General features: G+C 51.3%; 1 protein-coding gene across 5 annotated transcripts; it reads right to left on the bottom strand.

The window, feature by feature from the left end:
• Positions 1–413: 413 nt before the first annotated feature.
• Positions 414–133,711, bottom strand: CADM1 (cell adhesion molecule 1). Of its 5 annotated transcripts, XM_086860963.1 has the most exons (13): positions 133,517–133,667; positions 44,716–44,862; positions 43,671–43,823; positions 41,183–41,320; positions 39,349–39,504; positions 31,610–31,709; positions 28,631–28,803; positions 24,975–25,046; positions 16,222–16,254; positions 11,022–11,075; positions 9,066–9,146; positions 2,779–2,910; positions 414–2,589 (listed from the first exon to the last, which is right to left on the bottom strand). In XM_086860963.1, exons 1-13 carry the CDS (start codon positions 133,617–133,619, stop codon positions 2,471–2,473), a joined length of 1,461 nt encoding a protein of 486 aa, XP_086717089.1. In that variant the 5' UTR covers positions 133,620–133,667; the 3' UTR covers positions 414–2,470. The 5 variants fall into 5 exon arrangements, with proteins under 5 accessions (XP_086717089.1, XP_086717090.1, XP_086717091.1 ...); XM_086860964.1 differs by lacking the exon at positions 9,066–9,146 and having other exon boundaries at positions 133,517–133,689; XM_086860965.1 differs by lacking the exons at positions 9,066–9,146; positions 11,022–11,075 and having other exon boundaries at positions 133,517–133,711.
• Positions 133,712–218,446: the final 84,735 nt, after the last annotated feature.

Genomic DNA, 218,446 nt, shown 5'->3' with positions numbered 1-218,446 from the left:
CAGACACCAGGAAACCTGGCAGCGCCAGGACTGAATGGGAGACAAGAACAGGGGGAAGGAGGTCATGTATTTCAACACTCACCTTTCAAGGGAGGGTTTAAATACTTGTCTGCTATTAAGAACATGTGTACTGACCTACCCCAGCTTGGGAAGGCTGGAATATCAGTATCAGATCGATTTTCTCTAAGGCATTATTCCTAAAAGAAAATAATTTAGCAATTATAAACAAGTATAAACTTTTGAAATCTGCTCTGTATTATACATAGGTTCAATTCATCAGGTTTAACTCCTTTTGTCCTAGGCAGTGCTGGGTGTGACCTGCTGGGCCCCAGCTCCTCCTGCCCATGTTGCAGGTAGAGCTCTGCTAGTGGATTCTGTAACACCCCGGATAAAGAGTGCAAAACAAGATCTAGTTTTGTAACATTAACTTTTTTTTATTAAGAAGACAGATATTTTATAGTACTTCTTTTCCTTTGTAAAAATGGGATACATGAACCAATACAAAATGTGAATGGGAACAGATGGATATGTATTTTCTTACACTGTAACATCTTCCATGGACACCTTAAAACAGAACTGGCCTAAGGGGAAAAAATAAAAAGGCCGGGTAAATAAAGAACAAGGTTGTTTATCATCAGTTCCGCGTTCTTCATTTGTGATCCTCCTTTAAACAAGGTTGTTCTTTTTTCACGCTTCAAAGTCCTAATGATCTAAAGCTGTACAAAGTAATACTCAACAATACATTTCAACAGTGCACTGTATACTGAAGAAAAAATACATAAACCGATATACAACTAAAATTAATAATTTCCTGTTTTTTCTCCTGTTTTTATGTGGGTTTATTGTTTTTTTTTATTTTTCCAATGCGTGGGGCCGAAATTTTGCAATCTACCTGAGACGGAAAACACCAATCAAACACATGAACCTGAGACATGTCAACATTGTAAGTCAAAGTTACATCGGTAACACTGCACTACGGTACACTTCCAAACAAATATGGGCTGCTCAAGGCCAGGATGCCCGTCCCGTGCCGCCGCCGCCGGGCCACGGAGCCCCCGGCTCCAGCCTGGCTGCTTCTCACCGCGATGGGGTTTGGCAATGGTGCTGAGGGCTCAGGAAAGAGCTGCGCTCCACAAAAGCTGCTCGGAAAAAAAAGAGGTTTGTTTTTTTCCTTTGCGAGGTTCTGCTCGTGAAGAAGGGAAAGACGGAATACTGCCGGGGAACGGGCCTGCCTGCCGCGCCCCGATCCCAAAGGAGTCCCACATTGTAATGGTTCTGCCAAAAAACAGCAATTAAAAAACAAACGCACGAAAATGGCCCCCCCTCCCAAAACCCCTAAAAAAATACCCAAACCTGACACTAAGATTAATGCTGTCCTTAAATAAATCAGATACATTTGCCACATAAACACAATAAAAAAGTATCGCTCGAAATCCATGATTACTCACCAAAAAAAGTCAGCATATATAACTTTATACCGTCTTCCCGCCGCGGTTTGCTACCTGTCGCTTACAATTCCGATTGAGCCAGAGTCTCCTGTGCACCTATGGCTTTAGTGGTCATTAGCACGCTCGTTTCAACACAAATTCCCGCGTTTTACTCAGCAGGTAGGAAAAAAAGGCAGTTTTGTTCATCCAGCCGCTCTCCAGGTCTGGGCTCACAGAGCGTCAGAGGGGCTTCACCTGCTGCCCCCACGGCTGCCAAGTGGGGAGAGGATGAGGAGAAGCCCCCACATCCAGGAGGGCTCTGCCTGCCCAGCAAGGACCCTGCTCCTGCATCCCCACGGCCGAGCAGCGCCTCTGCTGAGCTCCAGCCCACTCCCAGCCGCCACCATTGAAAGCACCTGAAACAGCCACAAAAGGGGGCTTGGGGGGTGTTATCCGAGCCCTGACGGCAACAGGGGAACGGGACATGGGCACACTGAACTGCAAACTACGCATCTAAAATGTGCTGGTTCTCCTCCGATGAGCTCGAGTTCTGAACGGAAACCGGTGAAGAGAAAAAAGGGGAAACACCTTCAGAGAAACGCACCTACTCCACAGGGTCCCAGCTGGCAACTCCAGAAACAGGAAAGGGGAAACGAAGAGCCACAGAAACCCGAAGGGAACTAACGCACAGAAGCCCCTCTTCTTCCCAGCCTCCCCCCGACCCGAACAAACAGAAATTAAACAAGGCACAGAATCTTCTGCAAATGACTTCACTAAACTAAATCCAAGCTGGACTTGGCCAAAAAAAGAAAACCCAAACGAACTGAGGTGTCGAACAGCAGAGTGTACTTTACGAGGAATATTTTTACACAGCAAATCCCAGACCATCCCGGCCTCACCGTTCTCCACCCATTTGCTTTTTTTTCCTTAAAAAAAAAAGACACAAGCTGGTTGCAACTTCCAAGATCACTGTCTTTGTAGCGTTTAAATAGGGCCAGTAGTAACCGTCCACAGTTGGACACCTCATGGGAACCAAGGCTGCTCTAGATGAAGTACTCTTTCTTTTCCTCGGAGTTGTTTTGTCCCCCCTCTGCGTTGATGATGGCTGTGTCTGCGTCGGCCGCATCATCTGCTCCTTTGGCTTCGTGAGTGAAGTATGTACCTGCAAGGGAAGTGGAGGCTGTGTGACTCTGGGGGTCTTGGTGTGGTGCTGAGGGAGTAATCGACAAAGGAAACAGAAGTGCAACTGGGAGAGAAACTGGGGGGTCTGTCACATCGGACATGACAACACTGCGACTGAGGGGACACACGTGCCTGGCCTTTCATCCTCCAGCTTTGGTCTCTGTCTTACCTTTATGTCTGGCAAAATATCGCCCTAAAATGATGAGCAGGCAAAGCATCGCAAAGACGACAACGGCCACGACGCCACCAACCACGGCATGGTCTACGCTCTGTATGGCCCCTTCCTCACCTGCGCGGGAATCTGTTGAGATCAGAAGAGGAATAAGAACTGGGGACTTAGAATGATGCTCTCGCAGGCTCTGGCTGCAGCTGCTCTCAGGATGGGAAGAGCTGCCCTCAGGCTCTCCAGAGGAGTAGGGGTGAAGCACGGATCTAACTAGACAGATGAGTTCAGGCAGAGGAGCTTTGTCCGGAGCCGAACTGATCTGGTGGCTCAACTCGCGAGGTGTTTTCCGCTAAAAGCAGCAGCACTATGACTACGCACGTGGGAGACAGCTGGGAGAGGGGAGGAAGGGCACGTGGAGTCGTTGGTGGGGATCTATTTTGGGAAATTTCCCTATAGTGCTTCCCAAATCCCAGCCTTCCTGGTGGATGGGGCACAGAGAAGAGCAGTACAGTATGGGAATATTAATCATTAGCTCTGAGAAACGTCATTAACGAGTGCCCTACTGAAAACATTTCAACTTCTCAAAACACTCCTTGCCCAAAAGCCAACCCACCCAGCATTACAAATGTATTTACAATCATCCTCTGCCCCGACTGAGCTGGGTTCCAGCACAAACCCCCACCTTTACTGTTCAGTGCAACCCACAAGGACACAGCACTCCTGACCCAAAATAACACCCAGTCTGAGGCCAACAGCAAGCAGTAACTGTACAGTGCCTCGGACTGCTTTACTGCGTTTATTTAACTCCTCACCACACAATTAGTTTCCTTTCAGAAGCGCCTCTCCCTCGGGATGCCGTCACCTGGGAGAGGGATGACTGATGTGGCGGAGGAACAGCTCCGGAATGAACCCCGGATGAGCTATGGCCATGTAAAATGAATGTATAGCAGTGTAAACAATTTTAATTTAAGAACGCAGCTACATCAACCCTCGCTGCAATCCTAATGGCAACTGAGATTTATAACGCAGTAAAAAACAATTATTCTCCCGCTGATTAATACATTAACATTTTGGAATAGAAGCTAAACCATTGTCTCTTTTTTTTAGTGAGTCAAGCGCGACACCTCTATTAAAATGATTTACTGGCCATACCTTACAATTTAAGCACAGCAGCAACAGAAACGGTAAAAATCTTTTAACTTTACATGATTTGTGAAGTCATATGTGAAGGATTTACCATTTAAATCTTTCACTACAAGAAGCACATGGCCCATAAATCTGCCCTGCCTGCGCCTGCCTGGACACCTCGGAGAAATGCGTTTTGCCAGGACGACTGAGAGAGCAAATGCAAGTCAATTTTTAAGAAAGATTTATCTCCGTCTCCCTCCAAAGAACAGAGCAAATCTCTGAAGCCTCCACCTCTAATAATATTTGAAGTTTATCGATCAAGCGTACAGATCTGTGACAGCTAAAGGTAATGGGGCTCTTTTGAGCCGAGACCTGATACAAAGCTTTCGAGCAGCAGCTGGGATTTACGTTTTCTATCGATATTTCCAATTCTGCTCTAAGATTAGGGACTGAGGCACCCAAGTAAATAACTTGGGACCAAGAGCACCATAAAGCGCCTTTTAATTAAAACAATTTAAGAAAAAAAGCCCCTTCAAGTAACCTCTGAGAGCAGGAGCCCCAGTGTGGGCAGGGAGATGCTGTGATGAGCTGGGGCATGGTGAGGGACACTGTGGAGACCCTTCCAGCAGCTTGGCTGATAAGGTAAAAACTGCAGCCAAAAAAGATTATTCCCCTGCAAACCAAAAGCCTTCACTGTCACATCCCTGAATGGCACTGTGGTAACACTGTGCCAAGGAATCCAAAAGGACAGCAAAGGGGACCTTCTGTCTCATGTCCAGTGGGAACAGACCATGCTGTGATCACTTCCTAGCATCTGCTCTGTGGTGAGTGGCTGAACATCCCTGCGTGCTGAGGGAAAGGTGCCCATGGGCACTCATGGGGTGCTGAGCTGACCCTGTGCTCAGGCACAGCCTTCCCACTGCTGCTCCAGCTCGGCTAGTCTGGCCTCTGTGAACCTGCTCTCTGCAAAGCAACTAAACTGGCTCATCTTCTGGAGCAGCTGCTATAGGCATGCTTCACTCCATTTTTTCTTATTTTTTTAGAAACTTTGTGCCCAGTTCCGCTCGGTTGCATTCGGAGCAGCCAGCAGCATCCCAGCCAGGGCAGATGAGTGTCTTGTTGACATCTGGAACAGCTGAGGGGCATAAACATGCTGAGTTACGGCTCTGTAATGTGCTTCCAGCAGGATTTTGCATCAAGAGGCATTTTTCCTTCATCATCATAAATTAAGGTTCTGGAAAGATGAAGCCATGTGTTCGTGCTGGCGGCAGCAGCCTCCACTGTCCCACCGACCCACTGCCGTGGAGACGAGACAGAGCTCGTGCCTGACACATCCCTCATGTCTTCCTTTGACTGGCATCATGCCAAGAGCAGGGACAGGGTTCCTCTGAGAAGGGCCTTTGGCCGAAAGCCTTGCCAGGTTTGCTCAGCAGTTTGTTACGCGTGAGTTCCACTGCTGAGACGTGCAGGGGCATTCTTCTCAACTGTTCCTTTTCAAGAAGATCCCTGTCAGGTGCCAGCCCCAAGTTCACACTGTGGCTGTTCATACACGTGGCTACAAACATCTTCAAGCTTACACAGAGCCTACAGCACTCCTGCTGCAGCATCTCCTCTCCTTGTCTCCAGCACCTCATCAAGCCCTGTGTGCTCCAGCAGCGTGACCCAGCAGAAAGCTCTGCCTGCCAGCACAGCAAATCTCAGCTCCACCACCAGAGATGCCACCACTCTCCCAGCAAACCTGTCTGTGTGCCACCAGCACGGGAACAGCCCCTCCACATCCTGGCCCTCACTATTTCTTTGGTAATTAACAAAGTGTCAGGTTTATGGAACAAGGAATAATTCCCCAAAGCCAAGAAGAGACTTGACCTTAACAACCAGAATCTGCTTTAAATGCTGTCTCCAATTCACCCAAGCTATCCCCGCCTCCTATCTCTGATTAAACCAGAAATCACAACTTTATTGCTGAAGAGGGAACAGTCGAGATGGCAGGAACTGATAAAATGCCACATTATTTGCTAATCCTAATATGTTATTCTTCCTCAAGATTTGCTTTTCTCAGCACCAATTCAATTACAGATGCTACAAATCCTTCTGACATTTAATTCCCTCTTGTCAGGGTGCAGTAAATGTATACATGCAGAGTTTTCCCATTAGGATGTTAATATATATTGGAGCAAGCTGAATCCTGGCCTCTCCAGCGAATCACCAGGAATTTCCTATCAGGGTTTTGTTTTGGGTTTGCTTGTGTGTTTTTGTGGGTGGGGCAGAAGGAGGGAAGGAAGGGCAGGGAAGGAACAGACATCACAGCATGTTGTCACCAACATGCCCCCTCAGGGCTACTCTGCAGCTACAGTGCACCTTGGCTGAACCATTTCTGGGTTGATGCTTTGCTTGGCACCAAAGCACCTTAAAGGAAAACTGCAGTGGTAATGGTATAATCCACTTGCCAGAGCTGAACTCATGCAGGAAAAAAATCAGTTTGTCTTCCCAAATGCTGTGCTGCTCCCCCAAGAGATCGGCATGGCTGTGCCCCACACCAGGGGATGCCAGGTTTCATGGGATGCAGTTCTAGGCCTGTCTGCCCATGGAGCAGATCACTGCACAGCAGCAGGAGTGCTTCAGAGCCTCTTCCAGGGTGGCCAGGAAGAGACCTGGGTAGCTTGATATTTATTTTTTCCTAGTAATTTTTACCAACTGCTCGTATAATCAACAAAATAGTGATTACACTGCTGGAATGGCAACCTTGAAGTTTTCCTTTAAACAAAAAGTGCAGCTCAGAAAACAGCACATAGACAGGAGAGAAAGGGGTTTGGGACTGGTTCCTACTCATCACAGAACTAAGGAACTAATTCCAAAGGTCAGGAGCAGTACAGAGCAGATGCTGAGCTGGGGATTGTACATCTAAGCACTGAAAATCATCATCTGCAATTCACACCTGCAGGTTCTCAGCTATGGGGGCTTTGCGGGACTCTTAAAAAAAGTGAATGTATTAATGATCTTAGAAAGTGAATGTATTAATGATCTCCAGGTTTCTAGCATTTCTGCCAATGTAAGTGCTAAAACCAGCTTTCTGTGGGCTCTCAAGAAAAATGTTGGTGATGGTAAGAGCAGCACTCTGGGTCAGTGCTTACACTGAGGTTTAGCAGAGGGAAGACTTTTCTCCTCCCAACTTCTCAATGAAAAGGTTCCACTCAATTCCATTTTAATGAGGCTTTAAATATAGATGTATCTACAAATATTCTACTCTTCTTGTCAGCAGCAGCATCTCAGGACTAAAAGCAAGACTGGGTTGGACCGGGCTGCCTGTATTTTGAATCTCCTTTCTACTCACACTAACAGCTTCCGACCTATTTGGGTCAGACCACTCCACGTTTACCTTCAGTGCTCCCCGCGCTCTCAGCAGCGCATCCCGCGAGGCTCGAAGCGCTGGCTTGGGGCTCACCTTGCTGCCAGGAGCCCTCTGCACACAGGAGCATCCTCCTTCCAGTGACCCACCTCTGCTCCGCCGCTGGCACCGCTCCTGACACTGCTGCTGCTGCCAGCAGCTCCTTCCCTGCGTGCTCCAGCACCCTCTCCAGCCCCTTACGGCTCCCTCGGCTCAGTGCCAGAGGAGTGGAGCAAAGGCAGCACTGCGAGATGCAGGCTGTGCTGCTGTGATGTGGGAAAGCCCAGGTTTCATGGAGCCCCTGCTGCATGGTGCTCCTGCCTCCTGTCCTTCCTCTTCACCTCCTTCCAATTTGTAGCCCAACTGCAACATTTTGGGGTATCTCTGGACAGCCCTGACCTTCATCTATGTGCACTCTGCTGTAAAAGCAGAGAATGGAGGGAGATTTTTATGAAAATGTAGTTTAGACATTAATTTTGGCATACTGGGATTTACTGGTGCACTTGCACAAAAATTCACCTTCTATTTCTGGGTGCAAACTAATGTCAAGCTCCTGACATTGGACAGCGTGGGCTGAGCTTGTGGGCAGGAGCAAGCTTATACACACCAACCCCACTGATAGCTCCTGAGCTGCCCAGATGTGCAGGCAACAACTGCATCATGGCAGGGGAACGAGAACTTATGCCAATGGCTTTGAAGAATTCCTTAACAAGTGATCTCTTCTAAACCCAGCCACAGTTTAGTTTATTAAATGATTATCACATCAATATGCCTGAATATCCCACATGATTTGGGTGCTTAATGGCCTCACTTGAGCACTCCTGAAAACCTGGTGAGCCAATTATTCCTTCTCCCCGGAGGCAGGAAACATTAGGATTGCACTGACACCTCCCAGCTGAATCTGGGGTCAAATCTTTTGTGGAAGAAAGTTTTTGAAATGATGGAGCAGCACTAGAGGTTGGGCCTGGCAGAGGGTGCTGGTGGAAGAACAGGCAGCTGTTACTCCATGACCACCATAAACTACTTAGCCATGACACGGGAGGACAGAAATCACTGCCTGACTATGACAGGATGAGCAATAATGTTATTCATTCCCAAAGCGTGGCGTGGAGGAGGCTACCCCTCCTCGAATTTATTGAGGGGCTGTTAAAGAGCAGCATTAACCTGCCTGTCGCATTGTAATTGAATTCGCTCTAATTTAAACCAGAGAAATTTGAGGAGTTCATCCTTCTTCAATCAATAAGCTCCCCTTCAGCGACCCATTTCAAGATCGCTTCATAAAAAATAACGCGCTTTGTTGGAATAAATGTGCTCACCCTGGCAGAGCTCAGAGCTGCTTCCACAGACTCCTCTCTGGAGAAGGGGGCTGTGCTCGCAGCCATCGATCCACCAGCACCCCCTCCACAAAGGCACTGCTTGGGTTTGGTCAGGGAACCCTTCCCTGTTCCACAGGAGGTGCCGGTGCTCTGGAGCAGAGCCAGCACAGCTGGGGGAGCGTTGGGGCAGGGCCCACGGCAGCGTCTGTACGTGTGCACCTGTACCCTCAGGTGTGTGCCTGCACCCTCAGGTGTGTGCACCTGCACCTTCAGGTGTGCCCTCGCAGCTCCCAGGGCTGCAGGAACCGGCTGGGCTGGAGTAAGGAATAAGGAACTGAGAGGTGCTGGGCCAGCCTTCTCCGAACGCTAAGGTCTCAGGATGTGAGGAACAAGAGGATTGCGAGAGGCACGGACACACAGAGCTCGGTGGGAAGAGCAGGACGGCTCTGCACTCAGGCTACCTGGGCGGAAGGCAAGGGATGCATTACTTAATTGCTCAGTCGGCAGAGCCTCGGTTGGAGCTGTGGGCGGGACAGATGTACCTGGAAGGAACAGCAGACTGAGCAAACACGGCAGCAGCCCCCACGCCCGCCACGCCAGTCCCCGTGGGGGTGGGCAGGTGCCCTGCATCCCTCAGGGTGGTGCTCAGGGCTCCCAGCGCCCGCCTGGCTGCTCCCGACCGAGAGCTCAACTCCGGCACTCACCTGGACCACCCATCTGAGAGCCTCAGTGTGCTGACCCCAGGCCAAAAACATCACCTGGCTGCAGTTTCCTGGCATTCTGAACAAGGGCTACGGGGCAGAGGCCACTCTGCAGCAGGGAAAGGCCTGGGGCTCTCTCTAGTGCCTCCCCCAAACCTGCCCCAGTATATGATCCTGACCACACCTGACCGGGAATGATCACCCTTTGGGAAGGCAGGAGTAACCTAAAGAGCAACAAGCAAAATGCTGAAATTCTTAGGGAAAAAAATCAGTAGCCAAACCAGATGCTCCAAAAAGGGTGTTGGGCAGCACACGACAGGTGCTTGCTGTGGGCAGCGGCTCTGCCTGAGCTGTGTTCTGGAAAGGTGGGGGAAATTTTGGCTTCCATTCCAGACTCAGAAAAAGGACTACCCTGAGCTGTGTGCTCCAGGAAAGGTGTGAGCCCCACTGGGCAGCAAATTCTGGGCAATTCCTTTGAGGAATTTTTTCAGGTTCTTCTCTTCATTCACCAAAAAGTGTATTTTTCCTTAAAAAAATGGAATTTTATAAAGTAAAAGGACTTATTACAGCAAAACAAATTTTCCCCATCCACACAGGGATGTTCACCACAGCCCTGGTGCATCTTACCTATGGGATCTGTCCAGGGCCTGCAATAATAATTGTTAGCATCGCTCAGTGTTAGAAAACATCCAGAGTGAATCCATCATTTCTGACCTCTTGGCCAAAGCACACCTGTAGTGGCTTATGGGATGTTCCCAATCTGATTGGGTGACAGGGAACCCTTTGATGGAATAAGAGGAGGACTCAGGGTTTTTTTGGGGTGTTTTTTGCTCCATGCTGAACCCCTGAAAGGAACAGCAATGGGCTCCAACCCCCCTGGGCCGGGCTCTTCCCAGGGGGACAAATGGCTGCTCCTGCCCTATGTCCAGGACTGTGCACCCTGTGCTGGAGCAGCTGCAGGCAGCCAGAGCCCAGCAGGCACCAGGGTCTGCAGGGATGCTCTGCAAGGGGTGGGGCAAAAAAAAAAAAATAAAGGTGCATTTCTATAGGAAAACATGAAGAGCAGAGATTTAGGTTTGTACCACTGGTACAGGCTCTGCTCTGAATGCACCAAACTGCATCCATTGAAGACACTGTTAGGCTTTAATCTCAGTCAGCACTAATTGGCAAGAACCAGCCATGAGGATGCATTTATGCCTCTTTCTGTACAGTGTGGATAAAAAGAGGCTTGAACCATTTACTTGGTTTGGCCTTACTGATGAAACAACCACCTCCTTTTTACCCCCAGTCTGATATTGGTACAATGAGGAATCCCCGAGCAGCCAAGGGTTAGTGCTGGCCACCTGCAAGGGAGGTTTCACACAACACGGCAGAGTCAAGTGTTTTACAAGGATTCAACTCAACCGGTTCTCCAAATCAGCAGTAAAAAAATCCCAGCCAGGAGGGAACCACAATGGCTGGCCTCGGTGCCCTGCACCTCCTGCCCCATGTCCGAGGATGCCACACAGAAATGGGTGCCAAAACCAGAAAAAAAAAGAAAAAAAAAAAGGGAGGAGAACCCCAACAGAAAGGAGAGCACTTCCAAGCTGCGAGAGCGTGGGGGGGAATGGCTGTGCCATAGCGACTGCACAATGCAACATGGCCAAGATGCAGAAATCAGAGTGGAACCAGTGTCTAGAGAAGGAGAGCAGCGGGTTACCTACGGACTACCCTTACCTGAGAGATCCCCATAGTCCAGCTCCTCGGCCGAATTGGGCAACTGAGTAAAGCCTTACAAGTAAAAACAGACTCGTTTTTCTCTGCGTTTCTCAAGCGACAAAGAACAACACACTTAAGAACTGAGGATGAATTTCTTGGGGGGGAAAAAGAGAATGCGTCAGTCACTTGCCACCGTCTGCCGCTGCGGGCAGAGCCATCGTGTGACACCAGTGCAATCGTGGCCTTTATTACAGACAGAAACGCTCCTCGCTCTACACTGTTGGCACACGAAACATGGCATTGAGACCACTCATAACAGCATGCAGAGCCCCCCAAACTCTGCCTTTCGGCCGTCACAGGGACAATTTCCCAATTTAGTCCAGGCTGATTTTGGTCCTGCATACAGAGAGCAATGGAAAGCTTGCTTCTGATTTTGCACCCAATCCAATTAGTTTTGGTCATGATGACAAGTCTGGCCATTTATCGATGGGAGAGTAGGAATATTGCACAGTGCATGTCATGGCCTGCTTGCAGGCTGCGGGCTGTGTCCTCTGCCAAACTATTGGACAAACCAGCTCCTGTTCATTTGCCCAAATGTGATGGATTTATGGGAAAACAATCTGTCCTCAAAGCTATACAGCCATCAGGGAGGCACGTGGTTGTGACAGCCAGTGCTCAGTGAGGGCATTAGTGCTGCTTGGTTTGGGAGTCTGAGGAAGTGCTGGGGTCTGCAGGCACAGCATCCCCAGGGTGGGCATCTCAGCACCAGTGACAGGGCAAACCGGTGCCAGGAGGCCACCCAGACTTACTGAAATGTGGCGTGGGGCAGTGTTACCCTGTGGGCTGTGATTTCCAGGACTTGCTCTTGCTGCTGGCCACTAAAAACAAATGCATAAGCAAAGAAAAAAAAATCCCATGAAGAGATCCCACATCCCTGGGCACTGGGGAACCTGGGGCTGTCAGCTCATGGACTGCTACCAGAGCTGACTGTGTTAAATAGCCAAGCTGTGAATGCAGCATGGTCAATGTGCAGACTTGGCCTCACTGCAGAGCAGCAATATGTATATTTATATATATACACTGCTCTTTAAAAATGAAACTAATTTTCAGTGACTGGTTTTTAAATACATCAAATCACCAGGAAGCTCCATTGGAATTACCTCCTGAAGTGGGAAGCCATTTAGATTAATAGCAGGAAATTTGCTTGTGTGCCACTCTTGGGTTTCAGGGAGCCCTTTTCAGATTTTCAGGAGCCTTTTTCCTATAAATGATCTGTAAATACAACAGTTGCCTCACAGAAGCATTAGCCATGCAAAGCTGCACTTGGCAGAGGAGTTCTTCAACTTTTCTCTCACCAAAATTGCTTCTGTAGAGAGTTCCCTTTAAAGGAACTACATTTTCTCACTGATGAAAAAGGGCAATGTTGCATTTTTTATGAAGAAAAAAAAAAATCCTTTTCAGAACAAAATTTGCAACAATTCCACAGTTCCATTTCTCCCTGCACCTGGGACACTCACAAATGCCACTGGCCAGTGTTAAAACCTGTTGTGAGGCTTTTAAATAGGTGGTAAATTACTTCTTGATTTTTCTCATTAAACTTTCATACTGGCTACTAAAGCCCCTTCTTTTCACTTCTGAGGGGATGAACTCAAAGTCTGCCACTACTCCTGTCAGAGAAATGAAAGGGAACTTTTCACTCTGCTCCATTTCCCTGGAAATGGTAAATCCTCGGCGGGCAGAGCCGGCAGGGCGAGTGCGTCCTGCAGCTCAACCAGGTGCCCACACGAGGACCAGGCACCCTGGCTATATTTAGGTTTCTGTTGGCTCCCACGCTACATCCAGTTTTTTGAGGAAAAGCCAATTTCTCTCCCATCTCAGGCTCTAAATAAGCAATTAGGGATTCCGTTTCATGCGGCGTGCGGCGGCGCAGCGCAGACCCGCGCAGACAACGCTGTGATGTTTTATTCAACCGCCCCAAGGACGGGAGCTGTAAAATACATTGAGGAACGGATTTACTATTAGCCGCACTTTTAAGTAGGGCATTTCCAAGAGGGAAGGAGGCAGGTGGGCTGGCAGAGCTGCTTGGTGATGGCAAGGCAGAAAGCTCTGAGGCCTTTTCCGTGGCACCTGGCGAGGTGTAAGAGTGGCCGGCGCTCTGGTGTGGCCGGGCTTTGGCTTCAGCTGAGCAAAACTCATTTTCTGACTGAAAAATAGGACTTTTTCAGGGACTGAGCACTATCAGGAAAAGGAACAAGAGTGCAACACAACAGTGTTACCTGTTCTTGTACCAAATCTGCTACGGCCATAATTGAAAACCCACATGGGCCTTCAGGGAAGAATTTCCAGCCTGTAAAATAATTTACTTGCTGAATTATGGGCCAAGTATTTTCTTATCACTCTTCGTTTGTGATGGGGGTGTTTCTGTTATTTTAACCTTCACTCCAGGCTTCCTGCTTTGCCAGCTTCAGAGGAGGCTTTTCCAAATGGCTCAAAACCCTGCTTTTCCATGAGAATGAGCAGAAATTCTGCCTGTGCTGAGGCAGCATCACCTGGTTCTTGCCTTGCCAGTGGAGTGGGGAGCAGCCCTGAGCCCCCATTGCTGGGCACACATGGATGGACAGGGCCTCAAGCACAATGCCCTGTGTGGGCAGTACCCACATCCTGGGGAATCATTCTGAGCATTTAAAGCTCTCTGCTTACAACGGGGTAGGGACAGAATTTGATAAAAACCGGACACAAGTCAGTGTGTCCAAGGTGATGGCTGCTCAGAGGTATCCTGCTTGTGCAGGGGGCAAACATGAGCTAGGCCTCACACCTGAGGGGCTCCACGAAGGCCAGCACCTCGTGAGGGCCCGGCTCTCTGGCCACAGAGGGGCAACAGGGGCCAGGACATTAAAAACTGGTGGGGAGAGGGGCAGGGAGGAAAATCGAAAGGGTGCGGCAGAAAAAGCACTTTCTCCCCAGACTGAGGGGTGCAGACACTCCAGGTTGTTACACTCCCGGCTCCACTGAGTTCTGCCCATATTCCAGCTCAAACAGTGGGACCTGCGATTTCAGCCCCACGGGCACCCTGACCCCAGGGGGGCACACCGAGAGGGAGGAGGGCTGAAGCTGGGGAACCCCAGCTTCGTGGGGTGCAGCGGAAGCACAAGCCTTCCTGCCGGCCATGACCATGCTGTTATTGGAGCTCTGGCAATGAACAGTGCAGAGAAAGGAGAAAGTGCATCAGAAAATTCACAGTTAAGCTCTCATTTTTCAACAAAAGAGTTAACAACGTTCGTGCGTTAGGTCACTCATGCATCGCTGCCGTCAACTCCATTCCGTGAGGAAACTGGAATGGCAGGGCCTTGGCTACTGCTGGGACATGCACACACACACAGGACTCCTTCCCCCCAGTCCTCTAGGATACACTCCAAAACTTTAAATGGCTCAAAACCCTCTTTCCCCGATTGAAGCATTGTGCTGGCTCCACACTGGCCTTACATTCCATTTTCTTTGCTAGCAAGCTCTTTTTTGGGTTGGTTTTTGGTTTTGGTTTTTTTTTTTTTGGTTGGTTTATTTTCTTTTTTCTTCCCCCAATTCATTTTAAATTGTTTTTGGAGAAAATCCATTTGGCTGTATTCATGCCCATGCATTTCTAGTCATTCACAGACATGCTCACTCCCATTGGACATTGGAAAGAACAAATGGCCAACATAAACACCTGGTATACTCCATACACACTCCAGCAACACAAGCTTGGAAAGAAATCCAGAGTCTTCAGGGGAAAAGCACCCCACAAGGGCAAGCACAGGGGGAATTCAGAACAAACCAGGTGGTTTTAAGGCAGGAAAGTTTGTGGCAGCTGGTTTGACTGGGATAGGTTGTCATTTCAGCTGGTCACCTCCCCGGCAGCAATCCTCCCCACGGAGCGGGGAAGTCCTTGAGTTAAAAACAGGCTTTTTATGGCTTCCTCAGAACAAAGAAAAAAAATTAATTTAATTGCTTTAAAAAATGGGGCAAGGGTTTTCCACTGAGCATCTGCCCAGCTGGTCCTCACTGCAGAGTCTGATACATGCCTACACCGAGCCTTTCCTGATGCAGACACACCTAGAAAGGATGCTGGGAGTTGTGCTGTTGTCAGGGCTACCTGATCTTTTTCAAAATTAGGGATCAACATCTAGCCACAAACATGTAGCTACAAAATCAGCAACACTGACTCTTTACATTTAACACACACAGGGAGACGGACACACAGACAAAACACAAGTGTGCCCCAAGATTTCCATCTTTATGCCAAGTGGGAAAATGCATCCAGGTAGGTAAGTTATTGGGATAAGAAGTGCAAGCCCCTCCAGTGTATACGGCACATTGCTTTGCTCAGTCCTGCCTCTTACCTTGGCCAAGCAACACCTCAAAGGGAGCAGGCAGGAGAACAGGGTGCTCTGTGCTAGGGGTTTCTGTCAGTAAAAAATCAATTTATCAGAGTGAAAAGAAACTAGAACAGCAAAGTCCAACATGAATTAGCTGAAATTAAAAATTGTCAGAGGTTTTGGTTCTTCAGCTGAAAAGTAATCTTGTGCCAAAAAATGGGATGCTCAACTTCCAGCCTGCAGCGCGTACGTAGGCTTGCTGGGGAATGGAGGAAGCTCAGGGAGCTGTCAAGCTGTTAGCTAGACTGCCTCGAGCAGATGAGAAGGGTTACTTTGCTAGACTGCTATGCTGAGAGGAAAGTGTTGCTATTTGTTTTCCCAGTCTCCTTCTGCAGTGTAATAACGCAAACTTCCCTGCCGACCTTGGAGGCGAGCGCTCCTCTGGAGAATCCCCAGGGCTGCCCTATGCCAGCAGACCCGCTGGGTGCCCTGTCTTAAAAACTAACTCAAAATGCAAGAAAAATGCTCAAAAATATTTTTTAAAAAATAAAAATTTCTTTTTCACATGTGAAGTGACTCTCTCAGTCAATGGGTGAGAACCACTTGGCACTGCTTGGACCTGGATGCCTGTTCCATGGGGCCTGTGCTTGCCTGGCACCAGGATGATCAGCTGGGAAGCTCACAGCAGAAATGACAAAAGCAGACAGACCTTCCTGCCTTAGAACCCATGTTGTATTTATGAGATGAGGCCACCTGAAACAGTTTTCCCTTGAAGACTCCAGTTCCCTTTTTGGCTTCCCCTTCCCAGGCTTGTCTTGCCACTCAGCAGCGCTGAGAAATAAGATAAACAGGAATGTGATACCAACCGTGAACTGCTGGTTCTGTCGTCGCCGTTGTGTCTACACACGGGAACAGAGGATTGGAGGAAGGGAAGAAACAGGAGGAACAGCATGCAAAAAAAGGGAAAATGGAAAAAATGGAACAGATAATATATGAGCAAGCTTTCAAAGAACATTGCGTGACAAGCAATAATAAAATGAAAGGCAAAAAGCATTTGAAGTGAGTTGCACTGTTTAGAAGACATGCCTCCAGTTCAAAAGCTATGAGCCTGAGGAAAACAGTAAATTTTTTTCTTTTTCCAGGTCCTTGCCAGAACAATTACTGGTGGTTGCAAAGTCAGGGGAACAGGAGACAGGAGAAAACACCGACACCAACAGTTTGGTTGGTGGGGACAAAACAGAAGCTCCAGAGCAGGATGAGGAGCTGAGGCTTGGCACATCGCTGTTACACACTCAAACACTGCCCCGTAAGAGCACCCCTGGCCAGGGAACAGTCTGCTCCTGCCTCTCCTCCAGCTTCCCAGCCACCACCTGCATGATGAACCATTTTTTCCAGCATAAAATGTTCTAGAACTGGCAACTGTGGACAAACATTGCCTGTCCCTCTGCTGCAGCAGGTCCCTGGTTGAACAGCTATGGGTAATTAAAACATCCTGTATGTTTTTTTGCATACAGTTAGTTAGTCTGAAGCTGACTCTACTCCATTTGGACTACATCCCACTGGAAATTTCTTGGGGGGCACTGCCTTGCCAATGGAGGGATTCTTTGTATCTTCCAGGTGTTTCCAACAGGCAGTTTAAAAAGACTGACCCAAAACTGAAGGCTTTTTCTGACAGTTATTTCCCCCACACCAATAGTTCTAAACCAAATGTAACCACATTACCCAAATTGACTATTTATTTAGCTGCTGGAGGCTGTTTACTTTCCCTCTGGAGGTAGGTGCTCTGCGGCAGGGGTCAGTGGCTGGAGCGGACTGGCTCCTCAGGACGTGTGACTGAAATAAATCCCCAGAGCCAAGGGCCAGCCAGGTTTGGGGCAGCCCTGGCTGGCTGGGGGCAGGCAGTGTTTGAGTGAGGAGCAGCGTGTGAGCGAGCCTCAGCGGCGCTGCAGCCCGGAGCTTGGGTTTTGCAGCAACGACAGACAATTCACAGCGGCGTTTCCCCTCGGTGACATGCTGGCAGACAACCTGGGGACGGGCCCCTGAGTGGGCAGAGGCAGCAGTGGAAAAAGGAGGACCTGTTTCTTGGCAATTTAGCTGAGGACAGCCCAGGGCTGAATTCCTGAAGCAGCAGCAAAGACAAGAATCATACAAGGAATACACAATACTTACAGATACAAGGTCTACATGCTTTAATTATGGAAGCAAAACAAATAAACCCTGCACAGTTTAACGAACTGCACCAAGACTTGCATAACAGGTTATCAAGCTGTCATTAGCCTGTTTCCACTGCCAACATAGGCTGTTCTCATCTTGGCAACCAAATCTAAGGCACCCTCAAGGAGGCCAGCCCTTGTTCTCCTGTGGGAGCCCTGGGGGGCTACAAGGGAAACCTTCCAAAGCCACGAGGAGACCAAGAGCAGGGCTTTGCTTTGGTTTTGGGTAGCAATCCCCATTTGTTTTAACCAAGCAAATGGTGGAAGGGGAAATGGTGGTGGAGGTGGGGGAAACCCATTGTTTAGAAGGGCTTGTAAAACTGAGTATTAATTCCTGAGATAGCATCTTGGCATCTATAAATAGTCTCAATTTACTGTCTTCCTGAAATAAAAAAAGTTATGTCAGCTTTTACACTAAATAGAGAATCTGCTGGAAGCAAACTTGTATTGATGTGCTGGAAGAGATTATTAGTCAAGAAACAGTGCAAACTGGACAGTGCATCTCGCTTCCCCGTCCGGGGACAGAGACCGACAGGTTACACAAAATAAAGTTCTCAAGCGGTTGTAAGTGCGAACAAATATCCACGTCAAACAACATGTTGGCTGCAGCTGGAATGACAAAGTTATGATTAGCAAATGGTTTGGATGGTTGCAATAGGAAACACAGAGTGGTTAAAGTTCAGAGTGAGCTTTTGGGGAGTCCTGTTCAGTCCCAGTCCTCTGGGAAGGACTGCACACATGCGTTCCAGAGGGAATGACCCCGTGTAAAGACTCGAACACACTGACACTGGCGTGTTTCTACATCACCACGTGGCAGAGGAGAGAAAAAGGTCACTGGTGCTTTGGTACCAAAACAGTGTATTCCTGAAAATCCGTGTGTGTCCCCACCACTGCCACTCCACAGCCTGAAGGGACATCCCAGCCCTGCAATGCTGCTGCTCACACAACCCGTAACTTCAGGCAGGCCTGGCTGACTTTGAAGGTGCTTTCCTGAATCCTGGGTATGTGCCACCAGCTTCTGCTTTGCTTTCAAGAACAGCCACATTTCCATGTCAGAGCAGGCACACAGCACCCCAGGGATCAGCCTTCTGCCCCACGTCCTACAACAAAATCCATCTCTTCTCCTCAAATGCTGACCAACAAGAAGTCTTTGATACTCCTGACTTAACTGATGCTGACCAAGGAAAGGCTCTGCTGTCACAAAAAAGCACTGCTCTAAGCCATCGATATGCAGAACAGCTACACGATCACCCAAGGCTGATAGCCATCATTTAAAATGGAAAGCTGGTGATGAAGAATGGGCTGGTTTGCCAGAAAAGCCAAGAGGACATAGCAATCACATAACCAAACAGACTCAACGTGGGATTTTCTATCTTAATATCAGGGCTTCTCTTCTCAATGCAAATCAGGACTGCTGTTCAGGAAAAGCAGAACAATGCCAAGGCCTTCCAAAATCTTTGTGTACAAAAGCTCCTCAGGGGCCTAGTTTATAGTTACAGAAGGTACCCAAGGGAGTAACCATTGGCCTGTACAAAGCTGCAAATTTCACTTTATTGGGATTTCTGTGTAGCAATGGCCATAAGAAATAAATATCTGCCAGTTAAGACAACTCAGATGACACCCAAGCTCTAGGCACTCACCACTTCAGTAGGCAGCTACACGAGGGCACACACACATATACACACACATATTTACAAAATTACTGTGTGAAGGCAGCTGGGCAACATTTCTCAGAGTTATGAGCTCCACCGCTGAGCCTCCTCGTTTTCTCAAATGGATTCTCTCCAACTTCAGACTGTTTGCAGAGTGTGACAGATCAGGCCCTTTAAACTTGGCCATAATTAGTCCACAGCCTCAAACAGAACAAGCACGATGGAGGAATGTTAAAACCCCAGCAGCAAAATTAAATTCCCCTGGTTGAATGGTGCAGCCACAGTGCTGCAGGCACGCAGAGGTACTTGGTGCAGGGGGTGAGGAGCACACACAGAATTACAGCAGCACATCCACAAAATAACAGCAAAACATGCTGCTGCCTTTTAAATTTAAAGAGGCTTTAGCAAGTATAGATATCCATACAATATATTGCTTTTTAAATTGCTTTCTGAACTGAAACCAAAAGCCAATCTGATCCCTGACGCATGGAGCTCTTTTTCCTCCCGATTTTCCAGACTACTTCACATGTAGTGACCGGGGCGAGTGTGAATTCCTGCACGCAGCCTGAGGGAACAGCATGCACCACTGCAAACAGATCCCTGCTTTGGTTCAGGGCCCTGGGGCTGATGCAAAAGCCTACAAAACCCTTCCTGGCATTCCCCTGGATTAAATTTCTGTGGGACACCAGTGCAGATGTCACATCCCACAGCAATGAGGGAGATGAGGGGTGACAGGGCTCAAACACCAGAGCAGTGGCACATCCATCCTCTCCCTCACCTCAGCCATCCTCTCCCTCACCACATGCTCCTCCAAGGATGGATGGGGATGTCCTTTGCATCCCAAAGCCCCGATCTGCTCTGTACAGTGCTCTGGGTTGGTGCTGAGTGCCCCTGTCCAGGCGTGCTGCAATGGGCCCTGGGGACAACTTGATTAGCAGACCAGATGTTTCACAGAAATCATCACAATCTGTATGGATGCTGTATGTGACCAGAACAAAAATAATCTGAAATTAGCACAGTGGCTCTAGCCATGCTTTTGCATGTTTCTCTACACAGATTTGTGAGGATTTGGGTTTGATTTCAAGCCCAAGCTTGCACACATCCCACGCTTCTGCTCAGTAAGATGATGGTTTGTGCACTGCTTATGCTGTGTCATCAAAGGTAAGGCCACGTATGACAGGTCCTACCTGCTACTGGCTGGGATGGGACTGAAAGACTGAATTTTATTAAATTTTATTTCCTGTCCCAGGCCTGTCAGCTCTGCCTTTAGCCCCTTTAATGCGGACACATCCTGGATGAAAATGTCAGAAAGGCGCAGAATCATCTTTAAATTAACTTGACATTTTACCAGGGACAGGAAGAACCTTCAACAGAAAGCAAAACTTAAATAATAAGTAATTTGGGGGAACAAATCCCTGGGCTGCGTCCCTTCACAGTGGAATCAAGCACCTGAACATGTCACAGCTCAACAGCAGACTGGGAATGTCGAGAGCAAACTGGGAGCCCTGGCTGCTCCTGCTGATGTTCCCATCTCCCGTTGGCAGTGTGGGCATCTCCACATCCCCAGAAAAGCCAGAGTCTGTCAGAGAGTCCAGACAGTCGAGCTGAAGCTGACTACTCTCAGCTGACTGGGGAGCAAGAGTGTTTTTACCATGGAATTCCAGGCCAGCACCTGCAGTGGTGCCAGGCAGATGTGGCTGTACCTGAGCCGATGTCCTGGTCCTGCTTTAGACATCCCCAGGCTGCCTCCTCACCTCCCACAAACCCACTGCAAGGAAATCTGAGAAAAGGATGACTGGGACTGCATTCTTCCTGCCCACCAGCCACTGGGATTACTGCTGGGATAAACTCCCTGCAACTGCAGCTTTTCACACCACCGGCTGTAATTAGGAAAGGACATACTCCTACTGAAGATTAAAAAAATGTTCTTGTTTTGAGGAAGTTTTTTGGCATGTAAAAAACCTATTTTTGCTGACAGCGTTCACATTTCCATGTGCTATTATTTTTAAAGCACCTGGGATGACACGAAGTTGTGCTTATCAGGAGACAGCTTCTGCCCCTGTGGGTGACAGGAGAGTTCCACCACCATGTGCCCCTGCTCAAGAGCTGATCTTCCAACTCAGCATCAATTCTCAGCTCCTGCTTTGGAGCTCAGTGGCTCCTGCACGCCTCCAAGACAAAGAGAGCTTGCTCCTGCTTGTAGAAATCCTGAGCCTCAGGAAGGAACTCAGAGCTGTTTCCACAGGATGGGCTCAGTGCTTTCCACACGTGTTCTCTGAGGGGGCTGGGAATTCTCAAGTGAAAACCACTGCCTGCAGTGTTACAGCCCCCTGAAACACACACCCACAACTGCTACTCCAAGGGATCAGTGGCATTTGAAACATGCTCTAGATGGGCACTCCAAGGAGGACATGGGGAGCCCCAGCCTGCTGCTGATGCTGCTGCAAAGGATGGAGAGCAGCACCTTTACAGAGACAGCAGCATCCGCCACAGGGCTGGCAACACCGGCAACCTGCACCTGTCACCCCCAGGTCTTCACCAAAACTGAACCAAGACATCTGTGCAATTCCACCTGTGGAGAAAGCGTGGGAAATGCAAATGTTCACCTATGAATGATGCTGTGGATCCTGAGAGGCGGGCAGGAGCGAGGAGGCTGGGAAAGGCAGCGAACGCTCAGCGCCATGCCCCGAGATCGGGGCTGGACTGTGATTAAGGACCTTTATTTCCCAGGAAACAACAGCTGCCCAAGCCCAGCATTTCAAGGAGCGACTCCAGGGTAATTCAAATGATGCTGCTTGCTCTGCTGTATCGTATTGTACATCTTAATGAAGAAAGCCACAAGGACAATTTAACTGATAAAAAAGGGCTCGGCAGCGATAACGGCTGAAACACCAAAGGATGGCCGGAATATCAATGCTGTTGGAGGATACATGGAAAAGATCAAGCTGTCACGCAGGAAATCTTTTCAAGCACCTACACTGAAGTGACAGAGGGAAAGCTCTAAAGGTCGCGGTGTTTGGAAACTTCACCAATGCTCAGCTTGTCCTTCGCTGGAGAAAGCATCAGGTCAGCTTTCCAAGAGCTCCCCCAGAAACTCCCTGAACCAATAAATCAAAAGGACAACTCCAAGGGCAGAATTTTCTAGGGTCACCTGCTGGAAACTGCTTCAGTGCAGCCTCTCTCCCCATGTTTTATTCAATTAAAGCAACACAATTGTTTTTCAGAACTACTCCATGGTTCCAGGGGACATGAGCTATGTCAGGTTTATACTAAAAGTAGGGGAAGAACAGCAAAATAAAACAGATTTCAAGCCCACCTCATCCTAAGGATTGGATTCCACTGGGCTGGCTCCAGATGCTTGGATTGCCAGCAGCTCAGAGAACACCCCGCTGGCTCCCACCTCTCCTCTGTCAGACAGGAAGAACGCTGGAGCATTTGGGTGAGGACAGGAATTAAGTTATCAGGTGTCTCTCAAGGCTTTGAAAAATGTTCCAACACTACTCTGCTATGTAATTCTAGAGATTATGTTAATTTGACCTAATTTTTTCCAGCCAGAAAGTCTCTTAACTACTGAAGGGCAGAAGCTGGTGTGGCTCCACGCTGCTGAGCACTGACTGGAGAGGACACACGCCCACATCTCTGCACGACAGAGGGAGAAGATGCCTCAGCTGCTCTGGGTGGGAAAAGCACACAGCTCATGGGCAGTGGATGGTAAGATGCATGTCAAGAAGACTCAGTGTCAGGGAAGAAAATAGTAATTTCTCTTATTAGCATTAGTGAATCTTCTTCAGACAAATCGCAAGCAGGAACTGCTGGAATCAGAGAGCAATATCACATTTTCATTACTTTTCCAGCCTCCTCAGCAGTTCAAAGCCAACACAGAAAAGCATCAAGAAGGCAATGGAGACCCCCTGAGTTCTGCCACCAGAGTCTGAGATCCTCCACCACTGCAAACAAAGGTGAGAGATCAACGCTGGACAGCCACATGCTCCTTACCCCAAGGAACCTCTGCCAGGCTGATGACATGGCCATTTCTGACTGCAAGAACCACCTCCCTCCCCTCCCCTTCTTATTTTTAATATAAAAAATCTGGACAACTCTGTGAAGGAAAGCCCAAAGGCTACTGAGCATCCAGAGATGAGCCACAGCACTTGCAGCAGGACAGCAAACAACCAAAGTGCTATTTATTGGGAAGAACCAACCAGTACTGTGGAAGCTGACACCACGGGTGAGGACAAGCGAGGACAGCACAGGCTTTGGAAGGCAGTGCTGGGGCAATCCCTAAAATGACAGGCTGATAACAACCCAGTTCCCAGAAAAAGGACAGTCATTAAGGTTTGCAGGCACCAGGATTAACTGAAGGGGTTACCCAAGCATCAAGACACATTGTTCCGTTTGGCCCTCCGAAATCCATGAGCGATTACCGTCGAACAAAGAAACCTGCGAGCACGTCCACGTACAGCCCGTGTACACACGGCCGAGCTTCTCTGCCAACAGCTCTTAGGGAGGCTCTGAGAAAGCTTCAAACCTCCACTGAAACAAAAGCGGGTTAAGTCTAGAAATCAAAACCACGGAGGAAGGGAGAGCGGTCACGGCAGAGCATCCCAAGCACCCCAAGCTGGGTGTGTGGAGCTGGGGTTACCGGTGCGCACCTGCAGGGAGGAAGCAGAGCACGGCGAGGGCTGGCAGGGCGATGGTGGCCGCCGGCGCGCGTTAAGGCACGTGGGGAGAGAGGCTTCGTCCGTGCCAGCGGGGCCTGCCTTGGGTGCAGAAACCTCGAAAGGAAAAGAAGCCACGAAACGCCCTGGGCAGGGTGGTGAGAGTCAGCTGAGCAGCGTCATAAAAGCAAATCAAATGTGAAGGCATTTACACAAGGGGTGCTTTACAGCGAACAGTAAACGTTGTGCCATTAGCTATTCAATGGTCCATCCTCACCTGCCGTTTGTCACCTCTGCCTCAAAAATAAACAAACAAACAAATAAATAAATAAAGCCCCACAAAAAGCAGCAAGCAAAAGCAAAAGCAGCGGTTGGAATAGGAAAGGTCAGAGAAATGACAATGCAAATGGTTACAAATAAATCAGAAGGGTTTTCCTGATGAGTCAGGTCTGTGAGGAGGTATGAGGATGTGTCAGAGAGAGGTGTCATGATCTTGCTGGTTGTTTTTATTCATCTTTTCTCGCTAGACACAGAAAACCTCACAAGCTGAAAGGCAGCTCCTCAAGAATGGGCCTATGGATGGCACTCACTCAATAAAAACGACTGGTGGAATTCCCTTTTCTGGGAGAGTGAGGGAGAAGCTTATCACAGAGAAAGACCAACACCTCGGCATGAGAAAAAGCATCTTGAGTCACATCAGGTGAATTGAACTGCCGAAGACCAAACTTTCTATAAATAGCTCCGAAATTGATACTGACAGGATGGAGGCTGAAACGACTGCCCATGCTAAGGGAGCTCTAAGGCTGTTGGCATCCTGTGTTTGAAGCACCCAGTGCTGGCCACCAGTAACTGAATTAATCACTTTTTCTGCCATGACAATTCCCACGTTTCAGGAACACCCACACCCACGGCAAGGACCGTCCGACGCGCTGAGCTGCCGGACCAGGGCTCGTGCTGTGGGTGGGTGTATTTGAGGGAAAAAAAAAATACTGCAAGTGACTGGTTTGTTGTTTTTCCCCAGGCTTCATGCTCTGCTTATATACATAAAAGACAATAAACATTCAGGACATTTCCAATGGTTATGAAGGTACCGTACCTGTGATGGTGGTAGGGATGGTGGTGGTAGTGGTGGTGGTTGTTGTGGGAGGAGGGATAGTTGTGGGGGGATCTGGATAAAATATAAAAAGGAAAATAATAAAAAAGCAAATTAAGAAAAAAACAAGCAGAACACAACAGCGGTCAATTGTGATCAGAGGAAAACAAGGATGCTAAGAAGCAGCGCAGGGGTTGGGGGCTTTCCTTGGCTCAATCCCAGGGGGAGAGCCTGGCAGTGCAGGGACAGAGGGCCAGATCCTCTGCCCACACTTACTCGGGCTGGAGAACCTGGCCCCAGCCTCTCCCCCACTTTCTGCCTTCTACAGTGCTAAAAAAAATAAATAAAACCCAGCACAAATTAGTCAATGAGAGAGAAATGGAATGGGAGAGGCATAAGGAAAATAAACTGCACACTTTCCACAACAAAAAGACCAGTTTGCACATACAAGGAGAGACACAGTGGTGCTTTGGTGGTTGTCTATGGATACATTTGCAAACCCAGGTGGGAGGGTTGTGTGAGGGGCCCTGCTGTGCTTCACAGCCTGAACATTAACAGCACATGAACAGATCTCACTGTCTTCCCAGGGCCATGAACCTCACTGCTCTTCCTCTATGAACACATGGCAGCAGGATGTTAAAAACTACTTCAAAGATGGTAAGGAATGCAGAGAAATGACAACATCATTGCTGAATATCAATTTCCAGGTATGAGGAATTCCACCAAGCTCTTTTAATTTAAAAAAAAGTCAATATTTTTCTGACAATTTCAGTTACACACTCTTGTTTTTGCTACTAGGGCATCGTTAATGAGATGTTTCTCTCTGTGACCATTTCTCAGATGGACTGGACCTGTTGAGATTTAAACCCTGCTGCTTGTCACGGGATTGATGTTACACACAGGGACACATCCTTATCAAAACTATCGGGCAGGAGAAGGTAGATATGAGAAGATGTAAAAGAAAAAATATGTATCAATGCCCAGATGATCAAACTGAATGCACTAAGTAGTCAGAAAGACTTTGAACTACGGATTCATTCGGCAATAATAGAGCATGAAACCTTTCATGGGCTTTTGATTTTAGGTTTCCTCCGTAGCACGTCAGCTGCTCCTCACTAACACATCTGCTACTCTTTTATCTCTGAGCAAGTTCCCTTGGATCCCCTAATTAAGATATCTGAACTTTAATTATATACTGCACCTTTATTATATTCCATCCAACTTCCCAAGAGTTAAGGAACATCACCTCAGAGCTCGCTGTGCTATGAGCAGCCACTGTCTTTCCTCTGCATCCCAAGATCTCAGCCCCTGTGCTTGTGTCTTGCTCCTGACCCACACATCTCCCCAGGGGCAGAGGGGCACAGCAGCACTGGGGAAGGGCCCCCAGACTCACACTGATCAGCCTGAGACTGGCTGGGCCGTGGGCTCTTCCTCCATGAAAGCAAAAAAAAATGCTGGAGCTAATGAGCTAATGGAGCTGGAAGTTTCTGGCAATGTATCTGCCCGTGCCCATGGGGAGGAAAAGCATAAAATGGATTTTAGAAATGAGCATGTTTCCAGTGTGTGTCAAGGTGATTGTACATCCCCATCCCACGTGGGCAGCTGGGAAGGTGCTGGGCACAGCTCAGCTGCTGGAAGCCACATCAAACCCTTGACCTGCAGAGATGGGAACAGGACTGCCTGAATGCTGCCTCCCCCGGGCTGTGCCAGGCCCTGCCCTGTGTCTGTAGCCCCTCAGCTCCCACCCTGATGTGGCTGGGGCAGCTCTGCACTGTCCTGGTGAGGACAGCGAGGCACGTCCTGCCACCACGGCCCCCGCCATGCACGGACACAGCCCCTGTGTTCTGTGTGCTGCTGGGGAATTGGCTGCTTTTGGTGGTGAAAGAAGCCATGGGCCAGAGGTCTGAGTGCTCCACCAGTGAGCATGCTGAAGCTCCCCTCAGCAGCAGCCAGCTGGGCTCTGTGGCTGTCAGGCTTCAGCTGACAGCCACAGCCCAACCGCTCCCTCCCCACTCTGGACCTCTCCCTTTTAAACCAAGGGTTAAAAGGATTCCTTGTGCTGTCCAGAGTGGCAGAGCCCAGCAGGATGCTCCCAAATGGGCAGGAACTGGAGATGATGGGGTGTGTAAAACCCTTCTCTGCCCATGAGTAGCCCTCCTCTACATGGGCAACACATCTGCCAGATGTCTAAGCTGGAACCCACAGGCCCCTGTCCCCTGAGAACCTGCATCTCCTTCCAAGTAAAGCTGTCTTGGGTCTCCTGGGGATTTAACCCCGAGAGGAAGAAACCCCAAGGAAGTCCTGCGCTGTCTATTCTCGTCACATCCCAAATGTGCAGTAATTATGTGAGATTTCCCACGAGCTCAGGGAAGCTCAGGCCAGTGATGCTGAAGAGGTTCCCCCAGCCCTGCCTCGGCCCAGGATGGGTACACAGAACTACACCTGCCCCCCAGCTGCTTTATGGCAGCAGCTTTCATGGTTTCTGTCTCATGGGGAACTGCCTGTGTCCTATTCCAACTGCTCTGCTCTCTGCAACACTGGTTATTTCTTTCAACACTGATGTGAACAAGTGGATTTTTAATATTGTAAGCATGCAAATTACCAATCACAAATGCGTACCTGACTTCATTTTGTAAACTGGAGCCTTGTGGAGTGAGAGGCACTAGAAAAACTACCTATAGGATGGGGTACAGGAGTTTTGTATAAGCTCAAAGCTGTCGCTACCTTGAGTCTTTAGGCAAGTTTTTAAGACTGGGCTTAAAATCACTCCTGTAGAGGTGGCATTTGGAGAGGTATGGGAGGTTCTCCACTCTGACTGGATCAGAATAACTACCAGAGAGCTAAGATTGCAGAGCTTCAGGCAGCTGTTGCATGGAACAAACTTCAAACCAAGTTTCTGTCCCATCTGAGTGGAACCATAGCATCGTTCAGGTCAGAAAAGACCAAGGAACCACCAGGAACTCGGCCCAGCCACACACAACCGCCCTTAACAGAGAAAGTTTAAAATGCAGCCCAAGGAACAGCTCATCATTAAACTGGGGGATTGCTCTGCAAGTGCCTCCTCAATCTCCATTCCATGCAACACCTCATGGCAGGGGCATGAGGTTTACAGCAATGCCACAGTAACGCAGGTGAAACGAAGAATTAATGCAGGTACTTCACAGTGCTTTAAAAGATGCTGAGGCATGTTTTAGTGTCTGCCCAGCCACACAGACAGGCTGAAGGCATCACATTCCTCCAGTTTATTTACTGGTTTGTAATTATCTAGGGGTGCTGGCTGATTAACTTGCTAGCAAAAGGCTCAGAACCCCTTGGACAGGCCACTGGAGGAGGTGTTACCAGGAGGACAAGGAACCATTGAGAAGTCCAAGGAGAACTGCACAGTTCTCCCCACGCCCCTGCTCTGGCTTCCCTTAGGCTTCAGCTGGCAGCACGGGGTGGGAGCTCCCGGAGCCAGGACAGGCTCTGTGCACACACTGAGAGCCCCAGCAGCACCCCAGGGCCTTCCCAGCCCCTACCCCAGCCCAGCATCGGGGTGTCAGGAGCTGCCTGTGAACCTGGCAGTGAGCAAATGTTAAGTTCTGTCACAGCTTTCCGAGCAGGGCATGTTGCAATTACGTGTAAACGAGTCTAGAAGAACGGTGGTTTTTCTCACGTACCGTATACAAACAGCATGTAATCCGCATGTGATTTCCCCACCGCGTTGGAAGCCTCACAGCGGTATGTACCATTATCTGTTTTGTTTAGGTTACTAATGAGAAGGTTTGAACCAGACACTACAACGTGTTGAGGCATCTCATCATCTACTCTTAACCACCTCATGTCCGTAGGCCTACAGAGGAGGGAGAAAAAGAAACAGTCACATTACTATTTTCCTATGGTCAAGATGGCATCTTCAAAAGTTCATCCACAGACAGAAAGCCCAAACCAAGAAAAACTGTAAAGAAACAACACATACTTTTTTGTTCTACTCAAGCCCAGATGCTGTCGGGCTTCCTCAATTTAAATTTATTTTAACCCAACAGGAAACTGTATCCAGAGCTTAAATTTTCTGAAAACACTAATGCAAGCAGGAAGAAAGTTCATTAGTGGTTAATCATTCGCTTACTCAGCAAACCTGAAAGCTCTGAGGCTACAGACTCAGTGTTCATCCACGGGGTGCTCTGAGGGCAGAGCTGGACAGCAGAACAAGTAAGGTTTTGTCAAGTTTGAACCCTTCCACATGCTGCCAGGGACCTGGTGACCTCAGCAGGGGCTGTGCCATGCACTGAGGGACTTCCAGCCCTCCTCCTGTCCCCCCAACCCGCCTGGAAACCCCTTCTTGCATCCCACACTGATGGAACCCAGTGGGCAGGGGGTCTGCATTATTCAGGAAATGAAATGAGCTTGGGTTGTTAGAGCTGGTAAAGATCTGAAGCGCTGAAGGGCTTTGTGGGGTCTTTTGAGTTTGTGGGGGTGTTTGGCATCTATTATTATTATGTCTTCAAGCAGCAGTGAGGAGACAGATCAGCTGTTTCTCAGCAAGAAAATTCCAGCACCCTTCAGGCCACTCAGCTCCTCTTAAAGGGAAGCTTCCTGCAGCACAGCATTTCCCAGCCTGCCTGGCTCCAAGGCTGGCAAGTGGGACTTCATGTTGCCAGAGGTATCCCATGGCTCAGGCTTTTCCCTGGGTCCACACAGCACATGACAGGCATGATGCAGAAGCTCCTGATGCTTCAGTATCCCAGCCAAGCTACTGGATGGATCCAGCACCAAGCAAACTCAGCTGGGCATTGTCTGATTGGTTTTGGACACGGGCTTGGCATTCTGTCCCTCGCTGCCATGGCATTGGCACACGAGCCACGGCATGGGCAGCAGAAGCTCCTGAGCGAGCCCAAGTGCAGTTTAACTTCAATATGGGTGGGAAAGGGTTTGGATGTTCCTGGTTGCAGTTTTTAAAGGGCTCTTTGTGCTGCAGAGACCCCAGGTTTCCCAGCTGGTACACGACACAGCAGCTGCTGCTCAGAGAACTGTGTCCCTGGATGCCCCACAAGTGACCATTTCAGCATCTTCTCACTTCTGTAATGGTTTTAGGAGGTTGTGTCTCATCTAACAAAATATCTGTATTAATACCAAATAGAAATTTCTCCTCTCTGGTCTTTTTTTCCCTTTGAACTTCCTTCCCCCAGTATTTATGTTGCCAAATTTTGCAGAGAAATTACTTTGCTTAACTGGAGAACTCCCCCTTCATCTAAAACCTCTGTAAAAGATTTAATGAAACCTCTTTGTCTTAAAAAGATGGAGCCAAACCCAGCTCATTACTTTACTGTGTATTTTCTTAGCTTCGGGAGACCCAGGTGAAGTGACCTAGAGAAGCCAATTCCCAGCACATCACCAGCACCACGCAACGTGCAGCGGCAAGCTGCCAGGGAGATGTGTCTGTCCTATTTAACATGGGAATGTCTTACTCATAGCCTGCAAGGAAAAAATGTAGAGAAGCCTGTTCATTAGATTCCCAGCTGATAGCAAATGGGAGGCACTGCAGGTACCCAGGGGAGCAGGAATGCAAAGGGGCTTGGCAGGCTCTGAGCAGGGAATAGCTACTAAACGGAATTCAGCAGGGATGTGCCAGCCTCTGATGCACAGGGAAGGGACTGGCCTCGTGCCAAACAGAACAAACTGGGAAGTGGGAACCAAGCAAGTACTATGGGAATCAAGAAAATACTGTGGAAGGGGACGTAGGCTACCAGGGAGGATGAGGGCAGCCTGAGCCTCCTCAGCACTGGGTGCCTGCTCTGCCCACAATGCTGAGCTGGATGGGGTCCAGCTCCCCACGCCCCAGCTCTGGGCACACTGCCAAGGAGGCACTGACAGATCTCAGGGATGTTTGCAGAAATCTTATGGACATGATGAAAATAAACAAGGATAGTAAATACTTGACAGCCATAAATCCAAGTGGAAGAGAAAGTATTTTGAAAAAAAATAAAGCCGACGAAACTTAAATTAGAACAGCAATGAAAGTGTGAGAAAATCTACCCTCCCTTGCCAGGATTTTCCTGATGCATAAATTTCTTCAACTGCCTAAGAAAGCCTCAAGGGCTTGGCAAGAAAAGGAGAGAGAATAAAACTGGTATTCTATAAAAACCACACGGGGCACCAAGGGGGAGGAAAACCATCACACAGTCAGTACCAGCAGAAGGATGGACTGCCTTACCTGGGATCCATCCCACCTCCCCAGGGCTCAGTGTCCATGCACCGGCACCTCCTGGGGACACGATGCAGCCCCTGGCCCTGCTTTTGCAGATTTAACCAAACCCAGGATTAACTGCAGAATAATGCCACCCAAGCCATTCCCTGCTGGAAGAGGTGTCCAGTTGGGAGCCTTTCCCTTCTGCACCCGAAGGCTGCTGCAGAGTGGCCAGGAAGGGCTCTCCTAAGAGCTCTGCCAGTGGAAATCCCTCGGCCATTAGGTGCACAGGAATAAATGCAAATCAAACCGGATATGTTCAGCAGTCAGCAGATGTTTGGGTGCAGGAAGCATCTCTCCTTCACTCTGGGACATTGTCTTCGCAGCAGAGAATGGCAACAGGAGCAGTGGCCACACAACGTCCCATCACCACCGGCCCCCCTGGGCCACCCCTGGGAAGGGTCCAACTTACTGTGGCTTTCCAAAGGCTGTGCACGTCAGCTCCAGCGGCTCCCCTTCTCTCGTCAGGCCTTGCAAGGGGTAATTCTGAGAAACCCGCACTTGAGGCTTATCTGCAGGACACAAAACACGGCTCCGTGAGCCCCGGCTCGCGCCCCCGCCGCTCCCCCTCGCCCGCTCGGAGCCGGCAGCAGCAGCGCCAGCGCTGCCGGGCACCGTGCTTCCCGGGAAGGGCCTTTTCCTGCACGGCTCCTCCCTGAGCTCGCCCAGGAACTCATCTGCCTTCGTGCTGAGGGGAAGCTGGAGAGACGCGTGCCGCCCGGAATGGAAGGGTTTTGTGGTGTATCAGCGACTCCTGCACCACAACCCCCGCAGTCCACGAGCGTTAACGCGCTGGGCTGGACAAGAGATGCTCGTTAGAGACACAAACAGAGCCACAGCTGCCTCTGGGTAAACAACACGAGGCTGTACCTCGTCCAGACGGAGCTCCTCTAAATCCTACAATAAACAGAATTAAAGCGTGGATAGTTAGGGAGCCAACTCAAAAACACTTTAGGAAGACCCTGCAGGAAAAAAAGAGCCAAACTACAAACCTGGAGTCCACAATTAAAAAATTCATTACCTCCCATGACTGAAACAGAGATTAAAAACGCAATCTGAGCTGTAGCTAAAACATTATCAGCGCAGGAAATCAATTCAAGGCTACAAGTGCCATTAAGCCATAGATATTTTTCAGGAATTTACTCAACTGTAAGGAACAAAGGAAGGAAAAAAATCAGTATGCATAAAGGTTGAAACCATTTAAATGTTTCTATTTCCTTTGAGAGTAACTGCTACCCAAAATATTGGCTGGCTGCATTTTATTAACTGTGTTTAACTCATTAACATGCCTCCTATGGAATAATAGAGATTAGGGAAAAAAAACCCGCGTGTCAGGATTTAACCAATTTAAACTCTCATAATTTTCAGTAATGGAATAAGCTACACAAGTAAATCCTCTCCCGAGATGACTCTACCACAACATTTCATCAACTAATCCCTGTTACAGATGCTTCCTGCAGCTCTGGAACTGGGGTGTCCTTGTGGGCTGGGGGCAGTGGCAGCCCTGTGGGACGGCAGCGCTTTGGGGTGTCACTGACTGAGGGGACAAGTCCCAGTGCCACGGGAAATGGGGCAGCTTCGGTGTGCCTGGAAAGGCGCTCCAGCCCTGGAGTGGCACTAGCTCTGCACAAGGAGCACGGGAGGACAAGTTCACTCCGGTGTTATGCAGCAAATAAATCACCTGCCACATCCTCGGTACTGCGCTCACCACTCCCGTCCACAACTCCCACCCCCACAGCCATCTGCTCCCCCTTTCTGATGTGCTTTGCAGCAGCACCACCAGCCTGTGCCAGGAACATGGATGGTAATTATATCCGTGCTGTGGAAGGAGCAGGAAACTTTCCCAGCTCAGTTTACTCAGCACATGGGGACTGAAACGCCTCCTTTTGCTGTTTGCCTCTCCCGCTGCATCCCCTTCCTATTAGGTGAGTTTAGTATTTCTAATGAGCTGTTTACTAATGACAATTACTTATGGAAATCAGGAGGAATACACCCAGCTCACTGTACTGAGAGAAAACTGCCAATTCCATACGCTCCCACCAAGCTGGGTGAGCCCTTCCCCTGCCACTTCCCAGCCCCCTGGGCTTCATTAAACTGATGATGGCAGTGAAGAGGACACGTCCTGTTTGCATCCAGGTGTGGTCGAGATGTCACCTGCAAAAGGAATCTGGGTTCATCAGCACATGTGCCAGCACTGCCAAAGCCAAGAGTTACCACAGCAAAGGACTTGTCAGCACGCTGGGAATTACAGAGGGCACTCAGGGAAATGTACCCAGACCTGAAGGACTCAGAGGGATGGCTGGACACGCCAGAGAAGCAGCTGGCATTAGGCTCATGGCATGCAAAATAAATTTCACTCAAGAATCCGGAGGGGCAATGGTGTCCTTTTCCCTTTGTTTAAGGACGTGCTTTTAGACCATCTTAAATTCTCCTTGCAGTGCTCACCCGCTGTCTTACAGCAAGTCAGTGTATTTCCTGCAGATTATGGACTCCGCGTGCAGGTGTGTGAAATGCCGAGCGCTCTGGGACCCCCAGCCCGCTCCTGTGACATTTAGCAGCGCACACGGCCAGAGCACTGATGGTTCCAGGCCCGCCCCAGCTGCCTGCCAGCGCCCTGCTACAAGAGACACGCTCCAGCAGCGGTGCCCACGGCTCCGTACCGCGGGGTGACCACCGCGCAGGGTAACACAAGGCAAGACCTGGCAGCTTTCACCACCAAGTGCACTGCGCCACCCTGGAATCCTCAGCTTGGAACTTCATAACACCGCACCACTGGATTGTTACATAAAAATAAACACTTGCATCTGTGCACCCGAGGCCCTGTGTGCTCCGTGGAAGCCAATTAGACCCAACAACCCACAGCTATTTCCTACTACGCCTCTTTCCAGAGGCTTAAAAAAAAACAGCCTCGTAATTTAATAAGGCACCTTTATTAAGCTAAATTCATTCAAAAGCTCAGAGTGATATACAAGGTTAAATACCAGTCGTCTAAAGGTTACACTGTAGCAGCAGCCAATTTGAAAAACTTATTACAAAGCCATTCTGCATTTGATGAGATTTCTCTCACAACAGGCACGGCGCGTGCCCGTGCAGCGGGGGCTGCAGCCCCCAGAGGGACCACGCACCCCAAAACCCCCACCTCCCCTCAGGATGCCACAGGCCACCGAAGCCTGAACACATTTGACTTTCACAGCTCTCAAGCTCCGTGCTTGGGAACTTACCAAACCACTCCAGTTATTCTGCATTTGTCCCAGTTCTTCCTTTTTTAGCCACCCGCCCCATTTTTGTGCCATCAGCAAAGATTATTAACAGTGACTTTTTAAGAACTTCAAATGCTTCAACTGAACAGCATCGGGCCAAGCACCCAGGCCCCTGCGTTCCCTCTAAAAATACCAGCACTGCTGATTACTCCCTAATGACTATCCTTTGAGATCTGCCAGTTAGTGATTTCTTAATCCATTTAAACATGCACTTCATCGATAATGCTTAGATGTCATTAATCAGCCGAGATAAAACATTACACCGAGTTCGGGGCCTTACAAAAGCCTAAGCCTATTATTTCCACCCCGTTTCCTTTCATCAGGCCAGCCCAGGATCTGAAGGCAGGCGAGCTCAGTGCCCTGCCAGGCAGGTTTGGTGCCCAGGGTGCCGCGATGCTCTGGGGCCGCGGGACCCTCGCTGGCCACCCCAGCCCTCCCTTCCCAGAGGACACGCTCCCTGCTGAGGCTGGAAACAGCCAGAAGGCTTCTTCCCAAGAGCTGGGAAATCAGCACGTGGTGTTTTTGGCAGCACCAGACCCCAGCCAGCAGAGAAGCTGGCAACACGGCCTCTGCCAGCGACTCAGCCGAGCAGGCTCTGGCCTCTGCCAGGCGAGGAGGTGCCGGGTCCAAGATTAAAATCCGTTTTCTGATCCCTGCGTGAACTGCTGACGCACCTCTTGGCAAACCTGACGCCAGATGGCATCCCCGGGACAGGATCTGCAGGCCAGGCTGTGTTCCTGCACACTGCAGGTAAATCCAGCCTCAGCATTTCCCAGCTAATGCTTTACACATCTCCCTTCAGGTGGGCATTGCCTCATCCAGCTCCTCATCTCTGCTCTCTTCTGTGCCCAAGAGAGCTGCCCAAAAAACTGGCTTGTGGGAGTCTCTGATCTCACTCAGGGAAGAGCAGGAAAAATGTGTTTTTCAATATTGAGAGAAGTCAGCAAAGTTAACACGGATCCTCAGGTGTAAACAACAGCCACCTTTATTCCAAAATCCAGTGGGGCTGCTCATCAGGAATGCACTCTGCATCAGAGCCAGCCCAGCCTGGCAATCCCCTGCCTGCTCCTCACCTCTGACAAGGACGAGAGGCTGCACTGCTGATTTTCAGCCAAAATACAGAAATCTATTCAATAAATAGATCTCGTGTCTAAAATAAGGAATGAGCAGGACTGGCAGATCACAGCTTGTCTGGAAGAGCCTGTCAACCCCAAACACGACTCTGCAAAATTCACCCTTAACAAAAGCAATTTAATCATTTTGCTTGTTGTGGGAGAAGGAATGCCAGAGCCCGACAGGCATTTTGGGGATAAACACTTCTCTTTTAATATTTAAGCACACTCTGCTGCTTAATGCCTGCAAATGGCAGAGCCCCGGCCGCCCCACACGCTCTGTGCTCCCAACAACATTCCTCTGAGAAAACCTTATTAATGAGCTCACAAACGAGCACCCAACTGGGAAATGTCACAAACAAGAGTGGCTAATGCCCCAGAAAATCAAATAACTGAACACTCGGCTGATTGTGGTGCTTTTCATATTCACTAAAAGAAGAAAAATAGCTTTAAATCAAAGTTTCTGAAGGGGTCAACACCTTGCTGAACAAAACAACTCATTTATTCGCTTTTAGCAATCTCCAGATGATAAATTACATTGATGTTAATAACTTCACTGCAAACTATGCAATTAATATTTGTACTGGACGGAAATGTAAGGATTACTGGAGATGCTGCACCAAACGTATGTGGCTGATTTTAAACATAATTGGGCACAAAAAGTTCTATCCCAACAGCAAAGGCTGCAACAAAACTCCACTGGGGCAGGCTTTAAAGGTACACTTGTAGGTATTACAGAAATGAAGGCACAGTTAATTATAACTTCAGAAAAGAACAAAAACCAGCCTGGAGAAAAGGCCAAAATCCAGGCTCCGACACTCACTGCCAGTATCTGGTAATGAGAGCAGCGAACGCGCCGCAAGGGCTCAGCTCGCACGTCTCCCAGAATATCTGGTTCCATTCAGTTCCTTAACGATATTTTAATGCATTTTGTTGCTCCATTTCCTTTCTAAAATTACACCCAACTCACTGGTCTCCCATGGCTCAGTGACGGATCCGAGGCACAGAGAGCGGTGCCAGCAGAGCTGGGGCCGTTCCCACCGGGGTACCACGGACTGTGCTGCCACAGCGCAGGGCTCACGATGTTCCTCGGGCACTGCAAGAGCTGTGGCCACTGAGAGTGCACTGTGCTCATGGTCCAACCCTGCTTTGCTTTTCAGGAGGGTTAGGGGAGGGTTTCACAAGTGTTACACTGCTTGTTTGCAGAGATTTCTTTTCAGTAACACACCCTACAGCCACGTGAAAGCATTCACCTCAAACTTCACTCTGTGCCAGGGTAGATAAGCAACAAATAGCTTACTCCAGGAGTAGGGCAAGTTAACACCCAGCATTGCTGCTTTCTGCTTTCTTCTTGGAAAACAAACCCCACAACTTTTGAGCTCCATCTCGGAAAAAATATCTCCCTACTCTGAAATTTAGTCAGACAAAAAATATCTCATTATCTGAGCAGGCTCCATCCATCATCCTCCTGTCCTTCCCCAACACATTTCATGCTCCAGTTGGATACATTAAGTGCAGAGAAATACGACATCTGCTGAGAAAAACATTTTCTTGTGCCCTGCTGATGCTCTGAAGGGGCGGCTCCGCTGTGGCCGTGAGGGGAGCGGGCAGGATTTGTGGGGAGAGGATGTCAGAGCAGGGGTGGAACACACAGCCCAGGTATCTGACCTGCTGCAGGGAAAGCAGCCACATCCACACGGGATGAGCAAGGAATTGCGAGTGTCACTGCGGCAGAAACCCAGCAGCTGGGTGCCTGCAAGGACGTGCCATGGACAGTGGCAGGCACAGACAGGAGCCAGAGAAGCATCCTGTGCTGCACATTCCACATCTAAAACCAACTGAGCAGGCATCAGTGCAGGAGCCCAGCTGCCCCCAGAGCCCAGCTCCATGGGAGCATTGATGGAGACACCTGTGTGCAAGGACAAGAGGATCTTCCTCCTGCCCACACCCTCCCACTGGCCAACGAATCATCATCACTAGGCAGGAGAAGCTCAAGCATAAGAGTTTGCTCTGGAAGTGGCGTTTCTTTAAGCTAAAGCCCTGCAGCAGGTATGAAATGCAGGTGTCTGGCCATGCTCCAGCCCATCAAGTCCTGGAGCCACAAGGTCACAACACAGGACAAGTTCTTGGGCTGGGGCTCCTCTCTGGCCATCTGCTGCTGCCCACTCAAGGAACAGACTGGGCTAACGGGGTCAAGTCCCCACACTGGAACATAATTACTTTTAACAAGCTCAGAGTTTAATTCAGAACATAAAACCGGATCAGTCTGAACTCCCTTCTCCTGCACATCCCTGTTCCCTCCCAAGGAAGCTTCGTGCCTCATTCCCACAAGCAGCTCTGGAACAGCCCAAGGAGACACAAAAATCGGAAATAAGGGCAGAGACCTGTGCATGGGATACAGCAGGGCCTCCAGTGCAGGAGCTGGACAAAGAACTGCGTTTTAGGGGTGCTTTGTCCTCATCACCTGGGCAACCCCTAAGGCTGCAAAATGGCCAAGGAGGGATTTATTTGAGGAAGAAGATAAAAAAACATTAGCTTTTTTCCCCCAAAACAATGGCCCTCTCCTATTCCACCAAATCACCAGAATTCCAGAGATTTCTGACAGGAAGCCTCAAGGTTGTCCAACGCCCTTTCAACCCAGCCAGTTCCAATCCCCTCACACAACAGGGTAGATGGCATTTTTTGCTCTTCCCCGTTAAGTATTTGATCAAGCCTCACAAAGGTGCTAATGTATTATTAAAGCTAATGGAGCTCTACAAGAAATGTTAATGGACATTAAGTTTGCATAAATGAATTACACATTAGCAGAGTCGCAAGAAATCTCGTATCTGTCAATTTAGGCAGTATCTGATCATTCCTGTTTTCCTCATTACAGGAACATTACTTCCCGCTAGTTTCAGAGATACGAGAATTGTAACCAAGATGTTCATAATGAAACTACATAATGAAGCAGATGAAATAAATTAATACAAAACTTCCTCTCCTCCTTTCAATGTTATGTAGTTCAAGGGACCCTACAAAAACAAGGACTTTGAATTGTCACAAGGCCTGGTTTTCCAAGCACACGGCCCCGCTGTAGGGACCGTCCCACTTTGCTTTTGGGAGATGTTTCAGAACACAGGGATGCATGTACACAGCTCCAAATTCTCCACCAGGTGCATTTGGGACCACGAATATTTCCAGGTAGCTGCTTGCTGCTGTCATGTACAGTGGAGCAGCTCCTAAGGGAAGTGAGATGCATTATTAACAATGAACATGTCAGGAGCAGTACAGGAAATAGGCTGGCTTCAATCAGTGCTGCTACTACAGATTCCACACAGCTCCATACTCTGATGTACAAATCCAGTCGATGCTGTATGTTCACAGTGCACAACACTGGGTTTCTCTTGCAGAATACACAGATTTTGCCAGTAAACTCACCACGTTGCTTTGAAGGGGGAGTAGAGAAGCACTTTTCAGAGATTAGTAGGTTGCTAGAAGAAAAATACTCAGATTTAATCTGTTCTGACAATTAAAAAGCCCAGCCAGAAACCTTTGATGCAAATTCTATGTACAGAGAGGTATTTCATCAGAGAACAAAGGTAAGCATTTATGGTATAACAGAGGGCTGGGAAAGTCATGGCTTCAGCCGTGAAGTGTTACCTTACATTGTGATTATGATTTCTACGTAACAGGATATAATCCTCATCGACGCTGGAATTTTAACATGTAGGGATGGTTCCTGAACTCTCAAGCACACAATTTAATATATCAAGAGAATTAAAGGTTCTGCTACTCACACATAACTTCCAGGTAACGCTGTGTCTGCAAGTCTTTGACCGCAGGGTGATCCACCAGGCAGATGACAGGGACCCCATCGTCCTCGCGCCCCACCTTCAGCAGGAGCTGGCTGGTCACCGTGTACATGTCAGACCACCGCTCCACCTCTGACTTGCCTGGGGCAGGGAACAGAGAGAGAGGAGTGAGAACAGGCTGGAGCACCCCTGCAGCCAGGCCACCTCCCTCCCATCCATGTTCCCTTTGGACACCCATCCTGTGCTCCTCTCCGTCAGGGTCCGGCCAAGTGAAGCCCATGCGATGTCACCGCAACGATTCACACCATCCCCAAATCCCCAGACTATTAAATCAGTGAGCCACAAATCCCCTCCCACTCCTGAATCAACAGTTAGCTACAGAAGTGATGCAACAGATCAAATTAATTAGAAGCAGTATAGATAGGTGGGAGCACTTGGCAGTGCTCTGTTTGAGGGAGGGCAGCCCCGCTCCGGACCGGCTGTCGGAGGGATGCTGTCACAGAAACGAGCAGCAAGACAAGACAAGACAAGACAGGACAAAAAGGATTTTTCCAGGAACTCAGCAAGCACCTGCTGACAGCACAGCTCCACTCTGATCTGTGCCTTTTTATTTAAGAATTCACAGGCAAAATGCTAAGAGTAACTTCTGTAGCAGAGCTCTTCCAGACACCAAATATTGCTGTATAATATATGAAACAGGTGACACACGCAGACACCCCTTGATATTTGGAGGAAAAGCTTTCCCATGGGCACAGCCACACTTCCTGTCATTCACAAACTCACAGCCAGGTGTTTCAGTCTCTACTCTGTTAAAAAAAATATCTGAAGACTGAGCAGGGTGAGGTGATATTACATGAAGCTCAGCATTCTTCCCAGAGAGCTCAAAGCTGGGGTTTGACTGCTAACACAAGAAAACTCAATCAAGAAGCTGGACAGGTCGGGCAGAAAGAGACAAACACTTTGTCCTGCTGCCCCTGGTATGGGGAGGGGAACCAGAACGGGATCATTAACTCCCTGCACACCACGCACCAGGACTCAGCGGGGCACCACTTCACCAGGCAGCAGGTTTGCATCCCACCTGTATCAGCATCCTCCCAGCATGTGGCCTGCTCAAATGCTCTGTAGTGTTGGGCTTAAAGAGAGGATTTTATCCTGTCCTTGCAGGGGGGTGGGTTTGAAGTAATGAGTCTGGACTTCTGCAGAGAGTCCGTCAGTGTCTCAGACTGGGTAAAGCACAAAGGTGTTGTCAACCAAGCTCACATCTACATGCAGACTTAAACTAACAGCATGTCACATGCAATCAGAGTCAGTGACTTGAATGTGCAAGTACTGGGAGCCACCAGACTTCAGGGAGTCGGAGAAACCCATCTTAGATGAATATTCAACTGAACACGGGGAAAACGCTCTACAAACAAGGGAGCTAGACGTGAAGGTGAATTGCAAATCTTTACAGCCCAAAGCGCAGACGATCCCTCTCGTACCTAAAACAGGGCAGAAAGCTACACAAGCCATGCAGAAATGAATTCAGTGCACAGCTCTGGGCTCCTCAAGGTCACCTGCAGTTACAGCAGGACTCCAGAACCCGGCACTCGAGGCTGGCAGGTAGGCAGAGGACCAAATGGAGTTCAGCCCCCTGCGTTAGGGAATAATCTGTCTGCCCACACAGTCCTTTGTTCCTCAGCTGGTGCTCAAAGAAGCTCGCTCTACTTTTTTTTCTCTTTTTTTTTCCCTTAAACTGGCAGCAGAGAACAAACACCCAGCGTTACATAAATCACTTCAGCTCCCTGAACAAAGCAAGGGACCGAGAGGACACATCTACCGGTTAGCTCCTTGTTGCCTTTGAACCATCTGATGGTGGTGGCTGGTCTGCTGGCCATGGCAGTGCAGTTCAGCTCGATCTCCTCTCCCTCCACGGCGGTTTCCTTCTCAATATCAATGACCAAATTGCGTGGTGGGACTGGAATGGGAAACACAACACGTACCAGATGAAAAAAACATCTTTTGATCACTAACACAAGACAAAACCTTGAGGAAAACCTGTAAAATCTACTGAAGGAAACAAGCAACCAGCATTTATTTGATCTTTCAATCAATCAAACCTTTTGATAGGTGGTTTTGCAGTAATTGGAGTGAGCACTTTCACTCTCCACCTAATAATCACCGCAGTCTCACAAATTATTACTTATCAGGGTTGTAACTTTCTGTTCCCTCTCCCAAGCAGGCACCGTTCCAGGGAGAGCCGCAGCCTCCCGCGCTACTCGGGTGTGTGCTGCTATTTAAAAATCCAGCTTGACTCCGTGCACATTTCCTGACTTCTCTGACAAGGAGAGGAAACACAAAAGCTGACACTTGGCACTGCATTACTTACCAAGCCTCTAACCTCCACGGCAATTTTTCTCTCCTGCTGTTCAGCTCCAAGGCTCAGCCGTGAGCATGGAAGCAGGCCAGCAAACATCAACCTCATTTAAGATGCTCAAAAAGCCACAGAGCACAAGCCTGGAGTGGAACACCATCCCTTGGGAACAGCCCTGCTTCCCATAAACCCCACAAACCAGCCCAAAACCATCCCAAAACCACCCCAAAACCAAACCAAAGAGGGGAGAGAGCCGGCTCTGCACTCAGCCACAAGTGCCACATCCCTTTGGGGTGCAGATCTGCTGCTCTGCCCAGGCACACATCTTCCCTACATCAGGAGTCTCCCAAAACACAAAGCTGGAAGATTGTACCCAATTAAAAATCATCCAGTAATACTGAGAAATGGGCTCTAACTTCAGGGGTAACAACCACTGCAGCACAGCCCAGAAATGGGACAAATGAGCTTAAAAATTAAGACATGGGAACAAGGGAATCTCTTTCCTGTGGAAGCACCAGCAGCAAGGCAAAACCCAGGAAAAAGTGAACAGCGAGAGTTCTTGTGGCAGAGTCACGGCTTCAGAAAATCCCAGGACTTCCAAAGGAAACTCAACTTTGCTCTGATCAATGTGATTAAGCAACTGCATAGTTCAGATGTGACTCACAGGTCTTCAAGCTAATGAAGAGCAAATATGTATAAATACCATCCAGATGATCAAATGGACTAATTAGTCACTTGTGGCTTCTCTCTAAAAAGAACAGAATGGGCTACATATTTGAGACTTTCACATGTTCCAATTAAGCATGAATAAATCTACATATTGTGTCACAGAAGACATGGAAGTGCTGAAGCAAATGTGCAGCTCCCTGGGAGCCCCCTCTGCTCCCCCAGGCTGGCAGCTTTAGAGGCAGGCCAGCAAAATCAGTCTTTGCTATGACTTCAGATCAATCACAGGCTGGGTGATGGCCATGAGATTTCTGGTGGGGGACAAATTCCTGGGAGGACCAGCCAATGCCAACATGGAGTGCCACTCCTCTACCCTGGCTCATTAGTTCCCCTAATTAGGGAGCCAATAATAGAAAAGACAGGCAAGACAAGCCTGGCATCACAGTGCCCCATTTCTTCATGCAAGTATTAAGACCCCTCCTTCATCTTCTACTAATAAACCTCCCTCACCTTGCCTGCTTCCTGAGCTGAGGTTTGCCCGAGCACACGATGAAGGTGACAAGAAACCATCTCCTTTATGGATGTGGGGGAAAGGCAGCACACACACAGCCATGCCACAAAGGCTTCTCAAAAACAACTGAAGTAAAAGGCACGAAAACAGACTTTTCCCTCAGTTCTAAAGCACAATTCATGCTTAAAAAAACCGAACAAAAACCTGCATTTATGTCTCCCACTTGAAAGACATGCGGTGCTGGCTTGCAGGTGAATGAAATGAGTATTCTCATTTCAAACACCTTCTCAGCATTGCCAGCAGTGAAATTAAATCCAATGAACTGTTTGTGCACGATTAGAGGCAGGAGCTGGAAGAGCTTCCCGTGCCTGTGAGCGCTGGAAAGTGCACGGAAACTTTGAAGGTGTTGATAACTGTAATAGCTGGAGTAAAACTGCTTATAAACATCACTTAACAACGTATAAAAACCTAAGACCCAAATCTCATTAAGCAAAAGAAGGAAGATTTAAACTAATCAGCAAGTGAGATCTTACATTAAGTCACCCTCCCTGATTCAGGTTCTCCCACTAATGGAGCCTTAAAAGCTGCTGCTAATCGGCAGGAGCTGCTGGAATAGAGGAGCTGCTGTCACTGCGGCCACACGTGCCTGGCCAGCAGCACTCAAGGCTCAAATCCTTGCTGCAAGCCCCTCTCCAGGTGGCTGGAGCTCTCCCAGTGCCCCACAGAGCCCCATCCCACTGACCCTGCGTGCCCAGGTGCGAGCACCCCGCTCCTTACCCAGCACCGTGATCGTGGTGTAGATCTCCTGGGGGGGGTCGGTGTAGAGCTGGCAGAAATACCTCCCCTCATCAGAGATGGACACGTTCGTCAGGGACACTCGGAGCTCGCTGTTGGAAAAGTTCACCAGCTGGAACCTGCTGTCCTTCAGCGCTGTGGGGCAAGCACAGCCTGGGTGACTGCGTGGAGAGAGACAACGTCCCCTTCCCAAAGATCCCTACAGACAGCAGCACATGCAGGTGAGCACCCCTGGGCTCCTGATTACATTCCATCCTGCTTCCTACCTTGCAGCTGGACCAATAAAACCTGGTTTTTTTGGTTCTCAGATCATTTTAAATAATCAACATGAGCAGATCACCGGGCACAGTATCAAATCTTTGGATGTGGTTTTATTACCAGGTGGCTTAGGGATGTGTAGGTAAAACGCTTATATTGTCTACACAGCCCCATGACTGACTGTAGGCACTCTGGGCCAGCCTGAATGAGGAAGGAATTGGGAAAAGTAGAATTTAAACTTTGTTTCCTGTCCTGTTGCTTCCTGGGCAGAGAGTACAGCCGTGTCCTCACAGTGACACTAACACAGACCACTTAAAGCATCTCACTGTGGCCACCATGGCACTGTCAGCACAGCACAGACTTATCCACTGGACATGCAAGTGATGAGAGATTTTGTTGGTTATAAAGCAGCAGAGATTGCCCTGAAATTTTCAGTCTTTGGCCTGAAGAGATTACCCCTGAGAGCACTGTGCTGTCTCGGTGTCGCTCTGTTCAATTTGTTTGTGTCAGCTAAATATTCGGCACTCAATTGCAATTCACCCTGAATTACAACAATCAATTCCCATTGCAAAGTAAGATGCTCTGACTTTTAGAGGGGACTGTGAAGTTTTCCATTAAGGAGAAGATTATGACTGTCTGTCTCACCTACCTCCACAGAACCAGCTGAACTGTAAGTGCCCAGCATTGCACAAACAGGAGAGACCTCAGCAAATGCCACGTCCTGAGAGCAAGTGAGGCACAGGAGTCATGAGAGGAGCCATAAACTTACGCCTGAAATCTCTGAAGTAGATGGTCTGCCTGTTGGGGTTCAGGAGCTGGATCACCGAGTCATCGCTGTTCTTGACACGGCAGCTGATGGTGGCCACGTCCCCCTCCACCACTGTCACATCCTCTGTCACCAGGTTCTGACCATCACCTGCAGGACACAGAAAGGGACTCAAGGTCAGACACAGCACCAGTGGTTTCATCTGGGAATGAAAAGTTCTGCTGCCACCAATGGAGGAACATCAGCCGCTGACTCTGGGTCCCCCACCAGCTGGCAGAGGAGCAAAGGAAAAGGAGCTCTGTGATGGGAATAGAGGAAGGAATACTGCCCCACACAGAAACACCCAAAATTCCCTTCCTCTCCCAACAGACACATCTTTTCAAATTACCTTGAAAGAACAACTTGCTGTAGGAAGCACTTATCCTGTGACTGGAGCAGACAGACTTGAGGGAATCAGTCTTTACTCACTGTGTAATCAGTAGGTGCTATTAATGTCCAGAGGCAGGGGAAAAAAAAAGGATCCCATGCAATTATGCTGTGGGAGCCTTGTAATCACTTACAGGTCATCACCCCCAAACTCTCCTCTAATGAATGGAGGCAGCAGCACCCGCACGCTGAGCCCTCCAGCGCCACAGGACGCGGGGACGGCTGCGGGAGCTGTGCCTCGCATTTCAATCTTTCCATAACTACTGGGAATCAGATGGGAGAGGAACTGAGACTTCAGCAATGCTCCAAATGAAGCCAGGATACCTGGGCACTTGGCCACAGGCGGGTTGGTCAGAGCTCTGCTGCTCCACAGCTGCCTCAGCCATGAGAAGCCCAAAAATGCAGGATTAGGATAAAGCTTGCACACAGGAAATCTGGGGATCGTACTTAAATGCCAGCTTTTCTCTCACACTGCATTTTCTTCATTTTTCTTCATCTTTCTTTCCAACTTGCCTTTATTATTTGACATCTCTTGGAAACAAATGTTTGACAAAAAGGTGCATTGTTTGGAAAGAGAAAGATTGATAAACCATCAGACTCCTCTCCACGCCTGATGGGCAGCAAGCTGAAGTCTGGGCACATTTTTCTGCCCTCTCAGTATAAATTTTAGATACATTCTCCGGATTGATGAACTTTGAGGAGCAGCAAGATTTACTATTAAACAGTAACACCTGTATTGGAGCACAGAGCCCCAGCCCCGCTCAGGAGGGGCACAGAGCCTGTCCCACACACCTGCCTGCTCCACATTCTGCAGATCAGGATGAAACTGGTCCTGCTCAAAGCTCTCTGACCAGAAGATGAGCATTCAGCCACCCCACCCCACTATCAGCACCCTTAACGTGGTGCTTGTGAGCCCTGGGGACACACGTTAATGGCTGGACTCGATCATCTGAGAGGGCTTTTTGAGCCTAAGTGAGTCTGTTCTCAAATGCCAAACTGCTGTGCAGCCCCCAAAGGCTGTCCCAGCACAGCCCTACCCTGCCTGTGCCACACGCTGCTGTGGCCCTGGCATCAATGAAATCAAACATCTCAAAAGTGGCTCAAGCAAAAATATTAAACATTACTAACTGCTTCTGGGGAATAATTTCATCAAACCCATTCAAAACAAGGTTCTTGCACAAGGATCAGCTTGATATGTTCTCATAAACGCAATATTCCCTACAAATCATTAACAAAGCTATTAAGATTCGATTTCCATCTAAGCAATTATTGCCAGCATATTTTTTTACATTTACTTTAAAAGACTCAATCCTATTTTCAATTCATTAAACTGTTCCTTGCGTTTACTGAATTTTACATCAGCTTAGAAGACTATTTGAATTAATAAGAATTACAGTAGAAGTAATTTAGAAATAAATTATTTGAAGTTCAAGCCACTGAAGCTTTTCAGGCCGGGATGCTGCTGCATTAAAGCTGCCGATGGATGGCTGCAGAGTCCAGCACCTCGGTGTGGGCTGGCAGCAGATCCCTCTGAAGGAGGCTTTATCGGGGTTAATGATGGGCAGGGAGCACATAAGGACAGGCTGAGCCCCTCCACAGCCTCCTGGGCTCTGCCTCTTTGTTCTTCATCAAAGGGTGGCTGATCCGCCGCCGTCTGCTCCGCTGACCTCAACGTGCCTCACCTCAGCCAAGGCCTGCTTCACCCCTCCAGATTCTATTCCTATCTGCTCCCAGGAAAGCCATTTCCATCAGCAGCAGCAATTACAAACTCCAAATTAAATAAAAACGCAACAGAAATCAAGAACTCTTCAGACCCATCCTCGTTGTCAGCACCTCGGGAAGTTTCTCAGTAAATATTTACTGTCAGTGTATCCCCATTCTGAGCAGCATTAAAGTACACACACAGCGTGACAATATTTTGGAACACAAAAGGACAGGCTGGGGAGGGGAGATGAAATTTATGGACTCAACAGGGAATCTCAGGAGCTAAGAGAAGAAAGGAAAATTACTGTTGAGAACCAATGTTAAATCCCTGGCAATGCTTTGGAGTGGCACAGCACAAGCAGATGCAACAGAAAGGCCCCAACAGAATGATATGGAACAGAATTTAATCTGTTACTGGACAGCACAGTGTCACAGTCCTGTTGGGATTCCAGCATGAGGGACAAATCCTCATCCCAGCCCATGGTGCACTGGACAGACACCAGAACTGGACTTGGAGCCTTGAAAATCTTGACTTGGAGTGTGAGGGATTGCTCCATAGGGAGTGGGACAGGAACAGAAAGGAAGCCACCTCTGGGGGGTCTCTGGGTGAGCTCCTGTCTAACACATGCACTGGTGTTAATGAGGGGAAACACCAAAATGGGTGTCTGCAGTGCCAGGAGGAAGGCAAATACAATGTGTGCTTCCTTCACTACCCAAAGAAATTCTCCAGCCTCATTTACTGAATCTCCCTTTGCAAGGTGAAAAATGACACCTTGTTTTATACTTGCTGGAAGGGGGGTGAGGAGGGGACACAATGCTTGAGGGATGCTTTGGCTGCAACCTGTACAATTAATTTTTGCACTTGTCTTCCTGCCTTAGACCAGTGCAGTCTCTCCTCTTAGGGCTGCAGACAGATATAGACGAGTAAATTGTGTTTCAAACAAGTTCCCCTCAGCTGGACACAGCCCAGGGACCTTGGCTCATATGCAGCGGTCACATTTAAAATCAATTCTTTCTCCGCTTGTAGGACACCGGGCTAGAGGGAAGCGTCAGAGAGAGAGGAGGAAAGATTAAAAATACGTGCTGGGGAGCATGGTTTTTCAATTTCTATGGAATTTCTAACCACGGGTGCCTCAGCATGAGCTGCAGCACTGCTGGCTCAGTCTGCAGGATCCCGACGCAAATGCTTTCCTGGGAAGAGGGGTTTTCATTACACCTGAACTGTGTAAGGCCATAAACCTAAACAAAATTCCTCTTAATAGATTGAGTCAGAAGAAACAACTCACACAGATACACAAACTGTCCACGTGCTCAAGGGAAAAAGCGACACAATGCTCCATCCCCAGAATTAACACAATTTGAATGTCAACATTCATCTATCAGTTTCAAATACCTAAAAGGAACGTGGTGGTTAGAGCAGAGACAAGTGGGTTTATAAACACTGAGCATCCACCTCCCCAGAAGCTTTCTCCTCTTTGTGTTCCTTCTCTTCCCTGAGCTGAGAAGCTCCTCTGCTCTCCCATCCATCACTGAGAGCTTCATCTCTTCCCTTCCACACAAATACCACCAGCAGCTCTTCAGGAAGAGAACCAGAACCAGAGACTCTTGGTCAGGGATCAGATACAGGAAAAAGGAGGGAACCCAAAGGCCATTTAACTACTCTGCAGACCTGCTCCTAGGAGGGAGAGAACTGCCAAGGCAGTGCTGGGAGAAGCCACTGGAGCTCTGTGCATCCAGGCTCCAAGTCTTGAGAGATTGTTCTAAAAAGCTGCAGTTGTCACACTTGAACTTTGGAAAAGAAGAGACAATCCACACTGATTGTGCTGGCAAGGAAAGGCAATTGCTGCCGATGGAGTTAATTTCATGGCATCTTTTCATGGACAACAGCTGGAGACCAGGCTGCCCACAAAGCACATGGACACACACGTGGGAGCTGCAGAGCTGCAGGGGGACAGGGCTGCAGGGGGACAGAGCTGCAGGGGGACAGAGGTGCAGGAGGACAGAGCTGCAGGGGGACAGAGCTGCAGGGGGACAGAGCTGCAGGGGGACAGAGCTGCAGGGGGACAGAGCTGCAGGAGGACAGAGCTGCAGGGGGACAGAGCTGGGAACAGGCTGGGTCAGGAACCCACCCAAGCCAACCCTGATTCCTTGTGGGTGTCCAAAGCACAGCAAGGCAGAGGTGTTCCCACCCACTCACAGAAAGGTTACTGGGAGAGGCTGGGGTGCAGGCAGGGCAGGAGAAGAGGCAGCTGCTGCTCCTTCCACTCCTGCACAGTCCCTAAGGGAAACCCTCCGAGGCCACAGAGCCTGGAGCCAAACATGGCACCTCCGAGCAATTCTCCTCTCAGTGCGGCCTTCACCCCAGAGGAAAATGTTGTTTTCCACCAAGATTCACAACTAACCTTTTGCAACAGCAACTTTCCCTTCTATTAAGATGTAATTACCAGCTTTGTGACCCTGAGTCAAGCCTCTCTGAGATTTTCCTGCATTCAAGTAGCTCTTATTCCCTCTTCAGCATCTTCTCCATGGCCAGTAACAGACTCAGCAACTCCAGTCCCAAGGCAAAGAGCTCTTCAAAAAAAGTGATGGTGGCAAACAAATAGAATTCTAGAAAGATCTCCCTTTTGAGTTAGTTCTGTGCAGATCTGTCAGCTGCAATTCAGCACTGGGGAGCCTCGCCCATGAAAATTCCTTGCTGAGCACCAAGAGGAACAGGGATTTTCCTGAGCCAAAGTGGGCAAAGCTTTCTCAGTGATGGTGGGAACGGGGTATGGCAGCTCCGTGTCTCCCTCTGAGGCAAGGACTACACCAAGCTGGTACAGTAACGCCCACCCAGTACTTGGATTTTTCCTTTTGGATTTAATGCATGCTATCCTTTCTTTATGCTGCAGCCAGGTTTAAGGGAACTGCTCTGAGGAAGGGCACTGCCAACAGACAAATTTGCTGTGCCAGGTTTGGGATCCCCTGGTGATGCTCCAATTCCCATTTAGGAGGGAGAAAAGGAGGGGTGGGAGAAATTAGCATTCACAGAAACTGTTCCCGAAATGTTGATTTCCTTGAGTCTCCCTGGCGCTGTCTGCAGGGACAGAGCCGCTCCTGCCGCCGGGATCTCATCCCTTGTCACAGGCTGTGCTCAGCCCCAGCAGTCCCAGGGACCTTTTCCCCTCCTTCTCAGCACAGATTTTCGCGAGCGAGCACTCTCGGCACCTTTCGGCAGCGCCCGCTCCTCTCCCCGCTCAGTCACACTTCCCCTGAATTACTCTCCACACTCACAGAGAATGTGCAAGATGGTGCTAAAAATTACTTATTGTGAGGAGCAAGTTTACGCTATGAAACAGCCACTTCAGAGAAATATACGGCAAATTCAAGCGAGTTGTGCACAGATATTAAATTTGTGGAGAAAAAAAATGCCATTGCCACCTTTATGGCTTTTCTGGCTTAAAGAGTAAGAATAAAAGATGACAATAGCTCTGAAATTACACTGGAGGCTGCACTGACTTTAAACATAGTGAATATCTATCTATCTATGTGATGCAATGGCATCAGGGAATTCTTTCCACTGGCTGAAACCAAAATGGTACAGGAACAAAAATCCTGTGTTATGTCCAAATTAAAAGAATTCTTTGTATCTTAAGAAGGGAATTATTTTTTTCTGCCATGAAAACCTCTGCAGCTGTGGCTAAAGTGTGTTTCAGACCGAGGCAGTTCCTTCTCCCTCCCCTCACACTCCTGTTGCCGCCGATCGCCCCGTCTGTGCAGATTTATGATCTGTCACCTGTGCTGGGATTAGATGTCACCCTTGTCTTTCTATTACCCAGATATTGATAGATCAAACTCCCTGGCCATACGTCGCCTGTCCCTTCAAAGGTTACCTCTGGCGGACACTGAGGATCAATATCCATCTGCTCTGTCACTGACCGGAGCCCGGGGAGGGAGCGCTCCGAACGGCAGCACAAGCCTGCTGCTCTGCACATCTCACGTTTCTATTCCACATTTCTAATGTGTTTCTACAAAAGAGAAGCAGCTGGTCTCTTGCTTTGCTTCCAGCAGCTGATGGTCCATTGCCTAGGCAGCAAAAGGTCACTTACTAAAAGCTGTCCTTCTCCTGTAAGGTCAGAGGTTTATCCACGCGTCCCCCAGGGACACGGCGTGAGCGGCTCCTCGCCCGCACCAGGGAGACACAGGATCTGCTGTGGGAGGATCTGGGAAGGGGAGGCTGCTGAGGACTCTGAGGGAGCTCTTAGGGGACACTGAGGGACAGAAGCAGGGAAGACCAAAAGGGCAGGAAAGGGCAAAGCTGTGAGCGGCCCCTCAGCAGAAGCAGAGTCAGGTGCCTTTCCCTCGTGCTCCCCCGACACAGCCCTCACTGGCAGCCAGCACCCACCAAGAACACCACCCAAAATCCACTGCCATGCCCCAGCACTGCTTGGGAGCAGCCTCAGCAAGGGAGAAGCTTTGACAACATGAGATGGTCCCAGCAGGCTGCTGCCTCCATTCAGTGTGTTTAAATAACACTCAGTTAGCACCAACACACGTTTATTATTAATGGAGCCCTAATACAGAATTCCTTATCTGCATTTATCTTCCAGCTGCCAAGGACACCCACAGCCCAGATCCAGAGAAGGAGACCTTGATTAAACCTAAGTTTCAAACACAGGTGGAATTTCCTTTCCCTGCCTTGACTCACTCCATGGGGAGCTAAACCCTGATGAGGAGCAGGTCGCTTCAGGTAAGAGGAGGAAGCACAGATCAAATACTCAGTTTTCACAATCAAAGAGCATGTTCTGTGCATTTCCCTGACCAGAACAACACCTGCTGCCTCACACTCCTTTCTGTCTCTGCCACGGGGGTAAAGCTGCAGCAGCCCCTGCCAAAACCTGAGCACGGCAGAGAATTGACATGTTTGCAGGTTTGTCACCATCACTGCCACCTCTGGTTTTGCCCTGCGGTGGCCGGCAGCTGCCACCTGCCTGGCACTGCTCACACCCCGATCTGGCACGTGGGTCTGTGCTCTCCCCATCTGCTCCCTCCAGCACAGATCCCTGCTCCCAGGGGTGGCAGGGACTGAGAATGGACAGGGACACAACGGGGGGAACGTCCCACGGCACTGCCCAGCAGCAAGGAGCCCCTCCACAGACCCCACCATTCCAGCCCCGCAGCTCCAGCCCCTCGCTGTCCCCTCCAAGCCCTCTGGGACAATGCCATTGCTATTAAAGTCTGCTCTGGTACCTGCTCAGCTTCTGGATCCGATGGCACCTGCCCCAGGTGCATCCCAGAACACCGATTCCCGTTAGTCACAGAGACAGGGTTCCCTGTAACAAGGAATCCTGTTTCAAGTCAGATGATGGGTTTCATTTTACTCTAATGAGCAGATATGTCTTATATCCATACCTGTAACCCATTTCTTGCAGACTTTTTCACATCCTTTTTATTTTTTACTGTCAGTAGCATCTGTCACAACGTGCAGCTTAATAATCTCTTTTAAACCCAAGAAATCTGTATTTCCATAAAGCACCCACAATGAATTCTGATCAACATCAGCCTGGTCTCTTCCCTATAAAAAGGACCTCCTTTCAACTGCCTGCATATTTAAGTCTGAAATCTTTCAGATTTCACCACTGAAATAAGCAAGCAACAAATGACAAAATTAATAACAAATGTGCAAACCTGTAGAAAACGTCCTCAAAGCAAAGGACCAACAAAGAATACATGTGAATGCTGTTTATTTTTGGGGTATCCTGGCCTGTTCCCACCCTCTGGCTGAGCAAGCAGCCAGCCTTAAATCCCAGCACTGTCCCTGCCATGTTACACACAGGAGGGACCCTGTGAGCCTTTGACAAAACACCTGCCCAGCTGTTATCCCAAAACTGTGGTGTAAAAGCAGAAGCATTTACCAGCTGGAATGACCATGAGCTTGCACATGGGGGTGACCTGTTTGCTACCAGCCCACCAAGCACTGAACGCTCTCCTCCACGGGTTAGGCTGAGCTTCTTCTGCCCTTTGAAGTTAATTCCCAGTTTGCCATCATGGGAGGAAAGCTGATCTCGCTTTCCATGCATTCCCAGCCTCTGGAGTGGCTCTGCTCACAGGTGTTATCTGTCCACTCTTCATCTCCCCGGGCAGGAGCACAGATGAGAATCCCCAGTCCTGGATTTTGGAGCCCTGTTGTGCCCACAGTCATTTCCCTGCCCACCCATCACCTGCAGGGACTCCAGGCCATGAAGAAGGGCCCTGTCTTTAGGGGTCTTTTCCTTCACTTTGTTTTTTTTTCAAGTATGTCCCCCCCACCCCCTTTCAATTATTTTAGAGATGGCAGACAAGATCTTTTCCCAAAGAACAATAGACCCCCAGCAGTGACAGACACTCCCCCCCACAACAGGTGAAAGAATCTCAGCAGCAACATTATGATCAAAGTGAGGAGTCCTTCCAATTTCTACTTCCCAGGAAGGATAAAAAGGTATAAGAGAAGCCTTTAGTCTAGATCCCAGATCAGACATAATGATGAATGCTCACCTAAAGGGCAACATATTTGTAAGTTTTAAGTCTCTTGCAACACCAACTGTCCTGATTCATCCCCACGATAAAGGCAGCTCTGAGAGCTATTTTACCATATTTATTATTTTACAGAGGAAGAAGAAAAAATGTGGAATCAGCTCTCAATCTGCCACCCGTCGGATTTATAAATGTTAGCATAGGACCAGTGCTAATATCTTTAAACATTCATCTCCTCACTGCAGATCCTGCACGTCCCCCTTCAGCCTCCGCCCTGTGGCTCATCCAGGTTTGGGGAAATAAAATGCATTTTGGTATTTTTTTTCCCCTTCTTCTATGGGATTTGTTTTGACTAAACCCATGAAAAGAAGAGAAAGGGCAGATGCTCCTGAACACATTCTTGCCTGCTGTCAGTGCTTTGCCAGCTGAGTGGAAGGCACAGAGCTCTGTTCCAGTGTTTATTTTTAAAGATGCAGCTTGCCTGATCCACGCTCATTCCTCACGCCTTGTTTTCAATAGAGGCTCTGTTCTCTTTGCTGGCTGCCAGGACAAAGGCAGAGCTGGGAGGAAGGGAAGAGAAACCGTGTTGTGCACACGAAAATAAACCCTTGGGTTTATAAACTGCATTAGCCCAATCCCTCTCACTGCCTCTGCAGGTGCAGCAACAGGACTGTAAAGCAAATGACCAAAAAATACAGTAATGATGAGAGAGAAAACAAGTCTGGATACGGTTCTCATCCCACCTTCCTCAAATCTGCTCCCAAACCCCCTCAGATGCCCACCCCATCCCACAGCAGGCACACCGAGCACAACACTCCTCTCTCAGCAAGCTCTTTGTAAATTTTATCACTTATTTCTTAAAGTTGCAATTGCCTTTTAAAATTAGATTGTATTTAGTTCTTAATTAAATCGTCATCGTTCTACAAAACCCCACAGGCTTTGAGGTTTAGATTGTCATTTTAAACAAAAGTAAAATGGTAAATGCCTTTTCCATCCAACACCATTAGGTATAATTAAGCAATGGGTAAAGCATACATCGTGCTATAAATGTCATTTAGTTTTACAGTGAAACTCATCAACATTTATCAAAACACTGCCTCGAGAAAGAACGAGACAGCTCCAGAGAGCGACTTCCATTCGCTGCTGCCTTTGACGCGTCTGCTCCGAGGGAGAGCTGCAGCAAGAAAAGCCTTCCCATTACATATTTTTATCTTTTGGGCTCAAATGTTCATTTTCTGCTGCGTTCCCATACGAGGCAGGATGGGTGGTGTGCAGCCATCGCACACCAATGTTTGGGAAGGGTGTCCTGGAGAGCCCCAAGGCAGGGACGAGCAATCTCAGGTGGAACAGAGCCCAAGGTGATGCCAAAGCCCGCAGCCCAGGGAATTTGTGGTGGGGGCAGGACGGTGTCACTGCTCCTCCCTGGGGACAGCACCGTGGGGCACTGGGCTGCCTGGCACTCACACCTGTCCCCAGCCCTGTACCACCGTGTTCTGCAGCTTGCAAGGCTCAGATCAATGGCATTTCATTCCTGTTTTCAGGTGAGGCGCCTCTGAGCCACCACCAAAGGGATGTGAACTGTAAAGAAAGACAAACACCAGCAACGCACAGCACCAGGCACCGCCGGGCCGCTTCTATTTTAAAATCTCAACATTTCTTGTGTTCTCCCGAGAAGCATTAGAACAGTCAAACTGAGCCCATTTAGAAGCAATTTTCAATTTACTGCTCCTCCTTGGTATCCACATGGCAAACATCAGCAGGCACCGGCTCCATCTACAGGGATCTGGGCACCCGGTTCGCTGCAGCTTCAGGCACCAGTCAGAAAAACAGATTTGAAATTGATGTTTCATCATTACCCGTCATTAAAAAATTATGCTGTTGTACAATCTCAGAAGCAGCAAGGAGTGAACGCTGAATGCCTCTGCGAGTGTTATTAATTCTCCCTCCCCGCCGCGGTGCAGAGGGCTGTTTTTGGGCGGTGAGGTTCTCTCCTCCTCCCTCTCTTCCTCCTCCTCCTCCTCCTCCTCCTCCTGCTCCTGCTCCTGCTCCTGCTCCTGCTCCTGCTCCTGCTCCTGCTCCTGCTCTCGCTTCGCCCCGAGCCCCCGGCAGTGCCGCAGCCGCTCTGCTCCGACATCTCCTCGCTCGTGTTGGCAAGGCAACGGGAGCCAGGGCCTGGGGACCGGCAAGGGCTGCGGGCCCCGGGGAGCCCGGCACGGCTGGGCCCGCACCCGGGGCAGCGCCGGGCCCGGCCAATTCCCGGTTCGGGCAATTCCCGGTTCTGGCAATTCCCGGTTCTGGCAATTCCCGGTTCGGGCAATTCCCGGCTCGGCCAATTCCCGGTTCTGGCAATTCCCGGTTCTGGCAATTCCCGGTTCTGGCAATTCCCGGTCCGGGCCGCTCCCGGTTCGGGCCGTTCCCGGTCGGGGCCGTTCCCGGTCCGGCCGCTCCCGGTTCGGGCCGCTCCCGGTCCGGCCGCTCCCGGTCCGGCCGCTCCCGGTCCGGCCGCTCCCGGTTCGGGCCGCTCCCGGTCCGGGCCGTTCCCGGTTCGGGCCGCTCCCGGTTCGGGCCGTTCCCGGTTCGGGCCGCTCCCGGTCCGGCCGCTCCCGGTCCGGCCGCTCCCGGTCCGGCCGCTCCGTCCCTCCGCAAAGCGCTCGCGTGTCACCGCCAGGGCTCGGGCCCGGCTCGGGCGATTGCCAGCCCAGCCCCGCGAGCCTGGCCTCGCTGCCCGCCTGCAGACAGCGGCAGCGGCTGGCAACAGCCGCGGCTGCACGGCCAAGGGGACACCGCACACGAGGAGCCACGCAGTGCTTGCCATCGTATGGAAAACCCCCTTAGATCAGTGAAAATACACCAGAAACCAAACCTTCCCCAATTTCTTTATGCCTTGCTTGCTCCCAAGCAAGTATTTCCCATCCTTATGCTCTGCCATGCCTGCGGGGAGCCCTTGCTGGCAGCCTGCTCTGGGATGTCCCTAAGATCGGGGCAGGGGGACAGCGGAAGGACGCGCTTTGTGCTGCTCTCCTGCCACGTTTCCAAGCTCAGCTACAAATGAATTTTGGTCAGCACACACCTGCACTCCCCCTCAACAACACTCCTGTCCACAGGACAGTGTCAGAACTACCAGCAGGGAAACAAACTCCTGATCCCCAGCACACTGCAGTGCCCTGAAGGAGAAGGGATTATGGATTTACAGGTGGAGTGAGCAGTACAGCCTGGGATTTCAAAAATGGACACTTACATCCAGTCCTCCAGGTCACCTTGTTTGAAAACTGCAAATACGGAGAGGCCACTCCACCAAAAATCCGTCTTCTTAACTGCTTGAAACTAAATTTAAAATGCATGTATGCAGTGTTCCTCTCTGCTCGCTATTCTGAGCTTCTCCTTTGGCCTTATGATAAAAGAATGCAGGAAATTATAGCCAACCTTCCCCCAGCCCGGAAAAGGGAATTAATTACTGCAAGCACAAAGTCAGCGCTCTTCCAATAAACCAATGCAATCCATCCAGGCACTGAAAAGCAAGGAAAACATCCTGGGGGCTCGATACCTTGCTAGCCATTCACAGCATGCACCGCCGTGGATATTGCAGAACAGCTGTGCCCGGGACTATCACAAAGCCAACATTATCTCTGCCATTATTAGAATTAAATAAAGCTCTCCTTCTCGATGTGCCCAGGATTACAAACCACCTGAAACCCCTGCAGGCTCTCCACGCCTGGCCCCACGGCGGCTTTACCGCTTTTAGCCAGGATTAGGCGGACTGCAGTGACCCGTGACAAAGTTCCTCAAGGTGCCCAGCTGCCACCAGCCCCTGAGTGCCACCCACAGTGCTGCTCAGCAGCTCTCTGGAACATTCTGAGGAGCCCAGGGTGGGCACAAGGGAGGGATGTGGGGCTGGGGGGTCACTGCTCACATCCCAGCTCCGGCTTTTTCAACCCTGCTCTTCCCTGTCCTCCTGGGCACAAACCTGGGCGATACAGGGAGCCCCCAAAAAATCTGGTACCCCTCTTTTTTGCTGCAGTTTTGGGCAAACCTGCTCTCTCATGCCCACGAGGAGGCAGCTGGGCAGCTCAGGGCTGGTGACTCCCCAGGCCAAGGTGCTCAGCCCAAAGCCAGAGCAGCCCATCACACACCAACAACCTCCCTTCTTCCTACTGTACGTACAGTGAGTGCATTTCAAATCAAAATACACTCCAACCATCAAAGCCAGGCAGGCTCCAACCCTCCTGCTGCCATGTCACAGGAGACTTGAGACCTTTTACAGATGTTGCCAGCAGCAGCTGAAAATCTACCAGACATTTGCTTAGCATTTCTTGAAAGAACAGTTTCAATTAGACACATTCTTCACAGTTCTCTTCTCAAACCCCAACAGTTTGAAGAGATCTGCTTGTTTTTGCCAAGTTTTCACGAACTGTAAGCCTGGCCCCGTCGCACTCAGCACATCAAGGGTAGGATATTTAAAACAAGGCTCATTTTCAATGGAAATGCTTCACAATAAATAACTCAGCAGTGCTGTTGTGAAAATTTCAGATTTCAGCAGTTGACTTTTAATCAGGAGCTGCATTTGCACCTGAGAGCAAGAGAAATCCTCCCCTTAATCACTTGTATTTAAAACCACTTTATAAAACCTGCTCTAGCTCAGAGCACAGTCTGTCCAGAACAGCCCTCCTTAAGCCCCAGCAACCGCGACCTTCCAGTAAACACGGCTCTCACCAAACCGGATGACACACCACATTTTGGAGCTACAAATGAAGGACAATTCCTCACGGGTATTTTTCTAGCACTGAAATGACAGTCTGGCTCAGGCTGGCTTTTAAAAGTGGTTTATAAACGTTGAAAGGGTTTTTGCTGAGGAGCCACTTGGGCAGATCCTGTAGTGAAGGTGCTTTTGGGTTGGGGATTATTTTTTTTGCTAAACCTGCCAGGGCTGTGTGTTACAGAATGGTTTTCAGGCAGGCAGCTACTCTGGAGCAGGGGTGTCATCAATCACTGGAGTCAGGCACTCACCCGGTTCTGCCTCTGGAGTTACACCAACACCTCACCCGGGCCTGAGGCCCAGCACCCTCCCTACGAGCAGCACTCCTCCCTCAGCCCACCTCCTCAGGCTGCCCCTTGGAATAACTATCCTGGGAAAACCATCCTGTGAATGGAATGTATTAAGCTCAGCTGACGAGATAAAATGCTCAAGTTTTGCGGAAAAATGCTTTGACACAGACACCATATGCTCAACACCCACAATGAGGCAGGTGACTTCAACCAGCAAAATTTCCTTTTCCTACTGCCTGTACTTAATTTGGGAGCAGCTCATCCTGCTCTCGTACCCTGAGCACAGGGATGTGAGCATGGGGATGGATCGTGGAGCACAACAGGCTCTTCTCCAACTGGGGCTGAATCCTCACCGTGGATTCCCCGCGGAAGCCGCGCAGGGTGATGAACGGCCGCGGGCTTTGGGCTGCTTATGAGAACAAAACAAGCCATCTTGAATCTGAAGGTTTTATGGCTATGCTGTTTCATGTAATTTCCCAAAAAGCCGAATTGCATTCTGCTCATTAGCAAACGCCGCTGCACAAAGCAGAGGGCTCTGCAAGCGGATTACACGCGGCAGCGCGGGGACAGCGGATAACGACTCCAGTCAAATTCTATTTTAATGCGCCCAAAGAAACAATAGCGCAATCAAACGGGGGGACGGAATCAGAAAAGTAGGAAATTCATCTGCCATACCCTTCCTTTCCATCCGAAATGCAATACAAGGAATTAAAGTTGTCACTCTCAACTGCAAACGCACGACAGAGTGGAACCACGTGCGGTTGCCTCTGGCACCAATGAGCCCAGGAATCTGTCCTTGCACTGCCAGCCAGAACGTCTGGGATTACTGGCCCGCAGGATGGGAAGGACTGGTTCCCTGAACCTCCCACCAGCTGTTTTCCACAGGGAAACTGCAAGTTTGCGGTAGTTTACCCTGAATTGCCAGAGCCTTGTGAAGACACGAGGACACACAACATTGTTCCGGGCACTGTACTGGTGAGTACACACTGAGTCACAGTCCACACTGTACCTGCTGTCCTACTCAAAATCCCAGGGACAAGTGTTTCACTCAGGCTCAGAGAGTTTTTGTTTGTCTTCTAAACAAACACCAACAAAATGTTCTCTGTAGTTACCCACAGACATGAACAGCCCACCTCTGAGCAGCCTCAGCAGTAACTCACTGCAGAAGCCAAAGCAGCTCTTACTCAAACTTCACTTCTTATTTGGACCTTATTTGGAGCTCTAGAGGAAACATTTGAAATAAGGAAGCTTTGAAACCCTCCAATACAAATCCCAGATTTGTAAATAAATGGGAGCTTGGCCAGGATGGTCACCTGCCTGCGTGACACAGTGCTTAGGGTTAGGGTGCACCAGCCTGCACCCACTGTCCCACTGGGACGGGCACCTTTGGGAACAAGAAGCTCAGTCAGAGCAGCTCCTCCATCCCCTGCCACCCCACAGCTACTGAGGATGGTGCTGGGGGCTGAAGAAGCAAAACCTTCTGAAGCAGCAGGCAAGCGTTTTGTTAGGCCGAGACTCTCTCCGCTGGGAACACCACTTGCAGCACTTTCCTGCTCCAAAAAAGGCTCAGTTGAGCCTCGTCCCCATGGCCAGAAATCATTAATGGTGAAGCCCCAAAGAGTGGCAGCTTCTCAGCCCTCTTCCCTTGCTGCCACCCCGCTCCCCCGGCCGGAGCCTGGTCACACTGCCAGAGCCGGAGGGAACAGGGAATGTTCCCAATGGTGATCCCAATTAACAAGCCCACAGCTATTCACGTTCAAAGGCTTCGCAGCTCCCATTGAACGTTTCCCTTTTGTCTTCCTGTCCCTTCCCAAAGCGAGGGCTCATTACTGCTGCAGCCCCGGCTGTAATTGCTTGGGAATGCGGCTCTCGGCACAATACCCCAGAGAAGCTGCTTTATGAGGCTCCTCATGCTACTGAAGAATGCCATGAAAACCCCAATCCCAGATGTCTGGCTCCAAACCAGGGAACTTGGCCGGCCTGACGAGATTTCCATCGCGCTGCTGCGGCATCACGCTTATGTAAGGGCGGCACTCACAAAGGGACACTGTAGAACAGAGACTGCCCTGGGCCAGCTCCCGCACTGGGAACGAGTCTTGGCAGCACCTTTCACCTTTTGTGCCCCACACAGGACCTAGAGAGGAATTCAGCTCCTGCACTTAAGTTTTGCGCAGGTGAAACCACGAAGGCACCTTCTGCCCACAGGGAATGAGCAGTCAGAGCATCTTAAAACAGGGCACGGTCAAGAAACACCCCACTGCCTGCCAGGGTAGTGGCCAGATGTGCCCAACTCAAAGCAATTTGGGCAGTGTGGATGGTCAGAGTCATGGGGCAGCCTGTCAGCTATTCCTCACTGGAGACCAACATTACAGCAAGGAAAAACACCTTACAGGTGAGCTCTTCAGCATCACAAAGTGACAACAATCCTCTTGGAACAGAGAAACAGGTCAGCAACAGCCTCACAACTGCGGCAAGAGAATGACTTGTGCAAAAACACTCCCCCAGCAATGGGCAACCAAATGACACGGTGGAATTACCCACGTTAACAGCTCTGGTGTGGCTTAGAGCATTTAGAGCAGGGTTTGGACCAAAGCCACGTGTTCCAGCTTCTGCCTGCACTGGAAGGGATGACCAAGGCCAATCGGAGGCACTATCACCAGAAAAGCACTGATTTCTCTGCAGCAAATTGTCACCCGGTAAGAATCCTGCTCCTGCCAGGACAGCCAGAGATCGACTGTGTCATCCACCCAGCAGAACACAGCAGAGTGCTGCCACAGGAACTGCACTGCCCAGGGTGTCTGCAGCCGCGGCACTCCGGTGCCAGCAGCACTCTAGGAACACAAAATAAACACAGTGAAGCCTCTCAGAGAGACTGCCAAGCTCAGAAAGCCAGACCTCTGTGCAGCATCAGGAGCTTCCTCTGTGTCCCCAGGATGCTCTGGCACACCTGGACACACAGAACTGCTGTCCACCACTAAGAAAAGGATTTTTCTGAGTTTAGCCCATCTTCTGCTGCCATTATTTTTGTCACCAAACACAACCACGTAAGATGCACCGATGCCTCACGCAAGCCATCACTTCCCAGCCCCAAAATGCACCTCCTCAGCAGCAGAGGAGGGAAAGCTGCTCTCCTGACTCAGGGGGAAAAGCCAGCTTTCCCAAACCACCTGCACTGTCCCACCAGACAGGAGCACTGCAACCCTGCCCACCACAGGAGAAAAGGAGAAAGTAGAATTGACTGGGAAAAGGATGTAGGGAAAGTCCTAATCCAGAGGCTCCAGACCACAGGAAATGCAGGTCTTTACTCATTGAATGCTGAATTTTCCTTGTTTGTCAGCTCGGGTCCTGCCACCACATCCCTCCTTCCCCCGGGGGGCTACAGAGAGGAAGGTTTTCTGCGAGTGACACCCATGGTGTTTGACAGATTGTCCTTCTGCGAGAGGGAAATGGAGGATTGGGTTGCTAAAAGCATCAGCCTGCTTATCAATCTACGAGCAGCATCTTTAAAGGTCACAAGTGGGGAAAAAAATAAAAAATCAGCTACTCATTCTAATTCCTCGCAAACAGGAGCTCGTTTTTCACAAATCCACCCTGCCGTGCTCGGTAACGTGACCTTTCACTTACAAAGAGAACAGCCAATTTCTGACTCTCATGCGTTACCCTCCCTTCTTCTCCATAAATTAAACACAGGCTCTGTAACTCCTAACAGGCTTTTCCAGCAGTCCCCTAAAGCTGCCACAGCTGTTCTGGTTTTGGTCCTGCTGAGGGTCTGGAGCCCACTCAATGGGCAAATAGGGAAAAACAAAACTTCACTGAGAAATGGGTTCTGTCACCACGGGAGTGCTGGATGCCAGTCCAATCCCCAAACTTGCCAACACTATCAGAGTGATACTGGCCTCTTCAATGGGAATTTTTAATGGTACCTGGTATATAAGAAGACAATACAAAGCTAGGAAACTTGATAATAAGAACATGACCTGTGCTTCCCAAATCTTTCCATTTCTCAGCAGCTGCAAGAAACCCATCAGAACTGGAGTCAAGTTGGAAGACATGTGGAAGTGGAGCCAAGTACAACCTGGAGGACTTGTGGAGCCCTCAGGGGAGATCACAGCATGCCTTTTTTCAATCCTTGTCTGTTTTTAACTACTCCAGACTGCCAAACCCACACCAGAAGCACCCCAAAAATCCACTTTAGAGCTGAGGGTGCTGACCTGGGCTCCTACCCAAGGAGGCAAAGGAACAGAATCATCACCTCCTACAACACAGTACACATCCACACAGAGGTTTAACAGGATTTGCTTGAAAAGCCATATATTTAACACAATTGTTACATTTTGGCAGCAACAGATGTTAGCAATGGGAGGAGGGGTTGATCTCCTGTACTTAAAAGAACCTTTATTGCTCGTGCACTCTTTGCCCACTTGCCTGCACAGCTTCAGCTCTTACAGGAGCAGAACCCACAACATTTACCATGGCTGCTCTGCAATTACCTCTGATTTCAATTATCTCAGCATTCTGATGCTGAAGGTATCTGAAATGTCAGTGCTGGATTCCACCCACACCCATCGCTGTCCAGCTTCATTTTGGCCAGAAATGCTCCTGCATCTCCAGCCAGCCTGACAGCTCCTCCTGCCTGACAGATCAGCTTGAGAAGGGGCTCACAGTGCCCTAGAAACCACCCTTCAGCCTGGAGATGACCAAGGCTCCCAAGGCATGCTCCCAGACAGCCCCTGGAACACTTTATCCAGTCAGTGCACGCCAGGCTGGACAGGGGAGAACACCTGAAATGAAGGTGCAGCTGTTCACCTTGCACACGTGTGAGGCAGAGTGAAGGGAAGATCCTCCTGGTCCATCCAGGTTCTGCTAACGAGCAGATTCTGTAAAAATACCCTGTATTCCTCCCAGCACCAGAAATGGGAAGGTAGTAGCAGCCCTCCCTCGGCTCTGCTGGCGGAGGAGGGCGGTGAGTGGGTTCTGCTGAGCCATCAGGACCAACACCATTGGAGTGCTGATGAGCGACGCTTGCAGCCCAAGGCAGCGCGTAAGGAGCTGTGGGAGGGAACAGCTACATTTGCATTGAGTTGTGGGAGCTCTTGGAGGGGATCTGGCAGATGACTGCGATTCACTCCACCCCCAGCCCTCTGGAGGAGAGTCAGAGATGAGTGAGGGGCTGCGGGCAGAGGCGAGCACGTAACGACCACACTCGGCTGAGGCTGACCAGCAACATCAGCATCTTCCCCAAGCCATCGAGCGACCTCGTCTCCAGAGCTAATGCCATCCCATATGTCCACGAATTATCGATCCCAGTCGCTCTATCAATTGCAGGAGGCAGAGGAGATCACAGCCAATGCACCATGTGAGAAAGCAACGCTGGAAAACTCGGTACAAGAGAAAAAGCCTCATTTTACAGATTTCAGTTTGGTTGTGTATTGCCAGCAACTCCCTTCATCCCTATCGTTATCACTGGTATTTTATACCAGCTCTGTGCTTTTAATCCTAACTTTGTGTGGAAAATATTTCTGAGAGCAGCCTTTGTTTGCCACCCACCACTGCAAGGCTGCTGCCAGCTCCCATAGCGGCACCGCCGACAGCATGTGCCAGATGAAGAGAATGGCACGTACCTGTCAGTCTTTGTCAGAGCAGCTATTTCTGGCTCAGGTTTACATGCACAGCCTCCTGCAAGCTGCTTGAAATCTCCATTTTCTAGAGGGATCTGATGCTACCTGAATGCTGGCAGGTATCGGCACGCTGACAGTGAGCGGCCAGCACCGTGGGGTCCAGGCTCAGGTTGGAAAGGGCTGACTACAATGCTCAGCTCACAGCTCATTTCTTCATAGATTTAATTAACTCAAAAGCCTTTTGCGTCCACACTTGCAAAAAAAAACCATTTTACATCTTCAACTAGGGATAACAAGGGCAGTAGGGCTAAATCTCCAATCGATGTACAGACACTGCAACGCTTACGAAGAACTGATGAGAAACCAAATAAAAATGCTCTTTTGTGCTCATCAGCCTTGTTACGCTCCAACGTTTCATCCTCTGTTGTGCTTCAGAGCTCCAGCACAGTGGTCTGTCCTGGGGAAGCCTTTTGGACCAGATCTTTTGATTTACCTTGCTGAAACGTGGCCTTGAATGACTAAATACTGTATGGAGAAACACAGCCACACCCCAATGCCTGCCCAGGAAAGGTCCAAGGATGAACACCTTCCCCAGACAGTGCCCAGCAGCTGCTGAGGCTCAGCCTGCTCTGGCTACCAAAAAATAAAAATGGGAAAACATTACAGATTTGGGAACCAGCCCTTTTGATGAAGGTGATGTCCAGCACTGCAGTACGCTCACCACCACCCTCCCTGAATGATTTCTCTTCTGAAGATAGAAACAGACTCCTGTCTGCAATGGGAAACACTTTCTAACAGGCAGAAGGAAAACCTTGTTTTGTGTTTAAGCATGTGCAAGGTGTGCAGAAGGATTCAAACCTGGCTGAGACACCTATGTTACCAAAGCAGGAAAAGCTTCTCTCAGGACAAAGCTCCCCACTTTACGGAGACATCACAACTTGTGTCCACCCAAGTGGGTTCTGCAGCTCACACGTGGCCTGCAGGGCCCGATGGCAGCTCCTGTTTAGAGGAGGATACTGCACATGGAAGCCTCATGCTTTTCAAAGCCCACTCCCAGCTGTGGCACTTCCCAAGCAGGACCTGGGGACACGGAGTGTGGCAGCCCTGGGACAGCTGAGTGCCAGGGACACTGCCTTGGAGCTACCAACAGCCACATCCCACCGAGCAAACACAGTGTCGTGAGCACAAGAGATGTTTTAAAGTCCTCATGTGCACAAGGAGAGAGGCCATGCAGCTTGTGGGTAACACAGGCACTGTCAGTAGAACTTGGGGCTGCTGCAATTTCCACTTAGACAAGTGCTTTCACAAAGTTCCCACCCCAGGAAAAGTAACAGATTCTGGTTTTCCCAGTACAGTGATAATGCTCTGTTCCATTTGCACAAGAGCTACTTCTCCTCAGTAATGGCTACAAACTCTGAGCCTTGCCACAATCTGCCAGCTCGCCTGCACCAGCATCATTTCAGGATGAAAGCTGCAAAGGTGAAAGAGTTTCCCAACTGAAATTGTGAGAGCAGCCTCAAAAATAGCATCACACTAAATCCCACAGCCAGTGAAAAGCCTCAAAAAGCATTTGCTGCACGTGGATTCTTTGAATCCGGTGACTTCCCTTTTCATCCCCTTGAGTACACTGAGCAGCGAGGGAAAAGTTCCAAACGCAGTAAAATAAAGTTCAGAGGGAGGTGCTGAATGATTTTTAGCACTCAAGTCAGACACTCCAATACTGCAGCTGGAACATCCTTTAAGTAATTGTAAGAATTTTTTCACCCACCTTCCCTCAAAGGCCAGAGGGCCCTGCTGAGGGGCACGGCTGATGCCTCACAGTACACACACAACTGCTCATCACATATGTGTTCTTTAAATTATATGACACCAGGAATGGCTGAAACCATTATACAGTACAGAAGGTGCTGTTGAAAGCCAGGAACTCCCTGGTTTCCATCTGGAGCAGAGCTTTGAGGGAGGCTGTTAAAGAACTAATCCACCTTTCTGCAGCAGCTGGGTATCTGGGACAGTGGGAGACTGGCAGCTGCGGGCTCTGCCACATCCCCAGATGCCCAGCTCCTGGAGCCCTCAATCCCAGGAATGTCAGCAGCTCGTGCAGGGATACTTTATGCTTCACTCTATCAGCCAGGACTGCTCTTGCAGCCCTCAAGACCACAAAATGTTTACAGGCTGGAAAAGGATGCATCTGCTGGTCTGAATCTGGACGACAGCAACAACCAAGAACAGAAGATGAAGCCAAGCTGCCGTGGCTGAGGTGGGAGCGGACGCCGAGAGCACCAGAAACGCACGAGGGGAATGCAGAGGCTGTTGTGGCTCCCTGTTCCCTCCGGCAGGAAGGGAAGAGCCCACCAGGCAGAGGGACAGGGCAGACATTCAACAAATAACCAGGTTTGAGCATTCCTTCCCCTGTGGAAGCCCAACACGGGATTCCAGGGTAAGAAAACAGGGATCAGGGCATCCCTGGGGTGGGGAACCATGCTCAGCATGGCACCCCCCCACTGGGAACATCCCCCTGCACTGAGCGGCGTCAGAGAGCCTTTCATCAGGGATACACCAGATAAAAGCTCTGCTTCTGCACGAGAGTGACCGAATCTACAGGGATATTCCCTGCAAATTGTCTGGTTAGAATAATAAATAGTGGCTTCGCCTTATAATGTCGGCCGCGCACAACGCGTTCATTTGTGATCCGAGGCTCCGATTTAAGGGAGGAAGAAAGGATCCTCGCCTGCCTGGAGATAAACTTAAGTAAATAATGTTTGCCATCAACTCCAAATGAAGAATGACAGTTAAATTTTATAATCATCTTCACAGCTCCAGGACTTACTTTATATTTTCTCAGGCTCATGACCCAGGGGTTGTCATAGCAACTAGGAAATCCTACCTTATCAGCCTCTTACATTTACATTCCTTACGGCTGCTTCCCTTTATGAATTAAATCCATCACGGTCTTCTATTCTCCAAATAAGAAGTTCTTAGGATTATCTCGCAGAAACAAGGATCAAATGCTTTGATTGAAACACTATGCAAAAGCTAATTCACTGGTGGTTTTCTTTAAGGGAAGATTGACTGTGCTACAAATAAATGGCTCCCATCCAAGCGTGCAGTTGGCAGCCGCTCGCAAAAAAAAGTTTAGAGAGCAAACACGGTTTCTGCAGCGTGTTCATGTCGCTGGAGAACATTTCTACATCTGGACAGTAAGAAGGGCACCTGCTCGGGCAGGCGCTCCCTTGTTTACAGAATGTAACAAAGATTCAGTGCTCCAGAGGAAGAAATCTAAACATACCAAAAACACGTGGCCATCCAGCACGGGACAGATGCTGGGCACTGCTGAGAGCCCGGACACTCCGTGCACACATCAGGAAACACAAAGGCGGCTGGTTCAGACACTGAGCCCTGGTTTAGACACTGAGACCATCAGCCTGGGTGTTATTCAAAGACAAGATGTTGTCAACAAACAGCATAAAGTCCCATTATACATAGTTTATATATATATATATATATATATATATATATATATATATTTAGGTGCGGGGGAAACACCATTTAACTGCTTAAATCTGATTTTTTCACATTCCATGGACCCAGGTTCAGAGCCCAGCTCAGTATTCAGAGATACCAGCAGCAACATCACTTGTCTGTGTCCTAAACAACACAGAAATAAAATAAACTTTAATTCCCAGAATGTTTTCTGCAGGAGTCTCTTGATTAACAGAACTCCTATAAACTGTAATGAATTTCAGAAAGGCAACTCTGCAGTTACAGACCTACAGGCATCAAGAGTTTAATTTACTTAATGTACTTTTTATTCATTACTGGTCCTCCACGAGAAGCTGATCACCAACTTGCAGAGTGCATTGCTTAATTATCCATGCTGCAGTTCTTCAGACGAGAACTATCGGAGCTGCCTGTCAATACGGCGGGCGGGGATCGATTGATGCAGGCAGGGCCATGCTGCTGGAATGCCAAAGACAGTCTGCATGGAGCAAAACAATCAGGAACTCATCTCACAGCCTGAAAACCCTTTCTGTTCCCAGCGATGCTATCTGCTGCATTCACAGATGGTGGGCAGAGCCCAGCACTCTTCTTCATGCGCCGTACGTCTCACTCAGCGCAAACAGCTCCTCAACACCTTGTCTGGGCAGCCTGCAGCCAGCAGTACCCGTGTTTCTTTGCTTTATCTCTGTCCTCCACACAGGGAGGACAACGGAAACGTGTGTTCCAGTCTCTGCCAGCTCCCTCAGCACCCCAGGGAACGGGTCCTGATGTCAGAACTGGTCTCTCAAGAGGTGTGCTCACCTGCAGAGGCCTGGCGAGGCTGAGATTCACAACAGCACATGGTGTCAGCACAGTGAATCACCCCAACACCAGCAACTCAATAAACACAAACTACGGTATCTTTGGCATCAGCAAACACAACAAAATCTGCATTTCCAAGGAGTAAAGGCCCTAGGAAGCTCTAGGGTGCCATTCTGCAGAGATCTCCCCACCCAGACTGAAATTCTGCCCACGACACCTTCACCAACCGCAGGGTTTCATATCTCACTTCTCCCTTGCCAGCAGCAGCAGCGATGCTGATTTCAGGGAGAGCTGTGAGAGCCTGAAGGGTGGTGGAGAATCTGTGCCCTTGGAGCCACGTTCCAAGGACGATGCCCAAGGAGCTGTGTGTGGTCTGAGACGTGGCAGTGTGAGCCTGGGGCAGGAGAGACGCTGCTCAGCCGAGGGCAGGGCTGGATCTGCCGGTGGCAGCCTCCATCAGCGCGCCTTCCCCGGAATATTCACAATCAGTGGATCAATAATTCATTATATAATGTGATAAAAGGTAATCCACTGTTTGAAGTCAAAGCTTAAACAAACTCCACTCAGTTACAGCACTGTGAGGTCTCACTGAGCTCAAGATACCCAGCAAAAGGCAGGAAGAGGCAGTGGGAAGGGACAGATACATCCCTGCTCCAAAACCTCCCCATCTCTGCTCAACAGAAACTATTCACAGCTCCAAGCTAAGCCAGAAGCCCTTTGCAAAGGGATGCTAATTCAATATGAAGTAACATAAGTCAATATTCTTGTTTCCCCTTTCATCCTTTCAGCCAATATAAACTAATACAAATGATAATGACATGGCACCCATGACCCCTTCAATACGCTGCTCATGTTGGCAGCTGGGTGTTGATTCTCCCCTTAAGCAGACAGCTCAATTTGCGTGAAAATTAACTCTGGGTGAAGGAATACCTAAATTGTGTCAGTGCAGAGCTGCTGACACGCCCCAAACAGCACCACATGTATGTAATGCCCCTTTTTGAGACAATACATTGGATTTTTAATGCCAACCAGATGCTTTGCTCGAGCAGCCAAGGCTGGAACTCAAGCACATTAAGCAGGGACACAAAGGTGATTCTGAGGGGACTAGATCAGCCTTGCTGCCATTTCTGGACCATTTGCCAAAGGTGTCAGAACTGGGACTATGAAAGGTGCCGAAGCAACCACACCCTGAAGTCCCAGATTGTCACAGGCAAACTTAGCCTGTGCTTCCCCTTGGGCTCCTCACCTGCTTCAGTTCATCAGGAAAACATTAAAAAGGTAAATATCTATACCAAAAAGGGCCTCTACATTCCCAACCACCTCAGGGTACAGTAAGTGCTGACTGAGAGATGCACGTGAAAAGGAAAATCAAGCCTCCCACCTTCGCTGGCATCCTCCAAGCATCACAAATGCTTCAGCAAAGCTGGTGGCCACAACAGGGGCTTGTTCTTTGCATAAAAGGCCACAACAGCGCACAAGAAACCCCGCTGATAGTTAAAAGGCATAGATCCAAGGTCAGCCAGGCTGGGAGCCAAGGCTCCAGCAATAAACTGCCAGATCTGTTCTGAAGTGGGGAAAGTAAAAGACCTTTTAATTGTAGAGCTCTAGAAGCCTTCCATATTAATTTAATGTTCACCTTGAGAGGTGATCTCCCTGCAGACCCTCCACAGAACACGGAGGATGCGGGAGACCCCTGGCAGCAAGAGGGAATGCTTCTCCCCAGGGTTTAATCACTTGATAATCAAGATTGTAAGAGAAAGGCCACCAAACTGATGTCCCAAAGCCAGCCATGACGAAGACAGCATGCCCAAAGCTCCTGTGAGCCTGCCCAGACCTTCACACCCCACCCCATTCGTTCCCAGCATAAACATCAATCCTGCACCTGAGGATCTGTACGTTCTACAAAAATAGTTACTGTGGGAGAGGCTTTGTTCGTAAACTGAGTGAGAAAGTTCATTACACGATAAAAATTCCAACCGTGCTACCGGGATGTAAATTGCCTTCGTACCCAGAGCTGACATCTTAAACAGTTTAATTTAGGTACCGCTCTCAGCAGCGTTGGGTGTCTGCAACAGAAACAGATGCCTTGAATCATTTCAAAGTATGCTCCTGTCAGAAATGTCCTTTCTGACACCAAAATCAATTTCCTTCTCCTTTACTAACTACTTTTCCAAAAATAGAAGGGGAAAAGTTGCCTCATTTTATCTATTGTGAGCGGCACAAGACGTGCTGTAGGCTCCAAGGAGGAAGATGGCAGCGCGCGGCACGTGCGGCTGCGGTAATTAGTGCTATTTTGATAGAGCAACTGGCAACGAGAATGAACCTGATCCATCTTCATTATGGAGATCTATAAAACCTTTGACAAGCCTCGTGTAAAGGCAGACAGGCTGCTTCCTCGCACCCACACCGGCGCTCCCACACCGGCAGGGACTCCGCGCGCTCGCCCTCTTCCCGCGCACCTCATGCAGCTCAGGTTGAGCAAACGGAATGCACGGGGCCGGAATGATTTTCCACTGATGGTCAGATGAACACCTCAGCAGTCCCCAAGACCTCGCTGTGCATATTTGAGCAGCTGTTGTAAATCACGGCTCTTCAGCAGGCTGCAAATCCAATTAAAACAAGAGGCACTGCTACCCGGCGATGTGCTGGGCACAAAAACATCCTTCCACCTCTAACGAGCTGCACCAATGAGAGCCTTTCCTTGCTCTGCAGAAGGCTGCCTGCTGCCCTGGCAGCCCTGTCCTGCCCTGTGCCTCTGGAGAAAAGGGATGGGGACAAGTGCCACCACTTCTCCTCCACAGCTGCAGCCCAAAACATCCCCCTGGTGCTCTGCAGTACCACCAGCAGCCTCCCTGCTCTTCAGCACTGCTGAAACCTGCCCCGTATTCCCACCTTCCCACAGGTTCCCTCACCTCTGCCAACACCTGGTGTAAGTCAATGGCTCTGACCTCCCAGGGAAAGCCTTTCAGCAGCTGGAATTGAAATTCACCAATAATTTGGCTTCCTCAGTGCCAGCCTGGCACCCAGACATCAGCAGGGTGACTTGGGACCTCGGGAAAGCCACCCTCCTCTTAGGGGCCACGAGAGGCCAAACCCCACCCCGTCTCCCGTGCTGGAAAAGCTGCTCATGAGCCCCACAAAGAGCCAAGAGCTGCAATCACCGAGGGCTTGGGTCACACAGGAAACAAGGGAGGCTCCTGAAAATGACTTCCCTGAGAATGCAGCACTGCCATCACTACAGAGGTTACTGGTGGACTTGGCAGTGCTGGGGAAATGGTTGGAGTCAATGATCCCACAGGTCTTTTCCAATCTAAACAATTCCATACGATTCTGTGGCACTGGCTTCAGGAAACCCTCACAGATCCTCAGCCCATGGACAATGTGTCCATTGGCAGCTGCCTCGTCCAGCAATTTAAAATGCTCCATTAGTCTGACTCCTGCCCAAACACACCAAAGTATTTCCAAGACTGCTGCCCTGCAAACACGCAGCCAGCGTTCCCTCTGCACTCAGACATGCAAACACGGCAACATTTCCTAACAGCAGTTTTTTCTAAGCTGGACAAAGGAAAAATCTGTGAGGATTTGCGTTCTAAAAGGGAAAACGATGTGGAAAAACAAGCCGAAAACAAGTGAAGTGACAAAAAACGCAGCTCCAAGTTCATATTCCTGACAAATGGCTTCCGAGGTTTGGAGCTGCAGGATGGATCAGCTGGGTGAGGGCATCTGCATATCCCATTAACGCGGCCGGGAGAAGGGGCCTTGGGCAGCCACAGCGCTCGCCATCATATTTTAAGTTTATTTTTCCTTGTCTGACCAGTTCCCGCAGGGCAGGGGGGTAATGACGGCACTTCATCACCAGCAGTGGCGGGTGTTTACATCCATCCTGCGGGCGACAGCTGTGTCCCCGCGTCCCCGGCGTCCCCGCGCCGCGCCGGGCCGCGGGATGGAGCGCCCTGCAGCCATTACTCACCAAGCACTTTCATTAACAAACTGCCCTTAATTACAGCGGTAATTGCGAAATTATTTCATAGCAGCAATTATTCTTCTCAGCCCAATCCAGGCTATTTAGGCAGGGCATTGTCTCTGAAAATGGCACCGAGCCAGCTCATCGACAGCCCAGGGCTCTCACTGCGCTGTGCAGCCCGAAATGCAGCACCCCAGGATGGCAGCTCCGGGCAGGGGGAGCCCCTGGGGGTCCAGCCTCAGTGTGGGACCCTGCCTGTGTTGGGGACAGTGTCCCACCACAGCAGTGTCCCCCTGTGACGAGGGGGAACAAGGAACTGGCTCACAAAACCCAGGAAAGAAAGGTCAAGAAGGGGCAATGCCCTTTGAAACCGTAACTTGGAGCTTTCCTGAGTAACTGCTGGTTTTCAAAGTTCACCATTTAAAGAATGATCCCAGATCATCTTGTAACAGCACAAGATCAAGACAAATGGGAGGTTTTCTCCAAAAAAGGCTACGGCTTTGTTAAAAACTTCTCATAGATCATCCTTGTAACAACTTTATAGCCAGGAAGTGAATCTATTTCATTTTGATCATTTCAAATACTCCATTAATGAGAAAAATTGAAGCATATTAGTCAGTGATCTGAAATACTGAGGAAGCAAAAGTTCAGGGTGAAGCTGTGAGCAATTCCCATGTCTGACAAGTTGGGGGAAAGAAAAGGGGATGATGACGATGCACCAGTGGGAGAAACTGCCAAAGGGGAGGGTTAGATGGGATATTGGGAAGCAATTCTTCCCTGTGGGAGGGGGAGGCCCTGGCACAGGCTGCCCAATCCCTGGAAGTGTCCAAAGCCAGGTTGGACAGGGCTTGGAGCAACCTGGGATGGTGGGTGGCATCCCTGGGTGGCAGGGAATGAGATGATGCTTCAAGCCCCTTCCAACCCAACCCATTTTGTGATTCTGCCTGAAACCCATTGCAAAAGCCTCAGACTGGTCAGATTTGCTCAATTAACTCCACACTCTTCCTTGCTTCTGCTGCTTTCTAACATCTGAAGTAACTATGGCAGCTGCCAGAGGAACACCCAGCACAGACAAATTCATGCAAAGTTTTCATGTAATAGAGGGGGAAAAAAATCGAACCGCAAATCAACCTGCCATGACCTCAGCTCCTCTCAGCTTCCCGAGTCCTACACACCAGCCGTGCTACAATGCATCTTTAATGCCTGACCTGGTTATGGATATGCAAATATTGGAACAGCACCATCTCCAGTGCTCTGGGTGTACCTGATCTGCAGACAGGAGCTGGCTGCTGCTTTGGGTTTCCAGCCCATTGCGTTTCTCAGTCCCTCCTTGCTGTGCTGCCGCCAACGCCATCTCATCAGGCTGGTGATTCCTACAGCGAGATGTTTCTGCAGATTGAATGCTGGGGTTTGGGGGTTTTTTGAATCTGTGTAATTTTGGAAATTCTAGGGTAGTTTTGGAAATTCTAGGGTAATTTGTTTGTCAATTTTATTATAAGAACACAGCACAGACCCGCCTCTGCTCAGGGCAGTGGGTACAACAAGAACATTTCCCAGCAGAATCTCATACCTGGAAACTGCTGACGGATGCAGGGGGGGAGCAGGTGACTCTGCTCTCACAGCCAGGCAGATGAGCCACATGAGGCAGCTTGGCCAGTGCCACTGAGGCACACAACAGGATGGAAAAGAGCAGCACCCACACGGTGAAATGCTGCAGAGGGGCGGGTGCCCAGCGGACACACTGCCACCGACATGTGCTCCTTAAGAGCTCAGATATCTCAAATCACAATACATTTATGATCACAGTGTTACTGCACTTCTCAGTCAAAGCAGAGACATTCAATAATCACCCAGAAAAGCACCATCTGTTATGCCTTATAGCTTAATTAAACTAAAATACAGAACTCCTTAATTCTCCCAGCTCATAAAGATAAAGGTCATCCCACAGCTTTACTGTCAGGTATCCTGTGCAGAAAATGCAGAGGTTGGAATTTCTCTCACCCAGACATCACTCAAATGTGGCACCATGCCCCCAAAACACACAAACATGATTCCAGCAGCGTGACAAAGGGTTGATGTGTGGCTGTTGGACTGACAACCACGGGCACAGTTCATTCCTTCAGTACAAGGGGGCTGCCCCCTCCCTGCCATCCAGACCCCTCCTCACCTGGCCCCCAGCACCTGCAGAACACTGCTCCAGAGAGCTGCAACACCAGCACCAAGGACTCTGCCTATCCACAAGGTCCTGCTTTTGCCCAGGCTGCCCTGCTGTCCCATGGAAGTGCCCACAACAGCAACACTGACATTTCAAGTGTGCCCCATCCTACATGCCCTCCACACCAGGATGTCCCAGAGAGAGGTCTCTTACACTGGAAAACCACCCAAGTATTGAAATGAGAACCAAGCACAGAGCACCCGGACGGGAGTGACGGCTCCAAGGCAGCAGTGGATGGGAGGAAGTGACAGAGCCACTTGTCATTTTGGGAGTGAAACAGGAACTGGAAGGTTCCCTGTGAAGAGGCCCTGGTAAAGCCACCCAAGCTCTGCTTTTTTTCTCTTCTACATTCACATGCAGGAAGAAGGTAAAGAAAACTGAATATGGGAATGGTATAACCCAGCCTCAGCCCCACTGCAGGCACCAGCAGTGCCCCCAGACCTGTCAGCTCCATGTCCAGCCTGCCTGGTGTGCCAACGTGGATATCAGTCCTGGCCCTGCTTTTCTGTGCTGCTCGATGGCCAATGACTCCACACTCAAAGCTCCACTCTCCCCAAAGCTGTGATTCCCCAAAGCTTCCTGCACCATTACTGCTCTCCTCGGAAAGATCTGCTTTGTCTTTCAGCACAAACCCCAGCAGAAACCTCGCTAATGCAACCAAAACTCAATTATTGGCTTGTCAGCTTTCACATGTTTCCTTGTCGAGGCCTGGGAAGGTGGAAGGGGAATTAAAACCTGTCAGAGAGGCACAGAGCCCCCAGGCTGCCCGAGCACCTCCAGGAGCAGGGCCCTGTGCTGCAGGACAGGGATGAGCTGCTCCTCTGAAAGTCGAGGGCTAACAGAGAGTATTGTGTGACTACTGGGGTTTTTCTTGCTTTCTGCTTCCTGTAGGTGGAGGCAAACTCCTTGCTGAAAAAAAGACAGAGAGGAAAACAGCCAGAGGTACCTGCAGCAGCTGCCAGAGAAGAGCTGCACATCTCTCCTGCAGTGTGATGGCTCCTGCAGAGGAGCATTCTCCCCATGCCACCCGCCCCCAAAACCGGCTCCCAGCTCAGGGATTTGTGCATTCCCAGCCATGGGGCAGCCCCAGCTCTCCAAACTGTCCCTGTGGGGTGGCTGCCCCACAGCACTGTCTGCAGAACACCTTGAATGCTGGTTTTGCCAGCCTGTGATCACCATGGCACCGGGCAGGTGTCATTAACTCGCCCGTCTTTCACCTCCCTGAGGTTTTCAAGCTGCCCAGTCTGTGTCAGGGTGCCGTGCCCTCGCTCCCTGGCCCAGACAGGTTTTCAGCAGCAGAGACTTCCCATCCACCAGCCCCAACCTCCAGCTGCACCAGGTCCTCAGCAGCCAGCATAAGGGAGGCATGCCCAGCAAGGCAGGCTCAGCCACAGGGATGTGTCCAAATCCCTGGGATGGAAGGTTCCTTCCCCTCAGAGCCATTCAGCTGCCTGTGAGAACCACCACAGCCTCTAACGAGCTGCCTAACCTTGCCCCTCTTCTCCACCCAGGCTTTAAAATTTAAAGCTCCAGCCAGCTCAACATGAATAGATGAGCAAGAACATCACACTGCTCTCAGTGTAGGTGCAGTGCTTTATATCTTCATTAATATTTCAGTCTCTCCCATCTCCTCCTCCTCCTGCAACTGGCCTCATTTTATTTATATCTGCAGGATACCACTCTTACTTCTTCCAAGTTCTTGTTTGCTTGGAGCAGGGCTCCCTGCCGAGGGACTGCGCCTTCCCGGCACTGCCTCCGTGTTCTGGCACGGGGAGAACTCCAGCCCCGAGGCCAGGGGACCCATGTGGTGCCTCTGGCAGCGGATGGATCCTCACACCACTGCCAAGGAAGTGACACTTGGGGTGGCAGAACCGGGCTGTGGGTCAGCCCAAAGGCAGATCCAGGTAGCCAAGCTCCACACACCGAGGCCCATGGGATGGATGGCACAACGGAGGTCTCTGAGACCTATGGTCAGTTCATACTTTCCTGACTTGATTATGAGGAAATTATATTATACAAATATTTCATTAAATATCTTTTTAAGCCTATTAATATTAATATCAATTCCGCCTCTTATGTGCCTGGCATTTAAAAATCCATTTTAAAATCTCAAACTAATTTAAGATTTACATCTAGAATACAAATCAGCGAGCAAGGCTCCCCACTCTCTGTTTTGCCTGGCACCCATATCTGCCCGGTTACTCTTAGATGTCACTCGGTGACACTCACAGAAGATGAATATTCAAAGCGTGCTCTCGCCTGCAAATGTTTTACAGCTTTCCGGCCACTGAATTTGTTTAAAGCCGCAATTATACCGAGCAGCCAGCCCCTGGAAGACCAAAGTATTCTGTTTGTCTGCACGTCACCACATCACTCGCACACGGATACGGCTTCAAATTAATAATCAGAATTCTGTGCTGAGGGAAATAAGTGGTGTTCCAGGCGCGGGTGAGTTTGCTTTTCTGTCAGATGGAACCTCGAAGGGAGGCAGTCAGAGATGCCACCACCTGCTTGCCGTGCGATAGCCTCGCCTTTTCTCCTTCCCTACTCAACTGCCTCAGATTTACAGGCGTTCCGTTTATTTATTCCAAGAGACGCTTTCTCTGCAACCATCTTGCACGACACACAGCCTCTTTTGAACCATCCAGAAGCCCAGGGAAAATGAAAAAATTATCTTTTCTGAGCAGCCATCCAACAAATGAAAGGCGAACAGAAAATTAGCATCGTTTAAACACTGGTACATCAAGGAGGACAACTGGGAGAGGCTTCTCATGCTGGCCAAGCTCTCCAGCGCCTCAGCCCCTGCCCAGGTTCTCTCTGAGGTCAGTGTTCCCTAGCTGGCACAAAAAGAGAAAAAAGCTATTAGTGGCCCAGGCACTTCCCCTGACACTGCTCTGTCTCGCAGGCGCTGCAGGCACCAGTGAGGAGCATTCCCAGGGGAGCACAGACACTGAACGCTGCAGAAACCCAGCAGGGTTAGCCCAGTTCACGTCCTTTGGTGGCAGCCCATCCATGGCAATTCTCCTTCAGTTCATATGCTGACAGATGATGTTGGAAGAACCCTACAGGCCCGGTTTTGTGCAGACTACGCCTGCACAGACCAGGAGGGGACTGCAGGGCGGTCACTCATCCTTAGGGACAGCACCTGGTTACTGCACAGGGAGGGAGCTGGCCCCAGCTACAACCAAGAGATGCCCAGCATCGATCCACAGGGCTCAGTGCTAGCCCACAGCTGCTGCTGCAGCCCTGCTCACGGGGAAGACAATGGGGACCCCCATGGGTACCACATCTCCCCTTCTCTGGGCAGCCTGACCGAGCTCAGACCAGTCCTGGATCTCAGACTGGGCTGCTCGGGAAGCCACAGGCAGCTCCAGTGCTCAGACTGCCTCCCTTTTACCTCCGATGACTCACGAGCTTGTATCAAAATATTTTCTTTATAGCTGGCAAAATCTGAAGCCAAATTTTCCTTCCCTCTTACAAATTCAAGTGTAAGCGCTGCAGATGCAGTCAGGGATCTGCTCCTCTCCCATCCAGCTCACAAACCTAAAGGATCACACAACATATTTTGAAGGGCAACACCCAATTAACATCATGCTAAATAAAACCTCCTTTCATGCAGAAAAAACGGCACATCAGCAAACCCATGGACCTCACACCAGCACTGCCTGGCTCCCAGTCAAGGCAGAACAGAAGCAGGAACGCTGTGGGAGAAGCTTGACCCATACTCTGAGCTCTGTGCTGACCACATCTCCTGGCAAAGAAGGAGGGGAGCCTGGCAGGAGAGCACGGAGCCAGCCCAGGACTGAGGGAAGGAGCTTATTCCCATCAGCGCTGCTGGCAATCCTTAAGACATCGCTCTGCAGCTTCGTGCCAAGTCACTTTGGTTTCTGGATGTCCTTTCTGCAGCTCCTGTCCATACCAGTTAGCCAAGAGACAGCAAAGGAAGGCCCCTCACTGCATGATCTGACCTTAAACCAAACATCATTATCCTTTTGAACCAGAGACACGCAGCTAAGAAAGACACCACTGGAGAGAAAACTCAAATAGCACTTTGCTATTTGCTTGATACAACACGGGCTCCCCAGGGCCTGGCCATGTCCCAGCGTGTGTGTGCCCTGCCCCAGAAGCACCCTGAGCTTTCCCAACACCCAAAACACACGGGATGACCCATCCTGGGAGAGGGGCAGCATCCCTGAGGGAGCATCCCTGTCAGACTGGCCACTGCACTCCCTGCCCCAAGCACCCGTCCTCCCTTCAGGGTCACCCTGAGACACAATGTGCCTGCTGCACCCCACAGCTCCAGTCTCATGGCAGGAAAGGCAAAACAAACCCCAGCCATCTTTATCTCTTGGATTATTTCTCCCATCTAAATTACTTGGCAACAAGAAGCTGCTGACGAAGTTCACCAACTGAGTTTCACTTTATGGCACCAACAAGATCAGAAAACAATTCTCTGTCTTCTTGTCACGTTAAGTGTTTCAATATCCAACTCTGTGTTTCCAGTCTAAAAATTTATGAATTCAGTGAGCAGCCTGTGCAATATCTTCCCTTTCTATCCATCTACTAAGGAAAGAAATTACACTGGCCATTTGTCATGATCGTCATTCCAAAGATAAGTAACAACTGAAATAACTTTAACTTACCTTAAGACCTGCAGCTACCATAAAAAACAGCTGCATGTGCAGGTTCTGCCATGCTGTAATAAGAGATTACTTTAATTTGATTACTCAGAACAAAGGTAGTAAAGGACCTAAAAACCAGGGCCGATTTATCATACTGCAGAGCCACTGTTATGTTTGGCTCCTGAACGTTATCAGTGTGTAGCTAAAAATCACATCAGCTGTGTAAGAGAATATACAGAACTTGTAATTTTCATCTAAACAGCACTGAGGAAATGTGATTTGGGTTGGAGAAACTCAGGTTTCATTCCCAACTGGAAACAGCACACACATCCCTTCGGTTTCAAAAGTAAAGGGCACAGGTAGTTGTTTTTCGTAAGTAAAAAGCAGAAGGGAATATGCAAAGTGCTGTTATTTAAGAAGAAAGTTGCTGGGAGCATTTTTGCTCACCCAAAGAACCCACTGGCATCTGGCACATCCCAGCTCACAGGAGAAGTGCCACTTGTCCCCATGGGCAGCTCAGCTCGGCTGTGCCCGGGCTCTGCACCAGGTGAAACTCACGGCATTTCGCGGATGTTTGGGGCCAAGGCACACAGGGCAAGCTCAAGTGGCTCCAGGAGGAGGTAACAGGACAGCCAGTCCTGTTCTCCAGCTGCATGTTTAATAACAGAAATGCTGATCTGCCACCGAGCAGCATTTCAACACTCAAGAGGGCTTAATTTCACAAGCGATGGGGGTTAGCTAATCCTGGATGTCACCAATTTCTCCTCATTAGATATGCACACCAAGTGATGTGGGATGAAGGGCTGGGGAGCGAGGAACAGCCAGGCAGCAGAGACAGGAGGAGCTGAGACAGGAGGAGCTGAGGGAGATGCGGAGGGTTTGGCAGACAGAGCCCCCAGGCAGCTGGGGAACAGTTCAGAGGGGTCCCTTTGGAAAGGACCAGGCAGCTGGGAGCGGTCTGTCACATGAACGAGGTGACCAGAGCCTCACTCATCATCTCCAGACACTCAGCTCCCCTTCTCAGCAGGACAGGTGGGGCTTTGAGTGTCCCACCTCACACATCCCAGACATTTATCTGCCCATGCACAGGCACAGTGGAAGCAGCTGGGATTTGTTCATTTGGAGCAGAGCCCACACCTATCAAGGGTCAATTAATCTGCTTGTCCAAATGCAGAGACAGGAGTTCAAATTAAATCTTGAGGCTCAACTGCCTTAAAAAATTCCTTCCCCCGAGGGCTCGGCTTCCAACAGCCATCACAACACAGCAAAATAATTAATCTCTGCTCAAACAGGGACTAAATGAGACTATGGGACTAAATGAGTTGGGGAATGTCTGAGGAGGGCTCTCGGAGGAGCAGCGAGGAGCAGCACGCACACAGACTGTCAACACCGATGCTCACCAGTACCAGCTACGAAATTTCTCCAGATCAGTGGCTCCATCCTGCACCAAGAGATACAGAAAATCCACCTCTCTGAAGCACAAATAAGGCAGAAGGGCCGAGACAGGAAGAGAGGAGGGCACAGCCCAACAAAGGGAAACAGCCTCCAGATTCACTTCTGCAAAGGACTGAAGACATGCCACGCCAAGGGCTCACTTCATAAAAACCCCAGGCTTCTCTTCAGCATCACTTTGCAAAAGTTCTCATCTGAAGCAGAAACCAAGGGCAAAACTAATCAAAAGGATACGGATGCTATGTGTGGAATGGGTAGGGTGGGGGGGAAGGAGGAGGGATGGGGGCTCTGCTCCTTGCTAAATTTAGTCTGATTTTCATCTGCCTTGAAAGTGTCAGCACTAGGCAAGGAATAAAACAAGGTTAAAGAATGTGAAGTTGAAAGCGGATGTCTTCGTGTTTATCTACAAAAGCAGCACAACTTTTAAGAGCATCATCCCAAGCGAGCACAACGCAACGCTCAGCTGCCAATTTGCATAGCAAACCAGCTCAGAGAGAGGCTCTGCCAGCATGTCCACAGCCCAGGGCCTCCCAAACAGCCCCAGAACCCTCCTTCTCCTCCTCCTCCTCCTCACTGAATCCTCCTGACACCCACAGCGCAGCACAGTTTAACCAAAGCACTTCCCCATTTGAGCAGGGCTTGGATCGTGACCTCCCAGTAGGGTGCAAAGGCACTAAAATAAACACCAAGAAAACAAACTGCTCCTCAAGTTGTCTTGGGACTTTTAAGAAATTCAAGGAACTTTTAAGTCCCTCTCACTGACTCACTGCAGAGCTTCCAGCACATCAGCACTGCAGAGCCAAGGAAACTCCAACAAGGCTTGGAAGTTTCGCTCCACAGCTTCTCCCAACTTTCCACAAGACTAGACTACATATGGCTACTATTTTCTTCGCAGCGTGCCTCATACCACCACTTGAGAGAAACCCAAAAATCCCACATAAAATCTGTGGACAGGCTCTAAGTCGTGGTTAACCACTGAGGATCATCTCAAAAAGAAATCTTGGGGGATTTGGCAAAGCAGGCGGAGAACCACCAGGAATCAAAACAGGCTTGTGACTCATCTGTGGCATATAACTGGCAAGAGGCACCATGTACAAGTGGAACAGTCCTGGAGCCTTAATGAGCTTGGCTCAAGATAGGAATACCAGCATTTCTTTCCCGGGAAAAATGACACCAACTACAATAAAGGTGCCCAAAATAAAGAGGCTTCCAGCGTTATTGATAAGTTCTACAAGTTTGTTAATAAAGGCTGCAAATTACCAGGCTGAAACCTGTCATTTACTAATCAAATTTAAGACTCATTTTCCTCCTACAGACACAAGATGAATTATTAATTCCTTCATATCACTGGTTGAGGAGCAGCCTCCAACACTGCAGAAGATGAGATCCTGGAAGCTTCCCACCAGCAGCACTGGGGGTAGCCACTGCAGCTGACACTTTGGGGAGCCTGGGGTCTGACACGGCGGCACTGAGGGGTCCATGACGCCAGTTCTCACTGGATGAAAATTCCACTTGATTTCTAGCCAAAATCCAACACAAACATGAAGTGCCAAGAAGGAATTCCCCCACCCGTGTACTTCAACACTGCCAAGGATCTGGGAGTCAGCAAGCTTTGGAGGCTGTTTTATTCCAGCCTGCAATGAGCATCCTGACACTGTAACACCAGGATTAACTACCCCCAGCTCCCAGAGCACTTCTGAGGAAAAGAGAAGGCAACTACTTCCCAAGTATTCCTACAAAATTGCACAAAGAAGCACAGCTTTAACCAAGACTCTGCTGTAGCAAAGCCATTGGATCCCGACGTTCAGGGAAGCCCCAACAACGGCCTCAGCACCGCTGTTTGTTCGCAGCGCATTAGATGGAAAGTTCCATGCTAATGTGACATTTTACTATCGTCAAGAAAGCCCAATACCAAAATTAGAACATAAATCAGGCACAAATATTCTTCCAGACATGCAATCAAGTCGGCTTTCCACTCATCCTCCTTTATCCACCGGGGGGTCACAGCGAATTCCGCTGGTATCCGTTAACTGTGAGCGCGGCTCCCTGCGAGCCCCGGCGGAGCCGCCCAGAACGCTGCAAACCACACCAGTTGGCTGCAGATAAAGCCAGTGATTAGAGCACTTGGAAATATCCCTTTAAAATCGAGATTGGACCATAAATTCTACAGAGTCTGGGATATTTATCCCGACGCGTTCCAACCGCAAGGCACGCCGGGGAAGGAATGACTTAAAACGCAGCATCAGCTCGTAAAAGCAGCAGTGTTTGCCCCAGAAAGGCCATGGCGAGCCCAGGGGCTGCTTGGTGAGCAGGAGGCAGCCTTGAGGACAGGCTGCAGACAGAGAAATTCATCTTTAAATCCATCCAGTCAACCTGCACCAAACCCTGTAAATATTATCCATTTGTGTCCAGACCAGCGCTGCCATGCCCGGATCTGCTGACGGTGCCCACACCAGGGGAAAAGCCCATAAATCCAGCTGAAATTCCCTGGCTATCAGGGAAAACCACCAAACCACATACAAACATAAACTTTGAATCAATATGCAATGAAATATAAGCAGGCCACCACAGGCCTTGCAAATTAAACAGCATGTTCACAGCGCATCACAACTCGGCGCATTAATAATTAGCATGTTCTTTGTTTCAAATTCAATGAATTTATATCATCCTTCAACACTGTTTAGCCAAAGCAAATAAAAAACAAGAAAATCACATTACTTTTTCCCATCCATACAGAATGATCTGGATATTCACATTCAAATTTGCCGTCGTGGATTAGCTGAAGGCAATTACTCGACTTGCTGAATTCTTTTACAATAATTTAAAAAGAGAACTCCAGTCTGTTCTAATAAGAAAAATGAAATCCCATTAGCTGCGTCTCCCATGTATATTAACATTTCTTTTGTTTAGAAAGGTTAATATCCCCCAAATAAAGGAGCACAGACTGCCCGTTAAAATAATTACATCATGACATTTCCAAAGGGTTGGCAGATAGACATGGTTTCCAGCAAAGACACAAACAAAGTAAGAGGGCTTTTATAAAATTATCCAGTCTTAAAATATGGGAGGAATCTGTGTTCCTGGAGGCTCCAACAGCTTTTGGGCTGTTGGACTTACCTAAAGGAAACACTTCCCAATCCTGCTCCCACGATACACGACCAGGGTCTCATCTAGTTACGTGGCGTGGGGAGGTTGGACCTTCAGCAGAACACTGAAAGGCCCCAGATCCACCAGTTTTCTATAAAACTCTTCAAGACAAGAGCAGAGAGGGCCAGGCTGGGCTTCCACTCACTGGGGAAGTGTTGGATCCCGTCAACACAGCAGAATGTCTGAGCAGCACCAGCCAAACAGTTCATAGCCAGAAACCCAGCAATATTTAAAACACTGTGATCGCAGGAGCTCTCAGACAGGAGGGGTCAGAGCCTGAAAGTGCTGCTGAAGGCAGTGCCAGCCCCTCTTGGCTGATGCACAGCAGCACTGTGAGGAACACACCGTGAGAAACCCCCTGCACATCCCTTCATCTGGAACTGGGAATGGTTCCTGGTCATCTTCCCACTACTTGTTTAACAAATTCCAGACGAAGAGAGTAAACAAGCTCTCCACCTGCTCAGTTCTCACCTGTGATTAGACACTGGCACCAGCCACAGAACCCTCCCCATCCTCCTCCTCCCTGCTCCTTTCAGGGGACCCAACGGATTTGCTTTGGGCCACCTCTAAAATCACATTTGGCTGTAACACCATTTGTGGCTTCTTGCAAAAATCAGCTCTCTTCATTGCATGAAATATTTGCATATTTTAAAGCGCTTGAAAAGCAACAAATGTTACAGTTTCCAAATGATTTTGGAACAAGCACATGTAATTAGCCCTGTCTAACAAATCTGCTCCTGACTGCAGTAGTAAACAACTGAATTTAAGCCAAAACCTGTTTCAGAGACATCAAATGTCAAGGTCTGACTCCTGTTCTAACGCCCCAGCCGGAGCCTGGCAGGTAATACCTCCTTGGGGCTTATTTGCTCTGACTAAGCCATGCTAGAGGATGAGATGCCCTTAATGCTGTGGGTTCCTTGAGCAGTAAAATGCACCATTGGGTTCCTGCAGTCTCCCATGGCAATTCCACTGTGGCTTGCATGCTACAAACATGATTCCTGGGCTACAAAACCCACCCCAAACCTCCCCCAGGTGCCACCCCTTGTGCTGGGGCTGCCGGCACCACGGCAGCAGCAAGCTGCGAGTACAGTGCTGCGAGTTAACTTATCCTGGCAAAGTCTCGAAGTTATTTAAACAAATCTGCTCATGGTGACAGCAGTCAGCAATGGTTTTGAAGCCAGACCTGTGTGTGAGCCCTGCAGTCAGGCTCCCCCTGCCTCGGGCAGTGCAGCAGGGTGACAGAAGCCGACCCGCGTGGTGACAGCAGAGCCCCCCGTGTGCCACAACAGGGCACCGAGAGGAAGAGCTGCAGCTCCCCAGCCCAGCAAGCAGTGGGGATGCAGCTCTGAAACTGAGACAGCCTCCACGCTGGAGACACCCAAACAGCCAGCATCATCCACAAGAAGCCAAACCTGCTCCACAGCTCCCTGGCACTGGAGCTTGCAAAGACAGGGGACTCTCCTTGCCATGGCATTTGGGGCAGTGGCAGGACACCAAACTCTCTGTCTGTTTTAGCCAAGAGGTTCTTGGTGACTCCAAGTCGGACAGAAACACTCTGCTCCCAGGGCAGGACGCTCTGGGAAAGGTCAGACCCATCTCCAGGTGAGAAAAGCTTCTCAAGGCAGTGCCAAGCCCAAGCCTTGGGACAGAAGGTGACATGGGGCCAAGAATCAAGACACCATCATCGGCTCCCTCCCCTTTCTGCTCTGAAACAAGCAGAGAAAATTGCTTTTTTTTGCAGAACCCTCTTCGACATGATTTCTGTGAGAGCACTGGACCACAATACTGCACTGTAAAGAGGTTTAATACTGATGATGAAAATCCATCTTTTCTTATTGCCTCTTCCATGGGCTGGGAATAAAGACTGCCTTCATCCCGAAAAGGTCATGTTTGCATTTCTGGTAAACACAACACTTTGTTTTTTCCTCTCCACCCAATATGCTCAAGTGAGTCACATCTGGCTGACTTGACAAAAGATAGTGAAAGTTTGAGGAAATGGTGTTCCACAGATGTTACTGCCTAAAAATAACCTTGCCACAACTGATAACAATTTTCCAGCTCAGTGGCCAAATATTCTGCTCCAAGGCATGTATTGCCAATTCGAGATTATTGCAGATGCCAAGTTCAGCAACTTGTTCTTGTCCTGTAAAAACTTCCCTCTCTTACCATCTCCTGTCAGCACAACCACATGAAAGCACTCCAGGATTTCAACACTCCTACTGTTCTATCACAGAGCTGAGACCTATCTATCACAAATATAAATTCAACATTGCTTAATCTTCATCTTCCAAAGGAATAATTTTCAAATCAGGTGTATGTAATAAACAGTTGTTCTCTCACAAATTCATATGAAGAAAAGTGCAGATTTGGCATCTCAGGGTAGCATCTTTCCAAGCTGTGTCTTTAGCAGGGACACAGAGAAATAATCACATTAGAGTGTCAGCCAATAAATACTGGAGGAGCAAAGCACAGACAAAGCAATTTCTGCAAACTCTGCTTGGATTGCTTCTACAGTTATTGATAACAGAAGAACTGAATGCAAACGACGTCAGGCTGGCAAAAATAAGAAAAATATCTTCCGGAAAAAATTCTATAAAATGAATACTGATATCCTATTGCCATCTAAGTTAAAACTCTGCAGAGGATAAAGAAACTTCAAAAGCCGGTGCATTTACTGTTGAAAATTCTTTACATTCCATGACTAAATCACCAACGCTACAGAGGTATTTCCATCTCTGATTCTGCTGATGTTCACAAACCGAGCTGTGCTCGTGTGGTTCACGCTGTCAGCAGAACCCCCTGACTGAACACCGTGTCATTGACGAGATAAAGTGTCCAAGAGGCAATTCACCAGGTCTTAAACAGGAAAGAGCGATGACCTCAATCCCCTTAGGAAGAATCTCTCCCTAAAATGCCTTCAAAAAGTCAGAAAAAAGGATTCTGCAGGAATCCATCATCTCTTCCTTAAGTAGCCAGCCTTAACGTCTCGCCCGCTGCACTCCTGGCCCTCAATTATTCAGCATTTAGATGGATCCTGTCCTCTCTAACAAGTGGCATGCAGGGATGTTGGTGCCCACTCGTGTGTCCCTGCTGCCAGCAGCACTGGGGCTCAGGGGCTCGCTGCTAACACAGAGCCAGAGCTGCAGCTCAGAACACAGCCCCCCAAAAGCCAACTCTGCCGCATCTGATTTTCTTCTCAGGAGAGGAAACACGCTCTGGATGCCACCACAGCCACCAAATGACTGAAACCTAAGTGGGAGGGACTTTATACTCAGCACGATCCTTTCTGTTTGGTTTTTTGATTACTGCTTAAATTCAGAACCTAATAAACAGATGGAAAGAGGCTATTTGCTAAGTCTTTCACAAGCATCAATTTAACTGATGGAACCAAGAAGATATTTTTCCTCAGCACTGCTGAAAGAAAACATAAAAGAATCTTAAAATCCCACAGCAGCTCCTTCCCTCCAGGGGAGATGGATATTTGATATTCTAAGTCCCCCTAGGGCAGAACTGTAGAGAAAGGAGAAGGCAATGTTCTCAGGGGTGCTGTGAGTGCTGTGGGGCAGAGGGAACACCCTGCAGCCCCATCCCTGGGTTCAGCCCATCCAGGCATCCCAACAGCAGGGCTCCAGCAGAAAGGGAGGGATGGGACAGGGGCAGGACCTGCAGCAAGTCCTCAGCAGACACTGCTGCAGTCCTGCCAGGACACTCTGCTCCCCTCCTCACAGTCCTGCCAGGACACTCTGCTCCCCCTGCAATCCTGCCAGGACACTCTGCTCCCCCTGCAATCCTGCCAGGACACTCTGCTCCCCTCCTCACAATCCTGCCAGGACACTCTGGGTACTCTGCTCCCCACCCCCTGGCCTTGGATGGACACTCAGCGCCACTGCTAAGACATGGCAAAAACTCGAGAGGGTTTTGGGAGGTTGTCTGCAAGTTAAAGAGAATGTGAGAAGCAAGGAAGCAGCACTCACAGCTCCTGGAGACACCTCAGCATCCCGGGCAGCCCCCGGCAGCAGCCGCCAGCGCGAGGGCTCCTCGTCCACTGCGGGAGCCACAGGGACAGCACGAGCACAACACGCCAGAAATAAACATCTCACACAGAAAGTTTTGTAACATCTCCTATGCCTGTCACATCCAAATGTTCTCTGCAGACACAGATGGTCCAGGCTTCTATTAGCAATGAATAATGAGATGTGAAGTGGAAGGTGTGAGATGCTGCTTAACCTTGCTTCCCCCCAGCACCCCAGTCCTGAACCGCACAGCATTTGATATTTTTGTATTGTAAACCAAGAAACACCACAATAATCACAAGTTTGCCATGCACCGCTTGTTTGGCTGTCTTTAAAAACAAACCTGTTCCTATTTTAGCCTTCTTCTAGACTGGCAAAGCTGAACCATCTGCCATGAAATCACGCAGGAGCCAGCCACAAATCAAAGGAGGCACCCAGTGAGCATCCCACCATCCTGCCAAGCCACCTCCTCACACCTCACACAAAGTTATCCTGGATAAACAAGGGGTGCTGGACTTCTCCATGGGCTGGGGGATCAGCTGAAGGAGCGAGACGTGGTCCCCACGTGTCCTGCTCGCTCCCAGGTCCCAGCAGCGGTGGGATGTGCAGCGGGACAGACGCTGCGGGCTGCCAGGGAGCCTGGCAAGAGCAGGCACAGCCAGGTGCTGCTTCCAGCTGGAGCTGTGCCCGGCCTGGGCCCTGCAGGCTCCCTGGAAGACACGATCTGCACACAGAGACTGGGCTGAGCAGGAAAGAGAACGCTCCTCAAACACCTGAGAGGCAGCAGAGGAGCAGGGAAAACACATCCTGCTGCACAGACACCACGGGCACGGTGAGCTGGAATGCTCCTGCAGGGTCAGAGAGGTGGAACAGCAGCACACAGGGCTCCAGGCAGTCCTGGCTGTTGGAAAAGCTGCTGCTGGCTGTGCCAGGAGCAGAGCAGACACCTCCCCAGCCCTGAGCTCCGTGCCCCACACTGCCAGGTCTGCCCTCTCCAGCCCATCCCATGGCACCCGCACATCTCTTCATCCGCCACTCCTCCAGCAACGGAGCTGTTAGAGACAATCATCTAAAACTATTTAAAGCATTTTGTTCAAATTAATGGGCTATTTCACACAAAAGTGTGTTCCCTAGAGCCGTGTGCATTTGCAAGCGTGCTCGCTTAACCGGTTTTAGCAATTTGTAGACAAAAGTTTGGCAACATGGTACACCCATCTGGGGAATACACATTATGTCTTACTTAGATAAACACGCATAATAATAGCTATTCTCTTTTCAGCACCTCTGCTACCACTTGAACTGAGAAATCCCCACAAAGAGCCGCTACCTGCCCAGGGAGGAAGGTCAGAGCAGCCACGAGGGACCTGGTGTTTCATCCTGGAGGTGCAGAGAGGCTCCAGCAGCATTTCTGGGATCACCAGACACGCAGACAAGGCTGTAAATAATCTAAGTTGCCTTCAAAATCTACTTATAATGATGCTGCCCACAGCATCCCCGCTGCCCTTTCTCTCCCAGTGACACTAATCCACAGGGTCTGCAGTGTTTTGTCCTGTCTTTATCAAGAAGTGGTGGTGTACAGAGCAAGTGGAATTTCTATGGGAAACCAAAGGATTGCCTCGATTCCATCAGGACACTGAGACTGTAAGAAGCCACACAGTGAGTGCCCTTTGTCCACACAACTTTTCCTACTGGACAATTACAGCAAAATCAAAGGGAATAAAGAGTCTGCCTTGGGTTATAACTACACCATTAACATCAGCACATCTCGTTTCCTTCCAAAATGAGATATCAATCTGATGCCAATGAATGACCAACAGAACTCCACACTGAAATCAGGAGACACTGGGATTAGGGACTGCTCCTGCCTGAGCATCCCAAATTCTGACAAAACTGGGACATTGGAACAGCCAGATCTTGCATTTGCCTTCTCCATCCACACACACAAACACAGTATTTGTGTGTTTGTATGTACACACACAGTGATGGGAGGGAGGGCCCCAGCAACTATAGCAAATCCTTTCTTCAGGGCACATAAAACCCTCTCACAGGAGCAAGTGTTTTAAATCCAATTTGCCACAACAAACAAAGGCATGAAATGCTGTGTAACCCTCACACAGGCATTTACATTCCTTATTGTTAATTTGAAAAGGGAAGCCACATTTCTCCCAGGCAGATGAAGCCGAGCTCTCGTGATCTGAAGCGCGCTCACAGCCGAGATGTTCTGCCAGAAGGACGCTTCCAAAATGCTGCAGTCAGTATTAATAGGTCTGGGAGCCTCACGGGATCAGAAGCAAAAATTAATCCAGTTTAACAAAGTCTGAGGGCACAGTGTGCTGCTATAAACTCCTGTAAGTTCATCTCAAGGTAATCAATAACTTAACAAGGCACTTCCTACCTGTTCCATATTAGCAACTGCAAAAATGCCAAACAAAGTGGTTTTTTTGTCCCTGCAGTGTCTTCACTGATAACAATGCTGCAAAAATTCTATTTCTGAGTATCCTGGCATTCACCCCTGAGATGTTCAGATGTGACTGACCCTTTCCAAAGCAATCTCCCTGCTAAGGCACCTCCCTGTGCCTCACCCCCTTCCCAACAAGTTTCTCAAGCAGGTAATTTCTTCTTTAATTGGGACCCCAGTTAAACTGAACTAAATTTTTAAACTAAATTGACTCCTCAGGGCATCCAGTGGATGATGCTGCCCCAGAGAACTCACACCTGAGAGTTAAGGCTGTCAGATTTGCTGATATTTCATGAGAAGGTGTTTACAGCAGGATCCAAATGCTCCCAGCCAGCTCCTGATGGATGCAGGGACAAATCCCCACGAGAAGTGAGGGCTGGGAGCAGGCAGAGACTCTGGCCTCTCACAGCTGGGGACAGAGATGTGGCAGCCTGCTCAGGGCCAGCAGTGGCCACGCTCCCCATTGAGCCCTGGGCCCCCTGCCCCTCCTGCCATCCTTTTCTCCAAGGGTCTTTCAGAAGACTGTGGTGTTAAATTTGATAAACCAAATTCTAAGCCGCAATTTGAAGTGAAATGTTAAGCCTGATCTCATTGCAGTTCCTCGAGCACAAGGACCAAGTGGAAGCCCCCAGGAGTGCAGCCTGTGGGTACAGCCCAGGCAGGGAGATGCTCCATTCAAGGATTCCAGGAGGGGATCCAAGATCCCGTCAGTCCTGCCTGCCCCGGGCACACCCCAGCCCTGGCACTGCAGGAGGATCCACACACCCTCACTGGCCAAAGAGCCACCCTGGGCCACTGCTCTGAGCCTCCTCCTGACACCAAGCTGCTGTTTTGACAATAGCTTTTTTTTTTTACGAGACATTTGTCATTAACAAACTTTAGACAAGGTTAATGAAAGTTCTGTCACTTTAATGTCTCGCCTGCTTTAAATTACAGATGTCATCTGCCATGACTAAAGAAAGGGCACTGAGCAATAATACCATAAACTATCATCTCCAGGGACACACAGGTAATTGCATAGCTCATTAAAAAACTGTTTTAATTATTAATTGACCGTGTCAGAGTTGTCCTTTGAAGTCAGTTTTAATTTTTTTCTTTGCAAGCATGATGATTCCAAGCTGACCTACACAACTTTCTCTACCACCTCCAGGAACTGAGGGAAGGTTTGGGACCTGGCTCACAGCACGGCGACTGTGGCTCGACAGCACAAGCGTGGCACACGCTCCAACATTCCCAAATCACACGGGAAATGGTGTGAAATGAAAAGACTTGAGCAATGAAGTGAAAAAAAACATCCTAAATGTTGGCTGGCTACCAAACCTGAAAGAAGGGAAAAAAAAAAAAATAATCTGAATGGTTGACAGGCCACAGACACAACAAAAAAATGCAGGAAGACTTCTGGTAGTTCCTGTGGCTACAAAATCATCCAAGTCACCTTCTCCTGGATGGCTCCAGGTCTGCTCCAGGCTGTGAGGTCCCTCCCACCCCAGGGACTCTGCAGCATGCACAGCAACAAGGACCAAAAATGGGATAGAAAATAACACTGGAAATCCACACAGCTGAATTAAAAGTTTCAGTTAAGTGAGGTTATCCTGATGTTGCCACCTTGGGGAACCCCTGTGACCCCAGGGATTCAGGGAAGGTGTCTGGAAACACAAACACACAAAGGCAGTTCTGCTGGACACTTGGCTCAGTCAAAGCTATAAGGAAATTAAACACAAACTACCACCTCCATGTTAAAAAAGCACCTGCACAAACCCTGCCTAAAATACAGCAAGAGAGCAAGACAAGAGCCAAGTTATCCTACAGAGGCTGTGCATCCAGGCAAACTCCAGGAGGGGAGAAATCCCAGGCGAACGAGTGTGTGGGTTGGGGTTTTTCAGCTTCTGTGTTGTTTTTTGTTAAACAGCCAAGTGAAAAAGCCCCAGAGAAAGCAGAATGAGCTCACAAGTCTCAGAAACCTACTGGGGCCTCTTGTCCTACAGCCCATGAGCTGATATGAGATGTTTGTAGTGCAGGGAGGACCCGAGCACAAAACCATGCATTGCTAACCCCTGGGATGAATCACAGCCACACCGGCACCTCACCCATTCCCTGCATCCTAACTTCACCCTGATCCCACCCAGCACTCAATCCTGGATCTTCACACCCACCCAAGCAAGGGCAAATCAGCTTAACAAAGAACAGCAACAAGGATTTGGAAAGAAAAATCACCTATTTTGAATGAAAAGAACCACAACTGAGAACAAACACATTGACTCTTCCCTGTGCTGTAATTCCCCTCAAGAGGAGCATTAGCAGAGAACTGAGTCTTGTGAGGATGGGTGGTTGAGTGTAGCAGGTTTGGGGGTCTGTTTTTCACAGAAGCAGCACAGTTCTGAATGTGACAGCAAAATGCCACGCGAGCTGTTGGTCACAGCAGTGGCCAGCACTGCCCCTTCCCTGAGCCACAGCAACACCAGGGACTGCAGAAGCAGGTAAAGATCAAAGTACAGGCATCACACGGCTCCTTAATTGCCAAGTGCCAGACTGGGAGGAAAAGAACAAAGTTTTGGCTCAAGGTAAGAAAACATCTTGCCTGCAAGCACCAGGTAATTGCACACCTCAAGGAAAGCTGTAGGAAAAGGGCTTTACAATGGCAGTGCTGGCAGGTCCCACTCCTGCTCCTCTGAACCTCACACTGAGGCAGAATATACAGTTAACTCTTCATATTTGTCTTGGGCACCAATTAATTGTACAAGGAAGCCCTGTAATAACACAGCCACCTCGATGCCTTGGCCTTTTCAAGCACGTCCCTAACATGCCAAGAATACAACTCATTTCTTTCTGGCCATAACCAGCAGACTCACCCTTCCCGTCCTGGCTGCATCAAAGCAGCTCAGAACACAGCCCTGAGCCAGCACTGGATTACCAAAGGGCTGGGGCAGGTTCCTCCCTCTCCCCATTCCGTGCTCCTAAGGCAGGGAATGCCAGGATCACCTCTGAGTCACCGGTCAGCCAAAGGCACCAGCACAGAAGTGATTCCCAACAACACAGCCAGCCCAAATTCCAGCTGGAAGGAGCCTGAGTTTGGGATGCCATCCTTGCACAGGAGCCATCACACACATCAAGAGCTGCACAGTGGCACTGAAGCCACTCCAGGTACGTCTCCACGCAGTACAAATGTGATGTGAACGGGAGGGTTTAATGAAAGCCATGTTTTTATCGCAGAACTCCATAAATCCGCATCCCACTGCCCTGTGAGCTCCCTTCCTACCCAGCTCTTGCTCAAGCTATTTGCCAGTGTAATTGAATCCTTCTCCCAAACTCTTTATATTCCGCTCTGGTTTGGGGACAATGCTGCTGAAATACGTTTACCATCCATCTTTCTTAACGTGTTTAATCTAAATAGAAGACTCAAATCCAAGATTGTGTGGTTGATGGATAGCTCACCTTCTTCCTCCAGCACGCCTTAAATGCCTCCTGCTATATTGCTCTCACAAACCTCACAAAAAACCTGCATTCGCAGGGATTTCAGCCTCTCCTGCCCAGTGAGTGATCATATATTCTTATTACAGTAGAGTACCATTAAAAATTGATAAGGTTCAAGGAGCTGCCACATGTAAGACAGAGCTATGTGAACACACTTCACAGACCCCCAGTGCCACACGGGACTTTGTGCAGTTCCAGGCTGCAGAGCTGAGCCCTCGGGCACCCCTCAGTGCTGCTCATTAGAGTGAGGGAGCTTCAGCAGCTCCCCAGCACTGAGGTGTGCTGGCCTGCCTGGAAAGGGAACAAAAGCAAACCACAGGCAAAAAACGTCCCCTGTTTACTCCTCAAATCGGGCAAACACAAATGTCCCTCCCACACCTGCCCTTATACCAAAATACCACGTGCCCCATGGAGTCCCAAGCAATTCCTGGTGAAACTTCCAGCATGAAATCAGCAGATGTAATAACTGCAATTCCTATCGATGCCCTGCTATCACTGTGAGGGTAATGAGGGCCTGGCACAGGCTGCCCCATCCCTGGAAGTGTCCAAGGCCAGCTTGGACAGGGCTTGGAGCAGACTGGAACAGGGGAAGATGCCGCTGCCCATGGCAGGGGTTCTGGAATGAGATGAGCTTTCGAGTCCTGTCCAGCCTGAATCATTGTGGGATTCTGTGTTTTACATGTTTAGATGCACAGTTGGGATATTTTGAGGTATTACATTGGCACCAACAGAGCCCATTACTGATGCCACACCATGTGAGAAGTGCACTCCTATGTGCCCAGTAAAATTCTGTATTAGAAGGCTAACTCGGGCACTCTGGATGAAATGCCTGTGTTTTCCTGTCTCCAAGGGGCTTGGAGTACTGCATTATGGCAGCACTCACAGTGAGGGGAATGCAGCCCTGCAGCTCTCATTGTGCAGTGCTCCACGCAGCCGTGTGTTCCCAGATTTCACAAAAGCACATTATCCTGTGCTGCACAGAAAACTGCCTGCTCCTCCAACCACGACAACACCGTCCCCTGGGGCAAACAGCTGGCAGCACTCCACATCCCATGGATTTTCTACATAATCTCTGCTTAATCCCAGCCACACCCTGTGCCCAGAATCCTGAGATTACAGCCCTGGGGAACACGAGGGGTCAGCCAGGGTCACAGCACCCCCAGCATCACCGGCCAGCTGTTCAGGAGGCTGGTTTCTGCCACAAACCTCTCATCCTCCACCTCTCAGGGCAGTGCTTCTCCATCCCTGAGGCAGAGCTGGGCCCTGCTCGGCTGCCCCAGGGACCCTTCCCCACGTGCTGCCTCTCACACTCACGCTGCCAGGAGCAGGCTGCTGTGCCAGGGCAGCATCTCCCCGTCACCCTCAGCACACCTGGCAGCAGATGGCTGTTGGATGGTGCCCAGCACAGCCAGGACACCTGCCAGCATCCCAGGGACTGACACCAAGTGACCTCTGCTGCTGCCCGAGACTTGCTGGATTTTTCCTGGAAAAGCTGGTTATGCTGAATAAGTGGAGCAGGTGTTTTGTAACACAGACATCCCAACCAGAGGCTGTGCTGTGCCTCCTCCCTTCCACACAAGCCAGCAAGAGCCACCAGGAGAACAGGGATTACGTCAAGTGCCAGAGTGAAGGGATTCCTAAATCCCAGCAGAGTAAGGCAGAAGCAGGTCCTGCCCAGGGGAAGGAGGGATAAAGCAGAAAAGGTGCAACAATGAACTGAAACCATTTGTATTTCTGGAAGCAAAGCTGACCCACCACTCTCATTCCTAAAAGCTCACCCTCACTTTCACAGCACAGGCAAGAAAAATCTATGAGGTCAATGTCTCACATCAATTTTGCTGCTCCTCCTCAGTCAATGAAATAGTTAATTATAGTTTTTCTGCCGGTTTAATACAGGGAGAAGAGTCGACCACTTCATTTAATAATTTAGCTGAAATGTGTCCACACGAGAACACGTTAATTTCTCATTCAGTTTTCAAATTGAATCAATGTAGAAGCTTCCAACAATACAGAGGCAGAAATGCAACCCCCCACACTGACAGCACAGCAAAGTTCCTCGTCCTTTATGAATGACTTTTGTCTCCAGGCCTGCAAAAGAAATCAATGTACAATCCCTGCCTGGAAACCGTGAACCCACCTGCGCCAGGCGGGAGTAATTGAGCGCAATTAGACACACAATTCAGAGAATTCATCAAAAAGAACAAAAACAAAGACACTTCCTACTGGATTCCTTAGCTCCTTTCCACGAGCACGCTGCCCACACCACAGCCCTGTGTTCCACTGACCCTCAGCTGCACCCACCAGCATGGGATGACACAGAGCAGGGATGTGTGTGGAGCTGGGGCTCCAGCTGAGCACTGAGATCCCACCTGAGCACCGAGATCCCACCTGAGCACTGAGATCCCACACAAACACTGAGATCCCAGACAAACACTGAGATCCCACCTGAACACTGAGATCCCACCTGAGCACTGAGATCCCAGCTGAGCACTGAGATCCCACCTGAGCACTGAGATCCCACACAAACACTGAGATCCCACCTGAGCACTGAGATCCCAGACAAACACTGAGATCCCAGACAAACACTGAGATCCCACCTGAGCACTGAGATCCCACACAAACACTGAGATCCCACCTGAGCACTGAGATCCCACACAAACACTGAGATCCCACACAAACACTGAGATCCCACCTGAGCACTGAGATCCCACACAAACACTGAGATCCCACCTGAGCACCGAGATCCCACACAAACACTGAGATCCCACACAAACACTGAGATCCCACCTGAGCACTGAGATCCCACACAAACACTGAGATCCCACCTGAGCACTGAGATCCCACACAAACACTGAGATCCCAGACAAACACTGAGATCCCACACAAACACTGAGATCCCACACAAACACTGAGATCCCACACAAACACTGAGATCCCACCTGAGCACTGAGATCCCACACAAACACTGAGATCCCACCTGAGCACTGAGATCCCACACAAACACTGAGATCCCACCTGAGCACTGAGATCCCACCTGAGCACCGAGATCCCACACAAACACTGAGATCCCACACAAACACTGAGATCCCACCTGAGCACTGAGATCCCACACAAACACTGAGATCCCACCTGAGCACTGAGATCCCACCTGAGCACCGAGATCCCACACAAACACTGAGATCCCACACAAACACTGAGATCCCACCTGAGCACTGAGATCCCAGCTGAGCACTGAGATCCCACCTGAGCACTGAGATCCCACACAAACACTGAGATCCCACCTGAGCACTGAGATCCCACACAAACACTGAGATCCCAGACAAACACTGAGATCCCACACAAACACTGAGATCCCACACAAACACTGAGATCCCACCTGAGCACTGAGATCCCACACAAACACTGAGATCCCACCTGAGCACTGAGATCCCACCTGAGCACTGAGATCCCACCTGAGCACTGAGATCCCACCTGAGCACTGAGATCCCACACAAACACTGAGATCCCACCTGAGCACTGAGATCCCACACAAACACTGAGATCCCATCTGAGCACTGAGATCCCACCTGAGCACTGAGATCCCACCTGAGCACTGAGATCCCACACAAACACTGAGATCCCACACAAACACTGAGATCCCACACAAACACTGAGATCCCATCTGAACACTGAGATCCCAGACAAACACCAAGGCTCCTCGATGTCCTTTCACAGAGCTGTGTCACCCTCTGGCTTCTGCCACTCGCTCCCATGGAACCCACAGCAATGGTCTTAGACTGAACACTCTGCAAATCTCAGTGCTTCCCTACACATTTTTTTCTAGAAAGATCTTCACCTACACCTCATTGGTTCTAGAGCCAAGTAATTTTGCCCTGCCTCGCAGCTCCAGAGCTCCCTGGCTTTTCCTGGAGCCCAGGGATGCGCGTGCTGGCAAAGGCACTGGGCTGCCAGGGGAAGCAGGAGGATAAAGTGAGGATTGCTTGGCAGTAGGTGTCTGGCCCATGGCTGTGACACAGTTCTGGTGGCCATGGCCAGCCTGTTCCAGTTCCACACCATTCCACGCCATTCCATAGCTCCGGTGCCTCTGCTTCAGCAAGTGCTTGTCACAACACTCGCACACACCCACTCACTGCAGCCCTGACCCGACTGCTAACCACATTTTCTATTCAGAGGTGGGAGCTGTGAACTTGACTAACTTTGGACTGCATCCTTCAGAGCTACTTACTGCGTCTTTTTAAAGCACCGGCACGTATTTGGACACAAGCAGGAGAGGAGTCAAGTTTAAGCTAAGAATCGTTGCTTCCCAGGTCACACTTCCCTGGTTTTAACCCTCTGTCTTCACCTGAAAAAGCTCAGGACTAAAAATGGGCAGAACACTGAAAGGAACAGCCCTCAAAGTCTTCTCTAAGTGCTGCCCCGTGTCCTCAGGATCTCCCAGGAGGTGGAAATCCGAGTTACCCTTACAGCTTCACATCCTCACCTTCCCCAACAACACACCTGGCTCAAGCAGGTCCAGGGGAAGATGGAACTGAGTAAAGAAGTGAAGACAGAGGGCACTTGTGATGCCAGCGCTCCTCTTCCCATAAATCTCCTTCCTTTTATATTAAAGGAACCCATTGACAGCAAATGCATTTTTCAATATTTCAGCCAAATATAGAATCGCAGTGAACTCGGTCATAAATTCCCCAGGAGGCAGAGGGCTGGCTGGGGAGGGGAGCTGCTGTTACACAACAGCTCTGGGATGCCCTACTTTCACAGGATCCCGCGCTGCCCGCGCTCCTTCCCCTGCCTGCGCCGCACCTGCGCGGCCGCTCCGAGCCCCGCGCGCCTGCAGCCAGAGCGCTTTCCCAGCAGCACAGCCAAGGCCCAGCAGCCTGCAGGAGTGTGAGAGCACTCTCCTTGCACAGAGCTGGCCCCACAGCACCGCAGGCTGCAGCCAAAAACAAACCCGGGCAGCGCAGGCTGCCAATGAAGCCGGGAGGAGCAGGGAGCCCGAGCAGAGCTGCTGCTCCCTCCTGGAGTCACACGCTTCTCAAGGCAGGGGAGAGACAAGATGCTCCGAGAACAATGCTGCTCCTTACAGCCTCTTTCTAAGTCTATCTCCAGAGGGAAAACTCGTGTTTGTTAAACCCCAACACATGTGAGAAGCCACGATAAAGCAAATAAAGCCGCCGAGGTTTAAGTTGCAGGCAGGACTTTACGGTTTATGGGTCGCAGAGATCTGTACTTACTGATCTCCTCTCGTATTACCAACTGCAAGAGCAAAATGATCCTTAAGCTCTTAAGAAGCCAGAGGACAGGGAAATTGCTTAAGAGAGAAAGCAAGTGCTGAGGCACACGGTCTACAAATCAGTCCAGCCCTCATTTTATTCCCTGCAGGAAACCTAAGGGATAAACAGCAAGGAGATGCTGTTCCTCTGACTGTCCCAGCACACCACGAGAAATCCCCTGATGAGGTTTCCCAAGGGGGTTTTCCAAGGCAGGCGAGGCTGCCCTGACCTTGCTGGGCTGGCTGGCTCCAGCTCAGACTCCTGTCCCCAGTTTCCCACCTGTCCTGTGGCCCTGGGGAGCTGGGAGGCCACGAGCCAAGGCAGCCTTTTGGCAGGGTGCGCCAGGGCTGTGCAGGACACACAGCCCCCTCAGAGGACTGCCACTGGCTCTGAGTGATGCTCAAGCTGCACAAAGATCTTATTAGTGCTCTGAAGGATTGTATTAAAAATACATGAAATATGCAGAGAATGGCACTTCTGGATGCGGCTCCACTGCCTGGAGCACCTGCACGGGGAGATAACACTGGAGCAGCACCAGCTCTCTGTAGCAGCCTCTCTGTTTTTATCATCTTTGATTTGATGTTCAGGAGGCGTCACACCAGCACCTGCCCGAGCTCCACTGCTGCTGGGCCTGGCAGCCAGGAGTGCTGGGGCAGCTCTCACCTGCTGCAGGGCAGGAAGGAGCAGCAGCCCTTCCAGGGGAAATCCTCTGCTTTGGGAAGTGTGTTGCACCGGGCTGGGGTCAGCACAAATGAGCAAAAAGCACCGTAAGTGGCAACAGCAGCAATCGATACCCCAGGTGTGCAGAACCTTCTGCTCCATCTCACTGCTGTGACATGCTACCCAGCCAGTATCTCTGAGACAGATAATCAAATCTCTTGTCTGCCATTCCTTTATTAATCCTCTTTCACGTTTTAGCTGCAGCTTTCATTAGGGGAAGTCTGATTTCTGAAAGGCATCAAAAAGCATCACCTTGACACCTGTCACTCCAGACCATCACAAACACACCTTCCACAGAGCAGCAGTGCTGCAGCAAACCCAGGGCTCTGCTGTTCCCTCGTCCCCATCTGACACAGGGCTGAAATCCCAAAAAGAAAAATACCTGACACTTATAAAGAGGTTGAGCTGCCCCCCAGCTCCCAGCCCTGCTGCTTGAACCACAGGCTGAAGGGAAGGGTCTGCTCCTCTGCCATGGACACCTGACAGTGCTGGAAATGATGGGGAAACAGCAAAGTTGGAGCTTGAAATGGCTCTGGAGCCGAGTTCCTGCACAGCAGGATCGGGGTGGGATGGGTGCCCGCAGTGGTGCTCAGGTAAACGCTCCCCAGCCCCAGCTCCTTCTCTGTGCTTTATTCTGTTGCATCTCCCAAGGCCTGGGGCTGTTTTTCCCCTGCTGCTGATCATTCCTAATGTCATCTTCCAGCCCACATTCTCCTCCTTTGCCATCCCGTTGTGAGGTCACGATACATTTGTGACAAAGTTTCCATGGCAACAGACCGATGACATAAACATAAGCTGAGGATTTCTCCGCAAAGCGGGAGGAGCAGGAGATGGGCTGCGAGGCAGCGGGCTGCTCCTCAAACAGCTCTCTCCAGTGAGAGCTGTGGGAATAGAGAACATTACTGGCAAAGTAAATTGCTTTTTGTGAGAGTGTTCTCTTTTTTTGAAGTTTGCCCCCATGCGAAAGTCTCTAAGTCAGAACCTGCCCATTATTTTAATGCGCTGCTCGGTATTTAATAATCTTCTGCCTCAGACAGCAGTCTGTTGCCATGGGAATGACAGCCACACAAATACTGGATTAGGCTATCAGGCAGGAGAAGAGAAATTATGAATAAGCAGTTATGTTCAATAATTAGCAACTCCATGAAAAACCCCAAAATCATGAATTTTGATGGATGCGTTTATCTCCGTGTTTGAACACAAGCACGCGGCTGCTGCTGCTCCAGAACGGGATTCCCACGGCACACACGGCTTTTGGGCTAGGTGGGTCCTACCTGGGAGTGCAATTTTTCCTGCTTCTCTTCCCGTTTCTCCCTTCTCCCCCTACAGATCTCTCCACAGGATTCTCTGAGACAGGCAGGTGCCAACACCTGCTGAAGCCACCGTCCCCATTCCCCTGGAATGCTGAGGCTGGGAGATGCAGCCTGGGCTCCCGAGCTCAGGAGGGCATTACTGGAGCAAGGAACATCTCCTGCATGAACAGAATACTCTGTCCAGGCCAGGAGCTGCAGCTCACTGTAGCAAATTAAAGCTTTTAAGTCTTTCTTTTTTTAAAAACGGGAAAAGCTTTCTGCTTTAATTGGAATTAGTTACAGCAACACCGAGTAACCGACCTTGAATGGCACCTGCGGCAAAATCCTGTGTTATTTAACCAGATTCAGAGGCAAAAAGGCACTGTGAGATGCTTCTGTTTTCCTGCAGTGTGCCCACACCTGAGGAAAAGGAGGATCTTCCCCTCTGCACTCAGTGGTGGTGGCACGCTCCAACAAGGAGCTCAAGGCAGGCAAGGGTGTGCCACAGGACCCTCCCCGAGGTTAAACTCCTTCCCTGCACCAGAGGAGGAGGGTACCTGGTACTGGCAAAGGAACTGGCTGCCCCAGACCTGCACAGCCAGGCTGCTACAGGGAATGCTGCTCCTGCTGGGAGCCTCCCACAGCAGGCAGCGACTGAGAGCACAGGGAGCTGGTTCCTCTCCTCTGCCTTTGCTGGGGAGGAACAGGTTTGTGTCCGTGCCACAACAACTCATGCTGGGAAAGGCTCTCCTGCTCACCAGCCTGCAGCCCCTGTTCACCTGAGATCCCTCCCTTCTTGCATATCTGTTGCTATTAAAATTCCTCTTCCAGCGTGTAATTCCCTCTACTAGCTTTTCTTGCTTATTAGAGAAGACAAAAAGTATTCTGAGCATCTGATCAGAGAGATCTCATTTTCTCCAGGCACTCCTCTGAATTTAATTCTAGATTAAGCATTATTTAAAAAAACAACAAACCACCCCTGCTGCCTCCTACCTCCTCATGCTCCCTTTCAACACGAGGTTGGAGAACACTCCCAAGCCCAGGAATCCAGCTGTATTTAAAAATTACTCCTTGAAGAGTTACACTCCTAAATATACTACAGAAAATCAGAAACAGAAATCACAAGACAGGAAGGGCTGTTTGGGTTTTCCCTGCAGTGTTGCGAGAGGGAAAGTTCCAAGTCCTCCTTTCCTCATCCATACAAGAGAACCCCAGAAAACCTCCAAAAGCTGTTGAAGCATTTCTTTATAACCCATCATTTCTAGACTTACTAATGAAGCATCTCCTGGCTGACAATTGCCTGATCCGCTGTCCGAGCCCGAACCTGTCCCGTGCCAAACACCAGCCTTCAAATCCCACCTCTCAACGTGCTCACTTACCTAAAAAAAGCCAGGAAAACAAAAATTAGCACAAATGCAGGAACTTGGATATAAAACCCTGGACAAAGACAAGTTGCAATCCAGGGAGGTGTTGACAGCTGCTCCTCCACTTCCACAAATTCAGAAAAAACCACACAACCAGATAAAGCCTTGGCCAAGTAAAGCCCCTGAAGAGGAGGAGAGGTTAATAAATGCTGAAACAACCTTTGAGGCCTTTTTATTTATACCTACATACATATGAGCACAGGGATTTGACGAATAATACTTCTCAAATCACTCCTACGATGTTAACACTCCCGAGTATTAACTCGCCCGTGCCTGAAGGAAATGGGTCAATTTTAATTCTTCAAACAATTCTTGGCGGCACAATAACTCATTCTTCAGGCTGCAGATAGTGAGCTGTGCTCTGCTGTGCTGGGTCCCAGCACAGCACAGGGAAGGGGGGCTGCACCCCCCAAAAAGGGGCCACCAGAGGAGCCTTGCTGCCTTATCAGAAAAAAACAACAGAAAAATCCACTCCAAACTAAAAATAAAGGAATTAGAGTTGTGGGAACTCTCGACTGGAAAAAAAAAAAAAAAAAAAATGCAAAACATCTGAACACCTGCCTTTGCCAAGACACTTTTCACTGCTCACAGTCACCTCCAGGAGCACAGGGTGACACTGAAACCTGCTCCCAGCACGGGGACTCCAGAGCAGAAGCAGAGCCTTCCAGACGCTCCCAGGGCGGCACTTGGGTATCCCCAGCTCACTGCCACCTCCATTAGAGAGGCACATTTGACTGCTTGCCAAAATGACAATTTTGGCAGGTACCCACAGGTCAGTATTTCTCCTTTTGAGTTTTTCCTATTGCTTGCTTTTTGTATTTCCTGTGCAGCACCAACCACAAGCGCAGCGAAGTGTCACAGGGAGGGAAACCACCCGCTGCTCCAGCGAGCCCTGTGCACGCAGGGATTAACAGGAATTACAGCACATGCGAGCAGCTGCCTGGGAAAAAAGTTTCCTTAAATGTAATACTTGAAAGGCTCCAAGTGTTTAGGTGGGCAAAAGGAGGAATGCAAGTGGGACAAGTGGAAACTAGCCAGCTCTTTATACTGGGCAGCAGCAGCAGGATGCTGCAAGCGCATTCCCGCGGCCTCACGCTCCCTTTCTTTGTGCATTTTGGACACTGGACACCTCCTGTCCCCAGGGCAGGACCCCAGCCCAGCCCCAAACCCTGGGCCAGCACAGTGCCCAGGCTGCTGCAGTCCGTCCCCCACACCACAATTACACGTAGTAATTACGTATTTAATTGTTGCGCATTAATATCACCTCAGCCTACAATTACAGCTTATTCATGTAAACCTAATCAAGGAAAACCGGCATATTTGCATAAAAGTTGTAATGAAAAGTATAATGATTTCACTAACAAGACGTGGATAAGAACGCGTATCTGTGACAAACACTTTGTGTCAAGGAGAATAGAAAACGATTTTCCTTCCTGAAGATTATTTCAGGCCCATTTAACACAATCTGTACCACTCCGGTGATGTGCAGTATCTTACACACATCAAGTCATATCTCGATAATGTTCCTGACTTCAAATAAAATTTCATTACTATATTTAGTTCTAGGATGGTTTGAAACGGTTGCATTGTTAAACTTAATAAAAATTGGAATTTGTGGAGTATTAGGCAATCCTCAGTGCCAGTTTTCCTCCTCGTGGTTTGAGCGTGGCAGCAGCTCTATCCCAGCCTCCCCCCGTGCCGTCATTTACATCCCAGCTTCATTTTCACCCATAAAACAAGCAATTAAGAATAAGTACAACTGCTTTGGAGTTCCTGAGGCCAGAGATAAAAATAAATTGGCTTTTATAAATTCACTTTTTGCGATGGTGAAACAAAAAAACAGCCCTAATTATCAATAATTTGTTACCTCTAATTTCAGCAGCCAGGCTGACGGGTGCGTGCATCTGCATCCTTCCAAGCCCTGAGTGGGGTACAGGCACAGGAAGGCACCTCCTGGGTAATCAAACTGCAGCAGAGGAACCAAGCTTTCAGGGTATTATATTTCAGGTATTCTTCACTCAGAGATGTGGCAACACTCACTCCATCCCCAGATTCACCTTGCCCTAACAGCTCAGTGTGAAGTTTAAAGCCCTGGCCTTAACACCCTAATTTCAATTTTCTATGAAAACCTCAAAGAGATCAGTTAGATCTGTTCAGCATCAGGAAAGCATCTTCACTTTCCCACTTCTTAAATGTTATTTCCTCTCCAATTACAACTTCTTGCATCTCATCTCATCTCCTCTGGTCATTACCAAGGTGGCTCCTTAGAAAACCACATTATCAAGGCAAGCAGAGAATTTCCAGAGCACAGATAAGAGACGAGGGAATGAGTTTGCTTTTTTGTACGTAATTTTGAAATCTATATTGTAAAGGTAGCAGCTGTACGTAACATCTGGAAGCCTGCACAGCCTCAGAGTGCTTCTAGAACAAGGAGGAATCGTGCCAGTCTCTCCAGTACAATCCCCGCCAGTTCAACGGGCTTTATTTGTCTCCTTGACAACGCGCAGCATGACTCAGTCATCGGCTCCCTGGTAATTAAGAATTTCATTTTGAGCAAGAGGTCAGGACAAGGGAGGCACGGTGGCCGTCTCCAGGCGGGGAGCCCGCGGCTGCCGGGCCCCGCGAGTCGCGCGCGGCGCCGAGCGGAGGGGAGCAGCGCGGCGGCCCAGACAGGCTGTGGGAGTGCATCTCACAGCGAGCTGCAGTTTAACGTTATCTACTGCTCCACCTGCCACTCTGTTTAAACACTGAGGCGCAGCCAGCGCCTGAGCACCGCCTGGAACAATTAGCACGAGCAGCTCCGTGCAACGGCGCGGGAGCGACTTCGGGGACGGGAAAGCAGCAGCAGAGAGAGAAACCAGCCTCCCAAACACTGCACCTCCAGCCAGGCCTCTGCCCACGGGATTTTATACTGAACTGGCCATGGGCATCGTCAAAAACCAACATGGCACAGCAAGGAGAGCCCAGTGCCAGTGATGATGCTACTGGAAGATGGAGGCAACCTGAAGGAATGCTGGCTGTGGTGAGGCCAGCACTGCCTGCCCCTTTTGTCACGCCAACATCCTGGTCCAGGCCGGATCTCTGCCCTCCCCCGAGGCACAACTGGCCGTGGTGACCCAGAGCTCCCCCACATCCCTCCCCAGCAGCCACCACACCTCGCCCCTCTGCGGATTAAGCACTTTGCACCATCTGTGCTCCCCTCCTGTGTTTGTATTTTGCCCGTTACCTGTTATGAAACCGTGCGTATAATCTCACCATCAGTTCATCAAGGGAGAATTTAAACATGACACACCAGTAATTGAACTGCAGGAGGACCTGGCTAATTCGCGGCGGTGATTAAGAGCCACTGCAGACTAGCGAATTTTACAAGCGAGTGAACATGCAATAAAAATCTCGCTCATTTGTTTTGACAAGTGTCACTTCATATTAAAGGTACACTCCACCATGAACTCCAGTCTGGGAGCACAACTCTATTCCCAACATGGCCCCTCATTAAGTCCCAGACTCAGCAAAATGTTCTGCCATGTGCTCAGCTGGAACTGGGAGAGCTGGGAAAGCTGCAGGGACAAGGGGGTGAGACCCCCATCACCAAGGGCAGCCTGCCAAGTACCATGTGCAAACAAGACACCTCCTTTTCCATTTTCTATTTCATTTCTCTGCTCTCTTGTCCTTGTCCTTTTGCTGTATTAGGTCAAAACCAGAGTCAAGACTAGCAAAAAATCCTTTGGTGCATGTTACCATTTCCCAGAGAACGAGACCAAGACTGAGAAACAGCTTTCAGGGATTTATGAAACATGCCAGGAGCATTCTGTTGTGTTCCTTAGCTCCAAGTTACTTACACTGAAGTGGTTAACGCTGCTGAAGGACACAGGCAGGCACACTGATGTTCCAGCCCCTGCCTCAAGACACCAGAGTCAGACTCAGAGGAACAAAGTCACCAAAGTCACCTTCAGCACCCAGGAAATGCAACCTCTGCAACCCACAAGGTTTGCAAGGACACCGCAAGGGGCAGGGCTGGGGGGACAGGCTGCAGCTCCCTGCCATCACAGCGAGTGATCTGGTCTCTGATTTATTTACACACCTGGCTAGAAGAATCCAGAGCTCCTGCCCTGCCTGGGGAGGTCACAGTTCTTGGGATTCTGGGGACCATTTGCGAGCGTGTGTGTAGGAAGCGCCAGTGGAAGCGGCTCAGGCGTCTGTGACTCAGCCGCAGCCTGGGACGGTGCCGTGCGCTGGGATGCTCCTACTCAGCCAAGGAGCTCGCCCGTCACGACGCCGGCAGATGGGGCACAGACAGAACACTGGAGTTGACATGGAAACATCTCCAACCAGGCCCACTCCCCTGGATTTTTCATTTTTTTTTATTCTAGGAAACTTTTCAGTTTCAAGAAACCAGGCTGCCCCAAATTGTACCTGTCAGCGTACACCCCTGAGGGTACTTCCACACAGGGCTGTTCACAGGCTCACTGGGAAGAGCCACAAAGCAGCAGTTGAGCCCTCACATAGAAAATCTCTTCTCAAACAGCGAGAGGAGCTTCAAAAAGCCAACTCAGTTTCCATTGAAAAGAAACTCATTCTATGCTCCTGCCTGAACAAATTGTACAGCTTTCCATCAGGCACTTTCATACCCGTGTACTCAACAACTTCAGAGATCATTTAAAAAGAAATATGTTACAGGAGCCCTGCCAACCACAAAAAGGTCTTGTGACTCAAAAAGATCAAATCTGAGAGGAAAAAAATACTTAAACATTTTTACACAAACCATTTGAAGTCAAAAGTTCAAAAATTAGTATTTTTACATGCCTGCTCACAGGCAGATGCCCTGAGGTTATTTTCTCAGCCTCTCTATCTCCAGCTATCTCCTTGTAACACTCCGCCTTCCGTGCTGTCTGCATCCAAGCAATTAACTTCAAAATTCTGCTACAGGCACGGGGTGCTTTGAAAATAAACAGGAAGATCTTTCAGAAAGAGCCATGACTGAGCTAGGTGGGAAGAAGATGAGTTCCCAAACGGGCTCTGAGGTGAATATCCTCCCTGCACAGCCCAGCTGGGGGAGGCTGGCAGTGCCCCAGAGCCTGGGACACACCTCACCCATGGCTGGTTTGGTATGTCCAGAACATCGTGGGTACATCAGACAGTAGAGAAAGATGCCTGGCCTCCCCCTGAAAGGGGATTACACCTAATGGTTACAAAGCTGTGCTCCTGGTGGGGTTCAGGGTCTGTATCCCGAGGTGCTGGCTCTGCAAAGCCTTGCTGCCAGGAATTCCTGCACCACAGCTTCGCTTTGCTGCCTTCCACCCACCTGAGCTCGCTCTAATTCACCCCAGCAGCCAACAAACCCCTGGGCAGCTATTTGCTGATGCATTCAGCTCTGGGACACCGAGAGTCCCTTTGTCTTTCTGCTTCCAAGGACATCCAAGGCCTGGAGAATCCCTCCCCACGAGGAGAGGAGCACAGCGCCATGGAGCGCTCAGCCCAGCAGGGAAGGTGAGTGGTAAAAGGCTGCTACAGGGAGGGATGAGGCTGAAAATCCTGCATGTTCCTCACAAGATGAGGCTGCCCAACAACAAGTTTAAATTCCTTGGTTACACTTCAGAGCTAAAGCTGATACCCTTTCTATCCTAAATCCCAGACTGCCCTATTTTGCATCTTATGTTTATACTGCACATGGCAACATTAAGTCTTGCAAAATATCCCAAATTGCTTTCGAAGGGGTGAAATTAAAATAGAGGCAGCCACCAGCAGGCTTAAGCCTGAGATCTGCCAGAAAAAAATAATAATAAAAAAACGGATTAACCTTCTTTGCTGGTAATTTAGGAATATCAGTAATTGAAAAAACAAAATCTCATTTTCAGCCTTCAAACCAGGAAGAATAAAAATGTGCTGCTTTTACAGTATTTTTGTTGCTCGGTCCAGCAAGCCCAGCCTTTTAGGCAGAGTCTGTGGCGGGGATCAACAGCTGATTCTTAATGAACCTTTGAGGGACCTTTGGCTCCCTTCAGCAGGAGTTGGTGGGAAGTGTGGAAGGCGTCCATGTGTCCTGTGTCTGTCCGTGCCTCCGGCGGCGGTGCCGTGCCAGGGGCTGGCGCTGGCCCTTCCGCAGCAGCCACGGCCCAGCCCGGCAAGTTCTGTCTCGCTCCAGGCTCCCCATGAATTGCAAATCTCCAGGTTGCCACAGAAACTCTCAGGGTGCCACACAGCCATCAGGAAGCATCACGGTCATCTTTTCCATCTTGTTTGCTTTGCATCAGAGCACTTTAAACTCCCTGTGGCATTGGTGCTCCGCAGAACGATTCCCTCCACGCAGTTATTCCTGTGCAGTGTCCAAGCCGCAGTGATTAATCACTCCTGCTTCCTCGGCTGACATATCGAGGTGGGGAAACGACATCCTAAATGAGCAGAGCTGATTACCTGGGAAAGCAATTCTTCAAGATAGCACAGCTAACTAATAGCTCCATCTGCTACAAAAACACATTCCTGAGCCCCAGAGTGGTGGCAGGGTACAGCCAACAATTTTGTTGCAGCTGCCAGATTTGAAATTGTTTGTCACAAGTTGCCACAAAAACGTGGGCAGCTCTTCGTCCTTCCTCTCGCTGTCTCCTGGAAGAGCAGGGAATCTCAATCAGAAGGTCTATGGGGACTTGTGGCAGGGATGCTGAAGGTGAGATCTGGACTGAAAAAACAACCTGATACTGAATATTGAATGCTTTGTCAGAACCAGCCTTTTTTATCTCTCTGATTGCAAGCAGGCTCAGTGAACGCCCATCCCCACGGGTGCACAAGAGGGGCTTCAGCCACAGCCTGAAGGGTGGGACTTTACCGAGGTTTACCAGTGAATGCAACCATTTGCAGGTTAACCCACATTTCAACAGGAAAACATCCCAAAGCCCGGGTGTGCCACTGCCAGCAAACAGCACATCTTTGTCCCACCCAAGCTCTTTGAAATGCAAATTCGCCCCAGGAATGCTCCCCGTGTCAATTTTATTTATATTTTCTTAAGTAATAGGGCAGTTCACTTTGCAACATTGTTGCGATGGAGGCAATTCAGGCCGATTACCACTGTCACTTTCAGTGTCACTCACACAACCAGGATTTGCTGCTCAGGATTTCATCCAGCCTTTCTGCAGATTTTTTTCCCTAGGATCCTAATACTGGGGTTCCTCCTGTTCCTGCTCTCAGCCCCTCCTGAAATCACAGCTTCAGCTACATTGAAATGACCTCTGAAGCTTTAAGAAGGAGAATTACTGGGGAACTCCACTGCCTGCCATCTCCATCCATCCATCTTCCTTCCCTACTCAAAGCCCTTGAGAAAAGCTGTGCCACAGATGAAGCTGCACTTGAGGTTTGCTGATCCAGGCACAGACCGAGGCTGCCCAGGGGAGGCAGCTGCCCCTGCTGGGACACCTGGCTGGCTTTTGATGCCTTCTGATATTTTAACTCCAAACCACCTCGTTCTCCTTGGCTCCTCAGCACATCCATTTCCCTGATAGCCCTGCCACGCTCCCATCATGTGTCAGCAAAAGGCAGGAGCTCCAAATTAGGACCATTTGAGTGATTTGCTGGCTGTGGTTTATTTATCACATTTGTGAAATAAGTGAATTACCATGGTATCCAGTGGAATGATAGAAGTTCAATCACTTAAGAAATCAGCCCATCAAACAGAGAACCACATGACCCTGATCTCGGATTTGCAACCTGATTTAATAACCCGGCTGTGCTGGTTGCTCACATTCAAATCAGAACTGAAGGGTTATACACTTCTGTAATTAATACAAGAAAACAGTGAAGGCAAAAGCATTCTCCTAAAAATTACTTAGCTTTTACCTAAACATATCTGTTGTGTTTCCCTCTGCCTTGGAAGGAGGGAGAAAAATGCCTCAGGAGCAGAGATTTCATAATTTCATTCAAAAGTCACCACTCATGTGTTGTGCTGTTGACAGCTAATTAAGTTCTCCCAAGGTAAAATAAATGTAATGTTTTAAAGCTGCTTCCTTGCTTTAAAAAAATCTTGACTGATATTTCACTCACTTATTATTAATCAAGAAAATACAATGAAATAGGGAATTTGAATTCGCTTCAGCCAGAGTCCCAGCACCTTCTCCATCCTGTAAGTAGGTCACTAATCAGGTCTGGGTTTAATTTTGCTCAGTTCTGTTTCTTGGCACCGACAACGATCACCCTGGACACAAGTCCTGACTCGGCAGCTTTGGTGATTAGACAATAAACTCCATCTTGCTTTGTAATGGCAAAAGATGGGGGAAGCTGAGCAGACGAGATGGAAACGCTGAGATCCTGCACCCACGGCTCCAGCCCTGCCTCGGCCCCGCTCAAAGCGGCTTTGAGAGAAAGCCTTGGATTTGTGCTGCTCCAAAGGCTGAGGCAAACCCCTCCTGCAAAGGCAGCACACACCGTGGTGGGACAGAGCCCTGGAGCTGCCTCCAGCACGCTGCAGCCCCCCAAAAGCCACGGCAAAGCAAAAGCTGCTCCCACAGGCTCCCTGCAACAGAGACTCCTTCATCCCCTGAGCAGCACATCCCACGGGGCAGCGCCCAGAGCAGCCCTGCTGCCACTGGCCAGCCCCAGCAGGCTGAGCTGGACACCTGAAAGCAGCTTCAAAGCACCATTGATCAGCTCTATCTGCTGGGTTGTTTTTAAAAACAGCCAGGAGAAAATCTATGGAGCCACATCCTGCTGCCAGAGCACCAGGGCATTATCCTGCCACCCTCACTGCAGCAAGGAGCCCTTTCCTCATCCCCCACAGCCCACGGAGCCGATATTTCAGAATAATGGCTCATCCCTCCCCACAGCACTGACACACACGTGGGAGCAGTGCCAGGAGCCCTGGCTCCTGTGCTCAGGTGGGCAGCACCTCCCAAGCCAGCTCGGATCGATGCGGCTCTGCAGCCAGCACCAGCCTCCTCAATCACTCCAAGGGCAATCCCAGCTGAGTTACAGCATCGCTTCTGCTCCTGCCTCACCCACAGCAGCCAGAGCCAGGGTAACCCACACCGGGGTGAAACACAGCGTGTGCCAGGGACAGAGCGCTGGGGCTGCTGCTCTGCAGCACAACAAACCCTGGGGCACCTCGGGGACACTGACAGGAGCCCCCAGCGCAGCCCCCGCACCCTCATCCTGCAAACCTGCTGGGCCCAAGGGTAAATCCAGGCAAGGAGAAGATGCAGGCCAGCTTTGCCAGGGTGCTGCACTGCAAAACCTTCTGCAAACAAAAATAAACCTGTTTACTTTGCCAAACCCAAGGAACTTCATGTCCTCTTTGTGGCGAGTTATTCCAAGATGGTTTTCACAGGAGGCTGCCAAGGAGAATGTGAGGTTTGTGGGCTGTGTGGCGGGGGGGTTTGGGTGCCTGGTGGAAGCGATTGGGCTGGAGGTTGTTTTTGAAGTTCTCTGATTTGCTCAGATTTCCCCTGAAGTGACCTACAAAAGCAAAGGGGAAGGGAAGAACTTGTGCTTATTTTCTTTAGTTTACTGCTGTCAAAGACACCTTAAAAGCTGTCGGGAGATATTTTTCCTCTCGTTTTCTTCCTCCGTGTTGTAAATTCAGGTCAGGCCTGCATTTGAAGATTATCAAAAGGCAAACTGGAGAAACTGTCTTCTCTGAAAAAGCAACAGGGGCCGCGTTTGATGTCCTGGGGGCTGCTCCGGCAGCATCGCCAGCGGAGGGTGCATTGTCCCAGCTCAGCTGGAACAACAGGACCCAGGGATGTGATCCAGCTGGGAACTGGGGCCAGAGCACAGGCAGGACACTGCTGTCACCCATTCCCCACTGGAACCCGAGGGATCAGACACACAGCACGGGCTCGGCAGCTTCCCGCAGGACACCCCGGCACAGCAGCCCAGGGAGGTCTGGCATTCCCTGCATTCCAGGAACAAATCCCAGAGGATAACACCAGCCTCCCACTGAAATCAAGGTGCACCAGGCCAAATCAAACGGAGCGAGGACAAAACCCACTCACATCCACAAAAAAGCAGGGAATTGGAACGCAGGCTGTGGCTCTCCAAGGCCTGGCTGCTGGGAATCTCCCAGCTCCACAGCCAGGAGTCTCAGCCCTGGCGGCTCAATGATGTGCAGAGGACACTCCAGGCTGCCTTTCATGTTTTCTCCTGTGTGTTGGGGACAGAGGATGAGGGAATTCTTTACCCTGAAAATACTCAATTATTTTAATAGGATTACATTGGAGATTGACAATATTTAGAACAGTCCCTGGAATTTATTAGCCTGCCAGCACTCCAGATAAGTAATTTGAATGCAAAGATCTCTTAAACTTAAGTAACTAACTGGCAGAGAGCCAACTCCCACCCTCCATGGTTTTAGGCACAACACTAAGTTTTGGAAATGAGCTCCTGAACTCAACAGTAAAACACCTCTGTCAGTCTCACACCCCAAACCTCTCACAGAGATCTCTTCTAATGATGTTTTTGCCTGATTACAAACACAAGGGCTGAGGAGCTAAACCCCAGAGACTAATCCTCCTCTTTAAACATCTCACATTAAGAGCAAACCAAGCCATAAATTCATGGAACATGGAGTCCAAAACGACAGGGATGAATGTAGATCTTCTTCTGCACAAGAACACTGTGCAGCACAAAATGGCAGGACATTTAGATCTGGAACTGGCATTTTGGAGGGGCATAACTATTCCTGTGAAGTCCCAAAAGAAGTGTTGGCTGTAAGGAGGTGGCATGCCCTGAGGGGCTGATGGAAATGTCCCCTCTGCATTCCTAGGGACAGGACTGGGTCACCGAGGGAGGGCAGCAGCAGGGCTGCAAACCAGCACCTCTGCCTCCCTGGGCTCCCAGCACAGCACTGGGAAGGGGCTGCAGCTGGGGCTGGGTCAGGGTGGCCCTGGGAGGGGACCCGGTGCTGCACCAGCCTCGCTGCCTTCCCTCCCTGCAGCAAGCGCCCGCCACACAGCACAGGTTATTTACTTGGGGGAGGGAATTAATAAAAGAGTCATAACTGCTATTTACATAAAGCTTGACATACCCAAAGCCCTGTGCAAACATTAATCCTTAACAGCCCTCAGAGGAAGGTCAGAGTTATCCTCTGTCTGCATCGAGGAAATCTCTGCCTGTGCTGGCAGCGGCTGCCCCAGCTCTGCTCCAGCTCACCAGCTGTGTGCTGCCACACCTGCCCAAGCCAGGGTCTCCTGGACATCACGTCCCTCTCCCTAAAGTGGAGCCACAAGGGCCAGCACAGGGAGCCACACGTGGAACCGCTGCTGCTGTCAGCTCCAGGGGCAAAGGACAGGTTACGAAAGCCAGTGGACACCAAAAAGTCAACTGAGGAGGAAACAAAAGGGCGCCTGGGGTAAGAGCACGGAAAAATCTATCAGCAGAGCTCAGCTGCTGGAGCCTGTCCTCTGCTGCTGTCCCCAGGAATCCGTACAGCCTCGAGCAGCCATGGCTCTCCCACCCCAACAGGGCACTGCTGCTGATCCACACCGAACAAACACACCTCGGGACTCCACACTGCCAGTTCTCACTCAGGAGGCTGTGTCCAAACATGCCAGCAGGTACCTGTGCTCCTCCCTTCCTCCCATCCATCCATCCATCCATCCATCCATCCATCTATCCATCCATCCATCCATCCATCATCCATCCATCCATCATCCATCCATCCATCCATCCATCCATCATCCATCCATCCATCCATCATCCATCCATCCATCATTCATTATCCATCCATCCATCCATCCATCCATCCATCCATCCATCCATCCCTGCCTCCTGCAGGGAGCTGCCTGAGCACTGCCGCAGCATCCCGGCTGCCAGCTCCTTCCAAAGCCTTTGCTGAGCTTTTTCCCTGGAAATTCAACTTCCTGGCACCCCAGGGTGTGAGATCCAACTCGGATAGGGGAAAGCAGGCTCCCCTTCCAAAGGCTGCCACACTTCTGAAAAGGCAATTTAATGCTCGCTTTGTGTTCAAGCTGGGGGAACCAAACAGAGGAGAAGGAACATGCACAGGCATTATCCCGCTGGCCAGCCACCAAAAAGGTAATTAAAAACCTCCCCCCGAACAGGTGGGTCAACAAAACCCAGCATTAATTCCTTGGATTGCCAAGGAAATGTGTCTGAGCACAGGAGCTGTCCCAGCAAGTCCCTGGGATGTGAAAGCACATTTCTGTGCTCTGACAGCTGGCCCGTGGCTGTGGATCCACCAGGAGCCTCCAGCAGGACAGAAGGGCCTGGATGGGGCAGGGGAAGGGGGAAGCTTCACAGTCCAGGTGAGCTGGGGGTGCTGCACTGCACAGCTCACATTCCCCAGCAGAGCCCCAGGCCACTGTCACTGGGGCAGCAGAGGATCCTCACAGCCTCCCTGGGTCTGGTTTGGGCAGCAGAGGATCCTCACAGCCTCCCTGGGTCTGGTTTGGGCAGCAGAGGATCCTCACAGCCTCCCTGGGTCTGGTTTGGGCAGCAGAGGATCCTCACAGCCTCCCTGGCTCTGCTGGTGCCGACCCCGAGCAGCAGTGTGAGGCTGGGGACGCTGCTGGAGCCCCAGGCTGGCGCCAGGAGGGGTCTGTTCCATGGCCCAGGGGCTGGAGCCACAGGAAATGATGAGCCAAGGCGGGCTGCAGAGCCAGGAGTGCCCCCAGAGCACAGCCCCATCCGCCCAGGCCGGCTGTGCGGTGCCGGCACGAGGAGCACGGTGATTTACAGCGCAGGCAGTGCCATTACAGCACCGAGCTCGGAAGGAAAAGGTCCATTAAAAGATTGCTTTTAGTATGAAATTTCACCGGAGATACATTTTCTCTTGTCAAGGGCAACAAATTGCCCACGTAATTTCAGACCTCTGTAGTAAACATCCTAAAAATACAGACTTTTGCAGCAAATCACATTATCTTGAACGGGGTTTGCTGAATTCTCTTCCTCTCCTGGCTCAGGCTGGAGCTGGGAAAGTGCTCCAGAAGCGGTGAGCTCTGGCCTGGCCCCAGCAATCTGTACACACCTGCTGAAATCCCAGCGAGCAATTTCACAGCACACGCCTCTCCAGCGAGGAAGGTTCAACATAATAGATGTAAAACTTGGAAACACAAAGGTGCCAGGACATGCACAAGCTGCCAGGAATGTCACCAGATCCCCTGCAAATGGAGGACCTTCAAAACTAAATTAGAAATTATCTAATAGTTCTGATCCTATCTCAGAAAGAAAGATAATCTCTTTCAGCCACCCTTCTATGATCTTGGGTGCTCATACCAGGAAGAATTTGATGTTTTTAGATGCATATTTTTAACTGCAGAGGTGTATTCTGTTCCCAAAACAAGGCCCAGGGAGGCTGTTTGGATCCTCTGCTGCCCACACTAAAAACAAGTTTATAGCTGACGTTAACCTTGCAAGTGTTTTGATAAACTTCTGCCATTTTTTGAGAGGTCAAATTTGTCAAATTTGTCACAAAATCTCCTCTGAAAACAAAGCACATCCTAACCTCCCATGTTTCCTCCAGAGGAGGTGGTGCATCTCTGTTCCATCAAAAGCAGCAAGGGAAGACACACATCCCACCAGCTCAGCAGCACCTCTCAGGCTCAGCTGTTTTTATGTGGATATTCACCTTTCCATCTGCTAAACAATCAGGGAAACTTTGGAAGCTGCTCCCTCCACTCAGGAAGGTCAAAAAGAAACAGGTTTAAAGCACGGGGACAGATTCCCAGCAAAGCCACAGGGCCTCTCAGCAAACCCTTCCATGGTCACCCGAGGTGCAGCACAGCCTGGCAGCTCTCCCAAGGTAACCCAGCTTCCCTCAAACGACCTCTGCAAATGTCAAATCTTCCTGGAATCACCACGCCGCTTTGCACTGCAAACAGAGCCAGTGGCTCGGAAATCCTGCACGTTCCCACAGGAATTCTGTCCCCTGCACGGAGGCTAAGGCCACTCTGCACTGCCCTGTGTGACATTACAGCAACCCAGGGCTGGGGATTCACCCAGCACTCCCTCCTGCCCCAAGTGCAGCCAGAAAGAGAAGCTTCCACCAGTCCCAGGCACAAGCCCTATGAAAAATACCTGCATAGAAATGCACATACATTAAGGCTACAGACCACTGGGTACCTGCCAAAAATGATGGAATACAGCAGAGTTTACTTATTTCTTCTTAATGGCTCCAACATTCCACCTGAAAAATGGGTCCTGGAGCTACATAATTGGGGATAAAAATTAAGCAACAGTTGCCATTTGTCACCAGGGAGGCTGATGGCACACACTGCTCACAGGATCTGGCAGAGCACACCTGATCCCGAGGTCCCTGGTGGCTGAGAGCCAAGGGTGCTGCAGAACCAATGCCTAAACTGGGAGTCCAACATAACACCAAAGTACTACAGAGCAGTAAAGATGTGTTTATTGAACAGTGGGATCGAGCTGCGTCTTGCTTTCCACTCCTAACACCACCTGAACTTGTTTCGGTCACAGGCTCCTCCCTGACCATGAGTCTTCTCAGAAGGCATCACAGTGGGGTCTCAAATTTGATGTAATTTCATGGTTTTGTTGTGACACAGAATCAGGAATGGCTTGGGTTGAAGGGACCTTAAAGACCAGCCTGTACCAAACTCCCTGCGGTGGGCAGGGACACCTTCCAGTACAAGGTGGCTCCAAGCCCTGTCTAATCTGGGTCTTGAACATTTCCAGGGCTGTCCTTCTCTCACCCCTCTTTTCTTGTTGTCAATGGGGCACAATTTTTAAACCAGCACAAGCTCCTGCAGACACCAACGTCAGTAACAACCTCAGATTCTCATCCTGGGAAGCACTGCAAAGCAGAGGGCAGCACAAAGCTCTGTGCTTGTCCCCTTACCCCACATGGGCCTAGGAAACTTCTCCTGTCCCTTCTTTCTCTCCCTGACCTCCTGGCAATGCCAGAAAATAAAAAGAATCTTTTCCCTGCCAAATCAATTCCCAGAGACTGTCACCAGCCCAGCCCTGTTATCCACAGCAGTGGTGGGAGCCTTTCATTCCCACTGCTTCAGCCCAGCTCTAAGTAAGACCTGCCACAAAGGAAGACAGTTTAACACTCTTTAATATGTAAACAAGATTTCAGGAAACTGGAGCAAACACAGAGGAAGAAAAACAGGTTTTATTTACAGATTTCCTGACGCTATGAAGGCACATTTTCATTTCATTCCCATACAAACAGCTCTCTGCTGGGAAGTTCCGCCTTCATCTCCTCATTCACTTCTGTCAGTCCTCTCAAAGGAGGCAAGGAAGTATCTCAATCCTCACGCTTTTTTCCAATCACAAAGCAGCCCAAAATAAACACGAGAAGGCTCTGAACCAGTAAATATTCTTAAGTACTTGACACCCAGTTCCCTCTGAGAGCTGCACAGATTGCACATTCACAGAATACCGGGATTCTTCGCACATTTTCCAGGCCATGTTTCCCAGAATTTACACAGCTTCTTCCAAAATATTGTGCAACATATTACACCACCAGAATACGCAACTGCTTGGCTGGACACACAAGATTGGTTCATTTCCACTTTTTAATCTCTTTCAGGTGATGTTTCCATATATGATTTTTTCGGCCAAACCAGCAATACAATAAAACCATTCCCTAAATCCCCTGAGGAGTTTGAACCATCATCCATTTTGCACCGAGCACCAACTCTAAGAAATTTCTTCTAGGAGAGTCTTGGAAGCGAGTCCAATAAGTTGAAAGTCAATTTAATTCTTTCAAATTCGACTATCAGAAACCTCCAGCCTCACTGGGGAGAGAGAAAATCATATATATGTATATATAGACATATATCTGTGCACACACAGAGCTGTATCTCCTGCCCCCATCTGTAACCCCCAGGAGCCCAGGTAAGGTGGCCAGCACCGCCAGCCACACGGCATCGGCGCAGTTATGACCACAGAGCTATTTTGGTTTTATGCACAGACTTTACTACCACCTTATAAAAGCAGGATTTCCAGAAGGCAAATGGACCGACGTCTCAAAATAGAGTGTTTACATTAACGCTTGGCAAGCAGAGCCTGCAAACAGAGATGAATAGAGATAAGCTATAAAAAACACCGCGGACGTTTACTTGCTGGAATAGGAGCTTGTAATCCAATTTCAGGTCCTTCTGCCAAGTGTTACACACAGCATCTTTGTGTGTGACGATTGCAGCCCCCCGCCGCCCCTCCGCGAGGATCAGCCAACGAGGAGCACGGCAATTCCGGCGGAACGCTCCATTAAAGCGCCGTTTGGATGGGGAGTTACCAGCTGGGTACATCCAAACTCGCTCTCCTTCCATTTGTGAGGGCATTAAAAGATCGGGAAAGGACAATAAATGCTGCCTGAGAGGCACGAGGGATGCCGGAATGAGGGCGGAAAAACAAACCTTTCCTCACCTTTCTGCTGTTAATGGGGAACAAACGGGCTTTGCCTGCGTTTGGAGGCTCGCGGGAGCCCCGCGGATGGAATTACTTCTAGGTAATTAAACGTGTCTGCCTGTTCCACACACAAGACACAAAGTCACATAAAACAAGCCAACCTGAGCCAGCTCTTCCTGGCAGAACCTGAGCAGGATGACCCTGGACCGGTGAGCACAACCCCACACCCCACTGCCATGAGACAGAGCGGGGCAATTCGGCCCCAAGGGCTGACTCCTCCCTCCAGATCTTCACATTTCTGAAAGCTCCTAACAGCCCTGATGACACTGGGGTTTGGTGTTTTTAATGCGTGAAGTTTTGGGTTTAGAGCTTCTAATATCACCTGACATCCGGGAAGAATTCTTCTTCCGCTGGATTTTTGTTTGACACAACACAGCAAAGATCCCTAATTCAGTTAATCGCTCATCACATAAACAAAGAAACCTCTTGAGAGCTAGAGAGCAACACGCACATGTATTTGCAATGCATAAGAGGATATTTTTTTTAAATGGTAACAATGCAATCTATTCAGTGTGAAGAGTCTGGGAGGCCAATTAAATACTTTGGGTTCCATAATTATAATTGCAGTAATGAATAAGAAGGAGCATTACAGTTTGCACAATGCAGTTCCTCCTCAAGTCAATGATTCAGTTCTTGTCTGCTTTCAACTAACCTTTTGTGTCTCTTCATATCAGATCTTGCAGATTATTTTGAGTAGAATAAAAATATCCCCAAATATCCCAGGTAATGTAATACATTTGGCATCCCTTGATTATGCCTACACACAGCCTACAGAAGGGATTATGCACTAAATGGATAACACTCATTTTGATTAATTTTAGACATTAGTGAAAATTCAGCGAGGCTCCAGCTACCATCTGAATGCCCCTGGCAAGCCTGTGATGACAGGGGAAAGCTGAAACTTGATTGCCTGGGGATTTTTGAGGTTTTCTCCCCCCTTGGAAGAGCTTTTCCTGATCATCCTTTGCCTGGAAAGCGGCTTTGGTTAAGGACTCTGCTCCCTCATTTTCTTCCCCCAGCAGCTTTTATCCACCACGTGTCTGCAGAGATCAGCCTTGGGAAATTAAGGACTCACTCCCAGAAAAGTTAACCCCAAACTGCTCCGTTTCTACTCAGAAAAGTGAGAATTTGTATCTTTTGGTTGGTTGGGTTGGATGGTTTGGGTATTTCACCAAACATTCTCAGGACTCCCCCAGTCCTGATGCCCACTGTTCTTGGCTGCATTTTGAGAATCAATCACCTTACAGAAATGCCTGAACTTCTGAGCATTTCCAGATACATGAGGAGATTTTTCCTGTAGAATTATCACATTTGGTAGATCCTCCCCTGTGATTTGTCACCCAGAACAAAGCCTGAAGGACAAGGGGTTAACACAGGGCAGCAGCTGTACAGGCACCTACTGCCCCCTTTGTCTCCAGGGAATGAAAACAAGAGATCTGAACAAATCCAGCTTTATGAATTCAAAACTTCAGACACTGCCTGCAAGAGAGCAAAGCAACATCCTTCATAGATGCACCGAGAAAGGGAAAAGTTAATTTTATTGATGGAAGACCCAAAAAAAGGCAGATCCTAATCTAGGGGAGTGAAAAATCACCTGCTCTGTACAATAAATGGAACCTGGAGCAGCAGACACTGCAGGGATTTATTACCTGAGGAGACAACAAAACCCACCTCCTCCCTGGGGTTAAAGCAAGGTGCTTTTGGACTGTCACTGCTCATCAGGAGCCACTCTGAGGATCTGATCACCAAGGAACACCCTGCACACCGCAGCGTATTCTGCTCGTGTAACACCATGAGAATCAGGTCTTTGGGAAACTGCTGAAGCCAGTGCCTGCCTCCAGAAACTCACCTGGGCACTCTGCCCACCTGAGCACACCTTCGCTCACCCCCAGCCACCCTTGGTTTACTTCTCTTTGGTATTTTCCAGAGAAAGTCTGATTCAAAAAGTCAACCCTCGCCTGGCTGTGGACGGCTCTGAGGCCAAAAGGAGCTCCCCAAGATCACTAATTACTCACTTATTGCCTTCTAACAGGGCAGGGCACAGAACCTGTCACAGGGGCTGTAACCAGCCTCACCAAGAGCCCCACGCCTGCCTGTAATTAACACAGACCTGGAAAAGCCCGTGCTGAGCAGTCGGGTCCGAGCGCACACGGCCACGAGCTGACATCTCCTGTTGACTGAATTAGAGCATCTTCTAATGAGGCTCGCTTCAAAATCATTTTACATCCATTTGCTCATGTCAGCATCAATGTATTCAGCATTATCTACCAATTAGTAAACCGGAAAACATTCTTTAGATAATCTAAAATCTCACTAAAATATTCAACGTGTCATTCATTTACTACAAACTGCCCTATAAAAACAAATTACTGGAACCAGCTGTCACAGAGCAACAAGTGTCTCGGGACAAAGTGGTTTCTAAACCAAGGGCTTTGCAGGACACATGTGATGCACTGGTGTTCTGTCTGCATCTCCAGCAGAACCGGTCACTCCAACACTGTCCCTGTCCCCAGCAAGCAGGTGAAGCCACTGCAGGCACTGATGCCACCAGGAGGATGCAGATCGCTCTTTCCTGGAGTTCAGAAGGACATCCTGGGGATCAGGGGGGAGGGCTGGGAAGGGGTTCACCCTTTGGAAGGATTCAGTGTTTGGGGCTTTGCTTTCTGGCTCCTGGGACCAGTCCAAGGATGCATCACCACGGAGGAGGCACAACCCAAACCAGGTCCCTCAGATGTGCAGTTTGGGGTGAGCTCAGAGCACCGTGCCAGCCCCACAGCCCCAGCCAGGGGCCACTCCAGAAGCATTCCCAGCCCAGCACACACCTTGGATGAGCTTCCAGGTGGGATCATCCACCACCAGGGCAGGGTGAGGATCCATCCCCACCACACTCCTCACTGCCAGGGCCACCCCTTCCACGTGGGGCCACACGTTGGGAAGGACTCTGCATGCCTTGGCAACCACAGGGCAAAACCATTTTGTTTGGGCTTATTTTGCTTTTTTTTTTTACTCAGAAGAAGCAAAACCCCTTGGTTTTCCCTAAGTTTGGCATGTGCAGGAAGGGCAGTTTGGAGGGTGGCTGTTTGGTTCTTCTTTTAATCTCTTGAGCGTGGCAGAGCAGTAAATCTTGCATTATGCTCTGAAGACTGTCAGGTTTGGGCTTCATTTCGCTCTCAGATTAGACTCCTGAAGCAATGAATCTTCCATCACAGAGGCCATTACCAACCCAGTTTTCCTTCATTTTGGACTGCTTTATCCCTGATTGTGTTATCAAACTCACCTCCAGCCGCCTCAGCCGTGAGGGGCTCAGCAGATCCACGGGCTTCCCTGGCCCCACGGGGGTTTGGGTTGGATCCTGGCAAAATCCCTTCCCTTGAAGGGCTGTCCAGCCCTGGCACAGGCTGCTGAGAACGGGGTCACCACCCCCAGAGGGATTTAAAAACCGTGTGGATGTGGCACTTGGGGACACGATGTAGCTGTGGCCTTGGCAGTGCTGGGTTAATGCTTGGACTCGATGATCTTACAGGGCTTTTCTAACCTAAACGATTCTCTGATTCTAAATTACCATATGCAAATTGCGATCATTAAAAGGCATTTATAAAAATCAAGTAAAACAGCCCATGAATATTGAAAAACGTTTAAGTGTTAAGTTAAACGACAATTTTCAAAACACACGAAGGAAATCTGACCGTAACCAACCAGTCCCATGAAATACCATATCTATCATCAACTTTTTAATTACCAATTGATCAACATGTAGACAGTGTAATAGCTTACAGCTTTTAATTACTGAACTATCAAAATTCCAACCAAAAAAGGAACCTCCAGAGATGAAACTGTAATGCTTGATTATTCACTGCTACATAATGAATGATTTGTTTTTAAACAAGATGTCAAGTTCCTCATGTAATCCATCTGGATGTGTGACTCCGCAAGGCTCACACTGCCCATACTAAGTACTTGGGGCTCCTCTTCTCTCATCCCTCCTGACCCCACGAGTGCAGGGTTTTTGGGGGTTTTCCCCCCCTCAAGGCAGAACAGCCCTGAATCAAGGGGCTGCCAGGCACACGAGCTGCCAGACCTCGCTGCGGCCCCAGACCTGCCGCTCCAGCTCCCTCCAGAGGGACAGGCTTCACCTGGGAGGGAGCAGAGACTCCTTCCAACCTGCCTGAGCTCCCGAGGAAGCCTCTCTAAAGCAAGAAGGACATCCAGGGAGGGTGGGCACGGCCGTGCCGCCTCTCGCTTCCCCCGCACGGCGTGCGCGGTGCCGCAGGATCCGGGTACGGCTCCCGGCTCCCTTCCCGAGCTGCCAGGATTGAAGTGCTGCCATTACACCGAGAACTACATCGGGGTGGGGAGAGGCTTTTATCTCTGCCCTAAATTCAGCACTGAGCTGAACATCACATCCACAAATCCCCTTCACACACAACACGACTGGCCTCTCCTCCCATGTTTTATCCTAATAACCGTTCCCACCTCGGAACTCCAAATCACCCGCACAAATCTCCGTTTCTGTGGGCAAATGCACAAGGTTTTCAAGACCATGATCAAGATCGCAGAGCCCTCCACAATCCTCACCCTTTGGAGAGGATTCTGCCAAATCCAGGCCTTTTGCGTTCCGTGAGACATTTCCCAGAAATACTCGCTCGCAAATTCAGGTTTCTGAGTAGGGATGTAAAACATTCTGGAAATAAGACTGTTAAACAAGGGCAGTTCAGGCAGAGCCTGTTAGTCAATTAAAAAGAAAACTAGCAGCAAATAACATATTTGTTCCTTCAGCCCAGTGGCAGCAATGAACATCCCTCGGCCCCAGCCCCTGGTGGATAACCCTACAGATGTTCCCTATGCATATCAGCCCCGAATAGCTGCTGCACAGAACAGCATCTGTTCCCACAAAAACGGGGAACAGGAGCCTTTTATTTTCCCTCCATCACAGCCTCGGAACCCCAGTTGTTGCCAACCAAACCCGACAATACTTCCCCCATAAATTCACCCGCTCCAGCCACATCTGGGCTTTGATTTCCACACGGAAACCACAAGCTCCTTCCTCACACTTCCCTTGGGAAGCTGCTCGCGCGCCGAGCTTGTACAGATTTCCACATAAGAAATTCAGTAATCAGTCCAGGAGCTGTAAGCACTTATGACAACAATATCTATCAACACTTAACCATATTTACAACTAAATCATGTAAATACCAGGCAGCTCTCCTCTGCATGCTGATAATCTGGACAAATGAAGGCTAAAAAAAGCCTCTCCAAGAGGAGACCAGACAAACAAAACCACGTTGGGTGGGAAAGCAGCACCGATAGCACTCCAAGATCACTGCCAGCACCGAGGACACGATGGCAGAGCCCCTGCCTGGTACAGCCACGAGCCCTCAGCCATCCACGACACCTTCTTGTGCTCAGCTTTGTGCATTTCTGTATAGACTTGTGTATTTCGTGTCCATTTCGTAAACATTTCATCTATGGGATCTGTGTATTTCTCAGAAAAACAGGCACAAGCTGCTTCAACACCTACCCAGAGCTCTTCCCTCTCCATCTGCCTTTGAAAGCCGTATAAATCCCAGGAACCAATTTAAAATTAAAAGATCCCAATTTCAGAGAGGCTTTTCTGTCCCCCTCCCTCCCCCCCCCCAAGATGGACCATTTTATTACACCCATTAAACTGACAAAAATGACTTTTCAGCTGGTTCACTGAAATGCCGCTTCTACAGCAGTTTAGGCAAACACTTTCCCAGACCTTTACAAAGGAAAAGTGATTCCGTATGTAATTGGATTTTTTGGCACAACAAAAATACCAAGTTATTAAAACTCTCACATGGCTTTGGATTGTGTCTTTAATGGACGCTGGCATCCTCAACTGCTACAAAGACATTTTACGTAAAGCAACAAGGAGCTGCATTTCCAAAGGTTTCCCAGAGGATTCAGGGACAGTTTTCAGGAAGATTTGCTCTTTGGGCAGTGAAATCCAGGAGGAGAAGGGAATGATCCCACCATTTTCCTCCAATACCCCCCTAGTCCATGCACACCCACCAACATCCACATTAATTCCAGCATAAAATCCCTCATCCCTCAGGATATCCACTGGATTGGCCACTCCACTGGGCTCTCCCTGGGAAGAAGCAAATGACCAGGCTGAAAATAGCTTACTAATCCTCATTTATTTCCTGCAGGATTGTTTCAGCCACTCAAAACCTTTGGACAGGATTTTTACACCCCCACAGACCCCCATCACCCACAGAGAACTATTTTCATTTCCTTATCCTGCCTTGTCCAAAGAAGTCAGATTTAGAGGGGTGCAGTGCAGGAGGGGAAGGAGAGGCAGGATCAATGACCTGTGAATACAACACACATGATATTTATTCCAGTAGGAACTGAAGAAGAGTCATTCTGTAGGAAACACTGAAATCCCATTTAATGGGACTCTTGCTAAACCTCCCCTTTCCTGAATAGAAGTGAGATCAACAGAGCCACCAAACCTCAACACAAAACAGGGTATCCCGAACCTGACAGCGTGACCAGCCTCCCTGAGCTGCACTCCACACACATCATGTCGTGTTAACATGAAAATTCTGGCTCCAGCTTGCACATGAGAGCCTGGAGGAGGAAGCCATCCTTTAACTGTGCATCCAAAATTCTCCCAGAGTGATTTAAGAGCCACGGCACTGGGTTTGCCATAAACCCTCTGTTTACAAGGCTCCACGGATTCCTACAGAGCAAGAAGTGACTCCAAGTATTTCCTTATTCCTCATTTTGGAGCGTCTCCCCCTTTCCCTGGTGATGTCTGAAGGGAACATTGTTAATCTCCTGTCTATCCCACTTTAATCTTCACCCTTCCCAGGGAGAGGCGCGACTCCGCTCCTCGTGCTGAGGAAGCAATACCTGGCAGTTATGGATTCAGGGAGTTGATTAAACCTGTACCTTCTGTTAAAGATTCCAGGGAACGATTAAGGGTGTAAGACCTTTAAATCGAAGGGAAAGCTGTTTTGTGTGGACAGAGCTCAGCAACCTCAGCGTGGGATTCGCTTTCGGTGGTTCTGCCTACTCGGGGATGAGTAACGTCTCCTTTGGAGCCACCCACAGACGAGGAGCTGAGGAAAACTGGTCTTTAACTGTGACAGGGCAAGAAAAGCCACGGTGTGTCGTGACCCTGCAGACACAGACTCTGAATGATGCAACTCTTCATTCCAAGCAGTCTGTAAAATCACAGTAAACCAAGGGCAGAGGAGCGAAGTGCCAAAGGGGAAATCACGCTCACATTTCACGCACCAAGAGAAATCTTCCCCGCATCCACCCTCCACCAGTGACAATGGGCAACGCAGCTCCTGCTTCATCCCAGCACCACAAGCACCTGCAGGGCCAGGGGTGTCCCAGTGCCAGCCAGGGATCTGCACCGCTCCCACCCTCCAGGGCAGGGATCCTCGGCAATCAGACTGCACAGCAACAAACCAAGGTGCCAAAGGAATGAATCTGCCTGGAGAGCCAGAGCTGCTGGCAAGCCCACACCAAGACAACTCTTCCCAAGGCAAGCGGGGCTTTGGCTTCGTTGGCTCCTGCTGCGCCCACCCTGGAAAAGCTGGCTGGCTCCGAGGAGTCCTAACAAACCCAGCATCCGCAGCAGCTCCGCCTGACGAAGCTGACGGCCGGTGATGACAAGCATTCAGAGCTCTGATGGTTGTCAAGCAGCTTCCCCCAGCGCCAGGGAGCCCAGCCGGGCTGTCAGCAGGAGCCGCTAACGGGGGACGGCGTTGCTGGGGATCGCAGCGAGCGCGCTGCCCCGTCACGCGCGGCCAGGGCTCTGGGCACGACGGCGTTTGCAGAGCTGCTGACACCCAAACCAGCCCAGCGTGCTGCCTGCTGAAGAGCCTGCGAGTGCGTGGCAAGGCCTGTCCTCCAGCAGCTGAAAACAGCAACTAATTCCATACAGAGTGGGAAAAGCAGGAGGGGCAGCCCTCGGGAGCTTCCCTGCTTCCACCAAGCTTCTAACATCATGTCTGCATTAACCAGTGCGAATGAAGACGTCAAAGAGGCAATGGGAGCACAGACAAATAGTTCCAACTGTGTTTACAAGCAAAATAGCTTAGAATGAGAATACAAACCAAACCCAGCTAACAGCAATAGCTCTCTAAATGTGGATATTTCAGGTTCTCATTACTTTGAAACCAGTTAGGATTAGCTGAACAACCTCACAGCCAAACTCCAGGAGCAGTACAGGGACTCTGTGACCACAGGCACTGCAGCAGTGCAGGTGACAGTGCAGATGCTCTGGAGCACTGCCAGCATTAAGGACTGGGGTGGGTGGGTGGATGGATGGATGGACAGACACTGCATGAAGAGAAGCCTCTGCAGATGAGCCAGCAGCTCTCCCCCCTGGTTTGACCCAGCTAGACCATTTCAACACCTCTCCATAGACAGAGTTATCCTGTGCCACACCAGGGCAGCGAGGTGGGAATGGCTTTAGGGAAAGTCCAAGGTCAGGGATGTATTGGCATCACAGAGCACATCCCAGAGCAGCATCACTGTGATAAATGCATGAAGTGAGAGCGCTCTCTCTGCAGAATTAGGGACAGATGTGCCTCTGCTCAGCTACAAACCCAGGGCCGTGGGGGCACAGGGAGCCTTTATTTCTGTGTGTTAGCCCAGAGGCTACGCAGAAAGTTCCCTTTCCAGCCCAATTCTCACAGAGCCTGGCTTTGCTGCAACCCCAGCTCCAAAGCTGAACACGAGTAATGTTGAAAGTGCTCTGCCAGGGAAGCTGCCAGGCAGCCTCATTTAAAAACAGGGAAGCGGCAACAAGCAGTTCCTCATGCTTGATCCGATTACTCTGATCTCTCTTTTGACGCTGCAGACTCAGACTCGTATTTCTATTGCTGCACGGGGGGAGAAGGGGAGGGAGGGAATGTCACTTTGCTGCTCCATATTTCTTTCTTCCTGCCACACTTTGGAGAGGGGTAGAGGCTGCAAGAGCTGGATGGGAGTGGGGGTCTGGGATGCACTCACCTTGCAGGTGAGCTGCCACAAAGGCCAGTGGTCCCCATGGTCCCCCACCCACAGCACCAGCACTCCCAGACCCGCCTGGCTGGAGCTTGCCAAGCCCAGTATGGTCTCATGCTGCCCAAGAAAAATTCATCTCTAGAAACAGCATCACTGCTCCAACAAAAAAGTTTCTGTACCAAATGCTGAGGTCTCTCAGGTCCAGGAGAGACACATTTGGGATGAGCACCCAAGTGCATCTGTGTGAAGGGAAGGCCCCCACTGCAGAGCCACCGACTGGAGAGCCCTGCTGACAACGTGGGGAATGCAATGACATTTCCATTCTGGAAGCAGACCTTGGAGGAGATCATAAATCAGATTCAGGCACTCGCTAACTGCTAGAAGAGGACACCATGAGATCAGAGTGGCTTATTCCAGCCGTAACCTGAACCCAGGCGTTTATACACCGAACTCCTGAAGTCTGAGCACAGCTTTAGGAGACAAGTGTAAGCAGCCTTGCCTCTGATGGGTGATTGGTCTCTCCCTGATCTGCAGGTAGAGATCTCCATCCCTCACGGCTGCCACTGCTCAGCCAAGGGCTCCAGAAAATGGGACATTTCCTAGGGAAGGTCCAAGCCAGGAGTGCAACTGCTCAGGGCAAACTTCACAGCTGGGATTGGAAGAGGAGGAGAGTTTCCAACACAACTTTTTCCCATTGCCAGATGCACACCTGGGCTTTAAAATATACTGGTAGTTGTTTACTGTAAAGAGACTATTCCCCCTCCAATGCTGGCACCTGACTGGAACTGCCACTGAGAGGGGAGGGGGGACCTGGGCTGTGCCACTGGGGCAGGACCCACAAACACGGGCAGGACCAAAGCAAACCCACCACAAACCTGCCAGGAGGCAGCACCTGCATGTGAGACTGTCAGCAAACCCGCAACACCAAGGCGCTGCCAGCACTTCCAGGGACAAAAAAATACCTAAAAAAGCAAAACTAAAGACATTTTCCAGTTAAGCTACAGCCCACAAAAGTTTTATATCTCTGAGCAAAGAGATGTGCCTAAGTATCTCTTTGATCCTTCAGACTGGAACTTAATGGGGTATCAAATATTCTACTGATTCACCTTGAGAATTTGGTAAGGGCAAAGTCTTTGTAATGCTCAAGTTTTGAAACCACAGAAGAACACAGTAAATTAAAACCACACCACAGGGTAAAAATAGCCAGCCCAACCCTACAGAGGGACATTGTTGGTTTAAAATAACCAGGAGTGGAGGGCAGCAAATGTCCCTGGTACGAGCCAGCCAAGTGTTTTAAATGCAAGCAGCCAGCAGCCACAAGCTGCGGCTTCGAGAAACCCCGAGAACCAAATCTCCTTGGGGATTTGTATTCCTTGCTGGAATCTGGAATGGGTGGAAAAGACTGACATGAAGCTCAGAGCCTCATCCAGCAGCACACAGTGGTTTGTAGGGCTCCCCAAGACCCAACTCAACACCCTGCAGATGCGAGAGCCTGATGCACAACACAGCAGGAAATCCTACGGGTTCAACAGGTAACGAGGACACCAGGAAGAAGAAAAACAGTTTTCACAGCAGAAAAGGCTGACAGAAGGCAGTCACACATGGGCAGGGCCGTCAGAGGACTTGCCTGCAGCCACAGTATTGCAGCTGGGGCTCACCCTGCCCTCGCAAATTAAACGCTGGAATAACTAAATGCAGCTGGTGGCCAAACCACAAACGCCGGCCGGGCACCGCGCGTCCCGGCCGACAGCTCACTGCGCTCCGGCTCCCGCAGCTCAGAGTCAGCCCCCGTGGTATTTCCCTTCCGACTCCTCGCCTGCCACGCACCCAAAGCCACCCTTTTCCCCAGCACGCTGCCCCGAAGCGCCTGAGCCCACGCTGGGCGACCTTCAAAGCGTTTGTGGTGGAGCTCCCCGGGAACCGCAGCAGCAGCTGCTCTCTGCAGCGTGCAATTACATCCCGGGAAAGAGACTGATTTATGGAACTTAAACAAGTACATACCACTCCTAATTACAACATTCCACCTGGGGTCTCTCCTTCATGGCAGGTTTCCACAGCGTCCCTTTATTTAGCGCCGGTGGGTTTGCACCTCACATTGTCCCCCGGAGGAACAAGCACAACTTATTTTTTTTAACACGTAGCATCCAATTTCTCGGTAGACACTGGCTGCGTGTCCAGCTTTGCTTGTGCTCTCAAATCACTGTGTTAAGTATTCACTTCCTGGCTCAGCTCCAGGGAAGGCTGCAGCTCCTGGAGCCTGCTCAGATCTGGAGCCGCAGACAGGAGCCGAAATCCTGTTTGGATACAGGAGGGAGCCTCCGCTTTCCTGACAGAAGTACCAGCAAGTACTACCAAAACCCACAAGAAGAACAGGTTTTCAAAACCCCTGTACAAAGTCTGACAATAATCCCTAGAAAAACATTCAAGAGAAACATCCAGAAAACTCTGCCTACACGCAGGAAGGTGGGTTTGCTTTTTACGAGCAAACGTGCTCTGAGGAGCACTTGGATGGTCCATTCAAACAGAGGGTGCATCCAGGCTGGCACACAGCTTTTACTCCGGGCGGCCTCAGGCAGACGCAGGGTTAAGGAGCTGACCCATTTTCCACCCAGCAATAGGGCAGAGAGCTCACCGACGGCAGGACACGGCCCCACCGGCCCTGGCAGGGCTGGGGGAAGGCTCGCCAAGCGCCAGGCTGAGGAGCCAGAGCTGCTAGATCACAAAGCCTTCTTTATTTACACACCAGGAAAGACAGCACAAGGCAAACAAAGGCGACGGCAGCGCAGCATCAGCAGCACGGCCGCTGACACGGCCGGGGGTCCCCGGGGGAGCGCGGCTCTTCTCCGGCCTCCTGTCACCGCAGCCCCCTCTGTGCACCAACAGCGGCCACCTGTGCCAGGGCCAGCCCGGGGATGTCCAGCCCGGGGATGTCCAGCCCAGGGATGTCCAGCCTGGCAGTGCCCAGCCCGGGGATGTCCAGCCCGGCAGTGCCCAGCCCGGGGATGTCCAGCCCAGGGATGTCCAGCCTGGCAGTGCCCAGCCCGGGGATGTCCAAACTGCAGAAGGCGCTGACAGCCGCCCCCTCCTCAGAGCGGGGCACGCACGGAGCAGAGCAATGTCCTCCTCGCCTTCCCGTCCTCAGGAGCCTCCTTGGCAGTGCCTTCAAACCAGATTGTCGTGCTTATAAACCTGGGCTCAACTGCCTACACGCAAGACAAATGAGCCCAAGCTGCAACCCAGATGGATCGCTTTATTCCCCAGCCCCTTCCCCGCCGGTGTTTGCGTCGCATGCAGAACGCTGTTGCTGAAGGCCAGGGACGAGCAGACTCGCTTGCATACAAAGGCTCCTTGGAAACTCACTCTGTGTTTACAAAGGAGCCTGGCTCAGCGCAGCCGCTCTGGGAGCGCTCGCTGCCCTCGCGGGGGCTTCTCCCGGGCCCCTTGGGGTCGGCGGACACGGAGGCTGCAGCCACCACCAGCCCTGGGCAGCTCCTCGCCAACGCCGTCTCCAAACTCCTCCTGTGGCTTCTGCTGGAAAGTTGTTTCTCCCTGAAGAGCCGGGTGCCAGCGCAGACGGACTCGGAGCCGCAGCCCGGTGCTCTCCTCAGCCCTGGCCCTGCTGCGCTGGGGCATCGGGAGCTGCATCAAGCGCGAAGCCTCCAGAGCAGCTGGAGAGCGAGCACAGAAACGCGGATCCACCCGAGCGCACAGGCTCATCCCAGCCCAACGCCTCAGCTCCAGCTCCAGCTGCTGCCTATCGCTGCTCCCATCGCCCCCATGAAAGGAGGCAGCAGAACCCCGAGCCTCAGCCCGCATCACGGGGTGCCACCACGGCGGTGACACGGCGCTGGCACCGCTGTGCCTCGGGTGGCAGCCGTGCGGGTGACACGGCAGCGCTCCGCGCCCGGCGCCGCTGCCACACGCTAATTCTCTCTTCGCACAGCACCGGAGCTAACGCTGATAGCTTGGAAAAGGGGCAGAATGGGGGGAAAAAAGACGTCCTCAACTGTAAAGAAATTTTGCCTAAACGCAGTCAGTCTGGGATTTTATCCCGCGATTCACAACACAGCATCACAACCATGAAATATGTGTCTTCCACGAAAGCACCGCAACCCCAGCTCCCGCCGCACGGCGCTTCTCACCCCGGTGCACGGGTCCGGCACAGCCTGAGCATCCAGCCCTGCTCCTGTTGCCCTCCAGCAGCTCTGCCATCCCAAATCACAGTCCCACCCGTTGGCTGGGCAGCGGTGAACAGGCTGAGCCTGCCGGGGGATCACTCCGGCCTCCAGTTAAAAACTGCTCTTAGAGAATTTGAGGTGATCGAGACAGCAAAACAAAGGATGAACGCGGCCGTCCTGGAGCAGGGCTCGTATTTCCATCCTGGGCGTCTCTCAGTACCGGGGTCCCCGGGTCACACCGGCGGGAGACTCACCAGGCAGCGACAGGCACGGAACACACAAACAGCACCTTGTGACGAGACACCCGAGAAGCCACAAGACAGCGAGCGCAGGCAGCCCGGCAGCCGGAGCGGAGCGTTTCCGCGGCTCACAGCGCACAGAGCCGCCGCCGGGGCTGCTTCCCTCCGCCCCGGCTCCCCGCAACGGGCTCGGGGCTGCGGAGCGCCGGGACCCCCGGGACCCGCCGGGACCCCCGGGACCCGCCGGGACCGGGGCACAGCCGCCCTCCGGGGCTGCTGCCAGCGCAGCCCTTGTCGGAGCCGGCGGGGAGGGCACCAAACAAGCTGAAAGCGACCCCGGCGCTCTCCCCCCACCACCATCCCACCGAAAAGGCCGCCCGGGAAGAGCGGGGAAGGCATGGACATGTACACAGGCTGTGAATAAAGCTCTTTGTTCGCCGGGCTGGCGGCCCCTCCGTCCCCCCTTCCCTACGAGCGGGATTCAACAGATCGCTCAATGGCCTCTTGTTCTTCCCAAACATCCCGGACACAGCCCCGCTCCTCCGGCCGGGTGCCCGGTGCCGCCCCACGGACATACTGGAAACGTGAACGGCGTTAACGGGGGATGTTCGAACCGAAGCCACCGGACACGAGCGCAGGTCGCCGCTGCGGCTCCCGGGCTCGGCGGGGAGCGATGGCAGGCTGGCTGGGGGGCTCTCCCAACGCACCGGGGACACCGGAACCGAGGGTGCCGCGGAGAGGACCAGCTGGCCCCGCTCAGGGCGCGCTGTTAGCCTCATTCTATCAGCGCCCGCTCCAGCCGCAGCGCCCGAGCCGGGCGATCGCCCCCAGCGCGCCCAGCTGGGCGGGGGGCGCGGCTGCGGCAGGGGGCACCGGGGGAGAGAGGAGAGGAACGAGAGAGAGGGGAGGCGAGGGAGGAAGAGGCAGAGGAGGAGGGAGAGCGAAGCGTCGCGCAAGTTCCACTCAGATTCCAACAGGTTCCCCGCTCCCGCAGGGGTGCAGCATCCCCGCGCCGCCGCAAACACCGGGGGGGCGGAGAGGGGGGGATAGAGGGGGCGCGCAAAGCAATTAGTTTTTAATTGCGGGGCCGCCGATGACCCCCCGAGCAGAGGGAGAAGCCGCTTCCATGGAAACCGGCAGCGGCTGCCCGCTCCGCACCGCCACGCGCGGGTGAGCCCGCCCGCCGCCGCCACCGCCGGGGGCGCTTCCCCGGGACCTCCGCACGCTCCGGGCACGGCCCGGGGGCCACGGAGAGCGGGCGGGCTCGGTCCGGCCCCGCCGCAACCGGGGCTAGCCGAGCGCCGCCGCGATGCCCGAGCGCGAACCCCCGCTCCCCGCCCCGGTACCCCGGTACCCCGGTTCCCCGGTACCCCGCGTCCCTCCTACCTCTGGGGATGATGGCGGCGGCGGAGAGCAGCAGCAGCAGCAGCGGGAGGAGCCCCGGGGCGCCGCTGCCCGCGGGGCCGCTGGGCTGGGCGCGACCCGCCATCGCCGGCACCTGCCTCGCTCTGTCGCCGCCGCGCACCGCCCGCGGGAGATGGCGCGTCACGGGGCGGGGGTTCGGCGGCACGCCCCGCGCTCCGCCCCGCCGCACGGGGGGCGCGGGCGGCTCCGAGCGCGCCGGGCCCGACCCCGGGCAGCGCCGTGCCGGGGCCGAGCCCCGCGCCGCCGCCCACCCGCACCGCCGCGCCCCACCCGAGCCTTTCTCCCCGTTCCCGGCCTTTCCGGGGCCGTGTGGCCCCCGCCCGCCCCCCGCAGCATCCTCCTCCCGGGGGTACCACCCCGCCGTCCTTCCTCCCGCGGTGCGCCCCCGCCGGCGCTCTCGGTCCCGGGGGGATCCCGCTCAGCCCCCCGCGTTCAGCAGCGGTTCCGCAGGGTCTGTGCCCCCTCCGTGCCCCCCTGCGCCCTCCCGGCGGGCCCGTGCCCTCGGGCCGCTCCCGGCTCCGCTGGAGGCGGTGTTGAGCCTCGGCGGCCCCGGGGCAGCGCACAGGCCGGAGCCCCCCAACAAATCCGCCTTTTCTGCGGGTTTCTCACCCACGCCACGGGTTTAAACGGAGCAAATGAAGCCCCGGAACTGCCCCCTGCCGTTCCCCCGAGTGCTGGCTGTAACACCCGGCACAGCGAGCGGCCGGCATCGCCGGGGACTCGTCCCGCCCGGAAAGGCTCCAAGCTTTCCCCCGCCCACGGCACCAGGAACGGAACCGCAGAATCGCTGGCAATGGGTCCATGCAAGCGTTAATGGAGCAAACGCAGAGCATGTCAAATATTCCCAGCCTTATTAATTAGGTTATTCCAAGTTAACCTGAGGCAGGTGAATTGTCAGTTCAACTTTATCATCCCGGATTCTGCCAAGCTTGAGGTTAAAACCGCCCAGGGCAAACACTGCATCACACCGGGGCTGGAGAGAGCTTTCGCCCTTTGGAATGTGAAACCAAGCTGGTTTCACACCCAAGAAAACCCAAAATGCAGCCGCCTGAGACTTGGTTTGAGGCATCACCCGTCCCCATGCCACTCTCTGTCTCCCATGATGACAAGCCTTTCTGCTCCATAGCCTTGCCAAACATCTGTTTTCTGCTCAGCAAGCAGAGCTGTGGGCCACCAGAACCATCACAATTCCATAACTAAGCCAGCTTCACCCCAGTTAGCGAGAAAGCGCTTGTCTTATGCTGGGACCCCAAATTCCCTCCTCTCCAGGAGGACTCCAGCCCCACTAAGCACAGCAGAGCAGCTCCAGTGGCTGCTGTGCCATCCCGCATCCAGGTATCCTGCGTGCCTGTTCCTAATTGCACAGTGCAGCCCCCCCTGCACGACACCACACACTGCGACCTGCTGCGGCTCACACATCAATTGAGAGACAACCCCTATTAACTAAACAGGTTTATAATAATTCCAGTATTCTGAGGGTGAGGACAATAAGTAGTAGGAAATACAATTTGCATAATAAATATCAATATCACAACAGCTAAAGCAAACCATGACAAATTATCTGCTGGTAAATGGCCGGGAGATTATAGAATGCAAATTGCAAATGCTGAACTCTAGGAAATGACTTCCCTAACCTCCCACGTCTCGTTCAGCAGACGGAGCGGGACTCGGGATGGACTCAAACTGGTGATGTTCCTGCTGGAGACGTCTTAGTGCCTTCCATTATGCATCAACTTTAATTTCAAGAGGAAAGCGATTTCCTCTGTCCTGGAAGCTTAGCCTCAGATTATTTGTCACACAGTGTTTAGCAGTGGTGCTGCTGGCCCGTTGGCAGTGATTGAAAGCCGTATCAAATCAAATCACCAGCAGCCAGGGACAGCACGGAGCTGGGAGTGGCAGTGGGAGCGCGGGCACAGGGGCTGGGGCACAAAGGACCATGGGGACTGACCTGAGCCACGAGCACAGGGGTGTAATCGAGAGTGTCACGGGATGGTCACTCCCTGAGTCCTGCTGGCCGAGTGGGCACTCGCTTCTGAGACTCACTTGTGCCAGGGATGCTGGAAAGCCCTGTGCCAGCTCTGGAGCGAGGCATGAGGCCCAGGGAAAACCCAAGGGCCAGCAATGCCTGTGGAGGCCACTCCAGAACTTTGCATCGGAGTGAGGAGAGGAGCCCGTGACAGAGGAGAGCTCCCAGGACACTGCTCTGAGCTGCCAGCAGTGAGGCCTGAAGTGCTGCATCCCCTGAAATTGAGCTGTCCCCAGGCCACAGCTGCAGCTGTAGCAATGCCCACACCAAAGATCAGCTTTCCTGGCCTTGACACGGGTCAGGAGCAGCAGGAATTCCTCCTGGGAGCCTCACCCGTGCCACTTGGAGACCCTTCCCATGTGTCATTCTGGCTCCCCCCGCTGCGGTTTAGCACATCTCAAAGACCAGATGGTGTTTTTGCATTTTAAACCAAATAAGCCATTGTTTGTTAATTCAGCCTTTAAATCAGAGCAGAAATGAACTTAAAAATGTGAATTCCAATCTGTGGTATAATTCCAGAGACAGAGCCAAGCCCCACAGTTTGAGACACAGAGAGAGAGGCAGGAGAAGGATAAAGGCGATTTGTGCTCTATCCCCCTGTGACACAGCACAGGACAGTGGCTTGGATGTGCTTGGAGTGGCGTTTGGAAGCAGGAAGAAGCAGTAGATCCATGGATGAGCAGCAGCTGCTGTCAACACACTGGGCCAGGGATTGGAGTAATCCTGGTGCAAACTGGTGCCAGTCCCACCACTGCCACCATTGGGAACGGTCTTAGGGGACACAGCATCACCCCAGGGGTGGCTAATTACAAATAACTGGCACTAATTACATCCACTGCAGAAGAACTTATGGTAGAAGCCATTTACAGGTGGGATTACAAAACCAATGGTCAATTAGTTGCCCTTCCTTGGTTTCACAGATGGACAGAGGGAGCCGAGGTGCTGATCCCCACATCCACAAAGGGAGGGAAAAAGAACCCAGAGCCACCCAAGCTTTCCCCCTAGAAAAGGGCGATCCCACAGAACTTGTCCAGGTGCAGCAGGAGTCGCCATTCCCGTGTGGCTCTTTGAGCCTCACATGAAAGGTGCTGCAGAGACCGCGACCAAACCGCTTCCCCCACACCTGGCAGTGTTTGTTCTCTCACCATTTTCTGTCAAGAGAAATAAAACAGTTGTCGATCTTGGGGAAAGCGCCGGCTCTGAAATTTTCAAAGAGCTGCATGGAACTTTAGGCACACAATTCACATGAAAGCGGCGCGGGGCTAAATCCTGTGTAACTCTTTGAAAATGGAGGAGTTTTGTCAAAAGGAGGCCACAGAAGAAATAATCAAGTTATAGCATTTCGGATTTAATGCCTCTCCTGAAATACATCTCGGCTCTTGCTGGGTGTGCCACCTCCCCTCTTCCTGCTGACCCCGGTGGGACCACAGAGCATCTCCTCACACCTGTCCCCAGCCTGGGGAGTCCAGAGACGCCTCTTTTAACACCAGCTAAAAGTGCAAAACCTAATTTCCAGGCGTTCATGTGCTGTGACAAAGTTGTGGTTGGCCACGCTCTCCCTCCATAAATTCAGGGTTTAGTTACAGCACAAATCGCTCCCAATATATTTTATTTATCTGCCTTCCACTGCAATGAGCAACGAATTTGTTCAAAGTTTCCAGAGGTAAAACGGAAGCTGAAGCTCAGAGCTGTGCCAAGGACAGAGGGAAGGTGGGGCTGTCCATCTCCACCAGGGCTGGGAGCTCTGGGGGTTGGTGCCCAGTCCTGTCACCCAGAGCAGTGGTGTCACCTCTGTAGCACACAGGTCCTGGGCACCCACTGCCATCACCAGATTTTCACACAGGATCTGCACAATCTGCAAATTCACACGGAATCCAGCCCCATCCCCACTGGATATTCCCATTAGTCCCTTTCCTGCAGGTGTGGGGGGCTGTTTTTAAATTTTCATTTTTGTTTCTAGAGCTAAAAGATTCCATTTAATTATTTTTGAGCCATGAATGTGACAATAAAACGCAAAAGTCTTTTGATTTTGGAGCAATCCTATTGAAGATCTGAGGGGCTGTCATCAGTGCAGCATCAGTCTTCATTATCTGATTCTTTTTTCAATTGGCTGAGCTTTACAGAGCACAGGGCCCTTTCAACAGGATGATAAAGGGGTATTTGAAATAAACAGAGAGAGTCCCCAGCCAGCAAGTACCTCGGATTGCTGCGGACTGTGACTTAATGCTAACTCCTGTGAACTCCAGCTTTTTATCTTTTAATAAAAAAGCCATACAGATGGGATTCTTTGCTCAACTAAAACCTTTGTTAAAAAAAAACCAAAAAACCACCCCAAACCCTAAGGAACAACAGATACCAGAAGTATAAAAGTTCTCCCTGAGCAAAGTCTCTTGCATGGATTTATTCAAGACCTCCCAAAAAAAAAGAACATTTCCATGGCACTGATGGCTGATGTGTTGCTGTCCCAGCCCTGAAGAGGAGTGGGCTGGCTCCAGCTCCAGCTCCAGCTCTGCTTGCACCAGGCTGGGTGAGAGACACTGCTCTGCCTCACCCCAATATGGGGCAGGGCTGTTTCCACCCCTGGAACACCTGAGTTTACCCAAAAATCTCATTTTGGCCCCAGATCCAGCCTCATGTTTTGGCACAAGGAGCTGCTACGACTGTGGCATTTAGTGCCTGATAAGGTGTGGGCTCCAAACACTCACTTTCCTCTCATCTCCAACAAGCACAACCAGAAAGGTTAAAGCTCCCCAGTCTGCTGAAACAAGATGAAATATTTTCAGATGGTTTTAAAGAAACCAGATTATTCCCCAGTGTAAGGGTAAAGCAGGGCCAATCCAGCCAGCCTGGCTCCCCTGCCAGCCCAACCTTTTACTCCTGGAGAATGAGGAGTAAGCTATAATTCAGATTTTTTAATTTTTTTTTTTAAACACGTATCTAATTGAGAAAGGAAAGGAACAAATCATTTTATGCTCTTGCATCATCCTTCCTGCAGATGAGTCTCTAATGCACCCGCGCCATAAAATGCAGGAACTGTGCCCTCTGCATGTTGTCGTGACAAATTTCAAATCAAGAGGGTGCTTGAATGGGATTTATTACAATTGGAAGACAAGAAATGGTAATCTTTATGAGCCAATGACACAGAGCCTTATAATAGGAGAATGAAGTATCATTTTAAATGTAAAGCAAATTAGATTACTGGGGTCAAACCCTTCTACAGAGACATCATGTCTTCAGAGTGCCTCGTGCATTTGACATCCTCTTTTCAGGTTCCACATTAGCATTTAAGTGTTTTTTAAGTGTGTTTAATATTCTTATAGGAGAAAAGTGCCTGGAAAAGTCAAGACACTGAGATCACAGGGAGGGGAGGAAGGAAGACATCAAAATAAGTGCCAGGGAAGCCCCAGCCCTGTGTGAGGAGGGCTCCAGCACCAGCAACACTGGTTCAGCACAGTCCACTCGTGAGCTCAGCCTGTGTCCTCGAGCAGAGCTGGGGTCAGCTCCTCTCACCATCCCTGCACGCAGGTTTCGGTGTCAGCATCTGCTGGGAGCAGCCAGGGACTCTCTGGCACTGCCAGCCCAGCCCCACGCTCCAGACGGGCACCACAGCAAATTATTTGGGGTTTTTTGTTTGTTTGTTTGTTTTATATAAGCTGCTGGGAGAAAAAAAATCCCCTCTCTTGATCCCATCAAAGGCCTTATCTTCCCCACCACATGATGTCTCATGGGTGTTGTCTGCCCCACCTAAATTCCCAAAAACCCAGCTCCAGCCCAGTGGTGCTGTTTGACCCTGGGGTCTGAAAACACCAAATAATGAATAAACACCAAAAGGTGCAGAAGCAGCAATCACTGGCTCCCCAAATCACAGTGCAGGTCTGCTAAAACATTCTGCTCCTCATCTGCACAAAGTGAGCCTCATAAAGTGACCTCTAAGGACACCAGCAAATCCTGTAGGACCATCCACTATAAACGCACTGCTACCAGTAAAGGACTGGTTTTCCTTCTGGTGCCTCATTCCTGCAAGAGGCAGCAAGTCCTGAGCCAGAAATGAGGCTGAGATGATTACACCAATGTGAATAAACACCTGAGCACACAATGCAAAACTGGGGCCGTTCCTCTGATTTCAGAGACTTCACATCTTAATCATCTGTCAACACCACACGTACCCGAGCACGGTGCAGAGGAAAGGTCTCCCAGAAGGGATCCAAACACCACACATGAAAGGAAGAGCCTTACTTAGCCTAGAGGGAATTTCAAATGAGGTTCAGCGTTGCTGCAGCTCTCCCTGTCAGGAGCACTTAGGTTTTCACTGACTCCTTTTGTACCAGCCGGGCTCGCTTTGAAGAATTCACAAACATCTTCACCTTCAGCTCCCATCTGCGCTCCAGCTCATTCCTGGCATGGTGCTACAGCTCCAAAGGCATGGCCAGGGCTGGGACCCAGCTGCAGCAGGTGCTGGGCAGCAAACAGGAGTTTACCACTCCTGCCCCAGAAAAGCTGCTCATCTCAGCAGACAGGTAAGGTGCCAAGGCAAACACAGCCGGAGGGGCAGAGGAAGAAGTGGCCGGCCCTGGCACTCTGCTGGCCACAGCTGACAGCCCAGGAGCGTTCTTGGTGCTGCTCCAGGACACGCACCAGGGTCACCAACCCTCAAACCAGAACAAGGAGACTCTCTTGAGAATCTGTCCTCTCCTTTCCACCTGCCCTGCTTCTCACCAGGGAGCATCTTTCTTGTTCATCACCAGAGACAGGCTGTGGGCATCAGCACAGGCTGGGGAGAGAGACAGTGGCTGCTCCAGACACACAACAAGCTGGGAAAATCTCAGTGGGCACCTTCCCTGAGGTCAAGTGCAAAGATCTCACAGCAGTGCTCACAAAAGGACCCCAAACTCATCTTCTTAAGGAAAAGGCTTTGCCTGAGTGGGGATTTTGGAGGGCAGACAGGGGCAGGCTGATCTCCAAATGGACTTTGGGAGATAAAGGGAGAGCTGTGCTTTCCAATGGGATTGCTGGGCTTGCCAGCCACCAGCTGGGATGCTGCAAACAGCAGTACTGAGCTGGATGGGTGAGACCCAGAGTCTGAGCTCAGCCACCCTCATTTCAGCATCCTCCGTGCCCTTCCTCCCCAGCTCAGCATCCTCCGTGCCCTTCCTGCCCTGCTCAGCTCCCAGCAGCTCCATGCATGGAGCCATTGCACACAGACACACCACACATACACACACAGGGGTTTTAAACATGCATCTTAGCCTGGTAATTGCAGGGCCTTTGTAAGCGTGTCTCAACCTGCCAACAGCTACAGAGGAAAACATAATTCGTTAACTCTATGTGAGTACTAAAGAACAAAGCTGGAACTCCCATACAATTATATTTTATCTCAGAGCAAGGTGAAATCATTAGATATTAGTGAAGTGCAGTGGCACAAAAATGATCTGTTAGCGGGGGTTCATTACATTGTATTTCCAGAGCCAGGAAGATCAATGTGTTCATGCATCATGAATTAGTCTCATGCCTTCGTCTTCGCTGCTCTCCGGAAACCCAACATGATCTATCGCCAGCCATACATCATTGTTTCAGCATCGCACAGCAATGACAAAGCTCCAGTTTCCACTTGTCACACTGACCAGCTGCATTTTTCTGCACAAGAGACAAAAAATGTCGAGGAGGAGGAAGAGGGTCATTTCTGGGCCAGGCTTCGCAGTAAATTTCAGCCCTTCAAACCTCTCCTGTTTCTGTAGATCCATCACTTTTATAATCTGTGCCTAAACTTGCTTTCCTTGCTTATATCCAAAGGCTGGAAGAGCTGAGGGAAATTGAAGGAATAAATCCATTAAGGGATTCTGCTGAGCGCCTTCCTGCTGGTGCAAAGCTCTGCCTCCTTGGGTGCATCCTCTGGGCTTGTGTCTGGAGCAGAGGGGTTCCCATCCCTCAATCCATTTGTCCTCTCCCCCTCTGAGTCAATATGAAAATATCACTTTCCCAAACACCTGTCAGTGTGAGCTCTCTGGAAGAGCCTCCTCTGCTCTTTCATTTTCTCCCCTCAGACCAGGAGATGCTGCCTCCACCTTTGCTCACCACTGGCCAGGGCAAAATCCTCTTTTTCCCTGCTGTCTAATCCAGTCAGAAGCTTGAGTGTTCCCTTTTCCCTCTTGGCCACAGAAACATCCACAGCTGCACACTGCAACTAAAGATGGAGACACAGGCAGAGCATGGCAGCTGCATGGCTTCTCCCACCTCCAGCCCTCAGCCCTGCCCAGGCTGCAGCAGCTGGACAGCCCATGACTCTGACATCCCTCACCACACAGAGCATCCCCGAGATGTCCCAGTTGCTGTTTCACAGGGCACTGAGCTGGGGACTGATGTGTTCAGCCCCACAGAAACTGAGACAACACCTGGGTCTGCAGCACTGCCCCTTCCCTGCTGGTGAGCACCAGGCAGAGCAGAGGGGCTGTGCCCAGCCCAGGGTGGGGGGCTGGCTGGGCAGAGCTGCCTTGGCACTGCCAGCCCCCAGCGCTGCTCGTGGGCCAGGCTGCAGTGTTTGTTTTTTAAAGCCATTGATCAGCACTGTTTGAAACATGACAGTGTGCCAATACTCCCCTTGTTACGTGACAGATGACTGCATGGACCCAGGGCTAATGCTGCTCTCGCTCCTTATTATTCACTAATGCTCACAAAGCAGCTGACAGTGGGCTGAGCTCTTTAGGGCAAATCGTTTCTTTCCTGGCCTCGGATGCTTTCAAGGCAATGATTCAGCCATGGCTTGTCCCTCAGACTTGGTTTGGGTTCGTCTGAACCGGCCCTCTCCACCAGGAGGGAGCTGCCAATCCTTCTGTGCCCTCTCCAGGGAATCCCAGAATCACCGAGGTTGGAGAAGATCCCCAGGTCACGGAGTCCCAGCTCTGCCTGATCTCCACCTTGTCCCCAGCCCAGAGCCCTGAGTGCCACCTCCAGCCTTTCCTTGGACACCTTCAGGGATGGGCACTGCAGACCTCCCTGGCATCCCTGCCAAGGCCTGAGCTCCCTTTCCATGGGGAAATTCCTGCTGCTGTCCCCCCTGAGCCTCCCCTGGCCCAGCCTGAGGCCATTCCCTCTCCTCCTGTCCCTGTTCCCTGGCAGCAGAGCCCGACCCCCCCGGCTGTCCCCTCCTGCCAGGGACTTGTGCAGAGCCACAAGGGCCCCCTGAGCCTCCTTTGCTCCAGGCTGAGCCCCTTTCCAGCTCCCAGAGCCAGAATTCCTGTGCCAATCCTCCCTGTCACCCATCACCCTGCCCTGTCCAGCCCTGGGCCAGAGGCTCGGTGCCGGGGCAGCGCTGCAGGCCCCGCGCTGGCCGTGGCCATTGACGGCGGCGAGCGGGGAGCCTTTCAGAGCCTCTTTGTTGCTTTTAAACAATGACTGTTGCCAGAGCTATTTTCGCTTCCTCTCCCCCGCTTGCCCCCTCCGTGCAGCGCTGGGGCTCTTTTTTTTTAAAATTTTTTTTTTTTTTTTTTTTTTAAATCGATGGGCTCAGATAGCGCCGTACTCAAAGTGACCTTTCGAATCCCAGCCGGAGCCGGGTCAGCTTAAATTGTGCTCTCCGCCCCCGCAGAACATGAAAGCCTTTTCATTCCTGGCTGAAGGGCCGGGGAAGAGCGCGGCTGTTTTGAGGACATCCACTGTGAGCCCGGGCCTGGCATCAACAATAATCGGTGCCTTCCTGCCCTCGGCGGCAGCGTCGCTCCGCCGTGACCAGCACCATTATCTGCTGCATCCTGGTTTTTTGGCCACCCTATTTCTGCCTTGGAACGGCAGCTGAGATAGCCAGCTGAAATCCTGACACCTGAAAGCACGTGGAAATCCAGACAGACCTGAATGTTGTCTCCACAGGGGGGTTGGCAAGCATCCCACCGAACATGCCTGGCAGGGAAGCGCAGCTCTGAAAGGCTCCAAGCCTTTGCAGGGCCTGCAATCAGCCAGGTATTTTGTCTGCTGGGGAAACCAGAAACCTCACTTTCGTGCCCTCCAGTCCATAATTCTCACACACACCACTAAATTCTGGCATCTGCCTCAGCTGCAGCACCACAGAGCATCGCACCAGGAATTACACGAGCCAAATGGATTCCCTGTGCCCCCCGTTTCCAGGTTAGATATTTTCCTCCAGCAAAGAGAAGGAACAGAGCGAGACATGCCATGCTCAGCACAGGCAGGAGCATCTCCTCTCACAGGGAAGCAGGAACAAATTGCTTCTATTTCTTGAAACCTCTTCCCAGGCGTACTTTGCCCTTTCCAGATGGAAAGGGGAGTCAGCTGGGCTCTAACAGTGCTCTAAATTCCCCTCTGTTATGGCACCACAGAGAGCCCGTATCAAACACATCCAGCTACAAAGCTGTTCCCCAATGGAAATGGCCAAATACACCTGGCCCGGGACGCTCTCCCTCGGGAGCGACATCTCAGGGCTCTGCCTGTGCCAGCCTGGTGCTGCCCAGAGCCTCTGGCACCGGGGGTCGAACACCCGCTGGATGTGTGACTGCTGCCAGCATCACCTCAGCCCTTCCCTGGAAGCCAGGCCAGCTCGTTAGGGCTCCAGCATTAACCCAGAAGTGCAGGGAGCACAATGGAAAATGAGCAGCGCTGAGATGATGCACTTTGGAAAAAGCTGTTTGTTCTCTACAGTGAGCATCCTGCTCTCCCAGCAGAAATCCATCTTCTGCTGCCCAAAGTGATTTTTTCCCCCATTTTATTTCAAGAAGATGCTCAGCATCTTTCAGCATTTTACTTGAAAGTAAGGACCTCAATGATCTTTCATACTCAGAGCTTAAATGAGTAGATTGCTAATTATTTACTTGACCACTTAGGCTTCTAATATCTGCAAACAGGTTTCAATTTTCTCATTATTGGGAATTGGTCAAAAAGACACTGTGTCACTACAAAAAATCAATGGCTTTGATCATATTTCCTTTGCCACTATTGGATGTTTACAATTTAAGCTGTATTAAATTACAATTGGCTTCAGAGGCCCAGATCTTATCTGGGCTGATTTGCTTGGCGAGTGGAGGGGTCGCACAGCTGAACTCAAGACTTGTTGGACTTGATCCCAGCCAGCTACTGATAAAGAAAACAAATGTTTAAAGATAGGAAGGAGAGGGGGAAATCTTATCTTTGGCAGGACTGGTAAATTGTGGACACATCCCCAGAGCTTGCCCTGGCTCCAGTAAGAGGAGCTGATGGGGATGGGGTGGCTGCTCCTGCAGGGTGTCTGAGGGACAAAGCTGGCATCCCTGGCTGTTCCATCGGGAACGTGGCTCCTGGGTCCCTGCACATCCCACTCCTTGCACACCCTGACCCCCAACAAGGATCCTCCAGGTGGAGCAGAGGCCCCAGCAGCCACCCTCCCCTGCCCAGGTCCCCGAGGGGCCTGGGGGGACCCTTCAGTGTGAGAGGCAGAGCAGGGAGTGACCAGCTGTCACGGGCAGGCTCTGAGGCGATGTCACACAGAGGTGCAAACCCTGCTCTGGACATTTTATCCTATTCCAAAGCCTCAGGGAATGCAGACCACAGCACAAGGTGCTACAGGGCTCCATAAATATTTAAAAGAACAAAAACCAGGCTCGGTTTGACAGGGACCTGGCTGGCTGTGACTCAGCCCTCATCCTCTCCTTTGCCTGGGCTGGGATCCTGGCCACCCTGCATGTTTTAAATTAATATCCATGACTCTCCTGCCTCCCTGGCAGCACCTTGGCTTCTCAGTGAGTCACAGCAGGCCACCGAGCTGGGACAAAGCCCTGCCTGTGTATCTCACTCACCTCTCCAGCCTTTGTATGTGGCTTTGTCTCCACGATGCTTTTGTGGAGAGACATGCACGGGCTTCTCTTTCCTCTAGAGCCTCTTCACAGGATGATTTGGACTGAAGGGTGGAGGAAACAAGCTCGTTTTTCTCGGGCATTGTGTTAAAAATACCTTCACCTCTGCAAGAAGCAGCTGCTGTTCCTTGCTGGCATCTTTCTCTTTCAGACCCTGGTGCCCGTGGTTAAAGGGACAAAAGCACAAGGATAAATTGAAGGGACAGTGCTGCAAGAGAGCTAAATATAAGTGCCCCAAGAGAAGTGTTTCCCAATTTGAGAGTTGTTTGCTGCTGGATTTCTACTCCCCTGACAAAAGGTCCCTTTCACAAGCCTGCCAGAAAGCGCCAGCGAGCCCTGGGAGCACATGGCCAGAGGGGACGAGGACTGTGGCACACAATGGCTCTTCTCCCAAGTGCCAAAAAGCAGACACATTTCACTGCCCACGCCTGGGAACCCGGCTGCACAGCTCTAATGAGGCTCGGTGTGGGCTGGGTGGCCCCAAAAGCGCCCCCAGCCAGCGAGATGTGATCAGCAAACCCGAAACTTGAGGGATTCTAAGCGCTTTTGACTGGGCATTTTATTCCCGAGCAGGATGCATCCCAGAGATCTATTATGGCTGTCAGGCGAGGCTGGGGCTGCAGAGGAAGAGTTAAGTGATGCCCAGTGACACTTGCTGTAATCAGATTTTCACATTGTTTGAGGAGATACAGTTCCTGAGCTCCCCAGCTGTCCGGCCTCATAACCAAACACATCTCCCAGCACGGGCAGGACACGGCTGGAACTCAATTCCCAAGGAGGCCACGGAGCTCAGCCTCAGCCTGAGCAGACCCAGGAACACCCAGGGCAAGGCTAACGCTGTGATGGAAAACCAGAGCTGCTTCCCTTCCCCTGTGCATCATCTGTCACCGAGCTCCACGTGGAAGTGGGGGAATGTTCTCCTCCGCACAGCCACCAGCTCACACCCCAGGCAGGGTTTGAGCCTGGCTGCAGCCCTGGCACAGCACATCTCGGGGGCTCAGCCGCTTTCTGAGGCCAACAATTTAGGAAAAAACCTCAAATCCCTGAGCCACACACAGGTTACTGGGGTTTTTCCTTTATCTCTCCTGGACAAAGAGCTCACTGGAAAAGAGGAGTTATAACAGACACATTTGTGACCTGGCTTGTGCACACCTCAGAGCTGGAACCCTGACTGCAGGGTGGAGCCACCACTGAGCTGGTGGGAGCACTGGGCAGCCCAGGTGCCTGTGGGGATGGCCAGCAGTGACTGAGCCCCAGACACAAAGCACGGACACAGGATGCAGCCCAGAAAAGGATGTGGGCACACGCAAGGATGCACGAGTCGCTGGCAATATATCCCTGTTGGTGGTGCAATAAAGTACATAAAGCCCTTATTTTTCTTAATTATTCCTGATATTTCACCTGTCATGTTGTCAGCTTCCTCTGAGAGCAACGATAAATAGCGCTTCTCATCTCACACCCTCAGGGAAAGCTTGCTATTTATTCCTGTGATGGGCAAGACATCATGACTAATTAGGAAAAATGGGAGCCCGCTTGCACCCCAGCAGGAGAGGTGTCATCAGCAGCTGCTCTGGGGGAGATGGGCGGGTTTGGGATGTGGACATTCAGCAGCCGCCCCTGGGGCATTTGGTTGCTGCAGTTTGGGAGAGGGGAAGGGTGGAGAAGGGGTTCCTCCATCCCCCAAGGATTGAAATTGAAGGAATAAAGGATTTTCCATCAGGAAAGCGGTCCTAAGTGGGAAGATGCATTGTCAGACAGACTGCCCAAGAGATAAATTATTAAATTATGAAAGTGGGGTGTCCTCACTCAGCCCCTCACAGACGCAGGGAGTTCAGCCTCTGCAGTCCCATCACAAATCCCAGCCAGCAGGGCAGTTCCAGGGGTGGGAGGATTTACTCCTCCTCTTCCCCTGCCACCCCCACACTCCCATCATAACAAGGTAACGGAGATCACGCTGCAGAAGGCAACTCGTGGCAACTGCAAATACTTCAGATGAAAAGTAAGGAAAATGAATGCAGAAGTTGCTGTGACCACAGACAAGAATGACATGTGCTGTAACTCTCAGAAGTGCACTAAGCACCAGAGGCAAGGCAGCCTCATCCCTTCCCTTCTCCCTTCTCCCACCAGAGGTGGGTTCACCCTAATGGATGTCCTGAGGGCACACAAAGGGGTAAAACCCTCCTGCAGATGTAGAGGCAAGGCTGGTGCTCCCCAGCACCAGAACTGCTCCCCGGGAAGGGGGAAGGAGCCCGCACAGCCCCAGTCAGTCACAGCATCTGCACAGCAGCCGGAGGGAGCTGGAAGAGTCTGTTCCCGGTGACATGCGGCGAGGGCCGGGCAGAGCTGGAGTCTTTATGTTGGGAAAACTAATGAGCACAAAACTCCTCTTGTCACTGTCACGTCAGCGAGCGCCGGCGCGCATTGTCGCAGCCTGTTCCGCACTGTCATGTCGGGTGAGAGTTATTTGTTTGCAAATTCTACCTCTGGGCACCAGCCCCCTCTAAATAAGCTGTCAGAGGCAGCGGCGGGTGGGAGAGGTGCGTGGGGGAACCTCCTCACAAATTGATGTAAAATAAGAGATCGCAGTCGGCAAATCTCTTAACTGGGAGCTCAAAGCAGGTGCAGGCAGCCGTGGGGAGCAGCAAACCTGGAGCAGCATTCCAGCCCCACCAGGCCCAGCAGCATGAGCTGCACTGGATGGACTGGGAGAGCGCCAGCCCCAGCTACGGGGGCGAAACAGGGCACAGCAAACTCCTGCGTCAGTGCCTCATTTATCCGGGATTTATCTTGGCTAATGTGCCAAGGCTGCCAGCTCTGCTGCGCTCCCACCCATCCTGCTCCGGGCTCCCGGCCATGCTCTGAGGATCCAGAGCTCCGTGGGGATGAGCAGCTTCCCCCAGAGCCACAGGCCTGGGAGGGAGGGGAGGTGGATGGGACAGAGCTGGAGATGGGCAGAGGAAAAGGTGCAGTTTCATCAGCAGCCCTGTCTTCCTTTGGTGCCAGAGAGCCGCCCCTTTCTGCCGGGCTCCGCAGGCAGCCGGGCACCCATCCAGGCGGAGAGCGGGCGGGAATGTCGCTCCTTCCAGCCACCGCTGAGCTGAAAGCCAGCTCGCACCCTCTCCCTCTTTTCTCACGTTCATTTTGGGCTCAGCGCTGCCTCCCATATGCCACCAACATTCCCCATTCATAAAACCCCGCGCCTCGCTCACGTCTCTGCAGAGACGCTGTTTATAGAAGGAGCCAGGCACCAGAGCCTGCCTGCCAAGCACATTCCAGAAACCAGGAAGACTCCAAGAGTTGTGAGAAAATATGGAAATGACGTCTTCTGGAGTGCAGGTGGGTGGAAGGCGGGAGATGCCCTCTGGGGCTCTGGCACCTCAAACTGGGCCAGCCTTGGCCCCATTCAGGATCTGCTCGCTGCCTTCCCTTCTCAGGGGCCAGGAGAGAATTTGTCACCTTCGGCGCAAAGTAGCCGACCTGCGCTCAGAGCATCCCACAGGCAAAGCTCCTGAAGCCTCTAGAAGCTGAGGAAAAAGTTTCTTCCTTAGGAAGGGGAGTAAAAATGAAAAAAACCCAGAAAATATTGGAGCACCCAGACATTTCTTCACTCAGCAGGGACTGCTGGAATTCCTGTTTGCAGATACAGTTCCTTACAGCAGGCCGGTAAATTAAATTAAAGCTATTTACTCTGTATTTATAGGCTTACAAATAAATCTCAGAAAACATTTTAGCAAGAGAGGCAGGGGGAGGAAAAGCATTTTCTAGGCTGGATATAAACAAACAAGGCCATGAACCTCCTCAAAATTCCTTATTAGCTCAGGGAGAGGGAGCTGGGGGTTGGAATGGTTGGAATAATGCAGAGCTAGGGAGAGCAGCATTTCTCATTTGCAGGTAACAGGAAAGAATAAACCAAAGCCGTGCCGTGTAAGGGAAGAGCTCTCCTGATCCCACATCTCCTGCCTTCTCTGACTGTGGCACCAAAGCACAATATCACCACACGTGGCACCACCAAGGCCAACAGACCCATCCCTCAGCTGTCCCAGGGGTTTAATGAGTTGGGAGCACATTTTCCACCTTCAAGGAAAAATTGGCAGGCACCATCCATTTTAGGTTATTTTAAGTTACATTTAAGGCTTTTCCTGGGTCATCCCCAAGAGCTCCAAGGCACATGTTGAGGCTGGTACTCATTTACACCCTTTCCACCTCTCCGGAACCAAAGGAGAGATGCTGCTAGCAGCTCGAGCACTGTGGGATCCCCACACTCCCAGTAAGATTTTTCTTTCCAGACAGAGTCTGGCACTGATGGTTACCAGGCAGGAAGGAGCGAGCTTGGCTTTGGCACTCACTGCATGGCCAATCTCTGCTGTCAAGGGGCACAAAGAGCCAACCAGAAACCCCACCCTGGAGCCAGGAAGCCGAGCCACATACTTGGGGCATGAGGTAATGAGCTTAAAACCACACATCTAAACGTACAGTTTGTAAATGATTAGCCCCATGCAAGGAAGTTCTCCTTGCTGGTGAGGCATTAACCAGCAAATGTATGGCCTTCCTGACACCAAGCAGCTCTTGCCTCCTGCATTCTTGGGTTTCCCAGGAAATTCAAGATGAAAAGCCCCATTTCAAAGCCCCTGTTCCCAGACTTGGCCAGGAGTGCAAGCAGGTGACCCCACGGTCACCGCACACGCTGTCAGCACCCCTCGGGTCATAGCATATCCCCTCTTCCAGAGACTGATTTCAGCACTGGAGCTGGATGAGGCCATATCAGAGCCAGCCCTTTTTGAGACCGTGTTCACTCTGGCCCCCCAACTCTGAACTCTCCTTTCTGCTGTGATTCAAACCAGGACAGACAATTCCTCCTCTCGTCCCTCACCCAAATGTACCTAAAGCCATGCCCAATGCCTGCCCGGAGTTCCCCTACAGGGCACAGCAGCAGTGTCCACCCCATCTCCAGCTTTTCCAGCAAGAAACCCCACCACACCCCTGCTGCGAGCTGTGCCCCAAAATCCTCAGCCCCATCTCCCCCCTTGTTTTTTTTGTTCGAGTACAAACTCGGAGCTAAATCAATCCTTTCCCAGCGCTGTGCATCGGGCCGCTCGCCATGCCCTGCTTTCCTTTGAACCTCACCTGCTCGGAAATAAAGAGCTTGGACTAATCTATAAAAATATTTTGGATGCTGTGTTCAGCAGCTCTGGGTTTCTGCTTTCTTCTTGTCCTCCCCGATTGACACAGGTGTCTAAGAATAGTTTCCATTTGATCCGGGTATCATTAGCGATGATCTGGCAGGCGCTGCTGGTGCTCTGCCGCGTGCCCGGGGAGCCGGCGCCGCTTTCAGCCTCCGGCTCCGCGCGGGTTACGGAGCTGGGGCTGCCGGGGGATGTTTGCTAATCAGGCCGGTGGCTGCAGCACCGGTGGGGTGATGAGCAGGCAGCTGTGTCTCCAGGCAGCTGTGGTGCAGCAGAATCTGCCGGCTCTGAGCTGCGGAGCGCTGGAAGGATGGAGCTGTGGCTCCTCGCACCCAGAGCGGAGCTGGAAGTGCTGCAAGCAGGGAGAAAGGAGATGGGGAGCAAAGCCCTGAGTGAGAGGAAGGTGGGAAGCAGAGGGAGATGGCTCCTGGCATTGTGTCCATCGGCACGACAGACTTGGCACCCATGGCTCCCCCGGATGAGCTCAGCACATTCACTAAAGAGCTTGTTAAGCAATCCCTCGGTTTTCTGCTGACATCTCCAGCTCTTCTAGATGGAGGCAGAGCTGGCACCCATCCTGAAATCCCAGCTCCACCCTTGGCTCCCTACTCCCTGGACAGGGCACCGTTAGCCCCGTGCCTGGCACAGCTCCTGCAGGAGCCCTCGGGGCTCCCTCAGCCTGGAAGGGCAGCGAGGGACCAAGAGGACCAAGGGGACACCACACATGGCTCAGGGCTGATTCTCACTTCTCATCCTGTGGGACGGAGAGCAACGACCTCAAACCCTTCAACCTCGGGGCGAGAGGCACCGGCTCGGGCCCCATCACAGGCACTTCCAGCAGGGACATCTCAAGCAGGAGCACACAGAAGGAAGAGATTAGTGTTTCTGCAGGAGATCAAGCAACAGGCTCAAAAACTGCCTGGATTTTCCTCTTCCCTGGAGCAGTGTGCGCAGAATGCTGTGTGCGGGGAGCAAGGGCCCCGCACCGAGCAGGCTGCTGGAGAGGTTGTAATCCAAGCTTAAGGACAAACAGCTGGTGATTAAACAACAGATGGGAAGGAGGGAGAAGGGGACAGAATTCTTCCCCCTTTTCTGTTTTTTGGTTTGTTTTTTATTTATTTTTAATCCATTCCCCTCTCAGACAGAATGCAGAGGAGAGGAGAGGAAAGCCCCCAAACACACTCTCCAAAGCAGAGGAAGGGTTTAATTACACAGATGTTTGGGAACAGAGAATTTCCCACAAAGTGTTACAGCGTTTGGGAAAAAGTACACACTTAAAATAAACCCCTTGCTACCTCTTCCCAGACCAGAGATCCCCAAAGCTGTAAATCTTCCAGTGAGAAGACCAGGCAAGAATCTGGGCTGGCAAATAGTTCTACCCCAAAAAGCCCAGGTATTTCAGCCCTGAAATACCTTCCTGAAATCCTTCCAGGGATTTTCAATTTCCAAGAAAGCACAGAAACCCCTTCCTCAGCATCCCAGAAAAAAGGATCAGACTCTGAAAGAAGCAGGGTGCCATAAAATGAGAGCTGGATACTGCACTGCTCCTCTCCCCACAGCCCTTTGGGACGTCTCCCTGCACAAGAACAGCGGGGAATAAAGCCAGGGGTGGTTTTAGCTTGGGCTTTCTCCCTTTTCTGCAGAAAGAGCCCTCCTGTGCAAATGAGCACCATGATAAAGTATGCAAGACAGGCTTCCCTTTGGAAATGGGAGATTACAGCCGAGGGATCACAGGAACACATGCAGAAAGCAAGGCTGCCGCTTCTTCCCCAATTATTGTGCACTCTCGGCTCTATTTTGTTGACCTCGCACATTTCAATCAGGCTCCAGCACATTCTGCCTTCACCTGCTCTGAATCAAAACCTGGAGGGCTCAGATCTCCCTGCAAAGGAACCCTTTGATAAGCTTGTTACGGATGCCAGGCAGCTCTGGTTCGGAGGGAGCTTTTGTACAACACCATTGCAAATTTATGTCGTCACCCGAGAAAGTTGCGGGATTTACTTGGCAGCGTGTGGGAAGGCAAGGGAGCTGAGACACTCTTGATTTGCTTCAGCAACAAAGGGCTGGAGAGGAGGAGAGCACTCCCCATCAACCACGGCCAAGGGGAGAGCTGCTGAAGCCGGATCTAGCAAAAAAAAAACTAAAATCAAAACATAGAGAAATTGGGGCACTCCGTGGAGGGTTAAAGCCAGAAGCATATGGCACTGCCACCACATTTGGGTTGTCAGGCAGCCAAGGATCACTGCGGCTGCTTTAAAGAAACACTCACCCACAGCCAGGGTGTTCAGCCCTGGGGCTCCAGGAGCATCCTGGAGTATCTGACACCCCCTTGGGCACCCAGCTCAGCAGGTCACACCTGCAGACACAACTCCCCTGCACCCACCAGGTACTTCAGTGAGCTTTGCCTCTCCAGAACCAATCTGTGCTTCCCACTGATGGCTCTGCACTCAGACACTTGAAAGGGAAGGGCTGAAGCTGTCTGGGTGCAGCCTAATTATAGCTGTGGGCTGCAGAGGCTCCAGACAAGCTCCATCCCGAGGGTTGGACTGTTCTGCTCGAGCACTCAGGGACTCTCCTACTTCTGCTGTGTCCCAGGCAAAGCCAGCTCATTTTTCACACACAAAATTGTTCTTGTCCATCTGCACAGCTCCATGGGCACCGGCCCCTTTGTCCTGCAGCTTTTCATCTCTGTGCTAAAGCTTCCCTGATACTCCAAGCTGTTCCCCATGCCTTTCCTCAAGGTCTCTCCAAACATGTCCCTCACTCAGTGGCGGCGGATTTAAGTGATACAACGGAAACCGACCACACACCGTTCCCTGCTTCATCCTCTCAAGGAAGACAGTGTGGCACAGAGCTGGGTTTAAGAAACCATTAGGACCATTCCATCCTGTTTTACTTTCAAAGGCAGAAAATTCCACAGGGTGTTTTTATCCTCCTGGAACATCCCTGTACCCATCCCTGGCTGCACAGTGCAGGGTCCAGTATCCTCCCTCTCACCCAGGAGGGCCTGCAGTCCCAATCATGTCCCCTTCCCTGCCCTCCATGCCTCTCATTTTCCCTCTGCATAGTAGAATTTATTTTTGTGATGAAAGCCCAAGCTGGATTTTGTGTTTTTCCACGGTTGTGGCTGTTGGCTCACAGACTCTCCACAGCAGTGAGGGAATCCAGCCCCTCTGGCACTGAGCAGAATAACCCAGCACATGCAAACTCCTCAGGGTAATTGGAAACATTTGCTGCTGCCGCTCTGTGGAGGCACAGGGGCACCAGGAATGTTTTCCTTCTCCCCCAGGTTTGTCTCATGGAGCTCCAGCACCCGAGGCTGAAAGAATTTAGCAGAGTTCATGACCTCTACAGCCTCCAAACCCAGCAGTTCAGGCATTTTTGTGTTCTGAGTTGTCTCTTACCTGAAGGGACTCTTGTCTTTCTCCCCTATGTTCAAAGAACTGTTGAATCCATTACTGAGGCAACATGCTCTGAGCAGTGAGTTATCCCTGGACTTGTTTGGAGTAGATAATGATGATAAACCTGAGTGGTGCATTCACACCTGGATGCTCTGGATACAGCTAACACCCAATACTCTGCAGGTAATTCTGGCATCCTTGCCCTTGTCCGTAATTCCACTCCCATCCAGCCTGGTGACCAGGGCAGCCATCACCACACTGCTCCTTTCCCTGCTCCAAATCTGGGGGACAACTCCTAATTTCCCATGGCTGTGGATGCGATGACAGAAGCAGCATCAGAGATTACAGCTACCAGGCAGCACAGGGTTGTTTTGTGCAGCAGGAGCACGTTCCTGTCCAGGCAGGATGCTCTGATCCAGCACACTGGAGAGGCTGCTCCCAGCAGCACGGAGCCCACACCCCAACACCAGCACCAAGCTGAGTGTGATGCTTTCCAAACACAGCTTTTCCTCTCCAGCCACACCACTGCCTCAGGGGAGCCTCAGAGCATCCATCTGTCCATCCCTCATCCATCCATCCATCCATCCATCCATCCATCCATCCATCCATCCATCCATCCAACCATCCATCCCTCATCCATCCCCCAGCTCTGGTGGCGAGAGTGCTGGCCGAACTAAAGGTTGTTCTGCACCTCAGCCCCCGAGAGCAGATGGAGCCAAGGCAGGATTGCATTATTTCTACTGTACTGCAGCAGAGCTGAACTGAAAACTGTAATAAACCTCTCACAGAACGTCCCTCAGCACAGAGCAGGGAGAAAGCAGCTCAGCACAGGGGAGCTTAAGGAAGCTGCGCTCTGGAAGGCGAGCCAAGCTTTTCAAAGCCAGGGCCCTGGGCTCCGGATCACACACACTTCCACCAGACTCCCTATAATTTCCTCCTCTCTACTGCTAGGACCACATGAAGAAGGATAATTCAGCTATCGCTTTGCTTGGCTCTGCTGAATGGGCAATATCAGGCTGCAGACACAATTAAAATCCTCAAACATGTGCAAAGCCAGAGACAATTAGTTTGTACTCCAAAATAACTTTGCCTCAGCCACAAATCAGCATGCCAAAGTTCCAGAATAAGTCTTGAACTTGCAGATGCCCCTGCATGAAATTTAAACCCGGCTTTCCCTGTTCTCTCTGCCCAAAAAAAACTGCTCTGAGCACGAGAGAAGGCATTGCCAAAGCCAGGGATGCTTCAGTAAACGAGATGCAGGAGCCAGCGGATTGTTCCAAGTCCTCCCCCGAGAAAGCAAGCTGCTTGCAAACAGATTTGCAAGTAGTGAGGGGGATAAAAAAAAAATAAAAATCTGCCAAGTTACTCATTCAGGAGACATTCAAAGCAGCCAAAGGACAAATCTCTCTACACTGTGCAACATGGTGCAAAAATCCCCCAGTGTTTCATCAGAGATGTGTCAGAGCCATCAGGAGGGCAGTGCCTGAGCTCTCTGCCCAGGGTGGTACAAGGGGTACATGACAAAGTGGGGCTGGAAATGTGAGAAAGACCCCCTCCTCTGTGCCCCTGCTGCCGATTAACCTCCACCAGCTTTACCATCAGCAAACTTGACTCAGTGAAGAGCCTCGGTTTTGTGGCAATGCCTCCAAAGTCCTTGTTCAACCTCGGGAACACCTGAGCAAAGCAATCACTCCAGATGCAATCTGGATCGCCCTCCCGGCCCAAGGATGGGAGTTTATTAGGCTGCGGCCCACATCAGAGTTATTGTGCTGTGTTAAATTTATTGGTACTATCTCACCTCATTAAATGCTTAAATAGACCTGACAAGACAGAAAAATGGGACTTTAAAAAAAAAAAAAAAAGAAAAAATGGGAAGGAAGCCGGTGTTCACATGCTTGGAGTCACCTCTAAGGCAACGGCCTCCGGAGCAGACAGGGCAGAAGGAGGGAAGGGATGTTCCACATCACCAGCACAGCTGACATGCTCCTTCCCAGGAAACCCCGAGAAAGCTCTGGCATCACTCCAAACTCCAGTGCCCTCTCCATCCAGAGCAGAAGGTTGGGATGAGGAAGGAGAGAAGGATCTATCCCATCTGTGCTGTTAAACTTGGCTCAGCCTGAGCAGGACAGGGCTGTGCTCTGCCCACCTCACACCACACCGGGCTCTGGTTTAGGGGGACAGCTCATCCTAAGGGCTGTGGGAGCCCATTGCCAGGGCTCTATTTTGCGGCTATTGCTTCATTAATGAACCACCGACTGACTGTTAATTGTGGGAGGTGTTACAGAGGACAATGAGCTGCCACCAGCTAAAGGTCAGTGGCAGGTTCAGTTCCTCAGCTGGGATTTACACACACTCCACACCTGCAGTCGGTGTCCAGGGAAGCACCATCCCAAATCCCCATGCACACACGGAGGTGACAGCCCCTCGCTGTGGCCAGACCTGTGTCTGCATGTGCTGCTCTGGCTTTCAGAGCAAATCGTGGGCAAAGGGGCCAGGCAATAAGGAGCTGTTATTTCCCCATTCCAGGGTTATTACAGCTACAGAGGGAGCAATGCCCACTGGCTGAAGCAGTGGAGCTCTGCTCCCCAGCTGGGATCTGATCCAAAACAACGAGTCAGGACAGGAATTCCTGCACCCTGAGGACTGCAAATGGCTCCAGGCATCACCAACCCCAGAGTGCAGAGCAAGACAGGCAGATGAAGTGCCCTGTCCTGACTGCAGGCAGTTTGTGGCTGGAGGGAGCCATGAATTCCAAGTTGTGCATCCCCAGGCAGTGCTCAGCCCGCTGGAGTCTCTTAAGGAAAAGATGCGCCTGAAATCTTAGGAGCAAGTTGTCACACAAGAATTTTATCTGTCCTTGGAGAGCCATGGCTCACTCGAGCAGCCTCTGCTGTGCCCGTCCCTGTGCCAGGCTCTGGGAAATGCCATCCTGGGCTCCAGCGAGGCTCCTTCAGCAGGCAAGTGTGCTCCTCAAAGACCAAACTTCTCCAAATTCATGGGACGAGCCATGCAAATCCCAGTTAATTGCTATTAGGTGGCCTCTGGCACTCCTCAGGTCATTCCCTGCCTTTCCAGCACACTTCAAAGTGACTCCGGCCCAGCGCGTTCTGCTCCCGAAAGGAGCTGCAGTTGGGAACGGGCTGCTTTTCCCACAGAACTGCCTCACTCTCACAATGACAGGGAGATTATCTGAAGAGACCTTCGCTCTCATTTAACAAATTAAATGACTGGATTTTTCATGAGTTCAGCATCTGAAGTACTACGCTGTTTTTGAAAATCCTGGCTGTAAATGTCATCACGCTGGGCCCTTTAGAAAAACCTGACTGCAGGAGTGGCTGGGAACCTTTGAAACCCAAATCCTGCGCCGCTGAAGCGCTGACCCTAAATCGATCCTATTCAGGAGCAGACACCCATCTTTGGATGTGAAATTTACTCTCTACCTTCATTTTTATTTAAAGTGGAAGCATTATAAAAGGAGGCAAATAATGAAAGAGCTGAGCATCCCTTTCCCCCTCGTTTCTGATCCAACAGCACCGAACAAATTTCACACAACCAGGTCCCATATCCCACATCCTCCTTTTCCTTCTTGGAGCGTCCATGGGCAGGCTCTCACCTTTCCCAGGACAGCTCCAAGGGAGTCAAGGCTGTCCCACCCTTTATTAACACCTTCACAGTCCCTGTGTAAAGTCAGAGCACGGACACAGAGGATGCCCTTTCCTCTGGTGATGCAGAGTGCTGCCTTCTCCCCTTAAAACAGGCTGAGAAACCCACACACAGCTTGTTCCTCCCCGTCCCACATCCCACAGGGCACATGGATCACACAGGGATGTCGGCACGCCAGGGCTCAGGCCTTGCTCAGGAACCGGTGGTGTGGGCAGCTGAGAGGCCAGAAGGAAAATACAAAATAAATATAGAAATAAATCCCTGGACAGAAGCCAGAGAGACCAGCGTGCCTCACATTTGTGTTTGTAGCCTTGCCCAGAGGGTTTAGGGGCCTCGGGCAGGGAGCAGCGTTAGGTGCACACACGTGCTGCCCAGCAGGCCCCAGCCCAGCAGGCCTTCCCTGCCTTCAGCTGCTGAACTTCCCCTTCCAGCAGGCTCAGACGGCAGCCCTGGGCTGGCACTGCTCGCTTCTGCCTTCCCCAATGAGCTATTCTTATCTCTGCTGTCTCCCTGCCCTCAGCCAGGCCCAGGGAGCAGCTGCTGAGGGGGGACGGAGCAAACGGAGCCACGCAGGAGAGCTGAGCCCTCACATCCCTCCTGCCTCGGCCCCTGAGCTGTTGCAGCACCTCAGAGCCTCTCCAGGCTTGTAAAGCTGGCAGAGCACCAAAAATCAGCATCATTCCTGCTGTGGCAGCTCCAAAAACACCCTGAGTGTGGGAGAGGAGGATGCTGAGAGCCTCCCTGCCAGCGCTTCCCCCAGAGAGGTTCCCAAAACACAGCCCCGACCCTTCCCCTGCCTCCACAGCCACCAGCCACCCTTCACCAAGCACAGCATCACACCAAAACTACACCCAAGAGCACAAACCCTCCTGTAAACCCACAAATTTAATATGCAGAGAGTGAATTCTTTAAATAGAGCCCTAAAAAGCAGCCTCCTGCTGCAGGAAAAGGGGGAGTTTGGCGTATCGAACAATAATAGCAAGATATTATCAATGTAGAGCTGTGATTGTGCCATATAAAAAATAAAATACACACTGGTTAATCAAAGAACTACAGACACTTTTAAGTAATCCCAACTCTGGCTTTGCATAACTCCATATACCGCCAGCAGCACTCCTGTCGACCACAAGAGACCATCATATACATCAAAAATTCTCCTTTAAATTTATTTTCTGTAAAGATTGGTCTTTTGAACTGCAGTGGTGGAAGCTTAAGGGTACAAAAATTTGCCTTTTTTGTCTCTCCGTCTCGTGGAGGATGCTGATCTGTGGGGAAAGTGCTGCCACAAGCCTCTGTGCCTTGTCAAGATACCCGTCCTTTTCATGGATCACTTCTTTTATCAGCCACTTGATTAAGACATTAAAAGAAGGAAGGTGAAGGAAGGTTGTGCAGCAGGAAAAAGGCAGCAAGGAGCTTCCTCCCCCTTGAAGGCTGCATAAAAACTGCCTGCTGTCCTTCCAGGAGCTGAGCTTACTGGGGAGCTGAAGCAGCATGCTCATCTCCTGCCCCTGGCTGGGGCAAGGAGCCACCAGGAGCAGGCAGAGCCTCTGCAGAGGGAACAGCACCGAGGGCAGTGCCTGGGGTGCTCTGGGGCAGGTTCCAGCTCCAGGTGCAGCACTGTGGTACCCTCGGGATGTGGTTCCCTTTGGAAGGGAGCTGGCAGCAGGCTCCTTTCCAGCCCTGGCCATGGCACCTGGCAGCGTTAATGGCTCAGGTAACAAAGCTGCTGGTCTCCCCGCATTAGAATGGGAACAGGAGGTTGTGATTTTATTGGCTAAAAGTGTCAAAAATAGTTATGGCCTTAAGGCACAAGCACGGCTGGCTGGAAGCCCTGGGGGTTGCAGGGTTTGAGCTCAGATGTGGGATCTCTCTCGGAGATAAAAGTGGGACATCACTGCCTCGACTTCCCTGAAACCTGGCTTTATATGCAGTGCTCTTACATTGTCAAAGAAGTTGATAAAAGTTAAATTAAATACTTGCACTTCCCCTGTGAGACATCAAAGCCCTCCTTATTGTACCAGTGGGGACCACAGAGGTGCAGTCAGAGCCAAGCCCAGCATTCAGGAGTGTGTTTGAGAACATGCACCAACACATGCCTGATATAAACATCGTGTGTAGCTGAGGCTTTCATGTGCTCTACAAAGCCTGGAGCACACAAATCCCTGCTCAGGCCCGGGTGTGGTACCAAAGGCTTGCTAAAAAAAATCCGTTTCAACTTTTTTTGTGAGAACATGTTTAGTCTGGACAAAGAGATGAAGCGATTTTCTTTCACAATGACTGGGAGGCAAAGGAAGGATTGCAGGAACATCAGGCCTCCCACCGGCTGTGAGCTGCCTGAGCACCCACCAGGAAAACCAGGCAGCCTGGAAAGCAGCAGCGGGATACCCTGGGAAGCCCTGCCTGGAACACAAGCACGAGCCAAGCCAGGACTGCGCCGAGGCAGCGACCCCAGCACAACCAACCCCTTCCAGCCCCGAGTCAGAGCCAGGGAGATTCTGTACTGAGGGGGCTTGGCACAGGCTCCCAGAGGAGCCTAGAAATGTTCAAGGCCAGCCTGGCCAGGGCTTGGAGCAAGCTGGGATAGTGGAAGGTGTCCCTGTCCATATCAGGGGGTGGAACCAAATGATCTTCAAAGTCTCTTCCAAGCCAAGCCCTTCTATGACAGCGCCAGCAGCGCTTCCCAGCTCCTGTGGGGAGAGCTGGGAGAAGATTAGGGGTGGGTTCATTTATGGAAATCTTGGCTCCAAGTCCCGGTAGAGGCTCCAGACTCCCCAGTGTAAGCAGTGCATTAACGGGGGGAGGAGGCGCATCCCTCCAAACGTATTTACTGCCTTTAATAATTCATCCTGGCAGACGCAGCCCAGATCCAGCACGGTCCCTCGGAAAGCAAAAGCCTTCCCGACTGCATGGATTCGGCTAATGTCTTCATAAAAGGTTCTCAGCCAGACCTCCTCTCCACATCAGCAGCACCAAAGGAAAACTAATAGCTCCAGCTGGCACTCGTTGAAAAGTCACTTAATATTTCACAATGCAGGGAGCTTTGTTTAATGGGACACGTTGTTTTTCCCTAAGCAGTTGGAAAACCCCTTGACATCATATTAATAATGTCAAGTTTTATTGGCACTCTGATTTGAAATGATATTAAACTTTTCAGACTGTCTCGACTGAAGTAGGAAGCTGTTACGATGCAGACAGTTTGGATAACTGGAAAAATAATAGGTCTTGTCAGCCACGGCTTCCAGACTGCAAGCGGATGATGTGAAAACCAAGGAACGGGCATTTATTGTCTGTCCTGTGTAGGAGATGTGATTTCTGACTGTGGACACTGGCTGGGCACAGGAGATGCCTGGGCCAAGGGAGCAGGAGTCCCTGCTGCAGCTGGGTACCCTGTTCCCAGAATTAACTGAGGGGCTGGCCATGCCCAGGAGGAGCTGGATGAGCCTGGCAGCGCTCAGTCCATGAGGCACATTCCTTCCACACACACCTGCAGCTTGCTCAGACACCTCCTTCCCCGAGGCACAGCTCTGCTGAACTGCCTGTGGTGGTGAAGAGCTGCACAGGGAAAAAATAAGTCACCTAAATGCACGATAAACTAGAAACTCTTGTATTATTTTCATAGACATGTTTCCAGCTTGCCTGCTGTCAAATGACTCTTCATTACCAGTTTATTCTGGGCCACTGCCTTAAAGAAATGCAGTTTTGACAACCAAAGGCTGCTCGCTGCACCTGAAGGATGGGATTTTAAATTGCACCTTTTCTCTTGCATGACATGAAGTGGTGATATTGTAACTGGGTTTCTCAGGAGGCTGGAGCAGCCCCTCCCCAGGTCCAGTCTGCAGCCTCTGGAGCTGATGGGATTTACTTGGCTCCATTAAGACGGTGCAGAATGTGCTCTGGCTGCTGCATGTCAAACAGCTGCTGTGAGCAGGGGCTGAGCCTGTGCCCGGTGAGCTCACTGAGGGCATAAATCGTCCTTACACCACCTAACAGGCCACTCTGCTCCTCTGAACCTTCAAACACCTTCAGCAGAGCTCACACTGACTTTCAAACCAGCTCCCCCACAAAGAGCAAGCAGAAACATGGCCCTGCCCCTTTGCTCAAGTGCTTATTTATGAGTTCATTTTTATAATGAGCAATATTGTAATTTCAGGTACCTTACAGCTGCAGCTTGGTGGATGTCAAACCACCAGGAGCTGCCTCGGGGAGCCCCCACCACCCAATTGCTGCCTCCCCCCGGCCCCCCAGCCCTCCCCCAGCCCCAGAGCAGCAGCAGTGGTGTCCCCAGATGCCCTGCACACAGCAGCCCCTTGGCTGCCTCTCTGCTGGCAGTGGGTGGCTTGAAAAGGAGGCCTCTCATTTTGATTATTTCCCACAACTGTGCCGTAAATCTCATTTCAATCATGGTTTTCCGCTTTACCAGGTGAATAGTCCTATTCTTGCTGACAGAATAGCCAAGGCAGAAACTCGAGCTCTTCGTGGGTAATTTACAAGACAAGCCCAGCTTCACTCATGCAGATTCTGGCCTTTACTCTGTGTCAGATTTTATCAATTAACAATTAACACTGTAATGGACATCTCCTAAACCCCCTCTTTCCAGTGACGTCTGTTCCAGAGCCCGGAGCAGTTTGCTGCCTGATGTGCTGCCCTTCCCTCTGCAATGTCATCTGCTGCTGCCTGCATCCTCCTGTCCCCTGCCACCTCCTCTGGGGACCACCAGCCCCACGAGGGTGTGCCACAGCCAGCATCGACCTCCATAGCCACTGCAATTAGAGAACACGAGGTGCAAGGCCAGCGGCCAAAGCCCCCCAGGGGCCACAGTGTGTGGCTCTGAACACAGCAGGAGCACAAAATCCCCAGAGGAGAGGACAAACCAGGCGCTAGCAAACACTCTGTACAGCTCTATAAAGGAGGCAGGCAGCGGCTGCTCCCAGGGAGTTGGGGGCTGATAAGAGCAGCATCAAGGTAAGGTCCCAGCTTACCTCTGGCACGCCACAGATCATGCATCTTCCTGATAATTGGAATGCACTGCGGACTGCAGTGTCTCCAGGTTTATATATAGGCTCAGACACTATTGTTAGCAAATTTATACAGCCACACTCGCCGGCGCTGTGCTGCTCCAGAAATTAAACAAACTCGCTCTCAGTGGGAGAGTTATAAATAAGTGACTCGCCCACTCACAAGGCTGATCCTGCTCCTCTCCCAGGCAGCAGACACAGAACTCCTCCATGCAGGATTCAGCAGGAGGGTGACGTGGAGATCTCCCCTCACTCTCAGCTGGGTACAGCCGGCACAGGGACCGCAGTGGGAGCATCCCCACACCCCTCAGCTCTCCAGCTGGAGCAGAGTGAGGTGCCAGTGGGTTCTGTGATGCTGCCGGCCCAGTGCCACCCCCAAATCCATCCTCAAGCTCCTCTGGGTGGGCAAGGCAGATCCACCAGCAGAACCCTATAAAAACCACAGGGATGAGCTGCGAGGAGTCAGCGCATCAGCACCAAAGCCAAATCCATTACCAGCAAAGTTCAGTGTATCAGAGTGACACAAGAGAGAAGTGTTATTAAGAGTCTGAGGTTAGGAGAAATTACTGTTATTTGGTTTATTTAAAGCCTGTTAGATGTTGTTTTTCAGGGCAAAAGTTAAAAGTTCATATCAAGTTGCCAGAGGTGAAGAAGGGATTTTCCCAAGTGGCTGGTGAGGTTCAGTGCCCAAACCACAGCACTTCCAAGAGTATTTCTGGAATGTCATTAACATACAGCCCCCGAAGGTCAGGCTGTGCTCAAATAGCTCAGTTTCTGACATTAAACTCGATGTCACTGGTCTGTTTGGAAATCTTGACACATAATTTCAAATTAATCACTCCCCCAAACCTCCACATCTGCCATCAGCAGCTCACTCAAACCTGCCCATTTGTACATCAAACCAGGCAAACAAACATTTCTGGTCATGCAGATGAGGTTCCATTGGATAACCACAGGTAGGAGGCTGTGTGTGCAAAGTGGGGACACAGTGATGAAAACATCATCTGAAATTAAACTAAGTGCAAATGAAAAGAATTTTGCAAGTGCTCTTTAAGCGCATGAAAATGTAACAGGGCCGAGGGCTGTTTGGCTTTAGAATGTAATAAAAATGCTTGACTTGCTGAATTTCATTCTACTTGTGCGCAAGGGGGATGAAAACATGCCTTAAGGAAGTTCTTACCAGGGGTGGATTTTTATTTTTACCCCCCACAGCAATATTAGAATGTGTTCCTAATTATCATTATCCTAAACAGAAGCATCTTTACTGGGGAACTGTGCCAGGAGAGAAAACAGCGCCATGAGAGTTCTTGGAGCAATTCTGGGCTGAGTGTGGGGGCCGGGAACTGAGCACCCCTCGGTCACAGCCAGGATTTGGCACTCTGAGGTGTCCCCTCCCTGCCAGGGACACCCCGGCTGCCTCTGCACGGCCCCAGCCACAGCGTCTGTTTCAAGAGCCCCCAACCTTTAATAATCGTTTCTGCCGCTATCTGAACACTTCCTAATTCATCCCCTTCTGTCCCTGAAAATCTAAATCCTATTTAAGTTAATGCCCTTCATTTTCATTTATAAAGACAGATACAAAATAATTATTTCCTATCTCTGCTGTTTCCTTATCTTCTGTCCTAATAATTCCTCACTGTCTCCCTTTCATCATCTGTCTGCCGTACAAGAAACTTTTCTGTTAGTTAAAATATTCTGTGTGTTCGTTTTCCTCCTCTTTCATATCTCGCTGCTTCTCTCCCCACCTGCCCTGGCTCCCCCCTCCCCAGCCTGCCCCTGCTTTTCATGCTCACCCTTCACACTGATTTTCACATCTCTGCTGTTTGCATTTCAGCTGGCAATCGTGTATGCAAATCCCGGCATCCCACCTCTCCAGGCTCTGCTTTGATATCCCCTGCCCTGCCTGGCTCGGGGCTTTCGCATCCGCGTCCGCCCGCTCCCGTCCTCACCCCATGAAAGCAGCGAGGCCAGTGGGAACGGACGTGTCTCCTGGTGACAATTTGATTAAAAGGAAATAAAGGTGTTTTGTGGGGGACACCAGCCCTGCCAACACCAGAAGAAAGAGCCCCCATCCTCCAGCAGCCAAGGGCATGGGGTTGTTTTGGAGCTCGCTGGCACCAGATCCAGGGGACGAGAGGCAGCGGAGCGTCAAAGATGGATGGGCTTGGCCAGGGGCCAGCAGAGCAGGCTCAGCACCCCCCAGACCTGCTGTGTTTGCCTCGGCACCCCAGAGCACCGGGGCTCCTCTCTGGGTTCAGCCCAACAACGTCAGCAGTGATTTCCAGTGGCTGAGCAACCTCTTTGTCCTCCCATCCCTTTTCCAGGGCAGCCCACGGTTCCCCGAGTGCGCTTCCCTGTGCACAGTCAGAGCCTGTGGCAGTTGTGAGGCCAACACCCTCCAGAATCACAGTAATTACTAATATCAGCCCTGGTGAAGCCAAATCACAAATCCAACAGCCTCTAAATCAGCACAGCAATCCCTCGGAGCTGGCTTTTGGGGGGTACCTGGCAAACCACCTTCCTCAAAATGTTTGCACTTGCTACATCCCATCCCATGACACACTCATAAAAGCTTGTTGAGTGTGTCCATATACATTCATTAAATCCCTTTTCTCACCCTCAGCCCTCGGTGTAGCCTGTCTGCTCTTTTCTGTGCATGGTGAGTTTTCTCTCACTCTGTCTGGAGAGTGTTTGTGTGTTTGCAATCAAAAGAAATGGAAGCGTAAATGTTCAAAAATTGACAGCAGAGCTCAGAGCAGCCGAGATGCCCAAGTGCATTTCTAACAGCATTCCCTGGGAATGGCTCCAGCCTTGCCTCTACCCTCACATTATGGAAAATACTGCATCCTCAGCACCCTACCTGCCCTTTTCCAAAACTGCTCCGGCTTCCCAAAGATGTTAAAGTTGACTCAGAATCGTTTAATCATGGCAGAGCTGTAGGGCCCCGGTAACAGCTCTCGGTAACCACGTAGCTCTGGCCAGAGAACAAAGAGCTCTGTCTAACGCTGTCTAGCACAGAGCCATCGCTTCTGATAAATAATTTTGACTAGTGACTCATCAGCAGCCTATGCAGGAAGTATATATTTAAACCTGTGCAGCTTAAACAATTGTTAAAGATGTCAGTTTATCATGCAGACAGTTTTTATTGAAAGAAGAAGGAAAAATATCATTTTTTAAATTAATGAGAGCAGACCTTATCTCAGCTGCTTTTACTACACTGTATTTTGGAAAATATTCTTTCATTGTTCACAATTGCTTCTCTTTGTTGGACCCACACGCCAGCAGCCACATTTCAAAAGGCTTTATAAACATTAACCAACAAAACCTCAGTGCTGGGAGCTGCAAAAGTAACAAGTGCAGAAAGAATAATTCACCTGCCTGAAGTTATATTAAATCAAACCAAACTCCTGAGTAGCAGCCGTGTTCTGGCTGCCCTGTGGTAGCCAAAGCTGTTCTTGTGCTGCTGCCCTGCTTTTCCTACCCCAGACACTCCAGCTCCCAGTGCCCTGCTGGGAGCACAGGGCACGGCCAGGACACCCTGCCCCGCTCAGAAGGGACCATTCCCCTGCACCCTTTACCCAGCAACTGGATTATTTCTTTTTTCAGCTGCTGTGTCACATCTAGGGTCAAAGGTGGGCATTTCCCCCTTTCCCCGAGCTCCCTAAATCACTCCCACTGCTCCACAGAGGACCTTGGAAGTCCATATGGCTCCCAGCATCCAGTTACAGGCTTTGAAGAGCTTTAGTGCCCTGAGAGAGGCGAGAGTGGCACCGGCACCTGGGCAGGACAGCTGCTGGCCACGGCTGCCCCCGGGGTCAGCGGAGACGTGGCCGAGGTGGCAGCGAGACACCAAATGCGGCTCCCTATCCTCACAGGGAGCAGTCTGGGAGGGAAAAGCCAACCCTTGCACCATATGGGATTTTAAATTAATCCTGTCAGCTCAGCTAACGGGGCTGCCAACATTACAGACAGCTCGCTGAAAGCTCCTGCTCCGCGGTGAAGGGCAGGAAGGCTCCTCCAGCTGCTGGCACTGCTGCTGGGATGGATCCTGCATCCCACAGCCCTCAGGGCCTTGCCCATCGGGGTGATCTGAAGGAAGTGTCCTTATCTCAGAGGTGTCCAGGAGCCTGACAGATCCTAAAAAATGAGACTCTGGCTTTGGAATGGCAGCTGCTAAGAGGAGGCAATAAAAAGGCAATGAGTGATCCGTAAGGGGTAGAGTGGGACTTCTGTGCTGTCTCGTAACACACAAGAACTGGGGCTTTCAATAAAATCCGACAGGAAGAACATCCAAGCAGATAAAAAGGAAAAACTTCCCCAGCACAGTAATGATGTTGCTGAAGTTATTGCCAGAGAAAATAAGGACAGGAGCTGAGCAGAACTCCGGAGGGGCTCCATGCTCATTCAGCTACCAGGAGCACCCAGGCTCCTTGAAACACGCGGTGAAATGATTCTGAGATGAGTTTTAAACCTCATATTTCATGCTGAAGAGCAGCTTGGGCTACGGATAATTACACATTTGTTAATATGACCTCGAGTTTTGTGACAGAAGCGACGGCGAGAGCAGCACAAACCCTGCTGGAAGCGCTCAGGATGGACCCCGAAGGGGTGGAAGGGGAAGGGGCAGCAGGTCTCAGCACCCACCCCGGGCAGGGGCAGCTCCTTCCCTCCCCTCCCCAGGCCGAGAGGCTCAATCAAGCCCTAATGGAGCAGCGTGATGCTGGCGCTGATGAAATCCGTGCAGCCGGGCGTGCTTGAAGGGCTGAGAGAACTCTTCAGCCAAGTCCCCGCTGTGCTCTTTTCAGGAGAGGTCCTTTTAACTCGCTGCTATTCCCAGGCCATGGCGCTGATTTAAATGTTAACACGCTCTCCAGGATGCAGGGATGACGCCGGCAGCAGCCGGAGCTGGGCTCCGAGCGGCCCGAGGCTCCCGGGCCGGCCGGCACCGCCTCAGCATCCCCGGCAAGGCTCGCTCCTCCAGAGAAACCCGGCTGCCAATTTCCAGTAAATAACGGCGATATTTACCAAACACCTCTTGCAAATTGCAACAGCGATCGGAAACAAAGGCGACAGGGAGAAAAAGCCACTCAGGAAACAGCCAGGAAATCGTCTGGGGAATTTACTCGGAGATTTGCGAAAGCTTAAGCCTGGGACACAAATCCGTGTGCTTTGTCCGTGACAATAGGGGATAAAGGCTGCTGTAGTCCGGCCGGCTGTGATGGAGGGATCTGGCTGCTCAGATAGGATCTGGCTGCCGGGGTGCACAGCCCTACAGAGGCTGCGGGATCAGCGGCCGCGGATTTTCTGTGACAACCGAGGGAAAAGCCCTGGGACGATGTAAGACAGGCATTACCCGAAGGGACAAGGCTGTAAACCTTGCTTTTGCTCAGAAACAGGGTTTGAAGTAGGATAGAAAGGGGAAAATCCCAAATGTCGACAAGCAAGAGGATGTCAGGAGCTGCCTGCTCTCCACGGAGCTCCCAGGAGCTGTTTGGAGATGGACACAGGGCAGGGAGCTCTGAAGGATAGGCAGGGATTTCCCTGCACGGACCTTGCCAGAAGGTCTTAGACTCAGAAAAGGCTTTTCATTCCCTGCCCTGGCAACTTTTCTGCCCCAGGGATCCAGTGAGCCACGCACTGACACCCTGCTCTGGTCCTGCCTGCCTGGAGCGCTCGCAGGAGGTGGAGGGAGAGAACCAGGCGTGTCGCTCCGGAGCTGGCAGCCTCCTCTCCATGCTAGATTCCCCCCTCTCTCCCCTGCTGGTCTCAGCAGCAGCACAGAGCGCCTCTGAACAAGGCTCCCTGTAATCCATCAGAGGTGCTGCTGCCCATTCATGCTCCACAGGAGCTCTGCCTCTCCACTAAATCCCTCAAGCCATCTCCAAATCACCTAATCTCCATCTCCTCCACCTCCCTCTCTCCAGTGACCTTCCTCCTCACAACAGTATCTGCAGGCTTCCAGATAACTCCCTCACATCCTTATCTGCAAGAGTAGTTCGGCGGCTGTCCTGGCTCTGTGCTCACACAGCAGAAGGGACATGCACAGCAAGCACCAGGAGGGTCCAGAAAGGGATGGAAGAGCAGCAGCGCTGCAGCCGCTCACCTGAACCCTCCCAGCACCTTTGGTTTCATGCTGGGGACAACCTGCAGCACGTCCAAACTCCAAAGCCTCCCAGCAGAGGAGCCTGGGCAGCGGCTGCACCCACCAGCCAAACCAGTCAGCAAGAGCAGGGCTGCTCCAGTCAGGCTCTCCTGCCATCCCCAGAGCTGTGTGACCCTCCTGGGTCCGTGAGGAGTCTGAGGAGCAGGCAGACTCTCCCAGAACATGCAGTGAGTGCTCCCCACACAACACACCCATTTACACTGATAGCCATTCCAGTGGCCGGGACACCTCGAAGGCTGCGAGCGCTGATCTATTAAACTTGAAAGATGTGTGGTTTCCAAACGAGACGGAATTCCCAGGTCTCTTATAACCCTGCTTTCATTTCCAGCAGCACAGAGCTTCCCTCAGAAGTTTCCCCACTGTAAACAGACAGCGTAAAGGAGACAGATGTTGGTTCTGCCACAGTAAGGAGGCACGCCGGTGTTCCAGGGGCGGGAGGTGAGGGCTCCTTCCTCCTGAGGAGCCGGCGCGGCGCAGAGCAGGGGCTGCAGCACAGGGGTTACTCAGAGGTTGCACACAGCCTCTGTTCAGTGCTTCAGCCTGGCCTCTCTGCAGCTAATGAATGTTACAGGAGGAGAGGCTGGAGGGAAATGGAGCAGAAATGCAAGGCTGCCATCTCAGATATCGTCTGCTTCCCTCCAGACAGGCTCACACGGAGCCACAGCAGCAGCACCCGCGGGAGCAGAGGGCAAAGGGGCTCCTGGCCACAGTGGGCTCAGGTGAGGGGCACGTCCCAGCCTCAAAGCCTTGCCCACATCCACTGCCACATGCAGAGGAATCCATTTCAGTCACATTTGTGACTGAAAACCAGAATGGTACTGAACTTTCTGTTCACCCTGTGCTGAAGCAGAGCCCCAGCTCTCACCCTGACCCAGGCATCCCCTGAGCCCTGTCTGGAGCAGCTTTCCCATCCCAGTGGGGCTGCACCAGAGGCTCTCCCTGCCCTCAGCACTTGCCAGCATGCAGCAAATTGCTCCAGCCAAAGGAGATTAAACGATGGGCTCGGGATCACGGAGGGAATCTGGATGTTGTCCCCAAGCTGCTGCCCTGCTTCCCCAGCAGCTCACCCTCCTGCTCTCGCTGGTGTCCCTGCAGCTTTGCACCCTGGGCACGGCTCTCCAACAGGCAGTCACAACACACAGGCTCTGGCATTTTCTTAGAACACCTCAAATTGCTTTTTTTACACCTCACTGCTCGGTGCCAACCCCAATTCGTGTTATTTGTGCATTTGCTTAGAGAACATTTTCTGATCAGTCACCCTGTGAGAGAGGCTGGGGAAGAGGCTGAGGCTTCTCCCTGACACCAGAGCAGGTCGGGAGCAAGGGAATCTGAAAATATTGTGTAAAGCTGCCTCCCCATGCACACAGGAAGGCCCTTGCCAGGATCTCAGGCTCGGGATGGCATGGAGCAGGACAAGGGACAGCCAGGGCTCCGTGTGCCCGCTGCTCCCAGCCGAGCAGGGGCCTCTTCACAGGAGAAAACAAAATTTCTGTGCATTCCCTCTGCTGGCAGAAGCTGGAAAAGGCAACACCCAAAAGCCTCAGGAAGATGTTGGGACTTGCAAAATACACCTAAAAATATCTGTACTCCCATCCCTCTCCATCGGCTGCTCGGTGGGAACTGCCCCAGGGGGCAGCACAGTCTGGTCCCTCCCTCCAAGGCTGTGAGGGAGCCCAGGCACAGAGGCCAGCAAGCTCCATCCCTGAAATCACATGGAATAGCCAGTGTGGCTCCCCAGCACAGAGTGAGGGTCCCTGGGCCACCCAGCCCTTCCCACTGTCCACATCAAACCACCACCTATCAAACAAGCACCTTCCTGGGGAAAAGATGCCAGAGCCACTACAATTAATAATTCTGTATTAGCCCATCCCTCCAAGCTGTTCCTGCCTCACCATCTGCATGTCCTGAAATGCGAGGTTTTAGTCATAAATGCCAGGCCTCGTTTTGGAAATTTATAAGCTGTTTTGCTTCCATTACCTGAACAGCTTCCAGCTACAGTATCCAGGCATTTTAATTCCCCCAACTCCACCACAAAACAACACAAACTTCACAATACAGGGCTCTGGTCTGACAGACACGGAAGATTTCATCATTCCAAGGAATTTCCTCCTTCCTCTGACTAAAGCCAGGTAGCCAGCAACTCAAACCTGGGCTGAAGCACAGCAAGGCACAGGGACCTTTGCAGGAACATTTTGAGATCTGTGTTCAAGAAAATCAACTTGTTCCAACTCCCATATTGCAGCCACAACCCCTGATGCACCATCAATTAAGAGCAGCAATAATTACAAATGGAAAACTGCAGACCTCAGAGCAGATAATGTGTTGCCATTAGATTAAGTAGTCATAGAAATCAAAAATAAAACCTATACTTGGGCTAATTAAGCCCACTCACCATCTGATTAAGATGTGTTGTGATACCATGGAAAAGCACCAAAGAGCCATTGTAAGCAAACCAACACCACTGGGTGTCCACGTCCTGCTCCCTGGCAGAGGGAAAATCGATGTGCTCAGTGGCACGGCCATCAGAGCTCAGGCTCTTTGGGGGGGAAATAAAACCAGCCTAAACCCCTGGTCCTGGTCAGTCCCACACTCCTGACCTTGCTGACAGGACAGGAATCAACCCCCACATTCATCTGAATAAATAATCCACTTTTTATTTATTGTGGTCCCCATGCTCCAGTGCTCCCCATGCAGGACCACAAGGAGGGAACAGAAAGAATGATGAGATTTGCAAGTGTGGCAGCACATCAGGTAAGTGCAGGATGGATAATGAGCCTGAAACTGGAAATGTGATCCTGGGGAGCCCAGGGACTTTCAGGGTGCTGCCAGAAAAACCTGGAGGAACCTGGGGTTAGTGATGGTGACAAACTGAGCAGGAGTCAGGAGCATCCCTGACACACTCTACGGGACACGGAGGAGCTGCGCTGTCCCCATGGTGCTGTGACAGTGCTGAGGACACCGAGGGGTCTGTGCCTGGCCCAGGGCACCTCCCCTCAAGGCTGTCCTCTGCTATCTCCTGCAAGCTCCATGTTCCCATGAAATCTGTTTAGGGAAGATCCATGGAACAAAGATAAAAGGGGCATGACAGTGAATTTAATTAAATATTCGAGGATTTGGTTTGGCATTATTTACTCAGAAAGGACTCCAAGCTCCGGGTTCCAGGTTTGGTTGTTACTGTGGAAACCAGCTGAATGTGGATGTATAAAAAGAAAGGGCTCATCAATTAAATCATTTAAAAAGTGAAATGAAGCCTCGGGAAACACAACATGACAGGTTGTTCTGTACTGAGGAGTCTCTGTCCCGATGCTCCAGGAGCAGGAGGACTCCAGGATCTCGAGCAGCAGCTCCTGATAACAACTTACAGGGGAACCAGTGGGCAACATGCTTCCCAAAAAGTGGAGCAGGAGCTTGTAACTGGGCAAAGGTCCAGGCTGCAGAGCCCTCATCCTGACTTCAGCACCTGCATGGCTCTGGATTCACTTCAGCATAGGTGTGGGTTTGTGTCTACCTGTTAAACACTCCCTGATCCCTCCTGCCACCTTCTTCAACCTCTGCAAAGGGCTCCAAAACCTTCAGGTGCAAAGAGGTGTAAAAGAGTGCAAAGCATTATTCAGCCCCCCCTCCCAGGCTGCCGGGGGGGATTGAGAGCTAAAGCACTGCTTGAAATGGCAAATCTGAGGAAATGCAGATGGAATTTGAGGTCAGCCCAGGATTTACACCTCATCAGCATTCAGCAATGAAGGAAAATCGGCGAGTGAGGGTTATCAGGAGCTGGGAGGGCCCCCTGCCACCTGTCACCCTCCCCTTGGAGGGGCCCCCATCCCTGTCACATCCGTCCCTCTCAGGGTGGCTCAGCCAAGTCCTCTGGAGGGGAGCAGGGAGGGGATGAGGAGCCTGTGGTGGGTCCAGGGGCACTGGGACAGCTGGGGTGACCACCCCCATCTCTGCAAAGAGAGCCCAGCACCCCAGCAGCTGCTCAGGGCCCTTCTGCCCTGGCACATTCCCAATTCCCAGCAGGAATTCTGCAAATCCCGTTTGCTGCCGCACCTGCTGCAGTGCTGCACCCGCACGAGGGGTGATTTGTCTCACCTCCATGTGCTCAGAGGAGCTGGGGGCATGTTTGACAGCACCCAGAAGGTTTTCTGTCACGCTACCCAAAGGATATTTCTTTGCTGTCCGAGCACCACCACCATTATTTAACAGCTCCAGAAGATGGATTTCCATTTTGTTTCCTCCTGTTCCGCTCCCCATCCTCCCTCATCACAGCAAGCCTGCCCAAGTGAGCTTTTCCATCTGTCACAGCTGGGTCAGGGGCAGATCCCTGTGCCCCGTGCCTGGCTGTCAGAGCAGACCCCAAAGAGCAGCAGGGGGACACAGCTGACGTGTGCCAGCAGCGGGTGGTACCCTGCACCTCAGCTCCAGAGCCCTTCATGGCTCCAAAGGGAAGCTCAGCTTACACCCAAACCCCTCAAAAACTCCTTATCAGAGGAATCTGGGGCATGAACTGCCCCCAGAAAGGGGTGGAGCTGCCCAGAGCCCCCCAGCAGCACCCAGGGCACACATGGCACAGACATCTCTCCCCCAGGAGCTGTCAGAGGAGGAGGAACTGGCAGCCAGCGCTCTTCATCGAACAGTTTAAACATTATCGATTTTTCCTACTGGCTGGCACCGAGGCCCAAACCCCAGGCAGTGCAGACATGATTAAAAAGCAGTCTCTCCTCAGACAAGTAAGACACCATTCTCCTCCAGTGTGGAAGCAGCAGATGGGAACTGAAATGAGCTGCTGGGTCAGCTTTGTTCCCAGCCAGAGGAGACAAGGGGAGTGTTGCATCATCAGAGCATCCTCACCTGCCCCCTCCACACAGAGGAGAAAGATGGAGAGGGTTTACAGCTACACATGAGCAGTCCCAGCTCTCAATCCTGTGCTGAAAAACTGCCCAGCACCACGGCACTAAAGCCAGGAATACCCCAAGCACCTTCTGACACACTCTGTGCAGCAACAAACGCCAAACCCCGAGCGAGGAGTGGAGGCAGAGCGGTGCTAAAGGGATCAGAGGCTGCCCAGCCCCGGGCCCTGCCCCAGCAGCTCACTCCCTGTAAGCATGACAGGCTCGACAGGGCTCAGGGAGGGATGAAGGGCTCCAAAGGGCTTTTCATGCTCCCCTGTGGGAGGGTCACGCTTCACAATGTGCTTGTAAATACCTAAGTCCCCTGGAGCTGCAGAAGCCTGAGCCAGCTCTGCGTGTTCTGTGCTGCTCCTGCCCCGAGCACCCCGGATGCCGGAGGCTGGCAGCTCCCCCTGCACCTGGGAAATCTCCAGAACCTGGTAACCCTCTTTTCCCTGCTAGAGGATCAACCACCTCATTCCTGGCCAGCTGCAGGAGAGACCAGGACAGTAAAGCATTTCCCTTTGCTCGAAGACACAAACTCGTTCTACCCTGGCGCAGTGCTGAGCGCGGCAGCGGCACCCGCAGAAATTGAAGATGTGCTTTAATGGCTTTGATATCGATCTGAAGATGGGGATTTTGCCTTTGACATTGGGGCATCAATGGGAAAAGGAAAAAGGCAGCTTGTGTCCAAGGGGGAGGCTCCTGAGCACCCTGAGCTCCTGAGTTCACGGGTACCACTGGGCACAGCACACCCGGGCTCTGGAACAGCAGAGCCTGCAGGGCTGGGAACAATCCCTACCCCCCTTTAGGGTCCACACCCCTGAAATGGCATCTGCTGAGTTCCACTCCTCAGTCAGGCTCTTTGGAAAGCACTTGACAACCGTCCCAGCAGCAACAGTGACTGGGCACTGGAGCTGAGCCCTCGTTCTCCAAGCAGCAGCAGAAAAAATCCTGAATTTACAAAGCTGAACCCCAGCTCAATATCAAAACAGCCCCTGAACTTCATGATACCCAAACACCAATGGAGAGGATTTAACAATCTCGTATCTCTCCCCAATAACCTGGAACTTCAAGATAATTTTCTCTTTTCCATTCCCCCAGGTTCTCTAAAGAGAACAAGTGAGCCAAATGGACCAGCCTATCAGGAAATCTTGATGCACTTAAATAAGAAAGCAATTAAACACTTTAATAAGGTGAGGGGGTGCAGGAAGGAAACAATTAAAGTGAGCTGGGGATGACCTTAAAGTCTTCCACAGTTGTGGCAGAGAAAGTTCCTATTTAGCAAGTCTGGGTGAGGATGAGCAGCAGCACCCATCACCTCGCAGGGCTCAGGGGCAGCAGGGCACAGAGCCTTCCCCAAACCAGCTAACCCCACCTGCTCCCCCAGCTGCTGACAGGAGCTGTTTGCAGTGAGAAAAGCCAGGCCAGTGCCCAAATAAAACCCTCCCTGGGCAGCAAAGTGAAGTGCACAGACCTCAAGTGTTCCCAGAGGGTCCCAGCCCTCGCTGCTGCCCACAGCACCCAGCTCACGTATTGATGACAACAAATGCCTTCACTTCCACGCTTCTTTAACAAGAGGACATCAAAGCCCTGGCAGACTCAGAAGGCCCTGTGACACCCTTAACAAGTACATTTTTAGTCTCAGTTTTATGGATGAGGAAATTGAGGCTGGGGAATGGAATGATTTGCCTGCACAACAGAGGAAAGGAAGAAAAGCTGGAAGGAAAAACACAGGAGCTGCCTGTCAGCCCCTGCCGAGAGGAGCCCCCGGGGAGCTGCCTCCCTGCCGGGGCTGAGCTCAGACCAGCCAGCCCCTCCTTGGGCCCACGGGCAGCACCGGGAGCTCGGAGCATCCCCGAGCACTGCGGAACATTCCGGAGCCTTGCGGAGCCCTGGCGCCCAGAGCCCGAGCCACGGAGCACAGGCCTCTGAGCAGCGATTACACGGGAAAAGGCTTCAACAAACAACCACTGCACAAGGGTTATTTGTTCCTGCATCAGCCAAACACCGGGCTGGGGACCTGGAGGCAGCAGCCGCTGTTGTGTGTAATTTGAACAGGCCCCCGAAGAGCAGGGCAGAGGAGGAGCTGCTCCTGCCCAGCGCCTGCTGCGTGCCCTGCCCTGCCAGGAGCAGCCCTGGCTGCAGAGGGGGCACAAGGGGGGTTTTACAAAAGACTGGGCTGGAGGAGGGCAGGGCAGAGGTGACCCAGGGCAGGGGATGGCCGGGAGCATCCCTGTCCCCCACGCCTGGCTGTGCAGGGCAGAGCATCCCGGCCCCCACCGGAGCAGCCTCATTGACGAGCCTTGTCATCGTTCCTCAAGACTAATTTTTTTAAATTGCAAAATCTTACAGAGCTATTAACCTCAAAAGAGTTTAACATATGGCAGCGCGAGTCTCCCTCTTACCCTAATTATAAGGCTTGCAGTAATGGGGCTGTCTTTTAAGTTACAGCTGCTATGCTTTTGGCTTTTCACTAACATTACATCCTATTAAGGAGCTACATTTAATGCATGCAAATTGCCAGAACATCGAGTGCCTCGGACCAGCGAGGGGATGCATTTAAGCAACAGCAGCAATATCCCAGGGTCAGGCTCACCCTGCTGAGAGCTCCCTATGATCCATCAATCAAACTCCACTCATTAATTAACTAATTCATTAAGTATCTTCCTAGATGAAGGTTCTCCAAGGCGGAACATTGTGTTGACAGCGACGTCCTGTCAGCACTTAGCAGTACAAGCCCCCCCTCCAAGCCCAGACACCCCAGACCCGGGGTGGCTTCAGCAGTGCTCCATGACCTCAGCTGCAGGGGAAGAACTGCCCAGTCTGCCCCTGGCCCAGCACACCCCAGAAGTGCTGTAAAAGGAGAGTAAAAACCGGGTTGGTTTTTTTTTTTTTCAGGAGTAATGATAAGGTTTGCAAATAAAAAGAAACAGTAATTAATTAACTAATAACAAAGGGTTTGGAGAAGGAAGAGCCCCCGCTGGTGTTGCAGCCCAGCAGTGGAAGTGCTGCCACGGTGCTGTTTCCTGCCCGACACAGCCCAGAGCTGGGGTGAGCTTTGCTGGGAATGGCACAGCCTGGAAAGGCCCTCCCAGGGCAGTTTTGGGAAAGCCTGCCCTGGTGATGAATGGCATCTTCCTTCTGCACAGACAAACCCACAGCAGGGTGGGAGGGGAGCTGTGGGTTTGGGTACCCGGGACCCCAGCCCGCTGTCAGCCCTGCCCAGGGCACCCCTGGCACCATTCCCTGAGCCCACCTCACTCCTGGGAGCACGGGAACACCACAGCCCTGGCTCCAGCCCAAGGACTAATTGACTTTCCCAAGCCTGGAGCTCAAGCAGGCCCATGAAAACAGAGCAGGAGCTGCTGCCAGCCCCCTGCTCGAGACAGGGGCTCTGAGCCGGCACCTTCCCATCTCCTGCAGCTCCAGGGGCTGCTGAAATCCAGCCACTCCAGCCTCCCCAGCCTCCCCAGCCCTGCCCCACCAGGCTCCCACCCTCCCGTGGCCGGAGGAGAGGCAGCGTGTGGTAATGGTCACCTCTGCAGCAGCTCCTGCTCCCTGAAGAAAAGCCTCTGGCTTCAGTGCCACAGGCTGCAATACTGAAAATGGCTGTAAATGGGAAAAATTGGCACATTGTAGTCCAACAAGACAATTTTGGAATTGCTGCATGCAGCTGTGCAGTTCTAGATGTGATGCTGCCTGCATCCTAAGCTGGGAGCTGGAGCATCCGAGATAAAAAACAGTCTTGGGTTGGGCTTTCCTTTCTGCTGGTCCAGGAGAAGGAAGCAGAGTGACCCCAGAGCACAGATCACTGCAGGCTGAGGAGGGGGTCCTCAATCCACACATCACTGTTATTTGAAGAAGAACAGCTTTTCTCTCAGGCCTTTCTGCCTGTATGCTCTGAAGAGTCAAAATTCCAGAATAAATAAATTGTGGCAAGATGAGATGGTGAAAGAAAAGAAATTGGTATCTGGAGGAAGGGGAAAAACAAACCCTCATTTAACCAGCCATAAGGAACCACTTCACGCCTCGTTTCTCCCGGTGAGCAGAGAGTGGGGAGGGTTTGTGGATAATACCTGGAAGTCAGGCACCTTTCTGGAGCCACACTTTTACTGTAATGTGTTTCTTCGGGAAGCCAGCAAGCCCGGCTCATTAAATTTTAGTGTGATCTTTGTAGCCCTCTGCATTGTTTGATTAAAATTTAATAACTGATTTGGTGGCTTTTCCTGGAGTCTTGTCCATCCCCCCAGCAGCTCTGGGCTGCAGGTGGCTCCAACCTTGCCACCCCCTCTCCATGGCATGAGGGAACTTGCCACGTTTTGGGGTGTTTCAAAGAAATGGGAATTTGTAATTGGGAGAATGAGTGCTATGACAGAGCCCCATCCCTCAGAGCCCTGGGGACAGCCTGGCACAGCCCCACACCTCCCCAGTCACCAAACTGGCAGCCTTTCACTTGACCTCCTTTTCGTGGAGCTACAGTGAACCTTTCTTCTCTTCCCCTCTTTTTCTTTTTTTTCTTCACAAAAAAACCTGAAGCCATTTCCAGTATTACAGCTTTTGCTGCATCAACCAGGGGGATTTTCTTCAGGGAGCAAAAAATTGATTCTGAGGTTTCCATTAAGTGACATTAGCACAGCACGGCCTCTTCCAAGGGCTGAGCTTGGCAGAGAATGTGTTGGAAAAGAAACGGGGTCTCTGCAAGGCCTGGCTTCGGTGGAATTGGGCTGCAACAGCCCCATTAAGCTGTTTTTACAGTGGGACATGGGAGCTGGCACTGGGATGGGGCTCTGCTGGCACTGCTCAGGTTTCTCCTCCTGTCTGAGGAACCCCAGGCCTGGGGAGATGAGGTCTTGGCTGGAGCAGGGGGGGTCAGCTCCTCGGGAACAGCCCTGAGCCTCTTCCCGAGTGTGCCCATGGCTCCAGCATCTTCAGCAGCATCCCTGCTCATGGCAGGCCTGTCCCTGTCCCTGTCCCTGTCCCTGTCCCTGTCCCTGTCCCTGTCCCTGTCCCTGTCCCTCTCCCTGTCCCTGTCCCTGTCCCTGTCCCTGTCCCTGTCCCTGTCCCTATCCCTGTCCCTGTCCCTCTCCCTGTCCCCGTCCCTGTCCCCAGACCCCTGCAGCCAGCAGGGCAGGCACTGGCAGGGAGGGCAGGGATTGACACAGTGATGAGGACGTGGCTTCACCTTGGCAGTGATTGTGCCAGACAGAGCTGTTTAAATACCACCAGACAGAGTGTTACTCACAGGAAAACGAGGCCTTAAATGTCATTATTTGTGTCATTATTAATAGCCCCTAATTGTGTTCTCTAATCATCATGAAATTATGTTAATATTAATATTCACATCAAAACTGCCTAGGGAAGGAGGAGAACTTTTTTTTTTCTAAAAAAAAAAACCCAGCCCTGCTCTGTGTCAATCCCCATTAGTGGGAAACACTTGCCTGGCGTGCTGGAGACAGGGATCACTGCAGGGAACTCTCTGCACCTCCCAGCCCTGGGAAAGGCTCTGCCTGCTGACATCCAGGGACCTCTGACACCCCCCGACCCCATCGCTGTTTTGTGACGAGCTCCCTTTCATTCAGGAGCTCTTCCAACAAATCTGCTGGGGGGAGGGAAGCCAGATTTTTTACTTACACGGGGAAATCTCAGAGGTGCAGGAATACAGCAACATTTTGTAGCATTACTGGCTTTTGGTACATGTTTTTGCTCTGCTGAGTTTATTCTTTTCATTGTGTTTTTGCCAGCATGAAAATCCACCCGAGAGAACGGCAACAGTGTGAGCCCACCAAAGAAACCTTTGGAAAAAGCCTTCCAAAGGCTTTTATTCATTAACTTCAATGACTGTTGCTCAGGAACTGAACTCTGGGATGCTGAGGACATTTGGCACCCTGCACCATCATTACAGTTATTTTATCAGCTCCCCAAGGGCCACATTGAAGCCTTTAGCACTCCACAGCCCCATTCCCCAGGTGATGCCTGCCTGCCTCGAGCTGCAGCCTCTGCCCCCACCACTTCCAGTCCTGACCATCAGATGTCCTGGAGGAAGGACAGGGAACATTTCTGGAAAGAAATGGTAATCAGAAGAAATGGCTTTCTCTGCAATTTTCTCCATTTTCCAAGCAGCTCTACTTGTGAGTACCCAAATGCCTGGCTTAATAAAACAGAGGTTTTGGAGTGGCAACTATTATACCTCGAGTTAAATATAACTCAGAGCTTGAAAATAACTCCAGAGCACATGCACAGGGAGCTGACAGGGGGATGGTTTGGAGAACAGCTCCAACAGGTCCTTTCTGGGTGTGGAGGCAGCACAGGAGCTTCCCCTGCCTTCCCTCACCAGCTGCACTGCCCGGGCAGCTGCAAATCCCCTTTTCCCCGGGGGTGGGGGGAAGGAAGTTTGCGAAGGTGTTTAACACTTCCATGTGAATGATTTTTCCATAAAATATTAATGACGTAGATATAACCTAATTGAGTCCTCAGGGCAATAACCTCTGACAAAACGGACCTGATTAGGAGATAATTGACTGTTCGGAATGGTGGTTAGAGAGCTTAATGTTGGCAAGGTCCATTATCTGGGGATAACGACCCCCTTTTGCCAGGTGCCAGGGCCATCAGGGGGGCTTTTGGGGGAATAAATCCTCCCTTGCCTCTTCTGTCCAATACTTCAGAGGTGATGGTGTTATCCTGTGGTTGGATGGGGAGGCTGGCAGGGTGACAGTCCTGGTTCTCGTCCTGCGTGCCCGGGACAAACACAAAGCACAAGAGATGGTGTTTTCCCCCAAAACCGAGGGTTTTCTGCACTCTCCCCCAGACCCGCACATATGGGGACATTCAAGAAAGCATTAATATAAACCACCATTGACTTCAATTTATATTAATACACTGTGCAGTGAACTGAGGTGGCTGATTCACAATCCTCATCAGATTTCAGTGCGCCGGGTAAATCAGCTCCCCTGGTTCACTGTAGTTTAATTATAAGCAAATTGCAAGTGAATTAAGATAAATCGAATTAGAACCACTCTAATACCGAACAAAAACGCCCACCGAGGAGTCTGTGGAGCTGCTCCGCTCGGAGAGGTGTCCCGGGCCACAGGGGCTGGGCAGGGCTGGCTCCGAGGGGCAGCAGCAGCCACCGAGCCCTGGCAGTGCCCTGGCCCAGTCCCTGCTCCTGGAGCCGGGGAACAGAGCCAGAGCAGAGGCTGAAAGCCGGGAAAGGAGGAGCTGGAGCAGACTGCTGCGGCACAAATTGGAAGCTGGGGTAGCTCTTTCTTCTTCTCCTTCTTTCTTCCCTCCCAGGGAAGTGTCATTTGTACAAATTGCCCGTCCGTGCCAGCTTGGGAGAGACCTCACAAGGGAAACCTGGAGCCTTCCCCGCTTTTCATGTGAGCGGATGCCCCTTTTATTTCTGAGCAAGGAGTAAGTGGAGAAGAAAGGAGCTGCTGTCAGCCTCCGGGAGACAAATTGCTTCCTGCAGCCAGAGGTGCCTCCGCTGTAAGAGCCGCCCGCTCCGGAGGTGAGCCGAGCTGCCCCAGCCTCTCCCCTCTCCCCAGCTCCCGGCTCTTCAGCTGAGCCCCGGATAAGTAACCCACCCTCGCTTTTACTTTTATCTGGCCAGGGTGATTTCCTGGGCCGCTGAGCGGAGGCGCAATCGCCGCCGCAGCCCGGGCGGCAGGAGCAGCGCTGCGGGAGCGGAAAGGACCTGGATGGATGCTTGGGGCAAAGAGAGCGGCCGTGCCCCCGAGCTCTGCCCCCGAGAGCTGCCCCCGAACTCTGTCCCCGAGCTCTGCCCCCGAGAGCTGCCCCAGAGCTGCCCCCGAGCTCTGTCCCCGAGCTCTGTCCCCGAACTCTGTCCCCGAGCTCTGCCCCCGAGAGCTGCCCCCGAACTCTGACCCAGAGCTGCCCCCGAGCTCTCATCCCCCCGGGCGATGCCCACGGGCTCTCATGGGCTCTCATCCCCCCCGGGCGATGCCCACAGGCTCTCATCCCCCCGGGTGATGCCCACGGGCTCTCATCCCCCCCGGGTGATGCCCACGGGCTCTCATCCCCCCGGGTGATGCCCACGGGCTCTCATGGGCTCTCATCCCCCCCGGGTGATGCCCACGGGCTCTCATGGGCTCTCATCCCCCCCGGGTGATGCCCACGGGCTCTCATCCCCCCGGGTGATGCCCACGGGCTCTCATCCCCCGGGTGATGCCCCCGAGCTCTCATCCCCCGGGTGATGCCCACGGGCTCTCATGGGCTCTCATCCCCCCCGGGTGATGCCCACGGGCTCTCATCCCCCCGGGCGATGCCCACGGGCTCTCATCCCCCCCGGGTGATGCCCACGGGCTCTCATCCCCCCCGGGTGATGCCCACGGGCTCTCATCCCCCCGGGCGATGCCCACGGGCTCTCATCCCCCCGGCGCTCTCCTCCCGAGGGCAGGTGGGCAGCAGGGCAGCCGGAGCACCGCAAGGCAGAAAGTTATTAAAACAGCCGAGGCAACAAAGCGGCGCGGCTTCCCCGCTGCTCTGACATTTCCAGAGGGTGAAAGGTAAAAACACGCTCTATAAAAACCCAGCTCGGGGTTTGCGGCTGCTGCCGGAGCTCTCGGAGCAGCTAATTAAACGGGAGGGGCAAAGCCGCAGAGAAACTTCCAGCCAGCAAATCAAAGGCCAGCCTGGCAGGGAGCAGGGGCTGCGGGAAGGACACCCCTTTTCGCCTTTGAACCTCCTTTCTTGGGGAAAAGTGGGAGCGGGGCTTGGCGTCACCGCCCGGCTCCATCCACAGCCCCCAATTATCCCCCGGTCCCAAAGCGTCCAGGCCGGGAGCCAAAGCGCAGCAGAGGCGCTGCTGGTGGCAGAGCTGCACATTCCCCTTGTGCTGGGCATCCCCCGGGGGATGGGGGCCGGTGTCCCCCCGTCTGGGGGGTCCCCACCTCCTCCTGCCCCCGGCACAGACACATCCCCGGCTCTGACTGACCTGTGGGAGCTGCCCCCCCCTGTCACTAATGGTCTCCTTACTTAGGAGAAGGGCTACCGAAGTCAATTTATGATATGGAATAGCGAAAAACCAGCAAAATCAATAATTCTGAAGGGTCGGGGGTAGGCTGGGGAGAGGGAAGGCCCCAGGGGTGAGTTCAGGTAACCAATGAGCTTAAAAACCTCCATTCCCGGCATCTGGCCTCGTGCTCCATCCCTGCTCGGCAGCATTCCATTGGGATGAGGCAGCCTGCGCTCCCTGCTCCCCATCCTCCCCCGGCCTGGACCAGCAGAGCATCCCGGGCTCCTCTTCCCCAGCAGCCGCCTCCTGCAGGGAGGGAAGGCGGTGCCCAGGCTGCCCCAGCCCAGCGCTGCAGGGCTCCCGTGGGGACACGGCAGAGGTGGCAAGAGCCTCCTCGGGTCCCCCGGTGCTGGGGAGAGACAAATCTGATGGAAGTGGCTCAGCAGTGTTCCTGTCAAAGACATCCTGCAGCTGTGTGAAGGCTCAAGAGCTGGAGCCAGACAGGTTTGGATGAGTCAGGAGGTGCAAGTGATCCATGACAGGAGTGATGGAGGGTTTCCTGTTCTGGAAATCCGGGGAGGGATTTGTTCTTTTGAAGCCTGCTGGAGTTCAGACAGGAGTTAATCCGGAGCAGCCAAACGTACTGGGCTGTGCACAGAGGGATCCCAAAGGTTCCCTCTGATCCATGATCCAAAACCACGAGCCCCCTGTGACATGGGCTGCTGTAAAGCCTCTTGCCAAAGATCTCTGTTCAGTGGTGATTCCTATTACAGCTGATTTCTACCATGTGGTACCATGGAGCTCTGGACACGGGCAGAGAGCAGAAAAATGGGAGTTTGGAAAAATAACCACAGAACGGCAAATGGGTTTTTTTAAACTTTTCTCATCAAATGATGGCAACAAGAGGAAGCAGAGGATGCCCTCCATGCCCACCCTGGCTCACAGCCACCCATCCATCCATCTCCCACCCAACCTGTGCTTCAGGGCACACACCCCTCAGTTCCATCTTCCCTGTCACTCGCTGTTGTTTTTCCCCAGTATAAATTTTGCATTTCTAGCCTGCTTGTCATATTTCCTACCGGATTGGGTGTTTAATTAAAATCATAATTAAAATTGATCTCCTCATTAGCATGCACCTGCTCTGCTGCTCGCGTCCTGGCATTTAATTATACGCTGAAGATGTCAAGTCTGACAGGCGAGAACGAGACCCCGGCCAGTAACCCCTGACAGGACTTCCCATGACAACATCTGGATACTGGAGCCCATCTGCTGGACTGGCCTCGGTGCCGGACAGGGGCACACGGGCACTGCTGGAGCTGGGGGCTGCCAGCCCCTGGGGTCAGTGGTCTCTGCACCCCAGCAGCCCGCACACCCACTCTGGAGATTCCTGCTGTGGAAATGTGTGGGAGCAGTTTCCCCAGCTGGTACGGACGGCTCTGCACTCGCTGGGCTCCCAGCAGCACCAGTGTTGAGACCCAAACCCGCTCTCTTCTGGAGAGGCCCAGCAGCCTGGGCTGCTCTCCCTTCCATGGGGAAAGCAAATCTCCCCTCACCTTGCCTCGGGGTGGCCATTAAGGGAATTATCCCAGTTCTTTCTGGTTCTGAAAGTGCATCTGCTCTGTTCCCCGTGTGCCAAGCAATAAAGCTGCCAAAAGGCATTTTTGGGGCTGTTATCCATGAGGAGTTTTATTCCCCTGCACTTTGGAAGTCTCTCACTGATGAATGTGGGTTCAGTGGGATCTGGGAAGCAATGAAAGCTGACAAAGAATGTACCCTCCAAATTTAAGGCTCTCCCTATGGCTCCCTGGGGACCCAGCGTGTTTGGAGCCCAGGGCCTGCCTCTCCTGCTGCTCTCAGTGCTGGATGGAGCTTGGGCAGTGCTGAGCAGTGTCTCCAAGGTCTTTCCTCTGTGGAAACCCCAGCTCAGCCGCTCTGAGTGCTGCAAGGGATGCTGCTTATCAGCAAAGTGCCTTCCAGTGAAGAGCAAAGAGGAGAAGCCCTTTAAATCCCCTCCTGGAGAACTGATTCTTGTTCCTGCCCGGCCAGGAGCAGCTGGTGACACACGGCTCCAGCTGTGTCAGGGACAGGCTGGGGGAACAGCCCCTCCAGGTGGAGCTGCCCTTACCTTTTTATGGCTCCTTTTATGGCCGAGGCCATCAAATGCCACATCCAGAGACCTTTATGCCTGGAGAAGTTGGGGCTGGAGGTTTATTGCAGCTGGGTTTCCTCGTTCGGGAATGCCAGAGTGGGGGAACGCAGTGGGTGCTGCGGCCACGAGGGAACAGAGCCACCTCTGCAGGAACAAACTTCACGTGGCCTGAGAGCGAAGCTGAAGCGTTCCCAGCTGGTGTAAGGACATGGAGGCAGCCTCGGCAGCGACAAGCACTGCAGTGTAAGCCCAGAGCCATTAAACCCCACCCCAGCTGGCTGCAGACCCGTCTGACCCCTCCTCAGAAAGACAGCCCGGCCCTTTCGGCATAAATAAGGCACTTGAACGTTATGAAGAGAAATACACAAGCGTTAATAGCCTGACAGCAACACAGCATCCCATTGGGAACATTATTTATGAGGCTGTATCATTGCCAATCCTGCTGGGAAAAGCCCTGCTGCACGGAACGAGATGCGGGAAGGCTGCGGAGCACAGGGGGTGCAGCGGGGTCAGCCATGGCACACGGGCTGGGGACACAGCAGAGCAGGACTGTCCTGCCTGTCCTGGGCTGCTTCATCTGGGCACATTCTCCGTGATTTTAATGGGATTTTTAATGAGTAATAATTCATCAGCCTGGAGCAGAGGCCAGGGAGAGCTGAAGGGTGGGCACGTGGCAGGCTGTGCTGGAGCAGGGCCGTGGCACAGGGAGCAGCCGGACACCCCCCGTGCTGCTCCTGGAATGGGCCCAGGAGAGAAATGCAGCCTAAAGAAACATTTATCATTTGAGCTGTAATTACACAATTACGTAAATGCATGATATTAGTAGTCAAGAGCCTGGAGTTTTCACTAAAGAGTCCCTTAAGTAAATAAACATTTTCAAGCGATTGCATTATTGGGATGAGATTTTTTAAAAAATAAAATGTTAAGAATTGTGCAGGATGACACTAGAAAGGAAGAGGGAAAACCAAACCAAAGCCAAAGCAGTGACTGTCAGGGCAGCAGGTGAGGGACACATCAGGCTCTGCACTGGTGGCTTGTTTTTGGACTGCTGCTCCCAGAGACAGGCTCTGGACACAAAGGCAGTGTGGATTAGAGGAGTGGAAAGACAATTCCATTTAATTTTAAGAGATACCACTGTGGAGAAGGCACATGAGGATGGCAGTTGCAATGGAAGTACAGAATATAAATAAATATATGTGTAAAAACAAACAAAAGCCCATTAAAACAAGCAAGAACCAAATCCAATCCCTGCATTACACTCAGTAATTAAATATTTATCAGAGCAGAGGAAGTAAAATCCATTTACTGCTTTGGGCCAGTTACAATCTTCCTTTTAAAAATCCTTTGCAATTAGTTCATTTCTCCCTGAGAGACAAGAACACTGGAATAGTCTCCAGGTCCATCCTGAACAAACTGTGGAATATTTTCCTCTTGATTTGTGAGGGTTCCAAGGAACCCTGAGCAGCTCAGGCCCTCCTGCTGCATGTCCTGAGTGCGGGGTTACCAGGGACCCTGCGAGTGGGAGGGATTGCCCTGGTGTTTGCCACTAATCCCGGTGGGATCACCGTGAGCATGGCTTCCTGCATTTCCTTTATCCTCGGGAAAGACTCCACAGAGCCGTGTCTAAACAAGACAGATTGATCCAAGCTCCTTCCAGTCGGATTTGGGGCGAGGGCTGCCTCGGCTGCTCACGTGTTGCCATCTGGTTCAGGGTTCCTGATTTAGGACACAGCTCTGCTCCTGCTCCTGGCCATCCCTTGAGGACCCCAAGTGCAGGATGTGCCCGGTTTCTGTGTCTGCCAGGGGTTTAAACAGCACTGGTGACAAGGGGCACGAGATCCTGCTGCACCAGGAGTGGGGGCCCAGCCCTGACCCCGGCAGAGCCCCCGGTTCCCCTCCGTCCTCCACAGCCCAGGACGCCAAGTGTGGCTGTGGAATTTCACATCTGAGATAATTGCATTAAGGTAATTGCCACTGCAGCATTATTTCCCATTCCTGGGAGAGGCTGAGAGCAGGCTGAGTGCATTGTGTCTGCGTTAGCAGATTAATAATTACAGCCCTTCGGAGCAGCGCTGGTTTGTATGGATTCACAGCTGCCGGATCATTACCCGGCACACTTGAAGACACCCTATAGGAGCACAACACCGCGTGCTGCACAGTTTGCTTCCTCCGCTGCTGGGTCCTGCCTTTGCTACACTTTCATCAGACTCACAGCTTGTAAGAAATAGAAAACATTTACAACCTGAAGCAAGCGAGCTCTGGAGCCGCGCGGAGCCGTCGGGGATTCTCTGGCGAATGCCTTGGGAAGGAAACGTTCAGTGCCTCAGAGGAAAACTTCACCCTTCCCAACACAGCCCGGTCCTTGGGAGGCTCTGGGTGCATGTGGGACTTATCCCAGCCCACAGCACTCCCCGTGACAAAGGAGATCTGTGGAGATCTTCCCCCACTGCAGAGCCACCACCGCCTCTGCAGCAGCTCTGTTTGCTGCAAAATAATTTAGGAGAGGGAGCAGAAGGCTCCTGTGGCCTATTGAAAAAGATGAATAATTTAGAGAAGCTGGATGAAATTATGGAGCAGGATAACTCGGCCTCACAAAGAGGGAAACACAGAGTCTCTAACAATGCCATAGCATGAGGGAACCTCATCATGGTTCATCCTCATGGGAGTTCATCCTCACCTGGACAGTGTGGCATGGGAACCAGGCAAAGTGGGGAGAGGACACAGATAGTTCACAGAAGGAACTGCTCTGTTTAGCTCTTCTTCCTGATTAGAGCAAATTTAAGAATAAAAGCATTAATTGTGAACAAAAAATTAGATTGATAAACTGATTTCAGGGTGTAAGAGGGCAAAGAGTTCACCTGAAAGCAAAGAATTCTGTCCTCCTTAATGGTGTCTCCTTCACGTATTGATCAATGTCTGTATGAAGCAAGCATCTCATTTAGAACACAAACAATATTGTATTTCATCTGCACCTTGAGGGATTTCACAGGGAACTTTAGCACAGAGCAAGTGCCAGAGGCTCAGAGCTGACACAGTCAGGACAGCAGACCAGGGAGAGGACATCAGTTATTTTGGAAGGTCAGTGGGTATGAGGTTAGATCTGCACATCCATCCATCCATCATCCATCCATCCATCCATCCATCCATCCATCCATCCATCCATCCATCCATCATCCATCATCCATCCTCCATCCATCCTTCCATCCTTCCATCCATCCATCCATCCATCCATCCATCCTTCCATCATCCATCCATCATCCATCATCCATCCATCATCCATCCATCCATCATTCATCCATCCATCCTTCCATCATCCATCCATCCATCATCCATCCATCCATCCATCATCCATCCTCCATCCATCCATCCATCCATCCATCCATCCTTCCATCCATCATCCATCCATCCATCCATCCATCCATCCATCCATCCATCATCCATCCATCCATCCATCATCCATCCATCCATCCATCCATCATCCATCCATCCTCCATCCATCCATCCATCCATCCATCCATCCATCCATCCATCCATCATCCATCCATCATCCATCCATCATCCATCCATCCATCCATCCATCCATCCATCCATCCATCCATCCATCCATCTCTTCTCAGCCCATAGGGAAGGGGCTGGAAGGAGCCTGGTTCAGCATCTCCCAGGTACCTGAGCCCAGCACCTCAGGTCAGGCTGTGCAGGACCACGAGCAAGGTGATCCCAACACTCTGGCAATGCTGGGCAGGGGGGTCCTGTGCTCCCGTGGGCCCCCCTCCCACCCTGGCAGCAGCTGCACTCCCCGCAGGGGCACCTGGTAACGCTGGAAAAGTCCTTGCTGGAGGCACAAGGCGCCTGAGCAGCCTCATGGCTTGACCTCTGTACATTGGAAATTGTATTCCAATCTCTACAACACCCAGCGGAGTACCAGGACTGAACACCTACAACCACTCCGGCAGGGAAAGAGGATGACAGCTACATCTGTAATACCCAGCAGAGCAGAGGAGGCCGCTTCCTCTCGCTCTCTTCTTGCCCATTTTTACATATGCAATTACAGTGCCGAGCGTTATTTGGGTTTGCCTCCGCAGCTGCTGCTGTCCTGCAGCGTGCTCCAGCCAAATTACATTTCAGAGATGACATTTCCACTCACAGCAGCGCAGCCCAGCTCCCCTGCTAACGGCGAGGAGAGGGGCGCAATGGCTTCAGCATTTGTTCTTGCAAACAAGAAGGGTTTGTTCCTCCACCGGCTGGCTCTGCCCGGAGCCTTTGTGGGGAGCTCGCCGGGACAGATCGCTCCCAGCTGGAGAGCCGGGTCAGCGGGAGCCGCCAAATAATGGCAGCTAATCTGCCTGTTGAATTTATTAATTCCCATTTACACTTCTCTATCTCCTTCCCTGTCCATCAGGGCTGATTACACCAAGCTCAGTACCTCAGCAGCCGATGCCCTCTAACCATTGCTGTACCATCACCAGATCCTTATCAGCTTTTCCACAGCATTAGGCTAATGGTTGGATTCAATGGTCTTAAAGGTCTTTTCAGACCTAAACGATTCGATGATTTTAGAAATTATCATTTTTAGCAGAGCAGCCTGCCATCAAGGCACCTGCAGCGAGGGCTTTGCCGTGCTCATCACCGCGTTACCTTTCCCTGCAGCCACACTAATTGCTAACCCTGGGCAGGAAAAATGTATTTTCCTTACTGTCAAAATGACAACCTCTAAACAAATCCTAAATCCTGTTCTGTGCTTCCAGCAGTGTTTTATCTTTCCGCTGCTGTTCTCTTGAGATTTATGCCTCATGATCTGGAGGAACCTGCAGCATCCATCCCTACCTGTTTCTTGTCTATTTAAGTGGCAAGGGCTTGTCAAGGCACGGAAGTTTCATTGATTTACTGTAAGATGCGGGATCAGGCTGCTGCAGTGAATCCCTGGCTGTGCTCCCACTCGGAGGAGCTCCTCTTGGCTTGGCAGTGCCCAGGCGGATCTGGATCAGCATCCAGTGCACTGGAGGGGGTGAGGGCAGTGCCCAGGCGGATCTGGATCAGCACCCAGTGCACTGGAGGGGGTGAGGGCAGTGCCCAGGCGGATCTGGATCAGCACCCAGTGCACTGGAGGGGGTGAGGGCAGTGCCCAGGCGGATCTGGATCAGCATCCAGTGCACTGGAGGGGGTGAGGGCTAAAGGGTCCGAGCTGGAGGGGTCTGTGAGTGCGCTTAGGCTGAATCTGCAGAGCTGACCCTTGGAGAGGAACGGGGGCTTCTCCTTGTTCTGTACCGCTGTCCTCGGGCTCTGGGATGCCCTGGAGCAGAGGGACTGGGGGAAAAGTGTGTGTTTGTTTGTTTTTACAGCCACGTTCAGGTGCACGGGCCCCATTAAAGGAGGAGCAGCCTGTAAATCGCTGCTGCAAGCAATGGTTATGTCTCCCTCGCTGCTGCATTTCATCCTGCACAATCAGGGAAGGGATTTGTCCTGGCACGGCTTCCCACTTTACTGTGGGAAAAGAGAATGGAATCACACCCCTCCTGCTCTTTCCAGGCTGGAAAAGGGTTCGTTTGGCCCCGGGAGCTCAGCCCTTCCAGGAGCTGCCTGAAGGGGAGGGATGGGGCAGCACCGGGATGTGCTGGAGATGGAGCACGAGCAGCGCCAAGGCTCTGTGGATGTGTCTCATCTCCGAGCATGGAAGGGGTCAGGAATCTGGAGAACTTGTGCCAGTAATAACTGATTGATGCTGTTATTCTCCAGGGTGTGTTAGGAGAGAAGATTTATCACGGTCCTGAAAAGGCAAAAGATGTGACAGGAGAGCTCCTGCCTGCTGGAAAAGGAGACATTTAAACCCTCAAGTGTTCATGCAAGATGGATTTGATATTCCTGTGCCTTGGACTATCAGAATAGTGCCCCCCTCATCCCTTCCCTTCTCCCCATGGCATCTTCCTTTGGGTCAGGGATGCACGAGGATGCTACAGCTGCTCCCAGCCCTTCTCAGTATCTGAAGGAATGGAATAAAATTACCCTGAGGTCCTCCAAGGAGAAATTTAAGCAGCAACTTGATCTTCTTTCTGTCAAACTTCCTGTGAGAACTCTGCTGTAGTTCAACAGGAGATAGATAAAGTGTATTATTGTCACCATTACACATAAACACGGCCAATTTCGTAAAATTCATCTGCGCCGAGTCCCGTGCCCGTGCAGGGAATGAATCAGGTTAGCAGCTACAGCCCTGGGCTCCCAGCAATCCTCCCGCTTCAAAAACATAAACAGAAAATTGGAAGGGAAATGTCATCTCAGTGAGTTCATTCTGAATCACATGTTTGATGAAAGACTCTTTACAAACCCTTAAACTGCCTAAAGCCATTCACCTGAAAAAAATGTAACATTCCTCACAGGAAAAGAACAATTAGCAATACAATTAGTTTTCTAAGAGGCAGCGATAAATAATTGAATTTTTTCTTTGACGGGGAGGGATGGCACTGACAGTTCTCAGCTCCCTGTATTGACAGCAGAGGAAACGGCCCATGAAACCGGTCGTTTGCGGGGAATTTTGATCTATCAATTGTGAGCGGGGAGAACAAGAGAAGCATGAAAGAGCAGCTGGGCTGTCAGGCGGCAGCTGCAGCCCCTGCAGCCCGGCTGGGCTGTCCCGCAGGGATCCAGGGGGTTCCAGAGGCCGCGCACATCTGGCTGGGCACCCCCTGCTCCTGTGGCTCTCCACAGCTGGCTCACAGCTGGCTCTCGGCCGGGATGGACCGAGAGACCTGGGGATCCTGAACCTGCTCCGAGTGGCCTTTGGCCTCCGAGAGGCTTCATCCCAGCTCTGGGCCGGGCAGATGTTGAATCACAGCACTGCCTTTGGATTGGGATTCCAGCCGGGAGGGGAGGAGAGATCCATCTCTGCCGTGGAGAAACGAGCCAGGACCAGCAGCACACTTCTCATCCTGAATTTGTGACCAATTCCCTGTTGCCATCGATTCCCTGCTCGCAGAAATGTCCTGACTGAAGTGAGCCCAGCTGGTGCCTCTCGGCCTCTCTGGCCAGGGACAGCCAGGGTCACCGGGGGCTCCTGGCCACGTGTGGGTGACAGCCCCAGGCTTGGGCTTGGTCCTGTCTCCCACACAACACCTTTATTCCCAGCAGCACATCCCAAACGGGAGCCAGCCCTTTCAGACCTCACAAGGACGGACACGTGGAGAAAGGCCAATCTTCTCAGCATCTCTTGGGACCTTCTCCTCTTCTTTGTCAGTGCATTTGTACCTGCTGTCTCCTCTGCTTTTCCTCAGCTCCCATCCTTCCCTACTCCTTCCAAAAGAGGAGTGTGAAAAATACGCCTTTTGCCCCCTTAACTGCTTTCCTGTGAAATTAGAACTCCCGTTGGCTGACCCTGCTGTGGCTGAATCTCAGTCTTTTCTCCATCAAATCCTTCCTGCAGAATTTATTGGGTGGTGCAGCATTACCCTCATAAAAAGGCAATAAATGGCCCTGTTTGCATTACACTCCATAATGGCTGTAACCTCGTGCCATTCTTGCAGAGCCGCCTTAGGAACAAAGGGGCAGAAAAGAAGGCTCCCAGAAATCTTTGGGATAATTACACTGCGGGAGTGCTGGAATCTTTAAAATCACCTTAAATCAAAGGAAACCCGGATTTTAAATCTGAGGTACACAGCACTTGGGACACTTGCAAAACTCCTCAGCCTCAGCAGTTTGCAGCATCCCCTTTGAATCCTGCCAGGCAGCCTCGGGGGGCGGCTGTGGGGACAGGCAGCACATCAGGGACACGAGGATGCTGCAGCTGGATCTCGGGGTTTCCAGGCTGCTGCGAAATTCACAGGAGATTTTGTTCCCTGCTCTAAGACGCCAGGAAAAGAGTTATTCCGGAGCACGGTGCAATTGGAGACTTGCAGGATGACCAGGAGAACCTCCCTGTCGGTTTGTCCAGTGCTGTTGTGCTGCCTGTCCTTCAGCCCATGTCCCCGGGGCTGCTGTGGGGACGGCCAGCACCTGTCCCTGTCCCCGGGACCCCCGGCAGTGCCGCAATCACCGGAGCAGCGCCCGGGCTCTTCCAGCTCTGCTGACACTCTGCTGTTTGCCCGACCTGGCACCCTTTTATTGCTCTTTCGACGGCCCCTTCTAAACATTATGGCTCACTTAGAGCTTCGGAAATGCGGAGTTTGCTGTTTCAGCCAGGATGTGCATTACTTGTCCCTCCGTTCTTTATTGGCTAAAGCAGTTTTATCCTCTCGGGGAGCTAAGTTATAAAGTGGAGATGGAAAGTCACAGTGGAGTAAAGCAGGGCTGGGGTAAGGATAAGGGAGAGGAGCCGGATTTTGGAGCAGAGCCCTGCAGCCCTGCCAGGCCGGGCTCACAAGCACAGGGAGCTGCTCCGGCTCTCAGCTCCTTCTGCAGGAGCTACAGAGGAGCAGGGCACAGGCAGCGACCCAGAACAGTGCCAAGGCTGTGCTCAGCCCCTGCTCACCTCAGGACAGGTAAAGCCAGCCCCTGACAGCCAAAAGAGGTGTGAGAGCCAGCACCAAACCCAGCAGGGACTGTGTTCCTGCCCACCTCCCCCAGGGCAGGGCTCCCGTCCCTGGGATGTGGAAATGAAAACAAAGAGAGCATGAACACAACAGCTCGCACTGCTCTGTGAGGCCGGTAATTGAAAACTCCTGACGCTAAACAGAAATGAAAATGTTAATGGCAAACACCCAGAGCAAATGTATTCCATATGCAGGGGATTGCCATAGGCTGACAAATACAAATGCTGCCGTAGCCACGGGGGGAGCGAAGGCAGAGGCTGCTGCGGGAGGAAGGGGCTGCACTCCCTGCTCTGGAGAGCACCTGCAGCTCCCAGAGCTGCCATTCCCATTCCTGCTCCTCACCTACACAGCCAGTGGCTGGGAAGGGGCTGGAACACGCTGAGGAAGCCTGACCCTCAGCCCGCTCAGAAGGGACGAGCATTCCTCTCTGACCAACACCTTTCCAGGAGGGAAAAAACCATCTGGGAGCCACATCCATCAGCACGAGCACGGGAATGACTGCCATAAATCCATCCCGCAAGAGCTCCCAAGTCGGAGCAGGAGGTACAGGGTAACGACTTAAGAATAATACACAGAAACCCAGCAAGAGCTCAGAATGCCTGCTGGAAGCCCAAGGGAAATTAGCCTAATGCCTGGCAAATGCCGGAGAGCGAGGGGATTACTCTTCCCCCGGCCCCGCTGCCGCCGCCGAGAGAGTTTGCAGCACTTTGTCATTTCTGGCTGGGGCTCTTTATGGCTCTGGGGGTTTTCATAGCCAGAGCAGTTCCTCCCTGCATCCATCTCTGCTGTCACAGACACGGAGATTGGTGCTTGGGGCACCAACCCAGGGCCTGGCAAACCTGGGCTCGCTTCAAACCCAGCTCCCGGGCAGCTCTGCCATAAACCCACAGGAAAACAGGGCCAAGGCACCGAGGCCAGCCCTGCTCACAGCCCCCAGACCCAGCCCTCGGGCTCACCTCAATTCTGGAGATGCAGGTAGAGCTTTGTGAAACTCCTGGCGGCTTTCCTTTCTTCCCCATGTTTTCCCAGGCTTGCAGCCTGCCTCCAAAGCAGGCAATGTTCACACTCCCTGGGTTTCACCACAAGCATTCCTTCCAGCTCCATCTGTGAGCCTTAATTAGTAAATTTACTGACAGAAACTTTATTAATGCAGCATTTAGCTCTGCTGGCAGCATCTTGTGCCCTTCAGAGCCTCCTGTGCAGTCAAACCCTGGCTCCCAGGGCCTCTGGGGCTTTTCCTGCCATTCTTTCCCCTTCTGGGGCCCCAGGAGCGCCCACCCTGTCCTGCTGCCCTCCCCTGAGTGCCTGCTCGCAGGGAGAGCAGGATGCACAGCTCTCCAGGGAACACACACACGGTGGGAGCAGCAAAGGGGAGCCTGACCACACCTTGGCACCCACCTCATCCCCACCAGGAGCAAACCAGAGCCTGGATCCCCCGCTCTGTGCTGTGCCACAGCCCCATCCCCTTGCCCATGTGCCAGAGAGCACCTCCAGCAGGACAGACCCCACCAGCAGCTCCCACAGGAGCCACAAACCTGGATTCCTGCCACATCTTCCCTCTCCTTTCCGTTCCTTTTCTCCTTCTGGTTGTTTTTTTTTCGCAAAGACATTAACCAGATATAAAAAGTTAAATGTGAAGTCGAAACAATAAGGCATGGAAATAGCAGAAATAACTTAATTAAGTTTTTAAAGATTTCCATGCTTGAATAAATTAGCCTTCCTGCAAATGTCACAACAGGCAGAAAAAAATGTGTAATCAATGGAGCACAATGTTACTTTGCTCTTTAGTTAAATGCAAGCTCCAGCAGTGTGTTCTCCAAGCTTCCCTCTCTTCCTCCCCTCTCCCCACTGCATCTTCCCCCCATGCTGAGCTGCTGTGGGGGAACAGCTCCAGAAAGGCCAAGAGCAGCTTTTCCCTGTTTGCTCTGCTCCCCTGAAGCACCGCAGGAAAGCGCCAACAACCACTTCCATGTGCTGGCAACACAACTGGGAGGGAGGGGACGCTCCTAATTTGTCAATTAGGCAAAAAAAAAGGCAGAGTCAGCAGGAATAACATGTGTTTTTCACTGGGGAATATGCCAAAGCTTCCCAGAGCCACTGGGGTCCCTGCCCATCCTGCTGCACAGAGAACACCGCTCCTGAGGATGGGAATTTATTGGGGAGGGTTTGGGGGAGAGCAACGAGGACAGGCAGGGAGATTAAAACACTGACACAGGATGGAAGCAGAGAGAGTTTTGGCTTAGTTATTCTGGAAAAGAAAGACGAGGCGAGACATGCAAACAGTCTTCAAACATTTAAAGGAAAGCTCTGAAAAGGGAGAGAATAAACAGGTTTTCATGTTTGCTATGAGGATGACAAGATAAACATAAACTGCAGCAAGGAGCATTCATGTTCCACATCAGAAAGGCGCCTGTGATGCCGAGGTGAGGCTTTGAGCTGCTGATGGCTCGGCTGGTCTGTCCTGGGGCCAGAACTGGGACACCAGCACAGACAGGCTGGGCTCTCAGGAGCAGGGCTGGTGGCACGATGGAGCCCTGGGGCCAGGGACAGACTCTCTGAGCTCCTGGGCTGATTGGCCAAGCCCCTGTTTTGCAGCATCCATGGGAACACAGCAGGCAGCGCTGGGAGAGCAGGGAACAGGCTGGGAATGGGTTAAACCTTGCTGCCGAGCCCTCAGCTGTCCTGTTATGGCCAGGAATTGTCAACAATTGCAGCTCAGCAGCTGACCCGGGCACCCCTGTGTTAGTGCAGGGCACCACACGGGCTTTAAACACTCTGGGCAACCCCGGCTGTGTCACATCTGAGCCCTGAAACACCCAGGGCTCCGTGGCTGCTTCTCCCCATCAGGGCTGGGCTGCCACAGGGACACACAGCCAGCTCCCAGTCCCTTGGAGAATGGGAAGGATGAGCAGCTGAGCTGTACTCTGCCAGGCCAGGAGCTGGATCCCAGGGCTGCTGACACCCTTTGTTAGAAATTGAGCCATTGGCAAGTATTGGAAATTCTTCTAAGACCATTTTGATTGTCCTCGAGGAATCAGTAGCTGAGGCTGGAATGCTGGGAGGACAAAGGCAGCTGCCAGATGAAAGTAAAGAGAAAGGATTTCTCCTCTGAATCATCAGCCAATTAAATTTTCAGCACAATAAAGGCGAGGGCAAACGGCTCCACTAATGGCTCTCGGCAGCTGATCCCATTGCCAGGCAGGGCCTGGGGCTGGCAGGGCCCGAGGGGGACACCGGGGGACACCGGGGGACACCGGGGGACACCGGGGACATGCAGAGGCTGAGGAGCTGCAGGAAGGCCCAGCAAGGCTGGGCAGAGAGCACAAGCACGGGGTTATGGATGCTCATCCCTTCAGACATGAAACCTCCTTTACCTGAGCCCACCATCTCTGTGTCTTCACCGTGCTGGAGCTGCAGGGGCAAGGCTGCACAGAATTGCTGCCTTTTATTTATTTTTTTTTGCCTAAACAGTATTTAATTTGACTGGAAATGAGCTTGCACTGGGCTGTAGGAATCTTTGTTTAACTTGAAAGGAACAAGCCTTGCTGCATTGTTCCCATCTCTGATCATGAGACCCATTTTGGGTTTAAATCCACGTCCCGTGTGCGACTGGTGCCACCACGGGCACACAGCGAGGCAAATGTCCGAGCACTAAAGGGGATTTTGTTTATGGCTCTTGATTCTTTGCTGAGCTAAAAGATTTGCCGTGACAGAACATTTCTTCCCAGCTCTGCCCTTCGCCCCCTTCAAGGCTACTGAAACATATATATGATCTGAGGAGGGAAGATGGATCTTCCGAGTCCTCCCAGGTCGTTTACCAGCAAGACAAAAGCCTGGAAAGCTCGGTGTGTTGGTTGAAGAGAAATCCTCCCTCCCCTTGCAAAATTTGGGATGGAGCATTGTTACTAATGACCTCCTTGGATCCGTGCCCAGGATGTGGAGATATCATCTCCTGCTCCCAGTAATAAGGTCACAACTGATCCTGAACAAATGGCAAAGTTATTTAATAATTATTTTGGAAGGTCTGCTCGTGACCTTTCAGCTCGTCAGGGTAAGTAGCACGAATTTATCACCGGTGCCACACGAAGGGGCTTGATTATTTGAGTTGTTTTTCCTGGCAGGAATTTGGTTTTTCCCCCATTTTCTGAGCCATCCAAGGTGTGCACCAGCTGGGAATACAAATATGATTCCTGCCCATGGTGCCATGGGGTTTTGCCTGGTGTTTGGGGCATCCCTGAAAGGGCATCCAGCACAGGGATTTGTTCCCACACATCACTCAGGGACCTCGCTGGAGCCCGCAGCAGGTCCCTCTAACCCAGCATCCCAACCCCTGCTCTGCCTGGAACAGCTTCCCAGCAGATGAGGATGGGATTGGGATGGCAGGAGGTTTGCTGGAGAGTGGGAGAGGCCCCATTCCCACTCCCCCAGGACCTGGGCAGCCGCTGCAGTCTCTGGTTCTCCCTTTGGGGAAAGCTGCCCAAAGCCTCTTACAGCAGCGCCTGGAAGCGCCCCTTGGCTGTCCTGTTTGGATAACTGTTCGCAGGCAGCCTTGCCTTTCATTTCCTTAATCTTAAATTGCATCAAAAGGCAGAGATTAGAGGTAAAACCTCAATAAAAGATGGAACAAAAGCCTCTGCCCACATTGGATTCTCATACCCAGCTTTGCTGTGGTTTTGTTCTCCTCTTGTCTGACAGGCTGAGTAGCCAAACCTTAAAAAACTGAAAAACCCCCTAAGATTAAAACACTATTTAGAAAAGGCCATGCCAGTCTGAAATCACCTGTGGTTCATACATTAAACATCAAATGTACGCTAACTCTGAATTATGGTCATGAAAAGCAAATCCTTTAATACCATTTTCTGTGTTACACGGGCTGGAGCTTAGCATTAAAAGTCCTGGTTTTTCTCGAGCCAGTCGGTGGAGTAGGACGTTCCCACCTGGAGTTATCCCTGCACGCTGAGAGGTGTTCCAGGTTCCGAGGAAGGAGCAGGGATGCTGGAGAGGAGCAGCAGCTTTGGCCAGCTCTCCCAGAGGTTTCCCAGAAGCCGTGGCAGCTGTCGGGGCTTTCTGGCTGCTGGAGCAGGTTTGCAGCGCCAAGGAGATGATGCTGCTCTCCACTGTGAGAGCAGAACGGTGCCAGCAGGAGAGGAGAGAGAGGAGAAATCCCGGCCCCCCACCCACACAAGTGATTGCGGGAACATCAATGCCCAGGGCTCTCCAGGGTGCTGCAGAGGCGATGGATGCTCCTCACCCACCCCTAGGAAGGCAGAGAGAGGCAGGCTCTGGTTTGATGGGGCAACGACTGGGAGTGATTTGATTTTGAGAGCGTATCAGCTTTGTGTTACATCTCCTCTCTGAAGAGTTGGGTTTGCACTCAGCAGCTGATGGGCAGCAGAGCAGTGAATGACACATCCCCCAACCGCACTTCTGTCCTAAAATAACCACAATTAAAGGCCAGCAGAACAGCAGTGACAATAAACAGGAGTAAATCAGAGTGCCAGTGGGAGTTATCCAGCCAGGCATCCTCCTGGGTGACAACACTTCCCAGAAAGTGGTGTCTTAAAATGGAAAGGGGAGAGACCAATCCCCGCGCCGAGCAATTGGAATTACCCTCTTAGCACAGAGGAGTCAGTTCCTGCTTTTATTTCCAATTTCTCCTGAAAGTTACCAGAACTTGTTCTGCTTTTCTCTTCTGGTTATTTTTCTAGTTATTAACATGTAAATAAAGCACCCCAGGAGCGTCACTGGCAGCTAATCCCGGGAGGTTAATTTATCAGCTCCCGACAAAAGCCCCTTCCCACCAGGGCTGCCTCATATTCAATTATTGTTTTCTCCCTTCTTGAAGTTCCCCGGGTATCCGTAGGGCATTTGGAGGAGCAGAGGGCGGGCGGGGAGGTGATAGCAAGAGTCAGGAGCATCACCCGTGTGCCATCCTCTCCATCCCTGTGCCATCCTCTCCACCCGTGTGCCATCTTCTCCATCCCTGTGCCACATCTCCATCCCTGTGCCATCCTCTCCATCCCTGTGCCATCCTCTCCATCTCTGTGCCATCTTCTCCATCCCTGTGCCATCCTCTCCATCCCTGTGCCATCATCTCCATCCCTGTGCCACATCTCCATCCCTGTGCCATCATTTCCACCCGTGTGCCATCTTCTCCATCCCTGTGCCATCATCTCCATCCCTGTGCCATCATCTCCACCCGTGTTCCAGCTCCATCCCTGTGCCAGCTCCAGCCCCTCCCTGCGCTACAATTCAATTTTCTCCTTCCCATCCGTTTCACCTTGAAGGCAGCACGGGCGCTCCCCAGCACAAGCCGTTTAGGGCTGCCATGGGCACAACAGGACAATTTTAACCTTCATTCGGCACATCGCTGCTCATACGTTACATTTCATAAGGTCTAAATGACCCGTGGATCTCCCTGGTAGGTTTTGCCTTCTCCCAGACGCGACTCCGGCTTTTTTAACCCTCACTTTGGAGAGCCCTCGTGTCTCCTCCCCAGGCAGGGACCTGGCTCCTCTCTAGCTCAGCGTCTCTGACTTTTTGTTTTGTCACCCCTGCTCTCCTCCTAATGAGCTGTTAATGATATGACCATTACCTATGCAAATGAAGAGAGTGGATTCAGAGGATGTTTTTTACCTGGAGAGAGAGGCTGCTCCCAAGCCTGCGAGATGATAAATCATGCTGCTGTTTTTATTAAACTGCTGCTCTTGGGGGACCTGCCTGTGCCCAAACCCCCTATGGAGCAATCAACACCTTCCTCCGAGCGGCCCCGGACAGGCGGGCAGGGGAGCGCCGCATCCAGCTCGGCTTTAATTAAGCAAACAAATAAAGCGTGATGTCTGAACCCCTCGGGGGGCAGAGCCTGGGGCCCCCGCCTTGGGACCGGCCGGGATGCTCCGACAGACTTTGGCACAGGGATGCTGGAAATATTGCCTCGGACACTGACCGTGTGCTCACAGCCCTGCAAGGGCAGATCCATCCCTGCAGATCCATCCCTGCAGATCCATCCCTGCAGATCCATCCCTGCAGATCCATCCCTGCTCTCCCCAGAGCTCACAGCCCTGCAAGGGCAGATCCATCCCTGCAGATCCATGCCTGCAGATCCATCCCTGCAGATCCATCCCTGCAGATCCATCCCTGCAGATCCATCCCTGCTCTCCCCAGAGCTCACAGCCCTGCAAGGGCAGATCCATCCCTGCAGATCCATCCCTGCAGATCCATCCCTGCAGATCCATCCCTGCAGATCCATCCCTGCAGATCCATCCCTGCAGATCCATCCCTGCAGATCCATCCCTGCAGATCCATCCCTGCTCTCCCCAGAGCTCACAGCCTGCACCGGGTCCCTCCGAGCCACCCCCGGGCACAGAGCACGGGGCTGATGCCCAGGAACCTGCAGGACCATTAAATCTCAGCTTCTCTGGACCTTCAAGCCTGGCTGGGTGATAGGAATTTATCTCTAAAGCACTTATCCTTCCTTTTCTTTTTGTGGGCTTTAATTAAATATCTCTTTGTTTGAAGCAGCCGCTGGTGGCCATGAGCTCTCCTGAGCTTTATCAGTGGCAGCAGGGAGATAACTGCCCACAATCTCCCCTGACCTTTCCTCAGCTCACAAGAAACGGCATTGGGTGTGTTCCTTCTTCTATTCTTTCCTATTATCTTCTGCTTTTTCTCCTCTCTGCCGCTTGCCAAGGGTTCCGATAGCGACTGAGTCACTACCAGAAATATTAAGGAGAGACCCTAAAATACCCGTGGCAGTTTAACGGCCTGGGAAGCAGAGGGCTCGTGCCTGCCTGGCCATCATAAGCCATCACCGAGAGCAGCAGGGTCAGGCTTTAACGAACTGTTGAGAATTAAACAGAAGGAATGAAACTGAAAGGTGCCTCGGTGGCTTGAACCGAGTTTAAAGCAACTGACCTTTGGAGAGAATGAAACAATTCCCTTCCTTAAGTGTTCAAGGTTTGTTTTTTATTTTCTCCTGTGCAGCCTGATGCTCCTGGGATGAGTGGAAGAGGTGGCCAGAGCAGCGGTGAGGCAGAGCTGGGCTGGGTGCCGACGCAGACAGACACGGGAAGGTGATGCCCTCTGCTTCAGGGCTTCCAGGAGGCTTTCTAGAGCTTTCCTGAAGCTGTGCCTGGGCACAGGGGCTGGCACAGCGACAGCCATGCTCTCCCCATTAAAGCATTCTGAGCTCTCCCTTTCCCCTGTACGTGATGGGCCCAACAACAAATTAAAGCTGAAACTGAGGCTGGTTCCAAGGAAAGCGGAGCAGGAGCTGCTTCACACCCAGCCCATGGTACCTCGTGTGCTGAGCTTCTCCTTCCAGCACAGAGATCAGCACTGCACGTGTGCCATCCCTCGTTGCTGGGGACCCAGACAGGGCAGCCCTGGCACCAGCTCCTGGCTTTGCTCCGGCTGCAGAGGCACAGCCAGGGCGGCTCCAGCTCTGCCTTGCGTCCCGATGGCTCCTCCACTTCCCACAGGCGTCTGGGGAGGACAAGGACACTGAGCAAAGTTGGGAAAATACAAACTTCCACCGATGCTCTCCCTCAGTGTGATGGGTATCGGCAGTGGCACAGTGAATAAATCCATTTTAATGGAATTATCCATTTCAGTTCCCAACTTAATTGAGCTTTGCCCTGTAACTTAGCACGAGGGTGCCTCTCTTCATTAACCCCATGGAGGCTGCAGAGTCTTCTGTGGCCACCCACACACAACCAAGGGTTTGCTTGGGAGCTACAGGATAGGATTTATCCAGGATGGAAAGCAGTGCTGCTCCTGGAGCTCCCAGCTGCCTACCACACACATGTGCTGCTCCTCGGAAGGAGAAGTTGCTTGAGCTGACAAATTTCTTCCTCTCAGACAGAATCTTGTGCTCTCAGGGGCAGTGGAGCCCCAGGAAGCCTGTCCAGATCCTTCACTGGAAATCGAGGACGTGTGGTTTAATTAACTCACCCCAAATTTCCCCTCTCTCTCCCATTTCTGCTATTAATGTTTTTCTCCATCTGATAACGCTCCATTGCTAATTCTTTCTGGTTTTATAATGAATGATGCCGTGATAAAAGGAAGGTTGGCTGTGCTTCGGGCAGATTTCATTATCCATCTGAGCAGGTGACAGAGTCTCATTCCCTGCTTTCTCCCCCTGCACTCCCCACCTGGCTCTGCAGGCACCTGAGGAATCCTCCTGCCCCTCTCTGCTGCCCTGGCTGGGGCAGGGACAGGCTGCAGAGCACAGATGAGATCTGGGGGCACAGGAAGGTCCCCACCCCCAAGGAGGTGACAGCACAGCCGGGGAGCTCTGGGGAAGGATGTGCTGGCACCGCCAAGGCCAGCACACAGGGTCTGGCACAGCCAATAAATCCAATATTTCCAAGGCTGCACACACGCAGCAGCGCAGCCGTAAATCAGAACCAACCCCGAGCAAAACTTTCCTGGGGTGTAAATAAACAGCTTTTTTACAAAATGCCTGGGGTGCCTGGAATACTGATCCAGCAGAAGGGGTCAGCTGGGAGCGAGCCACGTGAGCCCAGCCATCCCCTGCCCCGAGGGGCTGCTCCAGGGGGATTCTGAGGGAAAAACCAGGAGGTTCCATCAGGAGCTGAGCCTGACCCTGCCCTGTCCCTGCCAGCAGTGCCCAGATGGGGAGGCTGAGGCAGGGGATGCTGAGGGGTCCAGTCCTATCCCCATGGCCATGAGGACCCAGCTCCCTCCAGCCCCTGTCCCAGCCCAGCAATGTATTTGTTTTCCTGCTGTAAAACCTGAATGGAAATGTCACGAGGACAATCACCATGGTGACATTTCAGCAGCTCCATATAGAGCCACGCAGGAAATGAATTTCAAAAATCCCTATTAAAAATGGAAGGGCAAAAACAATTTTCTGGGGGAAATTTATTCTGAAAGAGCTTATAGACTTCTTCTTTTTTTAAAGGAAAAGGTCTCCAGCAAGGAAAGTTTGAGGTGTTCTGGTTTTTTAGGGCTTCATTTCTTCCTGAAAGAACAGACATTTTCCAAGAGTGATTTTGCTGTGTGATTCTTAGTTCAGAAACTAAACTTTGTTGCGCCATTTACCAATTTTTTTTTCCCAGCCCGGCTGCTGCTCCAGAGGATGATCCCAGCCGAGGGTTTATTCTCCAGCCAGCGCAGAGCTTGGCAAGGCCAGGAGAGAGGCGGGTGATTATTTCAGTCCCTTGTTCCTCTGACTGGCTGGTACAGCACAAAAGAATGCTAATGCTCGTGTCTTTATGAAAGCACTCGAGTTCATCAGCTTTGCAAAGAAGAGAAATTAAATCAAGATTTAATTGGGATATGCATGTTTTATTCATGGTACTATCCACAGGAGAAGCCAGACAGCTGAAGGTAAAGAGGAGGGGGGGGGAATCTTTTGAAAAGTTGTTTCTCTCTGATTAAATAGAGATAGTTTCCCACTTCAAAGGGAGGGCTCCTTTAATGTATTTTAAATGTTCCAGTGTGCCATTCCGTGCAGCAGCCTGGCAAGGGCAGTGCTGGCCCCTTGCTCTGCTCCTCTCCACAGCCCCTGGAAGGAGCCCAGTGCCCTGGGCCCCTCTTCCAGCAGATTCTGAGGCACTGGGGATGATCTGAGGGTCTCAGCTAATGCTTGCTCTTGTCCTCTCCCTTGTCCCCTGGCACGGGGGCTCACTTGTCCTCCCGTCAGCTGCTCAGGGGAGCCCAGGCCAGACTGGGCTCAGGGCAGTGCACCTGGGGAATGTGGGGACCGGCAGCTTCTGGCAAAGGAAGGAAAACCCAGCTGGAGTTTCACATCCACCTTTGCAAGTTTGGTGTCTGGGAAGTGAATTGTTTCTGCCTCTTCTGTGGCTGCACCAGGAGGGGAGGATGGATCTCGCTGCTGGAGGAAGCCTTCCTGTACTTTCCGTATTTTCATCTCTCTGCATTTCTAGGACAGCAACAGGTCCCAGCTCTGAGGCAGCTGATGCAAGAAGCTGTGTAGCCCCAGCAGGAGCATTTCCAGGCACCTTTAGGGCCCAGCATGTTCAGGCAGTGGGCTGCAGAGCAGTCTGTGGTGCTGATCCTCCTCGGGGGAAGCTGCAGACACTGTGAGAACAGCTCTGTTTTTCTTGTTACACTCCTGGTAGTCAGAGGAGAGGCAGAGGCAGCAGCAGGACAGGAAGGGGATGAGGGTGAGGACAGGAAGGTTTCCAGTTTGTGCTGGCAGCCTTTCCCTCTCCTGCCTTTCCCAGTGCCTGGGCACAGCTCCATGGAGCAGGGGAGAGCTGTGTCCTTCCCCAGGGATGCTGCGGGCATCCAGCAGGAATGCACTGAGCAGGGAGGGGGGAGCTGGGGAACGCAGAGGAGCAGAGGCCAGAGGAGGGTGGGTGCCACAAAAGCAAGGATTTAAGGACACAGGGAACTTCTGGTTGGCTTTTCAGATTGAAATGTGTATGCGAGGCAGTGCAAGATAGTGGTTGTAAGGGAGGAGGGGATCTGGCAGCAGCACTCCTATCGCTCCTGGTGGGAATTTTTCTATAAAGGACCGATTGTTCAGCGACGGCGCATGACAAAAATACAATTGGAAAAGTGAGGGAGAAAAAAAAATAGGGAAGAAAAGAAAATCTTCTCTGTAACTTGTGCCCTTCAGAAGCAGCCCCTGTCGCATTCGGTGCCTGGCGGAGCCGGCGCTGCCTTGGGAGCCTAAGGTCTTTGTTAAGAAAAGGACACAAAGAGAAACACGAGTTCTCCCGAAGGCTCATTATTCAAACTGCTCCAGACCCGGCATTGCAAGTGCCGGTGACTTTGGAAGATGAACAATCTTATCTCCTGGGTGAAAAGGACCATTTGTTGTTTGCTGTCCCGGAGAAAAAGCTCACAAAAGGCACCGGAGGAAACTTGGAGAATATCTGAGCCAAAGTCGCCAGGAGCTGTGCGGAGCAGGGAGCGGTGCCAGTGACCGGCACAGGGATTCCCTGGGGAGGAACAGCCCAAATCCCTGCCGGGCAGGATGGCAGCGGGAAGCGCAGGGTGAAGATGGCCAAAGGAGGGAAGGGAAACTGAGGAAAGCTCAAGCTGAGCATCCTCCCGCAGTCCCCGGAGCCAGAGCCCAGCCAGAGCCTGCGGCGTGTGCTGGCAGCAGCCCTGCCCGGCTGTCCTGGGCCGCCTGGGGATCTGCAGGCAACTGTTTGCCTTTGTCACTTATTTATTTTGGACACTGCAGCACCAGCTCCCTGCTCAGCAGGGCGGGGAGAGGCTGGGTGTGTGGAGCTGGAGCTCTGCAGCCCGGGCTGGGCACAGGCGAGAGGCTTCGCACCCCTCTCCCCCTCCTGAGCAATCTCTTAATGATAAAAGTCTCCGTGGTTTATAATTACCAGTTTGACAAGTTCATGAGTTGTCTGTTAATTATTATAATTAGCTCTGGCTGAGTGAGAATGCAGCAGTTCAACAACAATATTAACGATGGGAAAACTATTAATCGAGAATTAACGACAGCGAGCATCCAGGAAGGGCAGCCCCTGTTCTCCTGGCCTCCCTCTGCTCAGCCCGGGCACAAACTGCCCTGGAGAGTTCAAACCACTGGTTCTGCTCACAGGAAAGGGAAAGGGAACCCAAACTCACCCCGGGCTGCCCAAAACAGGGTCAAGATTTGGGCCAGTAAAGGAAACCCTGGGGTAAGGCTGCTTCAAAAACCACAGAGGCTGCAAAAAAAGACAGATGGGAGCAGCATCCTGACAGAGCAACGTGAGAACTGGGCCCTGGGAACCTCTCTAACTCCTCTCTGTTCCACTCAAGATCCTGTGATTGAATTCCTGCACAAGCCTTTCCTCCTGGGAGCGTGTGGGATGAGACGCAGGCCTGAGCAAATATCAGAAAACTCAATTTTGGGCACCCATAATTCGCTGAGAACAGATTTGACTTCTCAAACACAGCTTGATCCCACCCAACAGAGCTCATCTTCTGTCATCTTTCCCAGTTCAAATGTACAGAAAATATTTATCTGAGGTGTGGGAACAAGCCTTAGTGGGAGCTGGGACCCTTCTGTGGGAGGTGCCAGGGACAGCCCCAGCCTGGGATGCAGCAGAAGCCCTGGGATCATGACAGAGCTTGGCCACTCTGCAGAGCCCTGCCCTTCCACAGCCTCTGCCACACGAGGAAAGGACCACGGCCTGGAGCTGGTGACATTCAGGGCACAGAAATCAGGCCCTGATATCCCACGGGAGCCACCTGTCCCCACCTGTCTCCTTGGAGCCAGGGAAGCTCCAGGTTTCTTTCCTTTGCTGGGAAACTTCATTTGCTTTTCAGACGAGAGCTTCTGCACACCAAGAAACTCCATTTCAAATACTCACAATCTCAAATACAGACACAGTTATTTATTTTTTTTAACTGTAAACAGGTTTTGAAGAAAAGATCAAAATCAGAGGGAAGCATTTTGAAGCTGTTGGGATGAAGTGCTCTGCTGTACATGATAGGAATTTCCTGGGAGTAATTTCTGTTTGAGGGATTTACATTTGCTTTTACCTCCCAGAAACAGAATGGGGGGGAAAAGGTTGAAGTCACATTTTGGTGGGGCAGCACAGGCATTTTCCACCTGCATGGGCTGAGGGATGTGGCATGGGATGTGACACTCAGCATTCCAGCCCTTCTCCCTGCTTTCCCAGCAGCATCTGTAATGCAGCCCTGGCTTTCCCCAGGGAAAAGCTTCCTGCAAACACCTCGGAGCCGGGAAAGGGCCCCGAGGAGCTGGAACAGATTTCACACCTGGAAATGCAGAGGTGCCGAGGGGAGATGGGGCAGGGTGGGTTGTTCTCCTGCACTGTGAGGATCCATTTCTTTCCCAGGGAATTATTAAAGCTTCTGCACCGGGGAGCAAATAATTCCAAGCAGAGGAATCCTCTGGCTTTGTCCTTGCAGCCAGAGGAGCGGAGCAGGAGCCTCGGCGCTGGGTTCCTCCCCTCCCTCAGCCTTCTGGGAAGCTCCTTTGAACACTTACAACATCAGAGCACAGGGCCTGATTTGTTAGACAAGCCAGACTTTATTATTTTTTTAAAAGGGGGATATTATCTCCTGCCTCCAAAGGAAAGGGGAAGAGGAGAAAGCCACTGATACAGAGGGGGGTAGAGACAGACACAGAACCTCATTATTAAACAAAATAAATAAAATATACTAGCAGAAAATGTGTCTTGGCTTTATTACTATATTCTGTCCTCTAAATATTTCATTTCCAACTGATGCCCAAGCCAAATGGAAAATTTCAAGCAAAACTGTACTACTTAGAATATGCTTAATTATTGATTCAGCCAGGAGGGAAAAAGGAAAAAAAAAAAAAACAGAGGGGAAGAAAAGGCACTGAGCTGGTGCCGACTTCTTTTAACCCATACAGCATCCCATCCTCCCTCCTGTGGGAAGGGAGCTCTGGCACCGTGCTGGGGGTCCCTCCAGCAGGTGTTAGTGAAAGAAGACCTTGGTCATTGTTTTTCCCTGGCTTTTCCCTCCCTGTGTTTACCTAAAAGTCCTTTCTAATCAGTGTAGGTGATTTTGGGGGTAAATCTTGAGGTCATGAATGAAAGCTAAAAACGTGGACTTGGAAAAGCGGCCAGAAGCTGTTTGTAATTCACAACAAAATGTAATTCACAGAAAATACCCCATCAGCTGAGATGTCTGTTGGTGCCACTGACAGTATCAGTTTCCATCTCCTGCTCTGGAAAGCGATCCACCTTCCCATACCCAAAGCTAATAAACTGATTTCTCCTGGGAATTCCACAGGCACAGCTGCTTTAACCCTGGAATCAACCTGAGCTGGAGTTTTCCTGCCCCCTTCTCCCTCCAGCCTGTGTCCCTGTTCTCAGAGATCCTTCAGCCCCCGTGACCCCTGCCCTGCCTGGAGGGCTGCAGGAGGGCCCCAGCACCCCAAGGAGAACCGAAATGGGGGGAGCATTGCTGGGGGGCCTGAGGAGCATCCTGATGCCCAGGGAATGCCAAACCCGCTGAGGAGGGCACAGCCCACTGCCAAGGGAGCCACAGACTCAATTAGGAATTTCACCGAGACTTCAAATTACAGCCCTTTATTTTTTTTATTTTTTTAAGTGACAAAATTATGCCACGTTACAGAGGAAGTGACAGGTAATTTGGGACACCGAGGATTTCTCGGGCTCTATAGTTAATGGGGAGTTTAGCACCAATTCCTCTGTAATTTGCACTTCTGAGAAACCACATTATTATAAAGTCAGAAATCTCGGGGACTTTTAACTCCAAGATCTGCCAGGCTGCCGATGACCAGGAACTGAGGAGCCCCGAGTCCACAGGTCACCCATTTCAATATCTGAGCCTGGGTGCCTTCCAAAAACGGCCGCTCCAACGGCGGAGCCGAAAATTGGAGGTGACATTCAGAAGTCTCTGAAAATTATAACCCTGACTTCCTCCTTGAAAAGCTTATCTGAATCCTGGCTTATCCTTTGATGAGGTTACTGAAAAAGCATTCTGCTCAGAGTACTTGAAAGATAACAGGCAATATATGTGAGCCGGTGCGCTCCTCCTGGGGGGAAACACTATCGAGCTCCCGGAGCACGGGACACTAATTAAATGGCCTGAATCATGCTGGACACTCCACTCCTGGGTGCTTTGTTTAACCCCTTCCCAGCCTGCCACACCTGGAGCACTGGGCAAGTCCCTCGTGCTCCTGTGGTCAGGTATCCCCCTCCATGGGAGACAGCAGCATTCCCTGATCCCCTGCTAAGGGGAGAGCAGCCTTAAGGAGCTCCCAGAACCTTCATTCACTAAAGAAATCCCATCTGGAGAACCAGCTCGCTGAGCTCCCCAGGAGATGTTGAGCTGGGCCTAACACTGCCCATTGCTAAGGACATGGCAACATTTAAATTTTCACAGAAGTTGAGGCAAGTGCTTGAACTTCTTGGATTCTTAACCCACAGCTGGGAGCAAGGGTCCTCCCAGGCTTTGGGAAGAAAGGGAACATGAGTGGAGACAAGAGGGAGAATTCAGTAATGCTTAATGGGGCAGGGAAAAACGATCCTGCTCTGCTTTGGAGGGAAAATAGCCAGGCTTCCTTTAAATGTTCAGCCCTCAGAACAGCAGGCACAGCCACATTCCCAGGAAAACGGGAAGAACACCTTTGGTGGGCAGGACCCAGTGCCAGGGCTTGTTCCCAGGCACAGCCACCCTCCTCTTCCTCCTGCCACAGACGGCCGTGGCTCCACCGGGATGCCCTTGCTCTGCCTCTTCCCTGCTGAGCCCAAAAAGCAGGGAAAAAAGAACAAAACTGTTTTAATGGCATAATTTATTTTAAAATGAGCTGTGTCTCCGTGCTGCCCCAGCCCCCAAACACCAGTAATTGTTGGTTGGTTCCCTGCCATCTCCCCGCCAGCGCCTTCAGCGTCTCAGGCGCTGCTGCATGAGATTAGTGGGAAGCATTTGGAGTCCCTCACATCAAAGGGATGGAAAACTGGAAATTTAACAGAACCTATTATGCAGCTGAGGGAAAAATAGGCAAGTCCTGTTAAAAAGGATGGCTCATTTCTCTTCTTTCTGGGGCAGGGTATAAGGGAGCTGGGGAAAAAGCCCCAGTTTAAAGAGATGCAAGGCCCAAAAGCCAAGGTATGGAAAGAGGAGGGAGAAGTGCCTGGGCTCCCTGCAGGAAGGGAGCAGAGCTCACCTGGGATGGGGTGGGAAGCTTTGGGTGACCTGTGGCAAGTCTCTGGTGCCCCTCTGAGAGCAGCCCCACATCCCACACCAGGTCCTGCTGTGTCAGTACAGAGGAAGGGAGCAGGGGAGATGAGAAAGGAGGAGGGGAAGATGGAGTGGTGGAACTGAGGGGTGTTTTTCCAATCGCCTGTGACACGGCCCTGTGGTTAACACGCCCTGGGCACTTGCCCTGGCCTCACTGTGCCCTGGGGGCTGTGCCTGGGCCGGGGCAGCAAAGCCCAGCAGCGCCAGGGGAAGCATCCAAAGGGCCTTCCTTGAAAACGCTGAGCGCTATTTCCACAGCCCCTTAAACAGAATAATTCATTAGTCAGCTCAGAACAATCAATACCGCCGCCGACAATTTATACACCAGCTCTGTTTACCCAGCAGACCCTCTTTGATAATATTATTTATGATTCCAAATAACTCCATCGGTGTTCAATAGAGCTGGGAGGTACCTGGGGGACCGGGGCACAATCAAATTATGAAGACATATGGTTTACTCAGCGCTGGAAATGTTCAACTGCATTTCATTACTGCTCGTCCTGCCGCAGCACCTTCCCAAGCACTTACAGGCCTCCTCCAGCTCGGCTGTTGATCGGGAAGGCTTCTTCAGGGACAGGCTCTGGCTGTGCTGATGGAGAGACGTGGCTGTAAAGGGAGTTTTATTGTGCGTGCAGCTGAAGGACACGCCGAGCAGCTCAGTGCATCCCAGGCCACGGCGGCAATCGAAGGCCGGCGTTCTGGGGCTGGCGGGCAGGGCCGGCTTGCCCCGAGCCACGAGTGAGGGGCACGGCTCGCTCGGCAGCTCCTGCCCAGATTTATGGTCCATGTGTGGACTGTGTAGCTGTTCATAAAGTGCTTCTGAGATGCCCACGGAGCAGCCGAATGCTGAGTCATTATTATCGACCCCCGCGGGGCCTGCGAGGGGGGGCAAGGCCTGCACTGCTGCTGGGCTGCTCTGTAAACCACACTCCTCCCTGCACAGAAGCAATAATTCATCAGACAACGCAGGATATGCAGCAAATTAAAAAGAAACAATTTCCCAACAAAAATGACAGGACTGGAGAGATGCGGGCCGTGCTCGGAGCGAGCTGTCCCTGGCACCCCATTTCTGTTCCACAGAACTTGCACAGAGCAGGGGCTGGATCCTGCCAGCGGCCCCAGAGGGGTGTCCCAGGACAGACCCCTGCCCTCCTGGCTGCCCTGGGCAGAAGGCAAACACTTCATGTTTGTGAACTGCCCTGGAAGCTCCTCCCTGCACTGATCCTGCTCGGGCCTGGCTTGTGAGTAGCCGAGACTCTAAAATAGAGTGATAACAGTTATCACTGTGGAAATACAATTTCTGAGAAAATCCCACCAGACTAATAATTGAAATAGAAACTGAAGATTCTGACAACCCTGGATTTCTTCTCGTGTTTCAGCTGTTTCTGCTACATGATTCCCTGTAGGAAAATCAGAATCTTCCTTCCACAGCAAACCCAGACACTTCAGGACCCATTTCTGTTCCCTTTGCAGCAGAATGGAGAAGTGAACAGGGAGACTTCCCGTGGAACAGAAAGAAAAGACATTCTTAACTCAGAAACAACAGAGGTTTCACTTCCATCTCCCAGGGCAGGATGTGGATGAATTCCTGGCTTCTGGTGGGAGTGTGTGAGACTGGGGAAGCTCCTGAACTTGGGCAGGACAAACAAGACATTGCAGACCTCTCCCTGCAGCTCCTGAGACAGAAAGGGCTGGGATCAGGAGCATCACAGAGAGGGGTGAGGATGGTTGCTGAGGTGTCAGGCCCTCTGACCATCTTTGTGGCTCTTCTCTGCTCTGGATGTAGAAGGTCCATGTCTGCCTTCCCCTGGGGACTCCAGAGCTGGATGCAGTGCTCAGATGGGGTCTCACCCAAGCAGAGAAGGTGTGCACACATTCCTGGAGTCAGCCTTTGCTACCTTGACTCCAGGAAGATGAACACACCTCCCTTCCACAGTCACTGCCCTGCCCTTCAGTACTGAGCCAGGCCCAAGTCTAAGGAGGCTTTTAGGCTGTGCACATCATGCTGCTTCTGTAGCCTAAAAGGAGGTGTTTGGATTTCTATATTTAGTTGTCCTCGCTTCCTTTCCTCCTTGACATTTATGAATTTTAGATGTCTCTCATGCTGGGCCTCTGAAGGGCATCCTGGAGAGATGTGTGGTGGCCCTGGCGCTGCATCCCCTGGTCCTGCAGGGATGTGGCTCTGGTCACCTGCTGGCCTGGCCAGGGCTTGCTCAGGTCACTGCCAGGATGCTCTCCAGCCTTTAACAGGCGTGTGGGGCTGCTGCTCGCTCGCAGCTGCCAGAGAGAGGGAAGGGGAGGGAGAGATGTCTGGGAGCAGTGGAAAAAAACGAGATTACAAGGGATCAGGGAGATGCTGTTAAAGTACATGGCAACTTACAGATGAAACAGGCAGCGGCTGCCTGGAGCTGAAGGCAAATTTGGCAGTGGACTTGTGCAGGAGACTGTAATGGAATTAGCCTGGCTGGAATATGGGTGGGATGGAGACCATGCAAGCATGCCTCGTGCTGGCTGATTGGGATGGGGTACCAGTGAACCTCACCATTACCCTAACCACTACCCTAAACACTGCCTAAGACTATTCCTAAGACCAACTGCACCCCCAGGGTGCTTCAGATCAGAAAGACGTAGGAGCAGCAATGTTGGAGCCCTGCTGGGATCACTTTGGCATACATGGATCACCTTGGCACGCCTTTTCCTGCCCCAGGCTGGACATACGAGATGGAGAAAGGGGAGAGACCTTGGTCAGATCCTTTCCAAAAGGGGAAAGTTTCCCAGGGGACTGATGGCCAGACTGTGGCTCCATCCCTGCTCCCCATCCTCCGCCTCAGCAGAGCTGCAAAGGTGTGAGAGGCCTCTGATGCGCAGGGGCAGGCAGGGAGCCAGCACGGACTTTTCCATCCCCAACCTCCACGGAGACGGACACCTGTGTCCCTCCTCTCTGCCCGGCTGTTTTTAGCAGCCGTAATTATACCCTTTCAATCTATGTATAAATAACTGGAATTCCGGGTAAAATGTCGGGTTGCTTGATTTACATCCCCAGTGAGCCGATAAGGTTGCAACAAGGATAAATCACGGCAGAAGTGCACACTCAGAAGATCTCAGAGGAAGAGAGAGAAACTTCTGCCCCCCCGCTCTGCCATTACTCATGCTTGTTTGTAAAGTGGCCAGGATAGTTTTGGCATTAAACAAACATTGTGCGATTGCCCAAGTATTCCATCATTGTCCTAAGTGCCCATGGAGAGTTGCAGGAAGAAGGCACTTGTTTTTCCTGCCTGCTTCTCTTTTCAGCCCACCAAAGACAGAGCTGTAGAGGAGATTGCTGGATGGTTCCATCACCCCACCGACCCCTGGCCTCTCCACCTCAGGCTGGAATTCCCAGAAGCAGCCATGCAGGACTCACTGGGAGGTGGGGAAGGTGCTTTGGTTCCCCCAAACCCTCAGCCCTGCAGCATTAACTGCGGCTGCTGCATCTCTGCCCAGCCGGCAGCGTGGCGGGGCTGCAGCAGGAGACAGACGAGTCCGTCCTGGAGCTTTTTCAAGTGGAGATTAACCACTGAGTAGGTTGTTTTTATTTAAGATGCCATATGTCTCTTCCCTCTAAATATCTCTTCCATCAGATACCGCTGTGATTCCCACTCTGCCTCCCAACCCTGCCTTTGAGACACCATTGCAAACACTTCATAAAACCGTGTTAGATCGGAGATGGGAAATGCTTTGAAGCTCCTTCTGCCCCCTCACTGCGGGTGCCAGACCCGACGCGTGCGCAGCCGCCCTGTCCACCCTGCAGCGTGGCCGGGGAGTGGACTCTGCTCCCAGGCCGGGTCCTGGAGCCCATTTGGCTCCCGTGACTCATTGGATTACGCTGCAAAATCCCTTCTCTGCCTGTGAAGGGGATAGCAGCGTTATCCTCTTCCCCTGCTGTGAGCTTCAATATATCAAGGATTGTGAGGCACTTAGTGCTATGTAAATGGGAGACGTATCAGCTGTGCCTCAGATAAATGAATTTCACTTAGATTGATGGGTGTGAAGCACTTCCAAAATTAGGCCTATTCTTCTTAAATCAAACAGTTTCCCCAAGCCAGTTCAGCTCCATTGATGTAGAGGAAGTCATCAAGCTGCGATTCATCATCGAGCTCAATCACAGACCTTCAACACGCTGACCCACTGTAAGCTTCCTCCTCGTGGCAGGGACACAGGAGTTTGGCCAGGCACAGGAGGAGCAGGACCCTTCTCCTCCAAGCATGGGTCATCCACAGCTTGGGCTGCAAACCCCTGTGCTCGCTCTGACCCTTACACCGAACTGCCTTTATGCCATTAAATGTTCTGTAACATCACAAACGTCATTTCATTCAGACAGCAAAGAGTAAACCCCTCTCATGCGTAGGAGCACCACCAAACTGCAGCTCACTGAGTAACTATGTAGTAAACCCACCAAGGTGTTTGTAGCAGCTTCTGTGCCTGCCTGGTGGGGCTGCCACCCATCCCAACCCCGTGGGATGCTGGAGGGGAGCAGGTCTGCAGGCAGCCTGTCCTCTCCAGGCTTGCAGCTCTCCTCTTCCCTGTGCCAAAGCCGAGCACCTCCTGCCTGCAAGGATCTGCCTGGTGTTTATGCGCAGGGCAGCTCAGCTCCCTCCAACTTTTTAACTGCAGATAATCAACAAAGCTGGGCAAATAATTTAGTGCGTATAATTTATTCTATGAATTTTGATTCTTTGCCCACAAGCAGCTTGTGCTGCTCACCAAGGCATTGGTGCTATGAAATTATGCAGGGGAGCTGCCGCCTTGGCCAGGGGCTGGCTCAGCAGGCTGGCAGCGAGCAGGACACCCTGAGCAGGCACTGCTGGCCCGGGACTTGTCCTCCATCAGCTGCCTCCATCGTGTGGCATTTGTCCTGCTGCTGGCCTGGGGGGAATCCGACCTCAGAGGGCAAGTAAGTGTTAACAGGAGCTGTCCTCACCCACCGAGGACAGCAGTTCCCAGTCCCCAGCCCAGGATTAGGCATCCAGAGGGGTGCTACAACAACCCAGCAGCTGAGTAATTGTCGAAAGGTGGCCACATCATCCATATGTTTGTACCAAACTGCCCCACACTGTCATTAAATGAGGCTAAATATCCCTAGGAGCAGCAGTAAGCACAGCTGTGCTGTTTTTCCCCGTTGGCAGTGGAAGGAGATGCTGCTGCTGCCGCCTCACTCGTGGCCACCGTGCCAGTTCCGAGCTGGCCCGAAATTCCTCTGTGGAAGCTGCAAAGTGTTTTGCAACTGCTTTGGGCCGTGTTTGCAGCGTTCCCCGTGTCTGTTGGGCCGCTCCCTGTGCCGGGCTCATGCTGCTGTGCCTGCTGTCAGACATGGGGAGCCGTGGGGACACAGCCACGGCCACACACAGGCAGCACGTGGCGCCAACACTGTCCCCAACCTCTGCTCCGCTCCATCCAGCAGCGTCTTTGTGTCTGACAGCCGCTGCAAGAGCTGACGCAAGTTTTCATTAACAGTTCCTCCGAGGTGGGAGTTAACGTGTTTGCAGAGGGAATGTGTGGCTGTAAATCATCCGCGGGCCTGTCCCCGTCCCTGGCTGCTCGCCACCGCCGGCGGCAGGGCGTGCACGCGGCTGTCACTCCGTGGATGCCCTCCGTCCCCTTTCTTTATCTCCTAAACATTGCAATCTTGTCGTCTGCAGCAAGAGCTACAGCCCTTCAACTTAAAGGTGCCTGCCAAGAAAAATGTTGATTTTTTGCCTCCACCTACCTTCAGATATCTGATTAATTCAATGCAAGGAGCAAGGAATTAAGTTGGGGGTTTTTTAAGCTGAATACAGAAACATTGATGTAGAAAACCACTGTAGCTGTTAGAGCTGCCTGGTGACTGAGACAGCCTTAGAATGCATTTTAGCTTGACTTGGCATGCTGGCTTTGAGGAGCTAAATGGAGAAGTGAACTAATCCCAGGTCTTAATGAATAATGTTCAAATCCAACTTTCATTTTCCAATGTGTCCATACATTCAAGAATGACTCACAAGGTGTTTGTTGTGCGGTGGAAGAATAGCCAAGCTGGGAAGGGTATTTTTATGTGTTTGTGAATCATTGTATATGATATTTTCCTCCACTGTGCCTCTCTGTCCTGGCAGTTTTCTGCAGAGAAATCCATTCAGCTGCACTGGAAATGTAGGCACTTTATAGAAAATCTTTAATAGCATCAGCACAAATGGATGGCTCTTATTTCCTCTCCGCAAAGTGGCGATTTGCAAAACCACTGCTAACAAATAGTCACCATCCTTCCCCAAACCATCAAATAGAGACGGATGGAGCAGCCTCCTGCCCCGCTGGGTGGGGCAGAGCCTGGCACAGGGACGGGCACCTGGTGCTCCCGGGTCCCGAGGCCACACGGGTCCGTGGATGGGGAGCGGGAGTGACGGCACAGCCCGTGGATGGTGCGGGAGGGTGGCTGTAGGGAGAACACATGGCTGCACAGGTGCCAGGTCTGTGCACACACATATGGGAGAGACAGGGAACCGCACGGATCCCTTCCAACTCGCTCCGTCCTGGCTCCCGTGCCTGTTTGTTTTCTGGTACGCTCGTCTTGCTGGAATTTTTAACATTTAATTAGTTGAGCCAGCTGCTTCTGCTTTGCAAAGGGCTGGGCAGTTCTGCCTGGTTTCAAAGGCGGGTTTCTTTGTTCCCAGGATCCATCCAGGCTCCGGCGGAGGCACAGAGCCCGGTCCCCTGATCCCACCGCTGTTCCTCTGAGTGCTGCGCTCCCATCGCTGCATCCAGGGACGTGCTGGGAGCTGTGGGCTCTGCACGGCGCTGCCAGCTGGGGCTTCAGCCTGGCTGGGATAACAGCAAAGCTCGGAGCTGCCATAGGTCCCCTCTCCACTGAACTGGAGCTGAGAGCAACCTTCTGCTCCACAGATTATTGTCCTTCGGAAACGGGATGGAAACCAGAGGACTCATGGAGGAGGAGAAAGGGGCCCAGAGGCTCTGCTGAAGGGCTGAGGGCTGAGCTCCGGGCATTGCCACACTCCCTTCCTGAGCCACCTTCCTCACCCGGCCCTGCAGGGCCCTCCCTCCTTCCCCAGCACCCACCTGGAGGAGCACGGAGCCCCCAGCCCCATGCAGCGGCTGCAGGAGAGCCCACGGGCTCCGGGGAGCTGGGATTGCAGCCTGATTATCAGCACCGCTCTTGGAAACACTTCTAAGGCGTTTGCCTTCAGAAAAAGTCAGAGTGCCTCAAATGTCAGGTGTCAGCAAAGCCTTTCTGCAGCCCCGGGCGCGCTCCACTCTCCCGCTTCAAGTGACACAAAGGCCCCTGCACGGTTCTATTCAGCACAGATACCATCTCCAGCCTTTAAAGCTGGAAAAGAGAGAAGTTTGCCTGAAAATAGAGATGTGATCTTTATTCCGATCGTTCTAATCATTCCTTTTCCCCCCGGGAAATAAATTTTTAATTGTTCTTATTCTTCCATAACACCTTTGAAGTGCTTTTACATTCAAAGTCCAGGGTAGAAGAATACTTTAAACTTTCCAATTTTCAGACCCTGGCAAACCCATCGCTTCTGACATAAACAAACAAAGCCCAAACATGTTTAATGAAACAGTTTCAGTTTTCAAAATGAACTATTTTGTTTTGATCAAAAAGCCATTTGTAGCTCAAATCCTGAAGACGTTTTCCCAAAATCCATTTAAGCCAGCTCTAAAAACCTCTTTGCAGAGAGAGGTGTGATGTAGGTTTGTTTGCCAGCCTGGATTCGCTTCCTCTCATTAGAGCTGCCAAAAGCGAGACCTGGGTTTTGGGGGGATGGAAACCTCCTGTGCTGCTCCAAGGTGATTCCCCCGATGGGGGGACAAAACCAGGGCCTGGCAAACAGCATCCAGGAAACAAAAACGTGCATTTTCCCTCGGCTGGGAAACACCGGGGAACAAAACTATCATTTTCTCCCGAATGCCAGTCCCTGCATCTCTGGCCCCGTGCAGGGATCTCGGTCCCGGCCGCACCTCCCGCTGCTGCCACTTCCAGCTCTGGGCTGGGGCCAACAGCCCTGCTCTAGATGAGCTCAAAATTCATTTCCAGCAGGCGCTGCATCCCCAAGTGCTGTGCCTGCAGTTGCCGCTGCCAGCGGGCTCATTAGCACAGCGTGCCGGGGAAGGAGCCGGGCTGCCGGGGACACGGACAGCTGCCAGTGGCCGGGAGGGGACAGCAGCCACCTTGCACAGCCGGGCCAGGGCCAGGGCAGAGCGGCAGGACAGCGGCTCCTGTCCCTGGGCACGCAGGGCTGGGGACGGGCCGAGCGGGGCACAAAGAGCAGCGCAGCAAAGCCGGGGCTCGTTTCTGTGCCTGCCAAGCTCCGGCCTGTTCCAAGGAGCCGGAGCCGCCCCAG

This window comes from Cyanistes caeruleus, chromosome 23, assembly GCF_971803275.1.
Source record: "Cyanistes caeruleus chromosome 23, bCyaCae1.hap1.1, whole genome shotgun sequence".
In the NCBI taxonomy this organism is placed as follows: domain Eukaryota; kingdom Metazoa; phylum Chordata; class Aves; order Passeriformes; family Paridae; genus Cyanistes; species Cyanistes caeruleus.
Note: the sequence above shows the minus strand (reverse complement) of the source record. Positions and strands in the feature narration are given on the sequence as shown.

Excerpts from the sequence above, each read along its gene's own strand:
- CADM1 (XM_086860963.1), bottom strand. The coding sequence starts at position 133,619 with ATGGCGGGTCGCGCCCAGCCCAGCGGCCCCGCGGGCAGCGGCGCCCCG. Across the intron at positions 44,863-133,516 it reads CGCCGCCATCATCCCCAGAG|GTGATGGTCAGAACCTGGTG; the intron begins GTAGGAGGGACG and ends TGTGTCCTGCAG. Across the intron at positions 28,804-31,609 it reads ACAGCCTTTGGAAAGCCACA|GCCTACGGACATGAGGTGGT; the intron begins GTAAGTTGGACC and ends CCTCCTCTGTAG.